Below are 254,812 nucleotides of genomic sequence, written 5' to 3'. Positions count from 1 at the left end.
AGGAACCATATACATAATGGTCCATATATGAATGTTCACAAGTCCATGGAGTCTGGTGGAATTTATTTCAGGGTACTGGTAGAACAGGTGGATGTTATGGCATGACCCCTCTCGATCATCCAAAAGGTCTTGGGAGATCAGGGTCCCCACTGACTGGAATTTGGCTGTGTTTTTCCAATTTACCCAAGAGGATGGGAGGGAGGACTCAGGGAATGACAGACCTGTGGGTCTAACCTCAGGACTTGGGAAAGTTATGATGAAGAACATACTGGGTACTACTGAAAGACATTCAAGGAGCAATGCAATCTTCAGGCACAGTCAACATGGATTCAGAAAGAGAAGGTCCTGCTTAACTAATTTTTATCTGTCTGTGCTAAGATCACCTACCCAGAGGGTGAAGGGAAGGCTTCATCCAAAGTTCATGTTAGCTTTTAGGATTTTAATTAGGCTTTTGACACTGTCTCTCTGACAACATCTTTTTGGACAAGTTGTCCAACTCTACAGTGAGAAAGTACAAGCTGCACTGGGTGAAGGACGGGGATCAAAGCGTTGTTGTGAATGTGTCTGACTGGCTGCTGGTGCTGTTCGTCAGGGCTCACTTCTAGACCCAGTTTTGTTCCATATATTTACCAATTATCATGCAGGATTTGACACATTTGCTGATAATACTAAACTGAAGCCCTGGGATTGAGTAATGCCAGGCACAACCCTGAACTGGTATTGGCTAGACAGCAGCTCTGCAGAAAGGGGCCTGGGGGTGCTGGTGGACAGCAGGCTCCACCTCAGTCAGCAAGGAGAGCAAACTCCATGCTGGGGTGCACCAGATACAGCACAGCCCAACAGCCAAGAGAGGGAATTGTCCTGCTGTACTCACTGTTGGTGTGGTCTATTCTATTCTATTCTATTCTATTCTATTCTATTCTATTCTATTCTATTCTATTCTATTCTATTCTATTCCTGTTCTGTTCTGTTGTTCTGTTCTGTTCCATTCCGTTCTTCCTTTTTTCTAAAATCACTTTTGCTAGAAACAGCTGATGGTTCAAAACTATCAGAGAGGGGCACTTACAGGCATGTGTGCAGACAGATTTATGGAAAGGCAAGCCCAATTCAGATACTTTGAGGCAATGATGTGAGTTACTGAAAAAGATCAAGATAGGCTAGTGTTTGTATACTACCTCTACTATTAGTAGAGCCCAAATCCCTGAGCAACAGAGGATACAGCTTTTCAACTCAGGCTTATATTGAAAAACATCCTCTTAAGGAATCAACCCCCTACACCCACAAAATGTGGCATAAAAGAAAACAGGAGAAATGAGGTACTAGATGTTAAAATGACCGTCTGTGAATTCTCATTGTGGTGCATAACTCATCATTCCATGGCAATGCAAGAAGTTTTGGCTGAAAACGTGTCTAAATAAGAGGAATGCTACTAGTCTGCAAACATTTTGCTTTTGTATCTTTAGCTGAGTAACAAGTGAGAATTCTTTCTGAAGACTTAATTTGCTGATTGGTGGTTACACTCCAGTAAAAACAAACTCCAAAATCCATTAAGTCTTTCATGAGGAATTTTTAATGGTTGCATAAGAACCCTCTGATGCAACTGATGCATCCACGCTACCATTCATTTTGTATTCAAATAAACACATGAATAGAAGGATCTCTGCAGGTAAGCATTTAGGATTTATTAACTTTTTAAATCTTCCAGTATTAAGACCATGTGGTTTTTTCCTCAGGAAGCCAAACTGTAGCTTCTCATACTGATGCTATACCCAGAAAGAGCATACAGGATACTGTATCAAGATCACTGTATCAAGGACTGCCACCTCTTTTTCCAGCTCTAGATTATTATGAGAGAAAAAAATTTTGGTGATCAAGTTCATCCTTCCTTGCAGAGGATTTCAAAGAAAACTGGGGCGGAGTACTGTAAGGCAGAAAATATGATCCTGTAAAAAAATTCTATTGTAAACCATGAACTGTCATGCCTGTGTGCTTTCTTGATGTGTTCCATTTTCTCTGCAGAAATTTTGTCCAGTGGTTCACAAGAACTTTTTTTTTTTTTTTTTTCAGGTGCTTGGCATTCCTACAGTGTCCATGAATAGCATCTTCAATTGGAGTTGCTGTTCTATGTTAGGAATAGTTACTTATTTCAGAATATTTCTGAGCAAACAAGGTATTACCTGTACTTCACAGCAGTGCAAATATTTCTTAGAAGCATGAGAATTATTGTATGTACACACTACAAGCGATTTATTTAAGTAGTTACTCAGAGGCATCCCCCAAACTCTGAAATTACACCACAAGAAGCTTTAAAAACACCAGTAACAAATATAGAACTGCAAATGAAATCTCATCTCCAGAAAATTCACATGGTTGCAAGTTTAGGAAAGCATATTGTGTTCCAATTTAAAACACAGATAATGTAAATTTAATCCCGTGTGACACAACACACATTCTGTTTAATAAAGGTAGAAAATTTTAACCTGGTTAAAATAATTTTGCTGACACATTGTAAAATTAGCCAAAGAGTATTTCTGCAAGGAAACATTACTTTAAAATTGTGTTATTTAAAACTATAATTAAGAATAAATGTTTAGCAGAATATAAGGTATATTGTTGCAGTGAGGGTATCTGCGACAAACCTTTAGGTTCCCTGACTTCAGGGCCGAGGGTGGCAAGAAAATATTTAGGAGTGGGAACGATAGTTGGCACTAGAAAAAGAACACTTTAATAACAGATAAAAGAAAGTAGGGACAGTGCCCCAAAACCATGCACAGTACCCAGGAGAACTCTGTGGGGGTAATCAACTGAAGACCCGGAACTGAGGCAACATGACAATATAGAGGGTAGGTCTGAGGGTAAGGGTCCAATCAGAAACTCGAACTGGGAACATAACCATATTTGTACAACACAACTGACCAATCATAAAAACATAACCTTATATGGAACACCTTCATTAACATGCAAATTCCTATGAACCTTTACTACTCATCACAACTAGAAAGGGGGTTCCCATGGCCTTAAGTTTACAATTACTTCAGCTTGGCCAACTTCCACAGTATACTTTGCAAATTATAGAGATAATGTCAATAATTTAGGTTTACACTAGTATAAATAACAAATGCATACCAACAATTATACATTTATGTCCAGAATTCTAGATTTCAAAGTATTTTTAATTGATTAAGAAGACTATTTCTTCATGACTGAATTACTTCCTGCCCTTGTACTTCAGAGTACTTACCCAAGGTCCTTTTATTCCTGTTGCTTTAGCAAAGACTTAATAAGATTTAAGTTTTCTCTTCATTCACTATGGCAATTTCTATGTAACAAAACATTAATTTCCATATTAAAATCAATTAAATAGTCCTGTAAATACACAAAGATTCTAAACTAGCTTAATAAAAATGATTTTTCTTTCTTACAGCTAAAATCACTTCCTTTGCATGGCACTAGGACTCAGCCTACTGAGCTGCTAAACAAACTATCTACTGTTTCAGATCCTTTTACACCTCAAAAAACAAAGCCAAACAAAAAAGGAACAAATGAACTGTGGTTTTATTTCAGCTCACATTATCTAGATAATCCATTTGGATGCTAAAACACAACTGTAAGATATAAAATATTGCTCTGACAGTTCTCATTTGTGATGGACATTTAAACCAGGTATGAAAGAATAAGAATACTTAAATGATTGTTTTATTGGTAATGTGGTTGTTTATTCGTAGCAATTACTAACTGGTTAATAAATGTATGTTTTATATTGCATTTGAATAGACTAGACTAGACTAGACTAGAAGTAGAATTTTCAGTGGTAAGGAGCATAAAATGAGCATCCAGTCCAATTGCCTGACCCCTTCAGACTTGACCAACAGGTTAAGTGCGTTACGAAGGGCATTTCACAAATACCTGTTGAATTATGGATTAGAGACTCAGCCATGTTCCTATCGTCTAGACCTCCTAAAATACCTGTTGATATGGTTTAAGCAAAGCCTGAGCTCTGCAGGGTAACTTAGACTAGTAAATGAAATTCTAACAAACAAAAATTCCCAAGTCAACCATAACAAATCAAAGTTTTATGAAAGAGACAGAATAGTCTACATATATTTGTATCTCACATTAATATATCAGGATATACACAGGCTATTAAGTATGAAAAAATTATTGCATACAATCTCTCTATCTCTAAAAGTACTTTCTAAATGAAAGTTCTTTGTAATTTGAATTCCTACCAAGGTCTCTGATTAGTCCAATTCATTTGCAGTGATATGTTGACTCAAAGAATAGATCCTAGAAAACAGAGTCTAAAAACCATATATTAAAAACTCAACAAAACACACCCCCACAAAGCCCTCCAAAATTCCACAAAAAGCTGCTATACAAACAGGTACTCTACCAGATATATATCCGAGGCTCTATTAATCAGTACACAAATATATATCCTGTTAATCCATCAAGACAACACACATTAGGATTACAATTCAAAAGGCTTTAGTCAGGAAAACTTTCTTCACCAGGAAAGCACTCAAAGACATGCAGAAGGCCTATGCACAGACAAGTCAAAAGTTCCCTTACACTTGGAAGTCTCACTCTACCTCCTTCCTAGATGATAGCATTTTTAAACAGAAGTAGGTAACTTCTTCTGTCATGAACAAAAGAATGTTTAAAGACAACTAATTGGCTTTTACGCCTCTTTTCCATCTACTGTAGCAGCTATAGCTATTGCTTCAAACTTGATACATCCTAGGCATTCAACACCCTTTAAAACTAGTCATGAAAGATCCAACAAAAATGGGTGAAATACGAGCTTGTAGCCAGGCAAGACTGCTCCCCTCTTCCAAATGTCTCCCAAGTATTAGTGTGAAACTGTAACACAGGAAAATAGTGACATTGCATCCTGTAGGCACACTGAGAGAAATGAAAACTGCCACAGTGATTTGCTTTGCCAGCCAAAAAAAAAAATGAAGAGATTCTAGGATTAATTTATAAATATATAGCAAAAAGTTTCAGAAGTCTCTTTTTTGGCCGTTTATAGTAAGTGAGCCAGCTTAATTGGAAACAGCCTAACAACTGTTTCAGAATGGATTACTTTTGCTTTTCAGAATAGAATTTATTTTTTTTTTTGTACCAAAGCCCAGAGTAGCTGAAGCAACTCTGTCATTACTCAGTGAGGCTGACTGAAGTACAGCATCTATGTCTGTGTGTTACGTCTCCAAATTTTGGCACAAAGTCAAATTTGTCAGGTCTGTGAGTGTGAACATCTTCTGGTATTTAGTTGACAGAGTGAAGAAGTGTGGAAAATCAAGGCACAGAAAATTCTCAAAATCTTGTGCAGGCAGGCTCAAACACAGAAATGAATACAGGGTTCGACCTGAACCGAACTTTGGAAAAGGCTTCCAGATCTGGAGACTATAAGCAAGAATGTGGATTTGTAGTTTAGATAGAAACACGTTAGGCTAGGTAGTGGAAAGTTTTAAGGTTTAAAGTGTGGATATAGAAGCAGTTAAAGAAATACTAAAAAAGTTAAGGTGTAGTACTGTAAGTTTGTGTGTCATCATATGATTGTTTAAAAAGGTACACACTGTGGCAGGACATGAGATACAAATTAATTAGGGATTGGTGTGATAGTAAAAACATTCTTTGTGGCAGCAGTTTATTGACTAATTAACCTTTAAAAGACCATGTAAGCTGTGATCTTGTGACCGCTGACGACCACTGACCATGAACTCCTGGTGTTTGCGGTGAAGATGCTCTCCCTCCTTGAGACTGAGGCAATAAATCATATTTCAAGACATCTCCCAGTGGTCCCGTCTTTCTTAATAACCCGACTAAGAAGTTGAAGTGAAGGATGAAGAGCTGTTAGAGTCTAAGGTGGGCTCTCCCAACAGTGCAGTGAGGAAAGCAAGAGGCAAGGACTTGCCTGTTGTTCCCCCAAGGGGCATTTCCAGCTGTGGGTTTGCCACTGGTGCAACAGCAGATCTGGGCACAGTCCTAGACTTTCCCCTGTCTGGCCCACGAGCTAGACCCTTGAAATGAACTTTCCAGCTCAGCCTCACCCTGGGCTGTGCCTGACTGGGATCAGCTCTTACCTTAATTCTGAACTCTGTGATTTTGCCAGTGAGACTACTGCTCCCAGCGGACTTGCTGTCACACTTGGTTTCTGGCCTGCCTTCCTTCCCAGAGCAGCCAAGCCTTGCTGTGCCCAATGCAACTCTGAAAAACTGATTTGTCAAAAAGAAACAATTTTGAAATTTAATGTTAGCAGTCTTTTTTCTTGACAGAGGGATCTCAAAGCCTGAGAGATATGGTACAAGTTTAATTCATTAGGACCCAGGTAAGTTAAGAGGTCTGCCATGCTGTCATTATTGGTATCATGGTAATGATTAAATTTAAAACAAAATCCTGGCCTAGTCAAGGACAAAGAGACAAAATTTTGGAAGCTCCTCAAACGCTCAACAAATGCGCCTTGTGAATTTGGTTGCGTGAGGATTTTTGCTGCTCAGAGAAGATAGAGATTACTATTCCAAGCTTGAGAAAGATAAAGATTACCTTTCTCAAGCAGTGGTAATAAAAAACATTCTTCTGTCTCAGGATCTCCAGTCCTCAGCCTGGCCTTTTAGCAAAAACCATAATGGAAGGGGAGTTTGTCTCAGCTTATTGATCTGACAGATGTATTTCTAAGTATTGAACTAAATTCTGCTTTTAGGTGCAGAGGTACAGGTTCAAGAATAGACAACATTGATGCATTTTTACTTCTGACTACATTTCTGGCAAAGGCAGTATGATCCTGGGAGTTGTATGTATGAGTATGTAACTGACAATAAAGTTTGAACTACTATACTTTTTTCCAAATTCCGAATTTCCCTTTCAGTCTTTTTTTTGACACACTTGAATACACAAATGCTCAAAAACACTCCCTTCTCCTTGAAATAATGGAATATCTTACTTGAGAGAAGGGAGACTAATGTATTAAGGCACTCTTTCATTTACTAGGTGCTATGGGTGAAGAAGACTTGATCCTAAAAAAAAAAAAACAACCAAAAAAACCCTGGATGAGTTGTATAGCTGCAGCATGTCTTTCAAACCCTTGTCTGCTATTTATACAGAAAGTACTACAAATTTCCCCCCTATTTTAAAACTGCCTGCTTTTTAAATTTTTTCCTCTGTGAGAATATGTATTTATGTCCACAGAGAATTGATTGTTAATTTTTTTTCTTATGAGTGAACTGGGATTTTTTCCATCTTCAAGTACTTAAGTTGAAGAATCAAGCACAAGCACACTGACACCACTTTGTAGGGCTGTGATTCTATTTTCCACTCCTTCAGGACACTTTTTTTTTACTGAATCTAAGTGATGTTAACAACTTTTTAAACATATCTACAATCCTATGTAGAAAAAGAGGTCTTGGCTTAACAAAGGGGAGTAAAATTATTTTAGATTATAAATGCACATATGGTGATCTTACCTGTAGGCATTGTGGTTAGGGTTTTCCAAAAGGCTCAAGAGAGGTGTGTGTGTCCTTCATTCCAAAAGAGTAGCTTACATTTAGTAGATTCTGTTCTCTCATACCTTTTAGTATGTTTTTCTTCAAACTCAAGACTGTCTGAATCGTCACAAGTTGTTCTCTGCAGGTAGTGCTATAGTGATTTTTCATGTGAATGGCTAAGAAGGAATTTAAGTGTCTCAGTATAATTACATAACCTGAAATTATGGAGGCTCAGCTCGTACCACCCTAGAGAAACTAGGACTGCTGCCTAACACTGATAACATTGCTCCACAGAAAACACCAGAGTCCTCCCTCCCTAACACTGCACAGCAGAAATGTATGAGATACTCTGGCTGAAGTCACAGACAAAGTCTGCACTTGTTTTGGAAACAGAAACTTTTATCCCTTTAATTAAGATAAGCCTAAGAAAGGCAAATACTGTTGCAATGAAAACTAACTTATGAAAAGGGTAAAATCTGTCAGTTCTCGGATACAGCTTCATCAAAAAGCTAACTGAACAAAAAATTGACATGCTCTACCTATTAGAAAGCTAAAATATTCAAATTCCATGGTTAAATATGTCATATCTGCAGTTTGGTTTCCCAACTAATCCGATTATTTGTCTGTCTGCCTCAGAGTTTTTTCCAAAGGCAGTGAGTAGAACAGGCTTCATTGTGAAAACACACGGTCTACAGTCCATGTGGAGTAATTCCTCTGTTTGTTCAGCATCAGCTCTTTCAGCCACAGGAAGCCTGACCTATCTCTTCTTCCTTCTCCTCATAGCACAATGTTGGGGGTTGGGTTTGTTCCTTCTTTCTCTGGGGAATTTTTTCCCCACGGGTTGCCAAGGGGACCGGGTGTTGGATACTTGAGAGTGCTTGGCTGAAACAAAGAGGTGGACAAAAGGTGGAAGGGGGAGATAACGCAGGTAAAAGACACAGCTTGAGGCAGCTGCGTGCTTTTCTGCTTCCGGCGTTCGGGAGACGCGTGTCAGCCGCTCCTGGAGAATCTCAGCCGCCGCAAAGCACGCCGAGCAGAAGCTGAGCCGCTATTCTGCCTCGCCTTCGACCTTCTTCGGCGCTGCTCCTCTTGCTGCAGCGTGACCCTGCACTCCCTGCGCTGCCGGGACATCCTGCCCCTGCCTGCCGGGACACCCTGCCATCCCAGCGACCAGCCCGGGACTTTTCCACTGTTCCAGCTTGGTGCTCTGAGGATCCTGCAGGGACACCGAAACCAAACTGCCCTGGGTTTTGTGAAACAAAGCCCTCAAGGTTCTTGGTACTGTTGTCGTTTGTCATTAATGCTGTAGTTGTTTAGTGGGGAGGGAGTTTTTTTTGTGTTTGTTTGCTTTGTATTACATACTAGTAAAGAACTGCTATTCCTATTTCCCAAATCTTTGCCAAAGAGCCTCTGATTGTAATTTTACCTAGCAGATACCTGTCTTCCTAAACCAAGACAAATTTTGGCGCCCAACGTGGGGCTTGAGGGCACTGAGAAAAGAAAAGGGAAGAGAAATAGCAGTTCTTAACTAACCTAGTACTTTCTTTTGTGTGCGTTGGATATAAAAACCTCATTAGGCTGCATCATGTGGTCTAACTTAGCCTGGTTTGGGTGGCATGTGGTTGTGGCTGTATTCCTTCCATTTGCAGGCCCTTATCTAAACATGGGCCCTATAACTAAGGCTACTGTGACTGTCATCCAGTTTATTTTATGGCTTAATAAGGTGAAGAACTCATGGATTTTTAATTTCCTCTGGAAGGCAGGCACATGGATTCAGGGCTATCGTACACTAACTGTGTGTTTTTGGAGTTACTTTAACAATGGTACCTACTGTGAAGAAATGACACCGGGGGAAGTTTCTTTTTCCCAACCCTTTACCCATCTCTTTGGGTCTGCCCCACCAGTTTTTGAAGGGTTTAAATCCTCTCTGAATGCTAATGATATCATACAATGGCTGGTGCTGCTAATAGGCATATTCTATTTAGCATTCAGAGATAAGGGAAGATTGACCTGGATAACCACCCTGATACCTACCCCACAGAACAGGGATGATACCCCAGAGCCTGACTCTGCCCCACAGCCTGCCTCAGAAAGGACTCACCCGGATTGAGTTGAGGTTCTGATAAAAGAGATACATGAGATGAGCCAGATGCTGAAAGAGTACATTTCCCCAGCTCATGAAAAACCCTCCCCCTGCCCCGAGAAGGCAGAGACTGATGGTGCAGCAGTAGAACCCACAGATGTTACAACTGTCCAGGTTCCAGCTGAACCACAAAGGCAGCCACAGCCAGCAGCAGTCGCCCCTGTAAAAACAAGGAAGTGTAAAGTGAAATCGTCAGATCCTGATATTAAGGGTAAGAAAGGAGAGTCCTCACAGTCCACAGAAGAGCCACAGGTTGAGATCATCACTGAGTCCCTGACATATGAAAGTCTACGTAATCTGCAAAAAGATATTGCACGACGAGGACGTGAAGCTTATACAGCCTGGCTACTTCGAGTCTGAGACCTTATGGGTACAGGTGTGCAACTGAATAGTGCTGAAGCAAAGAATTTGGGACCCTTGACTCAGGACTCAGGTATAAATCAGGTATTTGTAAGAGAGCAAAGGCCCCTTCCCCTTTGGGAGCGACTTCTAATGAGTGTGAGAGAGAGATTTGTCCACAGAGACAGAATGCAAGAGCACAACAATAGAATGCGATGGAAGACCCTTGAAAAAGGAATCCAACAGTTGAGAGAAGTGGCAGTATTAGAAGTACTTTTTGGGAGGACCAGACAGCATGATAATGACCCCGACAAGGTTAAATGCACAGGGCACATGTTGTGGAATCTGGCAACTCATGGACCATCCCAATACGCCACATTCATCGCAACAATTAATGCCGAAGATAACCGAGAGACAGTAGGTTCTGTTGCCAACAAGCTCAGAAATTATAAAAGTATGATCAGTGGCCCAATGCAAGCTCATGTCTCTGCGGTGGTGAAGGAACTCAAAGAGGAGATAAAGAAGGTGAGAGAGGAGATGAGAAGAAACAGTTCCCATGTAGCACCAGTGCGAGTCACAGGCCCCAGAATCAGAGCCCAACATCCCCCAGCGAGAGAGAGAGGGTACACCCCTCGAGCTGACCTGTGGTTTTATCTGCGGGACCATGGGGAGGACATGGGAGCGTGGCGTGGGAAACCCACTTCTGTCCTGGCAGCACGAGTACGTGAGCTCAAGGAGAGAAACGCTAACAGAAAGAGTTCCACTAAAATGAAGGTAGCATCAGCCTCCCATGAGCAAGCTGCCAAGTATTACGGAGGTGGGAATGCTGTGTCAGATTCCCTCGAAGGAACCTCTACCATGTATGTCCAAGAAAAGAATAATAACCAGTGCTAGAGGGGCCCTGCCTCTAGCCAGGAAGAGACACGGGAAAATCGAGTTTTTTGAACTGTGTGGATTCGATGGCCTGGCACATCAGAGCCACAAAAATATGAAGCTTTAGTAGATACTGAGTCGCAGTGTACTCTAATGCCATCAAGACATGTGGAGGCAGAACCGATTTCCATTGCCAGAGTGACGGGGGGATCACAAAAACTGACTCTGGTTGAAGCCGAAGTAAGCCTGACCAGAAAGGAGTGGCAGAAACTTCCGATTGTGACCAGCCCAGAGGCTCCATGTATTCTGGGCATAGACTTCCTCAAGAATGGATATTATAAAGACCCTAAAGGACTCAGATGGGCTTTTGGAATAGCTGCTGTGGAGACAAAGAACATTAAGCAGTTGAACACCTTGCCGAGACTATCAGAGAACCCATCTGCAGTGGGACTCCTGAAGGTAGAAGAACAACAAGTACCTGTTGCCACCTCGACAGTGCACCGTCGGCAGTATCGGACAAATCGAGACGCCGTGATCCCCATCCACAAGATGATCCGTGAGCTAGAGAGCCAAGAGGTGGTCAGCAAAACCCACTCACCCTTCAACAGCCCCATCTGGCCTGTGCGCAAGTCTGATGAAGAATAGAAACTAACTGTGGACTATCGTGCATTGAATGAAGTGACTCCACCGCTGAGCGCTGCTGTGCCGGACATGCTGGAACTTCAGTACGAGCTAGAGTCCAAGGCAGCGAAGTAGTATGCCACTATTGACATTGCCAATGCATTTTTCTCCATTCCTCTGGCTGCAGAATGCAAGCCTCAGTTTGCTTTCACCTGGAAGGGCGTGCAGTACACCTGGAACCGGCTGCCCCAGGGGTGGAAACACAGCCCCACCATCTGCCATGGGCTGATCCAAGCTGCACTGGAGAAGGGTGAGGCTCCAGAACATCTACAATACATCGATGACATCATTGTGTGGGGAAAGACTGCAGCTGAAGTATTCGAGAAAGGAGAGAGAATCATCCAGATTTTGCTGAAAGCCAAGTTTGCCATCAAGAAGAGCAAAGTCAAGAGACCTGCCAGAGAGATCCAGTTCCTGAGAGTAAAGTGGCAAAATAGACAGCGGCAGATCCCCACTGAGGTCATTGATAAAATCACAGCAATGTCTCCACCGACCAGCAAAAAGGAAACACAAGCTTTCCTAGGAGCCATAGGTTTTTGAAAGATGCACATTCCTGAGTACAGTCAGATCGTGAGCCCTCTCTACCTGATTACCCGCAAAAAGAACAATTTCCACTGGGGCCCTGAACAGCAACAAGCCTTTGCCCAGATCAAGCAAGAAATTGCTCATGCAGTAGCCCTTGGCCCAGTCAAGACGAGACCAGATGTGAAGAATGTGCTTTATTCTGCAGCCGGGAACAACGGTTTGTCCTGGAGCCTTTGGCAGAAGGTGCCAGAGAAGACCCGAGGCCGACCACTAAGATTCTGAAGTCGAAGTTACAGAAGATCTGAAGCCAACTACACGCCCACAGAGAAGGAGATCTTGGCCGCCTATGAAGGAGTTCAAGCCGCCTCAGAAGTGATTGGCACAGAAGCACAACTCCTCTTGGCACCCCGACTACCAGTGCTGGGGTGGATGTTTAAAGGAAAGGCTCCCTCCACGCACCATGCCACCGATGCCACATGGAGCAAATAGACTGCCCTCATCACACAGCGTGCCCGTATTGGAAACCCAAATCGCCCTGGGATTTTAAAGATAATTACAAACTGGCCGGAAAGAGAAAACTTCGGTTTCACGGACGAAGAGGAGCAAGTACAAGTGACACGAGCTGAAGAAGCTCCTCCATACAACCAACTGCCAGCAGAAGAAACACACTACGCTCTCTTCACTGACGGTTCCTGTCGCATCGTGAGAATGAACCGTAAGTGAAAAGCAACCGTATAGAGCCCCACACGACAAGTTGCAGAAGCCACTGAAGAAGAAAGAAGATCAAGTCAGCTTGCTGAACTCAAAGCTGTTCAATTAGCCCTTAACATTGCTGAAAGAGAGAAGTGGCCAAAGCTCTACCTCTACACTAATTCGTAGATGGTAGCCAATGCTCTGTGGGGCTGGCTGGAAAAGTGAAAAAAAGCCAACTGGCAGCGTAGAAGAAAACCAATCTAAGCTGCTGATAAATGAAAGGACGTTGCCACTCGTATAAAAAAGCTGCCTGTGAAAGTCCGCCATGTAAATGCCCATGTTCCCAAGAGTCGGGCTAATGAAGAACACCAAAACAACAAGCAGGTAGATCAAGCTGCCAAAATAAAAGTGTCAAAGATAGATTTAGATTGGCAACACAAAGAAAAGTTGTTCCTAGCCCGATAGGCCCATGATGCCTCGGGTCATCAGGGCAAAGATGCCACCTATAAGTGGGCCCGAGACCAAGGAGTAGATTTAACCATAGACAGTATTTCTCAGGTTATCCATGACTGTGAGACATGTGCTGCAATCAAGCAAGCCAAGCAAGTGAAGCCCTTATAGTATGGTAAGCGGTGGTCCAAATATAAATATGGAAAAGCCTGGCAGATTGACTACATCACCCTTCCCCAAACCCGCCAAAGCAAGCGTTATGTGCTAACCATAGTGGAAGCCACCACTAGATAGTTAAAGACCTACCCTGTGCCTCATGCTACTGCCCGGAACACCATCCTGGGCCTAGAAAAACAAGTCCTGTGGAGACATGGCACCCCTGAGAGAATCGAGTCAGACAATAAAACTCATTTCAAGAATAGTCTTATAAGCACCTGGGCTAGAGAACATAGCATTGAGTGAGTGTACCATATTCCTTATCATGCACCAGCGGCCGGGAAAGTTGAACGGTGCAATGGCCTGCTTAAAACTACCTTGAAAGCACTGGGAGGGAGAACCTTTAAAAATTGAGATACTAATTTAGCAAAAGCCACCTGGTTGGTGAACACTCGAGGTTCCACCAACCGAGCAAGTCCTGCCCAATCTGAGCCCTTGCAAAAGACAAACAGAAATAAGGTTCCAGTAGTACACATGAAAAGTATGCTGAAAAAAACTGTTTAAATTAATCCTGCCTCCAGCAAAGACAATCCCATCCGTGGGGTTGTCTTCGCTCAAGGACCAGGTTGCACCTGGTAAGTGATGCAAAAAGATAGAAAGACCCGATGCATACCTCAAAGAGACCTTGTTTTGAGGTAAACTACCCATAACAATGTGGCTGCATCCATATTTGCATATATATATATGTATTTTTAATAGTTAAAACTCAATGTAATATGTTTGTATAGGAAAAAAATTCAAAATAGATAATGTTAGAAGTTGAGTTTGTTCCTTCTTTCTCTGGGGAATTTTTTCCCCACGAGTTGCCAAGGGAACCGGGTGTTAGATACTTGAGAGTGCTTGGCTGAAACAAAGAAGTGGACAAAAAGTGGAAGGAGAAAATAACGCAAATAAAAGACTCAGCTTGAGGCAGCTGCGTGCTTTTCTGCTTCCGGCGTTCGAAAGACGCGTGTCAGCCGCTCCTGGAGAATCTCAGCCGCCGCAAAGCACGCCAAGCAGAAGCTGAGCCGCTATTCTGCCTCGCCTTCGACCTTCTTCGGCGCTGCTCCTCTTGCTGCAGCGTGACCCTGCACTCCCTGCGCTGCCGGGACATCCTGCCCCTGCCTGCCGGGACACCCTGCCATCCCAGCGACCAGCCCGGGACTTTTCCACTGTTCCAGCTTGGTGCTCTGAAGATCCTGCAGGGACACCGAAACCAAACTGCCCTGGGTTTTGTAAAACAAAGCCCTCAAGGTTCTTAGTACTGTTGTCGTTTGTCATTAATGCTGTAGTTGTTTAGTGAAGAAAAAGTTTTTTTTGTGTTTGTTTGCTTTATATTACATACTAATAAAGAACTGCTATTCCTATTTCCCAAATCTTTGCCAAAAAGCCTCTGATTGTAATTTTACCTAGCAAATACCTGTCTTCCTAAACCAAAACACACAACTGATTTAACCATGGTACAAACAACATAATTAACAGAAAAACTGAAAATTCAGAATGGAAGCTTTCCAGATTAAATAAGATGGCATAAAGCATTTGCTAGAGTTTGATTTTTCAGCAATCAGAACCTAGGAGTTATTATAGGAATTACCTTGCTACTTATCTTCATTCTGCTTCAGTAACAGCACCTGCAAGATCTTATTGATGTAACTAGTAAACCAGATGGCAACTTTGCTAAATTTTGGGGGGGGGGGAAAGTGATTTAGTTTTTATACAGTCATTGTGTAGGACAACTGGAGAATATTAAATTGGATGTACCATATTGACCTATATAAAATCAAGCCACCTTGTTATGTTTGTTGATAATCTACTATGCTATTGATAGCTACATACTTCCCTATCCTCTAGAATATGCTGGCTGTGTTCATATCTTTTATGTGTAAAACATTAGGAGACCATTGGCAGAATCTAAGTTATGCATTTCTTCTGCAACTGTCACAGATCATGCTGGGAAAGCCAAGTCTGTTTTGTCTATTCTGTTACATGCTTCAAGCTAATTTGTTTCCTGGCAAAGAAAGTGGCATATATAAACAGTCTGAATTTTCTTTATCTATTGAGCTCGTAATCTTCCCAAGCCAGTCAGATTACTTATTCAAACTCAACCAGTTAATAACTATACAAAATACAGTTATCTTACTTGAAACAATTGCTGTAATGTGCAAAGTTATGCCAAACTTTCTTCATCTTTTTTTACTGCTTCTGTGCACTTTCAAATATATTGTGTTGATTTCCCAGAAACAGTACTTTAATGTATCATCCAGGAAATAAACAGTGAAACAATGTTTTCACTGCAGCAACATCTCATCTAATTTTAAAAGACAAAAGTCTATCAACAACCATTCTACTCTTTTATGAGCATACAAGTTTAGGTATTTTCCATGTACTATGTATGTAGGCATGGAAAAGCTACCAGTCAGGTCTGATTAAGAAGCTGTACCACAGGGCATGTTTAAAGAGATAGGATTCAGACCTTTGTGACTCAGAGATGACATTAAGGAATGAGATACAATAATGCTGTCCATATGTGAACAGAAAGTAAATATGGTAGAAGTAGTTTGGCTCTCTGCCCTAAGAAACAGGCTTTAGGGAGAAACTCATCAACAAATCACACAGAAGGCTGGTTTGCAGAATTTCCCAAATTTTATCTCTTATGTTAAAATAAATAATGGACAATCTAATGACATTATTATATGGGGAAAATCTACAGATTTTAGGACCTTATTGTTCAAAGTGAATGTAGAAAACAGTGAAGCCCACTATTACAAGGAGAGATAGAATAAAATACAGTAAAGTCTCTCACAACACTTGCAGACATCAACAATTAAATTCAGAGCATCATTCATCTGAGCAATATTTCATGGAAGAGACCCTGGTGATCAATTTTGCTTGCAAAGACTTCTTGGAATTCCTTTCAGCAATAGCTTATAAAGCTAAAAAAGTGAGAGAGTAAAGAGTCTGAATAGTTTGCAAACCAGCATATATTTGCAACTTTTACGGGCCTTCCTATATAAAATTTTAAAAAAACACTATATGCTGTTGAAACAGAAAAAAGTTAAATGCTGAAATTCCAAAATGGAATTTCTCAGTTTTGCCTTATAAAACAGTCATCTTATATTATACATTTCTAAATGCATTTTTTCCTAAATAGAGACATTTCTGTGGAGGCACTAATTCCAAAAAACTGGTATTTTAAGAAGGAAGAGAGATAATTTTCAAGAAGTTCTGCCCTGCATTTCCTGTATGAATATGCAAACATCATAGCACAATGTGAATACTTATTATCTATTATTTCAGACAAAAGGAAACATAAATGTTTGTCCCAGCCCTGAAGAGCTTGCAGGGTAAAGGTGAGGAGCCAAGAGAGGAGCATTCTTACAGTACAAGAGAAGAATGTCAGCTGGCAATTGGCCACATAGGCTCAGCATAAAATTTTAGAAATGGTAGAGGTTTTTTTTTCAAAAGATTCAGTATGCAATGCATTCCTACAACTTAACACTAATGGGCAGCAGCCTCCTGTGCACTTCACTCCAAATTGCAGCCAATTATTGTGCTGAAAGTCTATCCCCCCACTTAGAGCAGAGGTCTATGGAGGATCGGGGATGAATTGCCCTGCTGTCTAAATGGGCCTGTTAGCAAGCTAGGTCAAGGTTTCCAGCAGTCTTCATATACACTTTATCCCTGCCATTAACAAAACCGAATGTTAATACTAAAGGTTAAGTCTAAGGATCTGACACAGCCTATGGACTATCACAATGCTCCAAAGCACCCAGCTATTAAATAAGACAAAACTGTGAGGTTTTGGTCACAGATGAAGATGCTCAGTAGCAGATCTAGGTTTTAGTCCTTGAGCTGCAGAGGTGCAGGGGTGTGGGCTGTCCCTGAGACCAAATCTCAAAGGCGGTGGCGGTAGCCACTGTGAAATAGTCGACATTGTCAGCTCCAAGAGGAAACCACCACAATCTGGAGAACATGGCTTGGATCCAGTTGCAGCTCACAGGAGAAAAAGAGGGCCAGCTCTTGGTGAACTCCCAGCCACCAGCACCTGTTTTGGTGCCTCAAAGTTGCGCTGCAGCTGCTGCCGAAAAAGTACTCTTGAGAGCCTCTCGATCTCGGGCTCGGGCCCGTCTGCAGCAGGGCAGTGTTCCCTATGCCAGGTGAGGAAAGGAAAAGCCCCGGGGGTCGCGGGCAGCAGCCGCTGTCGGTATTCCATGAATTCGCTGGATGCGGGGCCCGGGCGGGCTCCCGGCTCTGCCCCGCCCCGGCAGTGCCGCCACAAGGCCGCCAGGTGGCGCCGGGCGGCTGCCGTGAGCCTCAGGGCGCCCCCGCCAACCCCCGGCCGGGCGGGGGGCACGGACAGGCTTAATTAAATAGGTAACGAAACGAGTAAGTGAAGGGATAACAGCTCTCCAGATAAATAAATAAATAAACAAGGATCGAACTCTCTTTTGTAAACCCCATCGTTTCCTTCTGGGCTCAGTGAAGTTTTGCTTGCTCTCAGACAAGTCCCTGTTGCGTTTCTGGAAATGCTGATTCGGACACAACGACAGGAAAAATGATCTGTAAATTGTGTTCCCGGGCTCCGCCGTGGCAGGAAATCATGCCCAGGGACACTTTACATGCACAAGTGGAAGAGCTGTGGAAGGTGTGGGGCAGCGCCGGTGCAGCCCTTACATGAATTCTTTTGGTGATTGTGTTTGATAACACTTATCTACCATTTCAGTTTCTTTAGGGGTGGTATTGGGAAACATAATTTAATCCATATTTTTCAGAATATGGAAAGTATACAAAGCATTATGGTACAAGCAGCTTAATATGCTGCAATTTCATGACACTATGGTGATTTAGCTTCCTTTATTTTTTTTTTTTTTTTTATGTCCAGAGACCATACAAATGCCATAGCTGACAGTGAACTTGTGCTATGTCACAACATAAAGAGGATTACACATACAGATTACACAAACGCTCTTAGCGTAGTATGGAAATATCTAACACAAGCAGTTTACATCAGAACTGGAACTGCTGTTGAAGAAATAAGTGTTTGGTAAGTCTGTGACTCTCACAGGGCTCACATCTGCAAGAGACGAAACACAACACGGAGAGGAAATCCACAAAGCGTCTGGCTGTATGGATATGCATATTGCTGAACTAGCAAAAGCAGTAACAATAGTGCATGATGTCACTGCTTATCTCTAGGGCCTTTGTGATAATCCACTGCTGCCGTTGCCATGGGAGCTTGCCATATGCTTAAAATCCATAAAGGCAACATTCCATGAGGTCAACAGACATTGGCTGATAGGCCAAAAACTTAGTATGCTGAGAAATCTGCAAATTAGGAAGTTGAAAATAAGCATCTAGGGCATCCACGATGGAAGAAAAGCTCTTGTAGAAAGACTGGTGAGGAGTTTTTTTTTTTAAAAAAATCTGTTTGGTGTTTTTTAATGCAGAACAAAGTTTATGGGAAATCCTTCAGCTGAGTGAATGCCTTTACAGCAGCAGCACAGCCTCAATCCTCTAAAAAATGAGAGAGGGTTAAAAATCATTTGTGTGTTAGCAGGACTTCAGTAGTCCCTTCTGATTTCTTGACTTCTGGATGTTCCAGAGCATTTGACAGCACAAGATGCAAATACATGGTGAAAACCTCTGTATACAGAAGTGTGAAGGCTGCTGTGTAAACACACTAACATTAGTGTCAGCTGGGACAGAGTCCATTTTCTTCACAGCAGCTGCTACAGTAATGTGGATTTTGTTTTCAATGTGAGAATAATGTTCCTAACACACTGTGTTTTCGTTGTTGCTGAATAGTCCTTATCCTTAGTCAAGGACTTTTCAGTCTCATGCTCTGCCAGTGAGGATCTGCAGAAGAAGCTGTTTGGGAGCATGGCCAGGACAGCTGACCCGAACTGGCCAAAGGAATATTCTATAATAAAGAATGTCATGCTCAGTATATAAACCAGATGGGACTGGCTGGGAGAAGGTGGCTGCTCTTTGAGGATGGCCTGGACATCAGCAGGTAGTGAATAATTGTATTGTGTATTTCTTGTTTCTCTTGGGTTCTGTTACTTTTTCTCTGCTTGGCATTACAATTTTTAAAATTATTTTTTTATTGTTATATTTGTTTCAATTATTAAATTGTTCTTATCTCAACCCATGAATATTACCTGTTTTTTCCAATTCTCCTTCCTACTAGGATGGGCTGGGGGGAGTGAGCAAGAAGCTGAATGGTATTTAATTGCTGTCTGTTATTGAAGCATGACAATTAGGTATTACATTAATTTTTTTTGAACTGCAGCCATTCTGTTTCAATGCTCAAAATATATTTATTAGCTAGAGAGAGGCTGTTAAAATCAGAGGATGTCAAGTATAATGGGTATCTCATTAATAGTCATTCACCCTGGTGCAATTAGCAGACAGTGTGGGTAGCTAGCAAATCTTGTTTGATTTCTGCTGCTGATTGGTGTGCTGACTTTTTTTGGAAATAACACCAGAAAATTCTAAAGATGCTGCATTACATCAGTAAGGAGGATTCTGAGGACACTGCTAGCCGCTTACTTGTATTTCACTTGACAGAATCAGAGAAAGCTTAGGGTTTGAAGTGAACTCACACATTATCTACTTCCAACACCCCTGCAAAGGGCAGGGACGCCTTCCATAGCCAAAGACATCTTCCACTGGACTGAGTGACTCGAAGTCCCCTCCAGCCTGGCCTTGAACACTTCTCAGGTCAGGGCATCCACAACTTCTCTAGGCAACCTGTTCCATTGCCTCATCCTATGCACAGTACAGAATTTTTTTCTAAGACCTGTTCTAAAACTCTCATCTACGCTTTTAAAACCATTCCCCATCCCTTTGTCCTGACACTACATGCCCATTGTAAAAAGTCCCTTTCCCGCACCCCTGCAGCATTTTTAGGTACTGGAAGGCTGATAGAAGTTCTCCCCAGAGTCTTCTACAGGCTGAACAGGCCTCAGCTCTCTCAGATGTCTTCATAGGAGAGGTGCTCCAGCCCTGTGATCATCTTCATGGCCTTTCTGTTAATGTCCTGCTCCAACAGCTCCATGTCCTTCCAGTGCTGGGACCCCAGGGCTGGAGGCAGCTCTGCAGTTGGGCTCTCACCAGAGCGGGGCAGAGGGGCAGAATTCCCTCCCTCCCCTGCTGCCCACGGGGCTTTGGATGCAGCCCAGGACACACTTGGCTTTCTGGGCTGGGAGTGCCCATGGCTGGCTCATGTCCAGCTCTCAGCCCCAACACCCCCAAATCCTTCTGGGCAGGGCTATTCTCAATCCATTCTCTGCCCAGCCTATGTTTATATTGTACTTGGAATTGGCCCACCCCAGGTGCAGGACCTTGCACTTGGCCCAGTGGAACTTCATGAGATCCCACATCTCTCTGAGTGCATTGTCCAACCAGGTTGAAATCTTGTGGCCTATTTGTCTTTACTTTCCCTTTAATTCCCTTTTGTCTTCTTGTAACTCCTCTGTAATCTTACTTGCAGAACTCTGCAACCCATCTCACTCCTTGGACTAAGAATAGAAAGAGATCCCCTTGAAGAAATGCCTCAGGTGAAAAACCCAGTTCAAAACTGCTCCTTTCTTTTTGCAATTTCCACAGGTTTTCTGCAGTTTACATCAGAGATACAGCCCTAAATTGTCAGTGCACTATCACCTCCTACTTTCTTTTTGAACCTGCTTTCTTCCTTTCTCCCTTTGCTGACTGTCCAGGCCATTCACATTTCTTCCTCATGCTTCCTGCCACCTGTATCTTGCTAACTTCCCCTCTTCTTTCCGATTGCATTGTATGCTGTATCTCCTTTTCCCACGTCTACTAATTTCTCTTTTTCCATCAGTCATATGTGATAGAATAATTTATTCATTAGGCGATATTTTAGTATAATTTCTGCAATATGTACCTTACACAGACTTCCACTAATGTATTAAATGTGGAGTGATTTCTCCTTACAGCTAATAAACAAAAAGAGCAGCAAAACAAGTTAATCAAGAGGAAATGGGATTTTTTTTGTTAAGAAGTTAACCAAAGTAGCTGCCAGATAGCTCTGAACTGTAGTCTCTTTATTTAATAGTTATCAAAACCTTTCCACACCATCCACATTTTCCAGAATTTGACTGCTCTTCTTATTGGGAAGTAGCCTTAAGGTAACAGCTGTGGTCTCTAGCACTGACACCATTCCAGAGGTCATCCTGTAGAGCCTGGAAGTTATAGAGAGGGACAAACTGGTCAGAGTTAGGAAGAGTTCAGAAGGCTATTGAGAACTGTCCTAAGAGCTTAACAATTTGTAATTTCACCATGGGTGTTTCATTTTCAGTTCTTCTCTTTACCAAATATTCCCAACTAGGACTGTGTTCAGTCGGGGTAACATAGCAAGTTTTTCCACAGAAATTATTCAATTTATTTTATGAGATTTTTATGAGGAACAAAACTAAACAGAATGGCTTTCCTGGAAAATGGAAAAAACATTTTACAAGAATATTGTTTTTAAAAAAGAAATAGTACTGTAAGTTATGCTTTCTCTGAATTTTAGTGTTATTTTCTGCAACATGGTATCATGGCCTTAGATAGTGTGATGCCTTTGAAAAAAAAACCCCACACCAAGAGCAGTTCTTGCATATTTTTTGTTACAAATTTGGTCTCATAAATTCTTGGTTCCCAAAATATTAAAAAGTCATTTCTTACATCTGTGCTCCTTTCATCATACAAATACCCTCTTTACTGGTATAGTTACAGTTAATTCCTTCTGAACATTCCTCCTGAGTACTGCTGTACTCAGAAAATAGTAGCGTGACACTCAAGAGAATAGGCTGTCCCTATTTTGAGCCTCAAAAAAACGATGAGAACTGATATATTGTTTTTTAAATAAAGCTATTGCCTTTAGCATAATTTCTGCAGAGTGAATGTTGTATCTTGTAATATTGTGAGTCTTTTTAAGGGCATAGAATTTGTGAAGTCACAGGACCTCATAGACGGTCTCTTAAATAAGTTGTGGGTGCACTATAGGTGAACACTAAGAAGTGGGAAGTGGTGGAAATAGAATTGTCTACAATTTGCTACTGCAAAGGAGTATCTTGGTTCTGGTGCTTGTGAATAGTGACATCCTTGTGACTCAGCACTGTATTCACTGATTTTGTGGCAAGGAACTGCTGCAAAAGTTTAAGGAACATGCATGAAGGAGGTGTTGTTTATCAGAAATAGGATGGCAATTTTTTTTAAACTTATGACAAATGCAGGCTTTTTCCTTGTTTTCAATCTACTGTAATGCTTAATCATATGAAAGATTCATACGTCACATTTCAAATTAAAGAACTATTTAGAAAAGGTTTGGTTTAATTAGGCAAAGGAGCTAGGTGATATACTTTACATGGTTATTATCTTTAAAAAAAATTAGGGTGATTTTAAATAATTCAAGTTTCCTTTCTCAGGATGGCCTTGAAAAATAGTTTCAAAAGGATTATTCCCCTCTAGTTTTCATGAGGATTATGCAAATCTCAAAATACAGAAATCTGGCCAAAAGATGTGTGCATAACTGGGTATGTATTATTTAGGCCTTCAGACGATATGGGATTATTATTACGTTGTTGTTGTTGTTGTTGCTATTATTTAGAATTTTGACCAAATTCACAATGAACTGCAGGAAGATCAGATAGTGCCCCAAGGTGGAAGATTTGTTAATTTATGTCTGTCTATGCCAGTCTGTCATCTAATCAGCAAACTCCAACCATCTCTAGGAATGAAACTTGGAGAGTTAACTGTCTCTCAAGTTAGATTTCTTTTATGCCATCTAGTCAGACCCATCAGCTGATAGGTATGTTGTGAACCAGGTTTTCAAATGTTATGATATGTAACCAAATTTAATGTGTTGAAAATGAAAAAAAAATTGAGTGTCAGTAAACAAACTGAATTTATAACCTTGCTATATTGAAAATATGATGGTAATGTTGAAGCAAAGCTGAAGCTGAAGTGAGGTGTTGCAGAGGTGCCAGGGCAAGTGCATTGTATGAACCATCTTGGGTATCTCAAACCAAGTGACTCAACCCAAACTTCACCTGGTTAACTTCCCCTTATGGGGAATGTCACAGTGTCCCTCATGGAGCACCGCCTCCATCCACCCAGGCTAGCCTGACACCGCATACATGCGGGGGACAGATCCAGATGGGCAGCTAAGGTAACCTTCCCTTGTCACGGAGAGGCTGGCAACAACGGCGGAGGAACGAGTCTGACACAGTGGGAGGGCAAAGTCCAAGATTTTTATTCAGCCCCAAACCAGCCGGAAGTTCTCACATGACCTGCTCCAGCTCAACAGTGCAACAGGCAAGACAGCAGCATATAAACAGGGGAGGTACAGCAGGAGGGATCAAGCCATTAACCAATAGGGAACAGGGTAGGAGTGGATTTGGGTTGGAGGGACTGTCAGAAGGTCCAATAAGAACAGCAAGGGAGGAACCTCCTCTGTTCCTATCCTATTACTCGATGCCTTTCCCCAAAAGGGAACTTTCCAGAAGCAAGGGGGAGCAATCGAGTGGTAGACAGGGCTCAGGGGAGGAGGCTGGGAAGGATACGAAAGGATTGACAGTGAGGGGAGACTGCGATAAACTTGGGACGTAACATGTTTTGAGAAGCAAAGGGGAGAAAGAAAGAAACCATTATTGCAAACCAAAACCACAACACAACACAGGAATACTGTTTAAAGTAGACTATAGAACACTAAAGAAGATTTCTACAGGATATTTTTTTTTCTCCTTAAGCCACTTGCTGCAGGAATACTTGTGCTTTCTTTTGAAGTGGGTGATATTACTGTCAGAACACTGCATTTTCAGTGAAAAGGAACCATTTCAAATTTTACTAAATTTATATGCGTTTGACTTTGCATTTACAACATTTGTCTTTGTTAGAATGCAACATGGGACATGGATAAAAGAGGTTTTATTTCAGAGAGAAGGTAAGCAGTAACTGTTCACAGAAGTCAAATGTCATCTAAGAACTCTGACAAAATAGTATTTAATGTAGTTCCTTTATGTCCTGCTTCTTTCTTTCCTCTGTAATTATAAATAGTACTGTACTGGATCTTAGTTTAAAATAATCCTTCAGAACAGAAAGCCAGTTATTTTTTCTGGTATACAGCAAGCACTTTAGAAAAAGTGATGTAAATTGTGATGTATCTCAAAAAACCCCCAATGTAAATTACACATGAGAACATACACATGCAAATGCTGCCCTGTCCCGATCAAGCTTATTCAGCACTCCAGATGTCAGCATGACAATGGTTAAAACTCATGTTAAACAGGGAACTTAATTTAAAAATATGAAGTGCTGTAAATGAACTGCCCTGTTCCTGGAATTTTCCTCTGCTCTCTTGTTTGGCTTCTCTTACATTAAAAAAAACCCCAAAATAAAACCAACCAAACAAACAAACAAAAAGAGAGGGAGAGAGAGAGAGAGAAGATTATTAAATATATGTTCACTTACTCACTCAAATATGAGTTACAGAAAAAAGAATGACCTTCTAAAGCATTAGGATGGTCAGATTTGTCCATTACTATCATCCCATCCAAAAACAGTACAGAAGAGGACAGAAGCTAAACCTATTCAAAATTTTGTGTTTTGCCACCTGGCCCAGTAAGCCTGCTAGGCACTGATGCTGACTTGTGGACCTCTGTGTTCCTACGGGATCACCATGTGTGAAGGATCCTTTCAGCTTTCTGCTCTACCTGGGCAGACAGCAGAATTTCTGTGCACTTAGACATGAAGCAGCAAGTAAGAATCCCTGGCTACATTTTTGCTGAATAGGTCAGGTTTTCACTTGATGTTGTTGTTGTAGTTGTAGTCTGCATTTCCAATAATAAAGACAGAAAAAAGAATTGTGTTTTCTGACAGGGGGTGAGGAAAATGACAGAAGCAATACTGAATATGCACTGCTTAGTGCAGGACAGAGCAATACTCACAAACATTCACACACAAGTGACTGTAGCATTTCTTTTCACCCTTGGCTTTCCTCAGTTGTTGCAAGGGGTCTTTCCTGGAATTTCTATTACCCACTTATCCTTTACACTTGGACCGCCTGTCAGCTGCTACTACCTCTGTAGTACATTTAGGAGAGAAATTTGACGTTTGAACTAGTAGCTATGGTTGCAGGTGGTTCGCTTTGTTCTTGGTCTAAAGGAGTCACAATTAAGATGGCTTTGCAGCATCTGGATAAACATTACTTTTTGCCTATATGGAACATCCATCTTTACTGATACCACATTTACTCTCTGCTGAGCACATCGCAAATTTGCATAGATTGGCTGAGTCAGTTGCTGACAGATTATGCTTTCTGGCTTGGGAAATTTTTCTACTTTCTTTATCTGCTTGTGGATTATTGTTTTATGCAATGATCCTGTCTAAGTTTCCTACCTTACATGCCCCTTTTTAAAATACAAATTAGTATCTTGAAACAAATCAGCTGGTTGCTGTTTCCTTTTATATATATATATATATATATATATATATATGTGTGTGTGTGTGTGTGTGTGTGTGTGTGTGTGTATGTGTATATGTATATATCCTTATAAATACTGACTGTTTCTAACGTTTAAGATCTATTTCAATCCAGTTATGGGTCATGCATCATTGACAAGAACAAACTAGAGTAGCAGTAAAATGACATATAATACTCCCATGATGGATTTAAATTTGGTACCATTGAGAAAGGAATTGGGTACATCAATTGGATATTTCACTGAAAGAATCATGGATGCTCTATTAACTGTGCGTAACACCATATGGTGAGCAAATAATTTTGTTCCTCAAATAATTATAGGAAGAGAAAGATTTTATGGAGCTAAAAAAAGAAAAAGAAGGTATGTGTAGTCTGTGATTTATATTACACGTAGTACTGTAAAGACAATAAAGCATTGGTTTAAGTGACAGAGAACTTATAATGTGAGGCAAATATCTTCTGAGCATGCTTTTCGTACCAAGCTGGTATGAACCATGAGTTTCAGTAAGCATTTCTTCTCTTCTGAGAGTGGCCCTTGAATCTATAGCCCTAGTCCTATTCCTAAGAGGAAATGATTAGAAGAGGGATGCTTCTAAAAATATTCTTATTCCTCATCTCTGGTACTTCCTTATATATTTGTATATCTCCATTGTTAATTTCTGTAAGTGCCCAGTCCTTATCTTAAAATTAGTGATACATGCTACCTGAGCAAGAATTATAGACACTTAAAACTTCAGAAACTGTGCTGTTACAGAAGACAGGGAACTTCGTATGCGAGTAGATTCAGACTTAAACGTCTGTGCAACATTTATGTGACTCCCAACAAACATTTCAAAGAGAACTGAGATCTAGCCAATGAACCATCTAACTTGACAGGCCTGATTCTGTATGTGATCTTTTGTGTTGGTCTCATCATTCCTGTTTTGGGTACTAAATCTGGATTTCTGTTACCTTTTTTCTGAAGTTCCGTCTTCTTCTTCTTCCTGTATATGATACACTTCAGAGCATTTTGACAAAGAATGTTAAGTACATCAAGCCATTTCAAATAAAAAAGCATGCTGTTTAATATTAATGTATTTACTTTGTACCACGTTTACAAAACTCCCAGGTCTATTCTGAATTATCCTTCTTATTTGATCCCATTTTTATGCAGCTATCAAAATCTTGCTGGTTTCTATTGTCAGAATTTTTAAACATCTCTCAGGTTTCTCCCGAAGATTTTTATCTTGCTAGTAATCAGTCATTATCTCTCCACAGAAGATTAGTATTTTTCTTTCACTTATATAGAAATCTAATAGTTATCAAATTTTGTTTATCTTACTGGTTTGTATATGTAAGATATTGAAAAATCATCTTCAAAATCTGCTAACACTGGCACAATAAAGTCATCTTCCCATCATGTCATACTTGAATTCCTTTTGCTGATATTAAAAATTTCCTTGGTGCACCTAGATTAAAAGTAAATAAAATAATATCATAATTGCATTAGAATTATGAACATACTGTGATACAATACTCATAAAATATACACCAAAGCCAAACAAGAAAGTCAAAAGCCAAAATAAAATGACACATGTAGAAATGCTGAGAAACAACAAAGCAACCAACATTCAGAATGGAATCCAGGGAAACCACATGGCTTCAAACAAAAGAAAAACAAACTGGATAATGAAAGACATGCTATGCAGAACAAGCAAATAAAACCAGCGCACAATAAGGTACAGAAATAGAATATCAAATATATCAAAAGAATTAATGAGGCAGACAGAAAAATGGGCTCGTTAAGTACAAAATTATAATGATGAAAGGGAAGGAGGAAATCTAAGTGCAGTGTCTGAGGCAAATATGTTGTACAAAGCCCATCATTCCACTGGTTTTGCTTTGACATGTATTTAGCACAAGAAGGGTTTTGTTGAGGGATCTAATTCAAGGCATGAGGCTAAGAAAAGAATGTCTTTGCCCCCTACCTGATACCCTCCTGTGAGAGGAATCCAAGGAGAATATTGAACTCTGTTTCTGGAAATACCCACTTTTCAGAGGTGTAAAATTGTTGTATAGACACCTCATAAACTTCTTTCTGTTAACAATGCACTGTCATGACATCTGTTTGAGAAGACAGAAGGGTAGGAAGGAGGACGTAGGATAGGAAAAAAAGGCAGATTGCAGAGCTGTTGGAAGAAGCACAGTGCCACTATTCTGTTTTCATTTTCATTTTCAAACTGACTCCTAGAAAAATGGTGTCAAGCATGTTTCTCACCAGCCCGAACACCAGAAAAATCAGCAGGCTCCAGATGAAGGTAAGGATAAGTTTACGCAAGGTAAGGAATTTTACAAGTTATTGGTATGAAAATTATCATTAATTACACAAGCTGTAATTGCTGTAAGAGAATATGTAAGGCAAGAATTCTAGTGAAAAAGTAAGAACTTCAATCACTAATAAAGTGATTGAAAGTTAATGAATCCACTGAAAATTTTACACTCAAGTCCCATTTTGGTGACTCAAATAGAAGACTTTATCCAGAATTTTTAATGACATTATAACTAATTTTAGCTGTTCCGTGAATAAATACTTTAAAATGAATTGCATTAGAACTAGAAGTAGTATAGGTATTCTGAGCCCATGTTTATTAACATATTGATGTTTGTTTTTTGGTTTTGGTTTTGGTTTTGGTGGATTTTTTAAATTGTTGTTATTGTTTGTTTTTTGGGTTTTTTTGGTTTTGGTTTTTGGGGTTTTGTTGTTGTTTTGTTTTTTTTTCTGGTTTTTTGTTTTGTTTTGTTTTGTTTTTGTTGAAATTCAACATCTTCTGGTAATATCAAACACTCCAAATGCTTTGTTACTTCAAGTAGGCGCTGTATATCACTTGGCTGTTCAGTTTATAATGCAGGCTCATTACCATACTCATTACTGTGAATTGTGGAAGTTTTCTGGCTGGTCTTCATTAACCATCTGGCACTTAAGCACTGATTTGTGTTTTTATATAATGTTAATTTTACGAAAGCACCTGAACATCCACTGGTAATATGCATTTAATCTGTTTATCTGAATTTTTGCAAAACCTCAGTGATTGCTCCAAAGCCATATTTTGCTTTACCTTTATTATATTATTTGCATACATGGATGACATAATTGTGTGCATGCAATAACAGAGATTATTTTTTTCTCCTTTTTCAACTACTTTTTCAATAAAGTGGTTATTTTCTCTGTCTTAGACATTGGATACCTTAATAAAGCCTTAACCTGTACCAGCTTTTCAGACCTTGTTTTTCACAAAGCAGTATTTTGGGACTCAATACATTACAACTTCACTTTATTTCTTCAGATAAGTTTCCAAATTTCTTTTATAATTTTCTTCTGAAACATTGAGAAAACGTATTTTGAGAAGTACAAAAATTCAATAATTATATTCTAATGCCCATGAAGCACTAAGGTCTACTCTTAAAGGAGCTGATGGAAAAATAACATGTGTAAGGTATAGCTCCTTTTCCCTTTTCAATTTTGTAACATTGCTTTTTATTCTAGGTCTTGATCATCCATAATTTTCAGTGGAAAAAAAAAGAATTTGTTATTACTGCACTATCATTACCAAAAATAATAAAGCATCGAGGTTTCCCAACATGTTATAAAACATTTCAAATATATTTTATAAATATTTCTTTATATTAATAGCCTGGAAACATTGGGAAATATATTAACCTTAAATAACAATGTCTACATCTTCAGCAAAATCTCCATCTTCCTAAGCTGTATATTTCTTCGAATTACATGTGTGAGCCTCAAGACTGGTTTTTTTTTCATAAGCTTTTCTAGCTGAACTTGTTTTGACTAACTCAGGGCCTTGTACTCCTGGGTCATTAAGAAAAATTGGCCTAGCCCTTAAAATGTACAAGGCTACCACAGGCCAACAAGGCCTCACATGATCAAACTCAGAGATTAGCCACTATTTCTTAACAATTTTCAGAGAAGAGCACTGTAAGCAGTGTGACTGAGAAAAGTTAGTGATTCATTAAACACCATTGGAGCACTGATTGGTGAACTGGGATAGCAGAACCCTGTAGGAGAAGAGTTACACACCTAAAGTGGGACAAGTATATGTGTGGGGATTTAAGCATTTTGAGCTACAGTTTGGATATTAAACAGAGGTCCTAACTTTTTTCCTGATCCTGGATGAAACTAAAGGGGAAGACCTCCTGCTGCCCTTTACAGACAAGTTCAGGACAAATGCTCAGAGCCAATTTGAGATCACACATGTTACTTTGAAATGAGCTGCATTGTTTCCTTCTGTTTCCATATTCTGTTCTGTTTTCCCTCTTAAAGAATACAAACACACATTTTCTGCCCCCCCTTTTTTTTCCCCTTAAGAATTTGCTGTGTATAAACTGCCATGTTTGGAAGAATAGGTGTGTGGGAAAGCTGCTAAAGCTCTGTCATTGTACAGCAGTAAACAACAGAAGACACACCTTACTTCTTACAACTTTTGAAATATACAATGAATTTTCATATAGTCAGAATTGAGCAATTATTACTCTAACCACCTCTGAAACAGGAATTTCCATTTAAAGTAACTATACTCTTTTCTTAATTTAGCCCCTTATGTATGCATATCCAGAATTTTCAATTATATTTTATAATGCCTATTGCAAACCATTCTGTTCTACAAGAAAATCACATTCATTTCTGGATTGTACTATCACTTTTATTGATCTTTATTGCTTTAGTCAATGCTGCCACAGCTTCTCTACTTTGTTCATCAGAATGTATCAGTGCAGTCCTTTCCTTTGGAAGACATTATATTTTGTCAGAGGTTAAGGATTTCTTTGTACAAACAGTTCTTGTTGCTGTTGTAAAGCTTGCCTGTATGGAGACTGATCAGTAGTTCACTTTATTTGCAGTAATATGCATACAAATTCCAGGAAACATTGTTATTGCATGGGTAAACTTCAGATTAATTTCACTATTATTCTGTGCAGCTGCACACTGTGATTAGGTGGCAGAAGCCAGTAATCACTGGCACAGCATTGGCTCTGTATTTTGGAAAATCTGTTTTTGGGAGTATTTGTGAGAGCCATTAGAACAGACATTTGGGGGAAGATATTTTAGAGTAGGGGCCTTAGTCATTGCCTCTACTGTGAATTTGTACAATGCTTCTCGTGTTGTGTTCAGCCTGCAAGTTCCTTCGGAATGGCTATTTATTTTGTAACCTTTTCGTATACAATGTTGAAGCAGCAATCTCTGGAGGACAGCAGTATTACCACTGTTGAGTGAGATTTGACTTTGCATAATTACCTATGTATTCTTCTTTTTGGATGCCACTTGTTCTGCTTAATCTTGCATGGCCTGAAAACTTGAGGTGAAAGCACAGTTAAGACTAAATGTGGTGTTGCATAGTCTCTGTGCTGGCTCTGCAGACTTCCCTGTGAGTCAGAAAAGATGTCTGTCAGCATCCTAAAATCTTGTCTTGGCATTATCATGGCACCACTAATTTTTTCTCACATTCCAAATGAACATCAAACTGCTCAAAGTCAGGGCATCAGCTTCTGCCTCCATCTGTGAACATAATAAATAAGCTAAGAATTGCATTTGACTGCAGAATTTAGACTGTGCAAGGAACAGTTTGGACTAGGTTGTCTGTTCGAAAGAGCTACAGATTCATTTGAGTTAAAGGTAAATAGTGATCACAGCATAGATACATTATCAAAACTTGCACTGCTTTTCTTTAATCAATTAAGTGAAATATATGTATCTGTATGCATATCTATGTGGTAACCCATTTTTAATCTAATCCCTTTCATGTTCCTGAGTAGAATATGATTGTAGTGGGCACTATTCATACAATATATTTCTTCTTTTTTGGAAATTTTGAAAATTAAATACATTTATTTAATACACTACATCATTATAATTTTGTCATAAGATACAGAGCCAGCTAAACTAAATTGCGTCAGAAAACTTTCTGTAACTACACAGCATATTCAGATATGTCATAATTATAAAATAAATTACTCTCCTTTAAGGTCCATAGATCAGACTGGCCTTTGGGTTTCATTTGCAATGATCCAGAACATTGGCAACTAAGCAGTGAAGCCACTCCACAAACACACAGTTGGAAGTATCTGCTATTTTGACAAGGCAGATTTAAAGGAAAGAGAGCACAGAAAAGGACATATTCATTTTCTGTCATGTTTTGATAGCCGAGAATACCTAAGTAGATTGCTTTTGTACAAGGATAAATACACTAACACTTAAGGAAGGCTGCCAAATGGATTCTTAATAGCTGAGAGAGGACATCTGGTGATATACTATTTTAAATGGTTAATAATTTTTTTTCCATCACTGCTATCTCATAGTCATAATATTTAAATCAATTTTTAAATTTTCCTATAAACTTTTGCTGTTTAATAGTCACCTTCGAAAGTACATTACTTGAACCTTTGTATCTATGTAAAAAAAGGTAACAGTATCCTAGTTTAATACCCATCCCCATCCCTTCTCTTGCCTAGTAGATCTGTCTAAAAAGTTCTGTGATGTAGAGAATATGATGGCCAGCCACCAACGTAACACTTAAACATGTACTCAGCTGTCACTGAAGTAGGATTTAAATGTAAATTCTTTGCCAAGAAGGGCACACCACAGAAATATGGCTCATAAACACAGTAAGAGTTAAGGAGTTCATTCCAATATATTTTACTTATTCAAGTGATTTTATTTATTAATTCTGTTATCTACACCTCCTGGAGAAAAAAAAATAAAGGTCATTTAAGCCTACATTAAATGATTATTCAGGTAAGGATATAAGCTCTGGGGAGAATGAAAATGAAGACACTTGTCTTCATATCTTCACCCACTCTGAAGAGAACAAGCAAGTGCTAATTGGAAACCTTCACAATTTTGACTGAAAATAGTGTAAATCATTTTTTAAAAAAAAGATAAATTGGCACAGAATTAATTTTCTATATGAACAGTTGAATGCAAAATGGACAGCATCAGTGAATCCAAAATACATGAACCAGTGGTGACGGTTATGGTGTTGGTACACATAAATGTGGAGAGTCCAGATAAGCAAGCTGATCTACATTTCCTCTGGGGGGCTTAACAAAGTGAAGTCCTCAGTTCTCTTACTCACATAATTATTGAATCACTGAGTATATGATATTTTAGTGATGGTCCTGAAAAGAAAGCAGCAGAGTTATTTGTTGAAAAATTTCTATCTGAACTGAAACTGTAGGGAAAAGAAAGAGTTAGGATATGGGAAAAGCTCTGGTTACCTGTTACTCAAGGAACATAGCTCACTAGGTGTGACTGTGGAGGAAAATCTGCTTCCTGAGGGAAAGTTAAACAGTAATTTATTGCCCATGAGTTGTAAAGAAAATAGTACAGGAAAACACTTTTGTCCTGGGCCACTGGATTGCAGCAGTGTGTTGAATCCAGGGAGTCAATAAAGCCTAGAAATGGAAATATTCTAATTATATTAAGCTGAAAATTACTAACCACGTAAAACCTCTGGTTTAGAATTATTTATGGCATTAGAATTTATCCTCAAAACCATCACCAGCTAATTACCTATCCTTGTCAGGGCCCTGCTACCAAAGCCATCTCTTTTTACTGTCTTCAAGTACTAATACCCATCACTTTTCCCCCTGTTAATAACAAGGTTCTTTGCTCTTTAATGTAAGCAAGCTCCTTTCTTCCCCCTCCCATCCCCCACCCCCCCTCTTCCTTTCTCCTTCAGATTTTATAACTGCTTGAAACATTTCATTTAGAGCCATAGCAATTGTTCCCAGGCTGAAGAACAACTTGTTGTTTCTCTTTCAGATATGAAAAATGGATTGCATGTCTAATAGCCTGGGGTTTTTTTCCCCAACAATATCAGTTATTATAATATGGGACATAACCTCTCTCAGCAATACTTTTCTCCTGCTCCACAGGGACCTTAAAATTCATTCAGGTACACTTAATGAATTATGAGTGCTGTGCATGTAAGACGCAGATGGACACCTGCACTGTTTGTGGAGTTATTGCTAGGTCTAATGGCACTCAATCACTGAGCTGACACTATCTAGACTGACAAGTGAAAAAGCTTAAAAAGATTATAGGACAATTATATTGTCATGGCCAGCAACAGCTTTCAGCTTACTGTGTTTGGAGACCCATTCCTAAAAACTGGACAGCATGAGAGCCATGAAACAATTTGTCCATATAAGCCAGAGATAAACCACTATAAACAGATTTTCATATATATCCTTCATCTATCCGTTATAAAACATGGAGGTGTCATATGTGGTTAGTCAATAAATTATTATTTGTACATAGCTTATGTTTTTAAGAGCCTTGTATAATGCAAAATTATGAACCTAATTATTTTTGAAAACACAGTGTTACAAAGCCTGCCCTACATGTAGTTATTTTAAAGCAAAAGCAATCAAAACCAACCAAAATTATAACCATCTTCATATAGTTCTACTGTTAGACAGGAACTAAAGTTTCAAAAAGGAAAAATCAATTTTAATATGGTCTCTCAAGGTAGTTAGATATATCCTGTAACTCTTCAGCTGTTGTGTTCAATAGCCAGCAAAGTACATATGAAATCTATAAGAGCAGCCCATATATAAGTGCTCCAGTTACAAACCACATAAAGTGGTGACCACAGTTTTTTTTCTTTCTGCTTCTCAGTGGAATCCAATTCTGTTGCTCTATTCCTGGAAGCACTTATTCCACAAAATTTTAACTCTGTAGTAATTATAAGGAAAGCAGAGGTCTTGTGTCATTCCCTTCACTGCTCTGATTTTTCATTGAGGGTAATGGTTTTCTACTAAAAGCTAATTTTCTTTTTATTTTCTTCTGTTAATCATAATTGGCACAGTAGTACACTTAATGGCACACTGAAAGTCTGGCTAAGAGATCCTGTTCTCTATTGTGTTTTAATGTCAGTCTGTCTGACTACTTTTCCATGAATGCACAGAACTCAAATATTTGCACATGCAAATCTTGTAAATCTAGTAGCTGCCTGAACAGACAGGAGCACATTATTGAAACTTCCCATGAGCTTTTTTAAGAAGTTCTGGTCTAAGAACCTGATTCAAGGTCTGGATTTATCTGACAAATGGTTGCAAGCCCATGAAAATAAAAAAAAATCCCACTTTCTTTTAACGCTTATTCATAGGCTATGTTGGTGTGTGTTGGTAGGTATTTACCATTCTGCTACTTTTTGTGCATTTAAAATACATACCTAATTTGTTGTGGAATAATACGTTACTGTCTCACTGCTGCCCAGTCTCATTCCAGGAACCCTGCCTGTAGCGCTGCTGTTTTCCCACCGCCTCCTCTGATCTGTCTATCCCTCTTTTCCATCGTTCTGAACTTTCCTGTCCTACACTCCCATTCTCTTCCCCAGGATGCACCTCATCCACGGAAATCCTTTGATTCTCCTGATATTTACAGAATGAAAGAGAGGAAACTGTGGAGAAGTTCAGGACTACAGCTGCCATTTGAATGACACTCTTTACACCTTTTCCTTCCCCATCCTCTTCTTCTTTGTGTTCTCCATCCCCTCTTCTCCTGTGTCATGGGATGGAAACTACACTAACCAGTTCTCTTTTTTTCTGGGTATATGTGTTTTCTATCAGCAGAGAACCTCAATATTTTAAAAATCTTTGGCCATAAAGAGAAAAATAAGACTGTAACACTGCATGAGTTATTGATCAATATCCACCATTGTTCAGGCTTGCAGCCAAATCCAGGATTAGTCTGATTACACAAATAGTGGAGCTTCTGAAGCACCTTGTGGATCAGTGCTGTATTCTCAAATGATGGGACTTGCAACACATGTGAGCAATTATGTGATCTGAATGGGTGAACAATATAGATTCTGGGTGATAAAAGTGACATGGTATTTTATGTGCTGAAGACTGACAACATTGCTTCAGCAAGGAACAACACATTTTTAACATCCTACAATTCCCCAAGGCTAATTCCCAACCAGTGGTAGTCTGCATATGACATAACCAATTTTCTTTCCAGCAGGTAGAAAAATTTGCAGTTATAAGTAATGAAATCTTGGCAGCTGTATAACTAACTTGTTTGTATCAGGGTCCATGGAGTGAGTTGGGAGCACATAGGGGTCCTGTGTGTGGTGCAGGTACATAGACGGTGCCTGCAAGTTTTATAGGAGTCAGTAGAAAGTCCTCATGCGTTTGAATTCTTAAAAACCCCAAACACCCTTTTCTTGTAGACTAACTATGGAAAGTACAGCAGCTAACAATACGTGAATACTAGATGTAATCAGCCACAAAAGTGTCTTTTTCTTATTTCCTGAAGAGGTTATTTAATAATTTAGATGTTTTCTCTTTGTAAAAAAATACTTTTTCATGCATCCTAAGAAGAAAAGTTACAGGTTCTCTTTATTCTTTCCTGCTATTTGTAAATTATTATATTAGAAATATGTCAAAGTAGTGATGAAGACTACTTTGTGTTGAACAGTTCTCCATTAAGTCATTTATGTATGCTGTGTGTTGAATAGCTCCAATAATATTTGCAGAACGAGTTTCAGAGCTATGCTATAGACCCACAGTGGTGTTTGAATCAGTGTTAAGTCTCTAAAGAAAATTAATTACTTTATTGCAAAGGTAGTTAAGCTTGTTTGTAACAATTTTTAAGTCTGATTGAAAAAGACTAGACTAACAAGTCTAACTGAAGTACTAAAAATGTTACAATGCTTTCATTTTTCCTCCTTAGCTTCTGATGTTCTGATAACAAAGGTAGAAAAGAAAGTTGCTTTAGGGAAATATCACACACTGTTTTAATAAAGATATAAAACAGCCAGCTGGGCATGTATACTTATTCTTTTAATAAAACATATGTCTTGCAAACCCATGAAAACTGAGGGGAATATGATTGCATGAATCTTCAATGAAAATCTGCCAGGACTTCTTTAATTTCTAATTTTTTAATAGGTCAGTTAATGACAGAAATAGTTCAAACTGAAGATTTTACAAAAATGCTAACAGATACTTTTATTATTAATAAATGTATGCATATAGATGCATAACTGCACATGTTTATACAAGTGCATGAAGGTGTATGTGTGCATACAGAGAGTAACAGAGATGCAGAAGTGTGTATATGATTCTGCAGTGCCTGTTCACACTCAAGTCTTTTGGCTGTTCTGTCAATAGTAAAGTGACATAAGACAACATAAGACCACAGATATTTCTGGTATTTTCCTAGTTAAATTCTTTATTTCTTGTTTGCAGGAAAGACACTGAAAAATAAGTGCAGAAAAAATCTCATAAGCTTTTTAGAACCTGAATAATTTTATAGCAACATTTTAGAACAGAAATCTCAAATCTTTGATACCTTGTAGTCCAGTGAAGGATTGAATGATGAATATATCGCACCTTGGAAACAGAAGAGCTGTGAACTTTTCAAATGCTTTGGCAGCAAAATGATTTGTCAGAAAGAATAAAAGACTTAAATTAATCATTCAATATGAAGCAATTGCTCTCTGGGTGAACTTTTGTAAAAATCACACTTAACTCTGTGCAACATTAATCCATGGAATTTCAAGAACATAATTCTGGAGGTGACCTCAAGTATCTAAAGCTATGATATACGTTAAACTTACAATATAGAGACTCTTACTGGCAATTTCAAAGTCCAGAATATGTGATATTACAGAATGGTTACTAGAGGATATATATTCCATGAAAGATAAAATCTTCAGGGAAGAAAAAGCTTTTCTTGATAGGTGGAGAGATGTCATGTGTTACTTTTTGTGTTATTGTAATTTCAAGACTGGTGTTTATTTATGTGAAATTTGGACAGATTTGCCTTTGCCTCCTGCATCTCAGGTGCTTGATTATGCATGAGAAAAACACCTCATGCCCTGGAAGAAGGTCCTGACACCTTCATCTGGAAAATGTTGAAAACCTCTTATTGCAGTTACCACTGTACAGTTGTCTTGTTCTTGTTTTATCCTTAGACATATAAGCTAGGATGTAGGCTTAAGACAGAGGACTGGATTAAATGCACACAATACTTGGTCTGATTCATTATGACTACTTCTATTTTCTGTTCACACAGTCTGCTTGAGCTCACCCCAGCCCAGAGAACACTGAGCTTTTCAGGGAGACAGCTGCACTTTTTCCATTTCATTCAATCTGGGGAAAGTTGGACTTGCTGAATGAAGTTTTAATTTAAGTCAGTGTTAGAGAAGGTGATATTAGACCTCTGTCTCTCATTGCACTCTCATACCATCATAGTGATGCAAAATTGCACATATAGTCCCATCTCATAGAGGCTGTGTCTTTCTGACAAACTCAGTGAGACCCAAAGAAAAAGCTCTGTGCTGGTTATTTCTCTTTAGTCTTGTTCAGAAGAGTCCAAATGGATGAATACCACTAACTGCTGAAACATTTTCAACATGTGTCTTCTTACATTTGTTTACAATTACTTTCAGAAGCCTCCATCATGAATTTCCAGCAGTAAGAATAATAAAATCCTAAGACATTTTTCCTTTGGTGCACTGAACTAAATTGGAAGGGAATCCTCACTAAAGTCATTAGAGCTGCTTGTGAGTTAAGGTACTGCACTCATTGTGAAGAGAATTATTGATCTTGGTATACTGTCGATAAAAATAGGAAAACAATTAACTTCTAACATTTTAGAAATGTTAAAATTATATAAAGATTTTACTCTCTGATCTGGTTTCATAAATTCTTTGATATGTTGCTAATGTCTCAGAAAATGTAAGCACAAATAAAACCCATTCTTTTGGCTTTCAATAGGATGAGAAAATAGCTGGAGATAGATTGGTGTTCACATTCTTGCATGGATAACAAATAAACCATGCTTAACCATCAGGTAGAATTGTGATTAGAAGTGTTGGTCAGTCTTGAATTCTGCCAACAGGAGAGTATGTCCAAAAGAACACAAACAACAGTTGTTGCAAAATAAGTAACTGAAGATATCACACCCTAGGTAGGCATGTGTGTTCAAATGCTTGCTTAATATATATTTATTTGTGTGCTCAGGACTATAATTCTTGTCCAATTTTGACATGTGTATCCAGATGTCTACCCACTGAAAACTGGATCTTTAGGATTATTTCAGAAACAAAAATCTTTTTGCATAAAAAACATGCATTTAAAGGCAGCTGAACTCTCCACTTTCTACTCATCCATTTTGTGGAAATTCCTTGTGATTACAGGATATAGTATAGTGACTCCTTAAAATTAATCTTGTAGTATTGCCAAAAAGGAAAAGAAGAATAAGTGCTGCTGGAGACAGAAAGAATAGCTGTAGGATTAAGTTTATGTCTGCCCGGCATGTTCCTACTGAAAAGTCTGAAGTCCATTCAGTGCTATGGAGATGCATGAGGGCTGTTGTCTCTTTGTGATGGACATGACGGATGTCAGCACTTTCCAGAATATGATTAAATCCTTTTTCCTTTCTACATACTTTTCATGTATCCTACTGGAACTCAGACTACATCAAAGGATACATAACTGAGAGACAGGCTCCGTGAAACTGATTCTTGCAAATTCTTAGACCAGGAGAAAGTTTCCACGTTCTTTTTTTTCACTTCTTAGTCAGACTAAGACTGTTTTTTACAAGCATTGTCCCTTCCAGATTTCATATACAGGCTACCACTACACGGTACTGTTGTACAAAAATTGGATCAAATTACCAATTAGAAAATGACTATCCACTCAGTGGTTATAACCACTTTCATTTTTTAGAACAAGAAAATTACTGAATATATATTCAGGAAATTTCAACAACATGCTCTACACAAAGCATTTCCATTAACACAGAAACACCTCCAGGCCTTGAGGGGAGGAGTTGACAGTCAATTCCATTGCAGAGAGGAAGACTGAAGAAAATAGTGAAACTTTACCTGTGCAAGCCTGAGGGCTTCCACACTTCTATATTCCTGCTCTTTAGTAGTGAGTAGTTTACCAACTACTACTACTACTACTACTACTACTTCGACTTTGTTAATCAGCCAAGAGAAAACGGTCATGCAGAAAATTTGTAATGTTTGGACCCTGTGAGGTGAAAGGGTTTTTTGCCTCTCACCATATATCTCTGTCTTGCTCTCATTGTAATAGAAAGTTAAATTGTGATGCTCAAAGGTTAGAGATAGGTTTGTGGAGAATGTATTTGCTAAACAAAGAGGACATCTCCTTTACACTTCTTATTTGAATTCATTACCATGCAATATAGAACCTTCTGGTGTATTTTTCTAGTGGACATGTACAGGAAATACGACAAGAGTAGGCTCAAGTCTTACCATTATTCATTCGTAAAACAACTGCAGCATACAAAGCTGTAACTCCCATGTTTGGTGTATTTGTGATTCCAGAAGAGCAAATTTCTTTCAAAATTTTTACAGAGAAGAAATGACAGTGAACTCAAAAGTACCACTGAAATTAAAATGAAAGCCCAGCAGTTAGGTCGTATTTAGATTTCAAATTGAGAAGGAGGTTCTAAGGACTATCAAAGCTTCATGCCATGCAAGTGGAAATATTTTATGCATGCAGATGGTCTATGGTCTATTTGGCTTATTATTACAATGAAACAGGTAGAAATGATGTCTTACATAAATATGTTTCTCTTTGATCATTTACAGCTGTTTTGCTTGTTTTCTTTCACTGTGCATTTGAGCAACTCTTCATTTTGGTCAAAGATTAAATTCCTCCCTACTGAAAAGTATTTAGTACTCAGGAAATCTTTGCTAAATAGAAGAGTGCTAAAAATGAAAATTTTATTATATTCTATATTCTATATTGAAGGGAGATTGTTACAGTTCACTAGCAGGTATGTTGTAGAAAGCCAGGATTCCAAAATGCTTGGAATCACTATTAATTTATGAAATCCCTTTCCAAAGAAGGAGACAATAATAAAGAAATTGTGAGTCATAAATTCCACCATCACCAAACCTACAGCTCTATTTCCTTTCATTAATTCACAGATTATTTCAACACATGTATCTTATCCTTCCAGCTCCACAGAAAATTTAAGGCTCTGTAGTGTATGGTAGAGAGAGAGACTTAAACCAGTCAAGAGAAGAATCTTCCGCATGTGAAGAAAATCTTGTAAAATTTGATGTAAAAATTCAGGGTTATTTTACTGAGGAGAACTGAAGATTTTCAACTACCATAGCCTGTGAGGCACATTATCTGCAGGACCTTATGTGAGAGAGCAACGTGTGAGAGAGCACAAGATTTCATCGCATAATCTTTGTGCCTCTGGAGATGCATGTTGCCATTTCATTTGTCCTTCTACCTCTGAAGAGAAGGGTGTGAACTATAATCACTTTCTTGAGGTCGTATTTTTATTCATTGCACCACAGTATTTAAAAATAAAATATATTCCCATTTTGAAATAGATATTTTTCACAGTAATAATAATTTTCAAGTATTGTTACTATTTATAACTATGCCATTTTTGTATCCTCATCTGAATTCCTGTTTGTGGCAGTCTTGGTTTCTTTATACTACATGTCAGAAGTAATATCTTATTCTTATCCCAGTGGACATCCAAATTTGCCTGTAATTTTCTGTCTTTGTTTCCTGTACAGCTGTTGTTATGGAGTACATTCCTTTCTGTTTTTTTAATATATCTGCAAGAGAGCCATGAGGATCCATATGCTTAACACCCTCCTGTTTCATAACACCATGGAGCTAAGTGGTAGCCAGAGAAATTGATGGAAAGTAACTCACTGTCATTATTATTTTTAACCATTAATTTACTAAAATAATTGTTCTCACGCATTATCTCTAATTTATTTGTAGTTATTTCAGCGTATTGTTACTTTATACACATATGTAATTCCTTTATCCGCATTTTTTAGTTCCTCCACTGCAGGCAATGCTTAAAATGTCATTGAAAGCCATGAAAATCCTAATCCTGTGAAGACTTTGAAATTCATTTTTTTTCCCCAAAAGCTACATAAAATTCTGAGATACACTCAGGCGTGAATGGAACAAAACAATTCAATTTATTTTTATATGGTTACATTCACATGAAGTTTCATAAAATTCTAATTTTTTTTCTGAAAGGAAAGAGTGATAGCAAGATAAAACCTTGCAGAACTGACAACAGTGTCTTTGGTGCATGCAGAAAGGGATAAAAGAGTGGTGTGATAGATTAAAATTAAATGAATGTTAAAATAAAAAAAAGCAAAAATTTTTGTCACCTAGAGAAGGTGCATGTGATCCACACAACTTGAATGTAAAGGTAAGAGAGAGATTAAATGAGAGAAAGTTGCCAATACTTGAGAAATCTCCCAAAAAAGGAATTGTTCTGCATAGTCATGAGAGAGCTGAGAGGAGATCCAGATAAAGTAGGTAGAAGTTGATTGACAGGGCCAGGGTGGAGAAAATCTAAGGGGAAAAATTGTAAATGAGAAGGGGAAACTTGCCTTTGCTGTTGTAGAAATAGTGTTACACCTCTGTTCTCTGAAGAAGAAGAATCTGGCTTCACCATTATGAACTCTTTAAGGATTAATATCTTTTAATATAGATTAAAAGAGAAATTATTGAAATACCAGTGTAACCCTGTGATAGCAAAGGGTGGTCATTCTCAAAGCAGATGTCTTTGAGCATTTAGAACAAGGAAGAAAAGGGAGGACAGAAGAGGGACGCAATCAGCTATAATCTGCATAAAGAAATCTGAGAATGTTTTGTAGATTAGAAAAATAGAAATAGTATTGCTTTTTTAATCTAGATCCAAAATATATCTAATTTTTCTATATTTGTTCTTTGCTGACTGGTACAGCCTGTGCTTTACAGGTTGAAGGTCTGGCTGAAGGCTGTAAGCCTGCGAATGCTGACGCTCCTTTTGATCCTTCTCCACAGAGATGCCAGGTCACCTCACTTGACCTTCGATTAATTCTGTCATCCTGTTTTCTGCAATGACAGTAACGGGTGAACATGTACCTTTTTCTCCAGGTGCATGCACAGTTTTTAGTCACTAGTCCCACGTCTCTGCTGACCAAAGGGTCAGACTTAGCTGACACTGAGCTGGTTGTTGTGATACTTCACTCTTGATGCACAGAAAAATTCTGGTCAGTGCTGAACCCTCAGCAGGCACCCAGTTGCTGATAAAAATGCCTGCATTGCGCTGCTGCTGTAATAGCACAAGGGCAAAAAAATAAAAGTAGGAATAGGTAGCAGCATAGCAAGAATAGTTTCTAAGGCCTGTGAGGGTCAGAAATGATAAAATGATCCTTAAAATTTTGGACAAATGAGTGTTAGAAGATGAGGACAAACACCATCAGTGATCAAGGCAGGAGTTACAGCTGTTAAAGAGCAGGACTTCCAGAGCTGGGGGAGCTGACCTGGCCTCTGCTCTGGAGATGGAGGGATAAAGGAGGCACAAGGGGGCCTGACACCCTGACAAGTGGAGGTTTGAGAGAAACAGGCAGAATAGTTGGAGGTATAAGATTCATACACCACTTTTTGTAGCACATATTTCAAAGAGAGGTGATTAGTATTTGTTTGTATTTCATATTTGTATCTAGAATATTGGTACTGGTACTTCACAACTTTTACGTCTTTGCTTTTTTTGTATGCACATTTTCTTTTCAAAACAGCCTGCTTGGGTTTTGCCAACCACGGTGAAGTAGGATTTTTGAATGCATATGCACATTTTAATCGTTAACTTTTCTGAAAATATTGTGGCTTACTTGGCAAAATACTTGAAATCCATACAGAATTCCAACCTATCCATTTCAAAAGACTGAATTTGTCAAATTGGAGTTATATGAAATCCCTAAATAGACAAAACCAAGCATTTTGTATCAAAATAATCTCAAGTATAATGGAATGGATGATTACAGTTTATATCACATTACATTTTTAGTACTTTTAACAGACCCGTAAAAAAAATTTGTGTGCAATATTTTGCACCTATAACGGCATTCCAGAGCTAGGTTGCAATCTCTCTAATTAAATGAATATTTTCATTGATTTGTGTGAGTAATCTCTTTCATTACATGAATATTTTCATTGATTTGTGTGAGATGCTTCATATAAAAAACCATTAAAAAAATGTCTATTCCCTATGCTCACATTCTAGCTTGCAATTTTATAAGGTTATGGTAATGCAACGTGCTTGATATTAAATCCTTACTGACAAATGAGGAAGTTTATTTTACTGACCAAATCACAATGTGTGCAGATTAATAAAAATATGACTTACTGGGGTCCATGTCATGTGTATAGAGGAGCACGGAGAATTTATGCAATTCTGTAAGGGGAATGCTGTGTTCTGAGGAAGTTTATGAGTCCTCATCAAGTGGAGAAACACATGAGTTATGAGATTCTCTTTAAAGCACTGTTATTTGCAGTAGTAAAAAAGGCCAGCTTCTCTGGCTGTATGACATTCATACCCCACAATGTGGGGAGTTGAGGAGAGAAAGGACAGCAAAGCTGCTACCAATTGGAAACCTGTACCCAGTGGAGGAAACAGCCAATGGGAACCTTGTGAAAGTCAAAGATTCAGTGCTGAGTCCTGCACATGGGAAGGCAGAACATGCAGAAATACAGGCCACCAACATACAGGACTGTATTGAGAGCAGCACTGTCAGTGGGAGGAGGGAAACCAGTACCCTGTTTTACTCAGAACTACACTGATCACCTGCAGTGAGGCTTGGTCAGCCTCAAGAAGAGAATATTTTGGGGGAGGACCCAACAAGAGCCAATAGTTCTGAAGAGATTATTGAGAAGATGGAGCTGTTATCTTCCCAACAGTGCATGGCAGGAGGATAAGAAACAATGAACACAAACATCAACAGCAGAGGTTCTGACTGGATAAAGGGACAGAAACTTCTTCCTCATTATGGGAACAAAGCAATGGCACAAATTGTCCAGGGAGGATATGCAATCTCTATGCCAGTTTACAAAACATGTTTTTTCTGCACCTGGCTGGGTGAATCCCTGAGGAACCTGGTCTGACCCCAGCTGGACCTGCTGTGAGCAGGGGGTTGGACTGGAGGTCTTCTGAACTCCCTTCCAGCCAGGATTGTTTAGTGGCTCTGTGATCCTCCATAGCCATTGTTCCACTAGGGATGGTAGTAGGACAGGATGTGCACCCACGCACCAGGAAATTCCTGGGAGAGAAATTAGCAGCTCTTCCTTGTTTATTTTTTGCTTAAAAAAAAAAAAGAATGTGGAACATCCAAAAAGAAACCACTCTACTATTTATCATGTGGGATATCTCTGGTGTGAGAGACATCAGTGCATCAATAGCCACAGCCTTGTCGTTCTTGGGCTACGTCTAATGGCACAAAATGAGTGAAAACTGCAGCAGTCAAGGTGGAAAGCCTTGTGCATGTCCTTAAAAGGTGACAAGAAGAGGGGGAACACAGTTTTTCAAAAAACTGCTTACTGATAGAAGAATAAAGGAGCATGAACCTTGTTCCTCAGCCTGAGGATTGTGTAAGAAAGGAATAGCTGGGAGCTACGAAGGTCCAAGAGGTGACTGAGGTAAGCCTATGACAAACCTCAGCCGTACTGTTAAAAAGCTCTCAATCAGTTCAGTGCTGGCAGCTGCTTCAGTGAGGCTGCCTAAAAGAGCACATGTCCTCTGCTTGCTTCATTCTGTGCCAGCAAAGTTACCACTCTGACAAATTGATTACATTGAAAATAGCATTGCTATTAACAAAAAGCCTCGCTCTGTGCAGTCTTCACAACTGGGTAAAACATGATTAGGTACAAACAAAAATATGCTCTCTAGAATATTTAGGATACTATAAAACATTCTTGCAGCACACTAGCAGAAATCTATTAATAAATCCTGATCAATTTTGTCCTTTTGAGTTAAATGTGATTCTTGCTCCAATGAAGCTTTTCCTGGAAAGAAGGAAGTTAATACAGCATGCTGTACCAGAAAAAAGTTATACTGGAATGAATAAAAAAATTATTTAACAGTTATCTACTTGAAAATATTCCCCCCGCAGCTCCCCCGGGGCTAGCTCTGGAGAGGCTTTGGAGGAATATCTCCGAAGGGACAGGACAAAAGTTCCAAAAGAGGCTCTTACCCCAGCTTATTCCAAGGCATTTATTCCTCAAAGGGGTCCAAGGGCATCAAGAAAGAGAACAAAGAAATTACAGGGGTCTTATCTTGGGAGGGTCCTGGCATTCAGCCAGTTAGGTATGGACATGTTAAGGAGAAAATTCCAGAAGGGTCAAAAGGCGAAAGACCATTCCCCTAAATGGTTACAACAATTCCCCCTTTTTTGTTTAACAAGGTTACAAGAAAATTACATTCATTTTGACAAGGCATGTGAGCTTTCCCACCACTTACAATTGGTGGTGAAATCAGACTGTTTCAGGTTAGCCAACTCTATGTGGTTGACTTCTGAGGTAGAAAGCATGAGACCATTGATAGCCTTGAAAACCAAATGACGTAGGATCCTGAACGCAATTATTACTAGGAAAAGAATAGCAGGAAATAACGAAATTGTTTTAACAATGGAGATCCACCACCCTGTTACTCCCCAGCCCTTGAACAGTTCTTTGACCCAATCTTCAGATTCTTGTTTCACTTGTCCGATCAAGCTGTTCATGCTCCAAAGGGCAGCATGGACGTCTGGAGCCTTTGAGGTCAGGTTCAAGCAACAGAGTCCCTCAAATTCCTGGCATTCATGTCCATGCAAGAGCAAGAGGAAGTCCACAGCGGCACAGTTTTGTAGCGTTGCCTGTCTGGTAATTTCCTCATCTTCTAGGCGAGAGCTGATGGCGGTGGACATCAAATTTGCCTGTTTGACCACCCAGCACTCTAGATGGCCCAATTCACCTAGAGCTTTGGCTGCTGCGACCCACGGAAGGAACAGGGACACAGCAACTCTTTTTGACTTAGCCCAATGGAAAATATCTGAATCACAATTTGGGTCCAATTGGTCAGCACTCCTTTTCTGAATTTTGGTTGCTGATTTGTTTTTGTGCATCCATTCACCAATTAGAGTTTGGTTGGGTGTCAATATGGACAACCACTCTATGGTACAAGGCCCTCCTAGAAGCCGAGATGGAATTCCTGCCCACGCCCGATCTCCACAAATCAAGAACAATCCCTTAGGGAGGCTTTTGGGACTTGAGTGAGATGGGTTGTCAGCTGCTATATGGCTATTATTATGACACCATCTCCTTGCAGTGAACTCCCCACGATATTGTGTCATATAGTGATACTCATCCGTGTTTTGAGGTTTTGGAACGACTGAGAAATGTATGCAATAGAATGCAGGGGAGGAACCCAATAACTCTAACTCTTGGGGTTCCTGATCTACCTTGGGCGCATTTCACACCCACTCCTCTAAGGGGTTCCCAATCACCACAGCTTGCTGCTGCTGATCATCGTGTGGTCGGGGGGTACGCGATTCTGGAATGTCATTGGACCTATATTTGTCCAAATGCGCTGGAAATTCTCCAGCCTGCAATGGAATTCCTACCAGACAGGTGGACATAGGATTCTTTTATGCTGCAGTGGACAAACATATGCTTTCCTGCTGAAGTGTCTGTGCCAGGGTCACCCAGATGTTTTGACGCGGCTGAGGTACGATCCACGCCGTTACCAGACTGTTTAGCATTAGCAAGGTGATCACTTGGATGGGGTTCATCACAGGGTTAAGTGTGAGGAAGTTTTTCTCTACAAGGGAAAAACAAACATTTTAAAACAAGTTACATTTCTGTTTCTGCTGGAATTTACACTTAGGAAGATTCTTCTTCCTTCTTCCGGCGGCGTCTTCTCTTTGCAGAAGCGGCTACTTGCTTCTCATCCCCTTCTGCTGGAGCTGGATTTTTGGGGACAAAAGGTTTCACCCACTTCTGCGGAATCCACCGAGGGCCTGAGGGAGTAGTCACGCACACATAGCCATGACCCCAGGTCACGAGGTCATAGGGACTTTTGGTCTCCCACATTTCAGGGTCCCTAATCAAGACCGGTGGACGCTGAGACAATTTGAACTGATTGCCACTGTTAAAATGACGTACCACCGGTGGACTCATGTTCTCAAATGAACAGTTCAGGAAACTGATGGTAAACAAGGCTTTGCAGAGCTTCTGCTGTGGAGACATCCACACAGTTGAATTGCTCTGCCTAGCCAAGACCTGCTTGAGCATCTGGTGTGCACGCTCAACCACAGCTTGACCTGTGGGGGAGTGAGGGATGCCAGTTCTACGTTCCACTCCCCACTGCTGGACGAACTCCAGGAACTCCTTGGACACATACGCTGGACCATTGTCAGTTTTGATTTCTTTTGGAATCCCCAATACTGAAAAAGCCTGCACTAGGTGCTGCTTAGCACGGACAGATTTTTCTCCTGCGTGGGCAGAGGCATAGACTGCGCCTGAGTATGTATCAATGCTTACATGAACATATTTGAGGCGGCCAAAACTAGGAACCTGTGTGATGTCTGTCTGCCACACCTCACAACTGCCAAGGCCCTGGGGCTTAACCCCCGCATCCATCGATGGTATGGCCTGGAGCTGGCAATAGGGACAGGTGGCCACAATGGCTTGAGCCTGGCTCCGCATTAGCCGAAACTGACGGATCAGACCTGGCACATTTTGATGGTATTGCTGGTGACTCAGCTTTGCCTGTTGGAATATGTCGGGGAGACGTGCGTTTTCAACTGGGGCAGCAAGGGCGTCTGCCTGATGATTCCCGTCTGCAATTTCACCTGGCAAATCAGTGTGTGATCTTACATGCATAACATAGAACGGATGTTCTCAATGAGAGATTAAATAAACTAGCCTTGAAAGCAACCTGACGAGATGCTCATTCTCTATTTCTTTGAGCACAGCCCACTCTGCTCTGGACACTACCCCCACCAAGTAAGCAGAGTCAGTCACCAAATTAATTGGCTCCGAGAACTTCTCAAAAGCTCTTACCACGGTGGCCAGTTCAGCCACTTAGGGTGATCCCTCCACAAACTCAACATCAGCTTCCCAAAGCTGCGTTTGTGGATTTCTCGAAGTCATCACCGACTTGTGAGAGGCCCCGGATGCATCCGTGTACACTGTGAGAGCCTTGAGTGGTCTCCAACTCCTTTTCTCACGAGGAATGAGGTGGAATTCCTCATTGAACAACTTGTGGGATGGGGCATGGACCGATATCTGTCTGCTTTAGCTGTCCAGAGATAATTGGAGACTGGCATTGCCCTGGAGCAAATGCTCAAAAGTCTCTTTGGTCATTCTCTCAGGAGAGTTCTTTCCCTCCACAGAAAGTTTGACTGGGAGGTGTATGCATGCAAAATCACAACCCGCCATTTCGCACAATCTCACCCTGGCCTTCCAAATCAGCTGAGCTATCAATTATTGTGGCTCTGTGATGGTCTTGGATCTTTGGTGAGAAAGGAAGACCCACTCTATGATCAAGAGTGAATCTCTCTCCAATCCATTGGAAAATCAAACCATGCAAAGGTGGCAGCTTTCCTAGAACAATGAAATGGAAAGGCATGTTTGGCTCACATCGATGAGCCTGTCTCTCTGACAAGGCCTTCTGTACCTTTTCGACTGCAGTCTTTGCCTCTGGAGTCAGTTCCCGGGGAGAAACCAGCTCCCTCTCCCCCTTCAGTAATTTGAAGAGGGGGGCTAGATCCTCATTTGTGAGGCCTAACCAGGGTCTTATCCAATTCAAGGACCCACACAAAGAATGGAGATCTGCTAGTGTTTTGGGATTGCAGTCAATTTCCAATTTCTGCGGAACAATGGTCCTTGCAGCAATTTCCAAACCCAGGTATTTCCAAGGTGGCATCTTTTGAACTTTGTCTTCCTGCAATTGAAATCCAGCAGAGGTTGAAACCTTAACCACTAGGTCAAGTGCGTGTTGGAGTATTGAGTCATTGGGGGCACACATGAGCACATCATCCATGTAGTGAAGAATGATGGCATCCTTACTCTCTGCACGTACCTGAGACAGCAATGAGGCTACATACTGTTGGCATATAAAAGGGCTCACTTTAAGACCCTGCGGAAGTACTCTCCAGTGATAGCGTTTCATTGGTGCTTCTCTGTTAATAGAAGGAACTGAGAATGCAAACCTCGGGGCGTCTTCTGCGTGTAAAGGAATTTGGAAAAAACTATCTTTGATATCTAGAACTGCCAATTTCCAATCTCGAGGAAGCATTGTTGGTGTAGGCATCCCTGGTTGGAGTGATCCCATGTCCTCTATAACTTTGTTAATTTCTCTGAGATCATGGAGAAGTCTCCACTTGTCTTTCCCCGGTTTCTTTATTACAAAGACCGGGGAATTCCAAGGACTTGTTGTCTCTTCTATGTGCCCTTGGGCCAATTTCTCTTCCACGAGCTCCTCAAGCGCCTTAAGCTTCTTTTTGCTTAACGGCCACTGTGCTGCCCATTTTGGAGTATCATCCAACCATGTTAACTTTTGGGTAGGGCGCTCCACAGTGGCTATTTTCAAAAATCCTGGGGTGTCTCGGGAATGACCAGTTGGACTCTCCATTGGGACAGGGTGTCTCTCCCCCACAGGGGGGCCTTGTATTCAGCAACAAACGGACGGACACTAGCCACTTTTCTGTCAGGTCCCTCAATTTGGATTACATTTTTTGAAATTTTTGCCAACGCGATTCTTCCAATGCCCTGAAGTTTGCCCGCTACAGGTTGCAATTCCCAATGTGAAGGCCACATGGTTTTTGGTAAAACGGTTACGTCCGCGGCAGTGTCTAGTACACCTTCCACATGGAGAAGCTCTGAGCCACAGGCTATGTTACATGCCATAGAGGGTCTATCTTCTCCCACCACTTCCACCCAGTAGACTTCTGGTGATTTTCCTTCTGCTGTGACCTTGTCCAGTTCCATGTCACGAACTGTCAGGTCCTGTGAGGTTTTTGGCACGTCCACTGTAACAACAGTCCAATCAGTAGACCTGAAATGAAAAACTTTGGTAGGCACGAGCCTTATTCGGCCTTGCAGCTGCCAAACCTTGTTAGTTGAGCATCTTGCATTTTTATTTTTTTCCGCCCCCACACCACGTGTCCCTTCCTCCCCCTTTTTTTTTTTGAGAGAGAGGGTTTAGTTGGTGCAGGTCCCGCTATATTTTTATCTTTGTGCATGAGGATATTAACTGCGGGTACGCGCTGAGAAATTAGTTTTTTTGTTTGTTCGACTTCTTCTGTTTCTGATTTTGTGGACAGGCTCTGGTGAAGTGTCCTGGCTTTTTGCAGCGAAGGCAGATGATGTTCTGCAGCTGTTCTGGTGACATTGGTTGCCTCTTCAGTCCTGGTGTCGCTGCTGCTGCCAACCTTGGCTGTGCCAGTCCTGTATTCTTTTCAGGTGCCTGGAAAAATTCTGCTTTTCTGGTACAGGCTTCTATCATTTGTGCTAGGCTGGGCAATGGTTCGAGAGGAAGGCTGAGAATAATTCTATGACAGGTCTCATTGGCATTCCTCTGAGCCATGTCTTTTATCAATTCTGCCTGCACCAGTGAGTCTTGTACCTGTCTTTCCACCTGTGTCCTTAGATGATCGACTAACTGCAAAAATATCTCAGAAGATGATCGAATTATATTAATATAGCTGCCTTTTATTTCAGTAGTTGGTAATTGGTAAAATGTTTTCTCTGCAGCCTTACATGTCTTATCTAAAATTGACTTGGGTAATAATCTGGCTTGTTGTTCTGGAGAGTAATAAGCACCCTCACCACAGAGATGATCATAAGTTATATCATAGCCATCATTGTCTTTAGTTTCACCGGGTGTTTGGTAGATCTCTTGTAATACTATAGACAATGACTTCTTCCACATCCTTTCATATAAAATATATTCTGTGGATGTTAACAAGCATCTGAATAAATATTTTATGTCAGCTGGTACCATTTCATTAGCATTTAAAGTTGCCCTCATAATTCCTTTAAAAATTTCACTGTTTCTCCCAAATTCTCTCTGTATTTTACAAATTTCTTTTTTGTCTTGGTAGGATAACGGCTGATAAGTTCTCTTAATATTTTTTCTTCCAATATAACAGACTGGGGTAACAGAATGGATGCTTTCGTTCCTATCAGTCTGAGTTGTTAAAATTTCCTTTTCAGCTCTTTCAGTGTCTAGGGAAGCAGGGAGTTTCTGCTCCCCCCCCTCCCCTCTGGGGTCCGACAAATGGCTGCCTCCCTCCCCCATCCTGGGACCTGAGGGAAAGCTGTTTCTGTGCCTCTGCCGCAAGGGATATCCGCTCGCCCCCAGGGCTTCGAGCTGGGAAGGGCCCGGCCCCATCCCCACCGGGGCTCGGGGCTGCAAGGGCTCCGCCCCCTCCCCCCTGGGAGTGCCGGCTGGAAACGGCCCGCCCCCATTGCTGTGGAAACGCGGGGGAGAGGTGGGCAGTGGAAGGGGGGTTGGGAAAGGTCAGGAGAAGGAATGCAGGAGTTAGTTGGGAGGTATGGGGTGAGGTTGGGATATAGGGGAGACAAAGGAGTGTGGGGGGAGGAACCAGACCCGTGTCCTCCACCCTTTTTTCTTTCTGCGTGTTTCTGTGGGTAACTCAGCAGTGTAGTGCCGATCTCATCTATACTGTTATCCTTGTCAGGAACACAGGCATTAGGAAAAACCCAAGGGTTATTTGGAGAGTTTATTTGTGGCTGTCTGCTTTGGTCTTGGTCTTTAGCTTCTAACAGTATTTTATGCGCATGCAAAAATAAAGGAACAAATAAAGCAGCTTTTTGATCACCATTTTCGATTTTTAAAGTTAATATTTGTCTAATTTTATCCCAAAATGAAACGGAATTTAAATCTTGCAAATCATAGTCAGGAATTTCAGCTGACAGCCAGCAGACAAACTGTTTTAGTAACTTCTTAGGGATTTTTACATTGATTAAAATATTTTTAAGCTGTTTTAATACACTCTTTGGTGAACAGATAATGATACGCCCACTTTTGTGATGTTTTAAGAGCTCTCTGTCCAATATCTACCTTCTGACGCGAAAAAAACACTCGCACGTTTATTTATCCGACTCCGGCTCAGAGGCCGGGAGCGGGGGGCTTCTCACGGGGTCGGGAGAGCCTGAGTTTCCAGCTCTCGCCGCTTCTGGGGCACTCGGGGGGGGTCCTGCCGGCGCAGCCTGGCTTCTGGGACCCGGCCCGTGCCGTATTCACCCCTAAAACGCGGGCTGTTCCAACCGAGGCAGCCCCGCACGGGCGGGCACCCGGCAGCAAAAAACCCGAAAAACCAAACCGCGTTTTACACAAGGTCTCCGCTGGGTCCTAGTTCCCGCGGAGACCACAGTTTCCACGACCACTGCGAGAACTCCTCCCCCAGCTAGGGGCTATTCCGGAATAGCCTTCGCAGAAAGGGATCTCACCTGTATTGTGGGCCGTGGTCGGTCGTGTGAAGGGTCAAAAGTCCCTGTCCCAGGTCGTTTTGCACTGGGCTAATGCAAATTTGTCGACCCTATCCCGCACCCCACAGCTGTGCAAAAAACAACTGCTAGTTGTGAGGGCAATTGACTTTCTCAGTAGCTTTTTAAGACCTTTTAACGGGTCTCCAGCTACGCGTGGGTTTTAATACTTGCTAAAACACACGTGAGCGCCAACCTGAAAATATTCCCCCCGCAGGCCCCCCCCCCCGGGGCTAGCTCTGGAGAGGCTTTGGAGGAATATCTCGGAAGGGACAGGGCAAAAGATCCAAAAGAGGCTCTTACCCTCAGTTTATTCCAAGGCGCTTATTCCTTGAAGGCGTCCAGGGCCATCAAGAGAGAGAACAAAGAAATTACAGTGGTCTTATCTAGTCTCCTATTTTGGGAGGGTCCTGGCATTCAGCCAGTTAGGTATGGACATGTAAGGAGGAAATTCCAGAAGGGTCAAAAGGCGAAAGACCATTCCCCTAAATGGTTACGACATCTACTTGCTTAATGATTTTTTAAAAATTGGCATAATCAATTTAAGGAAAATCTCTCACCAGTTTCTTTTATTATAGTCAATGGCTAAATTAGATCTGTTATTTACTCATTTTAAATCATATGGCTAAAGAACACTTCATGAAAAAAATTACACAAAAGGCACTGATTAATTTTACATCTCTTCCTGCTTTCATAATCTTTTCAAGTGAATGGAGTAATTTCTACCATTTATGTTTCTTATTACAGTATTTGTCGTTCGAATGAGGTGTCAGGAAGCATTTAGATTGTCTCATATTTCATGAGTTAAAATAGTGTGACATATTGTTGTGACCTTTTTAATTTTCTGCATTTTCCTCTGTTCCTTTATGTTGCATTCTTTCTCTGTGTTCTCTGTCTTCTACAGAGAAAGGCAGTGGAGCTGGTGAAGTGTCTGAGGAGTAGCTGAGGGAGCTGGGGTTATTTAACCTGGAGAAAAGTGGGCACAGGGGCAACTTTATCACTCTCTACAGCCCCCTGAAAGCCAGGTGAAGGTCAGGTTCTTCTCCCAGGCAATCAGACAGGGCAACAGGACAGAGTCTCAACCTGCTCCAGGGAAGGTTCAGGTTGGACAATAGGAAGAATTTCATCAGAGAAAGGGTAATTAAACATTGGAAGAGTGTCCCCAGGGAAGCAATGGAGTCACCATCTCTGAAGGTGTTTTAGGAAACACTGGATATGACACTTGGTGCCATGGTCTGGTTGACAAGGTGGTGTATAATCATAGTTTGAACTTGATCTTGAGGCCTTTTCCAACCTGATTCTGTGATGCTTCATTCTGAGATGGCAAATGTGAACTTGCAAAATATGAACGAGTTAACAACACAAAACAGAATGTCTCACGAAAATAATCACAGTGCGTGTATCCATGCAGTGTGATCTTGTAAGCACATTTTGACTTACCATGCTGTCTTGCGGTGTGTCTCTTAAGAACCTGTGTCCCTGTTGGGGGTTGGGTTTGTTCCTTCTTTCTCTGGGGAATTTTTTCCCCACGGGTTGCCAAGGGGACCGGGTGTTGGATACTTGAGAGTGCTTGGCTGAAACAAAGAGGTGGACAAAAGGTGGAAGGGGGAGATAACGCAGGTAAAAGACACAGCTTGAGGCAGCTGCGTGCTTTTCTGCTTCCGGCGTTCGGGGAGACGCGTGTCGGCCGCTCCTGGAGGAGCTCAGCCGCCGCAAAGCACGCTGAGGGGAGAACGGCTGTTGCTGGCTGGAGGAGTTTCACTGTGGCCAAAGGGATCCAGTCCTGGGAAATCTACTATCACCGGTTCGACCTGAATCCTGAGTTTTTCTCTGCCACTTGCAGAGGCTGGGCCGCTTTTCTGCCTCGCCTTCGAGCTTCTTCGGCGCTGCTCCTCTTGCTGCAGCGTGACCCTGCACCCCCTGCGCTGCCGGGACATCCTGCCCCTGCCTGCCGGGACACCCTGCCATCCCAGCTACCAGCCCGGGACTTTTCCACTGTTTCAGCTTGGTGCACTGAGGATCCTGCAGGGACACCGAAACCAAACTGCCCTGGGTTTTGTGAAACAAAGCCCTCAAGGTTCTTGGTACTGTTGTCGTTTGTCATTAATGCTGTAGTTGTTTGGTGGGGGAGGAAGTTTTTTTTTTTGTGTTTGTTTGCTTTGTATTACATACTAGTAAAGAACTGCTATTCCTATTTCCCAAATCTTTGCCAAAGAGCCTCTGATTGTAATTTTACCTAGCAGATACCTGTCTTCCTAAACCAAGACAGTCCCACGTCTTGGCTAGCCCTGGCATTGGAGCAACAGAACAGGTACAGTTCTGAATCCTGGATACTGTGGGCTCTTGCCTTCACAGAAGCGTGAACAATGGCAAGGAATAAAGGAAGGACTCTGATGGGGCACTTCAGCTGGGTTTTTTAAGCCCACGTGGGACTTCTTCACACCCAGAGAGTTAGCCCACAAAAGTGGGGTTCCTCTTTGTACAGCACCTTATAAACAGGAGAGGAGCAAGGGGTAGGGTACAGCTTGGGACCAATCTGGGGTGCGAAGAGTGTGACTCTGTTCATAAATGGCAAAATCAATAACGAAAGGGAGTGAATAATAGGGACCCAGTCCAATCACTCAACGCCCTCACTAGAACTTTCTAGACATCAGGGTGAGGCTTCGGAGTGATGGACTGGACCCAGGTGTCACATAAATAATGATTGATTAATGACAATAACTAGGGTAAACCAAAAAGGGGTAAAACATGGGGTACATGGGACAAATCATTGTAACTTACATAAAGCAGTATAAAACAAAGAACAAATACATACATAAAACTGATAAAACTAAAAACACGCCACTACATTACTTCAAAATGGCTTTACAGGCATGTCAGCAGCACTGGTACAATGATGCTGTGCTGCACTGTGTTGTGAGAACCCAAAGTAGTTAGGGAACATCTCATTGCTATAAGATGTGAAAGATACACAGGAATATAGGACATTTCTGCTCATATCTAGTTGTGAAACTGTTGCTAATAAACATTGGCAAGATAAAAAACTTTGGTTTTTTGAGATTTAAACTAGTATTTGACTATGACACATTAAGATGAAACCTTTAAAGGGGCAAGATATTAGCTCAGTATGCAGCTCTTTTGCATTGAAATACCTAGTGCTTGCCAATCTTGGAGATGTTTAAATTGCAGCTATTAATGGCAGTAATAGACATTTAAACTGCAGTTTTTAACTCACTCCTATGACTAAACAGAAAACAGCCTGTCATTGTGGTAGAGTCAAAGTACATGCAGTTATGGTCCATGCCTGACACTGTTAAGAGGAAAAAAGAACTAAAGAAGCAGTGTAATGAATTGTATAACTGCCAACAAAATTTCTTTAACTTATATATAATTGAAAATGCAGCCTGAATCAGACAATGTGACTGGTGACTCCTTGTCTCATTCAGTCTTTGCTTCACTCTTGGAAGATGATAGAAAAGTAGTTGCAGAGATCACAGGTATAGTTTCCTTCTCAAAGTAAAACATTAGCTGATGGCAACAGCATGCTTTAGAAAATCCTGGACACTTTCATCCAGTCTTTGGTCCCAAAATGGTCTTTTCATACAATATGAATATTGTGACAAGAGGTACAGAGTTAATATTTCAGATGAAATACAAATGACTCTGACACTTCATCTTAGATTATCAAAGAATTTGTCAGAACAAAATACCAATTCTAGTGGTCAAGAGTACACGTTGCTTTTGTTTTGTGTGAGCCTCACAACACGAAGGGACTAAACTGAGTCTTATTTCCTACTGATTTGACCTGAGAAATCTTGCAACTGATCCACCATGAACTCATTCCATCATATTGCCCTTGCTGGCAGGTTACATAAAAAAATGATTGGAAGTGACTTTTTAATCTTATCATAAAATCATAAAAGTCTTATGAGTATGGCTCACAGGTTTCACAGAGGAGGAGCAAGACTTAGAGAAAGCTCAGTGTGACCAAATAACTGATGTCTACTTCTGAAAGACATGTGAAACAGGATAAAAAGTAATGTAAACTGGGAAGCTACAAAACACAGGGTGTTGTGCTGCGAAAGTCTGAGAAAGTCTACTCCTCTGTCATGACAGCAGAATATGAGAAATGATGGAAGCGTGGCTAAAGGTGGATGCTTGAACAGAACTGATGGACAGGACAAGGGAGGAAAACATCAGACACTCCTTTTCATGGGAGGAAGTGAAGGCATGGAGGGCTGCTGAGTACCTTGTTATCATCTCTCCCTTGCAGAGAAATAGTTTATAGTTGTCTTCAAATCCAAATTCTTGCGTATCTCTATAAATCCTCCTTCTTTTTCTGATTAATCCATCTAATTTTCCGAATATACTCTTTGATATTAAATGCACAGAAAGCAATCTAAATAACCACCATTATGCTCATTTAAATTAAATATACACATTTTTTAAAGAAAAAAAAATTTGAAATTAAATGCAAAAATATGACAATCTAAAAGTTAAGGCTTGAAACTACTATAACTTTGATAATATATTTCAATAAATCAGGTTATGTGCTATACCCATGACCTTTTTCAGATATGAAAATTAAAGGTTGCATAACTGTAGTGCATGACACTTTTTCTTTTGAGAACTGCTTCAGAGCAAATACTAATTTTTTTCCTTCCATTGTGAAACTTAAGATGCCAGAATTTTGGTTCTGCTTCCAGCTGATGCTTGAAAAGTAAGTACTACAGGGTGGGTGGTTGCCACAGGGGCACACTGCTGGCTGTTCAATTTTCCCACCAGGATCTCCAGCTTCTTTTCTGCAGGTCTGCTCCCATGCAGTCAGTCCCTTGAATGTAGTGTTTCACTGGACTATTACATTCTGAGTGTAAAACTTACCATATTTCTGTGTTGGTGTCTGTGAGATTCTGTGCCTCCCAGACTACAGTTTGTCTAGCAAAATACTACAGGTGGTGGTGTAGAAAGGCAAGACAAATGTCACCTGTACTTGGTGGTGGCCATTTCATCATGGGAACATATTAGGTGGTAAAGCAAAAATCCCTCTTCATAAATCCACACTGGCTGTGCCCAATAAACTTTCTGTTCCTCCCATGCTTCAAAATGGTTTTTAGGAAGAACTGCTACATAAAACCCCACATGTATTAGAGTGGATTTGACTTTCCTGTACTTTTCTAGATTATCTTGCTTCCCTTTTTGAATATGGGTTTAACATTTGCCTTCTACCAGTTAGTGCTCCTTCTTCAATCTTCTCTTTAAAGATGTAGGTATTTCCATTTACTCTTTAACAAAAAACACTTCTTGTTATAACTTCTTGTTATGTTTCAATTCAATACCTATTTCAATCCAAATAGAGTTTGACTCAAGCTTAAAATGATAACTCTGTATGTAATTTAAAAAGAAGAAAATTATAAAGAACATAAAAATTTAATAAAAATAGATGAATTGTTGGGCTCTTTCTAGAATAATGAAAAGAAAAAGTGAAAAAAGTGAACAAATACCTGTGAAACTAGAGAACTATTTATTTCAATAATTATAAAGTGTAAATTTCAGCAAAGAAAGCAACAAAACAAATGTAAAGGTTTCATATTTTAATGTTTATGTAAGCTGACGAGAATTAGCAATTAATCAGAAGAGTTACAGAAAGTGTAAATACAAAACTTGATTAAATAAACGTTTTTTGGTTCCTATTTTCAATTTGTGTACAATAATTTCTTTAAATTTACCAGCAATGCCCCAAGTAAGCATCTGCACCAGTCTTTTAGCAGAATCTGCAACTTCTCATTGCAGTGCCATCCAGAGTAATGTCAATGTACCTGTTAGTTAGTACACTTAATTTAGACTTAATATTTACAAGGAGCCCATTTTTCTCCTTCAGTGTGCATTACTGATGCATTTATAATCACTGAATTACCTTTGTCTTTTCCAGTCCACTCATTGAAAACCCGTGAAATTCCTTGAGGATTTTTTCCTTTTAGGACTTTCTGCCTTTAGAAATAAATTAACATGATCTTATATCTGCTGTATCTACAAAATATGTTATTAATTGCTGTTGTTTTTACTATGACCTAATCAACACCAACATGCCATCTATGTTTAGAATACTTACTTTTAAATAATTGTTTTGTGAGTAGGCGACAGTCTAGGGAAACTGAAAACTAAACAGTGCTTATAGGCAGGTGTTCACAATGACACAATTTGTAATACATATGTCAAACTGGTAGCTGGTTGGGCAACAAACATGGCATGCAGACTCTGAATATGAGACATCCTCTGAAGTGTGTTCAATTTAATTGGTGGTTTTGTTTTCCTTCAAAGGAGAGGTGTGTATCAAGGAAGAATATCAATGCTGAGATATACCATGATTAGAAACTCATTAACCTGTACTTAAATATCTACTATTTTGACTTTTGAAGATCTGTTTAGAGTGCATTTGTATTTTAGTATGCTTAATTTACTTGGTTGTTTATTTATTTATTTAAATGTTTCTACAGAAGGGAAATTGATTAAGCAAATCAGGTATTTCTTTGATGCTATCTTTTTGTTTGTATTGCATGTACCTAAAACTTCCTTTCCCTGAAGACAGCACAGGCAAACAGTCACACAAGAAAAAGCCCACTAAAGTGATCTTTCTTTCACCCTTGCTTTTGTTGCCTACCACACTCTCACAGACACAACTCAATCAATATCCATAAAAAGGGGGTGGCGGTTAAGTTTCTAGGTGGGAGCTTATCTTTATGTTGATAACTTAGTAATATCTAGAAAAACACTATGACATCATGAGAGACTGACTTTTATGCAACCTGAATCTACAACAGCTGCAGCTCTGCCTGGGACACTACTGCCCAAGTTCCTTTGGCTGTGATCCTCCTCTGGCATTCCCAATGTCGTGCTGCACATCTCATCAGGTTTCCCATGTGACCATGTGGTTATCACTACATAAAAAGACTTTTCTTTTTGCTCTTTCTGCTAAAATTCAGTCTCCAGCTCTGTGACTCATGGTGGTAGTTATCTTTTCCCCATGTAAAAGTAGCATGCAACACATTTTATGATTTTATGCTGAGGCAGCTGGTCCTTTGAAATAAAAATCCATGAATCTGTCCAGCTGAGTTCCTCAGGATATTGTCAAGGAAAAGTATCTTCTGATGCTCACATATTCCTGCAACTTCACTGTTACAAATGCTACTCAAGCTAAAGCACAAATCCTGTCACTTGTTCACTCAATTCAAGAGGAAGCAACAGTGAAAAGGGGCCAAATTAGGAGCTTCTTTAGCTGAATTTACCCACCTCTTTGCAAAACAATCGCTGAGGAAAGGATGTACTCCCAACCAGCACAATTAGACAAAGGGGAGGAGAAACCCTGCAAGGGGACTTGAAAGTCTTTGATTCTCATTAGTGAGGTTTTAAAATAGTCCAGCATTCCTCGTGCAGTGTGTCTGCCGAGAATGACTTCCCTGTTTCTCATTATGTATGAATGCCAGTGCACTGTGCAGCACAGTTGATTAATAAGGTCAGAATTAGAAACTGAGAGCTTTCCTTTTCTTAGCATCTACTGCTGTTTTCTCTCAACAGGGTTTTCTTTGTAGATTTTCTGTGATCTGAAACATAGGGCTTACTGGAACAGAAGTTATGTATTTTGTCATGTAGAGGTATGAGGATTGTGTGGTGTGCTACATTTAAAAAAAATTATACATTGTGTTTTGAATATTTTGTATTAAGATCTTTTACACACTATAAAATACTTTGGAGAAATGCATTAATTGCTAGATAGTCCTTTTTATCGGTAAATAAGCTCTATACACTCGGATACAATTTTGTTTTCAGAAGGATAAGTCATTCCTTTATGTGAATTTTGAATTAAGAAACTCAGTGTCTTTTAAGTGTCACATTGCCATCAATCCACTGTGACTAAGTTCCTCATTGATTCAGTGACTAAAGCCATGAATTTCAAATTAATTCTAAATTATTTAAGCTGTCTACAAATTACACAACCTTTGTCCTACCACTGCAGTCAAGATTTTGTGTATGAAGCTACCTAACACCGATCCAGCTATATTTTATAAGCATATTACAAGTATGCATTAGTTCTTTCAAATAAATCCCTTGTGCCCAGGCTTACAAATGTTTCTTTTGTTTTCTTTTTATTTTTAGATTCTTCCTTTTTTTTTTTTTTTTTCCCCTGAGGTTATGCAATTCTTAATCTTGTGATATTCACTATAGTCACTGGCCTGGTGATTCCTGGTGATTCTTCTTCTATCAGCTCGGATTTTTGGTTTGAAAAATGTCATGCAATAAAACCCTGAAAACCATTACAGTCCTCCCCCCAGCCTAGCGCATAAAAAGAAAGAAAACTAAATGGAGAGGATTTTATCCATCTTCATCCTCAAATTAACCTGGTGCAGAAAGGAGAATTTGAGGGAATCACTGACACACAGAAAATTTGGCTGGAAAGAGCTTCTGCTACTTGAGAAAGGACTATTGGAATGTAAGAACTGGGCCAGCTCTGACTATGTTCAGCTAAATTTTAATTTGAAGATTGCAATAAATGAGCAGCCAATTTTATCAATAAAGAGATTTATTGAAAAATGGTGATATAAAAGTCTGATAAAGCCACAAGCAAAATGCAGTGTCGGGCCCGGGGTCGGCACTGAGTTGTAATAGATACATAGTATTAAAATCGTGGATTAAAATTGTGTGTATTAAACTTTGCAGTGGAATGTAAAAAACCCTGAATTCCTGAAAACAGTTCCAGAGCGTCTCTTTGCATACCAGTCTTTTCTTAGGCCAAAGGTGTTACCTCGACATCTGCCAGAGAGATAACCGAGAAACCGCCCATTAATCATGGGCTGACCACATCTTCACAGTTCATCAGGAGATCCGATACCAATCTGGGCGGAGGGCGGCAGAAACCTTCTGACAGAAGATTCGGAGACTTTTCATTCAGGTGTCTTTTCCATTTCTCAGGAAACTCTTTCAGATATCCCTTGCGGACACCAGACATTTCAGTAATTACGTTATGTACATGATGTCATGTTCCTCCGGTTCTTTGTTACCGTCTTGTTTATGCCTCAGGGTAGAAAAATGGTATAAAACACCTACCCTGAGGCCCCGAATTTGTGGGCAGTACTCCGGAGAAGCACCCTTTGCTGCTCTCGGATTGTCCACCCGACATTCGATTGATGTTGTCCTGATTTATCGTGGCGTTTTCCGAAATTGCTTTTCAAATTTGTTAAATAAATCTTTGATTTTGGAAATTGGCTCTAATCATTTATAACAAAGTGAACCTCAGATTCGCCCTCTATTGCACCGAGTATCCCTCTGTTCATGAATTCGGTTTTTGCAGGGTCTGCTTTTATACAGTTTTTAGACTGGACAGTGGGATACTTCATTCTTTTTGTTCCTCTTGTCTTCCTTGCATATTCATGTAGCCTCTTTTCCTTGCTGTCGGTCTGATAAACAGTTTTCCGGGAAGGGATGGACACTTGATTACATTTACTGGAACCAGGTATTGGGATGCACGCCCTTGACGCCCTTGACGATGTAGATAAGATGCATGTAGGGTGTTGATCACTGGGTCGTTGGCAGACCTATCCTGGGAGGAGACCCATCTCCTCCCGGTGCTGCCCTTCTTCCTGTTGCAAATGGATCGTTCCCCTGTTCCTGGCAGAGGCAGCACAATTCCCGGATTCCTTTATTTCTCAAATATGAATGACTTTATACCATGTATCACAATAAAACACGAATTAATTCCATAACGTATATCACAGGATGGACTTTTCACTGTCCCTCTGGATACCAATTGAAAATATTCCCCCACAGCCCCCCCTGGGACTAGCTCTTGAGAGGCTTTGGAGGGATATCTCAGAGGGACAGGACAAAAAATTCCAAAAGGGGCTCTTACCTCGGGGTTATTCCAAGGCGTTTATTCTCAAAGGGTTGCAGGGGGCAAGAGAGAGAACAAGGAAGTACAGGGGTCTTATCTAGTCTCCTACTCTGGGAGGATGGCTGGCACTCAGCCAATTAGGTCAAGAAAGGGAGGAAAGGTCAAACCATACGATTACAGGCATTAGGGGTCTTGGGGGGAAAATCCATTCCCCAGAGAAATGCAACAACCAATAACCCTTTCAGTACTGCACTGCTTTCCTGAAAATGTTGGTTTTTATGTCCAACGTGAACTTTCAGCTTGAAAGTCATGGCTGCTGCTTCTTGTTTTCCTCCTTCTGTTTCTGCATGAAGGAATTTTGTTCTGTGACTTTGAAACGTGTTCAGGTAGTTATAGGATGGTATTAAATTATCTGCCAACCTCATCTTTGTCAGACTAACCAATCCTATTTCTCCATACTGCTCCTCCTATGTCATTAGCTGTCTTGATAACCCCCATGGATTCCTTCCAGTCCCTCCATATTCAGCTGGAGCAGCAAGCCCAAAACTGCACACTGTATTCTAGACACTGCCTCATATCTACATGGAAGAAGATTAATTCATCTTCTAAATCATGTTCTGCAGGGTATGGCTACTTTTTCTGCATTTGTGATTGAGGTGCATGGTGGCTCATACTTTGCTGTAACATCCAGGTCCTTTCCATCATGCATAGTGCTCTGTCAGTTGTTCCCAGTTTTGGTTGATGAAAGGGATTATTCTGTCCCAGGTGCAATCCTTGTCCTTCTTGTGGTGTGTTGGGGGTTAGATTTGGTTTTTTGTTTACTTATGGATTTTTTTTCCCCATAAGTTGCTAGGAAACTAACTAGTGGGTACTTATTAGTACTTAGGCAAAAAACCAAAAGAAGTGGGTAGAGGAGTGTAGCACCTGGCTACACTTCTTTTGTCTCTGGGAGTTTTCTCTTGGAGAGGGAAGATACCGTGAGATTTTTGGGGGCAGGTAAGGGACAGGGCTGGGGGCAGCTGCTCTCTCTCACTCTCAGCATGGGAAGGAGGACAGGAGAACGGGCAAGCTGTTGCTTACTGCGTGGGGAGTTTACTGTCACCACCAAAGTCCAGTCCTACCTGGGAATCTGCCACCATCTGCTCGTGTGCCCAGTAATGCTGAGCTGGCCTTTTCCTGCCCTGCTGGGAGCCAGGCCACCGCTGTCTTGGCCCTGCCCTGGGCCTTTGCTGCGCTGTAGCCCCGCACCCCCTGCCCTGCCGGGACATCCCCACAGCTCCAGCTGTCACTGAGGAGCTTCTGATATATCTCATCCACCAGCCTGGGATTTCTGCTCATTCCTGCTCTCCCAGCTTGGTGCTCCTCAGAGTCCTGCAGAGGCACGGGGATCAGACTGCCCCAGGGTTTTGTGAAGCAAAGTCTCTCCCTACATCCCTTCCCATCTCAGCTGAGAAGGCCATCACGAGGTTCCTGGTTTCTGTTTTGTTGTTAATGCTGTCGTTGTTGTTTTGTTTGCCTTGTTATACATACTAGAACTGTGATACATAAAGAACTGTTATTCTTATCCCCATACCTTTGCCTGAGAGCCCCTTAATTTCAAAATTACAATAATTTGGAGGGAAGGGGGTTGCATTCTCCATTCCAAGGGAGGGTCCAGCTTTCCCTGGCAGACACCTGTCCTTCAAACTAAGACATGGTGGAATCAATCCGCATTGGTCCAATGCTTAAATTTCCCAGGGTCCTTCTGGATTGAAGCTCTAATGTTGGATGTGCCACCACTCTCTCTGATTTAGTATTGTTCCCAGATTTGCTGCTGATGGGTTCTGTCTTGTCACCCAGGTCAATGATGAAGCTATTGAAGAAATAATGTCACTACTGACTCCTGGCCAAGTACCTATTCCAGCCAGGTGTCAAGATAGCGATTACTTGCTTTTGGTCCTGGTTGTCCAGTTGCTTTTCAGCCCGTCTAACAGTCTGTGTCTTGCCTATCTCAAATTCCTAATCAGAATTCTGTGGAAAGCAGAATCAAAACCTTACTAATTTCAAGCTTTTTCACAGCCAGAACTTTATTCTCATCCTCTTAGCCAAACATTTCATTGTAGACAAGCAGTCAGACTGATCAAGCTTTAGTTTCCATTGGTGAAACTATATTGACTTTTCCTGACTACTTTCTCATCATTGTCAAACTAAAGCCTTAGAATGTACCTTTTTACTCTTCAGAGAAAGACTGGCTCAAGAAGATATTTGCAGATGAGCAGGTCAGCTTTCAATTTCTGTCAGATGAAAGTAGAACTGACCTTGCAATGGAAAACTGGTTTCACAACAGCTGTTTCCATGGATAAGAGAGTTACTGCAATGACTTGGAAGCTGGTCATGGAGACTGGCTACTGAACTTTTCTTCAGGTTTTTGGACTGTATGACAACACACTAAATTAATATTGTAGCAAAATAGTCAAATCACTATGAATTGAAAATAATAAATTTCTTGGAATCAGCTGCAGAAATGCTTTACCAAAGATGTAACTTGCACAAATATGGTAGTACACCTTGGAATCTAGGCCAGTGGTCTACTCCCTAAATAATTTTCTTTGCTACTTCATTTATTATGGCCTTAAAATACATAATTCATTTTAATGTACCTTTCTGTATGCTATAGCCACAGCTGTATATTCCCTGGTTGTCTCTAAAATTAACTAGTCAAACCAGGTGGCCTACAGTTCTTAATAAAATAAAACATAAGGGAACAGGAAATCATCCTGAAGTATCACTGTCTTGCAACCTTTCAGGCAGATAAGCAACATTATAGCTAAAGGACACTATGGACAACATATTCTGCTTTACAATTTAACATTCCTGATGGCACACCAGCCATCATTTTATGTAACATCAACAAGACTATCTCTAAATTTTCAGAATAGTGGGAAAAGCGACATCTATGCTTGTAGTGGTTTGAAAGCGAAACAAGTGAGAGGCTCCAAGTCAGAAATACAATTTAATAGGAAGAAAGGAAAAAAAGGTAAACAAACAAATGCGATAATACGAAAGACCACTGGCAGAGTCAGAATACAACCTGAGCAAGGTGATGGAAGCAGTCCAGATGAGGCAGTCTTCCTGAAGCAGGAATCCCATAGAAAAGTCTGGTAGCTCTGTTCTTCTGGGAATCCAGTGGGTAAGGCTGCTTGTACTGTCCCAAACCCCAGATTATATCCAGGTGGGAATGCTTGGCTCCTCCCCCCGGGCGGAGCATCTCACAATGGGATGATGAGTCATGCAGTGAGTCCTTGATGGCCCATTAAACAGAGATAACTCCTGGAGGGAGTTATCTATGAGTCATGCAGCAAGGCATTTGATGGGCCATTAGCAGAAGATAATGGCCCAGAGGGAGGGGGTCTGGGAAAACACTGCCCCACCTGGATTCAACAGTTCACGAAGATGGTGATAGAATACTTTGTGCACATCCTACACTACAACCCAGGACAATGGTGTAGATGGTTTTCAATACACTTAAATCTGTTTGCAGGGTTTGACACAGAGTGATGTAACAGAGCAGGGTGAGACAGAACGCTCTTTCTGAAATTAGACACAAAGTTAAACAAGACTCAACATTAACTAAGAGACAGATACTATGCATAGGGACCCACATTCTTCTGCTTAGCATTAGCATTCTCTGAGGATGTTCAGGAAATAATTTTTTCATTTCAATTTATTCAAATAGTTCACCCAAAGAATAGTTCCACAATTACAAAACCTACACCGAATTTAAAAAGCAGATATACTTTTTCTTTCCTCCTTCCTCACCTACATGATGGAAAGGTGAAAATGTCAGACTTGCTTGTTTCCACTTTATGACAATATGAATTCCTTCAGCTGACTAACTCTATGTAATATTTCATTCTCATTATATCAGTTCCACATAAAAAAATAAAATACTGCTTTTTCTTTTTTAAGTCCCATTGCATTTTCTATATTAATATAATTTCTACAGATACAGACAGAAAGAAAATGTAAATACTCTTCATCAAGAAAATAGAGAATTTTCTACAAAAAAAAGCCAAGAAAAATTAAATGCAGATGACATTTGTATTGAATTCTAAAGTTTCTTGACTACATACTACAGATCTTTCTAGTAGGAAAAGCCTATCACACTTACTGTAAATTCTAAATTACTCATAAACACCAAACTGTAAAATGGGTTTACCAGCTAATGAGAATTAACCTTCCTTTGTGGAGCTAACTAAAAACTGTTAACGAAAGACAAGATAATAAGGTTCATTACAACAAGATTTCCTGATTATTGATTTAAATTAAGATTAGAATGAATAAGAATTAAAATTCTGTTGGTATTGCAGATAGTCACAAAATATTTCATCCTACTCTGTGAAAAATTCAAAGATTATTTTTCTTTACTGCTGGAAGCAGTCCACTGAACTTTCCCACTTGCAAGACAATCACATTCCATCAAAACAGTTTATTATTCTATTTGTCAGATTCAGATTCACCTTGGATGTGCTTTTCATTCCAGTTAGTGAGTTGGGTCTTAACCTTCCCCCAGGGTAAACATGTTGTCCTGGCTTCTATTAAACATGCAGTGGCTATCAATGTATAGAAGAATGTGAATAGAGTAAACCAAATTGCAGACTTTTTAATAGGTATTGTATTTGAGCAGACACTCAGTGTGGTGGCCACCAGCCTCTGTAATAACCAGCAATGCTCGGCATATGGATCAAATGTAAGAGCTGGATGCATTTCAGGTACCAGGAATTGCTCAGGTCTGTGGCTACAGAGATGTTTTTCCAGGGAATGACTGTGAAGGGAAGTGTTGCAAATAGCACAGCCTCTGATTAAATGAAGACGTTTGTAGATGTGGCATTTCCCAGAAGAACTCAGGAAAATTGAGAGCTGGGCCCTCATGTATTCAGTGCTGCACATTCCCTCTGCAGTTCAGTCACAGTGAATGCCCCTGCATAAGCATTTTTAGTTTGAGCCAGATGTGAACTTTGGAATTGGATATCCTGTTCATCCCCACACGCTCTGGTTCACAGTTCCTGGATAGCGTTTCTTCAAGGTGAGAAAGAGCAGCCCAGGATGGCAGCTCTGGCAATGCAATAGCTATGGGACAGTCAGTCCAGTGCTAATCTGGGGGAACCCCTCTCTGAAATGCCTTTAGCATGAGAGAATAGGGTAAGGGCCTTTGCAATTTCCCCTTCCATTTCATGGTAAACTGAAAATACCAGGTATTATTTGATCTCAGGTGACTTTTCTGAGATGGTTGCTTGTGGCAACTGAGCAAGCTGGGATGGATAATACCTTACCCCAGGTAGCCTATGCTACCATAAACCTGATACCATGGGAGGCGGGATATGGAAATTAGGATGCTAATGGTATCATTCCAAAATAAATCATATCTCTAGTTCTAGTTGTCTCTAGTTAGTTCAGGATCTTTGGCATATCTAATCAAGCCCCTATCCCAAATTCAGGATTGGACCCCTGCCCCCAGGCCATCTTATATATATTTAAATTAGCCATGCCCCACGGGTCTTTGGATGCTGCCTCTCAAACCATGTGGTCGCCACGTTTGTGACCAGACCACATTAAAGTTCTGTTTTAGGGCACTCCAACATTCCTGTCCCGTGTATTTTTACCACCCTCTGCCTGGCCGGCCCGGACCTGGATTCACGCTGCTGGCTGTGATAGCTGCTCTTCCCCTGCTTTAAGTAGCTACACAGGCAGTATACATTTAATTTCTCAGAATGAAGTGGTACTGTACACCATTATTGACTGTGTGGTTTTTGGCATTTTGCCCTTAGCTGGCTATTTAGTTTCTGAACTAGAGACCCATTAGAAATCTTCACTGTAGCTGACGTATAGTGTTAACCCACAACATTTACTTCATGCACACTGGTTTACAATGGTTGCTGTGTAACTGTGCAGAAGTAAAGCACTGCTGTTTCAACCTGTGTCCATGTCATGAGCAGGGAGAGTAATTATTCCTGTCCTTCCTCTCATTTTAAACTACATTTCCCGTAGCCTCTCTATTTGACACTTAATTACATCTACCTGACAGGTGGATTTAAAAATGTTTAAATTATATTTATTTATAGATATTCTCACGGAACTCCTCTGTAGGACAAACACAGCAATATATTTTTAAACATTCTTGAACATGCTCAAGATCCTAATGCAAATTCTAAGATACTGATCCTCTTGTGCATTTACCTTTTTTTCTTGAATCAGAGGTTGCAAACTATAAAGGAAGACATACTGATTTAAATTTTAAACTCTACTTACAGTAACAATATGCCACCCACACAAATTGTCATCTGATCCCATATACAGCCATGTACATTTCATTACTTTGGCTACAAAATGCATCAAAGAAGCAGTTGTTTCCGTTTGCCTTTTTATTTTAGTGCCTATAGGACTTGTTGGTATTTTCATTACATGCTTAATTCTTCACTGTTCCATGTCCCTTTGGTATCTGACACTCAAGATGCTTCAGCTATACAGAACTCTTAGCCGTGGATAATCATTGTCAATATATTAAACATTTGATTGTGTTGCCATTTCATATGCAATAGACCCTAAGTACCACCAATTATCCATAACATAAATTTAATTTTTAATTACAGAATGGGTAGTTAGGTGGACAAACTGAAGAATAAGTGCTCCAAGTTTATGAAATGTACTTGCTGTTGAAAAATATAGCAATGGTGATTATAATCTCAACTGCAAAATAATGATATATATGATTTTACTTTTTGCAAAGAAATAGTAAATTGTTGAATCTGATTTGTCAAAGCCTGCTGCTCATAACACCAAGACTGTGGGCTCAATTCCCACAAGGGCCATTTACCTAAAAATAGGACCCAGTGATTGTTGTAGGTCCCTTCAAACTCAGAATATTCTGTGATTCTGTATGTGATTTCACACGATTCCTCAATTATTTCTGTCCTAAGTTTCATTAAGATAATGCATTAAAAATAAAAACTGAAAAGTAGACGATTTTTTGTATTGAACTGTAACACCTTTTATGTATTCAAAAAAATTACAAGAAATATATTCGTCTTGTAAAGACAGAGGATAAGACAAGGTACACAAATGTTTGCGGTTATATCTTAGGATTTTGTTTGATTTTGTTTTCTTTCATTATTTCAGTTTTCTGGAGTTATTTACTGGATTAAAGGCAACACATTTTGAATAGAGGCATTGTGGTTAAATGGTTTTGTCTCAAATTTTGAATGGAAATTTTTTTTTAAATATATTTAATCCTTAAGGGTTTTTTTTCATAGTAACCATCTTACGCTCAAAGGTTTTTGTTTTAATTTATGAAATTAAAAATATATGAACACCTCAGCATAACATCCATATAAATCATGCTTTAAAAGGAATAAAAACAATTCTATAATTAAAATTATTCATATACAGTCATTCAACACCAAATCAAGACTGTTTCCTAAGTAAACAATTTTTTTTACCTAGTTAAATGTGTAGCTGTAAAATGTGCACCTTCTCCCATATAATTTAGAAAAAAATCACGTGTGTTTTCCTAGCAGAAACAAAGTATGGGGTTCTGAGTGAAGATACTGATAAAAATAATATTTTTTAGTTCCTTGACTGATTTACCCTCCTTAGAACTGATTTGAGGTATAAATGTGAACACGTTTGTGTACATGAACTGTAACAATGGCTATGGCATCTAATTAGTAGTAGCAAAAGAAATTGATGATTTAATAAGTCAATTTTTATGAACTTAAATTAGTAGATTTTATACTTTATGATACCTATCTGTATCTGTATGTCTGTCTATATGTTATAAATGATTAAGAGCCAATCCAAAAATCGATGAATTTATTTAGCAATTTCCGAGATCAATTTTGAAATGCCACAATAAATCAGGACAACATCGATCGAATGTTGCGTGGACAAATGGAACAGGAGCAAAGGCGCCTTCCAATATTGCCCACAAATGCTGGGTCTCAGTGTACGGTTTTTATACAGTTTTTCTGCCTGGAGGCAATGTCCATTGAAAAGTCCGAATAGTCATGTGTTCCTTTATTTCGAAGTGAGGTTTTGAAAGGATTTCCTGGTGAAATGAAAAGACGTCCCAAAAGTCCTCCCAAATCTTCTCTTTGGTGCTCTTGATGTACTCATCTCCAGATCCTCCACCAAGACTGATATCAGATTCTTAAGTAGCCGTGAAGTGTGGTCCACCCTTGATTAATGGCCCATCTCCCAGCTAGCTTCACCGTTTCTGATGCAAATTTAGTGGTTTCCACAGCTGAACAATGGACTTCAGAATTTGAGACGCCCTCGAGTTGCTTCCAAGAATCCAAGTTTTAGTTACAATGTATAACTTTACCACAGACAATATTTTAATACGCAAATTTATGGACTGCATCTATTACATATACATCTATGTCTGTATCTGAACCTGGCAATGCAAACTCTGTATTTGATGGATACTTTTAATCAGACATTTTTGTTAATGAACTTTGTTCACTCTTCAAAGTATAGTAGATTTGGGGAACATGATTAAACCCTCATTCAAGTTTCTGGGTAGCTGTATTTTAGTGCCCTCCCCAAAATCATTATAGTAATATTAAACTGAGTCAGAGAAATTATTTCATACTTCTGGATCAGTCATTAAGTATTTTTAGTTTAGCCTTGTTTTCACCCTTTTTATTTTCTATAATCAGTCATCATAAGGCCCTTAAGAATTTTTGTATGTGTGGTTGGTTCTCTAGCTGAGTAACACAGATTTGCATACATGTGTTTAGTCTTGCAGAAGTCCTATGAAACTACTAAAATGAAACCAGTACACAAGAGGAACACCCACCAGATGTGCTTTTCAAAATAACAGTCTCAAGAGCACAGGATCTGCAGGAACACTGCAGGGACTGCAGCACAGCCCCTACTTGGCAGGCTGACTAGGAAAGTCACTCCTGTTCTGTGCTGTATGCTCTCTTCTTTATCAGGTCATTTTGTTCTCAAAGAAGGCACTTCTAACAATGAGCAGTTCTGTGAAAATACCTCCTGACAGCCCCTGTGAAGCCTTGCCCACGCTATCACCCCTGCAGCCAGTGACATGGCAACAATCCATCTCACAGCTCTCAGTAAACCTACCCGGTGCGGAAATGAGAACATGACAATCAGCCTGGCAGGTGATTGACATCCTGAATGCCAGCAAAGAGGCCAAGAGGGCGACGAAACACAATGAAACACAATGGTAATGGGAGACTGCAATTACAGTCGTGTAGTCTGAACAGATGTCCTATCAGCAAGCTGAGACTAAACCCTCAGACAACACAAATGCCTGCTTTGAGGAGAAGTTAGAGAGTGTCGACAGGAGAAGCAACACCTCAGCTGGTCCAGAGAGCAAGTATTTGTTCATGATGTTGCTGTACAAAGTCCCTGGAGTATTGCAGGATACTGGCACTTGGTATTTTTTGCAGGATCTACAAAGGCAAAGTATCTTATTTCGTCTCAAATTTGCACAAAAATGACATTTTTAAAGAGAGGATAGAAAAAAAAATGTAAGTGACAGAAACAATTGATAATCACCACAACGGTGGCACAGTGCAAACATTTACCACTTGTCTCTCCAGCAAAACAAACCTTTTAGGAATCCCATAGGAAATTCTACATACCTAAACAGACAGGTAATGATGTATTGAAATGCACAAAATAGAAGGAATGAAGAGTTTAAAGAGTGAAATTAGCTGGCACATGGTTGTGGTCAAGACACTGAGGAAGAGTCAACCTACGTTTTTAAAGATAAGGCACACCTCACGAAACCCTGAGGGTCTCTCAAGGAATCAGTGTTCGTAGGGACAGTAAAGTTCAGGCACTACAAGCACTTAAAGGAAGCAATCTGTCATGAAACAAGAAAGTGGGACTGCACACAGTTACAGGGTAGGAAACTAAAGGTCAGAATATATGCTCAGTTTTCAAGGAGACAGAATGAGCTCTTGGAAGTCCTCCATACAGTGTGAACCTACTTCAACGCAGTATTGTGCAGAACAAAAGTCTTTATGAGTTCAAAAAAGTGATTGGAAAAGTTTCTAACACTTAGATGTACTTGTGGTTTGATCTAAATATTTCTTGTTTTTAGAAATGTAAATAAATACATAAAACCAAACTGTTTCAACACCCCCATCTTCACATGGATAGGACTTCTGAATTTTTCTAGACATAAATTTGGGATGTATAGTTCAGGGAAGTGCAGTATATGGAGGTCACTTTCCCACTGTTTACATGACAGTTGGAGAATCTTAAATTCTTTATTAGACAGAGAAGAACCAAAAAGGAAGCTTATAATTATCTTTTTCTTAATATGCTTATGAATTCTTTATGGGCTTCAATCAGTGCTTGTCTTTACCCAGAAGTCAAACTCAAGATAAAATTAGGAAGAAGTCTTATCTTCCTTGAGACATCAAAACTGCTGATTAGGTTTTTGCCCGTCTGTGAACTCAGAAGTAGCATTCAACTAGCAAAAGATCATAGTTTTTTCCTGAGAAGCCACACAGAGCTACTTTTTAAGATTGCTGAAATTCCGTGCTCTTCAAAGGAAGTAGTAGCAGAAAAGTAAGAACTTAAAAAAAAAAAAAGGAAATTAAAGGTTGTAGTGGTTTGAAAGCAAAACAAATGAGAGGCTCCAAGTCAGAGATACAATTTAATAGGAAAAAAAAGGAAAGAAAGTAAAATAAAATAGATGCAATAATACAAAAGACCACTGACAGAGTCAGAATACAACCAGAGCGGAGTGATGGAAGCAGTCCAGATGAGGTGGTCTTCCTGAGGCAGTGATCCTGTAGAAAGGTCTGGTAGCTCGGGTCCTCTGGGAATCTAGTGGGTAAGCACCCCTCTGGTGTTCAGAGTCCCAGCTTATATCCAGGCTGGAATGCTTGGTTCCTCCCTCTGGGCGGAGCATCTCACAATGGGATGGTGAGTCACGTGATAAGGCCTGATGGGCCCATTAACAGGAGGTAGTCCAGGAGGGGGTTATCTGTGAGTCGTGTGGCAAAGGTGCTGATGGGCCCATTAACAGAAGATAAGCCAGAGTGGAGGAGGCAGGGAGCACTGCCTCACCTGGTTTCAACAGTTCATGAAGATGGTAATAGAATATACTTCAACCCAGGACAAAGGTTCACATATTCAGCAAGCTCTAGCTGAGAAGACTCAGTGTGGGCAGAATAAATGTACTCCTGTTTTCTCACTTTACACACTTTACAGGAGTCAGGGCTCAGGCTTGGTGAAATAAGAAGGCATTCTCTCTTGTAAACTGTGGGATGGATTCCACTGACTACCCGGCCCATGGTGTTCTCAGAGAAGATGATTTGGCCAGCACAGTCTGCTTGGGTATTTTAAAGTCTCTTCCTGCACATGCACAGGAATGTATGGAAATACCTTTCTGATGCAAATGTGTTTTCAGCACCTACAGAAAACAGCTATCAACAGTCTGAATCCACAAATGTGGAGGTCTTATGACTCTATTAGCCTTTGAAGAAGGCTACTTCTGTCCTTATAAAGCTTTGCAAAGGGCAGCATTATCCAGCCAAAGGAAATATGTGTGGACTTTCCAGGGAAGAGCAAACTGCCTGAAATGAAAGGGATCAGGGAATAGATTGTGTTTTGGGATCAAAATATTCTCTTATTTATTGCTGTAATCCATCAAGATGAATGATGAATTGTATTCAACAATTAGAAGGATTGTTTAAAATATCTTTCCCACTGTTTTTCTAGTAAGAGAGAGGAAATTGAGTGCAGAAACAAGAGAATCATGGCATGCAATATACTGAGAAAAATGAGTTTAATTTTCTCTCACTTTTTCTAGGTGCCTAAATCACTTGCATCGATATCTGAAATGAAGGAGATTTTCTGCATCCTAAATAGGTTATTGTCCATATTTTGGGTCTCAAAAACAAGGATCTGAGGGGAAAATTTAAAACATGTTTAATGTGCTGAATATTGAAAAATGTCTGAAGCCCCTGAATTGTTTGCACAGAGTCAATATCACTAAGGCATAGCAGCACACAGAAGATTTATGGGACTGTAATAGAAAATTAAACCTAAATTGATTCAACAAATTACTGCATATAAGAACAAGCTGAATAATTTAAAAAATCAATGTGAATAATTTGAGTAACTGGAGAGTATAGAGGAAGATTGTTGCATAGGTTAATGTTTATTGCACATCTATTTAGTGATTATCTTGAAGTGACAGTTATTGAATTAAAAGATGAATGTTAGCTATTTTTAAGTGCATGACAGCAGAAAGAGTAAGAAACAAAGGCAGATAATTTTCAAATTTCTGAGAACTGTGCTACACAGTACTAATATCTGTACTACATTTTTGAAGACGATTGTACACAAATTAAGTCCCTTACTACCTTTAATGCCCCTTCTGTGCAATGAGAGAAACATTGTAAATACAAACTTAAAAATGTCCTGGGATAAAAGGTCATTTGAATTAAAAAAGTATTCGACTCCATGCAAGCATTAGCATAATTTAAGTAACAAAAGTGTAAAAAAAAAATTCTGACAATACTTGCATTTGTTAATCATTTCTTGTAAAACAATTGAATTTTTAAACTACTTTAAGAGCCAGCTGCAGAATGGGAAAAAAAAATAACAGAATGAAACTAATTTTGTAAATACAGGGAAAGTAGAAAAATAATAATTTTAAAAAGTGTCTTTATTTCCTGAAAAGATAGCTATAATGCTTAGGAAAAAAACCCTAAGATCATTTTGCATTTTAGAAAAAATATTAAAAATAGGTTTGCCATCATAAAACTCTGCATGGGTTCTGACTGCAAGTTGCCAGATGATTGCTTCTGTTTTCTAGTCTTTATTCTTTAGTATTATCCAAGACCCACTTAGGAAGGAGTGCTGTATCTTTTGCACACACTGATTGATTTAAAAGATTTTATTTTTGTACACTTGATCAGAGTGTTTTGTATCTCCAGAACTTAAAGACTTTTTTTTTTCCTGTGGAGCAACCGCATGTAATTCATGTGCACTGTGCTTGTAATGTTAAGGAAAACCAAGGGAAAATAATTAGAAGGTTTTATAGTACTATAATTCATTGATGAACATTCATTATGAATTCCTGAAGGAGTAAAAAGAGGTGTCTCACTGCAATGCTTGAACTCTTTAATTTGCTGATTTAGTGAAAAAAAGTGTATCCCTATTTCACAAAAGCATTTGATTCCATTCTTCAGGACAGCACCATACTCAGGAAAAATCCTAATGCAGCACAAAGGTAGAACAACTTGAATTAAAGGCACGGTGCACAAGGAAAGAGAGGTCTGTGTTGTCCTTGGAGAGAGGTACTGAGGCTGCCTGCAGGCAGCAGAGCTGTGCTGGGCACCCCTCCTGGCAGGATCTTTGGTGGGCAGGAAAGAGTCTGATCTTGCTGAGGATGAGGAAGGGTTTCCCAGCCTAGAGGTGGGTGCAGAAGTGAAGGGAGCTTCTGGAAGACAGTGGGCATCAGGCAGTATATTTAGAAGTTCATTTTCACAGCATCAGAAACAAGTCAAAGAATTAAAAGGTGGATATTTGAATCCACTGCTTTTTTTTCTTCTTTTTTTGGGGGGGGGTGTGTGGTGGGGTTTTTTTGACATTTGCTCTAAAAGAAACTCTGTAAAGACTGCTTTGGAGGGAAGACCTTTAGGGGTAAAGTTTATTTTCAGTGAAAAAAATTTCAACACATAATCACTTATTTTTCCTAAATAACTTAAAGTGAGTAAGACACTTACAGCCCAAACAGGCCAGCCATTTTGGGAATGAATCATTGCATCTGCTTCCCAGGACTTCTGTCCACTGGATAAAAACCTTATTTTTCCTTAGAAACATGGCTCTAGTTGGGATCCATTATTCAAGATGCTTTCTGAACATGGTGACACACTGTGGATTAGGCAAAAATAGCCATCATTAATAACATTTATCTCCTTTCACATTGATCATTTCTCCCTGCAGCTTGGCCAATTTCCACTCCTTTTCTCTTTCAGGTCTACAGTGCAGGAACAAGAAAAGAAATGCATTGAGGAGGTAGATAGAGTAGTTTTTTGGAAATTAAAGCTTTAGTTGCCATTGCACAAGAGTTACATTATCAGGTTCTCCCATTGGCAACCACTGAGGAAGAGATTCCACAGGCATTCTTGCTTCAAAACCAACCAAAAGAGGACTTTAATTTATTATTGAATTACTAAAGCTAGGCTAAAGGTCATGACAGAATGCAATAAAAGGAAGGAAAATCACAAATAAGACTGAAATGTACCATATGCCTTTTTTAATTAATCACCACAATGTGCCACCTGAGCAGCTCTATAAAGTACTGTATAGTACTTCTGTTTCACAGGTGGTACAAGGTACATTCAGCTGAGACTTAATTTAATTGCTTTTATTCTGTCTCATTAATATTCTTTTATTGCAGGTTTCTTTGTGGACATAAATGACCTTGAAGGGAGTATATAATTTCAAAAGTACATAAATATGCTCATAATGCTAAATTGGACTGAACTGGTAAATAGAAGAGAGGGACAACCATTTGAAAATTATTGTACTGGATAAGGCTTTCAGGCTGATAAAGCAACTCATTCAGTTTAACATGAAAAAGTGTAAGATAATGAAATGGGGCACTAGAAACCTAGTTTCTTTGGGCTAAAATCATATAAACTTCAGAATTTGGAACAAACAGACAACTTAAGTGAGTTAGACAGTAATTGAGACCGTGCTTTTACAATTTTACATGCTTAATTTCAAGTCTCTTCAGTCCTTCTGAAAACAAATGAGGAAGAGGAGTCAATTTCTTACAAATGAGACTGAAAAAATTGTATGAACAGAAAGCATCAGGTCTAGATCTTAGTTACCCATTGTGTTTTCTTTTACCCATTATACCAATTTCCAGATTCATTTGAAACTCAGATCTCCTCCAGTAGTACCAAGAGATTGTCTTGCTCTCAAACGAACATGAAGGGCCTAGTCTCGCAAAGATGATGAAATAGCTTGATCTAACAATAGGAAGGAATATTTCTAGTTTCCTCATCAGATTTTCTGTGCCACTCCTGAGTCTACAAGCTGTATGTTTGGCAGCAAAATCCACTGTGCCTGGCAATGGTTGCTGTTTATATTGTAGCTCTTAGGAATCCTAGACGTGAACCAGGTTTCACTTTGCTCTTCACAACATATGCACCTGCACCAACTAAAAATGACCTATTAAAGAATATTTGATTTATATGTGTGACTTTCAATGACACAGAAAGTCTGAGGGCAGCTCTTTTGTTTAACAAACATAAGGAAATGAAGCTGCCATTCAGCTAGCATGTCCATCTCCCACAGAAAGCCAAGAGAGCTGAAAGAATCCCTCTGCTTCCTTTGTCTCCTCCTGCCCCTGCATCCCATGTCCATTTTCCCAGCCATAGGATTTCCCTCCCTTGTTCAGGCTCTGGCCTCAGAAATGCCCAGAGTGCCTCAGCTCACCAGCCCAGCAGCAATGTTTTCGCTTGTTTTCCTGAGTATAGGTAATTGAGCTGGCGTGTCAGGAGGCTGATGAGTGCTGGAGCTGGCAGCAAGTGGGGTGTGGAGGAGAAAGCCTGCTGCAAGGAGTGAGGTGTAGGAGATGCTGCCGCCTGTGAAAACCCATCCCACTGCCCCAGGCCACAGAGGACAACTGTGCTCCCAGCCCCTCCTCCAGCTCCCCTGGGCAGGATTCTTGATGCACCAAAAAGACGGGTGTAGCACAGCATCAGAGAATACACCACAGTGCTGCACTTCCCGATTCAAAAAAACATACACCCTTCCTGGTACAAAGGAGTCAAGTGGAGTACTACTTCTGGGCTGTTTGCCAGCATATAAAGTCATATTTAAATTGTCAAGTAAAACAAAACATTTGACCCATTTATTTTCATCTGTGAAAGAAATATGTAGTCTATCCTTCATATCTCCTTGCTGTTCATATACAAAAAAAATTAATATTGTCTAACTTGCATAATTTCAATAAAAGAAACGTTCTATGTCAATCAGTGCTATTTAAATTAATTGGAAGAGTGGCAGGTTTAAACAAATAGAATATAAGCTTAATTGCATTAAAATAATGTATTCAAGTTGTTCTGCTTTTAGTTTATTACCAGGCCAACACTTAAAAACATTAGCTGTAATTATTCCTTTTTAAATTCATTCCTGCCATATTTTAATTAATTGAAGAAACTAAAATGAGACTTTTTATCTTCTTCTGGTGTTAATGGAAGACATTCTAGGATATTTTGGTTCATTTAAATGCAGCAAAATGTGTTAAAAATAGCCAGAATAGGAAATGAATGATTCTTTGGTGAAATATAGGAGCAAAAAAAAATTAATATTTTTTAGCATAAAAAAAATCCCAAGAGTTTTTATTTGTTATCTTTGTGTTTTCTATGTGTGTCTTTGTAGTTTTGTGGTCAGACTGACTGCTGCATCCTTCATACCATTCCACGGGGACTTCCATATTTTTGGCCAGCATCAAGATAGTTTTCTCCCATCTGTTGCTCTCTTCCTCCCTGGTGTAAAACATAATGAATAGTATTGACAATATAAGACTTGTATTATATGAAGATCAAGAAAGTCACAGTTCCTGACTGATGCTATGTCTGAAGCACACTCAGAATGTCAAGGAGGTTTCATTTGTGTATTTGTCTGCTTCAAAAGTTAGTGATAAAGGCAGGTAAGAAAGCAACTGTCCCATTTTATCTGCCAGGTGTCTGATACTGGACTGCAAAGAGGAGGAGAGCAGCTTTTGGTAAATGTCCATAGTGCCGGTGCATTCTTTGACCTAATCCTGAAAAATACCTGACCCACCACACCATCTCTAAGGGAATTGGCTGTAACTCCACAGGAAAGGAGCACACAAGCTTTTAACTCTCATACTTAGTGCAGAAAATTCAGGAAAATTGCTTCTCATCCTCAGAAAATAGAGTAATCTTTATAGCCCACTGCCTGAAACAGTGAGAGTCTTTGCAGTAGGGTCTAATGCCCTAGGGTGGGCCTGTCCTGGGGGAAAACATCCCCCATACCATAGGGGACAACTCAGGATGATCCATGGGGCCAGTGGAGATGATGGATGAACTTGTACAAGTGACAGACATAAAGAGAAAGAAACAATGAGGGAGAGGTGAAAGGGTAAGTCTTTGCAAAAGAAATTTTGTTTCATCTGGATACATTTTTCAGAATACATTTCAGGTTGATTAGCCTCACCATGCACACAGATATTTATTAGATGAACATAGGAGTCTAGAACACAGATTTGCTGTGGCAGAGATTCAGTCATGTAAATCCAGGTGAAGTGTTCTTTTATAACTTAAGATTTTGCCTGAATGTACAATTTAACTAAAACCTCCAGACTTGCTACATGGTGACCTAGCAGAGATTTTAGATATCTCTGACCTAGCAGAGATTTTGGATATCTAGAAAAATAAGATGAACAGGCAAACTTGTATAGAATGAATCTGCAAGGGACTCCAGTACAGAATGCATTGAGATATGACTATTGAACCTTAGTGTATTGGCAGCTTCATTGGTATTCAAGGAAATCGGGAGAAAGATGTTGAGAAAATATCTTTACAGATTCATCAGAAACATTAAAGGAAGGGAAAAAGGATACATTCTGAAATTCAAAGCACTTTTAAATTAACACAACAAAAAATCATACACTTATCTTGAGAGATAGTGTGAGGCTTAGTATAGAACTCAAAGAATACAAATTGAATGTTTGGTGCCACTTTCTCACAAAATAAATATAAAATAACAGTAAATTTTAAAAATTCACAGATGTCCTTCTTGAGCTTGAAGAACAATGGAGTATTTAGCTGGTGAAATAGAAAGCTTAATTCAAAGGGATTTTCATTTTGTGATAACCCATTTTACTAATTTTCATTTTTATACTTTTTTTTTACCTTAAAATTTAATTTTATTTTTTTACCATAAAAATTTAAATAAATATGACTTTTTTAGTTATATTTTATTTAATTTGAACATTTATTTATGAAATAAACTGAACATGTCAAACATTGAAACAAAAAGTATTTAACAAAATATTTGACATATTTATTTTGTTTTGTTCCATAAATAAATTGTCAAGCAAAATATATGCTAATATAAACCAGAAAATAAATCAAAATGGCATAAAAATTAGCATAAAAGTACAATTAAAAATTATAAGACTTTAATACTGAACAACCAGCAGCTGCTGCACACTAATCCTGGTCTTCTTACACTGGCAACCCTTGATGGAAGAAGCCCAGTTGTATCCCTCAGGAACATGGCAGCAGCACTGACCCCATAAGATCATTGTAAGGATGGGATGATCCGAGACTATCTGAGTAATTCCCAGCACAGGAACTATTCTGGGCCAGCTATGCTTTTTGATTGACGTGTGCCTGATGTGGGCAGGCTGTTGCCAAGGCTGCAGGGAAGGAGGCAGCAAGGCAAAGGGAGCAGGGAAAGGGTAGCTGGAGCAACCCACCACGTGGGAGCCTCCCTGCGCTCATTTGCTGACCATGATTTGACCCAAACATCTAAACGATGCTATTAGAGGATGGCTGCAAGGTGAAACATGATTTTCAGAAAAAGTAGAGGTGTGCTGACTTGCATCATTGCTGATGATTTTGCACTATTGAGCCCACCTGATAGGGCTGTCCTGAAGGTGAGGCAGACGTTGGCGGTGTGAGAAGCATCTTTGGGGTGAAGAGAGGGAGGCTGAGAAAGATGCTGCTTTTGTATGTAGTAGCCTTGAGCCTGAGTCAAGAAAACATGATGAATAGTTAAACGGGGTTACAGAGAGAAAAAACTGCTGCAGTGGATACATTTCTACACAGCATGTAAAACAGGTAACACCTCTAATTTTTTTTTTCACCATCAGCCCTCAGTCACTTTCAGGGATGCATGGAAGACAGGAATCTTGTGCTATGGATGGAGTATCCAGTGTCACCTTCCAGGAGTGTTAGCACATCATCTGTTGGGGGGGCAGAGAAGAGGAGTGTGGGGGCACACACAGCCACATGAATGCCTTGCCACGATCATGCTCATCAGTTAGACAAACTAATTGTACCAGGTGAGGTGTGCTCTTGGGTGTGGTCTAGCTCAGTTTAGGGAGCTATCTTGTAGCAGCTGGTGCTTTTGGCTGCTCCAGTTGCTGTGGGAGGCAGTGAGAAGAAAATCTCTCAGAATCTCTCTTCTGAAGACCCACTTTTCTTTGATCTGGGGGAACCCCTGGGTTGGAATTCAGCACTGAGTCTTACGGTGTTGGCAACAACAACAGCAGCAGTCTCCACCCATTGCTGTTGAGATCTCACTGGAAGATGGTACCTTGGAGTAGGAGAAAAGACTCCTAATGCTGATCTGTGATGGATACACACTCCTGATCCTGCACCTAGACATAAGCTATCTGGACTTCCTTTTTGCTTTTTTAGGTCTACACATGTTTTGAAACTGCACTGCTTCCACTTAACTGGAAACTTCTTGGTAAAAAAGGAGGACTTACAGCCAAATATCCTTGATCCTGGTCTGTCTTTTCAGGGATAAAAAGGACTGTCTTCCCATGTCATGCTGTGGTCTACAGCTTTTGACATACCTGTCTTAGAGAAAATGACTGCTTGCAGTGGACTTTAAATACTAAGGTGTTAAAGCAGAGCCTGCATGGTGTGAAATCACAGAAGGACAGTGAAAACAGTCAAAATTGCCAAAATGTTATGGTCTCAGATGGAATACTGAAGGGAAATGTACCCTGGAAGTTGCTCAGTTATATCAGTGTATTATTTAGAAAGTGAAATATGCCAATAGAAATATGCCAAATCTCTGCCAGAAAAAAATAATAGAAGTTTATTACCACTGACTACAGAATCCAGCTTTTGGGAAATGTTCCTAAAATACTGGACATGTCCAGGGGAAAAAGGCAAGATAAATCCAATTCAATACTGATGAATGGTATCAAGGAATATAAAAGAATGCTGTGAATAAATTAAAGACTAGTGTTATAAGAGCCTCAGAACAGTATGTTACTTTGACACACTTCAGATTGCTAATACACTTAAGAAAATACAGAGTGGATTAACTAGGGCTATTTTAAAACACAGTTTTAGAATGAGAGCTCTACATAAAAGGGGAAGAAATCAAGTGTGAATCTTGAATAAAACAAAGGCTAAATCTGAGCACAGGGTTCTGGATGGAGAAGAACCTGACCTCCAGAGGAGAGATGGAAATCTGTTTCTGCCTCTCCAAGGAACCTTCCCTCCTGATGACTCTCTTTTTCTCAGCTGAAGAGGAAGTCACTTGAGACACTTGGATCATAAGTCTGATCAATTTTTTAATAATTTCTAGGATAGAGTGTTGTTTTCGTTAAAATGTAAACATTTAAGAAAGATTTAATTGCATTTTGCTGTCTTCAATACTTTGCATAGTATTGTAACATTTATGACTACTACAGGTATTACAATTATTGCTTTTGTTATAGCCCACAGAAACTAGGTTAAGCTGCTGATACGGAAAAGAAAGTGTTAAGCATCAGCATTTTTGCAGTTCTAATTGGATTTATCCTAATTTTATGTATCTCATGTTGTTCAATAAGCATTGGTCCATCATTAGTCCACTCATTTTAGACAATTCTTCTCTTTCCTGTTAGGAAAGAATAGGCCTAACCAGAACTGAAACTTTTATTATATACCTGATAGATGTCTGACTTGGCCTACATAACTCATGTCTTGTTTAGTGCGAAAGTAGGGCATGGCTAAAGAGAAAAGAGAATTAGGCAACAAATGGAATAAATGCCTGAAAAAATGTTCCTCTGAAAAGTTTCCATGCGCTTCTTTAGATTTTGAACCAGACTCTAGAAAAAACCACATGTGGTCATGGAGGTATATTTGACAGAACTAACTTCTAAGATTAAAACAAAAACAAAAACAAAAACAAAAAAAAAAAACCACAACAAAAAAACCCAACCCAAACCAAAAAAACCCCAAAAAACCCCCCCAAAAACCCCCATTTTATATTGTCCTCTTTTATGCTAATTTCTGTAGGACAGTTGCATGACTGACTGAGTACAGAGTTGCTGATCATACCCTCCTATGACTGATGTTGAAAAAGACCCTGAAAATAGTCTGAATGACTAAAGTTGGCCAAACTACTACAGCCAGCACTTCCAATGATGGTGTACACAAGAAGCTTACTCTGGTAAAATGAAAGAAATTCAAACCTTTAGTATCCAGTTTGATGTTACTGATTTTTCCTAAATCATTAATACTTAGATAAATAAGTTATGTCATAGATTTCAAAAAATGAGAAAACTTACTCTACGAATGCATGATGATATGGTCACTCATAAAAACAACAAAAAATTAATCCTTCGGAATCTAAAATTATTAATTAAAATTAACTCTATCCATTTTTTGTTACCCATAATAAATTCAGTGTGAATAAAATGTATTCATCACAAACAGCAGTACAACTACTTTTAGCAAGAATGTAGTTTAAAGGAAACCTCAGCTAAATCCTTCCTTGCTTCAACTTTGTTATTCAGTAAGACACTTTGTTATGTCAACAAAATTAGAAAAGGAGGCAAGGAGCAGATTTCTGTGTTAGTGGATCAGCTACTCAAATACCTGTTTATTTACTTCAGACTTATGAGGTCTGATGGAGGGCTATATCTCTCTGACATCTGTCTGTGGAAGTCCAGCTTACTTAGACAGTACTGAATGAGCCTTTCTTTATTATCTGCCCTCTTGGTAAATGGTACTTGATGACTGAACAAAAAAAAAAAGAAAAACAGATGATCAAGATAAAATAAAATCATTAAGCACAGGCTAGAAAACATACAGAAGCAACACAGGTCAATGTAGTATGTTAAGATATTATTTATCATGTCATAAAGTTAGTGTATCTGGACCACATCCAAAAGTTTGAATTGCAAGACAGTGGCATTTATGCTGACCTTTTGAAGCACAGCTTAGTTTTCAGAATTCAGAAGTACAAGAGTTTAATAACACTGAATTATTCTGTTACAGTGAAGGCGCAGGTATAGTAGATGGTTTGTCTCTGAACATAAATGTGATACAGTCACCTATTTCTGTGGCCTCTTCAAACCTTAAAAAATAGTGCATTCTTGCTTACTATATCAATTTCCTCAAATGACACTTTTTCTGATTCAAAACACTAACCTTATATAAAAACAGTTATTGTAACCCATACATCTCTATAGGCTCCCTTAAACATTGAAATTAAATAAATAAATAACTTTGCTTTTAACAAAAGGATTTTTATGAAGACAAACTCACCAACTGTTTAGGCTCATCAGATAGAATGATTTATCTGTCTTGCTCCCAGAATGAATATTGCAAAGCAAATGAAAAAATTAAGGTAAATTATCAATAACCTATCCGTTTTCTCTTTTCTCCTCTGTCCGCTGATTTTTAATGCTGATGAAAAATTGAAAGAATATAAAAGAATCACATTCTTTTTCTGAGAGAGATTAATTTTCCATTGCTTCTTGGATCATACACACCTACTTCAGTCTAAGAAATGCTTGTCTACTGTCTAGGAGGTTTTATCAGCAGACACAGTGAAGCCAGTGCAGAACTTCCAATGAGGTGTAACCAGAGCAGGTAGAAAAATACTACAGCAAAAGATATATAGCTTTGGGTGAAGGCATCCTTATACCTCGTGAGAGCATGTGAAGCAGTATCCTGTGGATTGTCTTTTCTCTGTATTTTAGACTTGGCATATTGTATAGCACAGCACCACAAAATCTGCCAGAGCTCTTGGGTGAAATTCTAAGAAATCTGTTGGTTTTACTCTTTCTAGTGCCATTTTTCTTTTCTTAGTAACATGGATACTAAATTCATTGTATTGGTGGAGCTATATAATATATAATGAGAGGGTGGGAGCTGCTTTTCTCTTGCAGAATGACAAGAATGACAGCATCAGCATTTTCAGAGCCTATCACCTGACTCAGTGAAGGTTGTGGTGTGCACCTTTGAAAGACAGTAGGCAGGGTAAAAATGCCTTACACTTAAGACAGTCATTATTATAGAAAATATCCCTCATGATATTGTGGCAGAATTGCATTTCATAACATTTGTGAGACCCAGAGGACATTCTAGCTCCAAGACTGATAGTGAGATTTCCATTTGCCTCATGACTTTGTGCTACCTGAGATATGCTGATATGTTGCTAAGTAGCCTCAGTAAGATTTAGAAGTGTGCTTTCACAGGACATGAAATCATGCAGTGTGAAAAGAAATAATGGATTTGGAAAATATCAATATCTCAGTGTGTCTTAGTACAAAGAAAACACTTTTTTTATTTTTAAGTAGAATTGTCTACAAAAGATTACTTTTAAAGTGGACTGTCAACAGAATTGCTCTGGTTAGGCTAATGCAAAGACTGGAAATAAGGACCATAATCATAAAAGACTAAAACTAAAACATAAAAGCCCAATCAAAGGTATGCCTAGTGCACAGGTTAACTGCCAGTAATCCTGTCAGTTCACTACTGCAAGGCAGGTACTGACAGAGCTTGTGGAGAAGACATGAGTAAAGCTGAAGGACAGTGAGTGCAGCAGTCATGACTGGAGAGCTGGGAGCCCCAGCAGGGCTGCTTTTGTGCTACTGGTGCCAAGGCAGTGCCCAGAGTGACAAAACAGCAGTAGAACCAGCATGGGCCCCCAACAGTTGTTTAGGCTTGAAGGCTAGCCTTTATTTCTTGCACAGTTTGATCAGGTTATCAAGATGCAGGAGATTGGCTACTGCCAGAATGCTGTCTGACATTCAATGGTCCATGCAGAGCATAATTGCAACTGACAGTAAGTTTATTCATAGAAGTTCTTATTATTTTCTGCCAGAGTGAGATTATAGGTATACCTCTAGGAAGACTGAAAGCCTGACAAAGAGATTTGCATTACGTAGACAGAAGTAATTTTTTTCGGTATTGTCAAATGGCTGCTGTGCTGCAAGCCTGCTGATATTTTGATCAATAGTGCAGTCTTGACATGTAAGTCTTTTGTGATGCAGGATGCAAGATTTCTTTGAAGATCTCTAAAAGATCAGTCTTTCCTACTCAGTTTTACAGTGTAACATAACATAACTACTTAGCAAATATCTCTGCAAAATATGCCTCATTTTCTGACTGCTATCAGGTACCAGGTTATCATGAAAATAAATGTCCAGGTTCCAACAAAAAATGCAAGCAGCTATCATTTTGACAAGAAGGTACAGAAAGGATTTTGGAGAAAATAAGCTGTCTATATTCATGAAGCAGCCATTTCTGCATCACATCTACTCAAATTCCTCTTCTTACTGTACGTAGACACATTTCCAAGCATTTAGTTCTTGCTCTCAACATCATTTGCATGAACAGCTTTAACATTCTCTCTCACAGGCACCATTTTAAGGACCTCTCTCAATACAGATCAGATTGCTGCCCATTATTGCCATCAGGAAGGTAACAGGTTTCCAGTTTAACATGTTGGTGATGAATACCTAAAGAAAGCATATCTGAATAGGAATACTCAGGCTTATGTTTATGCTCTGTGATCCTGGCAAATAAGGTGTCTTTAGTTTCTCCTTAGCTCGCATAGACCTTGCTGTCCTGTACCTCTGGGCTTCCCTACCTCCCATTCCAACAAAACATCCACACTATTGCTGATCCAATATGTGTATAAAATATCAGTGTTTTAAAGAACTAGAAGAATTTTCCCTCAGCATATAACAGCATAAACGTGAGGCAAAGTAAGCAATATTCTTAGAAAGATGTGCTGGGATTTGACAGCAAGGTTCTTCACCATGCTTTGTTCCCTGAAGAAGAATTAAAGGATTGTAAAGTTTCCTCTGCTGGAAGAGCTGTATTGTTGGCTTGCTTTGGGAGAGCTGTTTAAACTGCGATATCATTCTCTATCTTCTTAGGCACTGCATAAATGCAAAAACCAGAGCTTTAACAGAGGGGTGGTTTTGGGTTGTTTTTTGGGGTTTTTTTGGTTGGTTGGTTGGTTTTGTTTTTTTTTTTTTGAGGAACAGGTTTATATTCACTGGTAAATGAATGAGAATTATGTAGACAACTTTATGCATACATCCAGATTGTGATAAAAGAAGCCAGATGCCATTGATAAATCTTGGTAGTAATGATCAGACCAATGGTAAACACTAGGAAATATCATTTGGATTCCATAATCTTTAATTCTGCTGAGGCTTTGAGCAAGTGCACCAACCATGATGAATAAATACTTGGCTTTGCTTTGTTTTAATTATTGACAAGCTGCAAGATAACACGTTTAAAATAATTCACTGCAGAAATGCAACACAACTGTGACACACAGTCTTACTAAGCAAAGACAGGTTCAGAAAAACTCTGCACAGAGTAATAAAAAACGAATTCTTTTAAAAATGCTTGGTAATCTACTTATTTGTTTAGACCTTGTTTTTCTAGTTACTGATATCCTCTTCTGCTACATTTGCCATTATCATCATTAAGGGAAGTAAAGGCAAAGCTCTTCTTACCTGTATTTGAATGCATAGCTTTCTAATTGTCAATAGTTTTTAGCCATTGAAGTATACATTCTTTTACTCTATCTTTGCAATCAACTCAGATTGTTTTAAGATAGATTATCTAATTTCATTCCATTTCATGAAGTTATATACCTTTTGGATAATTAGACAGATAATTTTTAAACGGCATGAGTAAAACAATCCTGAGTGATCAGAACAATTCTGTTGTCCATTACTCAACTTCCTTCAATTTATTGTGGATGCTTTCCAATATATTGTATTTCTTTAAAAAAAAAAAAAAAAGAACAGACAACTCCAGAAAAGATAATGCTATGTTTATCCTTTATGAGAGTTTGAGTTCAAAATTCACATTGCTTTCCTCTTTGGTCCCAGAGGAGTTGTCCCAAAAGCTCTGCAGAGGCAGGATGCATTCAAAGAATTATTGATAGCTTTTCATTTGTCACACAAGTCTAGTAACTGGCAATGAATTTCAGTACTGCATGTTTGACTCTTGCACATAATCCAGATATGTGTGAAATTCATATCACTGCATCCCTGGGTTAAAACTGTAAGTAAAGGTGCCTTTCTTTGCCACTTAAATTGCTTTACAGCAAAAGGCGTCGTTTTAACATTCATATTAAAGAAATACAAACTTATGCTCTTTTGCTTCTGCCAGCACATTTCTGCAAAGGGACAGTTGGATTCAGGAGCTCACCTGGCTCAACATGGATTATTTTTTGTTTCCTTAGGTATCAACTTCATTGGTTGCCTGATTGCACTAACCATGAAACACCATGACCTCAAATGCTGCAGCTTGAGGTGATGTGAATTCAGGAGCTGTGCAAACATAAGATTGGCTCTGTTAGCATTAGTGACAAATAAGGTAAACTTAAACTGTACCATTAAAGGCCTGAATTCCCACCCTGTGTGAGCTGTGATTCCATAAATTATCATTCTTTTGAAATTATGTGAAGATGGGAGGGCTAACCCTTGAATATCAGTTAACATGTTGATTAGCATTAGCAACGGTAGAAACAAAACACACAAAAAGAAAGCAGACTATCTCTAAAATAAAGGGAAAGAGAATTATTTTGTTGAGAAACTTATTATCTGGCCAGAAATTTGCTGCCTCATCTGAGCACTGAAATCAGGTCTCAAATAAAGCTATCCTTTCTCATATCAGAAATTGTTTTTAGGCAGTACCCCTTAACAAATCTTTTCGCGAGGTTCTTCCTTCCAGGTCTGGTCTGAACTCCAGACTCACTACTCTCCATCATCCTAAATATCAAAAATATTCAGCAATTGCCACAACTGCCCTCTTTCCTCTACAGAAGATTACTGCTATACTATGAAGTAAATCACAGAAACAGATCATGTACGGTTTCCTAAAGAAGAAAAACTATAATTTGATTTAGTAACTTCAGAGCAGTTTTCAAATGTTTACCTTCTAGATTAGTGTTTGTGTAACTGAAGTAACAGTTTAAGTCTACTTTAAATCTTAACAAGAATTTTTATTTAAATCCAAAGTTAATTCTAGAATTATCACTAATTCTATTACTACAAAATACTCACATTATTAAGTAAATAGTCTGCTGTGTAATTTACATCATATAAAACCTCCTAAAAAGAGAAATAATACATTAATGATTTATAGTACTATAATCTAGAAAATTACATTTTTTTTTCATCAAGTTATGTGTTCAGTTTCTTGACATCAAAAAATATCATCAATGGCAAAGAGATGGGAGTTTTTAGTTTATAGGACATCAATAAGCTACACATGAAATATAAAGCAATAGCCACAGTTCATAATATGCACAATTTTGCTGAAACTGGAAGTAGAAAAATATTCTCTGGAATACCATAATTCAGTCTCGGTGTTTTTGCTCTACAGTTCAAGTGCAGAAGTGTGAATATTATCCTAATCTGCAATTCTATCACAAACCTCCAATACCTTCCAAAGTGCTCTCATTCAAGCTTGCAAGAATTGTAGAAGTTGTTGGATGTACCTTCTCTCATGCTTGGTGTATAATTAAATTATTTCTTATCCATTTGATATGCATAAAAATAAAGTTTAACCTGAAAGGCAGCAAAGGGTTTAAATGTTTTGTGAAAGTAGAGGAGCCATGAACCACTAGTAAACCTGCACCACCTAGAATTTTCTATCACCTGTCGGATCTGAAGTCTCACTTGTCAGTACACACAGCAGGGCCTTCAAGACCTTCACCATAGAAGCCTTACTCATGTAGGAGCCTCCTGTCACTAAAGCACTCAAAAATCTCCTCATAAGAATGTCTTATAATTTACTTTTTTTCATTACTAATTTCTGAGCCTATGCCTGATCATTTTAAATCCCTGTCATGCAGCTGTCCCACCTTTCTCTGAGGTCTTGGTCTATCTGATCTATATATTCATTCTCATCTACTCCTTTTCAGTTGCTGCACTACTTTAAGAACAAGCTTTTTCATGTCCATTTTCTCTGTCTCTTAAGGCTTCAAAGTTTCTGCTGGTGGCTTCTAGCAATCAAACAAAGAAAACTATGAAACACAAAATCAACAGAGAAACCTCAAAACTGACTTCCTTTCTGAAAGGGAGACCTTGGTCCTAATAATTTTGAAGTCAAAGATTCATGTCTCCAGCATGTAACTGCAATGAAGTGTTACTTGTTGCCACCACATGGAGAGCCAACAGAGTTTTGTACCTTACTGAAACTGACAAGGTGGTCATGAAGCAGACATGGTCATCTTGACAAGCATGTGATTGCTTATGATGATGTTTGCATGCTGTGAAGAAAAATGCTGTAGAAGTCAATCCTCTCACCATTGCCTCCAGCAGAGAGAATAGGAGATGATTTCCTCTCCTTTGTTGACATGTTTTTCTCCACCAAAAAAAAAAAAAAAAAAAAAAAAAAAAAAAAAAAAAAAAAAAAAAGGGCTAAGGAACCAGTAAATCACTGACTGAAGAAAGGCAACATCACCAGAAGAAAAGCAAAGATACAATGTCAGGATTTTATCATAACTACTTAGTGATTCCTGCTTAATTAATAATCTGAGGACCACTTGAGTTGAGGACAGTTGCAATACTTGATAGCATACATTTCTATGAGTACTTGTTTCCAATATTCTGTGCTGTGGTGGTGAAGGACACTACAGTTAATGAATCTACATGACAGAGGTCAATATTTTCTCTGAAATCTCAGTGCCATTCCTTATTTAATGAGAAAAAATAAAATTCAGTAATAAGAACGCTCATGTGTCCTGTCTCTTCTATAACTTTTAAAACAACTAGCAAATATCAGTCACATATTACAGAAAAACAAGAAAAATAAGCTGCGGTCTTGCAGAATTAATAAAATGGGCAACCATTTAACCATGCAAGACAGATATCTAATTCATGCCCTTCTATTGGAGAAGTTTCACAGTTTGCTTTACATTACTAGGAAACTTATTTAAACATATCTTTTCCCAAGGGAAGTACAGGTTAATAAATGCCACCATTGTGAAAAATAGTGCTTGTTCTTTATTAAATTACTTAAAATCAAAGAAGGAGGATCAAAATGAGAGGAAACTATGTCATACTTGTTCTGCTGTCAACAGAACAGCTGCTCTTTCTCCTACCTTTCCGTTTTGGCTTTCAAACTAAACTTCTAAAATTCTTTAAGTGTGGCACAACATTCCTTCTTCATGCAACTCCCATAGGAATTGTGGGGCCATCTTCACCAGAACTGAATAAATAATGCTGAGATCTTTCTGTTTTTCTTTCTCAATTGTTACATGAAATAGTGGAGTGTTGCGCCTCCCTACAATGTAGGTCATATACTGCAATGGTCACATGAGCTTGTTGCAACACATTCCAGATTGTAAAGTTGTTGGTTTGGGGGTTTTGTTCCTTTTCAAGGTAACACCTCAGTAACCTCCAGAGACCTTGCACAGGGGCGCTGCTGCCCATTAGCCTTTAGCAGGCCATCGATCTCCCTGCTGCCAGAGTTGGATATATGACAAATCAGCTTAAACTCAAAAACAGGCTGGTGGGAAGAACCTGCAAGGTACTCAACACAGTAATGGGCATTCTTTCTGTTTCACACTACATTACAGTATCGTCATCTTGATAAAGTTCAATATTCTTCTTATTGTTCAGGTATTCCCTGAATATAGTGCCCACACAAATGCACATACTTACTCCAAAAGTTTCTGTTGAAATCTCAGCCAGCTAAGCAGCATTAAGGCTGCCAATACCTCCTTCAACCCTAGTAACTCCTTCAACCCCAAATAGCCCAGAGCAGCAGCCAGAGTGTGGAAAGCACTTCCCTTCTAGGGGAGGGGGGGGGGGGAATTGCTCTTTATCACTTTGATAAGTGTAATGTTGTTAGTTGTTTAGTTACAATTAATCTTTAGCATGTTTGTGAGGTACATATGAGGGCATCATTAAAGCTAGACATTTTAAGAATTTTTAGGGTAACTTAGGAAGACAAGAAGGATTAGACTGGTCAGAAGAAATAAAGATAGTGGAATCTGTCATGATGTTTGGGAGTTTTTGCCCATTTTTGTTTGTCTTTTCCTTCTAATAGTATAATTTCTTTATAGTTGGGCTGCCTACAGAAATATATTTTTTGGTTGTCTTGTAGAAACCTCAAACATTAATGACACTTTTTCATAACCCTTTTTTCTATGGTCAACTGTATCAATAAAGAGAAAAAGGTATTTCTCAAAAGGTAAAGTTGATTTATAATATTCTTTTCACAATATGATTTTCTGTTGAATTGGAAAGATATCAAAGGGAAAAAAAAGAACCAGAGTATCATCTGAAAACACTTTTTTTCTGCATTTTGAAACTTTATTTTCAATAGGCAGGAAGCAACAATATACATATGCAAATTTTGTTCCATATTGTCAACATTATTCCAGGAAAAGTATGTTTGTATATATGCTGTGATTTAGTTTGTATACTAAACGCTAGAAATATCTACCATATCCTTAGGGTTGTTTGTCTTTGAAGTTACAGTGAATTGTCTCTTCAAATACAGATCTAGGACTACTGTAGAAATTAACAGTTATTTTCCATTAAGGTGGATCATGAAATTGCACATTACCATATGTTTCAAGGCATCATTTCCAAGCATGATACAATATTCACTGTCAAATGTAGTTCTGGACCATCCTGGCTGCTTAGGCCATTGCTGCACAATGTGAGAGTGAGTTGTAGATATGCCTGGCTTCTTTCTCAGAGCACACGGTTGCAAACTTGTGGATTCAAAACATGCAGTAATGTATGCATAGCAAAACATGCATAAGAGCAGTAATGACGTTCCACAATAATTAGCTTTTTTTTTTTACCCCCAAGGTAAATCCTGAAAAAGATCAAAACTTGTCTCTAATATATTTAGTTTTTGCATTAATGTAGGTGACTGGTATTTGATCATTTCTTTATGCTTTAGAGGCTAAGTCAGATGTTTGAGCCTGTATTTTAAACAAATATATCACAGCAAAACAAAAGCTAAGTTTGGTTGACAGTTATTTCTCTTACTAGACTTACAAACACAAAATAGACTTTCTGAAGCAGATTTTACTAATTTTATACTTGCAACTAGCTTTTTTTTAATTATAATGTTTGCTGCCCTGATGAGCATTTTTGTTACTCTTTTCTTTTCAATATTCATCAATACTAGTTAATTAGAAAACTAAACAGTTACTTCTATCTAACTTTATATGACATATCTGAGACATTGCTCTTTGCCTTGATGTTGCTTAACAGAACTTTATCCCCACCTATTTGTTTTCTGCTTTATTCCCCTTAGACTATATCTTCACTTAAATATTTCAGTTCCCGGAATAGTTTCCCAGTTGTGGATAATTCGGAGAATAATCAATATAATGCTATATTCTTTATCTTTGATTAAATACTTCTCTTCTGTTATGCTTTCTAGAGATGGAACTTAGTACTATTGGGATACTTAGAGATGCAGAAAACTGACTACATCTGTTTTGGGAGTGCAAATCTAGTATTACACAACAGCACTGATGACTGTATTTCCTAAGAACTGAATGACTCTGAAAGAACCCCTTCCCCCAAAATATTCAGAATTTCTTTCCTTAAGCCTATGCTTAACGCTTAGAACCGATGCTGCACTGTTTACTGGAGCTTCTCTTTCTGTGCTTAATCTCTGCTTTGTGCTGAATCAGCTTTTTTTTGAGAATAAAATACATGTATAGCAGATCCATTGTTCATTGTTCATTTTTTTTTCTTGTACATTTTCTTGTATTTATTCTCATTTTTTTAAGGGAATGGCCAAACAGTTAAAGATATGACTGAGTGTACAATATCCAGTAGTATTCAGCAAAGAAAGAAAGCATTTTTTCGCTTTGTAAAAATACATTGATACATTGCATAATGACGTGATTCATCATGAAAGAACAGCCTTGCCCAAAAAATTTTTTTTACTGTTTGGTATTTAACATTTTGATTTGAGCATTCCCTGTTATAGAATGGCATGTTATTACTCTGTAATAACTTCAGGAAGTTTTCACAACACACATTTAGCCAGACTTAACAACATGTGGTTTATCACATCTTACTTCTGACATCTTTGAAGGTAACTTTCTGATTTTTGTCATGCCATGCTCAGTAAATTAACACATGTTGTGGAGCTCTCTGTCCCTTGGAATCCAGGTATTTTGACCCATCTGAGATTTAGGCAGGACTGTTCAATTGAAAGTTCTCCAACAGAAAAGGGCTTTTTTACAGTTGGTGGGCAAGCTGGCCATCCATTAGGAAAAGTCAATTCAGCACTCAAAGAAAACATCCCTTACACAGTTTAAGACATATGGTTCATAAAAAGGTTTGGAAAAGGTGCCAGCACATGGTGAGGGGGTTCACACAGTTCTGAATGGACTGGTAAGTATGGTTAGCACTGTTTGTAGAAAAACAAAAGGTCTTGCATGGGTTTGAAAGAGAGATAAGTGAATCTTCACAGACATGCATTCTGCACTGTTTTATTCTATGCTTTTGCAGTTCAGTGCAACCTATAATAGATTGATATAATGATTGAGTTACCTAGACTATAAGGATAACAGTTATCTAGACTATAAGGATAACAGAAGTAATTCATTGTCAGCTTGTGTGTTAACTTTCTGCAGACATATAATTTCAACATTCTGATTTTAAAAGAGAAGCACTGCACCACTTTTCCCTTTCTAAATGATGTATTGTTAAACAAAGACACAAACTTAACATATATTTAAAACAATGCCCTCTAAGTACAGCTCGAGGCAAGTTTTGTATGCAAAAGAATATATATATATATATATATATATATATATATATATATATATATATATATATTCTATACATATATATAGGTATATATAGATAGATGTACAAGCACCTTATAAAAATCAAATCCCTGCAGCAGTTCAGTTTTGAAAATGCAAGAGGCTTTGCTAATTGTCTGATACTCCACTCTATTATATAGTGTTTCAAGATCAATACACATCAGAATGTTTCAAACTGTACATTAGGTCAATTCAGTCTAATTCTGTAGCCATGAGCATTTAACATTAAGTTATATACAAAACCCAAGCAAATAAATTCAATGTAGGGGAAAGCAATGCCTTGTTTTCCTTCACTAGTTCCTAATAATTTAGAGTAGAATGACCTAACCGCTTGGAAAGTGGATTGATTTTTTGCTGTCTGGAGCCTTACACCTTCAATAAATGCAAAGATTGGCAAGTACTGCAGCATGATACTAATAGTAGGCAATGAGGCCGTGCTAAACCATTTTCTGGTTTATTTTTCATTTGTATTTAAATAAAAAGTGATTGATATGACATTGAGGAAACATCAAAATTAAGTGCTTTTAATATTACATCTTTGTCAAATGTAGGTTCTTGCATCGAGAACTTGAAAAGCTACCAAAGCAGAAAACAAAAAAAGGAGTGTATGCTCAGACAAGCTAAATTTCTTAAGAAAATGAAACTAAGAACTGTCTGTCCCTACATCCATTTTTATCAAATCTGATTCATAAGAATACATATGCTTAGCATTGGTAAGAAAAGCAAACTGAGACAGGAAGGATCCAGCAGAAGCACAATAGAACTGATGAAGGGTCTGGAGCACAAGTCTGAGAAGGTGCAGCTGAGGCGGCTGAGGGTGTTCAGCCTGGAGAAAAGGAGGCTCAGGGGGGGATCTTATCACTACAACTCCCTGAAAGGAGCTTGTGGCTAGATGGTGGCCAGTCCCTTCTCCCTGACAAGTGAGAGGACAAAACAGCCTCAATGTCCTAATGGTGGGGGTCCCAGCACTGAATTCTCCAGGTGATGTCTCATGATAGCTGAGCACAGGGAAAAAACCACCTCCCTAGGCTTGCTGGCTACACTTTCAATGTAGCCCAGAACATGTTTGGCTTTCTAGGCAGCAAGTTCATATTGCTGGGTTACGACAACTTCTCATCCACCAACACCCCAAGTCCTTCTTCCAAGAGCTGGTCTTAGTGAAGATATGTTGGCTGTCAGTCACCTCTTTATTTTCTACGTGCCTTGACATAGTTTTGAGAAGGGTTTGCTTAGTGATCTTGTTGGGTGCTGAGGTGAGACTCACTTGCCTGTAGTTCCCTGAGTCTTCCTTATTTTCCCCTTTAAAAATGAGGTTGACATTTCCCCTTTTCCTGTCATGGGAACTCCACCTGACCATCACGACATCTCAAATACAGTGGCTTAGCCTCTTTCTCCACCAATTCCCTCAAGACCTGTGGGTGCACTCATCAGAACCCATGGAACTGGTTTTCAGTTGAATTGGAATTCAGTTTCCTTAGATGTTCTTGAATCTGATCTTCTCCTACAGTGGGTGGTTCTTCATTTTACCTATCTCTGCCTTGTGTGACTTGGGCAGGGAGGTTGGAGTCACTTGCCAATAAAGACTGAGGCAAAAAAGTCATGAAGAACTTCAGCTTTCTCCATGTCCCATGTAATCTCCTATATTCTTCTGGAGAGCCCCCCACATTTTCCCTATTCTTTTTTTTTACCACTGACATACCTATAGAAGCTTCTAGTTTTGCCCTTGATGTCCCTAGTTAAGTTTAATACTACCAGTGCTTTATCTTCCCTAACTGATCCCTGGGTACTCAGACTAGTTCTCTGTATTTTTCCCAGAACACCTGTCTTTACTTCTGCCCTCTACAGTATTTGAATTTTCCTTATAGTATTTGAATTTCCAGAAACTCCTTGTTCATCCATGCAGACCTCCTGTGGGTTTGCCTGACTTCCTTTTTGTTGGAATGCATTGCTCATGAGCTTGGAAAAGGTGGGCCTTGTCTATTAACCACCTTCCCTGTGCCCCTATCCAGGGCTTTATCCCATGATACTCTAAGAAACAGACCCCTGAACAGGTCAAGTCAGCTACCCTGAAGTCCATGGTGAACTTGCAATGTTCCCTCCTCATTGCCCCAAGCGTCTTGGACTCCATCATTTCAAGGTCACTGCAGCCCTTGAGCTTCACATTCCCCACCAGTCCTCACCTTGTTAGTGAGAATAAGGTCAATCACAGCACCCCTCCTTACTGGCTCCTCTATGACTTGGAGAAGGAAGTATTCATTAAGGCATTCCAGGAGATGCCTGGATTATCTGTGCTCTGCTGTGTTGCTCTTCCAACAGATGTTGGGCTGGTTGAAGTCCCCTGTGAGGACCAGGGCTTGTGAACATGAGGCTGCTACTCTCTGTCTGTGGAGGGACTCATCCCCTTGGTGTTCCTGGTCAGGCAACCTGTTGCAGAACCCCACTGTAATGTCACCTCCCCCTGCCCTTCCTATAATCCTGACCTATAAGCCTTTGGTTGACTCCTCATCCATCCCCAGGTGGAGTTATATGCATTCCAATAGGACAAGACACTTGTACACAGAGGCATTTAAGGTGCCCACCCCATGACCAGAAGCTGACTTACAGGCCAGAGTGGCTGGAATTCCTTTGTGCTGCCCTTCAGGAGCTTGCTTGCTGACCCGTCATCACTGTCTAGGCCCTTAGAATCTCTTGCTGGCCCTGGCATCAAAATAGTAGGAGATGGATAGACTGAGGTTCCCCTTCCCTCAGCAACTACAGTAGCTCCTAATGCCCATGCCCAGTGACTGCAGCAGTCCTTACTGCTCTTCAAAGATGGAATCCAACACTTCAATGTTTTGTTCAGTTGAGAAATTATGAATAATCAAACTTCGAAGTATGTTCTCTAAGATATTAGGAAAAGCTCCAAACATGGAAAAACATAGCAATGATACAAGTTTCTTGGGTCCTACAAAGATCCACTGAAATTTACTGGCCAAATTTTTGTGTACTATTACAGTTTAAACAATTGGGGGTCAAGGAACAGGCAGGGTGGGAAAGGGGATGATATTTTTGGCAAAAGAAAGTGAAATAGTGGTGCTAACACATACATCCTGACTTTAAGGCATAGGTGTATGTCTCAGTGACAGTCATTTATAAAAAAGCACACACAATGGTAGAACATACTCCCAGGATGTGCCTAATTCTCAAAGGCAGCCAGTGCATCTTAAGTAGTATCTCAAAATATTGGGCAGGAGCAGACGCCAGTCATGCACGCTTTCAGGCCGAGCAGACTAAATCTGTAAAAATTAGGAGCTAAAAGCTACCAAACAAAGAGCACAATGTAAATGACCTTCCATGAAGCAGCCTATTTCAGCTGTGATCCATTCCTGTAGGAGCATGCGGTACTTCGCATGAAAGCACCCTGAAACATTCTACTTCTTTGTACGTAGGAAAGCTTGACCCAAGCTGGAGCTTGGCAGCGGCTCACAAACGTGCATAATGGTGCTAGCGGACAACAGGGCTCCCACAGAAGAGCGGACGGGACTCTGCTGAACAACGCAGACACCAGGGTCGTTGGGAACCGAAGGTCTCCAGGCCCCTCACGCTCCCTCTCATCCGGTCCCCAGCCGCCGCGAGGGGCGGGCAGAACGGCGGAGTCCTCAGGCAGCCCTCCCTCGCTTCCTCCTCCAGCCTCCTCGCTTCCCACGGCGAAGGCTGCCACACACCGACCGCCGACGGGGCGGCAGCGGGGACATCGATGTGCGGCGCCTCCGAACGGCCGAGGGGCAGCTCCCGACGGGCCCCGCCACGCCGAGCCGGAGGGCGACAGCGGGGCTGCCGCTGCTCGTGGAGAGCCGAGGGGCGGCGGCCGCAGCCCGCCCCGGGTCTCGAACGCCGGGGCGGTGCGGCCGGCGGGGGCGGAGCCGCGACCGTGACGCGGCGCTCCGGCGGCGGCGGGGTCGACGCTGGCGGACGGGCGGGGGTTCTCTCGGCGCGGAGCTGGTGCGCTGCGGTCCCGGGTGCTCCGGCGGCGGCAGCAGCGCTCCGGCCGAGAGAGGAGGTGCCAGACTCTGGTGTTGCGTGCGGTCAACGAGGGGGAGTGGAGCGGCTGCTGAGGCGGCCGGAGGAGGAGAAGAAAGGAGGAAGGGAGCGGGGAGCACCGCTGTTTGCTCGGCCCGGCGGTGCTGCTGCCGCCACTTCCCCGCTGGGCGTCCTCCTGCCCGCGAACTCGCTCCGCTCCCGGAAACTCTCGGCTCTCCTCTCAGTCGCACCGGCGGGGTCTCGACACGGCTCTCGGCCCCGGCGAGGCGGGCGGGGGAGGGAGGGTGCGGGGGGCAACTTCTCGCACTTCGCCGGAGAGGGATTTGGGCCGCCCCGCTCCGGGGGCGGCAGCGCCTGCGGTCCCCGCCACGTTGGGAGAACTTTAGCCTCCGATCGCGGGGCGGCGAGAGGGGCCCGGGTGCACCGGCCGCGGCGGGAGCAGCGCGGCGGCGGCGCCGGCCCGGCAGCCGCGGAGATGAAGCTGAGCCGGCAGTTCACGGTGTTCGGCAGTGCAGTCTTCTGCGTGGTGATCTTCTCCCTTTATCTGATGCTGGACCGCGGCCACTTCGACCACCCGAAGAGCCCCCGGCGGGAGGGCACCTTCCCCAAGGTGAGCGGGGCGGAGGCCGATGCGCGGCGGGCGGAGGTGGATGGGAGGGCGGCCATGCCGCCACCACCGTCCCCTGAGCGTGCCGCTGCCGGAGCGCCGAGGCGCGGCGGGGACGAGGCGCGGCGGCCGCGGGGGCCGAGCAGGGCCGCCTGCGGGCGGCACTGGTGACGGCCCGGCGCGGGGCTGCGGCGGGAGCGGGCGCAGCCGGGCGCGGGGTCTGGCAGGGCTCGCCCGGCGGGACGGGGCAGGCTGTGGACACGCTGTGGCGGCTCCGCGGGGGGCTCCGCGGGCGGCTCCCCGGGTGGCTGAACGGGGTGTGGGGCGTGCGCGGGCAGCACGGGGGGACCTGAGAACTCGGAACCTCAGCCGTGTCAACAACAGTTGGTTTAGGGAAATGCTGACTTGGTGCCTGCTTTCCTTTCCTCTGAGCCGTGCTTAGGAGCCATAACTGGCTGACCCGACTGCTTCTTATGGTTAAACGACCCAGTTCTTCACTTTCCTGTGTTGGTTGCGTGGCAGAGAAGTTTAAGAGCTGTGCGTCGTGGTTGTGTTCTGATACGAAATGTTTGCCGTGAGAAGAAACATGATTTTCCGATAGGACGTAGTTTGCTGTGCAGAACGGCAGAATGCTGCTGACTGTACACAGCTGTGTGTTCTTTGGACAAAAAAACCCAAACCAAACCCCAGAAAAACCCCACAACATAGAATACGAAGTAATAACTTATTTATGCTTACAGGGTACTGATTTTTATTTTCATTGGAAAAAAACTGAATGAAAGTATATTTTAGTACTGGAGTGAGATTTCAAGTGAATAAAAGAACTCAGGTGAATAAAAACTTAGTTAAAAAGTAACAGTTATCTCTCTGTTAGAACCACTCTTGTTTCATTCAATGCAAAAGTAGTAATTTATATCATTTCTTTAATAGTAAAGACAAAAACCTCGACTTAAATGTAAAGGAAGAGAACAGATCTGTTCTGCCTTTATTTCTTCAAGTTACAGTTCAGAGGTCAGCCTTTAGGTTTTGCAGGAAGGAAGTGAACAAGAGGAAGAGAAGAGGAGCAAGACAAGGCTGGCTACAGCAGCTATGTCTGTTCAATATATAACTCCAGCAGGAGGGTAATGCCACATGCCGCCCTTGTAACAGCTAAGTACAAGTGCTGCTTTAGGGATATGGGTGGTATCTTATGTGAGGAAATCTCTAAATGTATCATTATTCCACCAGCTGAGTTTATTACGGGTGAAGTATGGAACAGGAAAGCTCATCCATGGGTGTTGTTTTTTATTTTTAGTGTTAAATTTTGGGTTGAAATACTTAAGTGAACAAGGAAGATTTATTATACCTGTTTTGTCTTCCATTGTCAGTGTCTTGCAGTTGAAGTTCCTGTTCCTACAGTGTAATCCTGGTCAGAGGTGTAACATGGTCTTACCTCTTGTGACCATGGGTTTGGTACCTTCTTTCATCCTCCTTTCATCCTCCTCCCTCCCCTTGGTCTTTTAGAACAGTCTGTCAGTGTTTACTCTTTTTGTCTCTTCAAAGATTTCTTTGAGGCTTCTGATTCTCACTGGAGAAACTTCTGCCTCTCACTGATCCTTCCTTTGGGTGAAAACAGTTACATTTTCCTTTCTTGCTGCTTTGTCTTTCGAGAAAGTTACAGATGACATTAATACGGTTTTGTAATTTCTTTTTTGCCACGCCTATGATAGAAATGTTTCACTTTGTTACAACTGTGAAACCTCTGATACCTAGAAAATGCTTTCAGAATTTTATAACATCAGTTTAAAATAAATACAAGAGATAAAGAGTGGAATAGAAGCCTCCAGAAATACATGAAAGAAACACTTTAATACTACCTCAGCTGACAAATAGTTGTTTGTGTCAGTACAGTGTTGCCAAAGCTCAAAGTACTCTTAAGTGAAACTAGCCACAGATGGAAAACCTTCAGGCTGTTTTTGTTTGTAAAAATTATGGCAGCAGACTGTTGATTTAAGAATGCATTTTCTTTTCTGATGACAAAGGTCAGAATTTTTAGCTTAGAAAAAGGAACTTAGACTTTTTTTTTCTTTCAGATGTTATTAGTTCGATTCACTTTATAGCTTTCTGATTTGGCAACGAGCTTTGCTGTTTCTCTGTGCGGCTCTGGTAACAGCACACGTCATCTTTCATGTCCCGGAAGTTGCACATTGATTAGTTTGTTCTTTCTGACTTACGTGGCTTACAATTAGCTCAGAGAAGTGTGTACTTCTGGAAGCAGTCCCTTGTTTGGCTTATAAGCATCTGTTATCTAGGTGTTCTGGCTTCTTGGCCCAGAACAAGAGGTGGGATTTTTCAGCTGGTAGTGCCTGTTGAGCTGTATTCACCTAAAGTGTCATGGTAACTAGTGCCGGTAGTGAAATAAGTTATTAGAGCTGCTGCTCCATTTTTACGACCACATTTGTTTCCAAAGCAAGGTGTCTTCTCTTTGTGTGGTCTCAAGGTGGCTTACATCAGATTCAAACTTCTTTCAGGCTTCTCATTGTAAGCCAGTGTAGTCAAGGATGTCCTCACAGAACTTGCTTGCTAGTTTGAGAGTTTAGGACACCAACAAAAATGTCATGCAGAAATAATTTTTGGGCAAGATCTCCCAAGATGGATGAATATCCATAGACAGATGGCTTTATGTTCTCTTTAACCAAATAGTTAAATACTTTTCACTGTGTTACTAAACAGAACTCATGGTCAGGCTTGGGACACAGCAGTGACTTTGTGTCTTTTTCGGTGTTTGTGTTGCAAAAGCTGGCACCAGTAATCAGTTTCACTGTAAGTATTTGCCACACCTATCTATGCTAGGGTGGCATCACGGCAACTATAATAGGACTTTAGCTAAAGTGATTTATAGCCTTATCAATGGAAGCCACTGTTAATTTGGGGAAAAATAGGTGCTATAATACCTGTAGATCAAGGCTTACTGACCTCTTCTCTGTAATTCCTGCAGGTATTTTTGTGGATCCTGCGTGTTTGTCAGGTGTGTATTATTCTGGTAATGACCATATCACATGCTCCATCTGAGCCTGTTCCTAGCCATGGGATGCTCCTTTCTCAGGACAAATATCAGAATACGATGAGGCCTGGTGTTTCAAAGCTAGGAACCATGTTACTACATTGTGCAGAGACAAGCTTAGGTGTGTTTTTAGGTTATTATTTTACCAGTTGTCTGTTCAGATCATCGTGTAAGATTCTTCTAATTGAATCTAGTGGAAAAAGGGCTGAGTGTATTGTTTTGTGTTAGCAATAATACAACATTATCTCAGAAATCTTGTGTGACTGCAGAGTTGAGGAAGGTTCAAAGTGGTTCAAAGTGGTGTTTAGTCCTATGACATTGCCTGTGTAGCAGGTGTCACATACAAGTGATGTCTGGGCTAAATTGATAACTACTAAGTGAAAGCTACGTTCAAATCCAGCCTGAGAAGATGTGCATAAGAAGCTTACCTTTTAGAACTTGTGTTATTTAATAAAGATGAATACCAAATACTGATAAACCTATACGAATCTATTCTGGATTTTGGACTCATATAGAAGAATAAAAATAGTTAGCCTAATGGCTTGTAGGGTATTTATTTTGATTCTAGAATCTCACCTAAGCATGCTTGGCACATAATAAAAGTCCAACCAAAAAAAAAAAAAAAAAGGTGGAGGGTTTGTTTGTAATAGTGTCTTGCATCAGAAATATATACTTATGATGAAAGTTAATTTTTAGTGAATTTTATGGCTAAGCAAGGGGAAACAGCATCCAATTGAATCATTCTCTGTCACTACCTGACAGGTAATGCTTTGAAGTTGAGCCTTTTCCTCTAACCACTTTTTCACATGGCTTGGTTTAACTTCTATGGGGCAATATCTCTGCACTGTGTGAAATGTTGTTTCTGGAAATACATTATTGAAAATCAAGCCTGCTATGATTCTGGTAGGTAAATGGATCAACACCAAGGAATGCTTCATTTTGTCTTTATTATTTTCTTTAAACTTGATTAAAAGGCAAAGCAGAAACATACAGCAACTACCATGCTTACCATTTTCTTTTTCCTAAACAACTCTTATTTGAATAAGATCTCTTTGCCACCTTTGTGCTTTCTTCCCCACCTCCCTCTTTGACCACCATTATTTGAAGCATACTCTCATCTCGTGTGCGTTTACTGCTTTTATGAACTCACTGATTGCACTGCACCAAAGAGAGGTGGTCAAGTACAGTTCCTGTATAAGCAGCTAGCTCGTTTTTTTGTTGTTGTTGTTGGGTGGTTTTTTTTGTTTTGTTTTTTTTTTTTTTTTTTTTTGCATTTTATGGTTGTAGGGTTGTTTTGTTGGGTTTTTTTTTTTTGTTCCTATGTCCTTCCAGGAAATCATTAAGTGTCCTGGCAGTTGATACTGCTAAAGCTTCTTGTTGGATTTATGCTTTCAAGGCATCTACACAATTCATCAGATACTTCAGCAAAAATATCAGAAGTGGTGGTTGTTCCTTGTGTGGGGTGTTATTTCATCTGAGTTAGCCAGAAATTTGATAGTAGTACCACTTGGCCAAATTAGGAATCACAGTCAGGCAGAGCAGTAGTCACAGGAAATTAGGACCAACTACATGGTGGAAACACCAGAGTTCTCTGTTCTCTGTGGTGAACTTTACTCCAGGGTTCTGCTGAGGTAGCCCTTCCCCTATTGTAAGGCAGCTATGCCTTCTGTCAGCCCTGAGTCTCCACTGGGTTCACACTTGGTAGGTACCACGCCCCACTGATACACTATACACACCTTTTCCAGCTAAAGCTTTGCTGGATACCTTGCTATAGTGGAGTAGCTGAAATCAATTACGCACATGGAGTATGAATATATGTGTTCTGATGCTGCATGTTCTTAGTAATGAGTGTGTTTTCGTGAGCTCATTTGGAAGCTTTCTGACCTTTGTTATATAACAAGGAACAGGACTTCTGTTTGTAGAAGTATTGGAAGCAGCATGGTCAAGTATTTTAGGAAATGTTTGCTTGTCTCTCTAAAATGTGTATAGTGGTAATTAAGTTTGTGCATAATTTTGAAGTACTCATTTTTTGACCTCTGAGCACTGGAAAACTGTGGGCACAGTGACTTTTACTAGCATTCTTATGAGTTTTACATCAGAGGAGATTGAATGTTGAGTGAAGAAACTCACAGAAGGAATCAAATTTTCCAGATTTGAAACATGTTGACTTACTTAAAAACCAAACAAATTCCTATTAACAACACTTAGTAAGTTCACAATCTAAGAGCCTTTGAATGTCATGGAAATGATCTTGAGTGCAAATTATGAAAGTCTAGGATTCCACTTGTTGAGTTCCTACTACTTTACAAAGGAGGAGCAGCTGCCTTTGTGAACATAATTACAGGTCAGTAACAATACTTTGTGTTCCTAATATTTACAGAGTGTATTTGTTTTTGTTGCTTGCTCATTTTGTGTGAAGTTCTGGCTAAGCAGCAGTCAAGCAGGAGCTATTAGCCTCCTTCAATTCCAATCTTTAAGTCTGGTGCAGAAATGCTGTATACATAGTCTACAAAACAGTAACTCTTTAACTGTTATTGAGCACATCCTTCTGTTATCTAGAGTCATTGCCTAACTTAAATGTATAAACTAAATAGGGAGTGGTTTTCTAGTTTGTTCTTACTTGAACTTTTCTTTGTCTAACACATTATTTTACGTTTTGACTTATTTCAATGAAAATAACCGTTATTAAAATTCTTACTCTTAATGGCAAATACGTTGTGCTTCACTTTTGTACTGCTAGTCATTTACATAAAGATTTATATAAAGCATAGGGTAGGGAGGAGAATCAACAAGGAGATGAACACAAAATGTATCAGTAACAGTAGTAATGAATATTTTTCAGTTTGATTGACTTCAAACTGAATATTTCTAGATTTTTTTCTCCTTGCCTTGAGGTCACTAATGGTGTTGTCAAAACTAGTCCCTAACAGCATGCCTTATATTTGTCTCTGTTAATGGCGTGAAATGTAAGTCTAGTGTAATAGTACATTAAACATTCTTGTTATTGCTGCATCTGGTGATAATGCAGAATGTGGAAGTCTATCAACTTCTTAAAATTTATTTATCAGGCTCTTGCATCTTTGGATCAGAACTCTCATTCTCTTAAGAGAACAGACATTTGTAGTTATTTAATTCAGAAGAATTCCAGTGTCTCTGTAAAGCAAGCTTTGTTAGAATAGTACTTTAAATGTAGGAAATTACTAACAAGGTTTCTTATGTTCTTTTCATTGTCACAAATACAGGTAAGCCCGCTGCACAGATCAGCAAAGCCTTCAAACCTTGATTTGTCCTTTAACCGATACATTGTATACTTGTTTTTTGTTCTGTAGCTTGCCTTGCAAAGAGAATCCGTGCTGAAACAGTCCACTCAAATATTAAGCTTTGATGGTACATCGGGTTGTGTTTTTAACTTTTACCTGCTTGCTTTTTCTGTGCAGGAGGTGACCATTTAATTGCATATTTAGTATGTCCTCGTCACTGTACAGTGCTCTGATAGTGAACAGAGGATGCCTCTTGGTCTTGCCATCTTGATAAGCTGGTATCTCATCAGAATTTATATCAAGATTTTGGCAAAGATAGCACATGATTTCTAGAGATATACCTGGATATAGTCACTGGTAAGACTGGTGCAGAAAACTGTTTTGATGACTGCTGTTCAGTGCAGCCAGAAAATGAGACTTTGAGTCCATTTTCCTCACTGCTTACTGTAGTGAATGTGTATAGGCAGTGACCTCGAATTCCACATAGTTTGGAGAGCTCTCTCTATTGTGGTGCTCCACTTTCTTCACCATGATTCTTTGGTGCACCAGAGCCTCTAATGCAGGACACTGACAGCTACTTTGTGGTCTCCTTTTTGTTCCTGTGGGTGAGAAACAGAATGGGTTCTGGCTTGCTTTGAGCCAAGCACTCTGGTTGCTGGCTGAGTCTGGATGCAAATAACCAAATTCCAGCTGACGTAACATCAGAAGTCTCTAATCTGGATTCCTCCTCTGCCTACCTGTTTCTATGAGATCTCCTATTCTGTGGCCCTGTCGTACTCCCTCTTCAATTATTTGAGCTCGCTGTCTTTTTCCTGATGGTCTGTTGAAAGTCACTGCATTTAGGGGAGTGTGTGTTCACTCAGGAAATGAAAGTTTCAACTAGCATCTTTTCTGCAATGTACAGTGTTTAAGTAGGAGAAATTAAACACTTTCTACTTCTGCAGAATAAAACATGTTGGACTCTCATTGTGTTACTGGGCTTCCCTCCTTGTGTTGGGTGTCAGCGTGCTCCTTTCTGGAGAGTCCTTGCTCTAGATCAGACTGGTGTCAGAAGCAAACAGAGAAGGACAAACAGAGGTCAGTGGGAAAGCAGACTGCGCTGGAATATTTGGGGCATGAAAACTGCTGAAGCCTTCAGAGTGACTGAAGCATAAGGAACTGTTTTTGTAGCTGATTTATGTGGCAATAGTGGCAGGTTTCTCAGGGCAGCTAACAGGTGTGGACACTTCTTGTTCCAAATGGGAGGAAGATGTGCAGATCTGTGTTGCCTTCATATGAGAAAATTTTGTTGCTTAAGTCCAACCCTGTATAACCACAGGGGTGGTGAACAGGTATGTTGCTCATGTGATGCCATTCTGCTACCAAAGCAGCTGTACCTACTTTCAGGAGTTTTATTGGCACTTTGCACTTGTAGAAGTGCTTCCTTTGCTGTGAAGTAAAAGGAGGATTGGCTTTATTGATTTTAATAAAACCTTTATTTACACATTCATCAATATATAAAGAGAGAGAAATGAATGAAAGAAACTGACACCAAAATTGTTACAAACTTTTTAACTGGTTGTGTAGGCCAAGTGATTCATGTTACTTTTAGTTTCTTTATGTTAAAACAAGTCTGTAGATTAACAGAATATCCTTTAGTGTTGTTCACTTGTACTAGGTTATACTTGAGTGTATCTCCAATTTTCTGTGCAGTTAGGCATTTCTCAAAGTCTTGGATCAAGGTTGCTTCTTTTCTGAGAAGACTTGATGCTGTGAAGTCATGGATAGTTCTGCTAACATTTATGACTTGTGTAACTAGTAAAGTTTTGCTATTCACTGTCTACAAAGCCATGCAGAACCTGACATTTCAGACAGAATTGGTTAATGTAAAATTGGTACATCTCTGCTCAGATTAAAAAAAAGTTTAAAAATCTCCCTGCTCACTCTCTAATGTATGTAAAAATTGAAAACTTAATTTTAAAATAAAAACTATTGGAGTATGGTTTTAGTAATGGAAAGGATCTCTGTGTTTTATATTTTAATTAGACATATTTAGTGTTCCTTGTAACATGCTTCTAATCTGTTTTTCTGGTAAGACAAGGTCTGTTACCAGCAATTAATAAAACAGCCTAGGGTAATTTCAGTTTGGTACTCTTTGGTACTTCAAGGCCTTGGCGTTTGAAGTCAGTTGCCTTCCTTTAAAAATGTTGAAACTGAATTTGTTTTCATCTGTTACATTTATTGTTTTGTAGAGTTGTAGTGTTTTCCATATTCAGTTTATATTTAAAAATCATTTTACTACTGAACAGGCAATATCTATTTAATATAAATAAGAAGAAAAGGTGAATGTGCAATGAAAATAGAGCTAGCTTTTGCATAATTGGGATCCATGTGAAATTTTCACCTTGAGAATGCATTCCTGACATGAATTATTTTCATACTGGATGAAGACTGGGATCCGTTTCTAGTCGGAGACACTGTTGTTTCTTAGAGTTAATTCTCATGGGTCTGACATTTCACCACAAAAAAGTGGAAATATTTTGATGATCTCAAAATTATGATTTCCTGCAGTTTTAACTTGGGTATTGCATGAGGTCTTGGCTACATGTTCCTAACCGTAGCTTTTTATTTCATGTTTTGCATTGAAGTTGAGTTAGCACGTGGCATGTTTAAAAGTTTTAGCAGAGAGGCACGATATATCTCACAGTCTCCAAAAAAGAGAGCAAGATTTTCTGTATTAATGTCCTCTGTTAGGTTCCACAATGGGAAGTTTTCGTAAAGATTTCTTTCTCCAAATAACAGAAGATCTACTTCCAAAGTTAAAGTAACATACTTTAACAAACTTCTGAAAATCAGTGTCCTAAGTAGGCTGGAAACTTGCAACATACTAATTATTGCTGGATGTATGTAGCAACAAATGAAGTTGTTGATATTTGAAGGTCACCTGGTAACAAATTGTTATTTGTAGACAGGGAACTTGGTTTACAAAGAAAAATATTTTATCACATAATAAATAGTAAACTGGTAGAACTTGTTATAATTTTTTCGAGATATAAAGTACAATAAATTAAATGAAAGGTTTGTTTTAAAGGTATGAAATATGACATGACCACCAAATATCTGTCTTCTAGAGACTAACAATATATGCTGGTGGGAGGATCAGTTAAACACTTATGAGGTTTTTATATAATTTTTTTGTTCTTCACTGTGTCTGCTGTTGTCCTGGAGAGCATATAATTGGCTAGATGATATAAACCAGATTGGTGGTGCATTCTGTGACCAGGTAGTTGCCAGACTATTACTAAGCAATGTAAAACTCTTTTTGTGTAAGAAGATGGAAAATTCTTCTACAACATACATGAATGAGAATAAAAATTTTAAACAGTTGTCTGATTTTATAGTTGCAGAGACAGTGTCAATAGTGGTAGGATAGGTGTGGAGAGTGCTTTAGCTGTTTGCACACTTGATAACTGATCTCTTGTCATACGCAGTGAAGCCGGGAATGATTTGCATGATGACAGCCGTACTGTAACTTCCTGTGAATCTAAAGATCAGGGCCTCTGTTGAGCAGCCTGTAAAGCCCCCATTAAATATTGTTTTATATATGTTTTTTTTAGATTGAGTGGAATAATAGACTATTTGGCTTTGTGTAGAAAAACCTTTCTTACTTTCAAAACGTCACAGATACTGCAAGGGTAAACACTAATTTAACGTAGAAACGTGCACAGAGTATCTTTAACATAGCATTTGAAAGATTTTAGTCTGGTTGTTTCTTTTGTGCCACCAGATGGCATGGGACTACAGTCTGTTCCTTTTTTTTTTTTTTTTTTCCCCTTTCTTTCCAGTATTCCATCATCTGCATATTGATTTCTTCGTGTGTTCATTTAATCAGTTTTATAAGTTTCTAGAATTTTTCTTTATACTGTTGGGGTTTTAGGCTGTTGGTCCTACATCTCTATTAGTTTAATCTGGTTCTGTGGTCAAAATGTAATTTTTGTCTTCTTGGGGAGCAATACCTGTCTGCCTGTGTTGCATTTTAAAACTTGTTACTGTTTTCAGGATGTATCAATCTAAGAAACACAAACAACAAGTAGTGGATCCTCACTTCACGCAGCCCATAAACTGAGGAGACAAACCAATAGGTTTAAAGAAATATATTGCCTGAAAATTACAAAGAACTTCCATATAGGTAGAATAATAGTAATGACAGTTTAGAATCCAAAAAAACCTGGTTAGTAACTCCTGGTAAGAGTTTGGGGTTTGTTTTTTCTGTTTATTCCTGCAGGCTTTACGAAGTCAAGAGAATTTGAAAGAGTGTACATATCCATTTTGAAAGGAGACCTTTGCTACAGTTGCTAAAAAGAAATTGTATTTATTTCAAGTGTAAATATTTCGGGTGTATTACTGTTGAATGGGAAAAAAGTGTCATGTGCAGATTTCTGATATTATACTATAGTCCTATGAAAATAAGGAAAAAGTCATTAAAATTGTAAGTCACAGAGTAGCTCTCTACTGAATCATTGATATTTGTGTTGAATGTAATAGGGGGAGATGCCTGGAACTGCAGCAGCTTTTGCTGTAATGACAGATGCTTGCAAAAATATCTAATCATACCTTGTATATTTTGGGGTCTGAATTCAACTTTAAAAATGGAAAGAGACTGGATTTTTTTTTCTTTTGTTACTTCTTGTTACATTAAAGTCATTCTGAGGAACTAAAGAAATTACTGCTAAGGAGGAAATATCCCTAAGATCATATTAAATAATCTGGCCTTTTTGATTCTGTAGAAGCTAGCACATTTGTGCCTGATGAAAAGCATCCCCCAAATAATTTGGTAGGAGTGGCTAGTACATGAGAGGTCAGTAGTGTTTTGAGGTGTCTTGTTTGCCTGTGCTCCCTCCTGCATTCCAACAATACAGTGATTAGATGCTATTGAATTGTTTTGTGGGATCTGTCTCTTCCTTTCAAGTTGCCCTGGAAGATGTGTTGACTTATTTCAACTCACACTGGTTTCTGCAGTCTTCCTCTTGTGGAGCTCTCTAGATTATCAAAAAGCCAAAATCGTGTTGTTTGGCAATTGGAGATGATCTTCTGACTGAAAGTGCCATTAGCTTGTTCTCTCTTTTCTGGGATTTTCTTGATGATTATAATGGTCTAATTATACAGATTATTCCCATGATCAGGCTATTAGGGGTTCTCTTACCCCCATGAAGTTCTTTTGTTAATTTCTCTCCAATTTTATGCTGAAAAGTGGTATTTATTGGAATATTTTACGTGTATGGGGAAAACCTGAAATGTTTACAATATCCTCTTAATTCCATCATGATGTGACTGACTTGTGAAAAGTCGCTTCCTGTTTGATGTTCTGATAAATGAAAAGATCAGATTTTTGGAAATAAAAGATTTGAAAAAAGTTGAATTAGATATGATTGCTACTTGACACTGTGAGACTTCAAAGAGTATCTTTGTATCATTGATTAAATCTTGTGGTGTGAATTCAAGTTCACAGAGAAAAATGTATCTTTTGCTATTTTCTCTTGTACAGAAAAGAGGAGGTTCTGTGTGTTGGGTCAATTCCTTATTAGTTTGTCTTTATGTAAAATATAAAACAATGGCATATTTGTACTTTCTGTGTGATCATACACTATTGTGAAATTGGGTTTTTTTTGTTGTTGTTGGGGCTTTTTGGGGTCTGTCAAGAATTTTTCTGAGAAATAATTAACCTCTAGTTTTGTGGTTTTTTGTTTATTTTTGTTTCTGTTTTTTTTTTCTCCCCCAGGGCCAGCTTTCAATATTGCAAGAAAAAATAGATCATTTAGAACGCCTGTTGGCAGAAAATAATGAGATTATTTCAAATATACGCGATTCTGTGATCAATCTGAGTGAATCAGTAAAGGATGGACAAAAAAATTCAGAGGCTATAAACTTCAGTCAAGGATCTCTTTCTGAGCTGCTCCCTTCTGCTTCAGTTTTGCCTGCCGTTGACTCTGAGGATTGTTTGTTTGCTTTGAAAAGTGGAAGTCACAGTTCAGGTGTACAGGTAAGCAGAATGCCTTTCTCTCTGATTCTGCTGGAGTTTTAGCTGTCACTGTGTGTTTAATTCTCTAAATGTCAAGTTGCTGCTAAAAGCTTGGTGCTAAAACAACAGAATTGTTGAAGTGTCTGCCGTGTTTAACAGATGTTATGAAGCTGTTCCTTTATTTTTTTAAAAAAGTTCTCTGGAAATTGAATAATGATTACGAGGAGCCAACATTTGAGAAAGCTTAAAAGTTTTTTTAAGAAACCAAAGAAAACATGGTGATTATTGTCCCATCAGTTCTTTGGAAACAATTTATTTGAGAGTCTCTTTGAGTTTCCCCAACCTCTTCTATAACCAATGAAAAATAAACTGGAAATAGGATAGTCTTGGTTTAAATAGATTTTACTTTTAGGGACATATGTGTACATGAAGTTTGATGGGGAGGTAAAGAATGTTCAAGAGCCAGTGATTTCAAAAAAATATTCTGTCCTGTGTTCTCTTTTGAATGTCATTTCTATATTTTGCATTCCTGTGTGTCTCCAGTTTGTATAGGGACTTTGATCAGAAAGGAAGAACATATACCCTGTTGACTGGTTGGCATGAACTGGGGAGGTTGAAGTTTTTAAAGTCAAACACCTCAAGTTAAATTTATTTTGCTTTCTGGTGTTGCTTGTGAGTTCATGGACTCTTATATACTCAGTTTTAATGGAGTGATTCAGATGCACTGAGAATACTCTGTGAAGTTTTTGATCTGTACTGTTTTTGTGAGTCTTGTGGGAGTACTATAAATATTCATAGTACTCTAAAGCAAAGATTAGATTTTGAAGTCCAGCTTTCTCATCGTAGAATTTAGAGTATTTCTATTGCAGGAGAAAGACAGTGGACTTCAGACAAATAGATACGCATATTAAAATAATTGTAACCTCTGATGTATCATGCTTAATACCTTTAAACTCTTCAGGGATAGGCACTACCTTAATGTCTTTTACAGAGAAAGTAGACATTTTAAAAGGCAATATCTGAACATCTCTTTGTGTGTCTGATAAGCATTAAGACTTCTGTGCACGGAAGTGAAACATGTGGACCTGTGATTACAGGCTTTCAAGTTAGTGGGTTAGTAACAGGTTATTCATCATACAATCTGTTACCATGTTAGGTGATGTACTTTCATAATGTGGATTAAATATAAATTCTAGTAAATGAATTTTGAAATAAAATATGTTGTCTTAAATTCTTGGGCATGTTAGCCTGTTATGAATTGAAGGTAAAGCATATCTTTTAAAACTGCTCTCTGTTTTTTGCTTCACATGTGCAGAATATAACAACATACACCTCCTATCACCCAGTGCACCTACTACCTACCTAATGGGAGGCTGTTCTAGCTAAACTGCTTTTAGATAATTTTCTTTACTTTTAGGTACATTTGCATGTACGTGACAAGCAAACATACTGCTCCCCTACTCGCTTTCCTTTCTTCCTCATGCAGAGAGGGAGGACTTTAATGTTCTCTGTGTAATTGCATTGCACACTCTGCTCAGCAAGTTATTTACTGCCATCATTAAGTCACTTTATTATTGCTTCTGTATACAGTTAGTTTCCCATCCTGTGAGTCTGAACTGCATTTCAGTTAGGGAATCTAAGACCTTGACTTTAGCAGAATTCCTCTAGCATCATGTTAATGAGCTGATCTAAATCACTGATCTAGATACTAAAACTGAAAACAGTTTTACTATTTAATACTTTACTAACCCTGATGTATTCTGCATGCTCAATTAATTTATTTGAGACAGTTTCAATAATTATTTTGAGCACTTTTTGAAAGAAATATGTGTTAATTGCTGCTGTTTATAAACATTAACTTAAACCCACAGATTTTTACATTACTTTTCCCAAGTTCATCTCTCAGGTGGGTGTATGATAGACTAAGTAGTAAGAGCTAATACAGATGAAATTAAGTGTTCGGATAAAAAAAATAACTTTACAGAATGAAGGCAAAAGAGTCTTCACTGAATAAATCACAGAAGTTGATTGTAGTCTCCCATAATGGAAAAATCATTGTAAGAAGGTATTAAAATATGTATTAAAAAACCTTGTGATGGTACAGTGAGAAATATTGCTGGATTTGCTATTCAGAGACATGTGATTTCATAAAATAGAAAAACCAAATTGCTAACATCATGAGATTGAAAAATTCTCAGATGGGATAGCTGAATGATGTTTTTTTCATTGAGGAATTATAGATCAAAAATTGTTTACTTGCTGCTTGTGCTGTTTGTAAGTAGGTAGAGAACGGTAATAGAGCTGAAAACTGAAAATAAGGCTGACTTGAGAATGCTATAATTCAAGTCAAGTAAAAGACTAATGTGCACTTTTCCCCAAAAGTTAAGTAATAGAGACAAGTAATAAACCCACAAAAATGAAGATGACTGGATTAAATATGGATATGACCTGATGCTTTTTCAGTTTAGTAGTTTAAGAAGTATCTTGCATTTGTGCTCAGAGAGGATGGAATTCTCAGTAGCCATTGTGCTGAGCTGGAAGGTATTTTAAATGATACAGTAAGGTGTCTCCTGTCTTGTCCATTTCAACTACTGAAGCATCTAACATTAGGCTTAGTAATGTTACTCTTTTTGAAAATGAGATGTGAATCACTCTTTGAAAAGGTGGCTTGAAGAGGTGCAATATATGCTTTGATTTCTTCTGAGCAGTAGTTTAGTATTCACTGTTAAGATATTATGATGTTTTCATGAGATCTATATAATTTCAGCAGTTTGAGTCCTTCAGTATAGAAAAAGAATAAGCCCATATAGAAAAAAGACAACTGATAACCTTTCCAATGTTTTAATAAAAAGCTTGTAGAAACATGTCTGTCTTCTGAAGCAGCCACAATGAAGACAGGCAACATCCTTTTTGAATTTCTATCTGTCTACTGTTTTTATAAAGGGCTTTATTACTATATCAGTATTTTATACTTAGATGTGAATCTAAAATGTCCCTGAAATACTTTCTTTAACCACTTTTGCTTTTTACTGACTGGCTTGGAATTTGTTCTTCACTTGCAATCATGTAACTTGTTTGAGTGATGATGCAATTTGTAATTAGTCCTTTGCACAATTCCTACTTAGGATGATGTTGTATGAAAGAGAAAAAGGATTTAACTTCTTTTAGATGTATTTTCATGAGTGTAGTGATTTCAGCCTGACCTGGCTTTAGTTGATTACAGTGGAAGTTTTTGATTTTTTTTTTCTTGTCTTTTTTTAAAAATTGCTTTTAATTAACCTTTGAATCACAAAATGACTGAATGGTTAAGGTTGCCAGGAAAGTCTGGGTGTCATCTGGTCCAACCACCTGCTCAAGCAGGGCCACCAAGGGCCCAAGGATCAGGTGTCCAGGATCATGTCCAGGTGACTTTTCAGTATCTCCAAGGATGGTGATTACACAGCCTGACTGGGCAATCTGTTCCAGTGCTTGATCACCCTCACAGGTAAAAAGCTTTTCCTGACATTCAGGAGGAACTTTCAGTGTTTGCCCATCACCTCTGATCATGTCTCTGGGCACCACTGGAAAGAAATTAACTCTGCCTTCTCTGCACTCTCTGCCTTTGGTTTCCTGGGCACTCCTTCTTGCCATTCTTGAAGATAGGAGTGACGTTGCTTTCCTTCAGTCTCTGGGCACTTCTTCTAATCACTATGATCATTCAAAGCTTTTTGAGCGTGGCCTTGCAGTGACAACAGCCGGCACTCATGGGTGCATGCCACCAGGATCCATGGACTTAGATATGTCCAATTGGTTTAGGTATTCCCTGAGCTGGCCCTGTTTCGAGAAGGATATCTTCCTCAGACGGGTTCTCTCCCCTTGATTCCTGAAGGCTGATCTTGGGAGTAAGGACTGAGGCAACAAAGGCATTCAGTACCTCTGCTTTTCCCATGTCCTGTGTTGCCAGGTCCCCTCCCTCGTTCAGCAGTAGATCCTGGCCTTCCTTTTGTCACCTGTCTGCTTACAGAAGCCCTTCTTGATGCCTTTGACATTCCAGTCTGGATTCAATCCCATTTGTCCTTTAGCTTTCCTAACATCTTCTCTAGGTGCTCAGACAATATTTCTGTATACCCCCCTGTATTAGATTTGCTTGACCGGGTTTTGTTGGGGGTGGGGCCTATTGGTGTGGGGGCTATATGTCCTCTTTGAGAAGTTGCTGGAAACTTCCCCTGTGTCTGACGGCCAGTGCCAGGTGGCTCCAAGATGGATCCACCTCTGGCCAAGGCTGGACCAATCACGTGATAGTAACACCACTGGAATAACAGATTTAAGATTGGGGGGGTGGGAATGATACTGTATAGAAGTAATTGTGGCCAGAAAAAAGAGGAGTGAGTGTATGTGAGAGGAGCAGCTCTGCAGACACCTGGTCAGTGGAGAAGGGGGCGCAGGAGGTGCTCCAGGTGCCAGAGCTGAGATTCCCCTGCAGCCCCTGTGGCCGTGCAGCCCATGGAGATCCATGCAGCTCCTCCTCGCAGCCCATGCAGGACTGGAGCAGGGGGATGGACAAGAAAGGCTGTGATGCCATGGGAAGCCCATGCGGGAACAGGCTCCTGGCAGAACTGAGGCCCTGTGGAGAATGGGGCCCACACTGGAGTGGATTTCCTGGAAGGACTTACAATTCTGTGGGGACTTGCAATTTTGCAGGCTGTTCCTGAAGCACTGTGCCCTGTGCTGGAGCAGTTAATGAAGAACTGTAGCCTATGGGAAGGACTCATGCTGGAAAAGTTAATGGGGAACTGTTTCTCATGGGAGGAGTTCCACACTGCAGCACGGGAAGGACTCCTCCCTGTGGTGAAAGTGGATGGAGAAAACATAGGTGATGAACTGACCATAACCCCCCTTCCCCATCTCCCTTCACCACTAAGGGGAGGTAGAGAATTGAGAATAAAGTTAATCCTGGGACGTAGGGAAGGCTGGGGGCAAGATGTTTTTAAGATTTGTTTTACTTCTCATGATTGTACGTGGCTTTTGATTAGTAATAAATTCAACTAATTTCCCTGAGTCAAGTCTGGTTTTCCTATGGTGGTAATCAGTGAATGATTTCTCCTTGCCCTTACTTTGACTCGTGAGCCTTTCATTCTATTTTCTCTGCCCAGTTGCAGAGAGGACTGACAGAGGGCATAGGTGAGAACCTCAAATCCAGCTAGGGTCAATCTACCACACTCCCCTGTTAGCTGGCTCTGTCTTCACCCCCTGTAGGCTTCTTTTTTTGTGTGTGACTTTTTTGCCTGGAGTTCCTTCTTCATCCATGTAAGCCTTCTGACTTTTTTGCCTGAATTCTTACTTGTCAGGATGGAGTTCTCTTCAGTTTAGAAGGTGATCCTTATTACCACAAGAGATAATAACCAGTTTCCTTGGACCCCATTTCCATCCCAGGGCCTTATGCTGTGGGATCTTGCCAGCAAAATGTCCAGAGCCTGTGCTTCTGAAGTCCGTGGATGTGTTCTTGTATTTTGCCTTGCTTCCTCTTCTCAGGGTCTTGAACTCTACAGTCTTACGGGTCACTGCTGCCAGTGCTGCCACTGAACTTCACAGCCCTGAAGAGTCCCTCACTGATGGCCAGTAAGTCCAGCAGAGCACCTCTCCTCACTGTCTTCTTGGTCCCTTGGATTAGGAATATGCCACTACTGTGCTCCAGGAAATTTATGGATGATTTATGCCCAGCTGTGTTGTAGCTTGAGCACATAACAGGGTCATTGAAATTCCCCATGAGGACTAGGCTCTGCAAATGTCTGTGGAGGGCCTCCTTCACTTGTTATCCCTGATCAGATGGCCTGTTGCAGGCATTCACTACAGTCACCCACACTGGTCTGCTTTTTAGTCCTTGCCCATAAGATCTCTGTTGACTTTTTATCCTTAGAATCATTGAATCTAAGAAAATCAGGTGTGATTGGTAATGTGGCAGTGCTGTGTTCATCACTAAACCATGTCCCTAAGCTCCAAAGCTACATGCTTTTCTGTACACTTCCAGGGATGGTCATTCCCTTTCTGTGGGCAGCGTGTGCCAATGCTTGACCACTCTTTCCCTGAAGAATTCTTTCCTAATCTCCAATTTAAATGTCCCATTGGCACAGCTTGAGGCTGTTTCTTCTTGTCCTGTCGTTTGTTACCTGGGAGCAGAGCTTGACTCCCACTTGCTACACCTTCCTGTCAAGGAGGTGTAGAGAGCAATAAGGTCCTCACTGAGCCTCCTTTTCTCTAGGATGAACGCCCCCAGCTCCCTGAGGTGCTCCTCACTGGACTTGTGCTCTAGAACCTTTCCCAACTCCGTTCCCTTCTGCAGACACACTCCCGCACCTCAATGTCCTTCTTGCAGTGAGGGGCCCAAAACTGGATTTGAGATGCCTCATTAGTGCCCAGTACGGAGGGACAATCACTTCCCTGATTGTGCTGGCCACATTGTCTCTGATACAGGCCAGGAAGACTTCAGAGAGACATCCCAGCATGCTAATTTCCCAGGAAGGAATTTGGAGATTTCTGTGTGATTGTAGGTACTTCCTTGCTTACCTACAAATGTTGGAGGTGACCCTCTTTTATTGATTTTGTGTATTATATTTTTTAAAAAAAATCTTTCCATGTGACATCATTCCTGACCATTACTCCCGCACAGGGCTGCTGTTGATTCACTCTGTCCCCTTTTATTCTTAGTCAGAAACAGTCCTTAATAGTTCAGCTGTCTTCCTGGCAAAGGTACCTCTGCTGCTTTTATTTGGATCTCATCTCTTCCAAGAAGACACAGATCTGAAAACAGGGCCAGTGAACCCCAAACAGCAACTCTGAGGCCAATTATTGATCTCTACTAACAGTGTCCTCCTCTCACACTCTTACCCCCCTCACTGGTGGATTAAAGAGGACGCCACCCCAACCTTGATTACTTACAGAATTCTGCAGTCTTGATGCTGTCTGTGTTGCCTCTGGCAGTATCACTGTGCTGGTTTTGCATTGATTGAAGAATACTGTGGCAAAAACCAATTAGTGACTGGCTTTGAATGCTGACAGCTTGATTAACCAATTAAATATGGGATATGCCTCTGGGCTACACAGGTTAAAAATCAGAGGAATTACAGGAAAACTCCTTTTCCTTCCTGCCTGGGAAACAGGTAATGAGCAGCCCTGGTTCCCTCCTTGCTGTGGGAGTCAGGCCAGCTGGGCCCTTCCTGGGGCCAGACCCCTTCCTGGGGAGCCCGCTGGGCCCAGGGTCTGGTATGGGCCCGATGACAGCTGGAGAGGGGGAAGGGAGGAGAGTATTCCCTGTCCCAGCTGGATTGGGTCCTGGATTCTGCCGCTACGCTGCCCTCCCTCACATGGCCCCAGAGGGCCCAGGTGGGGTGGCCCTGCCCAGGGGCCAGGCCCCTTCGTCCCCCAGTTGCAGCCTGCAGGACTTGACTGGGCCAGGCCCTTCCCCAGCCACATGAGAAATCACACAGCTGAGACCAAAAGCGGCTCTGCAGCTGGGCAAGTGGCCCTGCAGCAGCCCGAACCCTGAGATCCTGGCCCAGCTTCAGTGTGGCCTGACCTTACTGCCTTTGGCTACTTCTCGGGAAAGAGCCATCATGCCCTCTGCAGATCTGGGAGAATCTGGGAACTCTTCCCTTGCACAGATGAAACTTGCAAAGTACTAACCTTTCTCTGAGAGAAAAGCTAGAGTGGAACATGTAAAGAGACAATATGAAGATGTCAAAATCAGTAAAGGAGGGTTTACATCTTAGATGGAAGACATGAGAAGATGCCTTGGTTTAAGGCTGAAAGTCTTTTGTGAGCTATGACAAGAAACTGTAATATGTTAGAATATCCCTTTAAATTGTGGAAAAAATATCCACTGGGGAGATGATGAGAGTATTCAAATTGTAGATATAAGCAAATGCATTTGTGGTGAATGGACTAAGTAAATATCAGTAGCTGTGATCTTATGAGAAGCTTGAACAGAGAGAGATGGGAAAAGAAAGAGAAAAGATCTGTGTTCCTAGAGATGAAAAAAACCCCTTTGCTTTTGGAATCATTCATCTTTAAAAGATACCTCATGAGTATGCATGACCCGTATTGCAGCAATGGGAAGGCTGTGGTATGGGAGGGACTTCACAAATGCAAATTCCTGGGTGGCTGTTTTTGTGAGAGTTAAAAGCCCAGAAGCGGGCTGTTCTTTCTTGTGGAACGTTCCATGGCAGACTAAAAGAGACTTCTCTCTCTAAATGAACTGATGAAAGACAATTTTACACGTGGTAAACTGACCTAGAGTTCCCAGTTTTGTCTCTATATTTTGTCTGTGAGAAGGGAAAGGAAACTTGGGGGGAGAGGGGAAGTGTTTTGAAGGGTTTATTCTAATTTTTATTAATTTTTTCTACCCTGTAGTTTTGTTAATAAACCTGTCTTTATTCCCTTTTGTATTTTGAGCCTGCTTTGTTTTTCTTGTAATCTTATCTCACAGAAGAAAAAGAGTAAATAATTTTAATATATTCAACCCACTACGCTAATTTGGGAAACAGAAATTGGCAAACTTGAAACCACTACAACATGGAAGTACAACAAGGAATAGTAGCCATTGTGTTGGACAAGCTTCAGCAGTTCCTCTACAATATCCAGGATTCAGGCCTTTTCAAGGCAGCAAACATCTCTAGATGATGGGTTATGTCATTGAAGCAGTTATTTCAGACAACTGTTGATAAGGATTCCAAGACCATTTTCCTGAATTACAGTTTCTGTCTCTTGAGTTCATAGTCATATCAGCTTGGTTTGAAATAGCTGTAAAGTTGTAGATGTCAGGGAAAAAATTATGAATGTAAATATTAGTATCTTTAAAAGTGCAAAAAGTTGCTTGTTAAATTCAGACTCCATCCATAAAGAAATCTCATAAGAATGTGTGGAATTCCATGAATTACTACTTTTTAATCAAATAATATTTTCATGGCAGAAATGTCCAGGATTTATCAGTATTAAGGCCATTCATTGTTAACTGGCAAATTTACCAAGTGTGCCCTTACATTTTCTTCAGAACATTGTATTGCAGGGAGAAAATACAGTTCTTCAAACTCAGATTTTAGAAAATACCATATTTAGGAAATATGTAATAATAAAGCATTATCTATATTATCTATTATAAGTATTAATAATTCCTTATGTAATATATAAATAAGCCTAATACTGTACTTAGAGTGTATGCTGTTAGGCTAGCCAACTTCAGCATAACCCTTATTTGGGCCCTTCAAGCTGACATTACAGAATGTACAGATCTTCAAGTATTTCACCTGTGTTTTCCACTAATCAGTATTGTCCAAAGATTGAAGCAATCCTGAGGTAGCAGTGATGTGACAAGATCTTCTCATACAGGCCATAGATGTATGGTGTAAAAGGAGTCTCTCACAGGTTGTAGTTATCTAGTGCACATTGCAGGCCCAGCTGAGGCTCTGCTAGATGTAGGATTACTGTGTTGTATTCCCTTCTTACATTGTTTAGTTTCCTTTATACCTTAAGCTAAAGGCCTGTGGTGGATTGACCTTTTCTGGCTGTCAGATTCCAATCTATCCAAGGTCAACCCACTGCTCTTCCTTTAAGCACCAAAATCTGGGATTCTTTTGTTTTTGTGAGGTGAAAGGACAAAGAGTAGAGATTTACCTTGTGTGTGGGTGTGTGTAAAAATTTCCATTTTTTCAGGATTTTTATGTCACATTGATTTTAGTATGGGAAATGTTGGGGATTTTTTTGTAAGTGTAAGTGAAGTTTGTGAAGAATATGTGATGAATATTTTTATTGACTGTTCTTTATTAAGTATTTCACAGAGGTGAGGGTGGAATGCTCTGGGTGCAGATGTCCAGGTGTTGGCAATGAGGGTCTCCAGTATGTGTGAGGATAGGCCAGTCCTGTCCTGTGCCAGGACAACTCTAGACCCACCACAGGGTACAGCCTCCATCAGCAAAGCATGCCAGTACCTCTGGCAGAAAGGGTTTTAAGGAAGGGTAAAATGCTGCCTGTCAGTATGGTATAAGGCTAAAAAAGGGGGAGAAACCATCCTGTGAACACCATGGTCCTTGATGAAGGAAGCAGAGAAGGCATTCTAGTCACTGGAGCAGGCTGGGAAGACCACAGTGGAGCAAGTGTTTCCTTGAAACCTGTGCAGAACCTCATGCCAGAGTAGGCAGATATTTTCAGGAGGAGCTGGAGCCTGTGGGGGACCCACACTGGAGGAGTTCCTGGTGTGCTGTGGCTTGTGGCTCCCATGCTAGAGCAGGCAAAAAAATGTGAGGAGAGAATGACGGAGAGGAAACATTATGGACTGATCTCTCACTATCCAACTCTATTTTAATTGGCAACAGATTAATTTCATGTTCCCAAAGTCAGGTCTGTTTTTTTCTGTGATGAAAATTGGTAAGTGACTTCACTGTTTTTATCTTCACCCATAATATTTTATATTTCTCCCCATGTTCTGTTGATGAGGAAAAAGGAGAAATCAGCTTGGTGCAGGCCAAAAGTCAACAATTGCAAGGCCTTAATTTCTTTAGTCAGATATTTGTTTCAGATGTATGTAATTTTTTTTTAGTTTTACTAGCAGGACAGAAAGCACCTTTCTGCTGGGAAGGTTTAACTCTTGTGGTGTTGAAGTAGTGAATGACTGCTATAGGAGTCCCTTTTTTGTGTAGATGAATTGTTTTTTTGTAGAAAGTTTGTCAGGTGTACAATTGTATTTTAACATGGTTTTGGAACTGATTAAAGTTTACTTACTAAACTAGAGTGTCAGGAATTGCTTGTCTGATGTCAAGTCATGTTTGTGTCTTGTTTTCTTTCTTAAAAGCAAACCAGAGCCTTAAAAAAAAGATTCCTTGAATCTCATATTAGTAGACTCTCTTTGAAGCTATATGTTATTCTCTAAGTTTTGTAACTGGTTACAGTAATTCTAGAGTTGCTTTATTTATCTGTAAACTTTTTATTTGCATTGACAAGTGAAATATGTCCTTCCTTTTACAATTAGTGTACTGGGCAACAGGAAATGTACAAGAAGCTTTGTTATAGCAATTGGCTATAGTTATCAACATTTTTTGTTAGCTTCTTACAGTTCCTTTTTGTGAGTTTGACGTTTGCCTCTATCTCTCTCATACTGTCATTCCTTCTTGCTCAGTTTATTTTCTTCATTTCCTGCGGTAATGTAACAGTGTACTTTGTTATTCTGTGTAATTCTCTTCATACCCTTCTGCCCAATGCCATTGTGAGCTGCCATAATTTTTGTGACTTAAGGCTCTTAATCCTACTGTTTATCTCAAATCCTACTGTTTATCTAATCAATATCAGTTTCCTCAGAATAGAGCCTGCCAAATGCACCTCTTCCTGGCAGCTGTATCTTGGGTGTCTTAGTGTGATTTGAAACTTGCTCTCATTTGTCAGTTTTTTATTAATTTGGCACTTCATCTCTCCCTCTGTAATGGACAAGCTGATCCATTTTAGGTGAAAACAGCTTTGTTTTTTAATAGAAGAACTGTTTCTGTGAATTCATGTTTTATATTCCTTTAATTTTTCTTTTTTAGATGCTGGATGTCTATGACATTCTTCCTTTTGACAATCCAGATGGTGGCGTTTGGAAACAAGGATTTGATATCACATACAATGAAGATGAATGGGACAGTGAACCACTCCAAGTTTTTGTTGTGCCTCACTCACATAATGATCCAGGTAATATGTTAACTCTATTGATTGGAGGATCTAGAGGCTTTTGGATTAGGAAATGCATTGCCAGTTCTGTTAAGATTTGGGTTTTTTTGAAGTATACCAGTTAATGTCAGATTTAAAGTCTAGCAAGGCAGTTAAACAGATGTATGATTGAAGTGCTGTTGACTTCCAATGACAACTGTTATGATACAAGTTGTGTGTCTACTGAATTTATTAACTGGAGCAGAACTTCAGTGTTAAAATTGGAAGTGACCTGAATTTCTGATAAGCCATTCAGTTTATACATTGCTGCATTAAATGCTGTCAGTTCTTATTTTGATTTTTTGGACTGTCATAGATATTTAACCCTTAGCCTGTGCTAAAGAAATGTGCTTTTATAAGATGTGACAATGGCAAATCTGAAGTTTTTGACACTTTCTTCACTTTTTTGTACACACAACCAACCTATAGTGGGATAATGAAAAATCTAGATTTAAACAGAAATCTAGGTATGCCTACATAATTTCATTTTCACCCAAGCAGGTTTACAGTGTAATAAACAAAATGGAAATGTGTTCCTTTACTTTGGAATGACTTCTCGGTAAAATTTACCAGAAAAGCAAATTATGCTGCTATACTGTGCTTCTGGTACATGTACTGGCCGTGAGTGGCTGGTAGCACTGGTTGTTGTCCTAGAAAGCCACAATCTAAGTGATATTAAATTTTACTACTGTATATCTCTCTAAAATTTAATTTGTTGTATGGAGTACCGTGGATCTGAGTGAAGGTATGGTAATTTGAATATAAATGGCTTTTATTTGCATGTATATAGCATTTTCGAAGAAAATGTTGGAATGTGGAATTACTGTACTGTCCAGGCATGAAAGGTAAATTAATGCAGTATGGATATGATAAAAATATTCAGAGCAAACAATCACAGTATAAACCTAGATGTGCTTGTGTATTGGACTGTCTTTGAACCTATATCCATTTGTTTCCTCTGTGGTTGTAGTTCTCCTAAAAACCTCCCTGGAAGGAAGCAACTCTGTACAGGCACATAATGAATCAAAGCAATCCTAAAGCAATATACAGAATTTCTCATTCTCTTGGGTCTACTAGAACAAGGTGTGGAGCTTCCTGTCCCTCTTTTTTCTGCTGAAGCTGTTGGGGTCATATCCTAACTGATACAGGATTGTTGGCAGTCCACTAGAGGCCAGTTGCCTGGTGTCACATCTGCCCGCCTGGAATGTCTTTACCTGAATTGAACAAACACCCTGGGCACAGTGTCGGCTGAGGTTCTCAAGAGCAACTTCTCAAGAGCATGAGGCTTAGGAGCTGCAGGGCAATGTCCTGACATAAGCTGTGAAGAGTTTTGCAGGTAACTTCACCAGTGTCTATTCAAGTCATGAGATTCAGTAGGGGCTCACTGTGGTGGCACTGATATATATATTTTAGTTTCATTTCTACTAGTACTTCTTCTGCAGGTTCTAGTAATTTAATTTTGGTTTTATTTTATTTATACGCCTCCTGTGTCTCTCTTCCAGTTTTTCTGTCTCTTTCTCACAAGAGCAGGTCAGGGATGGGGAGAGACTGCATGGAGCTCTCTTTCCAGCTGGACTTCAACCACAGCAACAGGCAGCACCTTTTCTGTATGACAGGCTTTGCCATTGCGTGCCTTAATAGGATTTGGTTCATCCTATAGCACAAGTTCTGTTTGTGAAAAATGGCCCACTGAGCCTTCATTCTGAAGAATCTGAGAACTTTTAAGTTCTCTGAGTTTGCTGAATCATTTCTCACATCAAGATTATTGCTCTACAGAGGAATCTGGACAGACTGGGTAGGGGCCAATTCCAGTTGTATGAGGTTCAACAAGGTGAAATGTCTGGTCCTGCCCTTGGGTCACAACAGCCTCTGCAGTGCTACCGGCTGAGGCAGAGTGGCTGGAGTGCTGCCCAATGGAAAACCTCACAGTGCTGGTCAACAGCAGCTGAACATGAGCCAGCTGTGCCCAGGTGGCCAGGAAGGCCAAGGACACCTGGCCTGTGTCAGCAACAGTGGGGCAGCAGGAGCAGGGCAGTGACTGTCCCCCTGTGCTGAGCACTGGTGCGGCCACACCTCGAGTGCTGTGTCCAGTTCTAGGCCCCACAATTCAGGAAGGACATTGAGGGGGTAGAGCGTATGTAGAGAAGTTAATGGAGTTGGGGCAGGGTCTGGAGTACAAGTCGAATGAGGAATTTAGCCTGGAGAAAAAGAGACTCGGGGACCTTATCACTACCACTACCTGAGATGAGGTTATAGCCAGGTGGGGATCAGGCGCTTCTCCCATGTAACAAGTTACAGTACAAGAGGAAACTGCCTCAAGTTATGTCCAGGGCCAGTTTAGATGGGATATAGGAAAAGTTTCTTCTGTGAAAGGGTGCTTTGCAATGGGCTGCTCAGAGAGGTGCCATTTCTGGAAATGTTCAGAAAAGCAGGTGGATATGAACCACTTAGGGATGTGGTTTAGTGGTGGACACAGTGGTGCTAGATTAATGATTGGACCTGATTTTCTTAGAGACCTTCTCTGACCCAAATGATTCTGTGATTATTTGGGTAGTGACTACCATATGTTACTACAAATTATATTCCTCCTCACTGTATGCCAAGCAGGCAATACAGTCTGTAGGCTTCTGTTGACTCAGCTGGACAATAGCAAAGGCCATTAATAGCAGGCTTTGGAGAACTTCATCAGAGCCCCCAGATTTTTAGATATATGTCTTTTGAGACTAGGGGACTGAATCGCTCTGTGTTGCTCCTATACAAAGGGCCCCCAAAATTGAAATTGTTGGGATGATGGCCACATCTCTTCTCAGTCTCTAAATTAGGATGAAAATTACTAAGCTCATTTGGGGAAAAATGCCTTGAATGTTACTATATATTTGCCATGGTGCTTGAAATATGATACCACGTTTTGCAACGTCAGAGAATAACAATGTTTTTGTCTAGATCCAGGGACCCTCTCCATGGCATTCTTCTTGATTCTTGGCCTATGTTTAAAAAGCACAACCAAACAACAAAAAAACCCCAAAAATGCCACAAGCACACAAGTAAAAAATTCCAAACAACTAGCCTCCCCGCAGCAACAAACAAAACGAAAGACTGGATTCCAGAAAAAAATCCCAAAACTACACCACCGAAAACATCAACCAGAAAATCCCACTAAAAAAAATAGCAACCAAAATCACCAATCCTTCCAAAACCTCCAAAGGAGTTTGTGAGTAACTAAAATTACTAAATCTATAAGACAGAAAAAGTGTAAATACTGCTCCATGACCAGGGGTAGTTTCACCAGTATCTTTTCTTGTTTAACTTCTTGTGTTATCAATCTTGGAAATTCCATGATTACTTTTTCAGTAGAAATTTCCTCATAACTTAGCAAGTACGTTAGCCATATATTTACTTTTAAATTTTACATATGAGTGATGCCTCTTGGTATACCTGAGAGCTCCATTTAAGGAAGTTTAATCTGATTCTATTTTGCCCTTTCACAAACACTGCTCTTGCCCTCATCCAAACATAGGGATGTAGGCCACAGTGAGCATAGCTTTAGAGATGGATTTTTGCAAGCATTTATTACATTTTTCTTGGAGGGAGTAATAAATTAGAGCTACAATAAGGTACTTGTTCTTTTACCTCTGAGAGAAATCCTTCCTGTGACCTCAATGACAGGGTTTTCCATGTCCCTTCAATGACAGGGTTTGAAAAATTCTGTGAAGTTACGAGAGCTGTCTCCCATAATTTTGTTGCTACTTTTTCCCTGAATATGTTGTTCACAGGGGCTTGCCTGAAGTCTTAGTGCTATTGTCATTCACCTTTGAGAGTTGATTTTCTTGCTTGTTTCTGGTTTTTGTTCCTAAGTCTTCATTCTTAGTATGTAGGTTGTTAATGCCTTTACAATAAAATCATGTCTGCCTTTCATCAGCAGCAACTAAAATGAAGAAATCTCTATCTCCTCTTGCATGCATTCTGAATATCTTGCAGCTTGTTCAGGCTTCTCAGTTGATATTCAGTAGATGTAAAGTGAAATAGAACCCTGGTAAAAGTAAACCATTCCTTCACCAAAGGTGATTGTGTGAGACTGGTTATTTTTTGCTTCTGCAAAGGGTGTTGTAGAAATCTCATTATTTGATACTGCTTTTTAAGGATATTCCTGTGGAATTTTTTTCAGTATGAAATTGCATGTTAACAAGCACTTGAAAGAAGGAAAATATATCTGTAACACCTGAAATCTCCTGCATAACTATTGGTTACCTTATTCCTTTCCCACAGAGGACTAAAAGCATTGTGCAAAGGAAATGCCTTCTGGAAAAAAAGCCGAAGTCATCATGAATATACAGTGTAACAATGTATGTGAAAGATATTTACCAAGAAATGAGGTCAATAAACGTATAACCATATTAGCTGCAGAAGCTTTAAATTTTCATTAGATTTTATGTTTTCTCATCTGAGGCTACTTTAACTTTTCATGACCGGTTATGCTACTAAGAATGTGTAGCTCAAAGGAAAAGTCCTTGAAACAAACTTATCTAGTGGGTGGCATCCCTGCCCGTGGTGTGATCCTGAAAGTTGCTTGGTCCTTGCCAATCCAAGTCACTCTCTGAATCTGTGAAACACATCACTAGGGAAAGTGGTGGGTTTAGGTTCCACCTTCTCTTTTGGAGGGTTGATTGAATCTGCTGGTGCTCTGAGACACTTTGTGATGCTAAATCTGGGTTTACTGCTTCTGTGTGAATTTAACCATGACCTGCAAACTTGGGGTCTTTGTGCTTCTCTCTGCATCAGCTAATATGTTTATCTATTTTGGGAAATAAGTGTTGCGAGTGGGTCCCCTTTAGACTTTCGATCACTGGGGGCACAATTGTCTTTAGTTGCTGGCAGTTGATAAAGATTTGAGCACCTCAGTAGCATGTCTGATTTTGGGAGGACTCACCCAGTGCAGATTAATCTTAAACCATGGGGAGAAGTTTGGTTGTTGTGTGAAATTAGCTATCACGGATAGGTGGCAATTCTGTCAGGAGCAGATTAAGGAGTGAGCAAATAACCTGCTGTGCTGGCAGAGCCCTTATGTTGGCTCTCACCTGCTTCAACTGTGTTTTTTTGTGGCTACCTGAAGTGGAGGAGGCAGCTGAAATGCAGAGGGGAGAGCTCTGCTCAGGGATAGTGAGATTGTCAACCAGCACAGATGGACTTGAAAGATGAGGTTTAGATATAATTGGAGGGATGGAAAGACATCTCTACCATCTCTTGATCTGTAATAACTTTGGTAATGACTTCTCATTAAATTATTGAAGAATTGAGGCTTGTAAGCTTTCTAATATATGTGTGTACCAGATAAGAGTATTTATTTGCTGAATGTAGTGGTTACAGACCTAGTATAAGCAGCACTTAAGTGTTGAAGTAGATTTTTCTCTTGCTTCTCCACCCACATGCAAGTGTATGGGCACATGGGTCAGAACTAAACACTACTTTTTAACACTTCATCAATTATCTATAACATTCGTAACTTTTCCTCACTACCACTCATATGAATCACTTTTTATTATTTAAGACAGTCTCACTTTCTCAGGAGGAAATCTAGACCTAATTCAGTGTCAAGATATAAGAGAACTTAACCATAAAATTTGATGTTGTTAATAAACTATGGAGTTCCACATACATTTTCTGTTTACTGGGTCTGGATATGTTTTTCTGGTGACTTCTTAGTTTTCCTGGCATGTTTGGAACACATGTTGCTTAAACTGTTGTCTGACCCTCCAAAATAGAAGAAATGCGTAACTCACAAGTTTTTCTTAATATGCTCCATGAAGGAAACTAGAGTTTTATTCCTGGCTTATTTCTCAGTATTTCTGGGTTTGCAGAAGAGGTGCAGTTCCTTTGAAAATTGACAGGACTGTTGCAGAAAGGATGCGTTTGACTGCTCATCAGTAGAAATTTCCTTTCCATCTTAGCTATGATGGCAGCAGATTTGATATGTACAAAAGCAAAAGTAGATCTTGCATAGGACTTAAAATGTAAGTCTAATTATAATTTTGGTAGTACCTCACAGATCATGGCACATTTTACTTTTTGAAATGTGCAATCATTTGAGTCTTCAGTTATGCTTATGATATTAAGTCTGATAAATCAAATTATTCTTGTTTTACTTTGTGCAGAGATCTTTTACAAATTAAGGTATACTGTTGCAGAAGTAAATATACCTTGATACTTCTTTAATTTCAGTGTATCTGCTTCTACCTAAATTATTTTATTTTGGTACATATTTTTGCAGGAACAAGAAGCTCCTCTATCTAATTTCTTTTGAATCAGAATGAATGCTTTAAAACAGGAGTGTTTCAGAGGGCTTGCTTTCTTTCTCTGATTTGACTATGTGAAACAGAAAAATGAGAAACAATCTTATACAGCTTTTAGTTTAAATTTGAGATTGCCTTACTATCAGGTTTTTCAAGTTTTCTTTCAGTCTTGGCTGTGAGTCATTCATCTTCGTTGAAAAGATACTTTTTGGTGAAATTAGCACCTAAGTGTTATGTCAGAAACATCCACAGAATATTAACTTATATGTCTGTTCTATATTTTACATCACAGAATGATGATGCCATACTTCTAAATTAAAAAGAAAAATGATGTATGTATTCTCTACTTTTAAATAATTGACTTTTTAAAATGCTGAATCTACAAAGTAGCTAATGCCAAATTATTTTCTTGTGTAATCATACTTACTAAAAGGTAAGTTAAGACTTAGCTTTTGGATTTATTTCTAGTATTTGCCTTACTGTCATTGCCTGTGTATGATCAGTTAAACGCACATGCGCAGCATGCTGAAGTTCTTTAGAGCTCTTCTTTTAGAGCTAAGAAGTAATGGCTACATGTCCTTTTTTAAATTTTGTTTGTGTTTTTGTTTTGTTTTTGTTTTTTTTACTGTTGCATTATGTGGAGCTTGGATGTAAATAAGAACAAGGAAATCTTCGCAGTTTATGATACTTTTTTACTTCCTTAGACATCAAAATAGTCACCTAATGGTGTATTCTGTGTCTTCTCACAAGAACTAGTTAGTTGAGAATCAAGCATAAATTTAAAAGAACAAATTAAAAATTACTGATAATTTTTACTAACTTGGGTGTACATTTTTAAGATGAAGAACTGAAGTTCCACTAATATTTGCAAAGAGAATGGTTTTATTTTCTGGAAAGCTGTATAATGCTAGCTGAAATTTAACGGTTTTATTTAATACTAGCATATAATTAATAAATTACTCAAGTTTCTTGTGTTCCAAGAAGTGTCACTGATGTGTGAATTTTAGACTCAGTGAATTTAATTATGATCTCCCTAAATGTAAATCAGAGATGCAAACTTCTGTCAAAAATGCATTAATCTAGTATATAGTGGCATAATATTTCAGAAATTCATGAGATATGCCTCTTCATTAAAACAGACTTTATCAGGAACAAGACATTTTTAAAGGCACATTTCCTCTTAAACATCCGAGGGTGACTTGTAGAAGTAAGCAATTGAAAAGCCTATTTTTTTTTTTTTTTTAAATTTCAACACTTAATTTTAAACCAAAAGACAGAAAAATGCAAATGTAAAAAAAACACCCCGGGAGTCTTGCAGGTATATGTAAGCAGTAACTAAATACTTTTGCTAGTAATGGATTTGTGATTCTTGTCATGATCAAATTGTTAAGCACTTTTGCTTTAATGAAGTTACTTTTTGAATAATGCTAACTTGTCAGTTTCTGTTCTCATTTTGTCCTGAAAGTTTCCATTTATCTCTTCATCTGTGTCAACCATGCTAAGACACAAGACTGCCTTTCTCTAGTGCAAGGAGCTGATAGAGCTTCAAGAAAGAATTTGAACTTGAAAGTGTAGACAGGAATAGTGGCAAATCAGTTAATTAAGAGGTTCAGGATTTTTTGCAGAGCAATGATTTGTGTTGATATTCAGACATGTTTCTTGGAGTCTGCTGTCAAGCCAAGTAAATTTACATTAAAATTGGGGAAAAAATTGATGAAACAAACAGCTGCATAATGGTGATAAATCTCATGGAGCTGGGGGGAGATAGCAAGTTTCCCCACTTTTGAGGACAAGCATGAGAGAGAGAATCAAAAGGCAACCAGCTCAGCAGTGTGTACCCTCTGTTATCACATCGGCTAGCAGAAAATGAAAGTATCTGGCAAATTCCCCAATATGTATGAATGTGTATCAATATGTATCAAGTGTAGCATAATAATATGAGATACAGTACTATTTTTTCTCTTGTTTACAGGGTTGTTGAACATTGGAATGGTGGAGTCACCATCCCTGCAGCTGTTAAATGGAATACTGCACGTAGCACTCCGTGTCGTTGTATGATTTTTTAAGGTGGTGGTTAGTCAGAGGTTGGACTTGATAATTTCAGAGGTCTTTTATGACCTCAATGATTCTGCGATCCTGTCATTTTTATGTTGACAAAGGGCTTTATGTATGTTTAAACCACCAAGTGTTATTTTGCTCTTAGTAGCATATTTTACCTTGGTAAATGCAGCTTTAAACTACTGCAACTTTTCCATGTGTAAACTGTCTTTGTATTGAATGTTTCCTGTTCAAAATGCACTGGTAAACCTTTTATTTCAGCTTGGGAACAAGTTCTGTTTTTGTGGATAAGCACAAGAATGAACTTGAGTAGTAGATGTTTATGTTGTGTTAGGGACTGAGGTGTGAAATAGTACTCTAGCTAGAAACTACACCTTGATCTACCTATCTATTATTTTGTTTAGCTTATTTTTTTTTTTAATTGTATATCTCCATGCAGAATTGAAGAGTCTCTGTAAGTCATTGGGTTTAGAGCACCACAATTTAGGAAGGATGTGAAGGCATTGGGATGCACCCAGAGAAGGGCAATGGAGCTGGTGGAAGGGATGGAAGGTCCTGTGAGGAGCAGCTGGGGAGTCTGTGTTTGTCCAGTTTGCAGAAAAGGAGGCTGAGGAGTGACCTCACTGCTCTCTGCAGCTTCCTGGGGAGGTTGTTTCAGAGGCAGTTGTATAATGCTCTTTACCACATTTTTTTGGTCACCTCAGAAGTGATGAGGCACTTGGACTAGGTGATCATTATAGGCACTTTTCATGGCAGAATATGCTGTTCAATTAATAAATAAATAGATGTATAGTAATTAGATTTCAGGGGGCCTTCTTTTGGCTTTCAGCTAAGTCTATGCATACCTGTAAAAATTTCCTAGGACTCTGGAGTGTATTCAGTTCAGTGTGTTAATGTTAGTCTTCCTTAGCTTAATAAACTATGTTAAAACAAAACAATCTTTCATTATAACACTGTTCTTCCTACATCATACTGTATTCTTTTGTCAGCTACTTTGACATTTAACTCAGTGTTTTAGTTAGGCTAGTATATTAAAGTTTTTAAGAATGTTTCAGAAGACTAATTTAGTGTAAATTTGCTTTTATTGCTGCAATATAAAATATTTTTAAATAGTTTATTATGGTGATATATTTCTGTACAGGAAAATCATAGGATGGTTTTAATTTATCCTGCTTTAGTTGTGTGCTAGGATGATACCATCCCTTACAGAAGAAATTTCTGATATAAAGCCATAAATGGCTAGTCTAATACATGTGTATTACATAGTATAATTATCAGTAAAATTACATAATGTAATTATCTGTAAAATATTCCTTTGATTTGTTGATAAGTAAATGAGAATTGAGAAATAATAATTTGCTATGTGATCACAATCCTTTGAGTGGAAGCGTCTATTAAAAGAAACCAACCTAGACTGAAACAGGAAGAGGTCAGAAAGAAATTTGATTCCAAATTCAGATTATTCATCACATTTTTTTTTTCACTCTTTAAAATATTGCACAGTAGTAATTTACTGTCAGCTATTTTTTTTATATTAAGCTATTTCAGTTCCTCTAAAGAAAGTATGTTTTAATTTTATGTTTTAAGCCCCCGTATTAACTACTTTGACAAAATGCACTTTCCCCCTTTAAGACAGATTAGACCTCACTTGTCTATCTGTACAGAAACTTGAATCAAAAGTGATGAGTCTTATAGGTGCTAAATATTAGTAAAAGAAAAAAAGAAGGACCTAGAACATTTCCTCTGGAGTGTTAGAGTTTTATTTCTTCTTTTGCAAATTAAAAACAGTAGCTCTGCATCTACTTAAGAAGAATGTTTGGATTTTTGCATCCCTAAAATAAAGTATAACATATCCTTTCTGAGTAAATAGTCAGACTTTATTAAACTATGAAGTTTTTTAAATTAAACTTGAGATTTATTTTTTTAGTAGTTAAAGTTTCTGCATTTATGTAACTTCCTTGAAACACTATAATGTCATTCCATAACAGCCTAATCCTGTATCCTAAAAGCAGACTGGCATTATTAAAATGTCAGTGGCTCTGCAGAACTGAATTAGTAAATCAGAGTGGAATTGCTATTATAATATTTATCTGGACTGCAGTCTTCAGATAGTGTGTAAGCTTTCACAAAATCTTAAAATGTGCATATATGACAAAATCTGGTAGGAGTAGAAATGTGACACTTCACAGTAAGTAGCAAGTGGACAGGCTTAGTTTTTTCAGCTATAGTTACAGGTTCTGTGAAGAAAGATGCAGATACTCTCTCATGCAAGGCATTATGAAGAAGTTAAAGAATTTTATATAAGACTGTAAAGTTTGAAAATGTGGTTGAAATTTCTTTTTCATCTCACTGAAGCACAATTATTTGAGTCCATGTATTCTATTGATCAAGCTTTCTACTATGCAAAGTATAGAAAAACTAGAAAGTGAAAAGCCTAATAATTGCCATATGTGTATACATTTTGGAAACAAAAAGTAAAAAGAAACTCCTCGGAAATTTAGCACTTCACGCTGTCCATGGCATGTAAAGGTCAGCTTTTTAAGAACAGTCTTTACTTAACTTTTTTGAGGAATGAAAGGGAGCCAGTTCTCTTAGAGACTGTTCTCTAAAGACACTAAGAAGCTGTTCTCCAAACAGGCTTAATTTAATTTCATTTCATATTTTCTTTTTCCTAGGTTGGCTGAAGACTTTTGATGATTACTTCAGAGATCAAACACAGCATATTTTAAATAACATGGTTATAAAATTGCAAGAAGACAACAGAAGGAAATTTATATGGTCTGAGATTTCTTACTTTTCAAAATGGTGGGATGGAATAGATAGCCAAAAAAGAGATGCTGTTAAAAGGTTTGAATACTGAACTTTTTTGCCATGTATCTTGTTTTGAGACTTTGTGTATATAACTACACTGTAAACTTGAGATTTCACTTGTGATGCAGAATTGCTAGAATAACCAACTGCTTCAGTTTTGACTTTTTGGACTTGGTTTGGTTGTTTCCTAGTTGTTAAATAGAAATCTGCTCAGAGAAGTGGGAACAAATTACTGAGTTGCCTAAAAATTTGACTAAAATTCCCATGTACAACCATGTACATGTCATTCAAATTACAAGGGATTAGCAATTGTAATCTTTATTTGAAATCACACAAAATTTCAATTTGCAATAAAATAAATACAGTCTTTCATACTAGATATTTATATATAGTATTTTTTTCTGTGTTATAACACATGAAGATTTTCTGAGATTTTTATTTGGATAAAAATTTGTAAGTGTCTTTTGTGTTTAAGTAAAAAGGGTTTTTATAAACATACAACTGCTTTAATGGTAAAGTAGAACGTACTCTACACCCTTGCTCTTAGTAATTTTTAAAATCACAAGTCAAAATGGAATGTGGAAGTAAAAGGTTTGCCTAGGCATTGAGACAAGGAAGCAGGCTACTTGGATAAACTTGCAATATAGATCTAGTTTGGAACTTTCAAAAAGTGGGGATTTTTTTTCTTCTGTTTACTTGGCTTTAAGACAGATCTGACAGTTCTTAGCTCATGCTTGTGATGGCTTCCTTCTCATGCCCCTCTTTGAGATGCATGTGTTGCAGTATGCATTAGGTCAGTGAGATCTTCACAGCTGCAGATGTTAGGTAAAGATGGAAACCTTGTGATCCAGGTAAAAGACCTACTTACTAAAATTTTTATGTGCAGTGGGTGAGGATTATAGCACAGCTGTGCATTTTTTTGACATTAAAAGATATCCCTTGGAACACAGTAAACAGTAAATGATAGTCACTAGTGAACTGTGTCTTCAGAGGAGTCAAATATTGGTTGAGCTGCACTTGAGATTATTTTTGTTGCATGGTTTTCATTACTCTTATGAGTATCATCTGTGATGGGACTAAGTTTTGATAAGTTTACTGTGCTTTTTCTTGAATTCATTAAACACTTCTACACTGGTGAACAATATAAGTGCTGAAACTGTAGGAACAACCTAATGCTGGGTGTGCAATCTTTATGTTCACTGACAGTAGGGAGACTGGGTCATCCTGTGACCTGTTTCAAGAAGGCATTTTAATGAGTGAGATGTTCTGAAGCCTTTATAGAAACAATAAACTTCCAAGATCTATCGGCTCACTAAAAACTCTAAAAAGAATATTAGATCAAAGATGGGGAGATTCTAGCAGTGCTTGAAATGTGCAGTTTCTAAGCATCTTCCTCAGTTGGCCTTCAGCTCTGTGGCACATATATTTTATTTTTGTAATCTATGCTGGAAACAGCCTTTTGTCTGATTTTTAAAATTATCTAATATGGCACAAATAGTAGAACTAGTTTTCATTGCACAAGGACCTTAAATCCTTAAATGAACTGTTCAACAGTTCATTTTTTCTCTGTTTGATTAAAGAAATATAGTCCAGTGACAGAAGTAGCACCGACAATTTCAATTTTGGAATCACATTGCTAGCAAATGCCTGTTGATATACAGAAATTGATTTTAAGAGTGTGTTTACATATGGAAGATTCTGAGTATGATTTATGTATTTTTCAGGTTAATAAAAGATGGACAGTTTGAAATAGTAACAGGAGGTTGGGTCATGGCTGATGAAGCTTCTTCTCATTATTTTGCTGTAATTGACCAACTGATTGAAGGACATCAGTGGCTAGAAAAGAACCTTGGTATGTACATTAATCTAAAATTTAACTATGTTAATACAGGAAGTCAATAAGAAAATGCTTTTTATATTTTTATTTCTAAGTGCTTAGAAGGTTCTTTTTACTCAGCTTTCCTGAAACATTAAATCAGACCACTTCCAGCAAGCTTTAGGATCAAGTCTGGTATTAGCCATGCCTGTTTGCAGATAAAAGTTTCTGGACAAAGTGTATTTGAACAGTTTTATGTCACAGCCTTTTGTCTTGATCAATGTAAGACATACATATTATAATGGCATAACCAAATATTAACACTAGATCATGCTGAATTTTCATCCCATGTCTGGTCTAAACAGTCTTTAATTTCTGTCTTTTGAAAATCATGACAAAATTCTTTAAATTACTTAAAAATTGATACTGCTTTTATGTGTTTGGATCTATTCTGCCTGCTCTGTGTTCATTAGCTTTTGTTCTGTAAGGCTCTCAAAAAAAATTATATGCAGCAGCAGCAGCAGCAGCAGTAGTAGTAGTAGCTATAAAGCCTAAGCCCATAGTAATGGTAGAATTGAGGAATTTCTGACGGCAGTTATATTGGCTGAACTGTTGTGCTGGCTTTGGGATGTTCTTTTGTCTAGTTCCATAAGAAGACAGAAACTTTTTTATATAGAAAACATTTGTACAATGTTTTAATAATAAATTGACATTTTTTTCATCCACTTAACTGAAATTACTTTGGAAAGCTGTTTCACTGTTTTTCTTAGATTGGAATTTCCATAAACACAGCTTGACATAATTTTTAGGGGGATGGGAGGACCTAATAAAAGAGTAATGCATTCTTTACTGTGGTTTTTTTGGAAAGACAATAAAAAGTGCCAAAGGGACCATGTTGATGAATTAAACAAGGGTTAGATGTAGCTTTTTTATTTACTAGGATGAAGTTCAGTGAAAAGAGAGTATTAATCAACATGATTCTATTGATAAACAAATTTATAAATTAAAAAAAAAATTAGAGCTGAAGCCAAAAAATTAACATTATTTAAATAACAGTGAAATTTCACCAAGCTACCACATTTATCCATCCACATCCATTCACTTTCTTAAAATTTTCTTTTTTAATTTTAACATCTGTAAACTACTTTAAATGAAAGAGGATGTATATTAATTAATGATTCCAATTAAAGATGTTTGATGCAAATTTGAAACAGAGTAGCAACGTGTTTGATGCAAATTTGAAACAGTAGCGACAAGGAGTACTATTTTAAAGTTGGGGGTTTTTTTAGCATGCCTTACTTATAAGATATTTGGTTTTTGTTTGTTTGTTTGTTTAACTGTTTAATTCTGGTTTTTAATTCCGTGGTTCTGCAGGAGGTTTAACTCAGTGTATCATCTTGGAAATGTTATCTGTAGTACTCTCATTTGAATTATTGGAATGTCTTTCTTTGAGTGAAAAAAGAACTTTCTTTCCTTTTTATTTTTTTCTTTTGTCAGCAGGAGTAAAACCAAAGTCTGGATGGGCAGTTGATCCATTTGGGCATTCACCAACAATGGCCTACCTTCTGAAGAACGCAGGATTTTCCAATATGCTTATACAGAGAGTTCATTATTCAGTTAAAAAACATTTTGCAACGCAAAAGACATTAGAATTTTTTTGGAGACAGAACTGGGGTATGTGTTCTTTCTGTATGTCAATTTATTTTGTTATTTACACAGGTAAAATATGAAGAGAACTTAAATAAGTACTGTGGAAATATTTCCAGAAGAGATTTAGCAGAGTTTGTCTGGACCAGTAAATTTAAACCTGCAATTCTGTTTAAAAAGTGCCTTTCGTCTAGCTTAAATTTAGGAGATTTTTTTCTTTTTTTTTTCCTCTTTGAATAACCAAATAGGAAATGAGAATATTTGAGTTTGGAAAGGCACTAAACATAAAACCAATAATATTGCTATTGTTCTTCTGATTTTTCTTTCTTTTCACTTTTATTTTTGCTTTTAATTTCTCTTTTTTTTTTTTTTTTTCATTCTCTTGTATTCCTTGCAAATATACCTAAGAAAAGAGGTGAAAAAATTCTTTGACTTTTTTTTACTTTTTTTCTTCACCCTACTCCTTTATTTCCTACTATGTGGAAATAAAGTGTAGGAGGATGAACATTTCAACTAATTCAAATATTGTGCTAATGAGGCAGTGGCAGCAGGGTGACTGGCTTTTGGTTTGGTTTTTTCTTTGTATTGTTCTGATGTTTGGTTTTTAAAAATTGTTGTTTTAATCCAATCAAAGTATAAAAGGTATGTTTTATTACTTCTAAAATTCTGAAGATCACAAGTTTTATCTGGGTAAAACACACCTAACATTTGTCCTGTCTTTCCTAATCAGGAGGTGCTTCACTAGAACATTCCAATCTTGGTTGTAGTTCTGTTTTTACCCTCTTTATATGTATAAGGTACATACAAAAATAGTCTCAAAGTAAGGGTATTCAAAATAGGAAATTGTCTCGATGTGGTATCTTTCCAGTACAGTCCTTGGACTGCGAATGTGGAAGTTATTTACTTTTGGCAAATATGAGAGGGTTTATTTTAAAGTTTTGCTCTGTTTAATTCCAGATGTGGGATCCAGTACAGATATTCTTTGTCATATGATGCCTTTCTATAGCTACGACATTCCTCATACTTGTGGCCCGGATCCAAAGATCTGCTGCCAGTTTGATTTCAAACGGCTTCCTGGGGGAAGAGTAAGTTGCCCTTGGAGAGTCCCACCAGAAGCTATTCATGCTGGAAATGTTCAACACAGGTACCATTTTTACATATTCCCTCAAGGGAATAACCTCAAAAAAAAAAAGCAATTATGCTGGTCAAAAATGACATCTGGCATAGCTTGGTGGATTTAGCAGCTCAGCTCCACTAAGCTCACTGCTGCCATGGTGGGGTGGGGAAGAGAATCAGAAGAGTAAAATGAGAAAACTCATGGGTTGATATGCAGGAGAGGCATTGGGTCTGTGCAAGCCCTGCTCAGAAAAAAAAAAAGTCATCTCTCTGTTGTCAACCCTGTCATCAGAGCAAATCCAGATCACACCACATACTGGCTGCTGTGACTCTACCCCAACCAGAACCAGTACAAGATTTTAGAATAAGCTTGTAGTGGGTAAACAATACCTGTTACATGACCTAGTGTTTGCTTCTTAGTTAGGAACATAATTGTTGGTGAAATTAGAGGAAAAGTTATAGTTAAGGAAGTGGCATTTTTTAAAATTTTCTCTTCCTGATACATGAGTTAATCTCTGAATGACAGAACACAGTCATCTGCTTTGAATGAGGAATGAAACTAAATACTAGTTTACTCTGGTTTTTGCGAATTTAATGAGCAGTGGTCTGTCCCCTGCAAGTGGAACACTTCAGGGGCAGCACGATGTGCTGTAGTGTGCTGTAACTACAAACAGTGGGATATTTCCTGTAGTATATCCTTGAAAAACTTGGCAATCTGTGGCCTAAGTTTACTGAAGTGTAAACCTTAAGTTAATCTGATTCCTGTTTCTTTGTGCCCAGGGTGAAAATTCTTGTTTCTTTGTGCGCAGGGTGGAAATTCCTATTAACTTCAGTTTTAGTTTTCAAATAGAAACACTGAGTTGTTTTGCCACAGTTAAGAATCAAATTTACACTTTACAACACTGCTTCTCAATTTTGGCATGACAGGGGTAGGGGGTGGAGGTGGGGCGTTGGGGAGGGAGAGTAAAGGAAGGAAAAAAGAAAAAAAACCCCCCAAAAACCAAAAGAAAGGGTAATAAGTTAAACTGCCAAAGGTTTTTCCAGAGATTGGTTGTATTCCATGGTCCTGTTGCTATTTTCAGGCTTTGCACTATACCAGGTTTCCAGAATTAAAAGTTGAGGTGTTTAGCATTTGTGCAAATTGCTGAGCATAACAAATGTATTAAGGAGAGCAGGGTGACTTCTTGATCCTTGATGCTGAAGTTTTACAGTGATGATGATGCACTGCTTGTCTACATGTCAAGTATGCATCACTTTTTTTCTGAGTAAAAATTCTGACATGCATCATGAAAGCCTCATTTAAACAAAATTCAGTCGCAAAATATTACTGAAAATAAAACCAAAATTACGTTACAACTGCTGTATTTAGAGATAAAAATTGGAATATTGATAGCGAAAAGGGGGCTTTAGTAAAGTAGAGAAAAGAAAGATGATAGTGACAGGAGAAAAGTAGAAAAATTGTGGGACACCCAGTGCCTTTGTGAAGGAAAATTCCTATGTCATTAAATCAAAGTTGTAAGAAAGAAAAATCTTGACTATATATCTCAATTGGCTGAGACAAATATTTGCAGAAGAGCAACAGCTTGCTTTAACAAATACGAGAAACATAGAGGCTATAAATATAATTTGGAGTGTCTGCTTGAAGTAGTCTTTTGAAGAATCTTGATTTAAAATTATTCTTAATCCCTGCACTTCCTAGATGCAACCTTTGCATAACAATCTAAATTAGATATTGTGAAAGATACGTGTTTTCACATGTCAAAGGATATTAAAGAATAAGATAAATAGGGCAGGGATGTAGTGAACATATGATCAAGTCGAAGTGATTAGTGTCTCAGTAGGTCCCTGAAACTTAATATTTTGCATCAATTTTATTTAGATGAAAGCAGTTTTGGTGTCTAACAGGAAGTTGAAACATCAGTATGCTGTATTATACCTATGGGAAAAGTAAAACTAACATATGGTCTTTGAGTTGGAAGCCTGGATTATTTACCACACTTTTAGTGTCTAGTTTCAAATAAACCCACTAAAACACAGGAAGTAATGTTTTGATGGAGAATGCTAAAACATTATGTGTATTTTTTTAAAAAGTTGGAATATTGTAGAAAACCAAAAACATTATTGATCTGACCTCTGTAATAACATGTTTTACCGTTCTTATGATGAGATGTATGAGTTCCAGAATTGAAAAATCTATCTTTACATCATAAGTTTCCCAAGGTTATAGGTTTGCAGCACAGTAATTAATCTGCCTCTTATCTCTGATTGCTTTAAGACTAGAAAAATACAGGACATTCATGGATTTGAAAAATGTTGATTAAAATAGAGACTGGATTTAGATCACTGACCTTTTTTCAATGCCAAAGCTACAACAAAATTATTAAAACTCAGATCTTGAATACTCAGCTGGGACTGTTGCTTTTGATTTCAATACCGTTATGGCCTTACCTTTATATTAAAGAGATACTGAGTTGAAAACTTCAGGCTAGTAGTTGTTTGATTTTTCATTTCCTTGCCACTTAAGTTGTGACCTGGTAAGAAGGAATGAAGGAGCAACCTAATTGAAAACCTGTACATGTTTAATAATACTTCATAACAGTTTAGGTTATAAAAACTACTATTGCACTTGCCCTGATTTGCAGCTGCATCTTTATCCATATGTTTGAATGCTGAAGTGTGGAGTTTTTCACACTAGGAAGAAAAAGCAGCTGTTGTGGTTTTTTTGTGGGTTATTTTATTGCAAGTTACGTACTTCAGAGAAGAAGTAGAGAATGAAATTTCCTCTTCACCAGCTACTGTTCAAAAGCCCAGTTTGCCCTTCATCTTTTTTATCTTAATGGTCACATTGTATGGTCATGTGGTACTTAATATTTGTGATTGCCTGCCTCAGGTGGCTGTTGCTCTTCTTCCTTTAAGATAGGAAGGGTCAAAATCAGCCATGTTTATTGGTTTGGTACTTACTCAAATAGTTGAGGTTTTGTGTTAAAAGAACTTGTAGGACAAAAAGATTTTCTATATTTGTGAAAGGTCTCAAGCATTCAGTGATAATCTGAAAGCTTGAAAACAAAAAGTTTATCATGGCTGATCTCCTGAGTGGTTTTCAGATTTTCATTCAGGTAGGCAGGATAAATATATCAAAATGTATCTACTTCTATTTCACTGGGGAACAATAAAGGGAAAAAATGGTGAGACTCAGTGGAATCTTTTTTTCTCCAGAGGTATTTTCTTGTCTTCACTGTGCTCTGGAGCCTTTCTGCTGGCACTTACACACTCCTGTATGAATTAATGATTCAGGAAGTTATTTGAGAGAAACTTAGATGGATGTACCTGAATTGATGTTCTTCAGTGTTTTTGCAATTAAAGTAGTTTGCAATGGAGGAAGATCTTGTTATCCCCTTAAAAACATGTAATAATCCCACAGTTATCAGTACTTTAAGAAAGGAGGAGCAGCAGTACTGATGAATTTTGGAGGATATTTGGAAAGAAACCAGAGGAAGACTTTGAAGAGAGATGTCAGAGTCAAATACCCTGTTAAATATAACCTGTATTTTTCAAGAGACTCAACACTAAAGTATGTTTTCAACCATAACCTATATGTGGAAAATTTGAGTTAGGCTGGCTCCTTAGAAGGAAGCATTGCCTGGTCATGTGTTTTGCCAGTTGTTATGGTGGCTGTGTGGTGAGGAACCTTTTGTGTTTAAATCTTGCAACCTGTTGAAACTCATGGAAAGTATTGACTGGAAATCTGAACTATAAATCCACTAATAGACAGGGAACGGGGGGAAGTCACTAGTTGGGTAAATTCTAGTCTCATTAGAACTCTGTAGCTCCTTAGCCTAAGTTGATATTGTGGCCCCTATCTCCCTCTAGAATACAGTCGGACCTTGTGTTTATACAGTGCTTCTGCAATCAGATAAATAAGTAAGCCCTGACATGCTATTCAAAGAAATAGGGTTTTCAAATATATTGGACTGGAATTTCTGCATAAATAATTATATAGCAATTCTTCAAGAGTATGAGTTGAGAGGTGATTTTGCTGCATCATCTATTGTAAAGACATGAAGAAATAAAAGAACTTCATTAGAATCTGAATTTCCTGCTATTTTGTCTTTAAAGCCTTGAAATATGTATTTCTGTTTTCTTAAATATGTTACTACGGTTTATATTTTGAGAATTATTTACATAATTTTAATTAGAGGGTATCAGGATCTGAATATGCTGATAATAATTGTGACTTAGAGGGGGAGGGTTGAAAATGGACGTTTTCATTAACCTAGATATTAGACTTATGATTGTTAATGTATTGCTGGAACTGATAGTTTACCCATCCTAGAATTAATAGGTGCCAAAGTATAATTTTGCATTTTTTCTGTTTGTGCATGTGTGAGTATTTTGTTTCTGGGTTGTTTAGATTTATTTTAAGGCCAAAGGCATAAAAGCAGTGGATTTAGTTTTTCAGGACTCAAAGGATTCTAGAAGGATGGCTCTAAGATATGTAAGAAGCTGGCTGAAGGGAGAACTGTGATTTTTAGCAGCAAACTTCCTCCTGAATTCTTCTTTATATTTGCAAGTCTGGAGTTCCTCAGAGATTAATTTGTGGGCAGTTTTTCTGCCAAGGACATGAAGATATGAAGCGAAGTATCAAAAGAAGGTGCCAGAGGGGATGAGAAGAGCTTGCTCAATATTGTAAATAGGTGTTGGAGAGGATTAGGATTGTTATCTAAATATAAAGCAGGTAAACAGAATTTGGACGGTAGGTTAGTTTTGGCACAGGCACAGATTGATCCAGGCTGCTTGAGATGAAGCTTGATAAGCTTATTGAAGGATTTAATTAGTATGGTGTTTGCAGCAATAATAGGTTGAATATGGTGTCCCAGTGGGGGAATTGCATCCAGCTTTTTGTTACAAAGTGAGATAACAGAGTTTTGTATATCTTGTTTAGGGTCATCCTAATGTACAACTTGCTGTTGTCTTGCCAAATGCTGACTTTTTTCCCTCTGTCTTCTAAATTACTCTTCTTTTTTTCTCTCCTCAAGGGCTTGGATTATATTAGATCAATACAGGAAGAAGTCAAAGCTTTTCCGTACAAAAGTTCTGCTAGCTCCACTTGGGGATGATTTCCGCTATACTGAGAGCTCAGAATGGGATCAACAGTACCAGAATTATCAGAAGCTGTTTGATTATATGAATTCTCGTCCTGAGTGGCACGTTAAGGTAACTGCAACACGTATTCTGGCTTGTAGAGAAGACAGTATTTCCTAGTGTTCTGAGATTTTTCACAGAAAAAAATAGTTGTGGTTAGGTTTGGGGTTTTTTCAAATGTGAAACTTTATATGCTATTTAACAGTAAATTGATGTCTCTTGGTAGCCCACATTTTTTTTTTACCTTTACTACGTAGTCTTCTCTCCCCCCAAAATAAAAACTTTCCTATTAATAGCATCGGCTTGAAAACTATAGAGAGTTTCCAAACTAGATTAATTTGGAGAATAGCTAGTGGGTTTAATTGTTTTCTTCATGCTCCTGTTTTCACAGCCATTTTTACTTAAGACTCATAGGCTTTGTTACTTAAAACTATTGTATTATCTTACTAGAAGTTCAAGAAGATTCTGCTACTTTATTTGCATCCTCTTGGTTTTACATCCCAAAACAAACCAAAAAAATAAGAGTTGCCATTGCTGGCACATATTGTTGAATACAATAAAATCTGAGACTGACCTGGCTACAAAAGGACTGAATATACTAACACAATCATCAGAGGAGGTACCGCTTCAAACCAGCAATTATGTGTGAGAGTTAAAACACACATTCATGTGCTCTACTGTGTAAGCTGATGGCCCTAGGAGCTTCTTGCACTGTAGATGTTCTCTGTATTCTGAAAACTTCTCATCATCTTTCTGCACGACATTAATAAATGGAGGCCACAACCTTGGGTTTTTTGACTGTCACCTGAGAGTGACAAAAAGCACTTTTCCTGCTTTCACATTTAGGCTTTTCTTTAAACCTGGTCTGGTATCTTTCATATGGTTTGTGCATGCATCTGTTTTTCCTTATCTTTTCTGAGACATCCCCTGATTCTTCCAATTGTGCATTTGAGTAGTGCCTGTAGTATGCTACTACTTTCTGCTGACTTCTGAATTTGTGTTCTGCATAAGAAAAATGATTTATTTGAATTATATCTTATCTGAAAAATGGATTTTATGTTTCCTATGGGATGTGGGTGACATGATGTATGGTGAAGGACCACAATGTCTTAGTGGAGGGAGATAGAGTACCCCTCAAATTTTTTAAATCTAAAGCCCATATTTTAAAACTTAAGCTTTACTTCTGTCAAAAAATGAACGTACTGTACAGGTACTTACTCCTTGAATACTGACAGCAACATATTTTCTGTAGTTCTTACTAACCTGGGCTGGATGATTTTGTCTCTGGGACAAAAACTGATGGCTGTAGCTGTGAAGTAATTCTTCAAGGACCAGCGCTGTCCTCAGACCTCTGAAAGTTCCTCTTTTGAAAGGTTCTGCTCAGCCCATTATCAAGGATTCTAGCAGTCTACTTCATGAGGTTAGGTGTGCCCGTCTAGAGTCACATTAATCCTTGGTTCCCTCATGGAAGCATCCAACCATTTTTCTGGTTTTTAATACCCAGACAAATAGATATGAAATCCTCTGGTTCTGCCACTTCATACCTAGGGAATTTTGATCAACTGGAACACTGGTGGCATCAGAGCATTTCTCCTTTCTGTTTTATTCAGATACTTAGGTTTTTATCTCTCTGTGTTTGTTGTTTTTTTTTTTCCTTTCTTAGTTGTTTGTTGCCTGTCTGTTGGGGGGGTTTTTTTGTGTTTTCTGGTTTGGTTTGATTATTTGTTTTGTTTGAAACTGATGGCATTTATTCTTGAAAATATGAGCTTATATGGAGAACTTTCACACTCTTCTGCAGTTTCCCTAGTGGAATTTAACTACACAGGCAAGTGACAGGATATGCCATGTAAGAATCTAGATTATATAAAGGAGGAGTTCACATTTCTTCCTGAAGTGCTGAGATGCCTGGGATATTACTGCATACACCAGGGAGTGCCTACTCTGCCTTTGCCTTTCTGATCTGAAGAGAGATTTACTCTTTCAAACAGCTCTTTGTGATGTTTATCTAGCGGATGTGTCTGTTAGCATTGAGATTCTCCTGCCAGACACTATTCTGCTCTAGAAGTATGTGGTACATCACTGTAAAACATACCTATTTCACTCTTGAGGAATTCAATCTCCCATTCAAGATCTTCTTTGCATCTATTATACATAAATTAAGTTGAGTCTTTTTGTATGCCAACAGAAGACTCTACCAGGTTATTTCACTGTTTTCATTCACCTGACTTTGATGATTTCCCTGGTGAGGTTTTTACTCCTCTGATTCAATGCAGAAATGAGACCATCTTTGTGTCTTCTCTTGTTGCATTGTTTTTGTCTTTTGTTTTCTACTTGTAGTTGCTTATTTTGTGAGGGAAAAGACCAAGTATCCTAGAAGTGCCTGATAAAGCAAGGTTTACTAATGGTGCAATTCCAGGGGCAGTATTTATCTTTCTCTGCCTTACTGCCATTTAAATTGGCAAGTTACTATATTGTATCCACCCTACAAATACCTGAATGATCTGAATGGCCTTGAAGTGGACGTGTTTGGGTTTTTTGAAACAATTAAAAAGTGTGATTTTGTTGTCACAGTGGAAATCTGATAGTCCTTATATTCCAAGTTGCTTTTAAAAGATTTTTGCTAAAACTTGGTTTTGGTGTTGTAAATTGTAGCATGCTACAATTATATAGTTGTTAAAAATAATAATAACAATAGGAAACAAAGTTACTTGATGTCATCATTATAGTTTATGGTGAGGATATTTCTGGTAACATAATGCAGTCTTCTGTCCTGTTCCAGCTTCCATTAATTTTTTCTTTTACTTTCATTCAAAATCCATTTTGCCATCAATGCCTTCTTTAACATTTCTCAACACTAACAACATTGACATCAATCCTTTATTTTCTTTCTTTTGTTGTACTCCTGCATATTGAGAATGCCATTTTTTGACCTACCCTGTAAAGATCTGCTATTACCATACCTGAGTATTTTTAAAAATGACCAGAAGATAATTAATTTCTTTTTTTACTCCCACATGTTACATCTCTAAATGCAATTTCTTTGTACAGAGTTTAAGGAACCAGCTTTCGAAAGCAAATGCTAGTTTTCTTTTTTGTATCAGCAGTCATCTTTTGGGTTAAGCAAGATCTGGAGCACAAGAGAGTTAGTTTTGAAAACACAGGATTAGGAGAACTATAGTTTTTTTGCATTACATTAAATTTCTTACTTGGCCCAGGCAGCTACTTGGGTAATATTGAGGTATTGCTAAGCTCGTGTATTACAGACTTACTTGTAAGACATGAAACAATTCTTCACTTGTTTGTTGATGTTTAGATATTATTTTATACATCTGTTCAAATTTTTTTAAAAAAATCATATTTTGTGAGTTGTAGAATGGTTTTGGTTGGAGGGGACTTTGAAAGCTGTCTCATCCAATTGCCCTGCAATGAACAGAGACATCTTCAACTAGACCAAATTGCCCAGAATCCCATCCAATCCAGCCTTGAATTTTTCCAGAGATGGGGCATCCACAACCTCTGTGGGTACCTTGAGTGTTTTGCCTCCCTCATATTAGAAGTTGTCTTTATATCTAGTCTGAATCTATCCTCTTTTAGTTTGAAACCATTACCTCTTATTTTAGCACAAGAAGTCCAACTAAAAAGCCTACCCCCTCTTTCTTGCAAGGCCCCTTTCTGTACTGAAAGGCTGGAGTAAGGTCTCCCTCAAGCTTTCTCCTCTCCAGGCTGGACAACCACACCTCTCTCAGCTTTTCCTCATAAAGAAGGCGTTTCTCTGATCACTTTTGTGACTCTTCTCTGGACATGCTCCAACAGATCCATCTCTTTCCTGTACTGAGTTGAAATGCCTTTTTGAAAATACTTCTTGTATTGAGTTTTGAAATGCTATCCAGTTTGTTTGAAAAGTGTGCAGGGGAACTTTAAAGTTTTTTTAGGATAGGTTTTCTGCTATAAATCTGCTGGAAGAGTGGCGTGTTTCTGAAATGTATATGAACCAAACATATACATTCTCTTTGTATTTTCTGCATAATGAAAATAGAACTTTGTTACAGTAATTTTAATTTTCATTCAGGCCCAGTTTGGAACTTTATCTGATTACTTTGAAGCTTTACGCAAAGAAAGCAATTTGGATGAAAAGAGCAGCAATTCACTTTTTCCTATTTTAAGTGGAGACTTCTTCACCTATGCAGACAGAGATCATCATTATTGGAGTGGGTACTTTACATCACGACCCTTCTATAAACACCTGGACAGAGTCTTGGAATCCTACATAAGGTAATTCCTGCCATCTAGTACATTCATAACATGTTTCTTGGCACACAGTAGAGTTGAATGTGTAAGTATTTGTGATGGTTTAGCCTCAGGCAGCCCCTTGATCACTTCCCCACAAGTAGGGATCTTGAGGAGAATTGGAAGGGTCAAAGCTACAAAACACAAAGGCAGTTTAATAAGGAAAGCAAAAGCCACACACAAAATCAAAACAAAGTATGGAATTACAGCTATATAGTGTGAACTTTTTTAGAGAAAAGTACAGAGGTATGAATTTTACAAAGGTTCTCAGAGGAAGCTGAGAAATATCCAGGAATATTGTGTCTCAACTGATCTGAGATTACTGTTCTTCTGAAAACTGTTTTCATCTTTTTTAAAGAAAAAAGTTGTTGCTGAATTTTGGTAATGGAGTATTTAAGCGGTTCTCCCTTGTAGCAGACATAGGATGATTTAACTGTTTTATAAAGCTCCAGAAAGAAATCTAGGCAGATGGATTTCATGTATAGCCTTCCCTAAGGATTGCGGGTTTTTTTCTGTAGTGGATGCTGCAGTAGTGGAACAAGCAAGAGAGGTGTGGAAGGTGGCATTTCCAAGCCAGCTTGAAAAGTAGTGTTCTGGAGGCAGATATGAGTACCTTTCAGAAGAGAAACTGTATCTAGCAGAACTTGGTTTATTTCTTCCAAGGAATCCAGTTTTTACTGTGGCAAAGTGGAGGATTCATCACAGGAATCTTTAATTTTCAGTGAAAACAACATGCTGTTGGAGAAGACAAGATGCACAAGACAGCAGGAAAAGCAGGATAGATAATGTTCTTATAATCTGAATTATCTAATTAATTGTTTTTTCATAGTTTTGATTAATTTTCTTTCTGTTTCTTAAAATGCACCAAAGGTTTTATTTTCTTCAGGTTCATCATAGTATATAGTTTTTTCAAGATTTTTTTAGGTGTGGTTACTTAATTGTCATTTCTCTGGTTTTTATTACATAGATTGCCGAAAACTTCATATGAATTTGTTTGTAGTATTTAAAACTTTACACCATTAAAGAGATTCCTTAATTTAAACATTTCAGTTGCCTTTAACTTCTGAACAAGGTATAGGTAAGTAATCTCTGGAGAAACACTAATCTGTCAGTGTTCTTATGTATTAAAACACGTCCCAAATAATAAAAACGAAAAGAAAATATTAATTAATATTAGTTGTGGGGAAGGAAATTTCACCTTATTTCAGGAACTAAAATTTATTGTGTTCTCTTCTTTATAGCTAAGTTGCATCAGTGCATAGTGGCTTACTCAATTTTTAAAAAAAAGAGGTAAAATGCTTTTGGACAGGGTTTATTTGTGAGATGAATGACCATCTGATGCCTTTTTTAAAGTAAAATATTTTCATTTTTTCTTTCAAATTAAGCTGCAATCGGACAAAGTAGGAGGGATGCATAGAAGTAGAAATTTGCACTAAGCAACATTTAAATATGCAGTGATTAAGGTTAATCTAGCACTGGTAATTAAATATAGTAATTAAAACTTTTTAACACCTTGATTTTGTATGTAGCTGCTGAGCAAGTACCTGATCTAAAAGCAAAGTCTCATCTTGTTCATGAAATATTGACAGTATGAAAATAGCTGAGGCTGTTACATGTACAGTGCACCTTTCAGTTTACTTGGGTATGTGGTAGTTGCAGATTTTATACAACTGTGACCTATGTGTTGTATAAAGATGAAGAGAAAACTGAATATAAAGAAATTTTTCATGTTAACAATTAATACCATGCATAGTCTGAAAACAAAGGTTTCTTTGTAAATTTTTTTTGTTGTATCTAGTTTAAAATTGGACACATGCCCTCACTGACAACTTGGGCAAATAAGAGAGTTAACTTATTTTCCTTTTTTAAAAAATTTATTGCTTGCATCCCTAGAAGTTATTTATTACTTGCATGCCTAGGGAAAACATGTTGTGATTTCTTTGATTTTTGTGTCATTAACCTCTGTCATCTTTGTTGCTTCAAGTACTTGAGAAATGTTCATTTACATCTAATAAATTCTGAAAAATAATCTGACACTTTTCAGACTTTCAAAAATAGAACTGTAACATTTTAGAAGAAGATAAGAAAAAAGTTAACAGATGTTTTCCCAGAATTTATACAGGCATTTTTGTCAGTCAAATATCCATAATAACTGGCAATTATGGGGATATTTTTTGTAAAATAAATTTAGATTCTCATAAAGCAAGTGAGAATCTAGTGGTAATATTTTAGTGCTAGGCTTTTGCAACAGATGTGGAAGAGATAGGCTTTGCATTTTGTTCAATGTAAGGTTTTTGGAATCCAGTGTTCTCTCCATTCAGGTGAATGTGTAGTGAGCAGGTGCATGAGATACTTAAGCCTTTAAAAGAATTTAGTTTGCTGGAATCTAATTCTAGGCAGAATAGATATTTGTTACTGTACAGATAAGTATATTCATTTAAAACAAATTTATTTGATTAAGAAGTTGTTTCTTGAAATGGGAATTGTAAGTTTTTGTAAGGCACTCTATGCATACTGTGAGGTTTGAAGACCAGATCTGTATACTTCACACGTTTATGAGTGTGTATTTCAGTTTGCACTGTCATATTTTTATTTTGAATACCCATTTTCCATCATAGAAGTCTTGCAGGAAGCTACAGCATGAAGATACGCTAAAATGTGCAAGAACAAGGTTTATAGAGCCTATGGGACTTTTTAGAGTTTTTTCTTTAGATCAAATGTGTATTGCTTTTTACATTTTAGCCCTGTATAAATACTTGATTATTTTCTGCAATTCCAGGGCAGCTGAAATTCTCTACTCCTTGGCTTTAGTACAGTCCAGTAAATCTGAGAAGATGAGTGTGTTTCCTTCTGTGGATAACTATAAATTGCTGACAGAAGCTAGGAGGAACCTTGGACTCTTCCAGCATCATGATGCTATTACAGGAACAGCCAAAGATTGGGTAGTTGTGGATTATGGCACCAGGTAATTTATTATAAATACATAAATCTTAATTTCCTTTTGTGTTTTTAGAACTGTTTATTTCAGACATACAGACAGTATGCAGCAACATACTCCACTGAAAGTGCAGAGGTGCTCTACATGAGAAGTAGATTTGATTCCACATGCTCTTAATTTATGAAATATTTTCTGGCCCTCTGAGTGAGAATTTGATGTTCAAACAATATTTTGATATTTCAAAAGGTAAACATATTACTGAGATTTCCTTAATGACAGAATTTTTCTGCAGTAAGTAGGAGAACCTTTTATATTTGTCTGTCATAAGCAATGATAAAAGATGTGCTGATTTAATCATATATTCCTTGGAAAATCCTACAACCTCTGTAGCCTACCTTTCTTAAAAGTGGGAAATTTTTTTCATGTTGAAAATCATCTACTTGTCTGTCATTGTTTATTGTTTAATCTGGGGGGTGTTTCTGAGTATTGAGAAATTACTCTGCTAGGGTCTTCATAGAATTCTTTTTAAGAACATTGCATGATGTATGTATGTCTGTGTATACACGTTTTAATTATGGGTTTGTTCAGAAAATCATTTCATATTGGAAAGTTAGAAACTAGAAAATTTGATTAATTGAGGTGATGATGGTAGACTGATGATACAGCATGTTCATTAAATAAGCAATTGTCTTAAATGCATCTAAAATACTCTTTCTTGTTTAAAACTATTTCATGACAAGTATTTTTAAATTCCATATTTTAAATCTACTAAATCATAAGTCTTCACAATGCACATAGTTACGATAGAGTAAAATAAAGGCTTTTTTCACTTTATAAAAAAAAGTATCCAGCTCTCTGTATTTAGAAATATGTGGACATCTTGGTAATTTTTATAGTCTATATTTTTCATGTTTCTGGTTGTTCTCCTAATCCTGTGTTTCTGATTGTTCTCTTAATCCTGTGTAACCACAGTCTTGACTTGGTGACCAGTGTTTCAGGCTTGTCTCCACTATAGAAACTGAAAATCAAACATACAGATTGCAAAGTTTTTCCTAATCTTTCCTGACATTAGCATTTTGAAAAAGTATTTGGTATTCTGAGGGTACACCTTTGGTAGCACAGCATACCAGAGGAGGAGATGTACCTCACTCTCAGTATGCAAGAATATAATTCAGAATGTTTCTGCATTTTTCGGGCTGGTCACCCATTGCAACTAACTCTTCTTAATTTCATGCTATATTGATGTTAAAAATTTTACTTATTTTTCTGCAACTCATATTTTTGAGTGCTTTAATGTTTTTAAATTTTGATGTTACAACATTGAATAAAACAAATTGAAAACTAACTCAGATTTTAAATGTTTTAACAGGCTCTTCCATTCAATAATGAACTTGAAGAAAGTGATAATTGACTCTGCTCATCTTCTTATCCTAAAGGACAAAAGTTCTTATAGCTATGACACAGCAACTCCATTCCTGAAGATGGTGAGCTCTCTTCCTTGATTTTTTCCAAAAATGAAGTATGAATTATGTCTTTTCAATACAATTTGAGTAGCCCTGGGAAACATCAGAATGAAATTTGCAGCTTATTTCTTCTCAGAAATGTGCTACTTATCACTCTTCATATTAATTGAAGATACTAGAAAGTAAAAAGTGAACATGTCAACCGAAAAAAATGCTGAAAAAAGCCCACACAGCTAGAGGAAAGGGACTTATTTTGTTCCCCTTTGTGAGTTAGATAGTAAAAGCAGGTGTTCTAATTTTCATGTCATAAAGAAATATGATATACATATTGGCATATACATATGATATACATATGTAAGTAAATATATAATAGTATGCAGTTCTGTAATTTGTCCTCACTTGTAACTTAAGCAATGTGGAAGAGGAAAATTTCCATCCCTAACAGAAGTCTAACCTTAGTTTGCAAGATTAGGTCTGGATAATAGCTTGTGGGTTTTTTTCCTTCGCTGAAATGATTTGAACCAGGAATGCTCAATGGAATGGATGATAAAGTCAGCAATGGATCCTCATGTACCATTTTGAGATCTATTTTACAATGAAGAACACCTTGCAGAAACACGCTTGCTAATATCGCTTTCTTTCAGAATTCTTAATTTCTTCACTTTCTGTACAAAAGTCCTCTTCTGTGATAGCTGGGGATTTTTAGGAAGTTTACTTGAATGCATTTACGCTGAAGAGAGACAAAATGATGCTTTAATTTCTTTGTGCATAAACACAGCAGGATTAAGACAGTCTTTATGATATGTTTATCTCACACTTCTGACATAATAAAGATGGCATACATTCTACTGGTTTAGTTGGGTCAGGTATGCCATATCTTGAACTACACTTCCAGTCACATGTATACATTAAAAAAAAAAATTAAAATAGTTCTTTATACTTTTTATGACTTTTATACACATAAATATTTATATATGTGTATGCTATGTGCTTGTGTCACAAATATATGCTTTTTCTCCTCTTTGGAAGATGAACGTACACTCTGAAAAAGTAGGAATATTTTGGAGGCACTCATGGGATGAAGGTTTTACTCCTGCTCTGAATTATATTGGAATACATTGCAACGTTGCAATTTACTAATATTTTGTTGTACCTGTTCTTCATCAGTCTGGATTAATACCCCACTGCATTATAAAAGTACTAATTGCAGTTTAAACTGTATATTGCCTAGAGCATACAAATTCAGTAAGATATTATTACTACTGTGAAAGCAGAAATTAAAAAGGAAGTTCTTATTTCAATGAATTTTTGTCTGTATAAAATAAAAAAATTAAGGTGATTACAAAAGCAGATTAAGATTTATCTGTATGCCGTACAATATCTGCAGCAATCATTAATCTAGTACCTCTGCTCTACTTTGAATATAGGAACAAAAGCTTTTTTATGTGGGATTTGTGGACTGCTAACAGGAGAACTCTGGTATACTTACAGAACCTTTGTAAACCTTTAGCAAATTGGAAGTTCAAAGAAGTACATTCATTTTGGAGCACAGATTGTAGTATTTTGGTGGCTGATGAAGAATTGCTCAGAGATGGGCATTTAGAATGAATTGTCAAGAGAGTTGAGAAAGACAAGTGATGAAGACTCTAAGACTGAAAGTGGCAGTTGTTTTTGAGGAGTGAAGAAATCAAAAACACTTAGAGGTACAGAGCACAGGACCATAGCAGAGCATTCCAGCAGGTACAACCAGGGAAAATTCCCCTTTTATGAAGGCAGAAAAAAATGCAGTTGGGAATCAGACACTGTCGAAGAACGCCGGAATGACACTGCTTGCACTTTTTCTACTCTTCTTAATTATTAGTTGCACACAAAAGCATCATGTGAATACTTTGTACTTCTTGTGTTAAGTTTTACGAACTCTACACTAGTAAACAAAGAAAAAAATCACTTGGAAGGCCGTACACTGCAAAGTAGAAGACCCTTAGAGATCCCAGAATGACCCAGCTTTGGTTGGATCATGGATGAGGTTCAAATTGTAAAAGTAAAGCTGCAACCATTACACAATTGATGTATGTTAGTCTTAGTTCTTCCAGTGCAGAAGGAAAATTTTAATGTAAATGACAATTGCTGGATTTGAAAAACATGATTTTAAAGATGTTTTGAGGAACTGAGAATTCTGCACTTCAGTTTCAAAGTCTGTAGTGGTCATCATTGTAAGAAGTGACTGGAATGCACTGCGAATCATCAGTTTGGCTGTTCTCTTAGGCTATGCAAATGACCCAACGTCTTGCCTCTGCTTTTCCTCAGTGGAAGCGAGCCCTGTACCACACCCCAAAATACATTTTTTGAAACTTTTCTTTGTGGACAATATAAAGTAACAATTAGAGCTCACAGGAGACTACAGAGTGAATCCTTGTGATAAGTGCACAGGAATGTAGTGTTTCAGCACGGGAATTTTAATAAAATGTATAAATAACAATGTATATCAAAACTTTATAGCAAGGGAAATTTAATAAAAATATGTGATAAGTATTGCAAAATTTGAAGAAAGTTAGTGATTATAAAGTGACTCTTGTATGCAAAACTAAAAACACAGTGTAATAATTTGATAATGGAATCTAATAAGAGCTTAAAGGAAAACAAATATTTCCCAGTGAATTGGTCAAAGTGAGTGTCTTTCCTTTGTCAATGTGAAGGACTTAGTTTATGAACTTTTGTGGCTTGCCATCCTCAGTAATGTGCTAAAATAAGCTTTGGTTTATGGTGTTGTTAATGTGGTTTTGTGCTCCAAAAATACATATGATAAACAAAATTCATATATTATCCATTGAAGTGTATTCAAAAGCAAATTCAAAGATGTTCTCTTGTAGGATGATGTTCAAGCTTCTCAAGATTCTTTGCCACACAAAGCTGTTATAAAGCTGACATTGCAACCAAGGTAAATAATTTATATATTATTCAGTGTCTGAGATTCTTTTAGCAATATATGTGTTTTCACTACCTAGTAAGTAGTTTTTAAGCCATTTCCCTTTTTTTTGTCTTCACTTTTTCAATTTTTGCTCAAAATAGAGCTAAGAGTGTAAAAAAAATAAAGAAAATTTAAAAAATTAGTCTGGGAGATTATGATAATATTATCATGTCTAATTGAAAAAGGACACAGCATGTTAAAACGATAGGCATTTTTCACATACCACGACTGAAGTAAGTATTCTGTTTCTTTTACAGCATCATAATACTAAATAGATTGTGCTTGAGAGAAGCAGTAGAAGATTCTACTTAAGCAGAATGACAGGTGCCTCAGTTAACTCTGTGAGCAAAATGTTAAGTTTTTATAAGGTCTCAAAATCACAATTTGTTAATACTGAATTGTCTTTAAAAATCAAGTAGAAGATAAACTAGGACACTGTTCTTTTCTAACTCCAAATTTCCATTATATTAGGAGTGGTTACTTTTTTATTTATATGTAGTTGTAGAGTATTCACCTGAAACTGGCATCCTGCTATGCCCATGAACACTCAGTATCCTGCCTGAAACAATGTACGCATTCATTTAAAGTGGCTGATCCAAATAAAGTGAATAAGATATCTGGGTATGAGAGCTGCTGTGTGTGTAAATGAAGTAATACAGGGTTTTTGCTTGCAGAACAGAAGATTTAAATTTGTTTAAAAAGCAGTGAATGCTGTTTTTGCTGATGTTAGCATTTGATTTCTCTAGTTCTAGCAAATGGCAAGCTAATAAGACTTGCTTGCCTGATTCATGCAGGTGTTCAACTATTCATCAGACTAACTGCTACTGTTAAAAAAAAATATAATTAAAGCCATTGAAAAAGTGAGTAAAGTCTAGTTCTTGTGAACTTTTGGGTGAAGCTGTCTTCAGTCCTCCAGCACTAAAAGAACATAATGTGTCTAGTGTATGTTTTTCTCTAGAGCATGCTTTTTTTAACAGAACTTCTCTTATTGGAGTGCTGTATAGATGCTAATATATTATCTTAAACTTGTCCAAAATGGTCAAGAACTCAAGTGCCTATTTATTTAACTAAAATATTTTAGCTTTTCAAAATTATCTCCTCAGGTTTCTTCATTGGAAGAGGATTGTATATGTAGTGTATAAGCGCTTGGTTGGAGGCAAGTTATGATGGTCTGATGTAGACTTTCTTTGCCATTCGAGGATAGCTTTATTACCTTTGCTTTCCTTACCTAGGTTTGCTGTTGAAATTTTCCCTGCACCCCTTTCATCCCCTAATACACCTTTTTTTTTGCATACAGTGTTCCACTTTTGTCTCTGCATAATATGCTGAGTAAGTTTTTCCCATTTTGGTCTTAATTAATTTCAGACATTTGCCCACCCCCACCCCCCCCCCCCCGACTTGTATATGAAATAGATATACATGACATTACCATTAATATTATTCTAGTGGACTACTAAATTGGTCTTAACTTACTAAGAAGATAGTACTAGTAGAAAATTGCTAACTCTATGTTGTCTGGTATTGTGAAGATACCATACAGTCATATAAAGTATGATATATATTTCAAAGACTGCAATCAAAAATATGGGGAAAAGAATGAAGAAGGGTGCAAAATTAAACAGAAAGGGCAAAGAAAGATTATAGGAGAATATTGATATTACTGACTAAACGCTGGGGGGTTTTTACATCCTTTTTTTGAAACACTTTGAAAGTAATGCATAAGTGTACACTACTTCATGTGTCCTTTATTGTTAAAATTTTCATTTGAATATCTGTTTCTTAAACTGTTTTTCTTATGAAAATTAACTTAGTCACTTTAGGCTTCTAACTTTGTCTCTGGTTGTAGTCTGAGTCTCCACTAACTTTATTACCATTGGGAAAAGTGGTATGTAAGCTGACACTGTAACTACTGGTTAAATCTAGTATTCGATTATTATGATTGCATCTGAGTTTTCTTGTAAGATTTAATGAAAAATGCTATTTTCAGTAGATACTTAAACTCAATACAATAAATCTGTTATTAAGAGTTACTATGCTTATAAAGCATATAAGAAAGAGTATAAGAAAGAAACTGTTTTTTTCCATTTAAAATTTTGGGACATCAGCAGATTTTAAATCCTGATTTTCACCAAAACTTTGTTATTTGTGTATCTTCTGTTCCTAATAGTCTTTATTATTCACGAGTGTATAATTGAATCTCCAGATTTCTTTCTGCTAGTGTGTTCTAATATGTCATTATATGGCATAGAAATTAAATCAGTGTAACTGCAAGGTGTTACTTTTCTTTGATTTGCTGTGTATTTTTGTATTTTTGCATTTCCATGTGAGAATTTAAAAAAAAAAAATTTGTTTTCTAGATCGTTTATTCTTATGTAAGTGTGGTTCATGTCTCATGAGTTTTGGGGGACATTTCTGATGGGAAGCTCATAATGGCTTTTCAAATCTCAATTTTTTCCCCCCCTAATTTTACCGGTTGCAAATATAACCAGAATTTTACAGGAACATAGTTGGTAGTGTGCTTTTTGCCTCTTTCATCCGTCCTTCCTTTTGTTTTTTTTAGTTAAGTGTTGCCTTCATTGCTCATGGAAGTTGTAGTTAGTAATAAAAACTGATCTGACAGACTGTACCGGAGAGCTACAACAACTCAATTACATGAAAACAAAAAGAAAGCAGGAAAAGATCTATATTTCTCTTGGTAATGTTCTAGTGTGAAGTATCTCCTTATTGTTATATAGTTGAGAATTATCTTTCAAACTTCTTCTAAGCATGTGCCACCTGTACCCTATTTGGTATTGTTTCTGTCCCCATGTGAACATCTCTTTTCTGTAGTGCTGTTGCGATATCTTTATGAATCCATAACTTTATTTTAAAAGTATTGTGTTAATTTTGATGAAGTAAGTATACTGGGTATTTTAGATCTTAACTTTGATTCCACCACCTCAGGATGACTACGTGGTCTTATGATCAGGCTTTTGAATTTTGAAATTATGGAGTCTTCAATTACATTTAAATCCCTTTTAACTGATAAATGAAGTTGCATGCTTTTTCAAAAATTATTTATTTCAGCTGAAAAATGGAGCTTTCACAAGATAATATCCAACTAGATACAGAACTATTTCAGTCTTGTTCTGAAGTTTAAAATTACTGCATGTCTTGGAGTCAAAGCTACTGATACACTTGGGGAGTGTGCTGATAAATTGGATGCCGGTTCATACTTTGTGACTAGGCAGCCATTTAATATAATAATAGGTTTTCAAGAACAGTCTGCTGGAGGTCATACTACCTGAATGTGTAAAAGACTTGCACTCACTGGACTTGGTGGGTGGGGGATATGTTTGTACCTCTTGTTGTCCAGTTTAGGCTGTCAGCAGCAGATGAAGGACACGCTGACTGTGAGAGGATGGGTTTTCCAGCCGTTTCTATCTGTGCAGTTTTTGGAGATAGCATTGCAGGGGGCATGATACACAACCAAATGACTGCATTGACTGTCTGCACCAGCTTGGATCTTGTGGTGGTCTTGTTTGGCACAATATGGTGAATCTTAGTAAAAAGGCCTAACAATGGCGATTAGGTTTTATCTCTTCTTCCCCGCTTTTGTTTTAAGTCCTGAACCTGGGCAATTTCAATACTGAGCTCCACTGCACTCTATTCTATCAGAACTGAAGATACTATGGCATTGAAAAACTTTAAAAATCATCAGTTTAGGGTTATTTTTAGTGCTAAATCAGCTGTTCTTATAATTTAACCAGAAAGAACTTTTGTCAGCTAATCTTACAGGAACAATATTATATAACCTTTTTATCAGGCCAGTTTTATAGCTTAGCAGACACTATTTCCATTAGCTGAAATATTTAGGTTGCCTCGAGGATTAATTATAGGAGGACACACTGTAATCAATTATTTCTTCAAAGATCTTTCAAAGCAGTTTAATGATATCCACCTTATAAAAGAAAGTTTCCCTTTTTTGAATTGGGGATACAATATAATCCGGGCTATTATCCTTACCTTGTTACCCATGAGCAGGTTTTGGCATAAATTTGTATTTAATAGAGTTTCGGCCCAAGTTGTGTTTATCCCATTAAGTCCAAAATGCATAGTATATTTTGAGAAAGAAAATCCCAATTTACGTCAATAATTTTTCAAATTGATAATCTTTTCAAAAATTCACTTGGCTGGGTATTCACTGCTTTTTCAACACATCTCTATAACGTAGAAATTAAAGCTATGTTGCTAACTTTAATGTGTGATAAAGAATACTGTACAAAAGGCTTGACAGAGACGTGTGTATGTTACTGTATTTGGTTGGATGACAACAGCGAGTATAATTTGTCTGGGAAGGAAACTTTATTAGTCGCATGCCATAAAATGTGTCTTTGTGAGTTAAGAAAGTGACTGGATCAGGGTAATACTCTTTATTTGGCAACTTTTGCTTTAATGGTGATTTTTTGTTTCATTTTTTTTTTTCCCGTTTAGATCTATGTTGCCCAGTTTGGTGCAATCTATCTAAACTTTAGTCCAATGTATTTACAAGGAGAGGACCCTCCATCAGAATATTACATTTTAATAATAAACATCTTAAATGCCTTTTATGCTTGCATGATTTCAGAGGCATATGTATTCCTAGTTATACTCCAAAACAACTGGGAAAAAAGGACAGTTGAAACAAAGGTATTTTCAATTCTCAATGAAGGAAAAAACCAAGTTTAAAGAAAACAGGAAAGAATACCATAACATTTAAGATGTGTTCATAAATATTTGTGGCAAGTCACACATTGTTAATATGCACACCTGTTCCCCAGAGAAGAAAACTGATCGTGAAAAAGCAAGCAAACAAATGCTAATCAAACCAATAGTTTAAGTTTTAATTGATTGAAATAGTGATTGCAATATCCACAACCTTGTGTTTTTCTTTAAGTGAAACCTCTGTATTAGTATCTTTCAGGGAGGCGGACAGGATGAATAATCATTTAGTCAAGCCTTAATACTTACTAGTTCTATTAAGAAACAATGCTTAATTAAGCTCTTCTATTAAGCATACAGTAGTGGAAGTAGGTGACAAATTAGAAAATACTTTAGAGGTGATATACGAAGAGCCTGCACTTTCCAATACTCTGGCTGCTTAGGTTGAATACATCCTAATGGTCTTTTGAAAATTACTTTGAAGTGTTAATCTCAGTGTTCAGCTCCCTGATAAATTTACTAGATTTCAGGTGACCTGTAACTGCCAGGAACATGTTTTGTTTGTAGTAAACTCAGGATCATTTTGACTAAATTGATTGGGTATTTAAAAAGCATTCTCCTTGGTTTTTTATGATGGAAGAGCTGTTGCGGAGGCAATGAAATGCTTGGCTGACTCAGGATAACTTAGATGTCTGAATTTTGAAATGTCACTAAATGTGAACTTGAAATAAGTGTTTCATTCTGGTAAAACTGGTGTTCATTCAAAATGAATAAAAAAGCATGACACATTCATTCTGTTTTTTAGGTGGAACTTAGCAAACCAGCAAACTCTCCATTGAGAGACTAAAGGGACAGGAAGTGAGGGTTATGGAAGAGTTTCACAGCACCTTGTTCTCTTTATTCTCACTCTTTGTGTAAGGTCATAACAGTTTTTCATAGGTTCCCATATTTTCTGTGCAAGTTTTCTACTTTTAATGTAAAAAAATTTTAAAAATTTACTATATAGAGGCTTATCTCAGGACTGGCTCCAGGCACTGGTAGTTTACATCTCTTTAAAAATTTTATCTGTAAAGTCTAAAAACAAAACAAATAAGATAAAAGATGGATGCCTGGATTTGTTTAAGGGCTTTAAAATTGAACTGTGGTACATTTTTTGAGGTACGATAAATTTTCATTATAAAGAAGAAAAAAGCAGCTTTGATTTTCAATAAATTGTACTTCAAAGCTTTTTGCGAAATGAGTTTTAGTTTTTAAAACTCAGTTTTTGAATGCTATGCTTCTGAATTCAAGTTATTCTAGAAGTTGTTAAATTCTAAGCTTTAAAGATCAATTTTTTAGTGTGTAAAAATTCTTAAACATCAAACTTTTTTTCAGTTTTTGGTCTGTCTTTCTGTGGATGAACCAATGACAGTCTGTTCTAAATGTTTTTGTTAACTGACTGTCTTTGAAATTGCCATTGCAAAATTAAACCAGTAAATAAGTTCATAGTTTGTAGGATTCATAGAATCTTTGCAGTTTTTCTAAATTGCACAAATTTAGTCCTTTCATTTCACTGCACAGAATATCAGCACCTTTTGTTGGGGTTTGCAGTACCAGTACAGTGAGACAGTGAAGGTGTTTGATACTTCAGTTGCTATAAAAAATTACAAGATTAATATAAAACATGACAATTAAGTCTTACAATAAATTTCTGGTTTCTTCTGAGGACACTGTAGTGGAAGTATCATGAAATGCAGAAGGAACAGGTGAACTAAACATACTCTAGGGGAAGGAAAAATCCTGACCTTATTTTCAAAACACTGAAAGTGATCATTGTGAAAGAATATGGTAGTGAATGATTGAATACAGCTGAAAGATCTGCATTGTATGCATGTATTTGTTGAACCAGTTTTGGAAGTAGATTCTACATATTTTCAGTTTATTAGTACATTTGTGTATTATTTCTTTTTTTCCAGGCACTGGCCTCTTCAGCCTTTTTACTGGAGTTACCTTGAGGCAATATTGTAGTTAGTCCAAGGCTCTCAAGGCACAGACTGAAGTGATATGGAATACTTAAAAGTCTTTCTGCTCTTCTGAACCAGATTTTTTTTCCCTTCTAAATGCAGATTTATAAAGCCTGCACTACAAGAGGAACAAAGAAAGGATTTTAGTGAAGGTACTTCATGATCCTGAAAAAGTCAGGGGGCTTCAAGCCCATCTTGGACCTCAGAACATCTCACAACTTTGTGGTAAAAGAAAAATTTAAAATAGTGCCTTTGGACTTAATCCTTTTATCCTTAATTGGAGAGTAGTTATGTGCTTGAGATTAGGGTATGTGTGCCACTACAATCCATCTAAATCATAGGAAATATGTGTATCTGGCATATGTAGTAGGTACATAACATTTAAAAGTCTTGTCTTAAGTTGATGTAGATTTTTTTCATGTTCTCAAAATATATAGTTTTTGCTGTGCCGTTGTCTGTGTTTTTTGTGAATGCTGTTTTCTTGAGGGTGTTCCATGGTTTGTTCTTGAGAAAGCCACACAAAGGTCCTGTTTGCTGTGAGAGTGGAGGGATGGATTATGTGCCTATTGTCTGCCTAATTCTGTGCCTTTTACATGAGCAATGGATATTATAAAGATTTCTCTGTTGAGTTATAAAGGAGAGAATTCATAGGAATGCATGTGTGTGTGTTCTCCAACCTTTATTTATGAGTCTGAAGTTCAGATTTGGCATTGTCATTAGGAAGGGTAATCCTGCAGTGGTTTTGAAATGTCAGTCTAAGATCGTGGAACTTTTTTATAAGTACAGAATCAGTGGTTTTATTTATTTGTATGTTAACCAGAACTGTAATACATTACTGCTCTTAGAAATAATATGTAATTTTTGTATAGCTCTAATTCTAAACTACACATTTCTTTTCAAATGCTGTTATAATTATGGCATTATGTTGTGTTAGCTGCAGCTCTACTGAAGTACATTTTTGTAAATTTACTTATTGATAGTATCTCTTTATTTCTTGATGTCACCAGTTTGATAGTATAATGAAAAGTTGATCCCTGGATAATAGATTATGTTTCCACCTTTTCCCACCTTATGAAAGCAACACAAATTTGTTGTGTGTGGTAATACGTTGTGTGCTGGTAATTTGAGGTTAAGATTACTATCCTAATAACTCTTATGCAGGTTATTATTCATAAAATGCAAAAGATGTCTTATTTAACAAGGCGGGGGGGAATCCTACTATTTCTTCATATACAATCATATTTTACTGTGTATATTCAGTATTAATATTCTACTCTAGAAGGAACATTTTAATTGGATTATGGTTTGTTGCTTAGATGTAAATTGATTTTTTTTTCTTGTAACATCTGTGACGGTATTGATGAATTTATAAGAAGCTTGTCTGGATGTAATGTAGAGGAACATATTAGAATTATTTATTCTATTTTTTTTGGGTAAATCGATAAATCTCGTTAGACTTTATCCAGTCAATTAAGAGACCCCTGGGGGAAAGTACTGGAATCTTTGGGGGAAGAACCTGGTTTTCCCTAACTTAATAGAAAACTCTTTGTTTAATTTGTTTTTTAATAAACCACCCATATTCCTACTGCCCCAGGTTTTGTGTTTACATCTGACACTATGTCTGAGAGTGTAGGTCCTAATCATAAACAAAAGACTTCCCAATTTAATTCAATGTCTAGGATTTTATAGTCATGAATGCAAATGGTTTCAGTGTCTGTTGTATCTCAGAGGAGTTATGTTTAGTGTCTAGCAATTATTGAAACTATTTTAATATAATTAGGTGTGTTGATGCAGTTTAAGCACAATTTCGCTGTAGTTTCATATGTTGCTTTGACCTTAACTTTGCGCTACCATCACTCAGTTAATAGACAGACTTGCTGGTTGCCTAGCTGTTTTCTAAATGTTCATTGATAAATGTTAGCTATCACATATTATTCAAATTTTATCCTTTGGTCAGTCTGAGTAGGGTGGAATTTTTTTGTGCAAAGGGAGGCCATAAAACAAGTAAGGAATTCTTTTGGTGAGATACTAAAGTCACAAGTTATTTTCTTTTCTATCTGTCATGCTAACAGAGTATAATGTAAATAGATTATAAAAGTTGGCGTCATACTGGCAACAGCCACTCTATATAGGACTGATATTTAAAACTGTCTTGCTAAACTGGAGACATTATTTCATAATTGAAGAAGCAGGCAAGTGGAAGTATTGCACATCACATGGGAAAACAATATGTGGACTGACCAAATGGACATTAGTGAAGCAGAAGAAGACTAGGTATGACAGAAGATGAAATTGAGAGTTACTTGTATGGTGTCAGAGGCAATTCTGCTCTTGGATAATTTAGGTGGAAATGTTCTTTGTAAAATGCGGCTGAAATAGTGTGCTATACTCAAGAGTGATGAAGACTTCATCAAAAATATAGGGGGACACATTGTTTAGGGTTAATGGGAAAATAAGAGCACTAAGTCAAAGAAAACAAAGTGAGTTTGAAAGAGCATCATTTGTTTAATTTGAAAATACTGATAATAAGGATGATACATCTATAAGTGCATACAGGTTTCTTACAGTCATTATACATGCAGTGAAAAATAGGAAGACATAATTGGAGGAAATTTTGAAAATAAATAAAAATTAAATTTTTTATTAGAAAAATTTGTGCTTGAGCTGCAGAACAATATTATCAGATTTGGACTTTATCAAGACTAGTGATTGCAGCATTTTTCAATGTTTGCCCTACTGATTTCTCATTTTGTTTAAAAGGTCAAGCTGCAGCAACCTTCTAGTCCACAGGGGGTTTTGTTAATATCTAGATTTTCCTTACTCTCTTCAGTTTACTCCTGGGAGTCATAGCGAAATGGGGTTTTTTTAAGTACCTGACATGACCTTAGGTTATAGGACAGTCTGTTTTGTGCGTAGACTTCTGTTTGACCAGGTGGAATAAAAGAGATAAATGGATTGGTTTAAGGCATGTAAGATCTTCCAGTGATCTTAAAGGCTGCCTGATGTTTATATAAGAACTGGTTGCTCTAATGAGAGAACATCTCTGCTTAGAGTGGTTGTGCACAAGCACAGCAATTTATGTTCTGTTTATTGTATAGGAAAACAGAATTTTCTGTTCAGGACAAAAACATTTTTTCCTCTAACAGATGTTATTTTGTCACTTGGCAAATCTGCTGTTAAAGCTGGAGTGCTTTTGTATCATTTTTGATGAAAAGTTGTCTGAGTGCTAGGTATTTTAACTGTTTTATGCATTAAGTGTTTGCAGAGTGATGTTTGGGGAGGGTTGTGGAGGTCTTTTTTTGGTGATTTTTAAAAATTACTATTACTGTAGGTAGGTTTCAGATGTGGTGAGGAGTATTGAGCAGTCCAGTAACTGCTAGTAGTAACTATAGACTGGTAGCAACAGATCAGTTCTCTGTAGGAATGAATGCAAAGAATCAAGAAATTTCCTCATACTGGAAAATCCTGCGTTTTCCCTTTGTCTCTCTACACCCCTCCCTCTCCTCATCCCCCAGAAATTCTATTTCTAAAAGAAATATCCTAAATCCCTAACATCAGATTTCTGTAAATTAGTGGGTATGATTTAATACTGGAAGTGTATTTTCCCTTCTGGAAAAAACCCCACAAAAACCTCTGATGCATCTACTGGGTATTGCTGATTTTGTTCCCTTTTGAAGTATTAACTAGGAAGAAAATTATTTTTGTATTATTGGACAAGTATCCATGCATATCTATTCCAAAATACATTAAGTAATTCGTCAGGGGCTTATGGGGTTTTATCTCAAAATTAACTGACAAATTGATTTTGATACTTTTTGTTTCTGTCCTTTTTTTTTTTTTTCAGTAGAGTTTGCTGATATTGATTGGTATTATTGCTGCTATTGAAGGTATTTTCAGATGTCACTGATAATAGTTTGAAGTACACAGAGAGACAGAGTTCAGTATTTACAATAACATATAATAGAAGTAGTATAATCTTGGCGAAATCATGAGAATATTTTACATTTGAGAAATAGATATTAATTTCAAAGAGGGGGAAATAAGGATAGTTTAAAATACCTGCAGAGTCAAATTTTCTTTGAAATGAGTATGAATCAGACCTTCAGAAAGTGGAGGATATTGGTCACAAGATTTGCCTGCATAAGGGTTTAAATAACTCTGTCCAAAACTTTCTCTATTGCCTAAATTTCTTACAAAATGAATTTTGAATAGAACTGAAAAGTGTCTTGACAACCTGTGAAACACACAGCTTCTGAAGCTCAATTTAGTAACTGAGAGAAGAGCTGTAGGAAAAAAGCATTAATCTACTGCCAAGGAGAGTGTCACAATTATGAGCCTGCACAGTTGGCTTTTGATGTGTTTTGTTCCTAAAGGAATATTAAGAACAGACCATCAATTGAGATCTTGGAAAATGTCTGATTTCTTTAGAACCAGATGAGTATTATGAACAGATAATATCCTGAAGATTGTGCGTATGGCATTTATTTTCAGAACAATTATTTTATAGGCTCTATGATAATATTTTATAGGTCATCTTTAGTAATTCATAGCAGAAAAGCATACAAAATGGATGAGGGGACCTGTACCTAAAATGTTATGTTATTCATACTTTTGACTAAGGAGGCTTTGACCCTCACATCAGGGACCATTAGAGTTTTGAAAAGAGCTAAGTAACTTTTTTTTTTTTTTTAAACCTACCAGTTTGAGTAAGTATTCAGTTTTCCTTCTTAAGCAAAGAGAATCTTGATGGTTAGGTTTTATTCAGTGTTTTTTCCCATTGCCCTCTACAGCAAGGAAAGACGTTTTTAAATTACAGGGGAGTAGTTTTTGTGCTCAACTTACTTACGGTTTTATTCTGTATTAAAAAAAAAAAAGGAAAGAAAGAGGAAAATAAGTATCTACATGTTTTCTTGGGCTTCAGTGCAAGAATCGCAGAGGTGTTCAGGGGAGGTTGTACATATGTGCACAATGAACAGATAAATACCTGGTTTAAATCGATGGTCTTGATTCTTTTTTTTCCATTTGCCTCCATCCCTAAAGACATGCACCTGTGCAATGGCAATTCATGGCAGTTTCTTAGGATTCTAATTTTCTTGGACTTCTGGGGACATTTTTTGTTGAAATTCAGACATATGTCAAAAGTCTTGTAGTTTTGATTTTTTAATGGTACTTTTGGGAGCTACCAAGAAGTGCTTTATGCAGTTTAAATGTTAAGCCCTAATTTGTTTCTACCTCATATAAATCAGTGTTCAGTAATGAAACATTAGGACCTCCTAACTCTTCTGTCATCTTTCAAAGCAATTTTTCTTGCAGTTTTAAGATGTGAAACAGTTTTGATTCTATTTACCCTGTGAGATGACTTATTAAAAAAAAAATTCAGTTTTGTTTACAATTTTAAAGTCATAGTCTTTTCAAAGTCCATCAACAGTCGAGAACACAGAATACATTTCTAGCTGAATTGTGGTTTCTAACCCGCCAGCCTTTCTCGTGTATTTTAACATATGTAGTTACTTCAGTGCCTTTTCTCTATATCATATAGCTTTTTAATCAGTTTTCATTACTCCTTTCTTGACATTTTCAGAACCCACATGCATCTGCTTGTTCTCATTTGTTCTTCGGTGGAAGACCACTGATATAGTATATAATTTGGCTTCATGGCTTGTATCTTTTCTCAATTTTCGGTGTACTTGTTGCCTTTTTTTTTTTTTTTTTTTTTTTTTTTAACCACTTAAGTGGTTTTTACCTTGGCCATTATGGCAGAAGAGTGAAAGAAACTGATCAGCTTTGAAGGTCTTGTTTGAGTAACTGCAATAAAATTGTGCTTATGTGTCCATAGAACTGACTCTGATGAAACCATTTATAATGGGAAATGCTCCAATCCATCTCAGAATGTTTGCTGGAGAAATTTTAGTGAAATTGGTTAGTCTGAGCTAGAGTTCCTCAAGGAGTTGGTTCTCCAGATGTATTTGAATAAAGTTACTCTATTGAGCAATAAACACTGTTGTCTTGAACTCTGAATCTATGTGCCTTGAAGAGGTGGTTTTTGGACAAGCTTTTATCATTGATGATGCTTTGACATTTACTAGTAGTGAGTTGTGGTTTCCCACATTAGTTGAATGCATCTCTTGTGAAGGAAGGATGAATGAACTTCAAAAGGAAGTAGTAATTATGGTAATTGTGTGGCAGGTGTTAGCAGTAAATGTGTGTATATGCCCATATGTTTATGCTCATTGGAGAAAAAGAAAACAGTGATGTTTTGAAATAATGAAGCTCTTCTGTTTAAGAAACAATATTCTTTTAGGAGGCAGAGATTAAAGTTATTCAAGATGTAAATCTTCATTCATATTTTTGTCTGTAAATAAAACTATAGCAGTGTACATGTTTTTTTAAAATTTAATAATTAAAGTATTTGAAATAAGAAGCAGGAGTGTGGGAGGGAAGCAGCGTGTTCCAGCTTTTGCTGAAAATGTTCCACAACAAGTTAAATCTTGTACTACAGAAAAGACTGGTCAAAATATTCTTTGATGCTTGTATATATATACTTAATAGGTTTTATTAATGTTATTAATGGCAGATTGTCTAGGAAAAGGGGTCATACTTGTATGACTAAAATATACCTGTGCTGAGTTTCAGAGACCCCAAAAAGTATGGGGTAAAAGAATTCAAGATGTATCTTTTCAAAAGTGTCTGAAAAGGTGTCAGGATTTGCTCTTCTTAAATTGCAAGTATTTGTGATGCATCCAATTGAGGATTAGGAGCTCAAATCTGAGTAACTTCTCATTTTTTTTATGGGCTGGGAGCAGTTAACTCCTGCTCCCAGTGCAGAGGTGAAATATGTGGTCTCCATGTGAGTGGTTTAGTCATGGTTTTTGTACCGATGCAGTTTATTTTAACATAGTTTTAGGATTCTTAGATTTCCGGAACAAACAAACTAAATTAGGGCTGACTCTTGGCCATAATGGTGCCTCTAAAGTAAAATATTTCAGATAAAATTTTTCATATGAATTTTACCAATAACCATTAAAACCCTTCACTCCTCAACTGAATGAAAGATGTAAACTTTAATAATTTTACTGGTGGTGTTGCCAAATACCAGTGACCTGAATAATGAAAAGAAAATATTTGCTTGCTTCTTCTGAATGACAGTAATATTCATGTCTTTTGCCTTAAAATAAGGAATAGAAAACCTTTAAATATTATCAAGGTGCTCCTCTGTGTAATGCAACCACAGTGCATTAAGCAATTATGCCCAGCTTTTTGCATGACATTCTTTGCAATGATACAGCTTAAGTCAGGTGTAGATCTTTTTTTTCTTTTTTCAAATAAAATCTACAAATTTTATAGTGGGATATTATTTAAGGGTGGGAATTGAATGGTACTTCAGAAGTAATGTGTAAGTAATTGCATTAGTCAGTGTTTTTGTATATGCACAAGAATTATGTCTTACTTTGTATAACTACTACAGTCCTCCTGAAATAATATGTTAAAATATTAGTGTATAATCAAAATTCCTCCATTTCAAGTGTTGAAAATCTGGCTTTCATTGCTAGCATCCTCTGACTATCCTATTACTCTACACAGATATAAGGAACTTAAAATACATTAATTCAGAAGTTAAAATATGTATATATTTTGATACTACAAATTTGTTTAATCCAAATACAAATTCAAAAAATGTAGCCTGATGAAATACAGTATTAATACTACAGTTTCTAAGGTATTTTGTTATAGGTAAATCTGTCATGCAACTAATTAAAATTGTGAAATATGTTTGCACCTCTGGGAAGGTGAACAAAGTTCCTGGAAATATTTTTTGCACAAAATTATTCTTTGCTTGGCAGATAATTTAAATTTAATGAGGATGTGTAGCATTACAGAAAAATTATTATATGCATAAGGTCTGCTTTTACTTGGAGGCATAAGAATTGAGGAATTCAATTGTATAAGAAGAATAAAGAAAAAAAAAGATGTGGTGTTCTGTTGATGGATGAGAATGAGGATTCATTTTGAGCTTTGGTATTCAATCATCTGTTAATCTGTACTGTTTCTGACAGAGTTCTTAACACACTTTTTTCACAGTACATGATGAGTTTAAAAAAAATTAAAAATAATTTCTTTGCTCTTCCTTATTTGTAATGGGTTGAGACTGAGAACAGGATTGATTTAGCTAGGTTTTGATTCCACTAATGTTATTAAAACAACAACAACAACAACAAAACCCCAAACCAACAAAAACACCCATTAAGATTAACCAAAATATTTATATTAAAATCTTACTCTGGAAGAAGGCAGCTTCAGATAAGGAGAAGTGTAAAATGCCTTACCCAGGTCTAGGGGAGGTTCTCAGAAAGTCTTGCACATGTTCTTCAAGACTCTGAAAGCTGACCCTGAATATCGTTAACTATTATATTGTTTAATAATCTAGGAGTCTTCAACATGAAACGGGGCAAAAGAGAGCATCCAAAAGCATTTTTATTTGTGATCACAAATACACATTGCAAATCATTGGTATGCTTAGAAGTCATGTTTTAAACAATACTTCAAGGCAGGAATTTAAGGAGTTGAAAATATTTTTTATGGGAGGCTCATTTGATATATAGCAAGTAATCCAAAGGTTCTTGATAAAAAAGACTAATAAAGCCTCTTACTTTGTTTATTCAACTAATGAGAAATTGGAGTTGACCTTTCATTTCCAACTGATTGTGAGGTAATAGGGTAGCAGTGAAGCTCTTAGAAATTAACTAGCCAAATTTGATGCAGGCAAATGAAGATAGCCAGTAAAAAGGGAGAAATGGTGGCCTGGTTGGGATTCTAAATGAGACTTGTAGGTTGGGTGGATGGAGACAATTTTAGGTGAAGTGGTTTGATCTGTCAAGGGGATAATTGAATTTGAGGTTTAAGATATGAAAGCAAAAGAAATAAAACCACAGACAAAACCCTGAAGAATTTGAATACGAAACACAGAGTAGAGAACAAGGAGAATCTACTTAGAAGGAATGTGGAAGGAGTGATTTGATAAGTAAGAAATGGATCTCATGGGAACTGATGAAAGATCTGATCCCATGAAGAAGTAAACTGCTTTACAGTGGGGAGTGTTAGGGGGGTTGAAGATAGAGTATTCATTCTGCTTTATATAGTTAAGAAGATATCAGAAGTTTTGTCAAGAGCAGTTTTTGTTGTAAAAGACTTCTTTTAAAGGATGGCATGAACAGAGGGAAGCTTCAGGGAACAGTTGTAAATACTGCATTCTTTGAGCTTGTCAGTGAAAATACATGATGTACAATGATAGATCTACAATTGCATGAGCCACAAATGTTCTAGTATCATTTTGTTTTTCTATACCTTACAATATATGAACTTGTAATAATAAAATACATATATCGGCTAATAAAGTCAGTCTGTTCAGCTCAAGGCTGATTCTTTTGGTTAGTAGCGTAATCTATGTCCAGATGTAAGAAAAGGCATAAGATTATGGAAAAAAATAGTTATTCCATATGTACTTATTAAGAAGATATGTAGACAGTTGCCATAGTGAATGATGCTAAATTATAATTTAAATAGTTTTGTACTTTCCCTTATAGGAGAGAGAAACTAGTTCCTTTAGTGAATATATATATATATATATATATATATATATATATATGTACAGCCAGTTTTCTTCACTCATTTTTTCTAAACTGTGTTAAAAAAGAGCGATTGTGGATGAGAATTTGATTGTTCAGCCTGAAAACTACATTTTAAATGTCCTTAAGTATCTTGGTTGTGCTTGCAACTGTTAATAGTAATTCTTTAGCAGTTATAATGGGGAATAGATGCATTTTTTAAGGAATTTTCAAAATTTCTTGGAGAAATAATAGCCTTAAGAAAAGAAGATCTGCAAATAATTGATGTTAAATATCCATTGTTTCTTGGTAATGTTTTGTATATTTATTTGTTGTGGTATGTACCTGTTGTTCTAACGTTGTTTTAATCCTCTGTATGTAAAATTTATGTGCAGTAAAACATAAACCTGAAGGAGGAAGCTTGGTTGCCAAAAGATAATTTAGTAAATACATTTTTTTCAGATACCTTTTGATATATAATCCTACGGAACAAGAGCGATTTTCAGTGGTTTCAGTCAATGTGAATTCACCCAGAGTTAAATTATTGTCTCCCTTGGGAAAACCTGTTACTGTCCAGATTAGTGCTGTTTGGGATGGAGCAACTACAATATCACATGAAGCCTATCAGGTACTCTACTTTAAGTGAAGGCAAAAAAATATTTTTTTTGACGGATACTGTACCTTCATAGTTGAAGAAAATGGAAAGTGTACTTCATATATTGGCAATTCTATTCTCTACAGACAATACTTTTAATTCAGTCAATTTTAGTAAAAAAAACCAAAGCAGAGCAACAAAAGCCCCCCAAAAAGTCAACATAAACACATAAATGTGTTTCGTATTAATGTTTCTTAAACTGATAAGCTGTTAACAACTGTTTAACAACTTTTGTGATATAATTTACTAAATTTAAAGAATCAGCTTCAGCTGCATGAGTGGAAAATACTGGATGTGTGTCTTTTCCTCTCACTTTCTCAATTGAGCTGCTTCTTCCTTCAAGTACCAGTCTGTACACACAGCCACACAAGTCTGTATGTTCTCAAGCACTCCAGCTGGAAGGTCTGGTATGTGCAATGGCTTAAGCATTTACATTCAGATGTCCTCTTACTTTCCAAATACTGAAGCTGTACAGATAACTTCAAGCCCACCTCCTGTTTTTTGTTTGAAGCAAAACTTCTGAGAATTTTTGAGTTGTACACCATTATAGAAAATTTTCATCAGTGATCACATTACACATCAGAAATTTATTTCGTTAAATTTTTAATGATACAGTAATAGTGTTTTACTGTAATAGTAATACTGTTAATAGTAACACAAGCTTTCAGGCTTATGTTTTGATCCCTTTTGATGTAGGAACTTAGTTCAGGGTAGTATTTCTGTGAAGCTAATTCAATTACTGTCTCTCAGTTGTGTTCCAAAAGGAAAACTGTTGTGGGTAAACCCTGCTAAGCAGCTCAACCCCATACACATTTGCTTAGTGGAGTGGAGGATAAAGTTAGATGGTTAATGGTAAGAAAGCTCATGGGTAAAGCTGAAGCTGTGTACACAAGCAAACCAAAACGAGGAATTCATTCACTGTGTCCCAAGGTTGGGCAGGTGCTCAGCCATCCCCAGCAGAGCAGAGAGGACTTCATCACATGGGACAGTGACTTGGGAAAACAAACACCATCACTCCAAACATCCCCCTCTTCCTTTTTCTTCTCACAGTTTTTATTGCTGAGCATCATGTCACATGGTCTGGAATATCTCTTTGGTCAGTTGGTATCAGCTGTCCTGGCTGTATCCCCTCTCAACTCCTTGTGCCCCCCCATCCTTCTCACTGGTGCAGCAGCAGAAAGGGCCCTGATCCTGCATAAGCCCTGCTCAGACATTGCTGAAACATTGCTGTGTCATCAATGTGGTTAATACTCAAACCAAGCACCAAAAGTGCCACTATGAAGAAATTTAAGTTTATCCCAGCCAAAACCAGCACAATAATTAGTACTTTTATTGCCTGAAGAAGAGGAAATGAAATTACTTGTCTGGACTTCAAATTCTAAACAAATTGTTTTGGAGATGTACCTGGTATACTACTCTTTTATGCAGATAATAGTTTCTAAAAAAACAGAGACTGAAAATGAGATGCTTTATGTTTAGTTATTTTCAAGCATTTTTAAATTTAAATTTCAAAATGAAATAATAAGTAGAGTCCATGTGCACTTGATCCAGTACGCATGCATCTTCAGTGAAAAGCAAATATACTTAGAACTGCATATCACAGCTAACATTCTTAACAAGATTCAAATTTATTATTGCATTAATATAATGGTATCTTGATGCTAAGCAAATCAGTGATGCAGATACTTTTGTCTGTTAATTCTTCATATTTATTTATGGACTATCGGAAAACTCAGCCATCCTAAAATCCTTCAAGCAAAAGGAGTTCCTGTGAACACAAATTCAGTAAAGAAAGTTGATATTTTGCTATTTTTAGTAATGGCTACTTGTTTGCTCCCAACAGATCTCTTTTGTGGCACATCTACCACCTCTTGGGATTGGAGTTTATCAGCTTTTGGAGGATGAGAATTCAGCAGCAGTTTTAGCTGACTATAACCTATATGTAAGGAATAGCAGACAGGAGAAGCCGGATAGAGTTTTCAAGATAAAAGAGATGCAACATTCTGTGGATAATATAATCTTAGAAAATGCATACATGAAACTGTGGTTTTCCGGAACGTCTGGATTACTAGAGGTACGTTATATTGTATTTCAAAACACTGTATCTTAATTTTTGTGCTGCTTTATGGAAACCTAACATGAATCTCTGTCCTTTTAGAAAATAAATACCAAAAAAGATGGTAAAAATCATCAAATGAAGGTAGAGTTTGCTTGGTATGGAACTACCAGTAACCGAGATAAAAGTGGAGCTTATCTCTTCTTACCAGATGGAGATGCCAAGGTAAACCTTTTGTTTGCAAAAAGATTCTAATCTTGAGGTAACTTAAAGTGTTTGGCAAATACAGATTGGAAAAGCTAGTTGTCCCCAAAACTGAAATAAAAGCTGTGTGGCTAGACATAATGACATGGGCTACTGAAATGATTGACAGAAGTTCATACTTACTAACCCTACATCAGAGGGTTAAAACATAATTGAAATTCGAAAATGTGAAAATCTAGAGAATATATATGGTTCCCTAAAACCTTAAGAAGCAATCCTTGCAAGAAATCCAGTGAGATGTGACCATTCATTATCAGTAAAATAAGTTAAGTTTTACTTTCTATGGTGAAAATGTGTAGGTCATACTGATTCATTTCTTCATCTTCACTTTTCTGACTTTTAATATTTTTTTAATTGTGAATGAATTGCTTCTGGTTCAGAGCTACTTTCTAAGCAGATATTAGCATATTTAGTTTGATATAGTGATTAAGATACTGGGTCCCAGTTGGTGAATATAAAGACAGAGTAGCAAGGAACTGTTCTGATTTAGTTCTCTAGGGTTATCTGTATTTTTAGCTGTTGTAATTATTGTAGAGCAATGGCATATTCCTATTAGTTTTCAAATTGGAAATTGGGAAATGGCAGCATTTTTACGGAGACTTAATTACCATACGGAGTCTCCTACTTCCCTTTTGGAACTGGAATGGTGATATTTCAGAAGGCAAAAGATAAAATAATGACCATTTATGAAGCTAGCTAGTTGGCAGCATATTTCTTCTGAGTTTCTCTTGAGAAAACTCAAGTTGCATACAAAAGGCAAACCATGAGTTCTACCCTTACCATTTTAGGAAATATGCAAGAGTAATCATTCTAATTTTTGGCAGAAGGAAAAGGTGTTTTGCTTTCTTTCTCTTTCTCTTTTCTCCTCTTCTCCTTCTCCTTCTCCTTCTCCTTCTCCTTCTCCTTCTCCTTCTCCTTCTCCTTCTCCTTCTCCTTCTCCTTCTCCTTCTCCTTCTCCTTCTCCTTCTCCTTCTCCTTCTCCTTCTCCTTCTCCTTCTCCTTCTCCTTCTCCTTCTCCTTCTCCTTCTCCTTCTCCTTCTCCTTCTCCTTCTCCTTCCCCTTCCCCTTCCCCTTCCCCTTCCCCTTCCCCTTCCCCTTCCCCTTCCCCTTCCCCTTCCCCTTCCCCTTCCCCTTCCCCTTCCCCTTCCCCTTCCCCTTCCCCTTCCCCTTCCCCTTCCCCTTCCCCTTCCCCTTCCCCTTCCCCTTCCGAAGTCTGTGAGTTTACAGTTTTGAACTAGTTAGTACATTTAATCCCATAATTGTTTACTTCAGATATATTTGTCAGGGTTCTCTTATCCTTCATTTTATATGCCATTTCCCATTTCTTCATTTTATTGTGTATCTATGAATACTTGAACAATGTCACTTAGGGTTTTTAATTTTTATCTTTCACTAGCTGTGTGGTCACACTTTAACTTATTTTATTTTATATTCTAATTCATCTTTTGCTTATAAAAATAATCACTAAATCTAGCAGTTACATAAATTAAACTATATATTTAAGTAATTTGCTTTATGAAAATAGTCTAGAGAGACTGAGGTAGCAAAATGGTATGGTTTAATCAGAAAAAATCTGTCACATGTCTGCAAGCACATTTAGAAAAGAAAAATGAAATTAAACTGCATTTTAAGTTAACATTAAAAGGGCACTGTTCTAATTTTGTAGTGTAACATTTTATACAATAAAAATGAAATTGTTATACTTCTGAAAATTCTGCTTCATTTATATTATGCTTCACCATAAGGCTCATTTGGCTTGCATTTTAATAACACTAATTAACTTGTCCCACTGGGAATAACAGTGTAATTCCATAGTAGCTCCTAAACCAGTTTAAGCTAATGCTTTCTGTCTTAAAAGAAATACCATCTGTTCAGTGTTCTTGGTGCGATGTAGATTGACTAACTTTCTAAGTCCATGTGTGAATTGGCAATAGGATAGATGGCATGCAGTTTTCTTGATTTTTGGCTGGGTGTTTTGTTGTTTTGGTTTATTTCTTACCTCCCTTACCCTTAGTATTATAGCAAAATTCACAAAGATTTTTGCTTTTTATGGACTATCTTCCTTTGGTATGAGTAGAGTTATATGTTTTCTTTGCTCTTGTTAACTGATCAATTTTTTGTCTGATAAATATTTTGGTTGCTTTATTTTCAGTTCTGCAGTACTCAGAAATTTTTCTTCATCTGGTTTAATCATTTGTCTAACTGTAGTGCTAAACTACAATGGTGCAAAGTCCAAAACAGAGGCAGAGAGTGGGGGCTCCATCCTGCAGGTCTAAGGAGATAGGGCAGTTGTCCCACCATGCCTTTGTCTTTTCTGCAAAATCGAAACAAAAAGCAAGGCACCAGGGAAAAAGGCAGCATCTTAATTTTTTTAAATGGCAGTGCAGTGTAACTGGTTGACAGTGTTAGCAAAGTTTAGAAGGAAGGGATTTCCTTGGGCCTCACAATAAATATAAATGTCCTGTTCATAATGGCAAAACATGTCTTTTATCTCCTGTGAGTTCATGAAGAATGTCCAACTCATTTTTTTGTAGATCTGTGGGAAAAAAACCCACAGTATTCAATAAACTTTGAAACAGTTGAATGTCTCTGTTTTCTTCTGTGTATTCAAGACAAGTCAATATGTGATGACTTATTACTAGCCGTGCTTGGTATCAACTGGGAATAGAACAAAGCAGTTTTTTCCAAAGCATCAGATGCTAAATATTTGTGGGATCAATGTGAGTAGTTGATTTTTTTGTTTTACAAATAATTTTTTTCAGTATCAAAGTGATGAGTTTTGGTACACCCTGAGTAGGAAATTTTGATTCTCCCTCAGGCAGCTGGTTCTGTGATTCTGTGTATGTGCTAGTTCCCATAAGTACTTATGTACTAAGAGAATATATAAGAAAACAGATTTTTTTCCCCCCTTGCAGAACCTCTAGTGCTAGAGCTAAAAAAAATAGTCTTAGCTTAGTCTAATCTCAAACCCTGCCAAATAAGGGGCAATCTCCTATTGAGGAACACCTTTTCCTGTAGGTCTTGTCTTGGGATTTAATTAATTTTAGACCTATCCAGAACATTTCATCTGTGGTTGAAAATTTTCCCCTGCGCGTAGTTTTTTTTGGCACCCAGATCAACAGTATGCTGCACTACCAGAAGTTTCCTGGCCACACTAAAATGGTTAGGAGTGCTTTACCTGTCAAAAGGGGAAAGCTTACTGCCCATGCTTCATGCCTCCAGGCTGCAATATGCCGTGCCATTTTCTATACAAGCCATTAAATACTTTGGTGAAGGTTTATCTCCAGTTATTTCCACTCTTTGGCACCTGTTTTGATTTTAAGTATTTTTATATACCCTAGGGATTCACAAGGTTTTATTTTGTTCTGAATATTCTCCCTTAAAATTCCTACCTAGCTTCTCCCCAGGTCTCCTCCTGCCCATTATATTTCTAAGGAAGGTTGTCTTATTTCTCTTGGGTAGGAATACAGAAAGATGATTTTTGAACCCTGTAACCCATAGTTCTGATGTCCTGTTTCTGAAAAATACTGATTTCCAGGCTCAACAAAAGCTGCCTCACCAGGGTGCTGGATCTTATACAATGGAATTCATTCCACTGGAGCTGAGAAGAAACAGATAATTACAGCAGCTACTTATTTTGACTCTTTAGAAAGTGGAGTCTTCAGACTAACCATTGGAAATGAAACCAAAATAATTTTTTTTCAGTTCAAGGTGTGAGTAATCACAGATTATTTCAGGCTGTTGAAGGTCCTTTAGCCCATGCTGGTTTACAAAGCAGATTTAACACTGAATTGAGACAAGGACTTTGTCAAATCAGTTTTGCAAATATCTATCATTGTTTGTTCTTTCTACATTGCCTTAGACTTTCATATCAAAAGTAACTTTGTATTTCAGATCTGGGACCAGGATCATTTCTCAGACCTGTGCATCTCACCAAGGATCTTTATAATTATACTAGAATATTTGCATATTCAATGCATAAAGATGTTTTCCTGCTTAAAAGTCTGGTAGATTGAAATGTTTTTGTTGAGGCAAACCTGGGGAATTATCTCTTTAAAGGTTCTGAAGTCCTGGTATTTCTCCTGGTATCTATCAACAAATAAGTTCTTGGGATTAGTGCTTTTCTAAGCACCAAATTAAGAATTAAAAGTCTCCTCTGTTCTATCACTGCCGTATCTTTATTTCACTTTTCCTGCTTGCCCAACAATCAGGGAACATCAGTCATCCTTGAGAACTTGAGTATACATCATATTGCCACTCTTTCTATTAGAAAGAACTTGTCTGATCCCCAAAACTATGTGATAGCATCTGCCTTTGTAAGCTACCTTCTTCTTTTATGCCTTTTCTAGCACTGTGACTGAATTGGAGTCTTGCAAACTCAATGCATGTCCTAGCAAAATTACGAATTATTATTTTTAAAACATTGATTCATTTCAGGCAATATCTGAAAAATAACAGTTCCTTTCCCATCAGCTGATCTTTCAGTTTAGTTCAGAACAGTCTGTGTGGTTGCCTTTATCTTCAGAAGAAGAGCTGATTTGACTACATATGCAGCCTGGAGGCTCAGGTGTGTGAACTTAGTATTTGTGGCAGTATTCCAGAATCTTAGAGCTGATAGATCCATCTCATTTCAGCTTTCTGTGTATTTTGATAGCTGTTGTCAATATCACACTCATGTTTTGTACTGAAAAACTCAATGGAAAAGAGTTCCTCCAAATGTTTGTGTTTGGTGGAGGTTTTTTAATTTTTGATTTTTTAAATTATTTCAGGTAATTTTTTCTAATAAGTGCACAGCCTTTGATATTCCTATGTCACTCATCCAGCATCTCTCCATTTTGCTGGCTAGCTCCAGTGAGAGCCCAGCAAGAAATACTCGTACAAACTACAGAAGACCATAAGATTTGTGTTACTTTGATAACAGAATATATTTGGCAGTTTGCTGTCTGTATAAGGGAATTCTCCTAGGTCACAGGTCATTGGCTTTTCCTGATGACCTCAGGTTTCTCACTTCATTTTTTGAGAGTTCTTTTAGGTGCTATTTCTGTCTGTCTTTGCTAGCTTGAGTACCTTTGTGTTGCTCTACTCTGCAGGGAGGATTTTGAAGGGTTTGATTATTGCACCATTGGATCAGTCATTCAGTTCCTCCTCTGTGGGATTTTTAACTTATAGGAGCCATGTAGTCACAGATTAAATGAGTTTGTCTTCTTTGACTATATGTGATAGAAAAGCAAATATCACTTCTGCCAGAAAGGGAAAATTAAGTCTACAGGTACAGATATTGTCAGTTTTTCATGGAAATAAGAAGTTCTAACCTAAGATCTGGTCTTCAAATTTCTTTTATCTCAGTGTATTAGTTCATCTGTCTTATGTGCCCCCTGAATACCATATTCCTTCTGTATTTCTCACCTAGCAAGTGGCTTTTGCAAAACAGATCACATTTGTCTGTCTTACTGACAAGATGAGATCCTATAGAAGTATTCTGCCATTTTTTCATGTAGACTATCAAGAAGTACACAACGCTATTTGGAATCTTTTTATTGATTAACTGGATGAGATTTTCAGTAGGAAAAAGCTGTCTCTCCCTAAACCAAATAATCTTATCAAAGTAACTGATTTCTCTTCCAAACTCCTGTACAAAATATTCCTGTAGTTGATAACTGCAGAGTTGCCTCTTGTAGCTCTGGCAAAGCTTTTATTAAAGAATATTCTGAAGCTCTAAGTATGTGAATAGAAAAGGCAGGCTTTTTTTGCCCTTGAAAGTCTCTTTCAGTTTTTTCTTTTATACAATACTTCTTGAAATCTTCCCTGTAAATATACATACAGTTATATGCTCAAAGAATATTGGATATTTACCTGTACTTGTTCTTCTCTAGCATGTTTTGTCTGTATGTATGTAAGCTTGATCGCTGTTCATCCTCAAAATACATTTGATCTTTGGTGTCATTGCTTCTAGAAAGACCACGTATGTAGTCCTTATGGCCTCGCTATATACAGAAGTAAAACAGTTACCCTCTGAGAGCTTTCTGCCTAGATTCCTCTGAGTAATGTGTTTTTCAAGCATTTAGGATAGGGTTTCTTTGAATGAAGTATTTATTTACAGCTGTTTCCCTACTGAAGTAGTTGCATGTGTCATATTTTCATTTTTGGCTTGTACACTCAGTATTTAATTAATTTTTACCTTTGCAGACATGCATTCCCATCTGGTGCACACAGTTTAGTGTGAGATCAACTTTTTTTTTTTAAAAATAAAGTCATTGTTTGCCTAGGCAAGACTGTAAATACTGTGACTACGTGGAAAAATTATTCATCTCTTTAGTTTGAGTGTGGATTTGTCCTATTCTGTGGGAGCCATAAGTAGTAAGCCACTGCCCTCCTTGACATTTCACAGTGATTCCCAGCCCTACCCTGCATTCCAGGGAGCTCCACTGACAGCTGTAGCTGCATCTGGTGAAGAAAAAGCTTTCTCTTCTACTTTCAAAGGATGTGTAAACTGATCCACAGAGCAGAGTAGGGGAGGATTTCCTTATGCATTGTGTACCACTGACAGACGTAGTTAAACTACCTTCCCCAAATTTTGAAACTACAGTACTTAATTGCTGATTAGCAGTTATAATTTTGCTAGCGAAAGAGCTCAATCCAGATACAATATGGGGATTGAGCATTCATGCATTAATCTGGATTAATGCATTCATGTGCTTGTCTGTAGACCTTTTATCCATTAATCCTCATAAAATACTTGTGAGATATGTAATGAGATCTAACCTAATTTCAGCTAAAGAAAATGTAAGACTCTGAAGAGAAGTTGCTGAATTTCAGATTAAGAGTAATTTTTTAATCTGCAATTTTTTTTAGATCTAGAATGGTTTAAAAAACACTGTTTTAATAATTATTAAGTACGTCAATTTATTGATATTACATTTATGCAAAATTTCCAAAATACTCACTCTGACTTTGTGTTTTCTTTTTGTAGCCTTATATTTTTACAGACCCACCTACCGTAAGAGTTGCTCATGGAAAGATTTTCTCAGAAGTTGTTTGTTTTTTTCACCATGTGACACATACCATGCGGCTGTATAAAGTCCAGGGTAAGAGCTGTGAAATTCTGTCTCTCTTGGCAGTTATTTTACATCACTGTGGTCTTGGATCCTATCTGCCTTTTTAATCTTTAATTACACTTCTGCACTAGTGCAGAGTTCGTGAGACTGAAGTTATATTGACTCCAGTCTACTGTGATTCCTCTCTGAGTATCATGTTAGTCATTAAGCTGGTGTACTTAACAGTTTAGCTGGAGATAACCTCTCCAGAATTTACTGGCTCATCTGAGTGCTGTACATTTTGAAAATCAGAAAAAAAATAGAAATACATTGGAGATAGTGTAAAAATGTAGCTTCTTTCATAGTTTCACATTTACTGATGGAAGTACAATATATATTAATGGCCTTAATAGAGAAGTCTAGTTTACTTCAAACTTTAAGCTTTAGTTATTTATGACATCCCTTTGTCTGTCCTTTATCTGCTTGTGAGAGCTCATGACAGAATTGTCTGTGTCTGTTGAGAGGCACCAGCACCAAACATCAACTTCTTGGCTCTTAGGTCATACCATCATATCAGTTTTCCTTTGTTTTCTTCAGTAAGGCTTTCATTTGTTTGTTTCTCTACTGTTCAGCTACTGCTTTCCAAGGAAATTATAGGTAAATGTTAATTTTGGAAACTTTCTACCCTTTCAAACTTGATTGAATTGGTCACTAAAACATGTAAAAGAAGGAAATCATAATGCGATTGTATACAATTATTTTCATATGAAAACTCGAATTAACATGCTTAAGTATATCCTTCTGTTATTAAGAAACATACATTTTCAGTTATTCACTATTTATGTTTACTGGAATTATTCTAAAATAAAGAAGCACTGATTAATGTTTTCAATTGCAGGAAACTACATGTTTCATATTACCAAGTTTACTGTAGGAGTCAAAATTGTCTTCATGTTTTTTAAATCCTGTTTATCATATTTAATTTTTTTTCCTAAACAACTTCAAAAAAAAAAAAAAGTTATAAATACTTAGAAAGTGTTGCTTGATCTTTTCCTTCTTTCTTTTAGGTTTCAAAAATAGTATTGACGTCTGGGGTTGCTTTGTTTTGTTTGTTTGGGCTTTTTTGTTGTTTTTTGGGGGAGAGTTGTTTTTGTTTTGGGGTTTTTTTTTGGTGTTTTTGATTTTAGTTCTAGTGTACTTTGATCTAGAACTAAAATTGATTCAGATGTTTCATTTTTGTGAATGTGTTCATTGAAGTTTGAAGTTGCTGGAGTTTATACATGCACAAAAATCTGACCAGAATTCAGCTGCTAGCTGATACAGTAATTCTGCATCAAAGATTAACTCAACACTCCTTAGGAACACAAGCCAAGAGTTTGCATAATAATTTGTTGCTGAAGATCCTAAGGAAACACAACATATATTCAAGACTATGATTTCTTTGTTTTATGTGACAAATATTTAAAATCCATCTTATATGAAAAAAAATACCTTGAGGTCAAGAGGTACCTGGTTGCCAAGAACATGGAAAGAAAGCCACATTCCAGTGTGAGTTTTAGTAAATTAAAATTCTCAGCAAGGAGGGAACTTATATAGGATATTTATTGTAGTGAAGGGAAGGGAAAAAGCCTGAAAAGACTTTTTTTTTTGTTTTGTTTTTTTTTGTTTTTTTTTGTTAGAGTGAGGTTGTTGTTTTAAAGTGGATTATTCTGTAGTACTCCTCTTTCTTTAATTTGCTACTATATACCTGCTAGAAGTATTCTACTTCCCTTTCACAGTTCACAGAAAATGAGTTGTCAGTGTAAATCACTTGCTTGCCAAATCCTAACACTTAAATTTATCTTTCCTGGTGAGTGTACTGTCTACTTTTTTCCTTTGGTTTTTCTGACAATTTTTAATTCATCACAATGTTTCAATATTTCTAGCTTTACATATCTAATGTGTACATGGGTAAGTCCTTTACCATGCTTCTAGCTTTGACAAGGAAAAGTGATGCAAAATAGATTTTATATATTGTCCGATTGCTTTTTGGTGTGTTTTTATTTAAAATTCTTCAAGTGTTCTTTTTCGAAGTTTAAGATTTGATAACTTGGCATCATTGTTTTGCTGAGATCTATTTCCTTGGCTTTGTGAGGGGATTTATTTATATAGCATTACTTCAATTAAAATAAGATATTTTTTGAGTCTCACTAGATATGTACAGTAACAAAGCATGGGGAAAAAGATCAATATGTGTAAATGTATAAATGCATTTTTATTTCAAGTAAGGACCAGATCTCTGGTTGTTACCTACCTGCTTGCCAAGACTGATTGTGTGATTAATCCACCTCTTCGATAGTACTCCTATCTCTACTCCTACATCTTCTTCAGCAATTTTTGGGAAAAAATAGCTTTTACCATTTTGGCTTTAAATTCTGTTGATTCTGGCCAGAAAATACTCTGGGCTGACAACTCTGTTCAGTAAGAGTGATTTTTAACTTCTGGTGCCATTGGCATTTGTTTTTGATATCAGCATGATTTTATTAATCTTTTTATCAGAAGCTTGTCATATTTTATTTTCTTCACAGTTGTATTTTTGTATTATCTCAAATTATGCAGTACAAAATGAGTTACAGTCTAAACTAAAATACTGTATACTTCTTCAAGGTACTCGTGCTTTTAAATATTTGGAAAAAATACTTGAAATATTTGGAAAATCTATTAATGGGAGCATCAAATGTGGAGCATATAAATCCATATTTTCCAGACTAGGTTTGGGAAAAAAAGTAATTAGCTGAACCAAGTGTTTTTCATTTAACATTGAAGTTTAATAGCCATTGGTAAGTGTTAAAATTTTAACAGTTGCTGTACTTCTGCAGATGGCATTCAGATTTTAAAACAGATGAGGAAGCAAATACATATCTCTGTGTGCTTAGTACAATTCTTTTTGCAATCATTAGTCCCATTAGACTACAGAAAGGGTAGAAGTGGTGATGCTGGATGATGGTATGATTCCACTCCAGACTGTGACTTGAACTGTTTGAAAAGGTCAGGTTATTGTTAAAGGTATTTAATTTTCAGTACAAGGCACTGTAGAAAAAAAAAATCTCATGGAACAACTTGTCTGAATTTTCAGACACCTAATCCTTTCTTTTAATAAATATGAACTTTTTCCCTGTCAACAAAGTTTTGTTGACAGGGAAAAGACTGTCACCCATTTTGTACTGCATAATTTGAGATAATGCAAAAATACAACTATGAAGAAAATAAAATATAACAAGCTTCTGATAAAAAGATTAACAAAATCATGCTAATATCAACATGCTTGTGGTTGTATCAATACAAATTTCATAATTTGCTGTCCTTAAGGAAGATTCTCAGTCCTTTCATTAAAGGAGCTGCTTACAATTTCCTGCTCAGTTCAACAGTTTATTAAGAAGCTGGTAACTTCATTCTTGTCTGGAAATAGTGACAGCTGCTTTAGAGTGAAGGGGAGAAGTGACTGAGCAGGTCTTGCTCTAGCATATTTATTTAAAGACAGTGCTTAACAGCTGTGTGCTGTTTCCTAATGTTTTACTGGAATCCACATTGGTTCTTACCATGTATTGCTCCTGTTCCCCTTCAGTGATATCTTTCAGACAGTCTGTTCAATTTGTACCAAATTAGAAATACTGTTTTATCATCTGTTACATAACTGAACTGTCTTCTAATATCTGGTTAGATATAACAGAAAATGAAAACTAGATTACTGTGTCCTGTCACAGTCATTCTCATACATGTGGCAATCACTTTTAGAGATTTTAAATGCATCTTTTTCATGTAGGTTTGGAAGGTCAGTCTCTTGAAGTTTCCAATATTGTGGACATTAGAGGAGAATATAATCGTGAACTTGCAATGAGAATTTCTTCTGACATAAACAGTCAAAATAGATTCTATACTGATCTTAATGGATATCAGGTAATTACCATATTTTAATTGTAAAAGCTTTGGGTGTCAGGATTTGACTGTCTAAATGTAAAGAGCTTATATTAAACAATATCTCATGTTAAGCTGCACTAATAATTTAAAAGGAGAAACGCTTTTTAAAAATATACCTGTTATAAAATTTGATGTAGACCAGACTAAGATGTAACTGTGCTTTTAAGGAGTTTGTTGGATATTCCTATATATTCTTTGTAAGAGAAGAATTATAATACAGCAAGTTATGACAAGTCATTATGTAGTTGCTAGTATTTGTGCATGCCTTCTTTCCCTCTGCTTTGTTTATTAAGTTAAAACCCATTGGATAACACAGTGATAAGTATGCACAAGGGTAGACCCAGCAAACAGCTTCTTGCTTCTGTGTTGGAAATAAATGATGTATTTTTGGATGTATTATGCCTTTTTTATTGGTAATACATGTGAGGAAAGGGCTGTTGTCTTAACTTGAACTGTGCAGTACACACAAAAGAGAGAAAAATTGTTTTGCCTTACCTTCCTTTCTTGCTAAAAACAGTTTTGCAAATACAGGGAGACCATGACTCCCTGGTAAAAGACTACTGGTTTTCCAGTTACCAGTACTACTGCATTTTGCTGGAGACAGTGAATATTTCAACATGAAAATAATTTTAATACTAATACTCATTTGTCATGTACCATTTGAAAGTGCCAACCAACAATTTCTTTTCTGCTACTTAAAATCTATTCACTGCTTGCTCTCTAAAGGAGAATTTTTTTTCCTCTCATTTTATAACTGTGATTATTCCTTTTTGTAGGTTCCCTTTTTGTAGGTTCCCTTGATGAATCTTTCGCATTTGTTTTAATATTCTTTGATCTGAAAGTACATTGATGTTACCATTTCCAAAGTGGTAATTTTAGCCACGAGTCTCCAAAAAGCTAAATACTACAGTTGAGTGTATGCTTTCATGATGGTTGGTCTTCCAAAGCACATGGGATAAATGTCTGAAAATGTCTTTGAAATTTAATTGTATAAAAAGAATATATGTTTTTGAAGTTTGTTTTCATATTGCAGATCCAGCCTAGACTGACGATGAGCAAGTTGCCTCTTCAAGCAAATATCTACCCTATGACTACCATGACTTATATCCAAGATGTTGGTGTTCGTTTGACACTTCATTCTGCTCAGTCTCTGGGTGTTGCAAGCTTGAAAAATGGTAAATATAAAATGATAGATGTGACAAAGGTCTCACCTTCCTGATATTCTGACATAGTTCATTCAGAGATTACCAAACTTCCCTGCAGGCATTTGAAGAGAGGAAATAAGTTTCTCCAACTCTGACAAGTTTTAGAATATGTTCATAACACAGGAGAAAGATGTTGGTCCCACATGAGATCCTGTCATATTCAATGAAAGATCTCTCTCAAAATAGAGACAGAGGAAAAAGATTGTGAAAGAGATAGAAGAAGCAGTAAATTGTCAGAACCACCTATTTTTCGCCCAAGAACTCTGGTGGAACTCAGGAATGAAATAGCAGAACTAATGGGTTTATTCTTTTTTTGTATTGCCCTGGTAGAGAGGACTTACAAAGGATGCTGATCATGTTTTTTGGTCTGTTTGTTTCCTTTAGTGTAGACATCACTACTCTTAAGGTATATACAGCATAGCCTAACTTCCCTGTCAAGGAAAAGCAACAACAACATTTTTGAAGATTAGTATTAGTGAAATAAAAGATAAATATGACCCTGGATAAGAGTGAACATACTTCTGAAAGAAAATGATACCTCACAAATTTAATGGAGTACTTTGACAGAGCTGATGAATATGTTGACAAGAAAAATCAATTCATAATACAAATTCCAAAAGAGGCACAGTCTTGCTCCTTGGAGCAGAAAAAGGTATGATGAATGGCCTGGAGGACTGGAAACAGAGGACAGTTATTCAGTCTACCAGAATGGGGGAGCTATTCAAATAAAACTAGAGGTAGTGAGCAAAATAAGGTATATAATTCATAACTGAAGATGTATAATGCCTTACTGTAATATATATTGTCAGTTTAAATTTGTATGATTTTGAGCAATAATGGAATGAATACTCAGAAGAGAAAGGGTCCATCAGAAACTGCACCAAAACCTACTTCCCAGTTTCTTTTAAGTATAGAGTATAGATACTCTGTTCTGACAAAAGGTGAATACACCATGCTGGATTGGTGGCAGTATTAGCAAACCTAATTCACTTTAGGGCAAGGAATTAACCCTGACCTATACAGTGATGCTTTAATAAAACCACAGTGGAAAATACCAGCCTTTTGTTCCAAGTCTGCCCTACACAAGACCTGGACTAAATTTTTTCATGCTTCCCCTTGCTAGAAACCCAGTTCCTATTGGCCTAATCTTCTGAACGACCCTGACACCACTGATGTTGTTATGCACTCATTAAATGAGTATTGAGACTAAATTAGTCTGCAGAGGCTCTGTCACCTGATAATAGTGTCTGTATTTGTTCTTTCACAATCTTCGTCTCTGCATCACAAAATAATGCACCGTTCAAATCCACAGGCACTCCCACTCTCTGCCATCAAATTAGGGAAGTGAACACTGTTCAACACTTTGCAATTAATCATCAGGGAGAAACTGACCTTCTGTGAGCTCGTTTCCAATTTATCAGGGGACATTATAGGCTTTTCACCTAATCCAGTTAAATAAAAGAGCAGCAGTTGTATCCCATACCTGACATGACATTGATTTCAAGACTATTTCACTCTTCAATGAACTGTATTGTGTCATTCAAGATACACCAACATCAAATATTTATTCTGCACCCACTAAGAAAAAAGGAGAATTAATTAATCTGATTTGTTATCTTTAAGTAATATTTAATTAAATTACTAGATTGGCTACCTTGTCCTGAAGGCATGTTGGATTCCTCAAAAAAGAACAAAAATCGAGCTGAAGGTTCAGTGGTTGTTGAATATCAAATGCTTCATGACCTTTTTTCTGAAGGTCTTTGAGGAGCTCAGAGGGATCATGGAAGAAAATTAAAAAATTTTACTGTTTAGACAAGCAACCATCAGTAACTGTGTGCTATGTCTGAGAGAGAGGTGTGACTCAAGGCATAATCCACCATCTGAAAGTTACATGAACAGTACCTTTGTTCAAAATAGGGTTTTTTTCTTACTCATTGTCAACTAATATCTGTCCTGGATAAACAAAATATGTTTATCCAGGAAAGGGATAAGGGGAGAAACAAGTATTTGAGAAAATCAGTGTTTGTAGAACACTGAAGTATAAAAAAGAATGCCTTAGTAAGCAGCCTCTTCTAGAAGCTTAGGCTGTGAACTTCTTGTTCAGGATACAAGTACTTCAGTCTTCCAGTTTTGTTTAGGAGACAAGTACACTTGTTTGAATACTCAGTGTGCAAAAATCGTAACAGCCTTAATTACATGCCCCAATCTGGTTTCCTTCTGGAGACAGACACTTGGAAAAAATGTGAACTTCATTGTCCAAGCTATATATAATTTAACATCATGCTTAAAGAGCTATTTTGAGTGGCTGTGCTGCAGTTCAGTATAAACTCAGGGTTTCATGCTCAGTGCTTATCCAGTGCCCAGTTCTTTCCTACTCCTACAGATGAAGTTGTCCGTGCAAGAAGTGGGTATTTATATACTCCTGTTGATACCTATTTTTTCCTTCTGGCTTTAAATGTGAAACGAAAGAATGGAGTACAAGGTGAAGATAATTCCTCTACAGAAGGTCTCTCCATACAACTGCAGCTACTTGGGGGTGATTCTTATCTTGGATGTTTGATTGCCAAGTATCCTTGTTGCAAATTGTAGTTAATAGTAATAATTTTTCATATTAAACTTTTATATAAACTCTGAAAGTAAAAATGGCTGGACATTCTGCAGAAAGGCATGTGAAAATTTTTTCGAAGGTTATAAACAGCCACAGTCCAGTGGTATTAACTGTTTTCATAATCAGTCCTAACAATATTTGTCAGCCCTAAGTCTTCCAAACTCAAGAGAAGTATTATGATTTTTTAAGATAAATTAAATTTTAGGGCAGGTTTTTTATGTTTAATAGAACCCTTACATATTCTTGATACTAGTGTAGTCCTCATATTGCTCTTTCAGGTCAGGTAGAAGTGATCATGGATCGTCGGCTTATGCAGGATGACAACCGTGGCCTTGGACAAGGTGTTCAAGATAACAAGATTACAGCTAATGTCTTCCGACTGCTGTTGGAAAGAAGACGTGGAACAGATGTGGTAGGATTTACTATCTGGATTTTTTATGCCAATTAAGATTTAAATGTTAATTTCTGTTGCAGCAGCAAAGAACTCAGTAAAGAAATTATTCCATGAGCTGTAGAATTAAGGAAATGTTGCTTCTAAGGGTGTTTTGTCATCTTGCTTGTACATTCTGATTGTAAAGACTTAATCTCTCACTATTCCTCACATAAATCCTGCCGTACCTACTTCCTCACTCACACTTCAACATATGAGTGGGGTACCATTGTGGAAGCCTCTTTTTTCTTTTTTAACTACTTTTTTACTGAACAAGCTTTAAAAAGCTGCTAATTAGTGTGTGTTCTGCTTCTTAACAATGTTAACTGAGTCTAAATAAAGACTGAGAAATTACTTCAGTCTAATGGGTAGAAAGAGAAAACCTCTTAAAATTTCCTTAGGAAAAAAGATTCAAGTGAAAATATTTAGACACCAGACATAAAAACCTTTTTAGTTCATTATGATTCTAGGAAAGTTGAGACCATTTTGTTGTGTAGTTTTTGGGGTTTTTTGCCCATATCTCAGTTGGCTTTTTGTATCTTAGCCTTTGGTATAACCTCAATTTTCTTTCCATTCTTTGTATTTTCTCTCTTTTTTTTTTTTCTGTTGTTTTTAAGAAGGACAAAATCCAAAGTACGTCTTCGTACTGAGGCAGTAGAATAATGATGACAGCACTGAGTATATTTTAAAACCATTGCATAGCTGAAGATGAGGGGTTGTATACCAAGCTCCTAATGAATATGCAGATAAATTAGAATTAATTCTGGCTTATAATGGATATCATTAACAACTGTGAGAGGGTGATAATATCAAGCTTAAAGCTAATTTTCACCATTTAATGATTGACAGTGGGGGGTTTTTTTCAGGTTGTACATGTCATTATGATTTTCTAGTTCCTCCTCATGTGTAATGCAGGCTGCGCATTAACTGCATTTATCAGTATGATGTGCAGCTACCCAAGCTAACTTGAGGTCAGCAGCAGTCTGACTGTGACAACAACAAGCATTGCACAGGTTAATCCATCCTTACAAGAAGAAACCTCCAGAGGGATCTATACTACCACCCAAAAATTTCTTAGTACCCAAGGTAATTTGTGTTGTATTAATTTAGAATGTGGACCTGGTAAGTAAGAATTATTGGACATAGAAATCCACGTTTACATTAGAAAATAATTTGAAACAGAAGCAGATCAAATCAGTTAGTGACATACTGCTTGCACTGACATTTTTGCAGTCTTGGTGCTTTCTGTAGAATCATTGAAAGGTACCTCTGGAACTCTTCCAGTCCAGTCTCTGTTCAATGCAGTCTATTTTTGTGTCAGAACAGATATAAGAGGTTAGTCATTCATTCACACCATAATCGAGATGTGATGGGTTAGAGCATGTTTGGTGCCATACCTCCAGGGGAGCTTCTTGGTTACTTCCTTCTAAAAGGAAACTGGCTTACACACGCTGAGGTTGCTCTGCAAAGTAACACAGTGTCCCCCTGAGTGGTGTTGGCCACAAGGTCAGTTTCAGAAAAGCTGCTGCTTCAGACCACAGTGCTCCATTGGAAATGATTCTGAAGCTACCTCAGTTAGAGTAAAGGCAGCCTGAACAATTCTGGGAGGTTCTAGTTAGTAGAATATTTGCACGTGTCTTTGCATATGTTTGCCAACTTGTTTGTGATAGAAGTCAATTATCATCTCAGCAGAATAACAGTGTAGTTCCTTTTCTTTGTTAAAAGCATCTTTGCTACAGATTTGAAAGATTCTGTGCAAGTTACTGAGAATCTTTCAAACGAGAAAGGGCACTTACCTACTGCAATCAAAAATTTCTGCAGTGTTTTGGAAACCTGTTCCAGCAGACGTTCCAGCATCTTCCTTTCCCTATAATTCTTCATGCTGATAATGAGCTTAAAATGGTTTTAAATGGCTGCAGAGGACTTTAAAGGCAATTGGTTATTATGCACTGCGGAGAGTAGGCACAGTCCAAGAGGTGCTGTTGTCCCAACTGATCCAACGTACACAAGCCCCAGGAGCCAAGCAAGATGTTCGAAGGAAACATTTTCTTTCTGGTATCTGGAACTCCTCTTTCACATATTTAGAACGTTCTAAAATTTTGTTATTCAAAATGTATCTGAACATTTATAACACTTTCGGAGTCAAGTTACTGCTTGGGTAGTAACGTGACTCAGTGAGGGTTGTTCTCATTCTGTTTCCTTAGGTGTACAATCATACTTTTTTTAGCTCAGTTACTCAGAAGGTGGTTGTTATAACAGCTTTAAAATAACCATGTCAGAAAAAATTATGATGAAATTACATGCAGTTTATGTATGTAATCATCTACAGTGTGACTCATACACTGGTCCTGATTTTGTTGTCAAGCCCGATTTTATTATTGAAGTCAGAAGCCCCTGGAGGAGTAAGTTTTGATATTTTGACATCTTTGCCATTACAAGCTTTTCTTAATGTGTGCTCCAAAACATTTCATTTTATCTTTTCTCAGAAACAATTCTGGAGAACAGGATGCTTTCTGCTCTTTGTGAAACTTCCCCATAAAAGGAGAGTATGTGAAGTGTAACATGTGCAGTTCTTTGAAATTAATTAAAATAATTGTGCATCACTGGTGAAATTACTATGGAGAGCTTTTGTTATCACAGGATCTATCAAAAGTTTCTTTTAATTTATATCTCTAAAATATTTTTTTTCCTTCTCCAACCCCACCCTGAACAGGAAATTTTAATGGCAGGGTCAAACCACATGAATATCCTGAGGCGTAAGACTCACATGTCCAGTGGGTGGATAGAGTGACATTCTTAATAATTTGTAATAATTGTTGGTATATTCAGATTGTCTGTATTCTAATAGGTTTTGAATCCTAATGCTACCTGGGGTTTGGCTCTTGAATTCTAGCCTGTCTGATCAGTCATAAATACTCATTCAGATATAGCCTCTGCAAAAGACTTTAGGTTGATGTGTTTTGCTGAAGCTTTTTTGGTTTTGCATATGTGGGGAAGGAAGAGACTTGGGAGGGAGGTGTTTATGTTTATATTTTCTGTTTGGTTGTTGTTGGGTTTTTTTTTTCCCTAAGATGGATACTAAAGGTTTATTCACAATGACAGTATTGTTTGTTAAGTGAGCTGTGTTTGTAGTGAGAACTGGGCAAATCTCATTTCACTTTGCATTATTCTCACTGCATTTATTGATAACTGTGTTCCTCAGGCTTCAGATGTTTTTACTGTATTTTTGATAAAATTTCTACATACATCTGTTTCTTTTACTAGATGTAACTAATCCTTGTATGTTCATTTTCTCCTTGCAAGGATTTTTCAGCTTGAATATCTCTTTGAATCATCTTCTAAGATTGTCTTCTCTTTCTTCATGTTTTTAACTGGAACTGAATTCATGTCATTTTTAAATTTAAGGGATTAATATCTAGCTGAGGATGAAACTGAATACAGTTTATTAATACTTGTCAAAACAGTACAATGTTTCTGTCTTTTTGAAAATACAGACTACTTTATATTTACTGTAGGTTTTGGAAAAACAGGCATTAATGTCCTTTTATTTTCTGAATACCAGCATGTTGTATCAGTACAGCAGTGAAAGAAATAGGATTTATAGGAAGTGGTAGTATATTATTTCATCAAAGATGTAGCTAGAGAAAAGATGCCATGCCAGGCAAACACTTCCTTCTTCAGATTCCTATTTCATAACTTGTCTTGACTTAATTTATCTAACTGGATTTATAGACTGGCTCAAGCAGAGAGCCACAATTCGTTGGCTCAAAAGGCTGTTGCTTTCAGGAGAGGTTGTTTAGAGGAACAATGATACAGTTAACAAAATCACAAATATGTGGGAGATAATCCAACTCACTTTCTTTCACCACATACAACTACTCTTTTTTCTTTCTAGATCTCTATAAGTACCCACTTTCTCTGAAAATTTATGGTTGGTGATACAGCCATTTTTGTCTGATAATTGTGTTGCCTTTGCTCGTTATTGATGTGCTTATTTATAATGCATGTGCATATTTCTCACTGTAGCTGTATATTATACTGTGCATTGCCAGGCTACATGTAACCACACCTTAACAAACATAATTTACTTGGTGTTTCAAAAAAGTAGAAGGTTGACGTTTGCTTAACTATTACCGTTTGGAAGCTTTTTCCAGCCCATGTATGACAAACTCAGACACTCTAATATAATTGTAGCTGCCACAGTAAAGTTATCAAATATGTATAAAATTGTTAGAGTTTTGCGGGTTTATGATGGCCACAGAAGGGGAAAAAAGGTATTTCCTTCTCATTTTTACACAAAATACAATGCATCTTTTTTTGAACCTTACGACATAGATTTAGTAAGGGATGAACACTAATTTAGAATTTCATTTGAAGAGATATTCAGGTACATGCCACTTTCCAGTTTTGCTTAAAACACTACTTCTAATTCATTATTTCTTCTACTACTGTATAGTTTATACTGTATTTCTTATGCAGGAATTTTGTGTTTGCTAATCAAGATAATGTTTTCATCTCTTATTTATCTACAAATACTGTCTGTTTTCAGGCAAGCACTGTCATTGTTTTTATGCCAGGACACCTTACAGCTTAATTTCCTTCAATTTTTTTTTCATGATACATTGACAGAGATGTATTGCAGAAAGCTTTTACATAAAGACTGCTTTGTCTACAAGCTCCATTTCTATGTTCCTGTTATGAAATATTCTCATCCTGTACCAAGGCAGCAGCCACTTGCTTCTGACTCCTGGCTTGAGTAGGTAGTACAGAGGACTGCCTTCCTCTGGGTTGTGGACATACAGCTATATCTCTTTTTTGTCGTTTTTCATGTATTTATGTATGTTTCAACAGTGAATTACTTTTCTTGGTTTGGTTTTATGTCTTCATTTGCATGTACCTATCTGCTGGCTCTGGTTAGAAAGAATTTTACCTCAGTATTATGCATAGTATAAAAACCTTGGTCTCTCCACTTCTAGGTCATATAATTCATCAAATGATGAGGGCAGGCCTCTTTATTGTCTTTTGTTAGCTTATCTGAACTGGTGCAGTTTGAGGTCTGAAATTTAAATCTTTCTGTATCACCACTTCCAGGAAAGCCTAATTCCTGCTGCAAGATCTGACTGTAGGGCAGAATCCTTCCTAAAGTAGGGAGGAAATGTGCAAGTCCTTCTTGCATCTTCTTCTTGTATTCGCAAATGAAATGACTCTTTGGGAATAATCTCCTTGCACATGCAAGTTTCCACAAGTAGCAAGAATTTCACATGAGGAGCAGAGTTCCAGTGCCTGGAAATTAGCAAATATCACTGTGTTCTTTCTGTCCTTAGCATCAGTTTTTTTAACTACTTTCTCATCAAAACTGAACTCCAGAAAATTTCTGATTACTGTTTTCTACCATCATTGGGAACAGGATAAGTTCTTGCCAATCATCTGGGAAAATCTAGCACCAGGTCCCTTCCACAAGCCTAGCATGGGGTATTTATTTAGGCATTAAGTCCCTCCTCCTGTGCCATTATTAAATAATATAAACACTCTTAAGAAGAATCAGAAGAGAAGAAATAAAATTTGCAGGAAAGGCTATAACTGAAATATAAAATACTTTTATTGCCAAGGAAACATGTCATGCTGTGTATCTGCTTTTCTGATCACTTTCATCCAGCTATATTGATGGCTGTGTAATTATCAGCCTCGATAACTGTGGTGATGTGCTTATAATCTTGGTGACTAGATACTTTCTTTACTGTCTGCACGCTTCCATAGACCAGCGAGCAGATGTTCTCCAAACAATCTCTTTATAGAACGTGATTTCTTTTATGGCACCTGATTGAGCACTAAGTGTACTAAATGCAGTCACCAAAGGTGATAGGTGGAGCAGTGGAGCACTAGCTGCTCCTGAGACCGTGAAAGGCAGAAAATTAGATTGTTCTTGGTGTGAAACCCAACAAGATGAATCAGCAGAAATTGCCGTAGACTAAGAAAATTCTGGATTTTTAATAGGATGGGGTTTTTTTTTGTAGAACAAGAGGCTAGCTGTGGGATGTTCATTAGAACTGATATAGGTGGGGTAGGAGAAGTATTGAAGGTAACAAGTGGAAAAAGTAGGTGTAAAAGGGGCATAAAATGTTCTGATGAAGTCCGGTGCTTGATCACCACAACCTATTCTGGATTATTAAATCTGATTTCTGCGTAAGTACCCCATCTTTTCCAAATATGTGTGAGCCCTTAGCCAGCTTCGGGTAAGACTAAGAAACAAGCAGAATAAGAGGTGTGTGTGACAGCTATTGGAAAGAGATACGCTGTTGGACTGAGGGACCAGTACAACTGGCTTCCAGTTGCTGACAAGACCTGTACTTTCTCTGTGGGCTTGTAAACAGCAAACTCCAAGCTGATAGGTCACAGGCCAGCTCCTGGAAGAAAGTGAAGTCTGACCTGGTAAATCATTAGTAAGCCTAAGATCCAGATCTGGGTATCAGAAGGGCTTTAAGTCCACACTGAGGTATCAGGGGTTGATGAGGCTTCTTGTGAATCAAGAACATCAAGGTCTTGAACTCCAGACCTGGTCAGTTGGAGGGCACAGTCAGTGTTGGATTGTCTATTCTACTTCTGTTACCCAAGTGCTCTGTTTTTGTAGGTTCTGGCAAAGGTGCTGTCTCTGTTCACATGTATGGATGATCATGTGTTTCCATACATGCCTAATGGGAAATTGTTCTGCCTTTCTCCTGCATGGTCTTGACGGAGTAGAACCACAGCAGGCTCCTATCTACCAGCCTGGAATGAGAGGAGTTGCCTCTAGTTGGAGACTACCAAATTTGTCTCTAGCAGACTGGGAGAAATTTCTTCTGTGGATGCAGATTTCCCTGGATTTGGTTGCCTGCAACAGTCTGAGGTTTCTTATCTGAAGTTTTAGTGCCAACTAAGCATCAGTACAGAAAATATGTGGTGATTTTAGAGTCACTGAGGCAACATATCCAACAGTTTTGTGGATATGTTATGGTGCCTCAGAATTTTAATTTCTTCTGTAATCAGCCTCCAGGAGCCCCTTTCAGCTAGTGTGGCTGACATGTATTTCCAATGCATTTTCATTAACAATGACCAAGTAAATTGATAGAAAATTTTCCATTCCCTGAGGTAAACAGGTAAAATCAGATTTACTCTCAGGAGTCTTTTGCTGGTCACTTCAATAGCTTTCAAAAGACCCTTAGCACTTCAGACCATGGTTCTCAGTTAAAGCACTTGAAACTTATCGCAAAAAAAAAAAAAAAAAAAAAAAAAAGGCAAGCTTTGATGTGCAAAAATGTAACATAATTGATGGATTTTTAAGTGTAGACAAGAATGTATATACAAATAGTTCTAATCATTATATTTTTCTGTATTTTTGCCCCCCAGCATTTCAGGAAAGCCAAATGCTCTGATACACCAGAAAATAATCTGGCATCAGTATCCTTGTTTACAGTCTTTTTAAGATTTCAAGATATCTGCCTGTTCAGTACTCACATTTGTGACTCTTATTTCTGGTTGCAACTTCCCAGGCTCTCCTAAAAGTCTAATTGATCTAAACTTGGATTTTTTTAAAGATATTACCTGAAGATTGTTCTGCTGAAGATTTTTGTGCAGCTTTGAGGTCTTAGATGTTCTGAATCCCACTGCACAGAAAAGATCTTCCTATCATCTTTTTTGATTTCCACACAAAATTCTGTCTGGAAACACCAGTCAGTTTCAAAGCTGCTTGAAGTCGTGGTCACTGTTTCCTTTGACCGATGCTTACATTAACCTTGCACACTTGGACTCTGAAAAGGAATTTTTCAGATCAGAAGAATTAATCCAATTTATATTGGTCATTAATTGCTATTTGTTGTCTTAGGAGTGTAAGGCCCATTATCTTCTTTCTTTCTTTCTGAAAATCATGGGGAGTTGTTACAGGCATGCAAAAATCTAGCTCCAGATATCAGCCTCAAGAGGAAAGGGAATGAATCATCCATATCTGGAGGACTCTTAGAATTTGTCAGACTTTGATACGTTTTGTAATACAGTGTGCAACTTTGAATGAATTTAAAGCAAGAACATCTGATTTTCACTTGGTGAGATAGGAGCCAGGCAGTCTTGCATGCAAAGCCTGTAACTAAGTTGAAGCCATTTACTACTTGAGTCAATTTAATGAACTAGACTAGTGTCAGTCTGAAACAAAACCTGAATTTCTCTTTGAAGTTGTGAGCCTTAGGGCAATGTGTGCATAGAACATTGTGCAATTTTCTCACTCCCTTCCTGTTTGGAGACTCCACCTTCCACAAGTGAGGAGCCACTATAATTAAGGATTCAAGCTGTTTGCCTTTGGTGAAAAATGTATGTAATTTTAAAGTTTAGGCATTCGCCCTTACACGTCACTTATTTTTGTCACGTGTTGTAAAACTGTTACTCACATCATCAGTGGTTTTGTCTGCTGTTTGTTTCTCACCTATGAACAGCATAGCACAGTATTACAGAATCAATTTCTCATGTTGAAGCAGCATCACAACAAACATACTGATGGATTGCCAGTGTTTGAATTCTACAGAAAGAAACAATTTTTTTTTCCCGTATTTGTCTTTGGAATTCTTTGACTCTCATTCTTGATTGCTGTCAGTTGCTAGTTAAGGGTTAAGGTATTTAAAAATATTGTCTCCATATGCTTTGGTAATAAAGATGCTCTGAACAGTAGTTTTGCTCCACATATTAGATTTTTCAGTCCAGGAACATTCTCCTTTGAAGAGTGCTGCCTGTTGCTTTTCTGAACCTATCAGAGAGAAAGTTGATAAAAATTGTTTCCTGACACAACATGAAAGAAAATGAGAAACCTTTTCTTTCCAGCAATAATCCAAGTGGTTTGGTATCAGACTATTTTAGACTGTATCCACTGATTTAGCAGGCCCAGAATTCTACCTGTTTTCAGTTTATTTTGATTGTTCTTACACACTGAGTCAGCATCTGCATTTCAGCATGTTAGATTAGGTAGTGTGGATGCCAGTGGGGGTTTAATGTTATAATTAAGGGTTCTTTTGTGACTTTGTCATTGCAGAGAAGAGTCTAGAGGAGGAGAAAATAGTCAGGATAATGTGATTTGATAAACTGTCTGCCTCAGTTTCCTTTCCTTGGTTTTATATGGGAAATTTTAGACATACTTGTCTGTATTGAAAAGTTCACTGGTTCTCCATTAGCTAAATTGTTGTCCAGTTATCAACTCCTTCAGCTTTACTTTCTTCTCTACAGAATTTTCCATTGCTTTCTTCTGTTCAATTAAATGATTTCTGAAGAGTCTAATTAGCATTTTTCCCCACTTATTAAGGACCAGAGTTACTTAATTTTGACTCTTACCTGAAAACCGTCTGAGTGTTGGAGGCAGAGTGACTTTTTACACAAGCAGTGGGCATGAGATGGAGTGGCGGCGGTGGTTGCACTGTCGAGGGGAGCAGCGGAACACCAAGTCGCCCCAGCAACAAGCTAGTTTGCGGGAATGGTAAAGGAGGGCAGAGCAGCTGCGGGCAGGGAGGCAGGACCACGGAGAGGAAAAAGTGAGGGAGGGGAGAAGGGTCAAACTGACCCTCTGAGCGAGCCCCTGATCTCTCCAAGAAACCCAAAGAAAAATGGCTTTCCCTTGTGTCGCCGTTACCTGCTTTTATGTGCCAAAGTCCCACCCACATCCTGATTTCCAGGGAATTTTCTCCCAGGCTTATGGGCATCTGCCCCACAGGCAAATGCGGGGAATCGCTCACAGCCCAGTCCTGGAAGCTTCTCTCCCTTGACCAGCTGCCAGGTGAAGTCTCCCTGGGGACAGGGCTGCCAGCACATGTACAGCCCCTATAGGAATCCTTCACCTCATGTATAACATATGTTGTGGCATAAATAAAAATCAGTTTGGTCCCCCACACCCATCCTGGGAAGTATTCAAGGCCAGGTTGGATGGGACCCTGAGTAACCTGATGTGGTGGGTGGGATCCCTTCCTATGGCAGAGGGGTTGGAACAAGTTCATCTTTAAGTTCCTTTCCAACCCAAGCCTTTCAATTATTTATATGATTATCAATAAAATAGCTCATTTCTGATACAAAGGCACTTTTTATAAGTGAGGCTATTCTTAACACTTGTTGTAAATTGTGATTCAATATTAGATTAGATTATGGTTTGTGTCTCCTCAAAACTGAAAATTGAGAATTATTCACCTTACTTTTGATTACAAGGGAAAATCCTAAATGAGGATCTATTTATGTCTATTGCATAGTCATTCAAGGAGTTGTGTTTCAACACAGGTTTTAATTGGATAACTGTATATGGATGTACTGTAAGATGGTTAAAAAGGCAGTATTTGCTTTGAGCCCATTAAGCAGCACATATTCATCTGGCATTCATCAGATTCTTGCCAGTACTTCATGTTTGTAAGGCAGCCAGAAGAGCTTCATTCACACTTTGAGTGATAAATGCTGTCCTGGAAATGGAGAAAATAATGTCACTTTTGAGAGAGCAATACTTTTAATTAGATGGAGACCGTGGGACTACGTCTTCTGATGCAGCACCAGCAGGGTACTGCTGAAAGCCATCCACATGGTGTAGGTGCAAACAGAGTAATTATTCTTCTCATTACATTGTTTGTGTGTGCAAACCCTTCTCATCTCTCTTTCCAGACATTCCTGTTTAAAATCTGTATCACTAGTCTTGAGGGGACAGACAAGCTCCAACCTTTGCATGGTTGTGATGTACCTAGGGGATATTATGATTTGAAGAGTCCCTTCTTCTCTGAAAGCATTGTCTTCACCATGTGTAGCAATGGGGGACAAAGGCACGGACCCCCTTGCGCATGCAAAGGGAATCACTTTATTGTAGAAACTACCCCCCTTTTTTACCTTTAATCTCAACCAGACAAAACCCCAACTTAACAGAAGAAGAGTACCCATTGGCTGGCTCAGCTACAGTGTGTTGTCCATGAGTCATAACTCTCTCTCACTCCCCAGCTGGCTTCTAATCGTCTATCCTGCAGCTGTGCCTTCCTGCAGGGCTTTCTGGTAAACATGAGCCTTAAAAACTTAAACAATTATAACCCCATATCCTACAACCTTGTTTGCAAAACCCTTTTTCCCCATGTCTCCTGGCAGCTTTTGACATCTTCTGGACACTCCATTTCCATTGCTGTTACACAGATTCAGTGAATGACTGCACTTTTTCTGCTGGTGCAATTCTCAAGAACCAACTCTCATTCCAGATGTGGGAATACAAGATTCAATATCAAGTCTCCACCTAAGTGTTAGTTCCAAAGTGGATAGTGCAAAAGGACAATGTTCCTGCCTGTGATATCCCATTTAGACACAGTGGGAGCAAATATGAGACAAGTTGAATCACTTCTGGATCTAGCATTTGCCAGTCCTTCAAGGCTATGCTTGTCTGCAATATTTTGTTTTAAATACTATGAAAAGATGAATAGATTATTTTTCTGATTCATGTGTGATTTGTAAAATATTTTAGAAGGCCTCATTTTAAGTTCTCAGATGCAAGCAATGAACTTACTTTACTAAGGAAAAAAACAGTGAAAGATGAGAAAATAAACGGCAATTAAATGTTTTGTCTGACTTTAGCACTTCCATGGCAACAGAGTGAACAGTATTCCTTTTGGGGTGGAAAAAATGAGCTCTTCTTTGAAAGAAGATTGGATCTGCACATTTTCCCTGTGTATAAAGCGTGTATTCAGGCACTTGAATGGAAGACTTTTAGATTAAACTGTACATAGGGCAAAATTTCTCATACTGTAATTAGAAGAGAAGAAAATCATGGCAATGAAGTCTACCAGTGATACTGAACTTTTCAAGGTAATGAAAAAAAATCAAGGCTAAACTGAAGAATTAGAAGATTCAATACTGATGAAAGATGCCATAAAATGGCAGATGAAATTCAATATAAATAAATGCAATGAGACATATGGAGGAGCAATCCTCTACAATGATCCACTGTTATCATTTGGGGGTCATAATAGATTCTTAAAAATACCCAGCCTCAGTGCTTAGTAGTTACCAAAGAGGCAGAGTGTTACTTATTACTGAGGAAAGCACCAAGATTAAAACAGAAATTACCATCTTGCATTGATTCGGGCCTGGAATATTTTCGATTTCTTCACTGTCAGCTCTATTTTGTGCTACGGGAGAAATATTGAATAAATATGCATACATGCACACGCTCCCCAACACGGAAATTACTGTTGTGGTTGTCTGTTATAAGCTGAAAAATAATCTTCCCCTTTGCTTTAGGTATCTCCCATTTGTTTTTTATTTCCATATTTACAGCCTATCATAAAACACAAATTTAATGTATCAGTGCATAAGATACTATATTTTCAATAAACTTTCTGCAAAGTTTTTGCCAAATATCACCAACAAGCATGGATTTATCTGATTAAGTATGCAGGGGAAAAAAAAGAACAAAAGACATTTTAACTTCCATTTCTACTCTTATCTTCATTGACATTCTAAAATAGAAATTGCCTTTTTTAAGTTGTTTTGTTTTCTTCTCTTGCCTTCTCTGGAGCTTTAACTGGTTGTTGTGAATATGTAAGATTTGATCATCTCCAATTTGTAAGGCATCCTCTGCAGCCAAGTGAAAACACTGCAAATATGAAACTTTGGAAAGTACAAAATTTGTAAAATCTTAGGATAGAATACCTTTGGTTCCTGCTGGTATGACATTGAAATAAAATTTCTGAAAGAAATTTTTTTGCAATGTAGACCAAGACAAAGATGCTAGCTGCGGTTTGGTCCAGTGAATAGTTTGAGAGAAATAGATTTACAATAGAAAGAGGGATTTGGGATACAAGATGGAGGAAGCACGAAATACAGGTCAGAAAATAATGTTGAAAAGGAGGCCTGTAAAAGGCTGTCTGGCATCCCATATAGAAAGAGATACTGAATAAATAGTAGCAACTTGCTAAAGTAGTAACTAATTTCTTTCTCCAAACCGTGTTGTTCAAGCATCTGGGGCTAACAGAAACAGGCTGTTGTAAAATTAAGCGTCATCATAATTTTGAAAGATTACTGTTTATAAAAACAGTAAGTATACCTATTAATAGAAGAAAATTAGTGGATGATCAAAGATTTCCAAAATTAATTGAATGGACAGTCTAGAAATTAAAACTTTCTATGTAATTCTTGGAATAATGTATAAAGTAAGTGGATTTCAAAATTTAGACATGACAATATGTTTATTTGAATCATTCTTTTGTATTTTGCAGAATGAAGAGAAGACGCCAGTCAGTTTTCCATCACTTCTTAGTCATATGACTTCTCTTTTCTTAAATCATCCTGTAATTCCGATGACAGCAAATGCAGATTCAGGAGTCCCAGAGTTGATAAATACTTTTTCTCCACTGATGTCATCCATGCCTTGTGACATGCATATAGTCAATCTGAGGACAATCCAAGCAAAAGTAAGGTCAAACCACTCATTTTTATGAGCAAACGTATGATATAGCTTACTAATATAGTCAAATAATTTATTCTTGTAAAGTACTTTGTGAGTGGGTTTATATGATACGATAAACTGCAGTGTGATTATGAGCTTTTGTTATTTCTGCAAGAACTGGAGACTTGTGTCTGTTTGAATAATGTGAAATGAAGGGATTGGTTTTTTCACAACGTATTAGCATGCATAGTGCAGAATTCTATGTCTGGAGGGGGTACATTTCAATAAGTTCCCAAAGTTTAAGAGAGAACCATTCATATACCTCAGCCTTTTCTGCACTAGAAGAATTAAATTTTAGGCCATTAGACTTTGTTCTGAGTATGTTTTTAATAAAGGATATAGTTTAAACCCAAATTTATTGTCAAAAATTTTTAAGCTTAATTACAAGACCTAATTTAGTTATTCTTTCAGCATTTCATAATGATTGGATCCTGTGAAAATGTTCTCTGGTAGGCAAACCAAAACCAAACCTAACCAAAAACCCCCAAACATCTAACCACCACCAAAAAAGACCAAAAAAAACCCAAACCAACAAACAAAATACCAACAAAAATTCAAACAAAAAAAGGCTCTTCTGTACTCAGTGTTTTTCTCCTTCAAAGGAAAGAACGGTATGTAACCACTAGAATTTCATTTTCCCTTTGATTAACTGAAGGACTGGAACTTCTTTTGCATTTTTTTCCTGACAACTGTTCCATAAATTCTTTTCAGTTTTTCAGCTTGTCAGATGTGATTATGTTAACTTTATGTTGTATTGCAGTGCTATTCACCAGTGCTGTCACCACAGTGAAATCCCTTTTTAATTCTGCCATGCTTAGTTACAAACTATTTATCCCCTTTCCTCTAGAGTCTCCATGATGGCTGAACATGGTTGTATTAACATCAGATTATATAATTTTTAATCTGTTCTTCATTCTGTCTTAATCTGTGTTTTAAAACTTGAACAATGTTTGCTGTCTCATGCTTTCTCTGTAAGTGGTTCAATCTTGTGTAAGCTCCTTCAGTTGTGACTGATTCTTATTTTGAATTATAATGTGGAAAATTTCTTGATTTTGTAGGTCTTGTACCTTTAAAAGGATAGGAAGTAGCCTCATACCAAATTAAATCTTCATGTGAAGTGAATATTTCATACTTCACTGTGTATACTTTCATTTACTTCAACCAACTCCACATCACAGGTTTACTTCAACACACCAAGTTCAGGGGCAGATTGTCATGAACATCTTCCCTCTCTTTGAGGTGTAAATCCATCCTCTTGTTTGTATGATTTGGGTATGAAAGCTATGAAAAGACAGGCTTGCTCAGTGTCTGCTTTTTGAATTCAATGTATTCTTGTAAATGAATACTCGTAAATGAATTCTCTGATTTTATCTGAGCTCTTCTGGCCCCTCTCTCCCAGCTGATAAAGGACTATTTGAGGCTATGATCTCTTCCCTGTTCACAGCTGTATGTTTCATTGATTACTGATTGACAGCTCTTGAGCTTGTAGCATCAATATGTCCACTTCAAAGTGAAAACTTGCAGCAGTCATAGGATAGGAGCACTTTCATTATAGATACAGAATGTTTTTCCCCACGGCAAAAATGGTGCTATGCCTTGCAAATAATTCAGTAAATCCCTTCCCATTTTCTGCTTGCTTTCTCTTGCTTCCAAGAATTTGAATGACTAGTAACATAATTCTGGTTAATTGACACAATGGTTTATTTTTTGGAGATTTATGCCTATCCATTGCTTAAACTGTTGAAGTTGATTTTCCATAATCCATTACAATTTCAGATAAGAGGGTACCAAATTTAAAAAAAAAAAAAAAAAAAAAAAAAAAAAAAAAAAAAAAGAAAAAAGATTTAAGATAAGAAATCAGAAAGAATTTTGTTATTGTTGTAAGATACCTCATCTTGTCATGGAAGAGTCCAATCCATTAGAGTTACAATGTTTAAAGATTTTTTTTTCTTAATAGAACTCCAGCTTTTGAGAAGTTTAACACATATTTTACCTGATGTAAATAAACTGGGACTCAAGATCAAGAACACTTGTCCCTTTATACTAGGCATAAATACATAAATTTTCCATATTGCCTAAACTTTTTTGTCTATTAGCTTACAGTAATAGAATTTAAAAATAGTTTAAACCTTTTTTCTTTCTCATAAAAATTTTAGCAGCATTGCTCTGGGATACTGGTTATGAGAAAGCCTAACATTTTTTTTAATGATTATTTTCTTATAAGGCTACATTTTAATTCTCAGAGATCAAAATCAAATAAAATTTTGGCGGCTCTTTTAAGAAGGCTAGTTAGAGATTTAATAGCACAATGTTTGGGGATTTTTTGTGGAATAACAGTGCTGTGAATTTTTCAAGGCTAAGAATGTTGTTATTTGTTGAAAATTGAGGAGTTTGTTACAGGTGTTCATGCAGTTAGCATGGTCATGTTTAGAAGGTGTACTTGGTGTAAATTAAGTTCATCCTTGCTCAGACATTCATTAACCTTAAATGTATTTAATCCAATTTACCCAGAGATGATATAAGAACAGGTAAATTAAAGCAGATATGGAGGCTGTGGCAACTGTCTTTCAGCTGCTTTCATAATGGTTAGAACAGCTATTTTTTTTACACGGGGTTGCTATGTGCTTGGTAGAAGGTAGAGTACTAAATCATAGATATTCATGCTGACCAAAACACTTTTACTTAGGGTGTCATTAATTGTTTGTTACCTTTTTGTTTTAAGTATTTTGAATCCTAATTAAGATAATATTTAATTCTAAAAAAATTGGGAGATGAAATATTCATGCCATCATTTGAAATGTATACATGCATTTTTTAATGCAGATTACTAAAAGATAATTTAAGTGAATTAGAGGAAGTCTTGATATCCATTACTGTCTTGTAATTTCTAACATTAATTTACCCCATAGGAAGTCAGGCTTTTTCAGTATGAATTTTAATGTTTCACTGATTTGATGTTTAGGCAGACAGTATTATTTTGTGTGCATAAAAATATGTACTTTTAAGTACAACACTGTCACAGCAGTGACAATTAAAGCCAAGTCAGGCGTTTGATAGTAGGAGAAGGAAAATATCAGAGCTATTACCTCACTTCATGTTTAAAGTGGTACTGCTGTTCCAGTGAACAGGATAAAAACTTCTTTAGCCCTCAGTGTTAACAGATACTGGAAACTTGTTTTCACATGCTGAATGTAGGCACTATTCACAAATTAAAAAGTTAATTTTAGGTGGTTATTAACTATTGTTCACAGAATCTTTTCAAGCTGAGTTTTATTCATGATTTGTAAACTACGCAAAATTTCTAGCAGTTGGTGTTTCACTAAAAAGTATCTCAATTCAACTCAAATACTATTGAGTAAATTTTTACTATTTTAAATTAGGAATTTAAATCCACAAAGTTTATAATTTTTTTATTATACGAATGAGTACTTTATACTACGAATTTGTTGTACTTTGAATCCCTGTCTTGCTGGGTTTCAAAGAAGCTGGTACAAGCTGAACCATGATCTCCTTTATGAAAAGGAATTAGGGTGAAAAGCCTGTTAGATTAAGACTCTTGTTTGGTACACCTTCAGGAGCTAATGCATCACAGAGTGCCTAATACTTGTTGGCATTGGTTCCTCCAAGCAACAGATACATTGTGAAGAACCAGAAATGAATCCAACTCATGGCAGATGCTTTTGTGAGAAACCACCAGTATAAGAACAAGTAAACCAGAAATAAATTAAAGAAAACTACCCTGAAGAACTAGCATGGCTTTGGATAGAGCCATCTTTTTAATGCTCTTATATATATAATAAGATTAAGAGTTGAAGAATGTAAAACAGCAATAAATAAAGAAATAAAGTCATGCATCATAGTAAATAAGTGACTACAGTGAGTGTAGGGGTGCAGCCAGAGAAAGACATTGAGGAGCTGGAACATGTCCGGGGTAGGGCAATGGAGCTGGAGAGGGGTCTAGAGCACAAATCCAGTGAGGAGCAGCTTACTCTTTAATGTCTATTGAGGCTCAGAACCCTAAATATCTTAGAGATAAACATAACATTTATATCATATGTGTGTTTCAGTGTACATTTTTCTGTACACCTTAAGCTGAGTTAGAGAGCAGTTTTGCTATATGAAAGTTGTTCAACATAATGCCATTGAATATGTAAAACTGAGTATTGTAGTTAACATATGATTTCCAGTTTGTTTTCTGTTTTGGCATATAATTTTTGTGGGAAACCTGTTAATACACTTCAGTCCTAAGTCTGTACATGTGCATCTGTTGACCTTTAAATTCAACATTTACATTTATATTCTGTAGTACATTATGTTTCAACTCTGCCATTTAGTTCTTTCTATGTTTAGCTTTATAAATTTTAATAAACCTGTGACAGTTCAATTGAAGCTGAACATTTTTTAAGGTGTAATGTTCCTATGCGCTGTATGATAAGGATAATTTTTTTGGTGTCCTAAAATGTCTTCCTGACTGATACTTTGTGAGTAATCTTCTATAGTGTTTGTTTGTAGGTAGATACCAAACCATCTGATGAAGCTGCTCTGATTCTTCATAGAAAAGGATTTGATTGTGGATTTTTAAACAGAGACATGGGTCTGCACTGTTCCACTACTCAGGGAAAGGTACAGTTATTAATCTGTAGTAATTTTTAAATAAAATTTTAAGAGAGGTTTGGGATTTATCTATTCTGGACAGAAGAGTAAATATTGTTTTGTTTAGAAATAAGAAGTGTTCAAATCCAAATATTTATAGTAATTTTGAATATAATAAGTAATTAATAATTACATTGAAACATAGCAAGTAATGTCTAAAAAGATCTAATTTATTGTACAGTATTTAATCTATGATATTTAAAAATATTCAAAATCTTTGGCATGAGAATTTCTGTGCTGGATGCTGCAAGGAGCTGTACAATTTTAAGGTATTTACTTTTTTTTTTTCTAAATGTAGGGGTTTTGTTTCTTTTTTTCCCTCCAGATAAAGGTGCATAAACTCTTTAGCAAATTCAGAGTGGAAAGTCTTACACCCACATCGTTATCTTTGATGCATTCACCTCCAGATGCCAGAAATATAAGTGAAATAAATATGAGTTCTATGGAGATAAATACGTTCCGGATTCGGCTGAGATGAAATCCTGCTTTAATACTCAGAGGAGAATCTGCAAGTATATCTCCTCTGAGTTTCATGTGCAATAAGAGGCACATTAATGTTATTCCAGCTTCTGGATACTGTGAGAAAAAAATTGCATTCTATAATTTTTTTTTTGACCAACACAGTGAAAAGCCATGTTGCAAGCAGCCTTTTTTTTTGGGTTCAGTTTTTTATCCCCCATAAAATAGCAACATCATTGTCGGTTAATACAACAAGTGAAGAAATTTCTATGGATGTTAACCTCTCAACAGATTAAATCTCAGGTTAAATGCTAATTAATGATGTTTCTGGTGTTTTAATTTTCATAAGTAGGGGATTGGATTTTAAACAGCCTTTTTTTCCCGATTCTTGATGAATTTATGTACAAATAACTCAGTGTAGAAAGTCCTGATGCAGCTTGGAAATAAAATGGAATAAAATGTTCCTGTGTAGTAGCTAATGTCCAAATATTTGCAATCATTTATACAAATAACAATAATCTCAATTTATTCCACAATTAATTTCAATTTATTCAGCATAAAGGGGATTATTAATTGTGGTAAAATGAAAGCCTGCAGTACTTGTGATAAGTGATGGTAGATTTTAATACTTCTACCATTCACCTGAGTTATGTAAATAGAAAAACGTGAATCTACATAGTAATTTTGCAATGGAAATGTTTAATAAAACTCCCATTTTGTTACTTGATACACTGGGATATGTGCAATTATTCCATTACCATGATGAGAAATGTCCATAATTATCATGAATACAAGATTTTTTATAAAACTCATTTAGATACCGGTGTTCTCTGAAATGAGTTTTCTATTTCAAGATTACCATATCAAAATAAATGTGCCTTATTTTTTGATATGTCTTGTTACAATTTTGGTGTCTATGTTAATGTTTTTGGGGAAAAGATAGTTTATATAATACTTAAGCTGTGTATCTCCTATTTGACAATGCTGGCCACACTGATCTATGTACTCCTGCACCAAGTTTGTGCTATCTTATTCTGAACATTTTTGACTATTTGAATGTATTAATATGATGTCATGATGTGAAACACCAACAAAAAAAGAATTACTGCAGAAGCTAAATTTAACTGCTTTCAAAAAAAATGCAGATTGATGCAGAGAGTTGATAGTAGGCAAGATATAGTTTGCAAACTCATCAAAACATGTGCTTGCATGTCACAGACTGTGGTGAGCTGTTAATTCCAAATGATGTGCCTATATTCTAAACAACATTTCACAAGCTTGCTTTACAAACTTCACTTACATTGCCAGTGTTACTGAAGAATGAAGACTTATCTTTTTCCCATATTAATCCACATTTAGTACTTAAGCCATCCAAGTGTGAAAAGTATTTCCCTAAGTAGAACTGCTGTTTACAGTTAATATATATGAACATTCAGTTGAGTATGATCCCATCTTATAGCCTTCATTTATTTTCATAACTCATTCTTCTGTCTCTTGCTTATGCTTTACTTTTCCATATCTTGCTGCTTATCCTCAATACTAATGCATGAGAAGTCATCATAACTGGTAAAAAGATGTGCTAGCTCTAATACTGCCTCCTGTATTTAATTTCATCATTTTTGTTCAACCATTATATCAAATATCATAGTCTGTCAAATTATTTCATGTAGCTACAGGTTATCTAAAAAGAAAATGAAAGTCAGATTTTATGCATTGTCACAAGTAGGATCTCTGTTCAGATTGTGTAGATTTTCTTAATTCAATCTACTGTCTGTTTTGTAATAATGGAAATACTTTAGTAGGATCTGGTGCAAGTTACATCAAGAATATAGGAATCACTAACCACAAATGGAAGAATCAGGTCCAGTAAATGGATGTTTTCATGCAATAAACATGTACTGTAATATTTCTTGGAAAGAATATTTGAAAATGCTGGGTTTTGTTGAAATTCAAAGCTTAGTGGACTTGCCAGCAGAAATTTCTCATAACATTTATTTTGTTGCTTTTTCAGAAATAAAATGTTTAAGAGAATTTTGTGTGCTCTGTGCTAGAAAACATTCAAAATACTATTCCAGTTTTGCTAGACAGAAAAGGAAAATTTTGATGCAATAAAATTTTAAAGTTTTTTGCCTCTTGGAATTGCTTTGAAAGATTCTTCATATAGCATTGGTTCTTTACTTTTATCATCGGCTGTACAATCATGATGCCTGAATCTTCCTTAACCAGCAGATGTAATCCTTGTTTCTTTCTTTTTTTTTTTTTTTTTTTTGTGTAATGACAGCTTTCAATTTCCTGAAATCCTTAACTAAATCAGAGCTCCAGTCAAAGTCTCAAAAAGAATTTTGCTTGAATTGGTTCAGAACGTTGCTGTCAATGAGGTTGTGTTTTCGTTGGCTTGGGTTTTTGTTGGATTTTAGTTTTTGGCGGGGGGGGGGGGGGGTTGGTTCGGGTTTTGTTTTTGTTGGTTTCTGATTTTTGGAGGTTGGGTTGGTTTGGTTTGGTTTGGTTTTTTCCACAAGTCCTAATGAATTCTTATGCTGGTTTTTTGTGAATTGGCCATCTAATTCAATTTCATTATTTGGGTTTTTTTTCTGTTTTTATAGCTGCTGAGTTTGTAGCTATTGGTTAAGAGAAAGAAGCATCTTTACCTTGCCAGTATGATTTTAAATATAATGCTGTGTAAGAAATGGTTTAAAACCTTGTTGTTACTTTCCATATGAGAGTTGTACCTGTTCTAATTTAATGGTTTGGGGTTTTTTTATATTCCTTTATCTTAATTTTCTTTGGATTACTTGCTTTTATTGTCTGAAACAAATTGATTTCAGCTGAAGGTTTTTGATATTTTCTCTTGGAAGGTTTTATATCTTATGGGGATATGTAAAATAAAATCTCTAATAAAAGGTAATGTTATTGTGAGATGTGGTCAGTGTCATTAATGCCTTGGCTTTCACAATTTTTTTTTTTTTTTTTAAATGAAACAACAAATATAACTTCTTTGAAAATGTTCATCGGTCAGTATCTGTTGGGAATGACAGTTATCTGTAGTGAGATGAACTCCCGATCAAAGGTGCAATCTATTTCACAGCTGCCAAACAGAAGAGAAGAGATGCTAACTTCAGAGATGTAAACATATGAGATTGCACAGTGTGGGAAGGAAATGGGCAGCTCTTTTGCAAAGGAATTCATGGACTGACTTCATAGAAAATATTAGGAGGTTTAAAATTCTAGATTGTTTTTTTAAATTTGAATTAGTGTTTATCTTTGAAGCATTTGGGAGCAATGAAATGAATGCTATTCTTGCACACACCATTAGAACATAGTAAGTCAAAATATCAGTTCAACTGTAATTGGACTGAACGCTTTTTAAGAAATTAGATCATGCTAATGTAATGTTCTGTAATTGAACAGGGCAAATTAAACAGGCGTAGATGTTTTACAGGTTTGCTTCCCCAAATTGGTGGTGGAGCTTGAACATAATGACTTGCAAAGACAATAAAGTATAATTTTCAGTCAGTGCCTGAGGCTATTTGATGTTTGTCTGGATAGTCTTAACTATAAATACAAAAGCAAATATTTATACACAAAGTAAATTCCCATAATTTTAAAGCTGAAGTTTCAAGATAAAACCTGAAAGTGTGTAACATCTAACAGGCAACAATGGGTATGGGTCTAATTTAAAGCAGCCCTTCACCATTTTAAGGCTACCCTATTTTGGAATCAATTATTATCAGCATGGCCGTGTGGACAGAACATATTCCACTAATTCCGGTAACCAATAATGTGTTCTTTTACTATATGAAATTATACTAACTATATTTAATGTATGCCTGTTTTAAAAAAACATATGGGATCTCTCTCTCTCTACATCTTTACTGATAGTGACACTATTATTTAGATTTAGTGAGTTATTTGAATCATGATGGGTTATATATATCTGTGATAAAATCTGAAACAGAGATTCAGTTGTTGTCCCTTTTTATTTTAGGATAACTACTCTGTCACAATATAACAAATTTCAAAAAACAGACAAAGGTAATAATTTTTTCTTCTAAAAGAAGGAACATACGAAAATGATATATTGTCTATAATAAACTCAGGTCAGTGGAGAATTACTGGGACTTTTCAGACAGTTCTGTTACTGACAAAAAGTTTGTCTCCAATTCCTCTGTAAATTAAAATATTATATTGTGGACTTGTCAGTCTTTCAATATACGTATTTTATGAACTAATAGATATTTAAAGCATCTATTGCATTGCCTAATCTTTGTACTCCAGAATTTCTGGAGTACAAGGCATCAGTAGCGGAGCATCAGTAGTGCATTAGATTTCCATTACTCCCCTTTCTTTAGGTAAATCATTTAATAGCACTAGGAATAGTAAGAAAATAATTAAATTTTTTTAAATATCCATAATTTATATGAAATTGTGCTGTTTGGACTGCAAAGGCAAGGACATTTTTGATTATACATTTCAGTGCTTCAGGTTCTCAATATAGCACGTTCTTCCTGATATGCAGTGCCTGTTAATGTGATGCCCAGTCTACAAAAATCCTTCATTATGAGTATCAGTAGACTGGAGATTTGGTCACAGTTTGTCTTGGTTTAGATAGACAGGTGTCTGCCAGGGAGGGTTGAAATGTAAGCCCTTCCCCTCTTTTCCAGATTATTATAAATTTGCAATTAAAAGGCTGTCAGGCAAAGATTTTGGGAATAGGTATGGCAGTTCTTTACTAGGGGTATAAAAATACAGATGTTGTAGTACAGAAGAATAAGCAAGCAAACAAACCAACAAGAAATTCCAGTGTCAGAAATACAACCTGACACCCTGTTGGTCAGGATGTTGGAAGCAGTCCAAAGTAAGACCTCCTGGAGTGGCAGATGTGGTTCTGTTGGAGTAGAGATGGTCTCATTGAAGAAAAAGGGTCCAGTAATGGTGAGATGTGTCCGGTCTTCCTCCAGGGATCCGGTGGAAAAACTGGATACTTAGTGGCACTGTGGCTCCTTTTTATCTAGGTTAAGATGGTTTGGCTCCTCCTCCCTGTGTGGAGCATCTTACAATACTACAATGTAATATGTCATGTCATTGGTGAGCAGAAGATATTCCCAGGGAGTAGTGAAACAATGAAGAGAGATAAGTAGCACTTCACCATCTGATAAGTGACACTGACCCATTTGGGCAAAGATAAGCATTTCTGCTCCACCCAGATGGAATAGAATAATATGCTCTTTACAAAACCCACGACACATTTTTACCTCCACCATTGCCACTCCCTTTGCATTGGACGCATCCACCATACAGGGAAGCACACGCCTTTGTTCCTTTCAAATCGTGACCTGCAAAGTCTCATGATCTACCCAGATAGCTGGTCTATTTTTATTTCTGTCCTAACTTATTCCTTTCATCTTTTCTCCATTCTTGGCACGCCAGCTAAAGGTGTGGGCATTTGTAGGCTCCAGCATCTATACAGCCCTCTTGTGGCACATGACAGCTTTCTGGAGTTGGGCTATCTGCATGTCAGCTAGAACATGGGATGTGATAGATTCTTCAAGAATTACATATTTTAAGTCTACATCAATGATCATGCAAATGCTGTGCATGCCCTACTTGCTTGCCAGAACTGCCTTGCATCACTGGCCTGCTCCTCAGAAATACATATCTTTGTTTCTGAAAATACATTTGAACAAGCTTCAGTACCATTCTCCCTTTTTCTCTTCCTCAGTTTCATGATATAACTCACGCTTCATTTCAGGACCTTTTGGTCATCCTGTAACCTACCTTCCAAAAATCCTGCATATGTTCAGAATGAGTAATTAACTCTCTTGCAGTTTAAAATGTCTAATGAAGACATTAGATCTTAAAATAGATCTTAACTAAGCCATGCTGTCTGAATCACTTGTAGTAGTGTAGAGACACACAGCTTTGCAAACACAAGATGACCTTTTTTCACAACACACTTTAATACCTGCGACAGTGAAAAGATGTATTATTTGTGTTCTCTTTTGTTTTGAATTATTTAAAACAGTATTTATTTTACAAGCTAAAATAAACAATACAAGTTTGATGGAAGCAATTCAGATTGACAGTGATGGTGTCAAAAGATTGAATACAGCTGTTACAAATATTCTTAATGGAGCATGTTAGTGAAAGTTCTTTAGCTAGATAAAGAATTAAGGTTTGCAAGACAGAAGGGATTTTTTTTGTTTTGACAGTGACCAAATCAGTCTCACTGCTTTTTCTTGTATCATAGTAAGTGAAATCTACTGACGTGGCTAGTAGACATGGGAAAGAATCTGTGAAAGCTCAAGTGTAACAGTAAGGCAAACGTATTCAAATGGTTTTGACACAAGGATCTGCAACCTATTTGCCTAATTGGTATTCAAATACACAAAATGAGTTGTGATTTTTCATTCCTCAAATATTGGGCCTTTGGAAGATAAATCAACATGATAATAATTACATTGTGTTGGGTTTTAAAATAGCTAATCAATGTGTAATTGCTGATAGGAAAGGTACCTTAAAATTTGAGTTTGTGGATGTTCATTTTTAAAGACACACTCTATGCAAAACTCATGATTTGCAGCTCTTGGTAGCTTTCCAGAGAGAACATGTGAGGTGTAGCTGAAATGGGAAACCTGTAGTTTGGAAAGTTTTAGTTATTAAAGCTCCTGCAGATCCAGATCAGAAATGGATCTCTGATCATTTTCTGAATATTTTTGATAACCCTTACCTACAGATGGTAGGATATTTTGGTTTTAATATATAATATATGAAACAGTGAATCAAGTGTGTGCTAGTCAAGAAGGAAAAGTGTTCTGTCCTTGATGACGATACACATTTAATGGGGGATAACAAAACATCTCTTCCAAGATAAGATTCAAGAGCATTCTAAATCCAAGGGGAAAAAGAAAAAAAAAAGAAAAAAAAAAAAAAAAAAAAAAAAAAAAAAAAGTGTGTTTCACTGACCTAGCAAGAGTTTGGTGGAGGCATAAGTGTGACACAAGCACCATCTAAATAAGTATCAATAGCGAAAGAAAAGAAGAGGCGCTCAGATCTCATTCCACAGGGATATCTGTATGGAATCTTTCTTACAGCAGTCTTCATTATTTTCCCATGCTTTAATTAAGAAATTAAAAACATCAAGCAAGCCCCCATCTCACCATCCCCAACACACATGTAGACTCTGAGAATACCATGTCATGTCTGTCATGATTTTTAAAATTTGGCAACATGTCGTCTATAGAATTCCAGCTCAATTTTCTGTTGCAAACTGTGATCAAAATATAAGTTTTATTGAGCTTTCTAGTCACAGTGTTCTCACAGTGGCACTACCTAAAGCATTATGTGCCCAAAACCTTGTAACTGTGGTGACAGGCTGTATTTTGGATATGCAGGTTACCGAGGAACAGGGTTGAAAAGGTGCTGGCTCTGTTGTGATGGGAGGTGTGGAACTGTGGGTGGTCAGGGTGTGAGCTTACAGTTCCTCTAAAAGTGGAAGCAATCACTCATTTAATGCTGCCTTAAATATGGATCACACTGAAAATTGAGATTAAAAGAATTTTTAACAATTGGCATTGATGCATAGTAACATGACACCGGTGTTTGGTTTCATTTTATGTTCTACACGTGGCTTTAAAAGCAGGTACTGGTAAATTGAAACTAATTCAAAGGGCAAAGGAAAAATATATTTTGGTAATGACCGAGGTATGAGAGAACAAAAGGATTTCTCTTGTCTGAAATGATGCTTCAAACCATGTTTGAAGGATCTTGCTTGTTTGCTGAAAGGTGTTGTCTTGGTACATGTTGCAGTCTGAATAAGAATCAATAAAGGTTTATTGACCTGTGAAAACACAAGGTTGTCAATATGATCAAATGGGAAGAAATATGAATAATATTTTTAAAATTAATTTATTATAGCCAGGCAATGAACAAAGAGAAATTTCCATGGACAGAAACAGAAGTGAGAAAGCAGATAGCCCTAGAACACAATTTCCCAGATAGCCATAAACAAAAGGAGTTTTGCTGGACTTTGCTTCACACATCATCTTCTTATGGATTTGCCAGTTTTCCAGAAGAAACACCAATGTATATTATCATCTACTTATTTTTTCTTTCACACTGGATATAGGTTTAGGGACAACAGAACTTACTTTAAGAACTCACTGAGAGAATCAAGTATATAGAAATTTTCCCTACTGTCTTTTTGTGTTACTATGGGAGAAAGTCTGTAGTTACTGCAGAGTTTTTTGGTTCAATCTAATGGATAAGTAAACACTTGCTAACCAGCAAATCTGAAATTCTGCTGTATTTATTTTGAATTCGATTTTTGTTTAATTACTTTGGAAAACAGCAACACATTTCTTGTGAAAAAGAGCTGCTTTGCTTTAGGAGAACTATGTCTATGCTCCAATGATTAGAAGAAATATAAATACCTAAATTTCTACTGATCTCAAAAGGCTATAGGATGCCTTGCATTCAAAGATAGTTGATTTTTTTAAAAGAAAAGAGACAATTAAGTGGACAATTAAGACAATTTTAAGTGGAAAAGTGGACAATTAAGTATCTGTTCTGGAAATACTCTTCACTTTCATATTCATGATAAATTGTTCCTGATCACACAGTGAATGCTTGAATGTCAACAGTAAAGTATTTGACAGGGGAGAGAAATAATGGATGATGATCAGAGCATGGCTCCACTGCTCATCATAGGCAGAGGAATCTTTTAAGATTATTTCATTACTTAAAATTGTTGGGTATTCTATGGTTCTGGAAACTTCAGTCAAGGTAAGACAAAATGAAACTGGGGAAAAGGGAAATTTGGCAGTGGGAAATGTGCAAATAATGGGTCTGGGAGAGCATTTAGCCAAGACTAAGTCACTGGGAGAACAGCAAAGTACATCGCTGTCAACATATCTGTGAGTTGGAATTGTGTAAGAGAACTGAAACTTAACAAGAATAAAGAAAAGTTTATCATGATTACAACTTTTCACACCTATTAGAGACCAAAGGAAAAACATGAACCTACAACTAGTTCCCTGGCATGGTGAAATATTTGGAATCTAGAAATTCATAATATTTTAAGAAACATTCAGTCTTCTACCAATATGGAAGAGACAGTGGGGATTGGCATGGTGGCTTTTGCAAGATTAATATTAATACAAAGATGAGACTAGTTTACAGCATCTCCTTACCTAAAAACAGCCAGTATCACCCTGGTTGACAAACAGCAACATTTCTCATAGCTGGGCAGCAGCAAACCCTACAAACCTCTTGTTTGGAGATCTTGGAACGCACAAGTGGATTTCTGTCATTGGAACAGTGTGTGGGTCCTGCCAATGCAAGCTGATAATGGTTCCAGTATCAGAAGAGAAATGTGACTCTGTTTTATTGGGTTTTTTTAGTCTCTTCTTTCCGTCTTTTTTGTTTGAATTCACAGTTACAAATTTTTAGCTTTCAGTACCATGGCCCTTATGTTAAAAAAATCTTTAATCAGACTTAAATTGAAGACATTTAGATAGACTGTTCAGATCTATTCAGTTTAGACTGAATTTTCTTTTGTTACCTGGGTGGTAACATTAAGGTTTTTTATCTCCCATTTTCAGGTAGGAGCTTCTATCAGTTGCCATTCTCAGCGTAAAAAAAAATCAAATAACCTTTTTTTTTGTAAAAGGTTTCTCCATTTGGCTTGCCATAAGTCAATCTTCCTCAGTTTTACTTTGAATAAAGGCTTAGATTGATAGCTAAAACCAGAAGGAACTTGGTTTAGTCTCCATCACGTGTTTGAATGTTTCATCTTGATTGAAATTATAAGTTTTATATTGCCATCATATTCCCATGTAGATATTTATTTAGATATATGTTTTGAAGTCACTGGAATCTTGAAAATTAGAGCTGAGACTTTGATCATGTCTCTCATTGATATAAGGGACCAGTGCATAAAACAGAAGATATGTTTGAATGTGTTTGTGGCAGACTGTCAAAAAAGCAGAAATATTAAAAGCATTCAGTAGTCTCATGTAGGAGGATACTCAATGGCAGCAACCACACAGACCTGTGTGGAAAGGGAAACAGTCGCCGCAGGAGGCTTTCTCTTTTGTTTTTCTGCATTCAAGGAGAGCAAACAAGTCTTCAGAGTGACTCAGAGAATTCTGTTCTTAGATGCACTGAAACACCCCCTGCTCAGCCCTTTCCAAGGTACTTATATGGAGATTAATTATTTGGGGCTCAGCTTTATCACTGGAATATGATCTCGCATCAAAAGATCAAACAGATTTTACACAGCAGTCTTGGAGCCAAAAGTATGTCTAAAAAAAGAATTTAAATTTAAAAAAATGTAATAGGATATAAAGACAGATTCAAAAATATGTATTTTGGGAGGTTGTGGTCTAACAGTTTAGTGTCAATAAGAGCTGTAAGACCAATGCTAGAAGATAGTCTGTGTGTAAGTATTCCAATACATTTGTTACACATGATGTTTTCCCAGGTAACGCACAGGTGTACAAATAAGGACAACATTCAAGTGCTCTGAAAATATTGATTATAGCACAAGATCACTGGATCTGTTCTCTTCTGAAAGCCTTTTCAAATGAATGTAATCCTCCTTTAAAATGACAAAGGGAAAAAACACAGTTACAAATCATTACCTTTTCAATTTAGTGAATGCAGTGATCTTACTTCAATTTATGGGTTTGCATACTATAGGGTGCAAGGGAATATATTTTTGGTTTATATTTTGAATTCCAGGAAATAATTTTGTCTAGGACAGACTCTCTGGAAAATAGAATATTTTGTCAACATAAAATATTGTGTGACATCTGTTCATAAATTTAAAATTTTGATTTTTATATAATTCCTCCGCACTGTTTCACATTCTTGAATATTACAAGTACCCAAATAGTACCCAAATATTTTTTTTCCTTGAAATTTAAGTGAATTGATCTATAATTTAAGAGTGGAATCAAGGAATATTGCACTTGTAATCTAAACTTATACTATATTTACCTATGTACTAGTATATAGGCAACCGGACCATTCATGTTCTTGTTGCCATGACAATGGGCTTAGTCCCTGTTTTGTGCTTGGAAGGGCTTGCTTTCTTTCTCCAAGCCTAATTCCTAATTCCTTACGTGAAGAAATATAAGATTAATAGAAGACTAACAACAAACAAGATAGGAAAACACATGTGATTGTAATTATGCCTTCAAATACAATTGAGGGAAAGTTATGAATGCAAAATTTCTTTAAGCAAAGGCCTACACATGGCAAGCTTGTCTGACTATACACCTCTGCTTTTGTAAGAAAACTAACACAGTTCAGAAGAGGATGTGTGAATTTTGATACAGTTTTCACCATAATTTGGGACCTGATGAGATTTGTGTCTGAAAGCAGCAGGTCAAAATAAAATGTGATTTACACTCCTGAAGCTCTAAATTCAGTGTCTTGTCACTTCAGACAAGAGAGAGATTTGCTTTCCAGCTTATTTTATCCATTGTTCACTATTTAAATATTTCTGTTCATCTACACACACAATCTTCTAGTGCATCATAACTACATCAGAAAAAAACCCACATCCACAATTATTTCCATGCTGTTTAATCCAAGACTGTAAATACAACTGTGAGTTTATGAGAGAAAGTGTCACCATTTCTTCTTCATTGTCTTAAGAGTTCTTTATTTGAGAGTCCTCTACTGTTTAGCAAATGGTGCAGCATTTCACTGACAGAAGTCTCTGAGTCTTCTCAATAGTAGCATTCAGTACATGTAACACCATTACTGACCTTTCAGCAGCAAATAATGGGAATTTTTGCACTTGTGGACTACATCCACATCTTCTATGTTACCAATTATTGTACTAGCAAGCAAAGACTACTATCCAACTTTTTATTATCAGTTGCCAAAACTTTCATAAGGAAGTTTTACAAGTTAAATCACCTAAGTAAAATTTTTTTCAGTTGAGGTATAAATCAACCTAAAAATTGAGAGTTTAATAACCTGTTCTTGCAGGTATCACCATAAGACACTGGATTCACAGAGAGGATATGTGTGTAAAAACAATGCCATTAACCTTCTGTTCACTTCCAACAGAAACAGAAGAATCTGGCTTCGAAATAATTTTTAAATTGTTTTATCTGATTGCCTAGAAGGGAAAAATATAGCTAAAACATATAGCTTGCCATAATAAAGCCAGAAAGGCTCTGTGCATTATGATCATAGCCACATGCATTACTTGCATTAATAATGAGTCAGTTCTGGTTCAAAGAAAGTTTGGGAGCATTTGGCACATTCATGCAATGTAGTGTCCTGCAAAGTGTTCTGTCATTTCCTGTGTTGGAAAAATGGTGTGTTGGGATGGCTAGTTAAATTTTTCTCTCCAAAATTAAGTCTGATGTAATCTGTTACAAACTGTGGAATGGAACATGCTGCCCTACAAAGAAATGAGAGCCTGACACCATTGCTCTTTTAGCATGAAATTTTTCTTGGCTTCCCCTAAGTGTAAATTTGTTGTCTCTTACAGATCCCAGTGTTTCAAGATGATGCAGTCTCCACTGCTGTCTTTTCAAGCAGTGTAAAACTCATGTGCTGACACTGACAACTCTGCTGGAGGTTGCACTGTGGGGTTGGGTCATTATGGGAGTGTTCTGGGGAGATTATATGTCTGCTTTTCCTTACCCTAAAGAGCGTACACTCTGTGGTTTGCGGTTTTCTGTGAGAAGCTTCAGGTCACTTTCCAGAGGGCTCCTTCAGTTTGATATTCACATCAGTCAATAATAAGTATAAATGGCAAGTGTTCACTTATTTCAACCAATCTGTTGTGACTGTAGGATTCTCTAGCTGCAGACTGACAAGACTGTCTGAACTCATCTTGAAACAGAAATGTGGTATTTAATTTCCTCTCAAGATACCTGATGGAATTTCTAGGGATTCACAAGTGGACGCTAGACTTTAAGGGCTGTAGGAGTAAGCAAACTGTAGAACCCTACAATTCAGTTTAGCTGTCTCACAAACTTAATTCTCACTATTCATTCTGTTTTGTTGTGTGTTTTACAGTAAGTCTAATTCTGCTAATCTCCTCTATGAGTACCAAAGGAATCATGCTATAAAACTGATTTAGTGTTTTCGAAAGGAATATTTTTTAGTAAGAAACAATATCCTGATGTTATACATTAGATGCAGAATATATTTTTAGATTTTATGAAGAACTTATTTTTGATGCAAGTAGTAATAATTATCTAGTAAATATTCTTATAGAGTTATTAATTTACATTAAGATAAGCAAGATAACAGAAATGCCACACTAAGAGGAAGTCAGTTTCCAGTGAGCCACCAGTGTTAGGAGAAAGGATGTTTGTGAATTTTAAGGTTCCTCCTCTGCACATCAATGAAATATCACCCCTATTCCTGTATACAAAGTTCTACCACTGTTGGCCTGTTTGGCACCAGAAAGCAACTGTGCAAAACCTGGAAAGCACTGATGATTTTGCAGATTTAATTGACTCCTCTCTTTCTTGGAATATCCTTCTTTCCAAAGAAGCTTTTGGCTTTTTAGAAGCAGATGTATATTGGTATCTTTTGCAAACCTCGAGGGTTTTTTTCTTACTGCCTTTGTAAATAATATCTGTTAATATTAAGGTGTTAGACAGTGGAACTTTAATTTTTTGTCAGTTCAAGTTAGAGTATTACCTGTTGTAGACGACAAATCACATCTGTTCCTTAGCTGGGAATACACAGGATTGTTTTAGGGAAAGGGGGTAATATAACAAACAAATGTGAACATGTAGCACAACTCTGACATTCTGGCTCAAATGCCTGGGTCAGAGATCCAAATTTGAAAAATTTCCTACATCTAGATGAGTATGCAAAAGAGATACTTGTTTCATTAATATTTTCCTGGAACTGAAGTTTCAAAATATATAGAATTTTAAAAGGTAAATTATGTCTGGATGTCCCCACTTCATTTTGTCTTGCAGCTGTTGAAAACAAGGAAATACAAAAAATGACATGAGCAAGGCTGGAAATAACAGCCAGTTTTATGGCTCTCATGAAGGTTTTTACTCAATATTGATATATTCTTGAAAACAGTGTTCTATGACAATTTGCGCTGGCCAGCAGGATGGTGATGGTGGAATAGAAGCAGGATATATATTAGAAAATGAATGCAAATTACAATGAATTTATGAATGTATAATATTTGTATGTATTTACAAAAATATCCTCTTCAGCATCCCTAGTATCCCTTGTCTATCATCTATAGTTACAATAATTTTAGCTGACATGACATGGATTGCTGAGATTTGCACTTGTTTACCAACTTTCCAATTTAGTTGGAATCTTTGTGTTCTTGAGTGTTTGAGCCTGCAACAATGACAAAACCTGGTAATGGTATATTAAGATATATATAATGGATAATTCTTAATTATCTTCTAGTAGACAGCTGAATAGGGGTTTTCTATATGTAAAAGTGACAAAATATGGCTAATCTCTGGTGCCAAAGGGGCTCCATCCAGAAGGGCCCAGTGCCCAACATTTACCTTTGTAGAGGATCTGATAGTCTTCTTGAGTTGTGCTGAAAAATTATTCTCTAATACACTCAAATGTGGATGACTTCTTTAAGTGGTTTTCTCTGAGCTGCTACTGATCTCAGGTAATCCTGACTTGTTGGGGACATGATTAACACCCAAAAGTGAGCTGCTGCTGGGATCAGCTGCCTAGATGTCTGGTCTGCCTTTTTTCTCTAAAGAATGCATAATTAAAAGTTGTCACCTTGCACTGTGACATCCTTTAGTAGTTCTTAGACATTTGTTTGAAACTCACTCTGTCATCAGTACTGCAATTGATGCCATATTTTTTTTCTTTCTTCAGGTTTTTCTAATTTTTAAGTGCTATTTCTTAGTAGTTCTTTTTTTTTTTTTTTCCAGAGATGTATGCTAGCTACCAACTTGTTGTAATAGATTAGATCAACAGTAAGATCAAGCTGTTGAAGATACGCTAGCATCAATTTCCTTTCTGCCAATTCCTTTTTGCCACGAAATATCCCCCAATATCAATTTTTGGGGGCTCTACGTAGGAGTTTTTAGGATCTTCCCTGATGTGAATACATCCAGAGATGATCACTCAAAGCAAGAAAAGAAAAAGAATGGCTGCTCTCTTATTAGAGATGTTTACAATATGTACATTCATAACTTACCTTTCTGTGTTTCTTCCTGAGAGTCCTAGCTCCAGATTCTTGGACTGAGAGGAAGTGATTGGGAAGTCTACTCATTTATAGTTCTATATACATTGGAAATAAGAGGAGAAGGCTTGGATTGCTCCAGGGTGGGAGTGTAAAACTCTCTGCTCAACCATACCTGTACACTTGTATCCACAGCACAAATGTATATAAATGGATACAAATACAAGGTTTGGCTTATTTTAACAGTGAGGACAAAGCTCAGAGACTGTTGTATATACATCTGTATTCTTATTGCCTGGTAGTCTTACCATCTTCAGATCCCCCAGGAGCTGTCTGTTCATTAGTACAGTCTGTTATAAAAGTTACCAACAGCAGTTAACTTCTTCTTTAGAAAACTAAAAGAATTACAAGTAGTCTCTCTCTTCTATTTTACTGCACCCCCTTGTCTTTTCATAAGATTTTCTCTTAACTGTTTATTTCTAATGGGATGGGAAGAAGTCGTTTTGATTTCTTTTTCCTTTTCTTTTCCTGTTTCTTTCAACCTCTGTGTATTTAGCATTAGACAAGACCTGTATGTTCAAAATGAGAAGACCTTAGTGCCAAATTAATCATATTCAGAAATTATTACAGAGCAGTTCTATTTCTGTTAGATTCATGACTGGTAATTTCTGAGTTCATCCTTTTAGTCTTAAATAAGCAGCAGCACTTGTCTATGATTGATCTATAACCTAGCAAAACATGTCTGCTAATGTTTTTTTAGGCATCTAGCTAGCAATTAGTCTTAGGAAAAAAAAAGAAGACAAAGTGTAATGCCTTATATATCATATGAAACATTCATTAGTTTTCCTGAAGGCTTCCTGCATAATTCATATCAATATTTAAATCACCTGACCAACAGAGAGACTGCAAAGGTAATGGTTTTTATGATGGTGCACTTACTTCCTTGTATGCAGATTAAAGTTTGATGGAATTGATCTTTTCTGATTTATTTGTTTGAAAGATTTTCTTTTCAGTAATCTCGCCTAGTATAAGAAGTTCTCTGGATTGTCTTGAAAATGAAAACACCTTTCTCTCATTTTTCTGATTTGGTGTAATTCCTCTGGTATCAAGCCCTTCTTATTTCAATGTTCTTGGCTTTCAGAAGCTTCAGGCCTGCATAAAGATTAAAATCCAATTCATATTTCCATAGTCTTAGGATATCTTTGAGACTAGTCTCTTTGGTGAAATAATTCTGCCATTTTCTCTAACACTTTGTCCAGACTTCAACTAAAGTTTCAGCAATTTTAGTACACTTGATGCTTCAGTATCTTCCCTCAGACATGTCTTCTCTATTGACCTAGAAATGCCTCTATTCAGAAACATGCCTCCAATTCTAGACATGTATATCTACTGAATTTTTTATTTAACTTTTACAAGTCTATATTCTTTTGGCACCAATCATACTCTTCAGGCTTAGGTGTTGCATTATATATACAAGAGACAAGACAAATGGACTGGGAAATTAATTTCAGAATACGGAAACATATATATGTATATAAAATTATGGGCTATAAACTAGCTATTACTGAAAAAAAAAAAGCATCTCTCTGAAAATGTCAGATTCAATGCTCAATGGCAGATAACAAGAAAATCACACGAAGGAGAGACAAGGAAAGAAAACCAAACTACACCAAACATACCTGAAGATACTCATGAGAATTTGCACAAATCAACATTATGTCCCTGTATTGAATATTGTCAGTAGTTCTAATTATTTCATCTTCCAAATATTATAGTAGAAGTAGAAAAAATAATGGGTACAGAAAAGTGAAGATTAGAATTGCGTCCATATGAAGAAAAAGTGAAAAGCTGAGACTCATTTAAAAAAAAAATAGAGAGAAAAAGATGTAACCTCACAAAGATGACAGACAAATTCAGGAAGGATTCTGGTGGCTGTTAAAAACAAGAGCCTGAGCAAACCCACAGTTCTGGAAATCCCTTAGCCTTATGTTTTTGGAAGACAGGAGAGTAAAGTTAGAGAAGGATTATTTAGTAATGGTCCTGTATTAGTTCTCTTGTTAAAAATAATATATTGGTCATTTTTTGTTATACCACATACAATCCAAACCTGCCTAATATGATCAATTATTACGCAAAGTTGTTTACACAAGATGTAAATATTTTTTCCCCAGACCACTGTAAGACTATTCTTATCAATAGCATCTGTTTATGCAGAATTATGTAGAATAATTCTCAGGCAAGGATCTACTGAAATGGTGGTTGTAAGAAAACAGGTGCAGTTCAGATACATGGGTAAAAATTTTTAAGTAAGCAGAAGAGAAGTGGTGTGGTGTAACCACATTGTGTATCATATCAGTCTACCTCACCCAGCTGCCAACTGAAGTTTGGAATAAATACGAACAGTAGTTTGCGGAACAGAGATATTGCTCCCAATACTTCTGAATCTTTGGTGTAAAGAAAATTAAATGCAGGGGAAAAAAATGCAGGGGGAAAAAAAGTGGTTATTTTTAACACCTGGAAAAATAAATTACTGGGTTTTTCTGCCCTTCTGTTTCTGGCTATCAATAATTTTGAACTTGGAAACTTGAAAACTATCATCTTAAAAAATATCAATATGTTTTTCTTGGTTCCTCAGGGATCTCCTTAAGTCTTACTAGGTAGCTTATTTAACTTTTGGCAACAGAGGAAATTTAGATTAACATAGGATTTCTTCCTTTGTCTTTGCCTTGACATAAACATCTTTAACTAGCCCATCTGTGGATCATAAATCAGGAATCCCATGCCCTTTAAACCCACATGTCCTGAATTCATGCACGCTTCCATTCCTTAACTGGTGTGTCTGGTATGTAACTAGCAATAATTAAGCAACTGAGCTTATTCACATGCTGCAGACACCCGGTCATGTGAAGATGAGGACAGCAAGAGCCCCTTGAAAAAGCTACTAACAGGGAAGAGGCTGCAGCCTTCCCAGGATATTCACTCAGCCTTCCCGAAACAGTCATCAGGTTTGTGTCCTGCTCTCTTTCTGCATGCTTGGGAAGAACAGTGGTGTAGAGTGGGCCAAAACCCAAGCTGTTTTGTCTGTAGCAGATTATCATGCAATGAAAAGATATCTGTATGGTCATTTATATACTTTAGCTGGAATGCAGCCATGACCTGATAAAACACAGAATACATGGCATTGGCACATTACAGCAGCATACTCCTATTCTGTTTGCCTAGGTCATGGATGAAAATATTTAAATATCATAGGTTCTAAAACCAATACTTGAAAAATTCCCTAATTGCCTTTCTCCAGAACACTAACTCGTCTTTCATCAGAGCTCCTTGCCATCTCCCTTTCAGGCAGTTCCTCAACCATTTTTTTTAAGTTCATATATTAATTCCCAGTGCTCACTAATGTTGTGTACTTTCAGGCTGTTTAATTTCATCTATTATAGATGGTTATACACTGATATTTATTTTTCTGTCCCCAAATGATGAAAAAGGCTTCTCTGTGGTACGTTAAGCCACAAGACTGCTATGCTGCTTGAGCACATATGTCAAGGGATTTAACTAAACTTAAAATAACCCATTAGTAATCGCTAATAATCTTCTTCAAAAGAAGGAAGAGAAAAAAAAGCCACTCCTCTATTTTTCATATGAGGGGAAATTCACAAAATATAGTTCATTATAGTTAATGAAATTACTACTTGCCACAAAGTAGTCAAGATTCGGGACTGGGACATCGTAAGTCCAGTGCTCAGAACTTTTGAGTAATTCCGTGGGTAAACTTGAGTGAACAGAATTTAATCTCTTCTATCCTCCCACTGACACGTGAATTCTGCAATGTCTTGGGGCACACAACAAAGCTGGCACAGGAGAGAGATGCAGTTTCCCTTTCCATCTCGTCCAGTGAAACAAACCCATGGCATAAGTGCGTGAAAAAAAATGCTATGAGTGACTGAAATGATCCTGGTAGGCTTGGAGGGATTTGGAGAGGGCACTTCTGGGGGGAAAAAATCCTTTCAAAATTGGTGCAATAGTCTGAATTTATGGTATTTCTGAGTCACTGTCTTAGTGGCTATATTACAGCTCTACATATGGTCATCAATCTATATTCATCTGTAGATGAGAATCTTCAGCTCCTGTGCAGTTGATTCAGTCTTTTTGTAACAAGGATTTGATAATGTTTATATGAGTACTTCTGCATTTATCCCTTCATTTTGCTTTACAGCTCCAGCATACTGAATATGACTTTTGTGTTTGGTAAACCTTTTACTAAAGATTTCTTAAAAGTCAGTGAAAGTTAAATACAAAAGCTGCAGCTATATTCTGAATGACTCTATTGTTCTCACCTGCGCTTTATAGAGCAAAATTCCCATGGAAAAATGTAGATCCTGAACTAGGGCACTAACAAAGGGTGATTTCTTCATGTATCCCAAAAGGCCTCAAGGTGAAGTTCAGACACATGGCAAGTAACTCCATGGCAGAGCTACTGTGCTACTTGGTTAAAATATAACTCCTGTAGCAAATAAACAGATCACAGACCTTTACATCTATTCTTTCTCTGTGCCTTCTACAGAAAAATATTCCTTTATTGCTGGTTTTATATCCCTTTTTGCCAGAAGCTTAGACCTTCAAACCTAAGTGATACGTTTTGACCTATTTTAATGAAACACATGGGAACATAATCCCTATAGCTAGGAGGGAAAAATCTTGTATTGATGGAGATGTTTGGAGGTTTTCTATTGGCAAGAAACAGGGTAGAAGTCTGCATGCTTATAAATAAAACTGACTTCTGTGTACTTCTGAGGAGAAGGTGCTGTAGAGGTTTTGAAAATATCACCATTTGGTAAATGTGCAACATAAGCACAAAAATTAACTTTAATTTTCCCATTAGAAAGAGAAGAACAAGTTCAAGACTGGTTATAAATTAAACAATGAATTCATGGAGACTATTTGAAGAAGGGTAGACCTTGTAAATGAAAGTCATACAGGAAATGAAAGAGATTAGTTTTTATATTAATGGGGGTTTTTTTATATCATTCAAATATTTGTCAATCATTTAATAAAGGACTGAAAGCCCCAGTCTGAAATTCAGGGAATAATGAATGGCTTTATGTAAAATACTAAACACAAAAAAGTATCTCTTTCTATACACATACGTATCAACACATAGAGATGTATTTATAAGCTCTTACTATTAAGAGCTATTTCTTCTAAGTTTTGAACAGAAAATCAATTTATATTCTGCTCTAATTCATAGAAACTGATTTTAAAATCAGAATACTAACTTTTAATTTACCAATATTTTGTGCAAGAAGGTAAAAAAATATTTTTAAAGCAGACCTATTTTACATAAAATAGTATGCTTGAACAAATAAAATAGACTCTTAGAGAGAAATTTGCTGAAACAAAAATGCAAGTACTTATCATAGACATTTTATAAGATCAGATCTATTGCCTGATAAGGACATTTGAACCTCATTTTTTCTATCTTGGGTTAAGGATTTCTTCTGACAGAGTGAGTAAGTGGCTCTCTGAGCCCCAACATAAGTGTGATAAAAAAGATATTGTGGTATACTCAATCAAATTTCACTGATTTCAACTTGACATTTAAGTGATAATTTGGAATTTACAGAAAAACCTTCTCAGAGCTTGTAAAGGAGATAATATTCCCTGGATCTTTGTTAATGAAATGACTCACTCTAGAGAAGAAAAGTATCTTCTTTCTTATTTCCACAAGTATTTGAAATATAGAAATACAATCAAAAAGAGTTCTTTTTTATATATTCATAAAATAGATCTTTATGCTGATTCTGCAATCTGGATAGCATGTAATTGTTTTCATACCTACCAGCTTCCAGTCTGGAAAGAAATAGGCAATTTCTATTTGTTTTCATTTAATCATTTTTTTTACTGTGGTTGTTTTTAAAAAGCTGTTTTCTTTTATTTTGTATCCAAAAAGAGTGTACAAGAGACCAAAGAGACTATGATCTGCAGAGAAATATGTTGGACACATTTTATCTTTTTGAACGAACTGATGTGGGTTGCTGATGTCCCAGGTGAGATCCTCCTATGCTGCACCCAGCAGGGAAGAATCCTGGGAAAATTCTGGACATTTTAGTGCACAGCACTGAGTAGGTGTAACATCAGGTAATATCCCTGCCTGAAGGAGGTAGCTTGTTCTTCATTACCCATTTCAAAGCAAGGGGACTGGCTGCATCCACAATTGGGCGGTTTGAGTGCAGAAATTGTCATCCTGGTTTCAGACATAAAGATTAACCCACAGACGACAGAGTGTGAGAAACACTGGGCTGATGCTGAGTCCCACAAGGCTATGAAATGGAGTCAGAGCAAAAGGCTGAATAGCTCAATAATCATAAAATGCATGGATGTAGGGAGGATGGAAAAGTATTACTGGTGATGTATTTTGTATCTGCAATAATCAAAAGGTATTTTGATTATTAATCATATTACTACCAAATGGCTAATTGTGATACACATAATTTAAATACAACAGGAAGCTAGCTGAAGCCACAGAAGAAGTTCAAGGAGTATTTTTTTATTCCATGTAATAGTAAATACTGTGGGCATCTTGTATTTAAAAATAATGAAACCGCAAAAAGCCAATTACTTTATTTAAGAATTAAGAGATGATCAATAACCTAGAAAGAGGATCCAACCTTGATTGGATGGAACTAAAGAACTGGTGGAGGGTAAAGGAAGTGAAAGAAAAACCAAAAAATCTCAGTCTGGTATTTGACAAAGAAATTTGGCCTTCATCAGAAATAGTCCAGACCAGAAAGAAGTGTAAAGAATGTGGGCATCATCCAGAGCAACTATAATTATTTAAATAAATAAATAAATCTGAAATGCATCATGCAAATGAACCTAATTTAGAAAGATAGAGCTCTAACAACTGCTCACGAGGATACTGGAAGCAAGAAAACTCTCAGCTCGTATATAAATTTTGCTATAAGGTAATGACAATATTTTGCAAGAGTTTGCAAGGGCTTACATAAAATGCACAAAATTGTCAATCAATACCCAATAGCGCCACCATCAAATTCTCCACAAAAACCTGAAAGGAAATGGATTATTAAATGATTTTAAGCTGCACACTGATGTACAAAAAAGTGTGCTTCCAGACGTGGTACTTATTAGTAATCATGACAAAAACAGGCCTGGGTATTGCACAGCAAATTTTATAAAGCAAAGAGTACAAAGGACAAAAATCTCCCCAAGAGAAGAAAGTCCATGAGTAACAGGGACTACAGCTGTTGCCATTGGTAATACTTTTGCTTCAGCAAATATCCATTGCAGTAATATGCCTTGTAAGAGGTGTACCTAATCTATCTGCTCAGCACAGTGATCTAAGAATGCTGCTCTAAACTGTGAATACTGAATGAAAGCTTTGCCAAAAAACAAAAGAAGTTGAAGAAGCTACTTGAGGGAGCAGCAGTGGTCAGGAACAACACCAGGAAGAACAATTTCAGTTACCTACAGACGACTCCAAAGGGAGTATTAGCACAGTCCTCTTTTAAGCAGTGTGAAAACTGCTGCTCAAAACTGCAGACCATTTGTCTGTGTGTGAGGCAAGCAACAGAAATGAGGCATCTTCAATGCAGAGGAACTCTCTAAATACATAAGGCTTTCAGTCTACACAGGAAGCAAGCACTACCCGAAATGGAACAAATATCTCAAATTATTATTGCCTGGTACTCTTACCCTTCTCTATTTACTCCCCTAAAGAAAATGGAAAGGCTTGTTATTTCCGGTTTTTCCATCTTCACAGGCTGACAAGGATTCTTAAAATCAATGACTTCAAAAACATTCAATATGTATGTGTTTCCAAAGTACTTCATTGGAAGCCTTTTTCCATCTCTGAAAATTCTTCTTAGTCCATGGTATTTCATTTATTGTATATATTATAATTTAAAGTATCAGAAAGGATACAAGACACTTGGGAGGAGCTGGAGCCCTTGGGAATATGAGTTATATAGTGGAGAAAAGTCCAAATACAGTACTGGATAACTTGTTTAGTAGAAATAAAAAAAACCCAACATAATCTTTGTATCACAGACTTCTCATTGGATTGGAAAACCATCCTCTATAGTAAAGCGAATATAAATTGATTTAGATTTATTGTTTCACATTTCTGTGTGAAAATATTCCCATGCCCTAGATCACACCAATAACTGGGAGGAGGTGGAGGACAACTTGCCCTCTACAGAACTCAACACAGCAAAGATGAGCAGTGCTGAAATGGTTAAGTTCACACCTATGTGTTCAGCTACCAAATGCTTTGAAACTCAGAAATATGCAACATCAGCAAGCAGTGTGTATTATCTGATTACTTCTGAGAATAAAATGAAACCCTATTTTGTCAGCAAATGACATAAAGCACTTGCAGAAGTATGTATAGGAACTGGAGGAAATCTTAGCCAAAGAAACCATAGTCTGGAATCATGTAGAACCAGGACACAGACACAAATTATTCTCCGGTCACAACCATTCCAATGAAATGAGGCACATATTTCTCTGGGTTTAAAATTCCCTATAAATGGATCTACGCTGCCAAAATTAAGATGACTGGCACACTTTAGGATATATATCTGTACTAGCACTAAACCAGGCAATTTTGGAGCAGTGTAGGGGAGAAGTAGACTCAGATTTCAGGGTGGAGAGACTCACATCTTGAGCAGGTCACTCAAATTACTGACAAGTTTTCACTGAAGAGAAAAATCTCATAACAGAATCAGGTAGATTAAGTCTTGTAGGGGCTTGCCTCCATGTCCATTGATTACATCTTCAAATTCAGTGTAGGCATAGGATAAATGGCTAAATGATATAAAGGCATTAAATGAAAGCACCTAGTTCTAGACAATGGAAGTAGTAAGAAAAGCCTGAATAAATAAAAGCAGTAGGATGATGCAAGAAGGGATTAGGGTCTGAATGTAGGCAGGACCACAAAATGTAGTGATTTAAAAGGAAGGGGAAGGCAGAACAAAATGTTTTGAAAGGAAAAAGCTGGTGCAAACTTCAAAAAGACATGGTGAAATCAAGTTTTTGCTGTACAAGAGGCTTTTTGGGGGGTTTTTAAAGTGTGGAATTGAAGGAAACAAGAGTAGATAAACACATGAGCTCTTAGTAGCAGAACTGTGACCAAGCTGTGTGGTGTGAAAAACTAGCCATGAACTTTCTTTGGACACAATCTCTTCATTCAAAATCCTTTGTCTAAAAGCCTGTGGGTTTCCACAAAAATGAGAATATTCCTATTATAAATATATTTGACATTTTTCTTTACAAGATTTTCTTCCGTTTTCCTAACCCAAAAGACACGGTGGGTCCAGAACTTTATTCATGTGTAATAATGAGTAAAAAAAGAATAAAGTGCCTATCTCAGGATTTGCAATACAGTAAGATGAAGAATTCATAGAGGAATACCATCAAACGGATCAAGGTCAAAGGTATAAAGCTTTCAGTAAGGTCAAAGGTATAAAGTTTTCCATAATCTTAATAGAGTCCAAAATTTTATCCACCCCTTCCCCTGGTTGCTTGACATTTTCATGGTAAAAAAGTCTATATCTGGTTTCCAGGTGCATATTCTAGGGGCAAAAAATGAACATGCTGGTTCGTTCAGAGTAAAAGCTGATGAAGAGCACAGCTTCCTAGTGAATATACACACTATTGTACAGAAAAACCCACAGAAATAAGAAAAAGCAATTGTATGAATCAAAAGCCAGTACAGCAGTGTATTTTGGTAATAACTGCAGTTATCAATACAGGGTAGTTCAATTTGAAGTGAAACCCTATGAAGAGATCAGAATCTTACCAGAACTTTTCTTTCAAATCTTGTATGTACATAAATGCAATGTGTTTCTTTCTCTAGATGAATGGAAGCCAATCAGTAAAGCTTTGAAAAACAAAATTTCTGTGAGTAGCTTAAATTCATCCGTACTCATTAGGTGCTCAATTAGGTGAAACAAACTTTTCATTATATTGCAGAGGTTTAATTTAATTTGTCCTGGATAAGCACTTAACCATATCCATAAAACTCTGATTATTTTTTTAATTTTTTTTAATTTTTTATTCATTTTTTTATTATTATTACAGAGTAGTGAAGCACAAAGTAATAAATGCTGGAAATCTATAGGCAGACTAAAATTCAACATGATTTCTGCTAGATCTGAAGATATTTACTTGAGGTATTTTTGTAAAAATAATAAAATCATTAAAGTCCATGCTATTCGACTGTTCATTGAAGTTAACTGTAATCATTAATAAGGTAATTTAACCTTCTACTTGCTTTGTGGAGTGTACCTTGGTTGTATTATATTTCAGGAAGAATGATCTCTTAAAGATGATGATGACTCAGAAGACTTTTTCCTGTAATTTAAAACCAAAGACTAACAAAAATTTTCTTTACAAAGGAACAGGTACTCAGTTTCTCTCCCTGAAGGCAAAGTGTTTCAGTTTGGAAAGACAGGTGTTTGTTAGGGAGGGCAGGAGCTTCTCTTGGAATGGAGAATACAAACCTCCTCCTTCCAAATTTTTTTAATTCTGAAATCAAGGGGCTCTCAGGCAAGGGTATGGGGGTAGGAATAACAGTTCTTTACTAGTCTGTGTAACAAGGCAAACAAACAAGAATAACTATGGCATTAACAACAAACAGATTTAGGAACCTCGTGACGGCCTTCTCTGGCTGAGACGGGAAGGGATGTAGGGAGAGGCTTTGCTTCACAAAACCCTGGGGCAGTCTCATCCCCGTGCATCTGCAGGACTCTGAGGAGCACCAAGCTGGGAGGGCAGGAATGAGCAGAAATCCCGGGCAGGTGGATGAGATGTATCAGAAGCTCCTCGGTGACAGCTGGAGCTGTGGGGATGTCCTGGCAGGGCAGGGGGTGTGGGGCTACAGCGCAGCAGAGACACAGGGCAGGGCCGGGACAGCGGCAGCCTGGCTCCCAGCAGGGCAGGAAAAGGCCAGCTCAGGATTACTGGGTGTGGTGAACATTTTGAGATTAATTCGTGGTTTGTTTATACATATATAAAATATACTTTATAAGCCTGTGTAGTGGATGTTTGAGAATTAGTTTGTGTTTTACTGTATAACATCACATTCTTAATCCTGAGGGATTGCGGGGTTCCTGGAAAACATTCCTCTGCTGAGAAACTGAGAATCACCCATCTCTGAGAGAAAGGAGGGTGTCACCCATGGGTGATGGAGTTGAGTGAGCACCGCCATCAACGATCGTTGGCCGAGTGCTCAGCATCATCAAGAACATACATCTCAATACCTGGTTCCAGTAAACCCAGACATAAGTTTATGTCTCCCCAGAAAAAAAACTATCCACTGGACTTCCAACCAGAAAAGAGACCAGATGAATATGAATCAAGAATGAGAGGCACAAAGGACCAATGAAGTAATCGTTTGCACAAGCACAAAAACTGTATAAAACAGACTCTCCACATTTCACATTTGTGAACCAGAGGGGGATTCTGTGCCATAGGGGCATGATCTGCTGTTCACCCAGCACTGATTCCTGGGATCGGAACTGTATTTTGGTTCTGGTTTTATCAGTGTTTTTCTATTTGTAAATTCTTAGTAAATTCTTATTGATATTTTAATTCACGAATTTGGCCAATCATTTATAACACTGGGCACATGAGCAGATGGTGTTAGGTCCCTAGGACTGGACTCCAGCAGTGACAGTGAATTCTCCCCGCAGTAAGCAACAGTTTGATTTTTCTTCCAATGCCAAGAGTGAGAGAGAGCAGCTGCCCCTAACTCTGTCCTTTATCTGCCCCCCAAAACTGAGATATCACTGCAAATCTGAAAAGTGCTTATAAAGCTCTTCCTCTTTTTTTTCAAAAGCTCTTCCCTTTCTTTTCAAATACACTGTTAATCACTAGTTGGACCAGAAACTGTGTTTTCTTGTGTGAAAAAGCTTTATTGCATGTAAATTACGTGGAATCATGTTTTTTTTTCTGCTGCCAAATAAATAAAACAGTACCATCATGTGTAGAGGTTGGGTCACTTGTTCTAATTCTTGATGGAAGGAAAACTGATAAACTGAACAAATATAATGATCTAATGCTGAATAAACCTGTGATCACAATTTAATTGATACCTTATTAACCTGAAACCTCTTACAATTGTGGAAATTCATGTTCTCCATACTGAATTGAGAAAACACTCTTCTGCCAAACAGTCTGAATGTTTGTATCCTTGACAGGACAGCACTGCAAAGTCAGGCCCTTTTACAGAGATCAGATAAGTTGCATACAATCTTTTCTGGTGTAATGCTTTATCCTGTTTCGGAGAACTTTTCAGTTAATGAAAAATTATAAGAAACAGTGTATTCTGTAAAAAGGTTATTTCTTGTGGGAGATTATGAGGAACCAAAAGAGTGGCTTATCTCTCCAAAATCATGGTGATGATGATGACGATGATAACGACCTTTCAGTTGTCTCAGAAGGTTTTCTAAAACATCTTTCTTCCTCTATGATCTCTTTTGTTCTTAGACATCAATTTTTAAGGGTTTGACTTCCTAGGAACTGAGCAGTATTAAACAACATACTTACATATCTTCTTTTCTGCTAGTAATACAAGATTTCAGAAGGATGAAAATTAAAACATCATCAAAGAAATGCGTAGCCCATGAAGTGACAGTGATCAGAATAGGGAAGAATGGTTAAACAATTAAAAATGGGAATGATAATTGAATTTGGGATCTCTGTCAAATCACTAAACTTCTCTTTATATAACTGCCCTCTGCAAAAAAAAGTTCATATTTGTTGTTTCTGAGTTTCATTTCATTAGAGTTTATCAGTGTTTTGAAACCAATTGAAAATATTTTGTATGCAAAAATTATATATCTTTATGAAAGGTCTTCAAAAATAATTTCAAGATACATATTAAATTTGTAATGAAATACAAAATTATATGCCTCTCTGAGATGAGAGAGGAACCGAGCTTTCAGGAAAAAATAATGGAAATTAATAAACTTGATGATCGCAAGTTACCCAGCAGGTGACATGATTATCTTTTTCAAAGAAGATACTCAATAAGATTCAGGATTCTTCCTGTTTGAAAAGTGATTGCAGAGATTCTGTCTGTCAAAAGTCGTTATATGCCAAAATCTTTAATGCACATACAGCTTTTAATTGAGCTTTAACTCTGCTTGTCTTGGCAAGTTTTAGGAAGATTTAGCAAAGGTTAAATAAGTTAAAAAGGGTGATGTAGCCAGAGCCTTAGCTCCAGTCACAGAAGACTCAGAGTGAGATGGGACCAGAGCAGAGTGAGCAGATTCAGAGCTGCAGACCCAGTGTTCCTCTTGAATGGAAACCCAGAGTAATCTTGTCAACAAAGCTGATCCCTGATTAGATCTCAGAAACACATCATGTTCATTTAAAGCCAAAAGGACAAATATCACAAACCACACATGGGAAAGTCAAATGCCTCTGCTATCAGTGTCAGAACAAGACACTTGAAGATAATCACCTGAATGCTTCTTGTAGCATTTGTTCTTGTAAGCAATTACTCAGATCCAGACAGTCACTGGAATCAATGAGTCCCTTATATCTAAAAAAGACCGACTGTTTTAGGTGCACAGGAACATCCATCTCCTCTAAAAAATTGACCTGATTCACAAAATGGTACTTATGAAAAGGGCAGAACTAACATCCTCTATATTTATCTTCAGCAGAAAAGACTGATTTTAATGTTGAACTTGGGTTTTTTACCTGGTCACAGACATTCTGCAGGCTTGTCAGACTATTCAGCATTTTCCTCTTTTCTATTTGAATTACTTATTTTGCTTCTATTAAGAGAAAAATATAAAGTCATTGCCATTATTGCTTTCTCACTGTGCATGCTGGACAGTGGATTCAGCCCCTATTTCTATGTACCAGTAACTGGAAAACAGAAGCAGGCAAAATGCAATGCTTTTGTTTTCTTTGATCTTTCATACAAAATTATGACCATGAGCCTTGTCTTGACCCGTTGGTCATTCTAGGAAAACTTTTTGAAAGATTCATCAGCCTATGATAACACAGAATTGAGAGGGCAGAGGTCTTCCTTTAACTAGCTTCCTTTAGACACTCTCCAATAAAAATACCATGAGAGTTTTCTGTTTGTAAAATCCTTAACCCATGGTCAAAGGTTTTGAAAATGTTTCTATTCAAGATATTGCAAAGCATAACCCAATTTTCCTCTTTGTTGTGTTACACTCTGCAGTTAAAATGAACTATACAATTCATTCCATGTTACGTCTGGAAGAAAAGCTTTGCAAAAGTAAACTTTGCAAACCTGTTTAGAGTTTTACGGGTTTTTTAATATTCATTGTACACACATGTTAACAGGGTTGTTGTTGACCCATAATTCTTTCTTCATCAAAGGCTCATCACAATTCAATACTAGTGATTTTGTAGGGACAAGTTTTTAGTCCCATAAGTGTGTATATGAATGAAAACAGTGCTTTGTTACATCCATTTTTAATGTAAGAAAAATTACTCCTTTTGTCTCTAGGGATAATTAAGTCTCATCATATATTTATTTCAAGACTTAGATGCTACTGGAAATAACAAGAAGTCATCCAAAAACTATTAGCAAGCCTTTACCCGTATCCAACAAACTTATTAATCTTTTATAATCTTAGTTTTCTTATCCTGCACAGGAAACCAAAAATAGGGTTTCTTTGAAAAAGAAAAAGTTTAAAAAATTATCAGATGTGTATTGAAGTCATATATAATATTGCTGACAGGTAGTGATTGTAAGAATGCTTTATCATGTTGACCTCCATTATCTTATGATAATTTTCAGAAATGATATTTTTTGCTCATTATATGTATTACCACCTTGTTCAGGAAGCTTGTCCATCATCCAAAAAGAGAAGGGATAAAGAGAAAGAGAGGAGGAAATGAAGCTGACATAGAGGAATCTACACTGGTTAAAGGATTTCCACAGGAAGGGCAAGAGCAGAGAACCAGATGGGTCACTGGGTTAGTGGTTCTCCCTATGGGTCTTCCAATGGCTGAGATGAACAGGAGTTGAGAACAGAAAAACACAAAGCACTGGGAGACCCAGTGATCATCTTAAGAGCTAAAATGAAAAAAGGATAGGCCAAGAATAGAAAAGTCATGGATGGTATATAACAGGAAGTCAAAAATCCTAAAGACTAAAGTATTATTAGAATGGAGAACTGCAGCAAAAGACAGGTTAAAATAGCACATTATGAAGACTGCAGTTAAATAACAGCTTTTTTAGGGTGGATTGACATCCAAGACTCATCATTATTTTAAAATAAGAGGGTGAGGTAATATGCAGACCAGGGGATGGACTGATCATTGATTTGAAGGCTGGCATCATCATAGATGAATTCTATAGACTATCAGAAAGTACAAAACCTAGGAAACTTGTAGTGGTTTGAAAGCAAAACAAATGAGAGGGTCCAAGTCAGAGATACAATTTAATAGGAAGAAAGGAAAGAAAGTAAAATAAAATAGATGCAATAATACAAAAGACCACTGACAGAGTCAGAATACAGCCTGAGCAGGGTGATGGAAGCAGTCCAGATGAGGTGGTCTTCCTGAAACAGTGATTCTGTAGAAAGGTCTGGTAGCTCTGGCTCTCTGGGAATCCAGTGGGTAAAGGCCCCCTGTACTGTCCCAAACCCCAGATTATATCCAGGTGAGAATGCTTGGTTCCTCCCCCCGGGTGGAGCGTCTCACAATGGGATGATGAGTCATGCAGGGGGTCCTTGATGGCCCATTAAACAGAGATAACTCCCAGAGGGAGTTATCTATGAGTCATGGGCAAGGCATTTGATGGGCCATTAACAGAAGACAATGGCCCAGAGGGAGGGGGTCTGGGAAAACACTGTCCCACCTGGATTGAACAGTTCATGAAGATGGTGATAGAATACTTTGTGCACATCCTATACTACAACCCAGGACAAAACTGAAGAGCTTAGCTCCAGTAAACAGGTTAATGGCTGGGGACATATGATATGAGAACAAATGGAGGAAAGTGGCTTTGAGGCTGCTGCTCTAAGGAGGGGGAAAGCTACCAATCCAGAGGTGACAAGGTAGGGAAAGAGACTGAGATGCCCAGTGCCTAAATTATCCTCTGTATGAGAAAAACTAAGGTCACCTCTATGTCAATGTATGTGACACAGTGATCCAGGAATGGCAACAAAGAGGAAGATGAAAGGTCATTAATATCTCAGGTATTCAGAAACAGGAATTAGCAGTCACATTAAAGATGGAGCATGCAGTCCAAGAACTCAGAGAGAAGGGCACAGGACAAAATGTGAAAGGGATGGAGAAAGTAAAGAAGCTAACTGCATGAAGAAGCGATATGGTGGAAACAGGTTCAGTTTTGGGACAGTGTCAGTCCAGACCTTGAGCGAGATCCACAGGAAAGTGTGCAGGTGATGTCTGGAACCCGTTAGTGTTTGAAAAGGGAAACTGGAATGCAGGAGAGAAAAGCGACTGCGAGCTTTGAAAGCAGCAAGGATGAAAAAGGAAAGAAAAAAGTAGATGAAATCATGAGAGACTGGTGAGAAGCAGAGGTGCATTGTAGAGAATATTTAAATAACCCTCTGAGCAGTAGTGGAAAAATGCAATAAAGTCAGCATCTGTGGGACCTTAGCACTCTTTTCCTCTCCTCATCCAGGCAGCTTATGCCTTGTTCCATGCTGCTGAAGTAATTTCTCTCCTTCCAGTATGACAAGTATGCACTCTTGCAATTACTTCTTAATTTTTCTCAGGTTTAGCACCTAGCACAATGCTTAAACATTTCTATATGCTTTACATGCATGTAAAATTTCTTCCTTATCTGGATTTTAAGTCTGTAAAAATCCATAACAGACCATAAACAAAATGAAAACTTAGGTTTCTCATTTTCCGCTTAATTGTTGTTTCCAGAAATCAGGTCTTTTTAATAGATCTATCCTTGGGGATTCAGGGAAAAGTAATCATTATAGTAGGTTATCTGACACTAACTTGCACTTCAGCCAGCAAGTTTAGCTAAATCTCTTTCATATGTTACATTTTTCTATATTACACAATATAACATAAGCTTTCAAGTTTTCTTTCAAGACATGGATTTAAATTAATAAGTTCTGTTTTCTTTTTATTCTGAACTGTTTCTCTTTTTCTTTCTTTATTCTTCTCATGGTGCACAGTTTTGAGCATTTCTGAGCATGTAAGAAACTGTACACCGCATTCAGATTATCATACTGACATCACTCTGTAAATTGTTAAGGTTAAATAAAATAATTAAGATATGAAGCCACATAAAATATGTTTTCTGTTAATTGTGCCCATCTCACCCTGTACAGCATTTTAGCAATGAGTCATTGTAATTAATTGACTGTACAATAAATGTACTAAAAGTTGAGCAAGATAATAACACCCTTTAGCTTTGAAAGTATTGGCTGAATGATGTTAGCATAAAAATCAGGTTTTACATCTTCAGCTGTAGATGTTTTAAGGCAGTGGATGGCATTTGGGTCTAACTTTGACGGACAGTAGTACAGAGCACAGGGTTACAGCTGCTAGCTCAGTGCCTGATGGACTGCCAACAGAGCACAGCAGAATGTTCATGAGTTTTGGCACAGTCTTGATTTAAAGGGACTGCAAAAACTGTTTCTGAAGTTTATGCCACATTTTCCCAGGACATGCTGCTTTCCATGATGCAGACATATCCTTAGCTCTATACTGACAAAACGTTTTCCTTCCATATTTAATTTCTAAATACAGCTGGGGCTACAAGAAATGAGGCACTAAAACTCCTTTAGGGTGGTGGATGGGCTACAATTTATTTATTTATTTTTGTGACCTCAGAGCTATCTGAGACTCTAAATGTCAAAGCTGTTCTTTCCTCTGTTATCTTTGTAATTTGGCCTCCGATACTAACAAATTTTGCCATGTGCAGTCACAGTTCCTGAAAATGTTCACATTTACAAGAGGCTAGTAACCATCTAGCAATCATAATAGCAGAACCTGTAAAAGACAGGATCTTAAACTCCAGATGCCCGGTGTGTAGTTCTGCTCCAACTTTTATAGGAGGTTACACTGACATTTTGTAAGTTAGATTCCACATTCATTTCAGCTTCAGATGGTTTTCAGTCAATATGGCAGTTCTCCAAAGTATTTTACGTCATTTTTGTCATGTCATACATTAATATTTAAGTATATTTACCAAATAGTAATATTTAAGAAATATTTACCAAAAAGAGTTACAACTTCTAAGCAGCCTGGGACCTTGGAATTCTGCAGGTAGAAACTGAATTTATTGAGAGAGCAGTAAGAAGTGAAGTCCCTTGATTTGTACAGCCATTACACACAAACACAAGAGTGGACATAATATTAATTTCAAAACTGACTTAAAATTCTAGATAGTATGGTTGTTTAATGATAGCCTGTAGCCCTGATTCCCTGCCTGAGATGTTTTGGTTTTCTGAAATTCTTTTCCCTGAGAATTTTCTGTAAACAGGAGAGATGTTTTTGTAACTGCACTGTATTATTCATTCCTTTTCCTAGGAGGGACTTCTTGATGTCTCTTTAGTCTGACCAATGTGATTGAAGAGGTTTATCTTTTTGTCACCAATCAAATTGGTCTGTGTAAAATAGTATATAAGAAAGACGTATCCTGCCACTCTGATTCTTCAAAGCTTCTGACTGTTTACATACTTGGACTGGAGTCTCTCAAAAATGTAACATAAACAAGTAGATAGTTTTCACATACCAGTCTGTGATGGACTGCTGAACTGACCACTGGGGTCAGAAAAGTGTTCCTTTTGTCCTACAGTCCTTGATCAAATCCCAAATCCTATTTAACCCCAAATCATAATAAACTTCCTCTTTCTCTGCTCACCTCTCAACCTGAGTGAGTGCGGTTCTTTTGTGTCCCTACTGGTGACAACATCCCAAAAATAAAAGAGTCATTTTCAGCTTTCTGAAGCTCAGAGTCTGTGTCGTGGTAGTGTAAAACAGCATCAAAAGCCTAGGAATCATCGTGAGGGTATGTTCCAATTTAGTTTCAAATGCACCCCTATACAGCTACCAGTCTATATTTTACACACACTCTTCTTCATTTCTTTAAATGATATATTCAGTTAAGACAGAAAAAAGGGGTTCTTTTAATTGTGCTTCACCAGCTTTCATGCCTACTCTGAATGTCTCAAACCCATATGTTAGCAATACCAAATTTTATATTAAATAAATTATTAAAAATGTCAGTCAGTGACCCCAATGTGAACACTGTGATGTTTTGTCACATTGTGACTATAATTGTTTCATATTGAATAAACTATGTAAGAAGGCTTGAATAGCACACAGTAGGGAATCTAAGAAGTGTTATTTTTTACTACAAAGTCTGACACAAAAATCGGTAAGCAGAATGAATCTTTCTGCTGTTTTTGATGAGGTTTAGATGAAGACTCATGATGACAGTCTGTTTTGAAGCTGTGATTGTTTATGCTTTATGATGAATGAGAGACATGTACTAACGAATTACCCTCTTGAATGCTAGTCTAGTATTTAATTGGAGGACAATTATTGCCACCTTAAACAACTGATTCTTTCTCCCTCTCTCATTCAAGTAAGTAGATTTGCTTTATTCTACCAGCCATAGGAAATAGACAATAAAACCATCTTTTCTAGTTTGGGGGTTTTTTTCCCTACTTCATGTACCCTTAAACGTTTTTACTCTATCTTTGATAAGCATCTTGTACCTCAGACTGTCTTTTCTCCATAGAAGAAACATGTGGATTCTTGTTGGAAAAAATCCCAAACTTTCTTATGGTCAAGAAAGGTGCCTTCCCATCAAGCAAACACTGTAATCTAGAGGGCGTCATCTAGTATCACTAGCGAGGAGACCCCAAAATAAATGGGGAGTTTGGGTGAGAGCAAAATGCAGATCTGATCAATATGATTAATGCTACGTTCTCTGGTTTATTCTGTCTGTAAAGGCAGGTTTTATACAGTTCTACACAGTTTACATTTACAGGTGGATTCTCATTGGCATACAGCACAGGGAAGAATGCAAACACTCACCGTTGAATAAACTCTTAAGGCAATTACTGTGTCCACACTAATTACTGTACTTGCTAAATACTATAAAACCCTCTGACCCTTGCTAACACCTTAGACTGTAATTCTAACTGCGTCATCAACTTGGCACTAAATTTCTACTTGTGCCATGAAGCCCAGGCTGGGTGATTCACCTATAGTCCAAATACAAATCATGTCCACCTTCTCTAAGAAATTCTGCAGCAAGTATAATCTGTAGTCTAATTCTGAAAACTGTTTTGATACACTGGCAACACTGCATGGTGTCCATCCCTCACAACTCATAAATAAGCTGCAGAAGAAGAGCACTCAATTGCCTAGGAAACCTGGGGCTGGCACAGTGTGCTTACCACACACTCCCTCAGCCTTCACAGCCTGTAACAGAGGCGTACAAATGCCTAGGTCATCTTTAATGGCTGCCCTACAGTGCAGGCACACAGTGAGGTGTGAGTCATCTCTGTGGTGGCTGATGACTTCAGGGGCAGCCAACCTGGGTTGGCACAAGCGGCTCTGGGTTGCCTTTGCGAACAGCTGTCTTCAACAGAGAGCAGGGAGAGTGCAGCAGCACCAGCAATTAGGAATTCCTTTTCTGAGAGGAAGGAGCAATGTGGATACTTCATACCTAGAAAGTGTGAAATGTGGCTGTGCCAGCACAGAAGGAGTATGTGGTGGCTGCAGACCCTGACAGGACCAGGCTGTGGGATGGTGTGTGGAGCTGGGGCAGATCTAGGTGTGAGGTCTGCAGTAAAGGTCTGGGCAGGGGGAATTCAAGTGACTTGCAAGAGGGTTCTTTGTGTGTGTGCAAGGGAGCATTAGATGAAGGTAGAGAGATTTAGCATGGGGGAAATGAGTTGTAGGTAAAGAGTAAAATTAAAGAGGATCCACAGTGTAGACAGTGGAACATGAATCAGTGGATGTGACAGCACAGCTGGGCACATCCTGTCTGTGGCCCTGCTGAGTGCCAGCTGCAAGGAAGGCCATCTGGAGCACTGGTCTATACTGTGATTCATCAACATCAATGACAAAAACAGCTGTCTGCCTCTGAGCTCTGGGTGTCACTTTGATAATGAAATCCGGTAGCCCCTGTTCTGTCACTTTGATAATGAAAGCCAGTGGTCAAGGTGCTTTCACATGTATCTTCATGAAAGTTGCAGTTAAGTTACACTGCTGTCAGTTAAATTTCTACCATATTTCTCATTTGAATTGGGATATTTTCCTTTTTAATGCCACTGTGTCTTTGAGAGACTGGTGTGCCTGCACATTAAAGTGAGGGTACAGCATCAGGATCTAAACTGTATTCTGTTATAACAACCAAACCTCATCAATATCTGCTCAATTTTAGAAGGTCTTGCAGCTACACTTTCTAGAGATCTTGCTTTAGGAAAACACTATACAGAAGAGTCTGTTCAGTAGGCAAGCAACATTTATAAGCTTCTTGTGAGGGTGATTTGACTACATCCAAAGAATGTGTAGAAAAGTTATTGGAAGCAGAGATATCTTAGCTGTTTCTTTGGTGTCAGAAATTTAACAATGCTTCATGGAATCCTTTCCAACATATCCCTGAGTGAAACTAGCAATCCAGTTTTTTTCTCTTTGAAGTCACTGAGGAAAGGAACGCTGCCTAAATTTGTTAGCATGCAAGGGGCAGGTTTCAGGACAATCCAGATAGTCTGTCCTTTCAGTTTGTTGTTTTTTGACATCTTCCTTCAGAGTCTCCTGGCAACAGTGGCACTTCTGACAAACAAAAGCCACACAGACACTGCTGTATCCCATCAGAATGACAATGACTTCCCATTCCGGTATTTATTCAAAGTTGTTTAAATATGTGAGGCACTACACTTGAATGAAAAAAAATGTGTTGCTGAGAAATATATTAGAGGATTTTGGAACATGCAGCAAAGCAACACTTGCACATGTGGAATGGACTAAACAAGCATCATTTTTCAAATGCCTTTTGGGTGACCTCAATTCAGAATTTTTTCAAGTAGATAGCTTTGGCTGTAAAATAAAAACTGGACAAGAGTGCCTCCTCAAAGCACAAACCCCAGTTTGCAGAATGAAATTCTTATGAGGTCAAGAAGTTACAACTCTTCAAAAAATTGCATTTAAAGTAAAACACTTGTCTTGCCTGGTGCATTAGCATCTACAACAACAAAAGCATTCAGACATCTGAATTTTCTTCAGAAGTGTTTTACATGTTCTTTTAAGAATATTCATAGGTAGCCCAATATAAATACATAGTAAAACAGTGAAGCGCCCCATCCTATGGCTCTGTGAGAGGTACAAAGTAATGTCTAGATCTAGATGATCTAGAACTCATGTAATTGATTTTTTTTCAATTTAAGTTATTTTCATTCTAAACTACTGACAGTAATAAAAAGAGGAAAAGATTAATTTCCAACAGATATATTCAGCTGTATCTCGACCGCAGGGCAGAATGGCATTGAAGGACTGTTTGTACCACAGTCCCGGCTAACACACTCTCGACTGATCTGACCGTTACAGTGCACCTTGTGGCACATGAAATAGCAAAATGGCCCCCAGCAGAGAGGTCAAATATAAAATGTGTAATGCCAGCATTGCACTGTCAACACTGGCATCACCTTCCTACTTATTTCCAACAGTTTTCCTTCAAATGTCTCTGCCCTACCAATAAAAAAATAGGAAAACTCTAGGCTTGATGGCAGTTCAGCATGCTGGTTGCAGAGATTCTCCTTGTGTTATTGGCTGTTTTGCACCAGACCCAGGCAGATTGCTCAGCTGAAATGTACTGTGGTGGACAGATGTTACCAGGATACATTGGCAACTTTTGAGAGACTCCCAGAAAAGGGCTCATTTGCCACCTAAACATCCAGCTTAGAGGGCAAGCATCCAGAAAGGTGTCCTTACATCTTTGGCTGAACTGCAGGCCTCCTCAAAAGGCCCCATCTTAAAGGATGCTACTGGATATCAGGTGCTCATTCCTCTTCCCAGGCAACAACAATGATATAATTTTATTTGTGAGAAAAAGAATTAGACGGCAACACTGAAAGAAATTTTTTTTCTAACTGCAATGTGCACAGTTTATTCACTAACACAGCAAATCCTTTGTGAATTCTGTGCCAAATTCTTCAGTTCAAGTCTAGCATACATTCACTTGATTTAAAGAGATTGGTTTTGGTATTACTTTAAAGTTGTGGTACTTATGCATGACTTGCGTATGAATGAGGTGAATGAATTCATTACTGAGAAGTCAGAATAAGTTCTGCAGCTGTTCAGCCTGGGGACCTTATTTAAAGCATGGCCAGAGTGACTGAAAAATTCTTTACTGAATGAGGCAGTTTTAGGCTCAAGTGTTACATAGCAAGTAGCATTAGAAATGCTAGATTGGAAAAGATATAAAATTACTTGCTTACACACACTATCTGCAGAATGAAAATTTTTAGAGGGCTCCTCTGCAGGTAAGTAATGACACTGTATGAGTTGTGCCCACAGCTGCCTGATCTTGAGGGTGGAAAATTGTGTCTTGAGTGCAGGCGTGATGTTCACAGTTAGTATTCACTACCAGGATGTCAAAGGAGCTTTACAAATTGTGGATCAAATACAGGATGTTTGCTGTGGCAGAGAACAAAGCGGGAAGAATAACTCATTTTCCACGTTTGAGATTTTACCTAGTGTTCTCTCACAGATAACCTTTCAGGTATGCTCAGAAATTCTGGGAGAATTTTTCTATTTTGTAGTAATTAAAATGCATACTATATAATACTGTGGATGCAAGCTAAGTGGTAGATACTTTTCTTACCTTGTTTTAGCATGTTTCTGACTGCCTGTTTATGGCAGTGTTTTATTACTTCTTAGGACATGACCATGCTGTCATTTCATGTTTCTCCCTTTCAGCTTTCAGAGTTCATTGAACTGTTATACATGCAAACTGTAATGGCAGAAATGATTGTGTTTTTAGAGTACAGGTTAAAAAATATGTTCTCCTTGATAGTTTTGTTTTACATGGATTCTTGTTTTAAATACAGCTGTCATACTAAAAATATAGTTATTCCTGTTGTCAAAAGGGCATAGAAAAAGAAAATATTGATAGTATGACAGATCAAGTAATGAAATTGTATGAAATGAGGCTCACAGGACTAAAACCCCTGTCATGAGTCTGAAAGTAAAGATGTACACAGCATAAATTCTTCTGTATGAATTAAAGGAAAATTGAAATTCCATTTAAAGGCTATTGGACCTGTGGGGAGAAGAAGTAATGAAGAAAAAAAATAGAGAATGGAGATTCAAACAGGCAAACGCGTAGAGCAATAAGGCTGTTCCTCTGCAAAAGAGACCTTAGCAAAAAAGCACTATAGAGTTCTTGTTGATATAAATTTACTATTGGCAATGAAGAATACTTAGGATTTGCTACTTGTTTTTCAAAAAGTAAAACAATGTCAAAGACTGAAGAGTCACTATTTATGCTTGGAGGCATTTCTCACTTGTCCACCAGAATATATTCTCATAGCATGGCCTATCTGCAACTGTAAAATATCTTTAAAATCTTATCTAATTTATTAAACACCTAATTATTCTCATATGTCTTACTCACATACTATTTTTCGTTTTTATGTTGGGTAACTGAATATAGTAGTGCATGACAGTGCTGTATCTCTTGATTTTTCTGTGATTTTAGTGTAATGCATTCAAATCAACCTCACTGAAACTATAACTGAAACAAGCAGTCCCAGACTGTACCAAAGGCTGCAAGAATGGCGGCAAGACTTTCAGGTTGTTTGATGGTTGCTGCTCCTGTGTTTCCATGCAATGAAATAAACATAAGATATTTTCCTTTGATTTCCAGTGAACTGCAAGAGCTTTCAATTCTACTTGGCTTATCAGCAGTAAAAATAGTAATAATAACAGTAACAATAATAATCACCAACAAACCAAAACAAAGAGTATTAACCTCACTTTTGCAGCCATCTACTCTCTACAGACTGCTGCTCTGTCAGGGGCCCTACAAGTTCCCTGCGTCTCCAGTTTCAAGTAGTCTGAAAGAACTCCATGTTGGTTCTCTTAGAATACTCCTTGGACTTGGTGAAAGGTAACAAAAACCATGACGCTTCATGTAAAAATCATTTGGATTCAACCGGTATTTTCAAATAACTTGTTTTCATGGGGAATTATTAACTTTTGGAGTTACCAATATGTGTTTCCTTGTATTTTTATTCATAGGTAACTTGAAGAATTTTAGTTTTAAACCACAATAATTCACAATGAATCTTCAGCATGAGAGAAGAAGCAGCATAATTATAAGCATCTATGTTAGTGAATTCCATGCAACATTGTGTGCTGGGCCAACTATAGTAAATGGTTATTTTTCTGAAATTGATTTCATGTTTTCTAGAATATGAGTCTAAATCCCATAGTCTAAACCATAATATGGTTAAAACTGTTTCTCGAAACTATTAGTTGCAGATTTTGAACTGTTTCTATGATTTAACTTCACAAAGTGACCATAATAACAGCTCTGCAATGGGGTGCCAGATGATTCCTGCATGCAGCCTAGTGCTCTTAGGCATGATCACATCAAGGGCTAGAGATCTACTCTGGACCTTTTCACCCTGGGAATGTGTGTATATGTATACATAATTTCTAGTTGAACTGCAGATGACATTTGCAAAGGAAATCATACGAGAAGATGGCAAAATTATAACTTCCTTTCTTAACACCTCTTTTAGAGCCAGGAAAAGGCATTTCTTCTTCTTCATACACAAAATTAGGAGAGTGTTTAAACCCTAAAAAGTATATATGCAGTGACAGCAAACAGCAATGGTCCTAATTTTACATGATTCCAAATACTTAACCAGATCAGAGTTGCAGAGTCACATTGCTGATTGTTCTGTCATTCTAGCCTGAGATATACACGTATCTCCAATGGTGGATGTGAAGAAATGTAAATTGATTTATGTTTCTGGCATGCTCATTTCTTGTCCCTCAAGAACTAATCTTGAGATTGCACTAAAATACAAAGTCATGTGGCTAATCTTTGTTTTTAAAAGTGAACAGTAATTAATACACTTTCTGGTTTAGGATTTTACTTTTTTTTTTTTTTTTTTTTTTTTTTTTTTAATCTATCAAGAGTGTTCTGCAATACACTTTCTTAGTATTCACTTTATCACAATCCTGTCACTCCTTTTCCATCCCCCCAAATGATTAGACCTATACAAATTCTTGGTGGGTTAACAATAACTTCAAGAGAGTTTGGAATTCTGTGGGCAGATTTACAGCAACAAAAGACTCTTGCACTTTACCTTAGGTTTTGGACTCTATTTAATTCCATTTTTCACAAGAGTATCTCTGAATCTTGTTTCGTAAGCACACAACAGCATATTGTGCTGAGATCATCAGCAAAAATACTGACCCCAGCTTGGCTTACATTTCTGAGCAGTCCACTAAAACTGCTCAGAATCTTCTTCAAGGGATGATTTTTGGTTTTGTTAAGCTCCCTACAGGCAAACCTGTGTCCAATTATTCTTGTAGAAATTTCCACCTTTTTCTCTTGAAACATTAACTTCCTACATATTGTTGCATCAAATTCCACCGCATTCCAAAGATTAGAAATGTGGAGCATTTTCCTCACCCAGAATACTGATGACATGCTTGTGTGAAAAATGTTTGTTAAGACAACCTGGCATTCTCATACTGTTGCATGTTTACTCCATTTTCAACTTATTTGTACTTTTTTTTCCAGTAAAAACTAATTTGAGCCCTATCTATTGCAGAATCTTAACTCTTGCCCAAATGGTATGCTTTCCCAACTCATTTCCCCGGTAATGCTTCGTTTTTGAACCTATATTAATATTCTGTTGAGCCATGTTCTGGTTTCCAGATTGATGATACCTTTCTCTGGATGAAAGACCCATTGTAAATTCTCACTGCCTGATATGTGGTTTTGCTTTCCAGCTCCCTCAGAATTCTGGAATAAAACAATATCCTTTTCCCTAGTGGAAAAACCCCAACCCAAAATCCTAAATAATTTGTTTGTGCTTTTGTTTATGCATTAAATCATATTATGTGTCTTAAACTCAGGCAAAATACTGATTTTTGGAGTCATACTTACTTTACAGCCCTATTTTTTCTTGTAATTTCTAATGAATAGAACTTTTACCTTTTTACTAATAGATACAAACTTGGAAAGAATATTATCTTTTTTATCTGACTTCCATTTTTTCTAGCATCAGTTTCAGACAGCCGCACTATACATGCTGCACTGAAGCCACTAAACCTGCAAAGCTAATAAACTTCAGATTCTTCAAAGCTAATAAACTTCATAACTGTCCCAGCATTCTCTTCTGTCTCTCCCTCTTGTGTTTCTTCTTTTTCATTATAGGAATGGAGTGAGTGGGGGAATCTGTGTTTTATTTTCTTTTAACAGGTTTAGCTTAACTTGGCTATGTGTGTAGTCTCCTTCTTTTAATTGAACAAACTATTTAGTATTTTTTTATATAATTTAAAATAAAAACCAGAACCTTAGTGCTGTTGTTCTCATCTGTGGTAGTAAACCCGTATGAAAATGAATCTCTATGGAAATACTGATACAGGTTGACTATTGTTACATCAATTTGGGGAAGACACGGTGTACATAACAGGGATGGACATGCATTCCATCTTTCCAGATGATCCTGACCACACTCAGGAACTGCAGTTCCCCTTTGCCAAGAGTGATGTTGATACCTTGAGAATTAGCTTTGGGAATTGCTGCTACAGTACGCATCAGTATGGGTTACTCAGCATTCTGGCAGCTGTGCTTTTAGGAAAGTATGAATTTAAGGCAGATGAATATGGAAAAGCCACAAGCTGCTCAGTGGTTTTGCTGCTGATCAGTGCTGCCCACTGTTCCAGACAGACTGGCAGGTTAATCATCAGTTTGTAACAGAGGAATGTTACTCCAAGTATTGAATTCCACCCTGGTAAAACAGCCTGGCTCTAGAGAACACACTACAACCTCTTCTGGCTCCTGTTGTCTCTGTCCATCAGTCAGATGCAACTTTCCTGATCCCTAACATCAGGAACTGCTTTATAACTGCTATAATGATGGAAGCTGTATTGCATAATGGGTTGTAGAATGTAAGTAATGGCTCTGGGAAACATGGTCAAATGGTTGACAGTCATTTGTTGAAAGACGGGATTTCCTGATTGGCTAAAAGCATGCAAAAGCCATTAATATTTCAAAGTCTAAATGAAATGATTTACTGACTAGGATTCTGCCAGGGAATGTCCTGGATGATGTACTAGTTAATATTTTCATTTTGATATAGATGATGAAAGCATAGCAGTGTCAAGTGAGGAGCGGCAGCAAGAACCTTGAAGAATTCAAAATAATCTCATCACAATGAAACCATGTCCGTCCTCAATTTCAAAAGCCACATGATACATGAACACTCATTAACCACCCAGTACAGAGGGCACTTATGTTACAATGACTAAGTTGTCTTGTAGTTTTCTAATGAAAATTTCCCATGTGTAAAGTTCAAGCCATGGAGGCTTTTAAGGAACAGTTTTTAATGCAGGGCACTCAGCATTCATCATATCAAATATCTTACAAATATTTTACAAATATCTCCTTTTAGGAAAAGAAGGAGTAATTTTAAAGCTCTTAGACTTTAGTTACACAGGGACAATGGGACCTGTATCATGTTGTAAGTTGGATCTCTCTTGTAGCCCTGTGAGATGCTTTATGGAAAAATCCAAAGAGAAAAACGTTGACTGGATTATATCTACGGGAATATTTCAGCACTCTGCACTCCCCAGACACAAATTAAAGCAGCAATACAATAAGATACCTCCAAATCCCTAAAGATAATTGAAATCTGACCTATTCTCAGTGAATACTGCAGGACCTAGTTGAAGTTTAATGGTATGAAAGAGAGCTGCTTTCTCACAAATGAAGAATAAATTCTTACCACAAACTCAGATTTCCTGGTTAATTTTTTTCCAGTCTTGAATAAGAAAACACTCAAAATTTAAATCTTAACCAGGGTGACAGAGTGCCAGGGTCTGTCAGGCCTGCCTGCAAATGGCCATTTCTTTTGCTATTTTGATATACATTAAAAACTGCTTCATGGATTATTTCATACCGTTCTGGTTATTAGAAAGTCAATTTTAAGTACTTCTAGCCACAAAGTAACTTTACTTAATGTTGCAGCTGTGAGGAATTTGCTTTATCATACCCACAAGAAGCCTGTCCAAGGACAATGGTTCTGGCATTGTGTTCTGGATGTGTAGGTTTTCTGCCAGAACAAAGCATATTTTCACTAGGTTATGGTGGTTTTGTTTTCAGATCTTTGCTGGAAAGGCCTGTAGATTTGCTATACTCAGATTCTTCACAACTACCTGAACGTGATAAGAAACAATCCCTGTGCAAACACTTGAACCAGAAAAAGA

At 37.6% G+C, this 254,812-nt stretch overlaps 1 protein-coding gene across 2 annotated transcripts; it reads left to right on the top strand.

The window, feature by feature from the left end:
• Window positions 1-100,248: 100,248 nt before the first annotated feature.
• MAN2A1 (mannosidase alpha class 2A member 1) lies at window positions 100,249-213,087 on the top strand. Of its 2 annotated transcripts, none has more exons than XM_066181836.1 (22): window positions 100,249-100,560; window positions 112,619-112,879; window positions 124,405-124,549; window positions 135,588-135,759; window positions 137,448-137,575; window positions 139,040-139,213; window positions 140,144-140,330; window positions 145,339-145,516; window positions 149,514-149,716; window positions 152,511-152,696; window positions 154,039-154,153; window positions 157,003-157,070; window positions 173,848-174,013; window positions 175,884-176,114; window positions 176,199-176,321; window positions 183,331-183,445; window positions 187,197-187,330; window positions 188,385-188,526; window positions 191,443-191,576; window positions 204,830-205,024; window positions 209,572-209,682; window positions 210,038-213,087. In XM_066181836.1, the coding sequence occupies exons 1-22, from the start codon at window positions 100,426-100,428 to the stop codon at window positions 210,188-210,190; spliced, it is 3,456 nt and encodes a 1,151-aa protein (XP_066037933.1). In that variant the 5' UTR covers window positions 100,249-100,425; the 3' UTR covers window positions 210,191-213,087. The 2 variants fall into 2 exon arrangements, with proteins under 2 accessions (XP_066037933.1, XP_066037932.1); XM_066181835.1 differs by having other exon boundaries at window positions 139,037-139,213.
• The last annotated feature ends 41,725 nt before the right edge of the window (window positions 213,088-254,812 follow it).

This window comes from Chamaea fasciata, unplaced genomic scaffold (assembly GCF_029207755.1).
Source record: "Chamaea fasciata isolate MVZ Bird 193981 ecotype frontalis unplaced genomic scaffold, bChaFas1.0.hap1 SCAF_4, whole genome shotgun sequence".
In the NCBI taxonomy this organism is placed as follows: Eukaryota; Metazoa; Chordata; class Aves; order Passeriformes; family Sylviidae; genus Chamaea; species Chamaea fasciata.
The sequence above is the reverse complement of the archived record's forward strand: the minus strand, read 5'-3'. Positions and strand labels throughout refer to the sequence as shown.

Coding starts and splice junctions, on each gene's coding strand:
- MAN2A1 (XM_066181835.1), top strand. CDS start 100,426: ATGAAGCTGAGCCGGCAGTTCACGGTGTTCGGCAGTGCAGTCTTCTGC. Junction 149,717..152,510: donor GTCTTGGAATCCTACATAAG/GTAATTCCTGCC, acceptor CTGCAATTCCAG/GGCAGCTGAAATTCTCTACT. Junction 154,154..157,002: donor CAACTCCATTCCTGAAGATG/GTGAGCTCTCTT, acceptor GTTCTCTTGTAG/GATGATGTTCAAGCTTCTCA.